At 37.0% G+C, this 243,793-nt stretch overlaps 2 protein-coding genes and 1 pseudogene across 3 annotated transcripts; 2 read left to right on the top strand and 1 right to left on the bottom strand.

Annotated features, from left to right (window-relative positions):
- The first annotated feature begins 18,975 nt into the window (after nt 1-18,975).
- LOC112177921 lies at nt 18,976-147,391 on the top strand (annotated as a pseudogene).
- Nucleotides 147,392-206,313: 58,922 nt separating this feature from the next.
- On the top strand, nt 206,314-221,459 carry LOC112180271 (ion channel DMI1). 2 transcript variants are annotated; one of them, XM_024318799.2, is made up of 12 exons: nt 206,314-207,024; nt 207,643-207,711; nt 207,813-208,415; nt 210,037-210,219; nt 210,535-210,594; nt 210,670-210,873; nt 216,759-217,007; nt 218,073-218,174; nt 218,750-218,944; nt 219,189-219,281; nt 219,832-220,092; nt 220,763-221,459. In XM_024318799.2, exons 1-12 carry the CDS (start codon nt 206,557-206,559, stop codon nt 220,979-220,981), a joined length of 2,706 nt encoding a protein of 901 aa, XP_024174567.1. In that variant the 5' UTR covers nt 206,314-206,556; the 3' UTR covers nt 220,982-221,459. The 2 variants fall into 2 exon arrangements, with proteins under 2 accessions (XP_024174567.1, XP_024174569.1); XM_024318801.2 differs by having other exon boundaries at nt 218,076-218,174; nt 220,763-220,981.
- A 621-nt stretch (nt 221,460-222,080) lies between these two features.
- LOC112180272 (protein DMP3) lies at nt 222,081-223,267 on the bottom strand. The gene has a single exon (XM_024318802.2). The coding sequence runs from the start codon at nt 222,978-222,980 to the stop codon at nt 222,309-222,311; it is 672 nt and encodes a 223-aa protein (XP_024174570.1). The 5' UTR covers nt 222,981-223,267; the 3' UTR covers nt 222,081-222,308.
- Between the last annotated feature and the right edge of the window lie 20,526 nt (nt 223,268-243,793).

Raw genomic sequence — 243,793 nt, 5'->3', positions numbered from 1 at the left:
GTATGATTGACTAGCTTTCTAGGGCTTGATTACATGTTTGATAGGATTAGTCTTTGTGCTTTCACTTAGATTAATTAGCGTTGAAAGTAAAATATGGGAATTCGTTTGCTTTCTAATGTTTCACATGATCAACTCCTTTCACATGACTTGGAAGAGCAATATAAAGTTAATTCGAATTTAATCATGAACTTGGTTTTAATCTTTGTTTCTTACATTTCATTCTTGTATTTGTGTTTTTGTTTATACTTAGTTTTAATTCTTGTTTTTAATTTTCGAAAAACCAAAAACCTAAAACCCCCTAAATTCGTGAATAGTGTTTATGTGTGAATAGTATTCTTTGTTTTTATTTTAATTGTTTAAATTGTCTTACATTGACAGGTGTACCCTCAATCCCCGGAATAGAACGATCCCTACTTGCTTATACTACTAATGATATTTCTAGGGTTAAATTATATGCTTGCTTTGAGCGTATCAATTTTTGGCGCCGTTGCCGGGGATTGAAAAATCACTTGTTGCATTGTGAATATTGTTGTTTTCGTAAATATTATATATATGTTCATATTGTGATCGAAATTTAGTAAAGAAAATACTTAGGTTGTTATTTATATTATTGAATACGAGTTTTATTGTAAGTTGTAAATTAAAGAGGAATAGGTGAAGTCGTGTTTATTAATAATGACCTAAACCCCTTATTGGTACCTAGTTCAGGTCCCTTAAGGTTGAGGGCGGTTTTTATTAATATTCATTGAACTGTCTTCACACCTAGGACCTTTTTCATCTAAGTAAGTATAGCCTATGTGGAATGGTGTCTAGGAAGGGGACAACGTTCATAACGGGTTTGGATCCAGAAGTGCTTACAAATGGGCCTAAACCACATTGTGGGAGTAGCTCATGCCAAAATGGATTCTGCCTCTTGTGTTCGCCCTCCCCTACCTGGCCATTTCAGTAAGGTTGCCCAAAGGATGAAGGAGGGACTTTGTGTCGAGACAACTATACTTGGGCCGCACGTCCACTTGATTTACCACTTGGAATTCAATTTGAAATCAATGATATACATAACAAAAGAAAATGTTGTGATACACTAAGGTATATTGGATTAAACATAGTCTTGAAAAGGGTAGTTGTTTCAGTCCCATTGCACATCGAGACTCCCTGTTCCAGTACCTAAGTGTTGAAATAATTGTAAATAAAAGAAAAGAAAAGAAAAAGGAAATAATTGTATAAATTTTCGTGAATAGTAAAAATCAGGTTTTTGAGAGTATGAATTTTATTATAAGTTTTTGACCATAATGGAATAGGTGAAGGACTTTGTCTTTAACATTAGTCTTGCACCCTTCTCTTTCATGTGGCGCACCTTAGTAGCATAGGGTGTCTAGGTTGATTGGATACGAGAAGTGCTAGCAAAGGGTCTCGTCCCCTGCTAAACAAGTGAGCTGAGCTCCGCCAAAATCGTTCCTCTACTACCTGGCTCTATGTGAAAAGAGTTACCAAAAGATTGAGGAGGGCGACTAGTATTAAGGATTGAGCCCTTGGACCGCACGTCTAAACTTTGGTTAAGGGCTTATAATGAGATTCAAACTTTTATTAACTATGCCATACCCTGACTAAAATTTGTATATATGTAACATTATACTTTGTGGAATTTTTGTAATTTATACTTCTCTTTATACTTGTAAATTCGTGAATAGTAAATCGTGAATAGTGACTCGTGAATAGTAACATTTATGTATAAATCATTAACTTGTATTTACTTCACTATACACTTTACTAACTTTTCTAAATTTTAACAATGTTCAGGATTTCTATGAATGACCGAGCCTTCTAGACCTTCTACAGTTAAAGAAATTGAAGCAAGGCTCGCTCGTTTAAAGAATTCTTCACTCCTTGAGTACAAAAAGCCCTCTTCTCCAACATACAAGGAATACTGATGTCGCTTTTGTCGAGCGACCAATTTAACCCTGAAATGTCATTAGTAGTATAAAGTAAATAGGGATCGTTCTATTCCGGGGATTGAGGGTACACCTGTCATTGTCAAACAATTAAACAATTAAAATTAAAACAAAGTATAATATTTACAAAATATAGACATATTTACGAAAAGGGGGGAGTTTTTGGTTTTTGGTTTTAATTTCCGAAAATAAAATCTAAGTTACCTAAATAATTAAAATGCAAAAACATAAAAATACAAATGGAATGCAAGAACAAAGATCAAAGTCGAAACTCATGATTAAAATTAATTCAAGTTCATCATTGTTCATCATAGTCATGCAAGAGGAGTTGATCATGTGAAACGTTCAAAAGCAAACAATTTCCCATATTTTACTTTCAATGCTAATTTACCTAAGTGAAAGCACCTAGATTAATTCTATCAAACATGCAATCAAGCCCTAGAAAGCTAGTCAATCATGTCATGTTTAACGCAATAAACACCTAGAAAGGCTATCAACTCAAATGTGCAACTTAGTATGAAAAAGTCCACCTAATTGCAATCTTCTTTGATTAAATTCGGTTTTTGTACAAAACCTTTACTACTTATCGATTCAAGAACACAAAACCAAAAAGTTGATTCATGTTCTCAAATTCGTAGCAACATTCACATAAAAACCCTAAATGTTTCGAACCATTCAAGATAATCATACAAAAGATTTCTATCATGCAAATTTAATCAAACACTCACACAAAAGCTACCATAAATCGCAATATATGAATCTGAAAATTAACAATTCATCATAAAATTTCAGAAAACAATACTTGTTCATACATATGTGTCAACTAAGGCAAAACCAACGAAAATACAAAGCAAAGGTACAAGGAGAATCGGATTACACCGTGATGAAGATGAGATGAATGAAGTGATGATGTGGTCTCTTGAATTTCGAAAGCAATCTTCAAGGTGGAGGGTGGATGGTGTGCACGGCTTGTCTTCTTCTTCCTTGGCCTTGCTTGCACTTCGTGGTTGCCCTAGAGGATGGAGAAGAACACGGCTAGGCTAGAGAGATTTCTGAATTATTTTCTCAAAGTATAAACGCAAAAGTATGGAATTTTCGGACCCCTTGACGTTGAGAGAAGAGAGGAATATATAGGGGACGGCTTCTAGGTGTTCAATCCGTCCACAACCCTAGCAAAGCTCACGGCAATCTCTTGCTTCCTCCACCTAATTTTCTCCAATGATTTCGTGCCACATAAGCCCTATGAGGTGGTGCAACCAATCACAAAATTCCAATATAAATTCCCTAAATAATCTTGCCGAAATATATATAGATATTTTCTGATTTCCTTCACCAATTTCGGCAACAATATACTTAGAGAATAAAGGGGGACGAACCTAGACTCCTTTGAGAGCTTTTTGTGTTCAACACATATTCTCTTTCCTTTAAAAGCTCCCTAAGAAATCTCCACGAAATCTCTTTATTTTTTTCTGATTTTTCCTCACGGCAAAACCCTAGTTTTTCTCTTCATTATCTTTTGCCGAATTCCCTAGGGTTTGCACGGCATCCCCTTGTTTTCCTCTTGGCTTGGACGGCTAGGTCTTCTAGGGTTTTATCTCTTGATTTATTTCCATAAAAATAACCCTAGAAAATCTCCTTTTAATTTCTGATTTTCTTGGACGCCACCTCCTTGTTTCTCTCTTGCAAATTCACGGCAACAACAACCTTAAGGGTTAGGGTTTGCGTCACAAACCCTAATGTCATGGGCTTTGATGGGCCTTTATCCAATTTGCCGAAAATCCAAAGAGTTCTTGGGCCTCGTTGCTTCATCTTCAAGCCTTCTCATTTTCCAACGCAAAACACAATATTTTTCCATTTCTTTTTCATGGTTGCGTTGGAAACTTGCTAGGGAAGCCTTCCTCCATTTTGTAGGATTTCCTGGTTGGACTAGGAAAGCTTGTTTCTTCATTTCTGCTCAAATGTGTGGGCCATTTTCTCTCATGTTCGTTCGTCTTGATGTTCGCAAGCTCCTCTTTCCATTCGTGCGTTCATTTCCACTTTCTAGCTCGGAGGTCCTGAAAATAGAAACTATACTTAAAATAGAAACTTTCTAAAAAATAAAAATAGAAACTTACTAAAAATGAAAAATAGAAATTTTCCAGAAATGAGAAATGAAAAAAAATGAGAAATGAGAAATGAAAAATGAAGACAAAAATGGAAACTTTCTACAATAAGGAACTTTCCCAATCAAAGAATGGAAACTTTCCCAAACAGGGATTTTTCAAGGAAATGGCGCAGAAAAGTGTAGGGAAATGCAGTTAAAACGTCGCATTAAAATGCTCCTATCAAATTCCCCCACACTTAGCTTTTGCTAGTCCCTTAGCAAAATCAAACTAAGACACACACGAAGACTCAACGAAAATTTAAAGACTTGACAAAAACAATGATTCTATTGCCCTTCAACTATTCGTCTCAGCAATCTCTTACTTTCATAACACCAAGATTAGCACTTAACCAAAATTCAATGTTAGGCATTCGAGAGTTAATTAAAACACATAACTTACATATACACAAGTAGGACTTGGTTGAAACAATGGTGATGGTTTCTGTCAAGCATGTTTCAAACAAGTTTGATTCAAATCTCACAAGTTATATCCCTCTTTCTTCTCTCAGATCATGGCAATGCTTAAAAGCTTATACACTCAAGTATATGTGAAAGATAAGTATATCACATCATGTAAGAAACGAAAGCACATGTATAATTTTCTTTAGAGATCTCATGAAGGATACCAACTACTTGCACAGATGGACCCAAGCCATAGGTTCAACTCTTGTAACTCATCTCCACATCAAGGGCTGTCCCATCTTAAGGATCAAGAAGGTCTTCTCAAAGGTTGTAATGGGGCTAGGGCTTAAGGTTTAAGGAAATGAAAGGTAAGGATTTATCAAAGTGTCCTAAAAACCTAGCAGAGCATATGTAGATGTAGAGACCTCAAGAAATCCACCAAGGTATTGCAAAAACGTCACTTTCCCTAGAGGTAACATAAAAGGGGCCTAATGTCTTCATGTTGGGCCCAATCTTCATTGTAAACTTCCCTTGAACTATAGTGAATGGACAAAGGCCAAATTTTTCTGTAGTGGGCCTTCAGTTCAACGTAAACTCCAAAATCACCAAATATGGGGGACTAAAATCCATAAACATTTTTCTTTCTTTTCTTTTTAGCCGTATACATTTTTTCTTTTTCTTTCTTTCTTTTTCTCGGCTTTTTCATATATTTTTCTTTTATGGACAAGTCTACCCCCACACTTTAACTTTCACCTCTTCTCAATTTTCATCCTTAGCACCAAACCCACGAAGTATGTCTCAAAAGATAGCTCCACTAAGTTCTTAGAACAAAGGGTAGGGTTTTAACTATACTAAGCTTCATGGTTAAGGGTTTTAAGGGTGATGAATGAAAAGGCTCAATGTAGGCTCAAAGGGGCTTATCTAGGGGAGTCCCACGACGGGCACAATTAGGGACACAGGTTTATTTGGCAATGGTGGAAATTCCTAGGGTGCCTCTATCCCTTCCAGAATCAGGGCCATGTATTGACAAACGTCTCAACAAGCACAAGAGTGAATTCTAGCATTCTCTAGTCCATCAAACTTAATCTATGGCAAGCAATCAATCAAATGAAGAATAATGAGATCATCAAAATATCGCCAAGAAAATAAGAATATATTTTTCATTTCACTCCAAGAAAAAGGGACATGGCTCAATTATCTCACATGGCTTATATGAATCAAAACTCATCCTAACATGCTCATATTCTGTACCAAAGTTTTCGAATCCATATCCACTACAAGGCACACATTTTTCATATATCTCAATTAACCAAAGAATACCATGTTTAAGTCATCTCAATTTTGTGATCCTCTTTTAGTCATGATTTCAGAGATATAGAATCATCCTAGACAGTTGAAAGGGCATCCTAAGACTCAAAACAAAAACAAAAGCAACGAAAATTTTTAAATTTTTGACATTTTTCAATTTTTTGTATTTTTCAATATATGACTCAAGATAAAAGTGTAAATCCCTTCCCCCACACTTAAATATTGCATTGTCCTCAATGTAATCAATAAAAAGCATGCAATGAAACACTTAAGCATATAGGGATGAAATTTACGAAAATGACTACCAACATAAAGAAAAATTGGAGAAGTAAAAGGGAGAGATAAAACAAATCTGCGTTGATGACTCCTCCACAGCTACTTCAGAATTGGGTTGCCTCCCAAGCAGCGCTTAATGTTTATAGTCTTTCAGCCTAGACTTGTACCTCCATTTAATCCTCAGGGTTTGGAACGTTTTGGAGGGGTACATCCTCCACTTCATGTTCCACAAATGCCTCATAGTAAGGCTTCAAGCGATGGCCATTCACTTTGAACTCGTTGCTTGTATGTTCACTCTTTATCTGCACAGCTCCATGAGGAAACACATGAGTGATAACAAAAGGTCCAATCCAACGAGAACGAAGCTTACCTGGGAAGAGTTTGAGACGAGAATGGAAGAGAAGAACTTTTTGACCCACAACAAAAGTCTTTATTCGAATCATTTTGTCATGGAATGCCTTAGTCTTATCCTTGTAAATTTTAGCACTTTCAAAGGCATCATTCCTTATCTCCTCTAACTCTTGCAATTGCAACTTCCTATGAAGCCCAGCTGCATCCATATCCATGTTGAACTGCTTCACAGCCCACCAAGCTTTGTGCTCCAACTCCACAGGTAAATGGCATGGTTTGCCATAGACAATGCGATATGGTGACATACCTATGGGAGTTTTGTATGCAGTTCTGTAGGCCCACAAAGCATCCTCTAGACGCAAGGACCAGTCCTTTCTGTTGGGGTTCACAGTCTTCTCCAATATCCCCTTGATCTGACGATTAGAGACCTCAGCTTGCCCACTAGTTTGGGGGTGATAAGGTGTAGAAACCTTATGTGTGACGTCATATCTCCTCAAAAGAGCCTCAATCGTCCGGTTGCAAAAGTGGGATCCTCCATCACTAATGAGAACTCTGGGCATTCCGAACCTGCTAAAGATGTTAGACTTGATAAAATCTGCAACAACTTTAGAGTCATTAGTTCTAGTGGCCTTTGCTTCCACCCATTTGGAAACATAGTCCACTGCAAGTAAGATATAGAGAAACCCAAAAGATGAAGGGAAGGGTCCCATGAAATCTATACCCCAGACATCAAATATTTCAACAGTTATTATATTGGACAATGGCATTTGATCTCTAGGACCTAGATTTCCTGTTCTTTGGCACTTATCACAAGTTAAACAATAGGCATGTGCATCCCTAAATAATGTTGGCCAATAGAACCCAGACTCTAGCACCTTAAACGCAGTCTTCTTAGACCCAAAGTGTCCCCCACATGCTTTAGAGTGGCAAAAAGAAAGTATAGCATTATGTTCATGTTCAGGCACACATCTCCTAATCAATTGATCAGAGCAATACTTCCACAAATAAGGTTCATCCCAAACATATTGCTTAACAGTTTTCTTAAGCCTATCCCTATGAGCACGTGACATGGTATCAGGAATCTTTCTAGACACAATATAATTCACAATGTCCGCATACCATGGTTCACTTACCTGGATTCCAAAGAGTTGTTCATCTGGAAACGTCTCCACCAGAGGGAGACGGTCTTCTGCGTGCACCAAACGACTCAAGTGGTCAGCTACCACGTTTTCACTACCCTTCTTGTCCTTGATTTCCACATCAAACTCTTGCAAGAGTAGGATCCATCTGATAAGCCTTGGTTTCGCCTCCTTCTTGGTCATCAAGTATTTCAAAGCTGCATGGTCAGTAAAGATAGTAACTTTGGTACCAAGTAAGTAAGAGCGAAACTTCTCAAGGGCAAAGACAACTGCAAGGAGCTCTTTCTCTGTGGTGGAGTAATTCATTTGTGCATCATTGAGAGTCCTTGAGGCGTAGTAGATGGCATAGGGCAGCTTTTCCTTCCTTTGTCCCAAAACGGCTCCAACTGCGTAGTCAGAGGCATCACACATTAACTCAAAGGGCAAGGACCAGTCTGGAGGTAACATGATGGGGGCAGATGTCAACAACTCCTTAAGCTTGTCAAAAGCTTCTTGACACTCCTTGTCAAAGTGAAAGGGCACATCCTTCTGGAGTAGTTGACATAAGGGTCTCGAAATTTTGGAGAAGTCCTTGATGAACCTCCTGTAAAAACCTGCATGACCAAGGAAAGAACGAATCTCTCTCACAGAAGTGGGAGAGGGTAAGTGACGCACAATATCAACCTTGGCTTTATCAACCTCTATACCCCTAGCAGAGACAATATGTCCTAGAACTATCCCTTGTTGAACCATAAAATGGCATTTTTCCCAATTAAGTACAAGGTTAGTTTCCATGCAACGTTTCAAAATTATCTCCAGATTATTAAGACAATCATCAAAATTCTTTCCAAAAACTGAAAAGTCATCCATGAATACCTCTATGATTTTCTCAATATAATCTGAAAAGATACTTACCATACACCTCTGAAAGGTACCTGGAGCGTTGCAAAGTCCGAAGGGCATACGTCTATAGGCAAACGTTCCAAAGGGGCAAGTGAAGGTTGTCTTCTCTTGATCTTCATTTGCAATTGCAATCTGGTTGTAACCAGAGTATCCATCCAGGAAGCAGTAGTAGTCATGTCCAGCTAGGCGCTCAAGCATCTGATCAATGAATGGTAGAGGAAAGTGGTCTTTCCTTGTAGTTGCGTTGAGCCTCCTATAATCAATGCACACTCTGTGGCCTGTGACTGTCCTTTGGGGCACCAGTTCGTTCTCCGCATTCCTCACCACAGTGATCCCAGATTTCTTGGGTACAACCTGAACTGGAGAGACCCACTTGGAATCTGAAATGGGGTAGATCACCCCACAATCAAGGAGTTTGATAACCTCCTTCTTCACTACTTCCATCATTGGAGGGTTGAGACGACGTTGAGCCTCTCTAGTGGGTTTAGACCCCTCCTCTAGAAGTATTCTGTGGACACAAGTCGTAGGGCTGATTCCCTTGATGTCCGCCAATGTCCATCCTATGGCGGTCTTGTGTTGCTTCAACATTTCCACCAACTTCTCTTCTTGTGGAGTCGTCAGTGCAGAGGACACAATCACTGGCAAGGTTTCCTTGTCCCCTAAGTAGACATACTTCAAATGGTCTGGAAGAGGTTTTAGCTCAAGTTCTGGGGCCTGGACCACTGAAGGTAATGTCTTGTTAGTGGATAACTGAATGGACAAAGGAGAAACAGACTTACCTATAAAGGGTGATGCCTCAAGGAAGGAGACGTTTTCAATGATTTTCTCCTCACAAGTGTCTTTCAACTTGTCCTCTGAGATGGTGACGCCTTCCTTTGTATAGCCTACCCCACTCTCAAGGGTAGTGACTAGGGTATCCTCATGCATAACATCAAACATTTTCTGCGCAAGTTCATCCAAAATGTCAGCAGAAAAACAATCATTAACCTCTAGGGGATACCTCATGGCTTCAAAGATGTTAAAGCCAATAATGTCACCATCGAACTCCATTGTAAGAGAGCCTTCATACACATCAATCTTCGTCCTAGCTGTCCTTAAGAAAGGACGTCCCAAAAGCAATGGAGTGGAACTTACAGGGGAGTCCTCCATTTCCAATACATAAAAATCAGCTGGGAAGATAAGATGGTTAACCTGTACAAGCACATCCTCCAACAAACCTCTAGGGTATGCATTGGATCTGTCAGCTAACTGAATGATAACATTGTCAGATTTAAGTTCCCCTAGACCTAGGGTTTCATAAACAGAGTAGGGCATAACATTAACAGATGCACCTAGGTCTAGCATGGCATTCTTAAATCTAGAGTTACCAATAGTACAAGGAATGGTAAAGCTTCCAGGATCCTTACACTTTGGAGGGATCTTCCTCTGAATTAGGGCAGAGACATTCTCACTTACCTTTACCACCTCCTTTTCACGGTTTACTCTCCTAGTAGTGCAAAGCTCTTTGAGGAACTTGGCATACTTAGGGACTTGCTTGATGGCCTCTAGGAGGGGTAGGTTTACTTGCACCTTCTTGAAAGTTTCCAAGATAGCTTGGTCACTTTCATCCTTCTTAGATTGGGCAAACCTGCGTGGGAAGGGCATGCAAGAAGAAGAAGGGTTAGCAATAACCGAATTTGATAAGTTAGAATTATTACCTTTGATTTCCGGTTTTGCCTTTAAAGATGAGGATGCCTTGGTCTCTTCTTTTGACGTTGCAGGGTCCTTCTCAATACCCAACTTGGTGGGTTCTTGGTCTTCCTCAATTTCTATGCTCATTTGGACCTTCTTGGGTTGCTTGGGTGGATCCACAAATGGTCTCCCACTCCTCGTAGTCACAACTGATGCATTCTCCACATTACCCTTAGGGTTAGGTATTGTGCCACTAGGAAGCTTCCCAGTCTCATGAATCTTGCTCATGAAGTCCACAACTTGGCCCATCTGTTTCTTAAGATCTGCAATATCCTTAGTGTGGGTCTGTTGTCCTTGAATCAAAGCTTGAGTAGAGTTTGTCAAGGCCTGAGTGGAACTAGTCAAGGCTTCCAACGTTTTGTCATAGTGAGACATTGAAGGTCCTGAGTTCTGTTGAGGCGGAGGCATGTAGGGCCTTTGAAAAGATGATCCTTGGAATGAAGGCCCTTGAGGACGTTGGAAGTTCCCACCAAGAGGATTCTGAACGTTATCATTGTTGGTCCACTTGAAGTTGGGATGGTCCCTCCATCCTGGGTTGTACGTATTGGAGTAAGGATCATGTCTAGGACGTTGAGGTCCTCCTTGGTATCCTCCTTGATATCCTCCAATAGCATTTGCAGATTCCCATCCTCCATTCTCATTAAGTTGAGGGCACTGATCTGTAACATGCCCTTGCATAGAGCATACCCCACAAGCTATTGTTGCACTTGGTCCCTTGGAACTTACCACTTGATTCATGAGTAGAGTAAGCTTATTCAGTTGGTCCTCAATTGCAGTATTCTTGCTCATCTCATGCACCCTACGAGTAGAGTGTCCTACTCCCTCATATTGTTGGGAGTTCAAAGCACGATTAGCTATAAGCTCCTTCCCAACTGTAGGGGACTTATCCACAAAAGCTCCCCAGCTGCAGCATCCAACATTTGCCTTTCCAAGGGTAAGAGTCCTTCATAAAAACATGTGAGTAGGGTCTCATCCTTCATCTGATGTTGAGGGCATTGTGCAAGTAGGGAATTGAACCTCTCATAGTAGGCAGCATAGGACTCATCATGAGCTTGCTCTATTCCACTAAGCTTTTTTCTAAGTGTGATGACCTTAGAAGCTGGGAAGTATTTCTCCAAGAAAGCCTTTCTCATTGTCTCCCATGAAGTGATACGTCCTGCAGGAAGCTCATATAGCCAATCTTTGGCTCTGTCAGCTAAGGAGAATGGAAATGCTCTCATCTTCAGAAGATTCTCATCTGCCCCTTGTGGTTGCATGTTTGCACAAACAGATTGAAATTCTCGAACATGCTTGTTAGCGTCCTCCATATTAAGTCCATGGAAGATAGGGAGCTTGTGCAACAAACCACTCTTTAGCTCAAACTCTGCTTGTCTTCCAGCTGTAGGGGGAGGGTATACTATGCCTGTAGGGGGTCCTCCTTCAACAGTTGCAGTGGAAAGTTCCCTAATAGATGCCATTCTCTCTTCTTCGACTTCTTCAGGTGGTGGTGAAGGTGGTGGTGTAGAGTTGGACGAAATCACAGGTGAAGGTGAACGTGAAGGAGGAGATGGACTTGGTGTAGGTGATGTAGACTCCTCAGAACAGTAGGTCCTCTTCCCTTGTTCGTTAAAGATGTACCCTCTGTGTGTCGAAGGGGAAGGGCTTGTCTGCTCAAGAAGTGAAGGACCCTTCAAGCGAGCGAGCCTTGCTTCAATTTCCTTTAGTGTAGAGGATCTAAAAGGCTCGGTCATTCATAGGAATCCTGAACATCATCAAAATTCAAAGAAGTTAGCAAAGTATAAAGTGAGTTAATTACAAATTAGTGATTTATACATCAACCTTACTATTCACGAGTCACTATTCACAAGTTACTATTCACGACTTTACTATTTATGATTTATACAAGTATAAAGAGAAGTACAAATTACCAACTATCCACAATCTTTTCACAAATAAACCACAAAAGAAATTTATACAAGTATAAAATGTACAAAGCAACACAGTTTACAAGTGGAGGTTATGTTCAAGTATCTTATTATCTTTACAAAATAAAGTTAATATCTCAATTGATTACAAGTTGTAAGTCGAGCCCAATAGAAACCACTACCATTGGTGAGATACGATCTAGGGATAGTCGCCTAGACATAAGTCACTTTCCTTTGTTTCAGAAGGCTAGATGGCCAGATTAAGAGGTAAGTGAGAGGGAGGACTCATTTTGGTGACACTACGGAGGCTACTCCCTCATTGAGGTTTACGCCCCTATTGGCTACTCCCACATTGTGGTTTACGCACGGTCTATAGTATCTCTGAGATCCAATTTGAACCCATCACCCAGGGTCTCAACCTAAGACACCACCTATATGCCCCTTACTCAGCTTGAAAAGAACTCATGTGTTAGACAGTTCTCCAAATGTTAATAAAAGCCGCCCTCAACTTCAAAAGACCTAAGAAAGGCACTAATGAAGGGTTAAGGCCAATATTAACAAAAGGGCCCTTATCTACTCATACGATTTTACACACTTATAAATAATCAAGAATTTAACAATATTTACAATTAATTCTTTACATTTCTTTTGTTTAACAAGATTAGGCACAATTTACACAAAACTTTCACACAAACAAACAAAACGTCACTATTCACATCAAATTATCTTCTTCTTCTTTTTTTTTTTTTTTTTTTTTTTTTTTTTTTTTACATATTTTTTTTTTTTTTTTTTTTTATGATTCACGAAATTAAGTGCAAAACTTTACATTCTTTTCTTTTACAATTCTTTACAACACTTAGGTACGGGAACAGGGAGTCTCGATGTGCAATGGGACTGAAACAGCTACCCGTTTCAAGACTATGTTTAATCCAATATACCTTAGTGAATCACAACATTTTCTTTTGTTATAAATACCATTGATTTCGAATTAAATTCCAAGCGGTAAATCAAGAGGACGTGCGGCCCAAGTATAGTCGTCTAGACACAAAGTCCCTCCTACATCCTTTGGGCAACCTTACTGAAATGGCCAGGTAGGTGATAGGAGCAAAAAAGTGTGACGATATTATTAATTATGTGCCTCATTTTAGCCTTATTTCTCCCTTAGTTTAGTGTTTTGAGTCATTAAGTCATTTTGAAAGTCTTGTTGAGTGTTTGGAGTGAAATAGGCGGAAAAAGTAAAATTCATGAAAAATCCTAGCTGGATCAGGATTCCTAACTGTCAACTATTTTTGCGGTCTTTACATTTTAATTTCCCTTTATTTTCTCTAGAAAATTCTGATATTCTCCTGCTTGTTGTAGGAAACGTTGCCTGGTTGAACTCTTGGAAACAGCAATGATGGAGTCATAAAATAAAGCATTAAGATATTTGACCAAGCAATGAAGAAGGGAAATAAAGGAGAAAAGATGTTTTCAGTTGAGGAATAAAAGAAAAAGATGTTTCCGCTGGAAAATAAATAAGAGAAAGACGTTTTCAGTTGGGGAATAAAGGAGAAAAGACGTTTTCAGTTGAGGAATAAAAGAAAAAGATGTTTCAGCTGGAAAAATAAATAAGAGAAAGATGTTTCAGCTTGGAAATTAAAGGAATTGCCCCATTATGAGAGGAGTTAAGACCATAAAGAAGACGTTTCAGTTGGGAAAGCCAACCAATGCTCCCCTATAAATAGGCAACGTCCAGAACTGAATTTGCATCACTTCCCAGCCAAGATCATTCCAAGACTACCCAATTCACTCCTCAAACCTCCATATCTTACAAGACCGTGACCACCATCCATCCATCAATCTACAAAGCTCTAAGGCGCTGAGTCAAGGACGCTCCATCACCATAGTAGAGACAAGTTCATCACCTTGTTGCTAAGCCGCTGAGGAAAGCTTCAAAGTGTAACTATGACTCTACTTATAATTTTTGTTTCGGTTTTGTGTGTTTCAATTTGTGAGTTGTGTAATTGGAGACATGAAATTTTCAGAATATTTTTATTAATATTTTTGAGATTTTCAGTTTATTATTGAGTTAATTTTGAGAATTCTTTTATGATGCATGTTACAATCTTGTGCCCTTTTACGTGTTTAGGTAATTTTCAGAGTTAGGTTCATAAGTTTACATGCTAGAATAACGGTGAGAGTTCTTGTGTGTTTTCTTAATTTGCCAAGAGTAATTGTTATTTGTTAAGACGCTGAGTTAAACAAGTAGCAATTAGTTCTAAAAAGTGGTAAAAACTATGTTCAATGGTTAAACGATTCTGGAAATTACGTGTTAAATTCTATGTCTAATGGTTAATTTGCACGTGTGAGTTGATTCGAGGGTTAGATAATACTACTAGTTAAGAGAATTACGCTGAGTGTTTTCGAAAATTAGTAGTATTAGGCTTGGTAAGGACTTTTCCGATCCAAGCCTACATTAGAATGAATCAGATAAGTGGATTGATCCGCTGAGGCTTTTCATTTAGGCTCTTATCTAGGCATTTAAGATGGGCACATTTTTGTAGCATGTTGAAATGGATTTTCTGTTTTTACACTTAGTAATTTCTTAGTGGTATTGGTCAAGGTTAGGGAAGTCGATCATTGTAGATAATTTTATTTGTTTTGTTTTTATTTTAAGTAGATTAGAAACCAAATTCAAAAACCCCCCATTTTATTCGTTTATTTGTTAATTGACCTTTTTGTGTAGGTGTACCCTACAATCCCCGGACTGAACGATCCCTGCTTATCCTATACTGACAACTACATTTTGCAGGGTTAAATTGTGAGGCTATTTCAGCCGCATCAGTAGGGGAGGGCGAACACAAGAGGTAGGATCCATTTTGGCATAGGCTACTCCCACATTGTGGTTTACGCCCATTTGCATGCACTTCTGAATCCAAGAACCCGTTATGAACGTTGTCCCCTTTCCTAGACACCACCCCACATAGGCTATACTTACTTGGATGAAGAAGGTCCTAAGTGTGAAGACAGTTCAATGAATGTTAATAAAGGCCGCCCTCAACCTTAAGGGACCTGAACTAGGTACCAATAAGGGGTTTAGGCCAATATTAATAAACACGACTTCACCTATTCCTTCTTTAATTTACAACTTACAATTAAAATTCGTATTCAACAATAAAAATAACAACCTAAGTAATTAATCTACTAATTTTCGACAATTACAAAATAATTAACAAGTAAATGTTTTTTTTTTTTTTTTTTTTTTTTTTTTTTCGAACACACATATAAACAAAACAAATATTCACAATATGACAAATGATTTTTTCAATCCCTGGCAACGGCGCCAAAAATTGATGTCGCTTTTGTCGAGCGACCAATTTAACCCTGAAATGTCATTAGTAGTATAAAGTAAATAGGGATCGTTCTATTCCGGGGATTGAGGGTACACCTGTCATTGTCAAACAATTAAACAATTAAAATTAAAACAAAGTATAATATTTACAAAATATAGACATATTTACGAAAAGGGGGGAGTTTTTGGTTTTTGGTTTTAATTTCCGAAAATAAAATCTAAGTTACCTAAATAATTAAAATGCAAAAACATAAAAATACAAATGGAATGCAAGAACAAAGATCAAAGTCGAAACTCATGATTAAAATTAATTCAAGTTCATCATTGTTCATCATAGTCATGCAAGAGGAGTTGATCATGTGAAACGTTCAAAAGCAAACAATTTCCCATATTTTACTTTCAATGCTAATTTACCTAAGTGAAAGCACCTAGATTAATTCTATCAAACATGCAATCAAGCCCTAGAAAGCTAGTCAATCATGTCATGTTTAACGCAATAAACACCTAGAAAGGCTATCAACTCAAATGTGCAACTTAGTATGAAAAAGTCCACCTAATTGCAATCTTCTTTGATTAAATTCGGTTTTTGTACAAAACCTTTACTACTTATCGATTCAAGAACACAAAACCAAAAAGTTGATTCATGTTCTCAAATTCGTAGCAACATTCACATAAAACCCTAAATGTTTCGAACCATTCAAGATAATCATACAAAAGATTTCTATCATGCAAATTTAATCAAACACTCACACAAAAGCTACCATAAATCGCAATATATGAATCTAAAAATTAACAATTCATCATAAAATTTCAGAAAACAATACTTGTTCATACATATGTGTCAACTAAGGCAAAACCAACGAAAATACAAAGCAAAGGTACAAGGAGAATCGGATTACACCGTGATGAAGATGAGATGAATGAAGTGATGATGTGGTCTCTTGAATTTCGAAAGCAATCTTCAAGGTGGAGGGTGGATGGTGTGCACGGCTTGTCTTCTTCTTCCTTGGCCTTGCTTGCACTTCGTGGTTGCCCTAGAGGATGGAGAAGAACACGGCTAGGCTAGAGAGATTTCTGAATTATTTTCTCAAAGTATAAACGCAAAAGTATGGAATTTTCGGACCCCTTGACGTTGAGAGAAGAGAGGAATATATAGGGGACGGCTTCTAGGTGTTCAATCCGTCCACAACCCTAGCAAAGCTCACGGCAATCTCTTGCTTCCTCCACCTAATTTTCTCCAATGATTTCGTGCCACATAAGCCCTATGAGGTGGTGCAACCAATCACAAAATTCCAATATAAATTCCCTAAATAATCTTGCCGAAATATATATAGATATTTTCTGATTTCCTTCACCAATTTCGGCAACAATATACTTAGAGAATAAAGGGGGACGAACCTAGACTCCTTTGAGAGCTTTTTGTGTTCAACACATATTCTCTTTCCTTTAAAAGCTCCCTAAGAAATCTCCACGAAATCTCTTTATTTTTTTCTGATTTTTCCTCACGGCAAAACCCTAGTTTTTCTCTTCATTATCTTTTGCCGAATTCCCTAGGGTTTGCACGGCATCCCCTTGTTTTCCTCTTGGCTTGGACGGCTAGGTCTTCTAGGGTTTTATCTCTTGATTTATTTCCATAAAAATAACCCTAGAAAATCTCCTTTTAATTTCTGATTTTCTTGGACGCCACCTCCTTGTTTCTCTCTTGCAAATTCACGGCAACAACAACCTTAAGGGTTAGGGTTTGCGTCACAAACCCTAATGTCATGGGCTTTGATGGGCCTTTATCCAATTTGCCGAAAATCCAAAGAGTTCTTGGGCCTCGTTGCTTCATCTTCAAGCCTTCTCATTTTCCAACGCAAAACACAATATTTTTCCATTTCTTTTTCATGGTTGCGTTGGAAACTTGCTAGGGAAGCCTTCCTCCATTTTGTAGGATTTCCTGGTTGGACTAGGAAAGCTTGTTTCTTCATTTCTGCTCAAATGTGTGGGCCATTTTCTCTCATGTTCGTTCGTCTTGATGTTCGCAAGCTCCTCTTTCCATTCGTGCGTTCATTTCCACTTTCTAGGTCGGAGGTCCTGAAAATAGAAACTATACTTAAAATAGAAACTTTCTAAAAAATAAAAATAGAAACTTACTAAAAATGAAAAATAGAAATTTTCCAGAAATGAGAAATGAAAAAAAATGAGAAATGAGAAATGAGAAATGAGAAATGAAAAATGAAGACAAAAATGGAAACTTTCTACAATAAGGAACTTTCCCAATCAAAGAATGGAAACTTTCCCAAACAGGGATTTTTCAAGGAAATGGCGCAGAAAAGTGTAGGGAAATGCAGTTAAAACGTCGCATTAAAATGCTCCTATCAAATACACAGTTAACGATCAAGGGAGGAGGCTGTTTCCTTCTGAAGGGTCAGTATCACCTAGTGTTTCGTCCAACTCACTTACACCTCAGAATTCACCACCTGGTTCACCACCCCCGGAAGAAAACGTTAGAATGGCCTCTATTAGAGAACTCTCTTCATCTGTGGTTCAAGAAGGACTTCCTACAAGTATTGTGTACCCTGCACCTGCCCCAGGAAAGACTGCGGATTTTGAGCTGAAGAGTGGATTGCTTCATAGACTTCCAACGTTCCATGGCCTCAATATGGAAGATGCCAACAAGCATCTTAGGGAATTTCAGTCTGTGTGTATCAACATGCTACCACAAGGAGCGGATGAGAATATCCTTAAGATGAAGGCCTTTCCCTTTTCTCTAGCTGACCGTGCCAAAGATTGGCTCTATGAACTTCCCTCTGGACGAATTACATCTTGGAACACTATGATGAAGGCATTCTTAGAGAAGTACTTCCCAGCTTCCAAGATCATCACACTCAGAAAGAAGATAAGTGGAATCAAGCAAGCTCAAGATGAATCTTATTCCGCTTATTATGAGAGGTTCTCATCCTTGATTGCACAATGTCCTTAACATCAGATGAAGGAAGAAACCTTGCTTACTTGTTTTTATGAAGGTCTCCTACCCTTGGAACGTGACATGTTAGATGCTGCAGCTGGGGGAGCTTTTGTAGACAAGTCACCTGCTGAAGGGCGAGCTATGATTGAGAATAGAGCAAAGAATGCCCAACAGTATGAGGGTGTGGGTCTCACAACTAGGAAGGTGAGTGAGATAGGTACTTCGGTCATTGAGGATAGATTAAATAAACTCACCCTTCTCATGGATCAAGTTGTGAGTGCAAAGGGAATATTGCAAGCTTGTGGAGTGTGTTCTATGCAAGGGCATGTGACTGATCAATGCCCTCAGTTATCAGAGAGTGGAGGATGGGAATCATTGAACGCCATTGGAGGCTACCAAGGAAATCATGGGGGCCCTCAACGTCCAAGATATGATCCTTACTCAAACACTTACAATCCTGGATGGAGGGACCACCCCAACTTCAAGTGGACAAACAATGAAAACACTCAAAATCCCCTTGGAGGAAGTTTCCAACGTCCTCAAGCACCACCATCTTTTCAAGGATCATCTTTTCAAGGACCTCAAGGACCACCATTCCAAAGGCCTTACATGCAGAGCCAACATGCTTCAGGAAGCTCAAATCAAAGCGTCAACTATGACAAGATGTTTGAGGCTCTCACCAGTTCTACTCAAGCCTTGGTTCAAGGACAACAGACCCACACCAAAGACATTGCAGATCTTAAGAACCAAATGGGTCAAGTTGTGGACTTTATGAGCAAGATTCATGAAACTGGGAAACTCCCTAGTAACACCATACGAAATCCTAAGGGAAATGTGGAGAATGCATCTTTGGTGACTACTAGGAGTGGAAAGGTGTTTGTGGATCACCCTAAGAAAGCCAAGGAGGCTCAAGTGGCCATTGAAGTTGAGGAGGAACAAGAAGCTACCAAGAAGAGCCTTGAAAAGGACCCTGCAACGTCCAAAGAAGAAACTAGGACGTCCTCCCCTTCTAAAGCAAAACCGAAACCTAAAGGTAATGATTCTAACTTGTCTAATTCGGTTATTGCTAATCCTTCTTCGTCTTGTATGCCCTTTCCACGCAGATTTGCTAAGTCGAAGAAGGATGAAAGTGACCAAGCTATCTTGGAAACTTTCAAGAAGGTGCAAGTTAATCTACCCCTCCTTGAGGCTATCAAGCAAGTGCCTAGGTATGCTAAGTTCTTGAAAGAGCTTTGTACCTCAAGGAGAAATAAAGGTGAGAAGGAGGTAGTCAAGGTAAGTGAGAACGTATCTGCCTTAATTCAGAGGAAACTACCCCACAAATGCAAGGATCCTGGAAGTTTTACTATTCCATGCACTATTGGTAACTCTAGGTTTGAGAATGCTATGTTAGACTTAGGGGCATCTGTGAACGTCATGCCCTATTCTGTTTATGAAACCCTAGGTCTAGGTGAGCTTAAATCTAATAATGTTATCATTCAGTTAGCTGACAGGTCTAATGCATACCCTCGAGGTTTGTTGGAAGATGTTCTTGTGCAGGTTAATCATCTTTTCTTTCCAGCTGACTTCTATGTGTTGGAGATGGAGGACTCCCCAGTGAGTTCAACGCCATTGCTATTGGGTCGCCCTTTCTTAAGGACGGCCAGGACCAAGATAGATGTGTATGATGGCTCTCTCACCATGGAATTTGATGGTGACGTTATTGGCTTCAACATATTTGAAGCTATGAGGTATCCTCTTGATGTTCATGATTGTTTTTCTATTGATATTCTGGACAATCTTGCACAGGAAATGTTTGATATCATGAATGAGGATACTTTGGTCACCACACTCGAGCAAGGAATGGGATACACCAAGGATGGCGTCACACTCCATGAAGATGTGCTCAAGGAAACATGTGAGGACGAAATCATTGCTAATGTGTCCTTCCTTGAGGCATCATCCTTTGTAGGTAAGTCTCCTCCACCCTTGTCCATTCAGTTATCTGCTAATAAGACTTTACCTTCAGTGGTTCAGGCACCAGAACTTGAACTTAAACCTCTACCAGACCACTTGAAGTATGTCTACTTAGGAGACAAGGAGACTTTACCAGTGATAGTGTCCTCCTCTCTTACTTCTTCTCAAGAGGAGAGATTGGTGGAGATGTTGAAACAACACAAGACCGCCATAGGATGGACATTGGCGGATATCAAGGGAATAAGCCCTACTACTTGCGTCCATAGGATACTTCTTGAGGAGGGGACAAAACCCACTAGAGAGGCTCAACGTCGTCTCAACCCTCCTATGATGGAAGTTGTGAAGAAGGAGGTCATCAAACTCCTAGATTGTGGCGTTATCTACCCCATTTCAGACTCCAAATGGGTGTCCCCAGTTCAAGTTGTACCTAAAAAGTCAGGGGTGACTGTTGTGAAGAATGCTGAGAATGAACTGGTGCCCCAAAGGACAGTTACTGGCCACAGAGTTTGCATTGACTACAGAAAGCTCAACGCAACAACAAGGAAAGATCACTTTCCTCTTCCATTCATTGATCAAATGCTTGAGCGATTGGCTGGACATGATTATTACTGCTTCTTAGATGGCTACTCAGGCTACAATCATATTGCCATAGCCAATGAAGACCAAGAGAAGACGACATTCACTTGTCCATTTGGAACATTTGCCTATCGTCGCATGCCTTTTGGACTATGCAACGCTCCAGGTACCTTTCAGAGGTGTATGGTAAGTATATTTTCCGATTACATTGAGAAAATCATAGAGGTATTCATGGATGACTTTTCTGTTTTTGGAAAAAGCTTTGATGATTGTCTTAATAATCTGGAAATTATTTTGAAGCGTTGTGTGGAAACTAACCTAGTGTTAAATTGGGAAAAATGTCATTTCATGGTTAGACAAGGTATAGTGCTAGGACATATTGTCTCTTCTAGGGGAATTGAGGTTGATAAAGCTAAGGTAGACCTTGTGCGTTACTTACCCTCTCCCACTTCTGTGAGAGAGATTCGTTCTTTTCTTGGCCATGCAGGGTTTTACAGGAGATTTATCAAGGATTTCTCCAAGATTTCGAGACCTCTATGCCAACTACTCCAAAAGGATGTGGCGTTTGTGTTTGACAAGGAGTGTCAAGAAGCTTTTGACAAGCTCAAGGAACTATTGACGTCTGCCCCTATCATGCTACCTCCAGATTGGTCCTTGCCCTTTGAGTTGATGTGTGACGCCTCTGACTATGCAGTTGGAGCTGTTTTGGGGCAAAGAAAGGACAAACGACCTTATGCCATCTACTACGCCTCAAGGACTCTAAATGATGCACAACTGAACTACTCCACTACAGAGAAAGAGCTCCTTGCCGTTGTTTTTGCCCTTGAGAAGTTTCATTCCTACTTACTTGGTACCAAGGTGATTATTTATACTGACCATGCAGCTTTGAAGTACTTGATGACCAAGAAGGAGGCGAAACCGAGGCTCATTAGATGGATCCTACTCTTACAAGAGTTTGACGTTGAAATCAAGGACAAGAAGGGTAGTGAGAACGTGGTAGCTGACCACTTGAGTCGTTTGGTGCACGCAGAAGACCTTCTCCCTTTGGTGGAGACGTTTCCAGATGAACAACTCTTTGGAATCCAGGTAAGTGAACCATGGTATGCGGATATTGTGAATTACATTGTCTCTAGGAAAATTCCTGATACCATGTCACGTGCTCATAGAGATAGGCTTAAGAAAACTATTAAACAATATGTTTGGGATGAACCTTATCTGTGGAAGTATTGCTCTGATCAATTGATTAGGAGATGTGTGCCTGAACATGAACATAATGCTATACTTTCTTTTTGCCATTCTAAAGCATGTGGGGGTCACTTTGGGTCTAAGAAGACTGCGTTTAAAGTGTTGGAATCTGGGTTCTTTTGGCCAACGTTATTTAAGGATGCTTATGCATATTGTTTGACTTGTGATAGATGCCAAAGAACAGGAAATCTAAGCTCTAGAGATCAAATGCCTTTATCTAATATCATAACTGTTGAAATATTTGATGTCTGGGGTATAGATTTCATGGGACCTTTTCCTTCATCTTTTGGATTTCTCTACATCTTGCTTGCTGTGGATTATGTTTCGAAATGGGTGGAGGCCAAAGCCACTCGAACTAATGACTCTAAGGTTGTTGCAGATTTTATCAAGTCTAACATCTTTAGCAGGTTTGGAATGCCTAGAGTTCTCATTAGTGATGGTGGTTCCCACTTTTGCAATCGGACGATTGAGGCTCTCTTGAAGAAGTATGATGTGACACATAAGGTTTCTACACCTTATCATCCCCAAACAAGTGGGCAAGCTGAGGTCTCTAATCGTCAAATCAAGGGGATATTGGAGAAGACTGTGAATCCTAACAGAAAGGATTGGTCCTTGCGTTTGGAGGATGCTTTGTGGGCCTACAGAACTGCATACAAAACTCCCATAGGTATGTCCCCATATCGAATTGTTTATGGCAAACCTTGCCATTTACCTGTGGAGTTAGAGCACAAAGCTTGGTGGGCTGTGAAGCAGTTTAACATGGATCTAGATGAGGCTGGGCTTCATAGGAAGCTACAATTGCAAGAGTTAGAGGAGATTAGGAATGATGCTTTCGAAAGTGCCAAGATCTACAAGGAAAAGACTAAGGCCTTCCATGATAAGATGATTCGTAGGAAGACTTTTGTTGTGGGACAGAAAGTTCTTTTATTCCATTCTCGTCTTAAACTCTTTCCAGGTAAACTTCGTTCTCGTTGGATTGGACCTTTTGTTATTACTCATGTGTTCCCTCATGGAGCTGTGCAGATAAAGAGTGAACAAACAAGTAACGAGTTCAAAGTGAATGGCCATCGCCTCAAGCCATACTATGAGACGTTTGTGGAGCATGAAGTGGAGGATGTACCCCTCCAAAACGCTCCACAACATGAGGATTAAATGGAGATACAAGTCTAGGCTGAAAGACTATAAACATTAAGCGCTGCTTGGGAGGCAACCCAATTCAGAAGTAGCTGTGAAGGAGTCTACACACGCAGATTTGATTTCTCCTTCCCTATTTCTCCTTCTTTTCATGTTTATTTTTGAAGTTATTTTCGTAAATGGCTACCCTATGTGCTTAAGTGTTACATTGCATGCTTATAATTGATTACATTGAGGACAATGCAATATTTAAGTGTGGGGGAAGGGATTTACACTTTTGTTTTGAGTCATATATTGAAAAATACAAAAAAAAAATCGAAAAATGTCAAAAATAACAAAAATTTCGTTGCTTTTATTGAGTCATTGAGTCATGTTTTGGGTGAAATAATTTCTTCATCGTAGGCGCATCTATTAAGGTGTGATGTCTAGGTCTGGTTTGGATACGAGAAGTGCTAGCAAAGGGTCTCGTCCCCTGCTAAACAAGTGAGCTGAGCTCCGCCAAAATCATTCCCTTTCTTACCTGGTCACATCCCAAAGGAGTTACCGAAAGGAGAAAGGAAATAACCCTAGTCCCTAGTTAACATTTATTGAGTCTTTTGTTTTTGTTTTCGAGTCTTAGGATGCCCTTTCAACTGTCTAGGATGATTCTATATCTCTGAAATCATGATTAAAAAAGGATCACAAAATTGAGATGACTTTAAAAAGGTATTCTTTGGTTAATTGAGATATATGAAAAATATATGCCTTGTAGTGGATATGGATTTCGTGACTTTGGTACAGAAAATATGAGCATGTTAGGATGAGTTTTGATTCATAAAAACCGTGTGAGATATTGAGCCCATGTCCCTTTTTCTTGGAGTGATAAATGAAATATATATTCTTATTTTCTTGGCGATGTTTTGATGATCTCATTATTCTTTCATTTGATTGATTGCTTGCCATAGATTAAGTTTGATGGACTAGAGAATGCTAGAATTCGCTCTTGTACTTGTTGAGACGTTTTATCAATACATGGCCCTGATTCTGGAAAGGATAGAGGCAACCTAGGAATTACCACCATTGTCAAATAAACCTGTGTCCCTAATTGTGCCCGTCGTGGGACTCCCTTAGATAAACCCCTTTGAGCCTACGTTAAGCCTTTTCTTTCATCACCCTTAAAAATCTTTAACCTAAACCTTAATATAGCTATAACCCTACCCTTTGTTCTAAGAACTTAGTGGAGCTAAATTGAGACTTTACTTGAAGATTTTTGGCGTCCATAATGAAGAATAAGAAGAGGTGAAAGCCAAAGTGTGGGGGTAGACTTGTCCATAAGAGAAAAATACATGAAAAAGCCGAGAAAAGAAAGTGAAAAAGAAAAGATACGGCTAGAAAAAGAAAAAGAAAGAAATATCAATGGATTTTAGTCCCCCATACTTGGTGAGTTTGGAGTTTACTTTGAATTGAAGGCCCACTACAGAAAAATTTGGCCTTTGTCCAACTTACTAGAGATCAAAGGAAGTTTAGAGTGAAGTTTGGGCCCAACATGAAGACATTAGGCCCCTTTATAACCCCCCCATGGGATAGTGACGTTTTTGCATACTTGGTGGATTTCTAGAAGTCTCTCTACACCAACATGAGCTCTGCTAGGTTTTTAGGACACTTTGTTAAATTCCTTACCCTTCGTTTCTTTAAAACCTTGAGCCATGGCCCCATTACAACCCTTGATAAGACCTTCTTGATCCTTAAGATGGGACAGCCTTTGATGTGGAGATGAGTTACAAGAGTTGAACCTATGGCTTGGGTCCATCTGTGCAAGTAGTTGATATCCTTCATGAGATCTTTAAAGAATATTATACATGTGCTTTCGTTTCTTGCAATATGTGATACACTTGCTATCTTTCACATATACTTGAGTGTATAAGCTTTTAAGCATTGCCATGATCTGAGAGAAGAAATAGTGGATATACTTTGTGAGGATTTGAATCATACTTGTTTGAAGCATGCTTAACAGAAACCATCACCATTGTTCCAACCAAGTCCTACTTATGTATATGTAACTTATGTGTTTTAATTAACTCTCGAATGCCTAAACATTGATTCTTGGTGAAGTGCTAATCTTGGTGTTGTGAAAGTAAGAGATTGCTGAGACAAAAAGTTAATGGGCAATAGAGTCTGTTATGTGTCAAGTCTTTAATTTTTGTTGAGTCGTAGACGTGTCTGTGTTGTGATTTTGCTAAGGGACTAGCAAAAGCTAAGTGTGGGGGAATTTGATAGGAGCATTTTAATGCGACGTTTTAATTGCATTTCCCTACATTTTTCTGCGCCATTTCCTTGAAAAATCCCTGTTTGGGAAAGTTTCCATTCTTTGATTGGGAAAGTTCCTTATTGTAGAAAGTTTCCATTTTTGTCTTCATTTCTCATTTCTCATTTTTCATTTCTCATTTCTCATTTCTCATTTCTCATTTCTCATTTCTGGAAAGTTTCTATTTTTCATTTTTAGTAAGTTTCTATTTTTCATTTTTAGAAACTTTCCATTTCTCAATTTTAGAAAGTTTCCATTTTTCAAATTAGGTAAGTTTCCATTTTTCATATTAGTTTCTATTTTCAGGACCTCCGAGCTAAAAAGTGGAAATGAACGCACAAATAGAAAGAGGAGCTTGCGAACGTTAAGGCGAACAAATATGAGAAGAATTGGGCCACACAATTGAGCAGAAATGAAGAAATAAGCTTTCCTAATCCAACTAGGAAACCCTGCGAAATGGAGGAAGGCTTCCCGAGCAAGTTTCCAACGCAACCATGAAAAAGAAATGGAAAAAATAATGTGTTTTGGCGTTGGAGATGAGAAGGCTTGAAGTTGAAGCAACGAGGCCCAAGAACTCTTTGGATTTTCGGCAAAATGGATCAAGGCCCACCAAAGCCCATGACATTAGGGTTTGTGACGCAAAACCCTAACCCTAAAGATGTGTTGCCGTGAAAACCAAAGGGAGGAGAGGCAAAGTGGCGTGAAAATCAAAGAAGGAATAAAAGATTACGCCAAGAGATTTTCTAGGGTGAAGTTTAAGGAAAGAAATCAAGAAAAGCACCAAATGGCGTCTAGATTCATTCCTAGAAACCCTAAGTATATTTTGGACGAAAATACAAGAAGAAAATCAGAAAATATTCAAGGTATTTCGGCAAGAATATATTAGGGAATCTTCTTGGAGTTTTGTGATTGGTTGGATGACACACTAGGGCTTATTTGGCAAATTCTCATTGGTGGAAGGCATGTGGAATTAATAATTTAATTCCTTGAGAAAATAAACAGAAAATCACGGCTTGGAGGCCAAGCATTGCCGTTCCCTATATATACAAGCACCCTAGACGTTTCAAAGGACCACTTCACAATTCAGAAAATTCTCTCTACGCGCGGAAGCTCTCTCCATTCTCTAGTTCAACCTTTGGCGTTTTCAAGCAAGGAAGGAAGAAGCAAGCTTAGGCCGTGAGCATCATCATCCATTCCACCTTGAAGCCGTGCACTTTGAAGCTTGCTTTCAAGCTTCATTCGTTCATTGTTCAAGTTATTCATCCATCTCTCCATTCACGGTGTAATTCAACCTTCTTTCTTGTAATCACTTTTGATTCTCCTTGTTTGATTTCGTTGGATGTTGTTCTAGTTAACATTGATGTTTGAACAAGGTTTATATTCTGAAAATTTATGATTGATTAAGGATTTTCGATTTCTATGTTGTGATTCCAAAGTTGCTTATGTGTGATTGTTCGATTGAATTTGCTTTATAGATATCTCTTGTATGTTAATCTTAATTGGTTCGAAACTCTTAGGGTTTATGTATGAGTGGTGCTAGATTTAAGAACATGAAATCAACTTTTTGTTTTGTGTAACTTAAATCGAAAGTAGTAAAGGTTTTGGACAAAAATCGAATTCAATTGAAGAGGATTGCAATTAGGTGAATTTATTCATACTAAGTTGTGCACTTGAGTTGATAGCCTTTCTATGTGTTTCATGCGTTGAATATGTATGATTGACTAGCTTTCTAGGGCTTGATTACATGTTTGATAGGATTAGTCTTTGTGCTTTCACTTAGATTAATTAGCGTTGAAAGTAAAATATGGGAATTCGTTTGCTTTCTAATGTTTCACATGATCAACTCCTTTCACATGACTTGGAAGAGCAATATAAAGTTAATTCGAATTTAATCATGAACTTGGTTTTAATCTTTGTTTCTTACATTTCATTCTTGTATTTGTGTTTTTGTTTATACTTAGTTTTAATTCTTGTTTTTAATTTTCGAAAAACCAAAAACCTAAAACCCCCCTAAATTCGTGAATAGTGTTTATGTGTGAATAGTATACTTTGTTTTTATTTTAATTGTTTAAATTGTCTTACATTGACAGGTGTACCCTCAATCCCCGGAATAGAACGATCCCTACTTGCTTATACTACTAATGATATTTCTAGGGTTAAATTATATGCTTGCTTTGAGCGTATCAAAGATTGGGCCCAACATGAAGACATTAGGCCCCTTTTATGTTACCTCTAGGGAAAGTGACGTTTTTGCAATGCCTGGGTGGATTTCTTGAGGTCTCTACATCTACATATGCTCTGCTAGGTTTTTAGGACACTTTGATAAATCCTTACCTTTCATTTCCTTAAACCTTGAGCCTTAACCCATTACAACCCTTGAGAAGACCTTCTTGATCCTTAAGATGGGACAGCCCTTGATGTGGAGATGAGTTACAAGAGTTGAACCTATGGCTTGGGTCCATCTGTGCAAGTAGTTGGTATCCTTCATGAGATCTTTAAAAGAAATTTATACATGTGCTTTCGTTTCTTACATTATGTGATATACTTGCTATCTTTCACATATACTTGAGTGTATAAGCTTTTAAGCATTGCCTTGAATTCTGAGAGAAGAAAGAGTGGATATACCTTGTGAGGATTTGAATCAAACTTGTTTGAAACATGCTTAACAGAACCCATCACCATTGTTACAACCAAGTCCTACTTGTGTATGTGAAGATTATGTGTTTAAATTAACTCTCAAATGCCTAAACATTTATTCTTGGTGAAGTGCTAATCTTGGTGTTGTGAAAGTAAGAGATTGCTGAGACAAAAAGTTGAAGGGCTATAGAGTCTGTTTTGTGTCAAGTCTTTAATTTTCGTTGTGTCTTGGTGTGATTTTGCTAAGGGACTAGCAAAAGCTAAGTGTGGGGGAATCTGATAGGAGCATTTTAATGCGACGTTTTACTTGCTTTTTCCTACATTTCTTGCGTCATTTCCTTAGTAAAACTCTGTTTAGGGAAGTTTCCATTCTTCGATTGGGAAAGTTCCTATTTGTAGAAAGTTTCTATTTTTGTAGTTTCTATTTATCATTTTTAGTAAGTTTCCATTTTCGGTAGTTTCTATTTCTCACTTTTAGAAAGTTTCCCATTTTCAGTTTAGGAAAGTTGTCATTTTTCATTTTAGGAAAGTTTCTATTTTTCTTACTAGTTTCTATTTTCAGGACCTCGGAGCTAAAAAGTGGAAATGAACTCATAAATGGAAAGAGGAGCTTGCGAAAGTCAAGGGGAGCAAAAATGAGAAACAATGAGCCACAGAAATGAGCAGAAATGAAGAAAAGAAGTTTTCCTAGTCCAACCAGGAAACCCTGTCCAGAAAAGGAAAGCTTGCCAAAACAAGACTCTTGAGTCAACCAAGAGTGGAGATCGAATTAATGAAGTACATGGCATAAGGGAAGCTTCTTGAAGACTCTAGATGATGACATGGCATAAAGGTGACGCATGGAGGCCCATGAACTCTCAAGAATGAAGTGGATTTTCGGCAAATGGATAAAAGGCCCACAAAAGCCCATGCAACTAGGGTTTTTGACGCATGAATAAACCCTAGGGGAGTTTTGCCGTCCAAGATGAAGAGAGAAACAAGGAAGTGGCGCCCAAAAATCAGAAATTAAAAGGAGATTTTCTAGGGCTATTTTTATGGAAATTCATCAAGAGATAAACCCTAGAATATCTTTTGCCGTCCAAGCCAAGAGGAAAAGAAGGAATTTGCCGTGTGAATTAAAAGAAAACCCTAGAGAATTCGGCAAGGAGATATTCAAGGGAGAAAATAAAGGAAAGAGAAAAAGGTGGAGACCAAGAAAAGCACAAAAGAAGTCTAGATACATTCCTTAATTCCCTAAAGGAAGTTTGGCCGAATTAAACTACAAAAATCAGAAATTATATCAAGGGAATTTCGGCAAGATTATTTAGGGAATTAATATTGGAATTTTGTGATTGGTTGCACCACCTCATAGGGCTTATGTGGCAAGCTTGCATTGGAGGAAAGTATGTGGAATGACTACATTAATTCCGTGAGAAATTCAGAAAAGAGGACGGCTTGGAGACCAAGGAGGCCGTGCTCCTATATATTCTCCATTCTTCTCAACGTCAAGGGGGTTCCATTCTTTACATTCTACACTTTAGAAAAAAAATCAGAAACTCTCTCTAGCCTAGCCGTGCTCTTCTCCATCCTCTAGGGCAACCACCAAATTCAAGCAAGGCTAAGGAAGAAGAAGACAAGCCGTGCACTACCTCCATCACCATCCTTGAAGATTGCTTTCGAAATTCAAGAGACCATTCATCACTTCATTCATCTCATCTTCATCACGGTGTAATCCGATTCTCCTTGTAACCTTTGCTTTGTAATTTTCGTTGGTTATGCCTTAGTTGACACATATGTTTGAACAATTGTTGATTTCTGAAATTTTATGATTAATTGTTAATTTTCAGATTCATATATTGCAATTTATGGTTGCTTTTGTGTGAGTGTTTGATTAAATTTGCATGATAGAAATCTTTTGTATGATAATCTTGAATGGTTCGAAACATTTAGGGTTTTTATGTGAATGTTGCTACGCATTTGAGAAACATGGATCAACTTTTTGGTTTTGTGTTCTTGAATCAATAAGTAGTAAAGGTTTTGTGCAAAAACCGAATTTAATCAAAGAAGATTGCAATTAGGTGAACTTTTTCATACTAAGTTGCACATTTGAGTTGATAGCCTTTCTAGGTGCTTATTGCGTTAAACATGCATGATTGACTAGCTTTCTAGGGCTTGAATGCATGTTTGATAGGATTAGTCTTTGTGCTTTCACTTAGATTAATTAGCATTGAAAGTAAAATATGGGGAATTGTTTGCTTTTAACGTTTCTCATGATCAACTCCTGTTGCATGACTATGATGAACAATGATGAACTTGAATAAATTTTAATCATGAGTTTCGACTTTGATCCTTTTATTCACATCCCATTTGTGTTTTTATGTTTTTACATTTTAATTATTTAGTTAACTTAGTATTTATTTTCGGCAAAAGAAAACCAAAAACAAAATCTCCCCTTATTTTCGTAAATAATGTTTATAATTGTGAATATCTTTGTGAATATTATACTTTGTTCTAATTTTAATTGTTTAATTGTTTGACAATGACAGGTGTACCCTCAATCCCCGGAATAGAACGATCCCTATTTACTTTATACTACTAATGACATTTCAGGGTTAAATTATGCGCTTGCTTTCGAGCGCATCACATCCTGCAGATTCTGCGGCTTGGAAGTTGGTAGATGAAAAATGGGCAGATTTTGGTAATGAGCCACGAAACCTACGACTTGCATTGTCAACGGATGGGTTCAATCCCTTTAGCTCCTTAAGCAGCAAGTATAGTTGTTGGCCCGTTATTTTGGTAACCTATAATCTACCTCCATGGTTGGTAATGAAGAGGAAACACATGATGCTTACCTTATTGATATCAGGCCATAAACAACCAGGAAACGACATCGATGTTTACCTTGAACCATTAATAGATGACTTAAAGCTGCTATGGGAAGGGGTGAATGGAGTTTACGATGCCATCAAAAATGAAACTTTTACTCTTAGGGCTCTACTATTCTGGACAATCAATGATTTTCCAGCGTATGGTAACCTTTCAGGGAGTATAGTGAAAGGCTACAATGCATGTCCGATTTGCCTTGATAAAACAAAACCTACAAGGCTAGTTCACGGGGGAAAGATGGCCTACACCATTCATCGGCGATTTTTAGGAAGACACCATCCTTACCGAAAGCTAAGGGCTGCTTTCAATAACCAGCCAGAACATGTAGCAGCTCCAGTGCCATTGACTGGAGAAGAATTGTTGAGCAGGGTGGAGGCTGAAGTTCCACATTGGCCGTTTGGAAAAAAAAAAACCTGCTCCTGCTTATAGGGGGGCTGAGGATGAAACTAGGCCATGTTGGAAGAAGAAGTCGATATTCTTTGAGCTTGAATATTGGAAGTATCTCCCTGTTAGGCACTGCCTTGATGTCATGCACATTGAAAAAAATGTGTGTGATAGTCTAATAGGGACGTTGTTGAACATTCCAGGAAAAACCAAAGACGGTTTGAAAACTCGTTTGGACTTGGCGGAAATGGGTATAAGATGTGGATTGCACCCAAATCTAGATGGTCCGAAAAAGAAGCGCTTGCCATTGGCAAGCTGGAACCTAACATTAGATGAAAAAAGATGTATGTGTGGATCATTTCATGGCATGAAGGTTCCTGAAAACTATTCTTCAAACATTTCAAACCTTGTTTCAATGGATGATTTGAGGCTGATTGGACTTAAATCCCATGATTGTCATGCGTTAATGCAACAGCTGCTCCCAATTGCTATCCGAGGGGTGTTGGAAAAACCGGTCAGGGTTGCAGTAATCAGGCTTTGCCTTTTTTTTAATAAAATTTGCAGCAAGACTATAGATGCTTCAAGGCTTCCCAAAATCCAAAGTGATCTGGTCGAAACTTTGTGTGAGCTTGAGAAGTACTTTCCGCCATCTTTCTTTGACATAATGATTCACTTAACAGTCCACTTGGTTAGAGAAGTTGAGCTATGTGGACCGGTTTGCTTCCGATGGATGTATCCTTTCGAAAGATATATGAAGGTCTGCAAGGGCTATGTTAGGAATAAAACGCATCCGGAAGGGTGCATTGCTGAGTGTTACATAGCTGAAGAGGCGCTTGAGTTTTTAGGTGAACTTTTCTTTGATGATAGGACTGTTGGCATCCCAAAAGAAAACATCACAGCTGACAAGCCTACCTCTGGTGCAACTGTTGAGTCTGTTTATGGCAAAGAATTTCAGCAAGCTCATCTCTGCGTGCTTCAAAACACTGAAGAATTTAGAAGCTACTTTTTGTAAGTTGATCACTATCTATGTTTTTTACAGTTTTGCTTATTTTCTTGTTCTAATGCTTATACACTAATACTTAATAAATATTTGTGTAGGGAACACACGGAACAATTGAAGAGGGAGTTCCCCAAGTACAAAAAGAATAAAAAGTGGTTGGTGGACAAACAAAACATGACTTTTGCTCAGTGGGTGAAGGAGAGGGTAAGTAGTTTCCATTTAATGTAACTGTAATTTATAGACTAATAAAGCTTTTAATAATGCAGAACACAGTTGGTATAATGTTTTATTTTATTTTGCAGGTTGAATCAAAGGTTGCTGAACCAGGTTGTGATGTCCCTGAGATTGTGAAGTGGCTAGCAGATCAACCAAGCCGTGAAGTCCCGAAGTTTAGTGGTTACCGAATAGGGGGAGTGCAATATAACACTAAGTTGCGCGATGATCTTAGGTCAACACAAAGCAGTGGGGTTTATTTGGTTGCTAAGACTCCTCAAGTAGCTAGTGCTAAGGATAAAAACCCTATTACTGAAGACATGAGCTTCTATGGGGTGATTACCGAAATATGAGAGCTTGACTATGGTCATTTTAGGGTTCCTATTTTTAAGTGTGATTGGGTAGAGAATGAGAAGGGTGTTAGAGAAGATGATCTTGGGTTCACTTTAGTTAATTTAAATAGGAAAGGTTATCTAAATGACTGTTTTGTTTTGGGAAAAAGTGTGGAGCAAATATTTTATGTTGAAGACCCTGTAGATCGTAGGTGGGCAGTTGTGGTGAGAGTCCCAAAAAGAGATTTCATTGACTCTGTTCAGGAGGATGATGTTGGGGACACCATTCTTTCCCACCCCCCCCCCCCCCATCGCAACTACAATGCCAGCTATTCAGCCACATGATAACTCTCAAGATGAGGAGCCAATGGGTTATAGACGTGCAGGGAATGAGGATATAGTAGTTGAGAGAGAGTAGTTCATATAGTCGTATTGATGTAATTTATAATTGTCATGCCTAAAGGATACTTGGCTCACTAAATATGTTTTTAATGTTGGTTATTTTCTGTTTACATGAGTGTACCAAGTGTTAAGTGTTTGTTATTTTAAATACTCTTATTTTTTGCTTGGATATGTGTTAAGTGTTTGTTTATTTAATTACTGTTATTTTCTGCATTAATATTTGTAGTAATATATGTTAAAGTGTTTGTTATTTTAAACATTAGCAGATTTGTTTACTAATATGCAGCTTATATGTTTGTTATACAAGTTACTCATATATGTGGATTTGATGTACTAATGGGGCTAACATTTGTGTAGATAATGGCTGCATCACATTCTGCTAGTGTATCAAAGAAGAGAAAGTCGAAAGAAAATCGTTCGAAGCCTAAGAAGACTAAGTCTTTGAAGTCACCGACATCATCATCATTTTCCGATGGATCTCATTCAAAAAAGGGAAAGTCAAAAAAGAAAGAACTTGAATCAACTGGGGGCCTAAAGTTGCTGAAGCGGCATGCGGTGACTATGTCACGCATTACAAACCACAAGAGTCGTAAATGCAAGAAGGTTGTTTTATTTAACAGAAAAGGGACCCCTTGTGGGAAGGTGGCTAAGCAAATGCAAAGCTACATTGGTGTGTTGGCAAGAAGGAAGGTACCGGTAATAAGGGAAAATTGGAAAGCCGTAACTCTTGAAGAGAATAACAAAATCTGGCAACGTGTTTGATGCGCCTGAAAGCAAGCGCACAATTTAACCCTAAAAATATCATAGTAGTATAAGCAAGTAGGGATCGTTCTATTCCGGGGATTGAGGGTACACCTGTCATTGTCAAACAATTAAACAATTAAAATTAAAACAAAGTATAATATTCACAAAGATATTCACAACTATAAACATTGTACACGAAAAGGGGGGATTTTGTTTTTGGTTTTTCGAAAATAAAACTAAGCTAACAAAACAATTAAAATGCAAAAACATAAAAATACGAATGGAATGAGAGAACAAAGATCAAAATCGAAACATATGATTAAAATTGACTCAAACCCTAATATTGTTCATCTAAGTCATGAGAAAGGAGTTGATCATGTGAAACATTCGAAAGCAAATGAATTCCCATTTTTTACTTTTCAATGCTAATTAACCTAAGCGAAAGCACCTAGATTAATCCTATCAAACATGCAATCAAACCCTAGAAAGCTAGTCAATCATGTCATGTTTAACGCATTACACATAGAGAAAGGCTATCAACTCAAGTGTACAACTTAGTATGGAAAAGTCCACCTAATTGCAATTCTCTTTAATTAAATTCGATCTTTGTACAAAACGTTTACTACTTTGATTCAAGTTTACACAAAACGAAAAGTCAATTTCATGTTCTTAAACCTAGCACCAATTATATCGAAACCCTAAGTGTTTGCAACCACATAAGATTAAAATACAAAAGTTATCTATAACGCAAATTTAATTAAACAAACCCACATAAGCAACTCTCGAATCACAATAATATGAATCTGAAAATTCTCAATTAATCATAAAAATTCCAGAAATTAATATTTGTTCAAACACATATGTCAACTAGTTCATAACCAACGAAATTCAAAGCAAAGGTTACAAAGGAGAATCGGATTACACCGTGAGATGGGGATGGTGATGAACGATTGATGTGGTGGTCTCTTGAATCTCGAAAGCAAGCTTCAAGGTTGGAAATGGATGATGGATGCTCACGGCTATGCTTCTTCTCCCTTGGCCTTGCTTGAACTCGTGGAGATGACTAGAGGATGGAGAAACTCACGGCTATGCTAAGAAGATTTTCTGATTTTTTTCTAAAGTGTAAATTGTATGGGGGAGAGGAACCCTTCTCAACGTCAAAGAGGTGGGTATATATAGGAGCACGGCTAGGGTTCACAAAGCAATCAGAATTTTCCACATAGCTTCAACCAATGATAATTCGCCAAGTAAGCTTGTGATGTGGTCCAACCAATCATAGAATGCCAAGTAAGCCTTGTGATGTGTTCCAACCAATCAAAATTCTCTAAAATAACTCCCTAATATTTAATTGCCGAATTTCCTTGAAATTATTCTGATTTTCTTCATGAATTTCGGCTAACATTCCTTTAGGGAATTTAGGGATGAATCTAGACGCCTTTTTAGCTTTTCCTTGGTGCACACATATTTTCCTTCCATAAATATCTCCCTTGAATCTCTCTTGGCGTCATCTCCTTGATTATTTCTGATTTTCACGTTGGCAATCACACCAAATTATTCCTCCAACAATATTTCTTTCCATAAAAGTCTCCCAAGAAAATCTCTCCTTGAAATCCTCAATCAGTCATCTTTAATTCCCACATTGTCACCTTGTTTTTCCATGTCATCTTCATGAAGCTTCTCGTTCCATTTATGAACTCAATTCAACTTATTTATTCCAAAAACCTGAAAATAGAAGCTTTCTAAAATAAGAAATGGAAACTTTCTTAAACTAAAATGGAAACTTTCTAAAAATGGAAAATAGAAACTACAAAACGGAAACTTTCTACAATTAGGAACTTTCCCATTCGAAGAATGGAAACTTTCCTAAACAGAGTTTTATTAAGGAAATAACGCAGAAAATATAGGGAAATAACAGTTAAAACGTCGCATTAAAATGCTCCTATCAAATTCCCCCACACTTAGCTTTTGCTAGTCCCTTAGCAAAATCACAAAAAGACTCAACTAAGACTCAACGAAAATTTAAAGACTCTACACAAACAATGACTCTATTGCCCTTCAACTTTTTGTCTCAGAAATCTCTTACTTTCACAACATCAAGATTAGCACTCCACCAAGAATCAATGTTTAGGCATTCGAGAGTTAATTAAAACACATAATTTACATATACACAAGTAGGACTTGGTTGGAACAATGGTGATGGTTTCTGTTAAGCATGCTTCAAACAAGTATGATTCAAATCCTCACAAGGTGTATCCACTCTTTCTTCTCTCAGAATTCAAGGCAATGCTTAAAAGCTTATAATCACTCAATTATATGTGAGAGAAAATATTTTGAGGCAATCAAATAGCTCACATATATAAGAAACGACAAGCACTTTGTGAATATAATTTTTTTTTTTCAAAAGATCTCATGAAAGATACCAACTACTTGCACGGATGGACCCAAGCCATAGGTTCAACTCTTGTAACTCATCTCCACATCAAAGGCTGTCCCATCTTAAGGATCAAGAAGGTCTTCTCAAAGGTTGTAATGGGGCTAAGGCTCAAGGTTTTAAGAAATGAAAGATAAGGATTTTAACAAAGTGTCCTAAAAACCTAGCAGAGTTCATGTAGATGTAGAGACTTCTAGAAATCCACCATAGCAAAACGTCATGTCCTTCCTAGGGGTAAAATAAAAGGGCCTAATGTCTTCATGTTGGGCTCAACCTTCATTCTAAACTTCCCTTGAACTCTTGTGAATTGGACAAAGGCCAAATTTTTCACTAGTGGGCCTTCAATTCAAAACAATCTCCAAACTCACCAAGTATGGGGGACTAAAATCCATATATATATTTTCTTTTTCTTTTCTAGCCGTACACATTTTTCTTCTTCTTTTTTTTCATTTTTTTTTTCGGCTTTCACATTTTTTTTTTCTTTCATGGACAAGTCTACCCCCACACTTGAACTTTCACCTCTTCTCAATCTTCATTCTCAATGCCAAATCCTTAAGTAAAGTCCCAAAATTAGCTCCACTAAGTTTCTAGAACAAAGGGTAGGAGTGTAATTATACTAAGGTTTAGGGTTAAGGATTTTAAGGGTAATGAAAGAAAAGGCTTAATGTAGGCTCAAAAGGGTTAAACTAGGGGAGTCCCACGACGGGCACAAATAGGGTAACAAGCTTATATGGCAATGGTGGTAATTCTTAGAGTGCCTCTATCCCTTCCAGAATCAGGGCCATGTATTGACAAACGTTTCAACAAGCACAAGAGCGAATTCTAGCATTCTCTAGTCCATCAAACTTAATCTATGGCAAGCAGTCAATCAAATGAAAGAATAATGAGATCATCAAAACATCGCCAAGAAATTAAGAATATATTCTTTTTAATTATCACTCCAAGAAAAAGGGAAATGACTCAAATATCTCACATGGGTTTTTATGAATCAAAACTCATCTTAACATGCTCACATTCTGTACCAAGGTCACGAAATCCATATCCACTACACATGCATACATTTTTCATATATCTCAATTAACCAAAGAATACCATTTTAGAAATCATCTCAATTTTGTGATCCTCTTTTAATCATGATTTCAGAGATATAGAATCATCCTAGACAGTTGAAAGGGCATCCTAAGACTCAAAACAAAAACAAAAGCAACGAAAATTTTTAAATTTTTGACATTTTTCACTTTTTTTGTATTTTTCAATATATGACTCAAGATAAAAGTGTAAATCCCTTCCCCCACACTTAAATATTGCATTGTCCTCAATGTAATCAATCATAAGCATGCAATGAAACAATTAAGCATATAGGAATGGAATTTACGAAAAGACTACAAAAATAAAGGAGAAAATTATAAAGTAAAAGAAATAGCGAAAGAGAAAGCAAATCTGTGTTATTGAAGACTCCTTCACAGCTTCTTCTGAATTGGGTTGCCTCCCAAGCAGCGCTTGAATTTAACGTCTTTCAGCCAGACGGTACCTCCATTAAATAAAGTTAGTGACTATAATTAACAAAGAAATACAAAACAAAAAAAAAAAATATATATATATATATATATATATATAAACAAGTATAACAAGTTAGTGAATTACAAACTACATGTAATATTAACAAGTTAAGTACACAAGTTAACAAGTCAGTACATAAGACACAAGTTAAGTACACAAGTGAGTAAAAAAAAAAAAAAACACGAAAAATATTTACACAAGTGTTTTTTTTTTTTTTTCTTTTCTTTCTTTGTACGAAAATACTTACAAATATTTACATTCTTTCCTTTCCTTTACAATTATTTTCAACACTTAGGTACGGGAACAGGGAGTCTCAATGTGCAATGGGACTGAAACAGCTACCCTTTTCAAGACTATGTTTAATCCAACATACCTTAGTGAATCACAATATTTTCGTTTGTTATATATATCATTGATATCAAATTAAATTCCAAGCGGTAAATCAAGAGGACGTGCGGCCCAAGTATAGTCGTCTAGACACCAAGTCTCTCCTACATCCTTTGGGCAACCTTACTGAAATGGCCAGGTAGGGGAGGGCGACCACGAGAGGTAGATCCATTTTGGCATGAGCTACTCCCACATTGTGGTTTAGGCCCATTTGTAAGCACTTCTGGATTCAAAAACCCGTCATGAACGTTGTCCCCTTCCTAGACACCATTCCACATAGGCTATACTTACTAAGATGAAAAAGGTCCTAAGTGTGAAGACAGTTCAACAAGTGTTAATAAAGGCCGCCCTCAACCTTAAGGGACCTGGGCTAGGTACCAATAAGGGGTTTAGGCCAATATTAACAAACGCGACTTCACCTATTCCATTCAATTTACAACTTACAATTAAAACTCGTATTCAACAATATAAAAAACAACCTAAGTAAATTAATTAATCTATGTTTCGAACAAAATATATACAACAAATATTCACAATTTAACAAGTGATTTTTCAATCCCCGGCAACGGCGCCAAAAATTGATGCGCCTGAAAGCAAGCGCACAATTTAACCCTAAAAATATCATAGTAGTATAAGCAAGTAGGGATCGTTCTATTCAGGGGATTGAGGGTACACCTGTCATTGTCAAACAATTAAACAATTAAAATTAAAACAAAGTATAATATTCACAAAGATATTCACAACTATAAACATTGTACACGAAAAGGGGGGATTTTGTTTTTGGTTTTTCGAAAATAAAACTAAGCTAACAAAACAATTAAAATGCAAAAACATAAAAATACGAATGGAATGAGAGAACAAAGATCAAAATCGAAACATATGATTAAAATTGACTCAAACCCTAATATTGTTCATCTAAGTCATGAGAAAGGAGTTGATCATGTGAAACATTCGAAAGCAAATGAATTCCCATTTTTTACTTTTCAATGCTAATTAACCTAAGCGAAAGCACCTAGATTAATCCTATCAAACATGCAATCAAACCCTAGAAAGCTAGTCAATCATGTCATGTTTAACGCATTACACATAGAGAAAGGCTATCAACTCAAGTGTACAACTTAGTATGGAAAAGTCCACCTAATTGCAATTCTCTTTAATTAAATTCGATCTTTGTACAAAACCTTTACTACTTTGATTCAAGTTTACACAAAACGAAAAGTCAATTTCATGTTCTTAAACCTAGCACCAATTATATCGAAACCCTAAGTGTTTGCAACCACATAAGATTAAAATACAAAAGTTATCTATAACGCAAATTTAATTAAACAAACCCACATAAGCAACTCTCGAATCACAATAATATGAATCTGAAAATTCTCAATTAATCATAAAAATTCCAGAAATTAATATTTGTTCAAACACATATGTCAACTAGTTCATAACCAACGAAATTCAAAGCAAAGGTTACAAAGGAGAATCGAATTACACCGTGAGATGGGGATGGTGATGAACGATTGATGTGGTGGTCTCTTGAATCTCGAAAGCAAGCTTCAAGGTTGGAAATGGATGATGGATGCTCACGGCTATGCTTCTTCTCCCTTGGCCTTGCTTGAACTCGTGGAGATGACTAGAGGATGGAGAAACTCACGGCTATGCTAAGAAGATTTTCTGATTTTTTTCTAAAGTGTAAATTGTATGGGGGAGAGGAACCCTTCTCAACGTCAAAGAGGTGGGTATATATAGGAGCACAGCTAGGGTTCACAAAGCAATCAGAATTTTCCACATAGCTTCAACCAATGATAATTCGCCAAGTAAGCTTGTGATGTGGTCCAACCAATCATAGAATGCCAAGTAAGCCTTGTGATGTGTTCCAACCAATCAAAATTCTCTAAAATAACTCCCTAATATTTAATTGCCGAATTTCCTTGAAATTATTCTGATTTTCTTCATGAATTTCGGCTAACATTCCTTTAGGGAATTTAGGGATGAATCTAGACGCCTTTTTAGCTTTTCCTTGGTGCACACATATTTTCCTTCCATAAATATCTCCCTTGAATCTCTCTTGGCGTCATCTCCTTGATTATTTCTGATTTTCACGTTGGCAATCACACCAAATTATTCCTCCAACAATATTTCTTTCCATAAAAGTCTCCCAAGAAAATCTCTCCTTGAAATCCTCAATCAGTCATCTTTAATTCCCACATTGTCACCTTGTTTTTCCATGTCATCTTCATGAAGCTTCTCGTTCCATTTATGAACTCAATTCAGCTTATTTATTCCAAAAACCTGAAAATAGAAGCTTTCTAAAATAAGAAATGGAAACTTTCTTAAACTAAAATGGAAACTTTCTAAAAATGGAAAATAGAAACTACAAAACGGAAACTTTCTACAATTAGGAACTTTCCCATTCGAAGAATGGAAACTTTCCTAAACAGAGTTTTATTAAGGAAATAACGCAGAAAATATAGGGAAATAACAGTTAAAACGTCGCATTAAAATGCTCCTATCAGTGTTCAAGTGATTAAGTTCCTTATCTATTTTGTTTAGTATTGAAGGTGTAGTTAGTTAGGTTGGTATGATAGTGTTCATTGTTTTCATTTTTTAGTAGTTTCTGAACTTGAACTGATAGTTAGCAATGAAATGTGCACAGATTCCATTTTTGATTGGTCCTGAGCATAAAAAATTGGTTTTGGAATCTGCTGCAAGAAAGTGGAGGCAATTCAAGTGTCTACTTACTTCCAAGTACGTTATCCCCTATTTGGATGATCCTGAAGCCTTGCAATATCCTCCAGATGATTATCCTTTCATCAATGCTGATCACTGGACAGAATTTGTCAAAATGCGGACAAAGCCCTCATTCTTGGTATAAATGCACTTGTATTTCAATCATTTAGTTGTAGTCATATAAAATGCAGTTATGTAAATATCGAATACTCATTTAACTAATTAGTACCCCTATTTTGCAGGAAAAGCGTCGTAAGCAACAAGAGAGGCGCAGCAAGAATAAGTATCCTCATAGAATGTCCCGTAAAGGATATGCAGGGTTGGAGGCTGAGTTGGTTAGTGAAACTGTTTTCTACCTTACTTATGTGGGGTTCCTAGTTGTAATGTATGCATTAACTATCCTATTTTGTAGGCTGATGGAATGAGTGATGGAGAAGTTGATAGGGCCACTTTGTGGATAAGAGGACGACAGATAAAGGATGGCAGTTTCAAGGATGAGGAGTCAGCAAAGACGGCTGAAAAGATAGTAAGTCCATATATTTATTGGACTATTTTTGTATGTATAAGGTTTGTTTAGATGATATGTGATGATATTTCCTAATCTAAACTGTCAGAGAAACTTGAAAAGAAAGCTTGACAGTGGAGAGCTAAGCGCTGAAGGAAGTAATGATGTCTTAACATTGGCGTTAGGGACTCCGGAGCATGGGGGAAGAGTGCGGGGAGAAGGAGGTTTTGTCACTCCCTCTACTTACTTCCACCTCCCTAAACGTAGAAAGGAGAGCATAGAAGCTACTGTCAGACTTAGTGTGCAGAAAATATTGTCAGAGGAGAGAGAGAAGATAGTAGAGGAGGCAAGGGAGAAGATACTAGAGGAGGCAAGGGAGGAGATAATCAAGGAAGCGAGGGAAAAAATTGTTGCAGATGAGCGGGCTATGTGGGCGGCCAAGTTTGCTGAACTTGAAGCAAAGATAAATGGAAAAGAGGCTGCAACTATTCACCCACATGTATCTGGCCATGGAAGCTGCTCAATGACAGCTAATGAGATTGCTCAAGAAACGGATAAAGGTCCGTTGGAAGTAGTGAACAATGTGGATAGAGCTAAAATTCTGAGCGTTTTTGAAGAAATGGAAAACAAAACCATCATGTGTAAAAGGAAAGGGACAAAGGTTGTTAAGGAAGGCAGGTTGGATAAAAGTCCTAGGTGCAAGAAAGGGAATGAGTTTCCCAAGTTGCTTGAGAAAGTAGTTGTCAACCGTGAGGAGGTCAATGAGGCTGTTGAAGAAAATGTCAATATGATAGATATCAAGGAGCCGGAGAATGAGGAGGGAGCAGAATATGTGGATTTGACGATGCGTCAACCTACATTAAAGGTAATTTGGTTTTACTTAAAGCGAATAATGAACTGGAAAAAGATTAAAGTTCGATTACTGCATACATGTGTTTGACACCCAAGCTGAACCAGTGGGGCATTTCATGATTTTTGAAAAACCTTTACTTGTAGCTTTACTCTCAATTTTTGACAGCTTAAAGGAGACTCTTCAATGATCATTTTGAACTTGGTTTCGTGAAAAAAAAAGTTAAAATGAAATACTTATGCTATTTTGATCAAACTGCACTGTTTCAGGATTTCTGTTTTATTTAGCGTTTCTGTCACTTTAGATTCTTGTTTGACAATTCATTTGAACTGCGAATAGCATGAAACTCTGGAAAATAGTAGCTTTGCATGTCTCCTTGAAATCTGGAAAGTTGTGCTTCAAATCATTGAAAGAATAATTGTTGGTGAATTTTTCTTTCAAGTTACCACTTTTCTGAAACTGTCTGAAGCTTGCAGCATGTTGTTACTCATAGAATGCTTATGAGTTGCTTATGAGTATGCTTGTCGACTACATTTAAATCTGTTACTATTTCGAATATATATAGGGAACAACTATAAATCTTGTTTTTTTGGTCCATTTTTTAGTCAAACGTAGCTGAGGTTGATTGCAAGTTGGCAATAGGTTCTGTTGAACATATTGTTGCTTATGCCACTATTATGGAGTGCGAGGATCCTTCCCAACTCGTTCATGGCACTCCATTAGGGGATGGTAATGTGCGTGTTTCCATCTATGCCGCGCTTGAGGAGAAAGCAAAAGTGCCATTTCCTGTGAAAGATGAAATTGAAACAGTGAAGCAGGCTATGGGGAGTTGGGTCGCATGGCCTAAACACCTAGTCATAAAATCTGCAGTCAAGGTAAGAACTGTGTATAATTCAACCTATAGCTACTTTGATAACATTCATTTGTTTATAGAAATTCACTTAATTGTAGATATGCAGCTTATATTTATGATTTGTACCTTACATTTATTTTCTTATTCTAGAAACCTACCAAGGATAAAGCTGATAAGAAGAAGAAAAGGAAAGAGATATGATAGGAGCATTTTAATGCGACATTTTAACTGTTATTTCCCTATATTTTCTGCGTTATTTCCTTAATAAAACTCTGTTTAGGAAAGTTTCCATTCTTCGAATGGGAAAGTTCCTAATTGTAGAAAGTTTCCGTTTTGTAGTTTCTATTTTCCATTTTTAGAAAGTTTCCATTTTAGTTTAAGAAAGTTTCCATTTCTTATTTTAGAAAGCTTCTATTTTCAGGTTTTTGGAATAAATAAGCAGAATTGAGTTCATAAATGGAACGAGAAGTTTCATGAAGATGACATGGCTTGAAGGTGACGCACAAAGGCCCAAGAACTCTCAAGAGGTTATGGATTTCGGCAAATGGATAAAGGCCCATGGAAATTAGGGTTTGTGTCACATGAGAGATATTTTTGGAGAATATATATGTGTTTGCCGTAAAATACAAAGAGGAAAAGGAGGAGGCAACTTGAAAATCTGAAAATATAATTGAAGATTTTGATTGGAGTAATTCAAGGGAGATTTTTAAGGGCAAAGAGATATTCTTGGAAGATTTAAATGTGATTTTTGGCCGAAAATGGTGAAGCAAATCAGCATTTATTTATGGAATTTCGGCAATTACTCTCTCCTAAGATATTCTTGGCCGAAATTAATGAAGAAAATCAGAAAATCCTTATATAATTTCGGCAAGGATATATATTAAAGGAATTTAGGGAATTAATTTGGAGAGTTTTGATTGGTTAGATGACACACCAAGGCTTACTTGGCATTCTACGATTGGTTGGACCACATCACAAGGCTTACTTGGCATCATACCATTGGTTGAAGTGATGTGGAAATTTCTGATTGCCTGGAGAACCCTAGCCGTACCCCTATATATTCTCCCCTTTTCTCAACGTCAAGGGTTCCTCTCCCCCATACAATTTACACTTTAGAAAAATCAGAAATTTTGCTCTTGTTGCCGTGAGGTTTTCTTCTCCTTTCTCCATCCTCTAGTCATCTCCACGAGTTCAAGCAAGGCCAAGGGAGAAGAAGAATTGCCGTGAGCATCATCATCTACCACCATCCTTGAAGCTTGCTTTCGAGATTCAAGAGACCACTACATCAATCGTTCATCACCATCTCCATCTCACGGTGTAATCCGATTCTCCTTTGTAACCTTTGCTTTGAATTTCGTTGGTTATGAACTAGTTGACATATGTGTTTGAACAAATATTAATTTCTGGAATTTTTATGATTAATTGAGAATTTTCAGATTCATATTATTGTTCTTCGAGAGTTGCTTATGTGGGTTTGTTTAATTAAATTTGCGTTATAGATAACTTTTGTATTTTAATCTTATGTGGTTGCAAACACTTAGGGTTTTGATATAATTGTTGCTAGGTTTAAGAACATGAAATCGACTTTTCGTTTTGTGTAAACTTGAATCAAAGTAGTAAAGGTTTTGTGCAAAGACCGAATTTAATTAACGAGGATTGCAATTAGGTGGACTTTTCCATACTAAGTTGTACACTTGAGTTGATAGCCTTTCTCTATGTGTAATGCGTTAAACATGACATGATTGACTAGCTTTCTAGGGTTTGATTGCATGTTTGATAGGATTAATCTAGGTGCTTTCGCTTAGGTTAATTAGCATTGAAAAGTAAAAAATGGGAATTCATTTGCTTTCGAATGTTTCACATGATCAACTCCTTTCTCATGACTTAGATGAACAATATTAGGGTTTGAGTCAATTTTAATCATATGTTTCGGTTTTGATCTTTGTTCTCTCATTCCATATGTATTTTTATGTTTTTGCATTTTAATTGTTTTGTTAACTTAGTTTTATTTTCGAAAACCAAAAACAAAATCCCCCCTTTTCGTGTACAATGTTTATAGTTGTGAATATCTTTGTGAATATTATACTTTGTTTTAATTTTAATTGTTTAATTGTTTGACAATGACAGGTGTACCCTCAATCCCCGGAATAGAACGATCTCTACTTATTACGTACTACTAATGACATTTCAGGGTTAAATTATGCGCTTGCTTTCAGGTGCATCAATTTTTGGCGCCGTTGCCGGGGATTGAAAAATCACTTGTTAAATATGTGAATATTTGTTTTGTTTATATGTTGTGTTCGAAAAAAAAAAAAAAAATCTCTTGTTAATAGTTGGTAATTCTCTTAATTGTTAGTTAATTAGTTAATTAGTTAGTTAATTACTTAGGTTGTTATTTATATTGTTGAACACGAATTTTAATTGTGGGTTGTAAATTAAAGAAGGAATAGGTGAAGTCGTGTTTATTAATATTGGCCTAAACCCCTTATTGGTACCTAGTCCAGGTCCTTTAAGGTTGAGGGCGGCCTTTATTAACATTCATTGAACTGTCTTCACACTTAGGATCTTTTTCATCCAAGTAAGTATAGCCTATGTGGGATGGTGTCTAGGAAGGGGACAACGCTCATGACAGGTTCTTGAATCCAGAAGTGCTTACAAATGGGCCTAAACCACAATGAGGGAGTAGCTCATGCCAAAATGGATTCTACCTCTCGTGGTCGCCCTCCCCTACCTGGCCATTTCAGTAAGGTTGCCCAAAGGATGTAGGAGAGACTTGGTGTCTAGACAACTATACTTGGGCCGCACGTCCTCTTGATTTACCGCTTGGAATTTAATTTGATATCAATGATATATATAACAAACAAAAATATTGTGATTCACTAAGGTATATTGGATTAAACATAGTCTTGAAAAGGATAGCTGTTTTAGTCCCATTGCACATCGAGACTCCTTGTTCCCGTACCTAAGTGTTGAAAATAATTGTAAAGGAAAGGAAAGAATGTAAATATTTGTAAGTATTTTCGTACGAAGAAAGAAAAGAAAAAAAAAAAACACTTATGTAAATATTTTTCGTGTTTTTTTTTTTTACTCACTTGTGTACTTAACTTGTGTCCTGTGTGAGAAATTATGTACAATATACTTGTTAGTTATACTTGTAGTTTGTAATTCGTAGTTACTTGTTTATATTCTTTGTATTTTTTTTGTTAAATTATAGTCACTAACATTATTTAATGGAGGTACCGTCTGGCTGAAAGGCGTTAAACTCAAGCGCTACTTGGGAGTCAACCCAATTCAAAAGCAGCTGTGAAGGAGCCTACAAACACAGATTTGCTTTCTCCTTCCTTATTTCTTTTATTTTTCAAATTTTCTCTTTTGTTTTTATTTTCGTAAATATCTTCTATCTATGCTTATTTGTTTCATTGCATGTTTATAATTGATTACATTGAGGACAATGCAATATTTAAGTGTGGGGGAAGGGATTTATACTTTTTTATTTTGAGTCATATATATTGGAAAAACCAAAAAATCGAAAAATGTCAAAAATTTAAAAATTTTCGTTGCTTTTATTTTTGTTTTTGAGTCATAGGATGCCATTTCAACTATCTAGGATGAGCTTATATCTCTGAAATTATACCTAAAAGAGGATCACAAGATTGAGATGATTTTAAATGGTATTCTTTGGTTAATTGAGATATATGAAAAATATATGCATGTGTAGTGGATATGGATCTCGTGACCTTGGTACAGAATATGAGTATGTTAAGATAAGTTTTGATTCATAAAGCCATGTGAGATATTTGAGCCATGTCCCTTTTTCTTGGAGAGAAATGAAAAATATATTCTCATTTTCTTGGCGATGTTTTGATGATCTCATTATTCTTTCATGTTGATTGACTGCTTGCCATAGATTAAGTTTGATGGACTAGAGAATGCTAGAATTCACTCTTGTGCTTGTTGAAACGTTATATCAATACATGGCCCTGATTCTAGAAAGGATAGAGGCACCCTAGGAATTACCACCATTGCCAAATAAGCCTGTGTCCCCATTTGTGCCCGTCGTGGGACTCCCTTAGATAAACCCCTTTGAGCCTACATTAAGCCTTTTCTTTCATTACCCTTAAAATCCTTAACCCCTGAACCTTAGTATAGCTACAATCCTACCCTTTGTTCTAAAAACTTAGTGGAGCTATCTTTTGAGACTTACTACTTGAGGATTTGGCGCAAGGATGAAGATTGAGAAGAGGTGAAAGTTCAAGTGTGGGGGTAGACTTGTCCACAAAAAGAAAAATATATGTGGAAGCCGTGAAAAAGAAAATGAAAAAAAAAAAAAATGTGTACGGCTAGAAAAGAAAATGAAAAATATGTCTACGGATTTTAGTCCCCCATACTTGGTGAGTTTGGAGATTGTTTTGAATGGAAGGCCCGCTATTGAAAAATTTGGTCTTTGTCCAATTCACAAGAGTTGAAAGGAAGTTTAGAGTGAAGTTAGGCCCAACATGAAGACATTAGGCCCTTTTATGTTACCTCTATGGGATGTGACGTTTTTGCAATGCCTTGGTGGATTTCTAGTAGTCATCTACATCTGCATGAGCTCTGCTAGGTTTTTAGGACACTTTGTTAAATCCTTATCTTTCATTTCTTAAAACCTTGAGCCTTAGCCCCATTACAACCTTTGAGAAGACCTTCTTGATCCTTAAGATGGGACAGCCTTTGATGTGGAGATGAGTTACAAGAGTTGAACCTATGGCTTGGGTCCATCCGTGCAAGTAGTTGGTATCTTTCATGAGATCTTTTGAAAAAAAAAAATTATATTCACAAAGTGCTTTTCGTTTCTTATATATGTGAGCTATTTGATTGTCTCAAAATATTTTCTCTCACATATAATTGAGTGATTATAAGCTTTTAAGCATTGCCTTGAATTCTGAGAGAAGAAAGAGTGGATACACCTTGTGAGGATTTGAATCATACTTGTTTGAAGCATGCTTAACAGAAACCATCACCATTGTTCCAACCAAGTCCTACTTGTGTATATGTAAATTATGTGTTTTAATTTACTCTCGAATGCCAAAACATTGATTCTTGGTGGAGTGCTAATCTTGATGTTGTGAAAGTAAGAGATTGCTGAGACAAAAAGTTGAAGGGCAATAGAGTCATTGTTTGTGGAGTCTTTAAATTTTCGTTGAGTCTTAGTTGAGTCTTTGTGAGATTTTGCTAAGGGACTAGCAAAAGCTAAGTGTGGGGGAATTTGATAGGAGCATTTTAATGCGACATTTTAACTGTTATTTCCCTATATTTTCTGCGTTATTTCCTTAATAAAACTCTGTTTAGGAAAGTTTCCATTCTTCGAATGGGAAAGTTCCTAATTGTAGAAAGTTTCCGTTTTGTAGTTTCTATTTTCCATTTTTAGAAAGTTTCCATTTTAGTTTAAGAAAGTTTCCATTTCTTATTTTAGAAAGCTTCTATTTTCAGGTTTTTGGAATAAATAAGCAGAATTGAGTTCATAAATGGAACGAGAAGTTTCATGAAGATGACATGGCTTGAAGGTGACGCACAAAGGCCCAAGAACTCTCAAGAGGTTATGGATTTCGGCAAATGGATAAAGGCCCATGGAAATTAGGGTTTGTGTCACATGAGAGATATTTTTGGAGAATATATATGTGTTTGCCGTAAAATACAAAGAGGAAAAGGAGGAGGCAACTTGAAAATCTGAAAATATAATTGAAGATTTTGATTGGAGTAATTCAAGGGAGATTTTTAAGGGCAAAGAGATATTCTTGGAAGATTTAAATGTGATTTTTGGCCGAAAATGGTGAAGCAAATCAGCATTTATTTATGGAATTTCGGCAATTACTCTCTCCTAAGATATTCTTGGCCGAAATTAATGAAGAAAATCAGAAAATCCTTATATAATTTCGGCAAGGATATATATTAAAGGAATTTAGGGAATTAATTTGGAGAGTTTTGATTGGTTAGATGACACACCAAGGCTTACTTGGCATTCTACGATTGGTTGGACCACATCACAAGGCTTACTTGGCATCATACCATTGGTTGAAGTGATGTGGAAATTTCTGATTGCCTGGAGAACCCTAGCCGTACCCCTATATATTCTCCCCTTTTCTCAACGTCAAGGGTTCCTCTCCCCCATACAATTTACACTTTAGAAAAATCAGAAATTTTGCTCTTGTTGCCGTGAGGTTTTCTTCTCCTTTCTCCATCCTCTAGTCATCTCCACGAGTTCAAGCAAGGCCAAGGGAGAAGAAGAATTGCCGTGAGCATCATCATCTACCACCATCCTTGAAGCTTGCTTTCGAGATTCAAGAGACCACTACATCAATCGTTCATCACCATCTCCATCTCACGGTGTAATCCGATTCTCCTTTGTAACCTTTGCTTTGAATTTCGTTGGTTATGAACTAGTTGACATATGTGTTTGAACAAATATTAATTTCTGGAATTTTTATGATTAATTGAGAATTTTCAGATTCATATTATTGTTCTTCGAGAGTTGCTTATGTGGGTTTGTTTAATTAAATTTGCGTTATAGATAACTTTTGTATTTTAATCTTATGTGGTTGCAAACACTTAGGGTTTTGATATAATTGTTGCTAGGTTTAAGAACATGAAATCGACTTTTCGTTTTGTGTAAACTTGAATCAAAGTAGTAAAGGTTTTGTGCAAAGACCGAATTTAATTAACGAGGATTGCAATTAGGTGGACTTTTCCATACTAAGTTGTACACTTGAGTTGATAGCCTTTCTCTATGTGTAATGCGTTAAACATGACATGATTGACTAGCTTTCTAGGGTTTGATTGCATGTTTGATAGGATTAATCTAGGTGCTTTCGCTTAGGTTAATTAGCATTGAAAAGTAAAAAATGGGAATTCATTTGCTTTCGAATGTTTCACATGATCAACTCCTTTCTCATGACTTAGATGAACAATATTAGGGTTTGAGTCAATTTTAATCATATGTTTCGGTTTTGATCTTTGTTCTCTCATTCCATATGTATTTTTATGTTTTTGCATTTTAATTGTTTTGTTAACTTAGTTTTATTTTCGAAAACCAAAAACAAAATCCCCCCTTTTCGTGTACAATGTTTATAGTTGTGAATATCTTTGTGAATATTATACTTTGTTTTAATTTTAATTGTTTAATTGTTTGACAATGACAGGTGTACCCTCAATCCCCGGAATAGAACGATCCCTACTTATTACGTACTACTAATGACATTTCAGGGTTAAATTATGCGCTTGCTTTCAGGTGCATCAAGATATGGGAAGAGGACTCGGAGATTGAATTTGGCTTGGCCAAATTGGCACCATCGTTGCCAGCTTCACTGAAGATGTTATGTTTGTGGGGTGAGGATGCATTCAAAGATGGGAATACAATCAACTTCTACATGGAGCCTGAAGTGTTTGGATATTCTCGTAAGACATTTATATTGGGAAAAGATGTTAGGCGACTTGCAAGCATGAGGGAAGTAACTGGAACTTGCATTGCTGTGTATCAGAGGTAGAAAAAGTCCTTGAACTGATATTATAGAAATATAAATATATATATATATATATATATATATGCTTTGTCCGTAATGCCTTGATAAGGAGTATAGTTGTTGAAACCCAATGAGTTGGTGCAAATGTTTGTTATTAGGTACCTCTATGATAAGTTGAAGGCTTATAAAATGCTAGACATGGTTGCGTTTGTTGACCCTTCACTTATTGGTGCTGTGGGGTGTGGGAATGGAACTGTCAAGGCCCAACACATCAAAGATAGGCTTGTAACTGCTAAACCAGGGCAGATGTTCATGCTGCCATATAACTCAGGGTAAGTTAATGAATGTTTGCAAACTTTCATATCTACTGTGTCTGAACATATATAACAAATTAGTGGTCAAGATATATGACATTTTGTATACATGTAGTGATCATTGGGTGTTGACACTTGTTGATCCGGAGAAAGGAACTGCCTATTTTATGGACCCGCTGAAAAGACGCTTACCCACAGGAGATTGGATGTCTATCGTGGATACGTAAGTCCCTCGTTTACATATTGATCGAAATGCCTCAATTTTATGAAATCTGTTTAATACACTTGTTTGCCTCCCTTGCATTATGGTACATCATTGATCATATTGTTGTTTTGGTGTAGTGCTATGCGTATGTATATTTCTGAAAAGAATAAGCAAAGTCGGAGTTCAGTCCATTGGAAAAATTTGGCTGTAAGTTTCACCACTTGTGGTTTTCAAAAAACAGTTTTCCATGCCAAGTTTTCACTTGTTCATTCATTTGCTTGTGTTTAGGGCATTCCTCCCCAACCTAGCAACAAGGAGTGCGGGTACTTTATCATGCGATATATGAGAGATATCATTGAGGATAAAGACATGTCATTGTTTCCTTCCAAGGTATCAACATACATAGCTATAAATATAGTCACTTGACTCAATTTCTATTAAGTGTGTTATTATATCTATGCCTCATTCACCAAAATGATTAACTGATCCTTTTGATATAATTAACTAATTTCAGTGGGAGAGGAGAGGCAGTAGCCAATACACTCAGGCAGATATTGATCAAGTACGAAATGAGTGGGGGAAGTTTGTTGTCAACACATATGTGCACGAGTCATGAAGTAGCACACTTGTTGCTGGTACATTTTAGATAAGGAAAGCATCTTTTTTGTGCTTCTCTGCTGGTACATTGTCATGCACCATGTGTGGCATATTTTGGAACAATATATGTGTATCAGTTTTTTGATGTCCCAAGTAGATGGGCATGCACTAGAATGCTTTTCTTGTGTAAAATGTTGGTTTCAATGATTGGGAAATGCATCCCTTTTGCTTTTGAAGTTTAAAGTAATGGTTATATGAATCATTTGATGGTTTGCAATGTTTGTATTTGATAGAGTACTATTCATTTCGTAAATAGACCAAATGAATGCACAATCTAATTCAGGAATGGAATGTTCAAATGATCACACAACAGACCAAAGCTAATGATCACTGCCTGTTGTCTGAATGACCAAAAATGGGAGAAAAATACATTGTAATCAATATATCACACATCGGTTTTTAACGAATCAGTGTCTTCTGATTAATACTCAGACAACAGAATTAATTGAACTCTGTTGTCTTAAAAGCTAATCACACAACAGAATTAATTGAACTCTGTTGTCCTACAAGTTAATCACACAACGGAAGCAATTGAACTCTGTTGTCATAAAGTTAATCACACAATACATATAGTCTAAGAACTGAAGTTTGAAGAGCAATCAGACAATAGACAAAATAAAAAAATGTTGTCTGATATTCTTAACATACAACGGTTGCAAACTGGCACTGTTGTCTGAAGACGCCCCTCAACTGCTGCCCAGCTGCGCGCTTGGCATCTGCCGAGCCATCTGCTGAGCTATCACACAACAGTTATAACCCATACCTGTTGTCTGTGTGTTTATCACACAACTGTGTTCCACCGTTGTCTGATTTTTCATCAGACAACGGCTCACTCTACAACGGTGGTTCTTCAAATCACACAACGGTTTTCTGCCATTGTCTGATAACAAAATTGGTGTAGTGTAAGCTAGGCTCAAGTCTCTCAAGCCCACAGTTTCTGAGGTATGTCTATGACTTATTACAGTGTATCAAAATCTATTAGGATCTTGATTATATTGTGGTAGAAAACAAAGAAAAACAAAAGGAGGAAAACGTGCAGCGGTATATAAAGCCAGGTACAAAAAGTTTTGTTTGAATAATGTATTCTTCTCAAATTGGCTGGAACTCCATAAATATAGCATGATCGAAACAAGTTAATACTTGCTGAGAATTGGTTTTCCAAACATGAATTTGAGCATAACAACTCCAAAACCATACACATCTTTTTGATTGTATATCACTCTAAGTGCTATTTTCCACGCTAATAATCTTGGAGGTTAAGCATCATGTTTCCTCTGTTTCTATGCAATAAAGAAAATTGCTACAGAAAGAGTAATCATCAAGACACGTATCCAATCCTACATGTACATCCAGATCATTCCAATTACGGCGGCAAGTCAGGCAACTAGTCTGATCAGCTCAAAGCAAGCATATAATTTAACCCTAGAAATATCATTAGTAGTATAAGCAAGTAGGGATCGTTCTATTCCGAGGATTGAGGGTACACCTGTCAATGTAAGACAATTTAAAAAATTAAAATAAAACAAAGTATAATATTTACACAATATAAACATCATTTACGATTTAGGGGGATTTTAGGGTTTGGTTTTTGAAAAATAAAAGAAAGAATTAAAATTAAGTACAAACAAAAACACAAATACAAGAATGAAATGTAAGAAACAATGATTAAAACCAAGTTCATGATTAAATTCGAATTAACCTTATAGTTGTTCTTCCAAGTCATGTGAAAGGAGTTGATCATGTGAAACATTAGAAAGCAAACGATTTCCCATATTTTACTTTCAACGCTAATTAATCTAAGTGAAAGCACAAAAACTAATCCTATCAAACATGCATTCAAGCTCTAGAAAGCTAGACAATCATACATATTCAACGCATGAAGTACATAGAAAGGCTATCAACTCAAGTGTACAACTTAGTATGAATAAGTTCACCTAATTGCAATCCTTTTCAATTGAATTCGATTTTTGTCCAAAACCTTTACTACTTTCGATTTAAGTTCATAACACAAAAAGTTGAAACATGTTCTTAAATCTAGCACCACTCATACATAAACCCTAAAAGTTTCGAACCAGTTAAGATTAACATACAAGAGATATCAATTAAGCAAATTCAATCGAACAATCACACATAAGCAATGTTGGAATCACAAAAATAGAATCGAAATCTTCATTCAATCATAAAATTTCAGAATTTAAGCCTTGTTCAAACATCAATGTTAACTAGAACAATCTTTAACGAAATCAAACAAGGAGAATCAAAAGTGATTACAAGAAATAAGGTTGAATTACACCGTGAATAGAGATGGTGATGTAAAACTCGAATGATGAACTAATGAAACTCGAAAGCAAGCTTCAAAATGGCACGGCTTCAAGGTGGAATGATGGAGATGACACGGCTTCTTCTTGCTTCTTCCAACCTTGCTTGAAAACGCAGAAGATGAACTAGAGAATGGAGAGAGCTTTCGCATAGAGAGAATTTTCTGAATTATGTGGTGACATTGAGACGTCTAGGGTGCATAGTATATATAGGGAACGGCAATGCTTGGCCTCCAAGCCGTGTATTTTCTGTTTATTTCCCAAGGAATTAAATTAATAATTCCACATAGCTTCCACCAATGAGAAATTGCCAAGTAAGCCCTAGTGTGTCATCCAACCAATCACAAAACTCCAAGATGATTCCCTAATATACTCTTGCCAAAATTCCTTGAATATATTTCTGATTTTCTTCTCATATTTCGGCCAAAATATCCTTAGGGTTTCTAGGAATGCATCTAGATGCCATTTGAACCTTTTCTTGATTTCTTTCCTTAAACTCCACCCTAGAAAATCTCTTGCCGTAATCTTTTATTTTCTTCTTGATTTTTCACGTCACTTTCTCTCTTCCTTTTGGTTTTCACGGCAAAGCATCCCTAGGGTTTAGGTTTTGCGTCACAAACCCTAATTTCATGGGCTTTCATGGGCCTTGATCCATTTTGCCGAAAATCCAACTCAAATCCATAGAGTTCTTGGGCCTTGTTAATTCAACTTCAAGCCTTTTCATCCTCCAACGTCAAGACACTTCATTTTTCCATTTCTTTTTCATGGTTGCGTTGGAAACTTGCTTGGTAAGCCTTCCTCCATTGGGTTTCTTGGTTGGAACAGGAAAGCTTATTTCTTCATTTCTGCTCAATTGTGTGGCCCTTTTCATCTCATATTCGCTCGTCTTGATGTTCGCAAACTCCTCTTTCCATTTGTGAATTCATTTCCACTTTTTAGCACGTAGGTCCTGAAAATAGAAACTATTACTGAAAATAGAAACTTTCCTAAAACGAAAAATAGAAACTTTCTAAAAATGAAAAATAGAAACTTACTAAATTGAAAAATAGAAACTTTCCTAAACTAAGAATGGAAACTTGCCAAAAATGAGAAATAGAAACTACAGAAGTGGAAATTTTCTACAATAAGGAACTTTCCCAATCAAAGAATGGAAACTTTCCCAAACAGGGATTTTTCAAGGAAATGGCGCAGAAAATGTAGGGAAAAACAGTTAAAACGTCGCATTAAAATTCTCCTATCAAATTCCCCCACACTTAGCTTTTGCTAGTCCCTTAGCAAAATCACAACACAGACACGACTACGACTCAACAAAAATTAAAGACTCGACACATAACAGATTCTATTGCCCTTTAACTATTTGTCTCAGCAATCTCTTACTTTCACAACACCAAGATTAGCACTTCACCAAGAGTCAATGTTTAGGCATTCGAGAGTTAATTAAAACACATAAGTTACATATACACAAGTAGGACTTGGTTGGAACAATGGAGATGGTTTCTGTTAAGCATGTTTCAAACAAATTTGATTCAAATCCTCACAAGGTATATCCACTCTTTCTTCTCTCGGATCATGGCAATGCTTAAAAGCTTATACACTCAAGTATATGTGAAAGATAGCAAGTATATCACATATTATAAGAAACGAAAGCATATGTATATTTTTCTTTTAAAGATCTCATGAAGGATACCAACTACTTGCACAGATGGACCCAAGCCATAGGTTCAACTCTTGTAACTCATCTCCACATCAAGGGCTGTCCCATCTTAAGGATCAAGAAGGTCTTATCAAGGGTTGTAATGGGGTCATGGCTCAAGGTTTTAAAGAAACGAAGGGTAAGGAATTCAACAAAGTGTCCTAAAAACCTAGTAGAGCTCATGCAAATGGAGAGACTTCTAGAAATCCGGCAAGTATGCAAAAACGTCACTATCCCATGGGGGTGTTATAAAGGGGCCTAGTGTCTTCATGTTGGGCTCTAACTTCACTCTAAACTTCCTTTGATCTCTAGTGAGTTGGACAAAGGCCAAATTTTTCTGTAGTGGGCCTTCAATTCAAAGTAAACTCCAAACTCACCAAGTATGGGGGACTAAAATCCATTGATATATATATATATATATATATTTTTTTTTTTTTCTTAGCCGTACACATATTTTCATTTTTCTTTTTCTTTTTCTTTTTCCACGGCTTTTTCATACATCTTTATTTTATGGACAAGTCTACCCCCACACTTGAACTTTCACCTCTTTTCATTTTTCATCATTGACGCCAAAAATCTTCAAGTAAAGTCTCAATTTAGCTCCGCTAAGTTCTTAGAACAAAGGGTAGGGTTATAACTATACTAAGGTTTAGGTTAAAGACTTTAAGGGTGATGAAAGAAAAGGCTTAACGTAGGTTCAAAGGGGTTTATCTAGGGGAGTCCCACGACGGGCACAAATAGGGACACAGGTTTATATGGCAATGGTGGTAATTCTTAGGTTGCCTCTATCCTTTCCAGAATCAGGGCCATGTATTGATAAAACGTTTCAACAAGCACAAGAGCGAATTCTAGCATTCTCTAGTCCATCAAACTTAATCTATGGCAAGTAGTCAATCAAGATGAAAGAATAATGAGATCATCAAAACATCGCCAAGAAAATAAGAATATATTTTTTTTTCATTTCACTCAAAGAGTAAGGGACATGGGCTCAAATATCTCACATGGTTTGTTATGATTCAAAACTCATCCTAACATGCTCATATTCTGTACCAAAGTCACGAAATCCATATCCACTACAAGGCACATACTTTTCCTATATCTCAATTAACCAAAGAATACCATTTTAAAATCATCTCAACATTGTGATCCTCTTTTAGCCATAATTTCAGAGATATAAAATCATCCTAGACAGTTGAAAGGGCATCCTAAGACTCAAAACAAAATGACAAAAGACAAAGACTCAATAGACACCAACTTTGGACTAGGGTTATTTCCTTTCTCCTTTCGGTAACTCCTTTGGGATGTGATCAGGTAAGGAAGGGAACGATTTTGGCGGATCTCAGCTCACTTGTTTAGCAGGGGACGAGACCGTTTGCTAGCACTTCTCGTATCCAAATCAGACCTAGACATCACACCTTAATAGATGCGCCTACGATGAAGAAATTATTTCACCCAAAACATGACTCAATGACTCAATAGAACAACGAAATTTTTGTTATTTTTGACATTTTTCGATTTTTTTTGGTATTTTTCAATATATATGACTCAAGACAAAAGTATAAATCCCTTCCCCCACACTTAAATATTGCATTGTCCTCAATGTAATCAATCATAAGCATGCAATGAAACACTTAAGCAGATAGGGTAGAAATTTACGAAAAGACTACTAAGTGGAAAAAGAAAACATGAAAAGAAAGAGAAATAGGGGAGGAGAAATCAAATCTGCGTGTGTAGACTCCTTCACAGCTACTTCTGAATTGGGTTGCCTCTCAAGCAGCGCTTAGTGTTTATAGTCTTTCAGCCTAGACTTGTACCTCCATTTAATCCTCAGGTTGTGGAGCGTTTTGGAGGGGTACATCCTCCACTTCATTCTCCACAAACGCCTCTGATACGCTCAAAGCAAGCATATAATTTAACCCTAGAAATATTATTAGTAGTATAAGCAAGTAGGGTAATGCGCTCAAAGCAAGCGCATAATTTAACCCTGAAATGTCATCGTTAGTATATAGTAAATAGGGATCGTTCTATTCCGGGGATTGAGGGTACACCTGTCATTGTCAAACAAATAAACAATTAAAATTAAAACAAAGTAAATTATTTACAAAAATAAAATAAAGTATGAACATATTTACGTAATTAAGGGGGGTATTTAGAATTGGATTTCGAAAATTAACTAAGTTAACAAAACAATTAAAATGCAAAAACATAAAAATACGAATGGAATGAGAGAACAAAGATCAAAATCGAAACATATGATTAAAATTGATTCAAACCCTAATATTGTTCATCTAAGTCATGAGAAAGGAGTTGATCATGTGAAACATTCGAAAGCAAATGAATTCCCATTTTTTACTTTTCAATGCTAATTAACCTAAGCGAAAGCACCTAGATCAATCCTATCAAACATGCATTCAAGCACTAGAAAGCTAGTTAATCATAACATGTTTAACGCATTACACATAGAGAAAGGCTATCAACTCAAGTGTACAACTTAGTTATGGAAAAGTCCACCTAATTGCAATCCTCTTTAATTAAATTCGATCTTTGTACAAAACCTTTACTACTTTGATTCAAGTTTACACAAAACGAAAAGTCGATTTCATATTCTTAAACCTAGCACCAATTATATCGAAACCCTAAGTGTTTGCAACCACATAAGATTAAAATACAAAAGTTATCTATAACGCAAATTTAATTAAACAAACCCACATAAGCAACTCTCGAATCACAATAAATGAATCTGAAAATTCTGAATTAATCATAAAATTCCAGAAATTAATATTTGTTCAAACACATATGTCAACTAGAACAAAACCAATGAAATCAAAGCAAAGGTTACAAAGGAGAATCGGATTACACCGTGAGATGGAGATGGTGATGAACGATTGATGTGGTGGTCTCTTGAATCTCGAAAGCAAGCTTCAAGGTTGGAGATGGATGATGGATGCTCACGGCTGTGCTTCTTCTCCCTTGGCCTTGCTTGAACTCGTGGAGATGACTAGAGGATGCAGAAACTCACGGCTATGCTAAGAACTTTTCTGAATTTTTTCTAAAGTGTAAATTGTATGGGGGAGAGGAACCCTTGACGTTGAGAAAGGGGGAGTTTTATATAGGAGCATGGCTAGGGTTCACAAAGCAATCAGAATTTTCCACATAGCTTCAACCAATGATAATTCGCCAAGTAAGCTTGTGATGTGGTCCAACCAATCATAGAATGCCAAGTAAGCCTTGTGATGTGTTCCAACCAATCATAATTCTCTAAAATACCTCCCTAATATTTAATTGCCGAATTTCCTTGAAATTATTTGATTTTCTTCATGAATTTCGGCCAACATTCCTTTAGGGAATTTAGGGATGAATCTAGACGCCTTTTTAGCTTTTCCTTGGTGCACACATATTTTCCTTCCATAAATATCTCCCTTGAATCTCTCTTGGCGTCATCTCCTTGATTATTTCTGATTTTCACGTTGGCAATCACACCAAATTATTCCTCCAACAATATTTCTTTCCATAAAAGTCTCCCAAGAAAATCTCTCCTTGAAATCCTCAATCAATCATCTTCAATTCCCACGTTGTCACCTTGTTTTTCCTTAAGTATTACACGGCAAATTTAATCCCCAAGGAAAATATATTTTCCTTTTTTTTAAAAAAACTCTTCCTTGATTTTCTCCTTGCCATGTCATCTTCATGAAACTTCTCGTTCCATTTATGAACTCAATTCTGCTTATTTATTCCAAAAACCTGAAAATAGAAGCTTTCTAAAATAAGAAATGGAAACTTTCTTAAACTAAAATGGAAACTTTCTTAAACTAAAATGGAAACTTTCTAAAAATGGAAAATAGAAACTACAAAACGGAAACTTTCCTAAACAGAGTTTTATTAAGGAAATAACGCAGAAAATATAGGGAAATAATAGTTAAAATGTCGCATTAAAATGCTCCTATCAAATTCCCCCACACTTAGCTTTTGCTAGTCCCTTAGCAAAATCTCACAAAGACTCAACTAAGACTCAACGAAAATTTAAAGACTCTACACAAACAATGACTCTATTGCCCTTCAACTTTTTGTTTCAGCAATCTCTTACTTTCATAACACCAAGATTAGCACTCAACCAAGAATCAATGTTTAAGCATTCGAGAGTTAATTGAAACACATAATCTTCACTTACACAAGTAGGACTTGGTTGTAACAATGGTGATGGGTTATGTTAAGCATGTTTCAGACAAGTATGATTCATATCCTCACAAGGTATATCCACTCTTTCTTCTCTCAGAATTCAAGGCAATGCTTAAAAGCTTATAATCACTCAATTATATGTGAAAGATAGCAAGTATATCACATAATGCAAGAAACGAAAGCACATGTATTTTTTCTTTTAAAGATCTCATGAAGGATATCAACTACTTGCACAGATGGACTCAAGCCATAGGTTCAACTCTTGTAACTCATCTCCACATCAAGGGCTGTCCCATCTTAAGGATCAAGAAGGTCTTATCAAGGGTTGTAATGGGGCCATGGCTCAAGGTTTAAAGAAACGAAGGGTAAGAATTTTAACAAAGTGTCCTAAAAACCTAGTAGAGCTCATCTTGGTGTAGAGAGACTTCTAGAAATCCACCAAGTATGCAAAAACGTCACTTTCCCATGGGGGTGTTATAAAGGGGCCTAATGTCTTCATGTTGGGCCTAAACTTCCTTTGGTCACTAAGGAGTTGGACAAAGGCCAAATTTTTCTGTAATGGGCCTTCAATTCAAAGTAAACTCCAAACTCACCAAGTATGGGGGACTAAAATCCATAGACATATTTTCTTTTTCTTTTTCTTAGCCGTACATGTTCTTATTTTTCTTTTTCTTTTTCTCGGCTTCTTCATACATTTTTCTCTTATGGACAAGTCTACCCCCACACTTGAACTTTCACCTCTTCTCAATTTTCATCCTTAGCACCAAATCCATGTAGGAGTCTCAAAAGATAGCTCCACTAAGTTCTTAGAACAAAGGGTAAGATTGTAACTATACTAAGGTTCAGGGTTAAGGATTTTAAGGGTGATGAAAGAAAAGGCTTAACGTAGGCTCAAAGGGGTTTATCTAGGGGAGTCCCACAACGGGCACAAAAGGGGAACAAGCTTATATGGCAATGGTGATAATTCCTAGGGTGCCTCTATCCTTTCCAGAATTAGGGCCATGTATTGATAAAATGTCTCAACAAGCACAAGAGCGAATTCTAGCATTCTCTAGTCCATCAAACTTAATCTATGGCAAGCAGTCAATCAAATGAAAGAATAATGAGATCATCAAAACATCGCCAAGAAATTAAGAATATATTCTTTTTAATTATCACTCCAAGAAAAAGGGACATGGCTCAAATATCTCACATGGGTTTTTATGAATCAAAACTCATCTTAACATGCTCATATTCTGTACCAAGGTCACGAAATCCATATCCACTACACATGCATACATTTTTCATATATCTCAATTAACCAAAGAATACCATTTTAAAATCATCTCAATCTTGTGATCATCTTTTAGCCATAATTTCAGAGATATAAGCTCATCCTAGACAGTTGAAAGGCATCCTATGACTCAAAAACAAAAATAAAAGCAACGAAAATTTTTAAATTTTTGACATTTTTCAATTTTTTTTGTATTTTCCAATATATATGACTCAAAATAAAAAAACAAAAGTATAAATCCCTTCCCCCACACTTAAATATTGCATTGTCCTCAATGTAATCAATCATAAGGCATGCAATGAAACAAATAAGCATAGATAGAAGACATTTACGAAAATAAATCCTAAAATAAAAACAAAAGAGAAAAATTGAAAAAATTAAAAAGAAATAGGGAAAGAGAAAGCAAATCTGTGTTATTGACTCCTTCACAGCTGCTTCTGAATTGGGTTGCCTCCCAAGCAGCGTGTGATGCCCTGGAAATTCGTATTTTTGTCCGGAATTTAATTTAGTGATTATCGGACTATTTCGGGGCTCGTGGATGGAGCGGAAGTGTTTCAGGCGAATAATTTTTCAGGAAGCGTCATTTTAGGGGGGCGCAAGGGATGACTTTTGATATGTTTGGTTTCTCTGAAAACTTCCTTCATGAAAGTCGTAGAACGTGTCGATACGAGTTCGTGGACATATGGAACGCGGAAATCGGAGTTCGTATGAGAAAGTTATGAGCGATTGAAATTTGGGAAATTTCTATAAATATGAGAAATTTCGGGATTTTTCATTAAATCCCAAAATTTCCCATTTTCTTATTTTCCTCCCCTCAGTTTCTCTCCGTTCTCTCTCCTCAGGCCCGCCGAAAATAGCTTGACCCGACCCGGCTTTTTCTCCCAACTCCGGCGTCCTCCGACCAAGCCACCAAGGCAGACTTCTTCGCCGCTACCTCCTCGTCTTCCCTCTGGTGCTCGACGGCGACGAAAACCACCATATGCGGCGGATCGGAGCAGCGTTTTCTGACCCGATCGGAACTTTCCGATTCCGGCAGAAGTTGGGCCGATCCTTTCCATTTTCGTGATCTTCTCTTCCTCCTGATCATCCTCATACCTACCTTGTAGGACGATTTTGAGTTTAGAGTGGTAGATCAAGGTTTGAAGTTTTGACGTCCCTGATTCGATCTAGGATCTGATCAGACGCACAAGAGTGATCCAACTTCCAAGCTTGATCTAGGACGATCTAGACCGAATCTCACTTTTCTCCAGGTATGAAAGTGGCTCATCTCTTCATTTTGAACAAGTTTGTAGTTGACGACTTTTGCATCGGAGGTGGTTGATCCGGCGTTGACCGCCGTGGTTGACCACAATCTGAACCACCGCTTGTGGCGGAGCGTGGTGGCGCGTTTGGCCTTATTTTTGTGTTCTGTTTTCAGTTTATGCATCTACGCATCGATACGGTCGTTTTGATATATTATAAGGTTATTTTGGAGAAAGTTGATGCATGTTAGGGTTTTAGGGTTTTCGATTCGTTTCGGTTTTTGATCCGTGAGGATTTGGCCGTCCGATCGACTTGTAGTTTTGATTTGTTGATCGTAGAAGTGTTCCGAAGACGTTGGATGGTCTCGGATGAGGATCCGACTGTTGGATCGTCGTGTAATTGTGTTTTGTAAATTGTGTGAATTGTGTTGTATTGAGTGTGACCTTGATGTGATTAGGTGATTGACAGAATTGTGTGAGCGGAGTTTGGATGATTTTGTGCTTGTCTTGGCATTTGTGTAAAGACGCAGCTGGAGTTAGAGGTGAGTAAATCTCACGGTGTTTCGATCGATAATTTAGTTATGTTTAATTTAGTAGATTTAATTGTTAGCATGCAAAATCATAATTATCAAAATAAATTATTTGTTTTAAAATATATGAACTTGATCGACAACGGTTCATGGGTAAGTGAAAACAATGTTTTGATATAAAATGAGTTTCGAGAAATATAATTTATAAAACTATAGTTGGTATTAGTGGTCATTCCTGCGTGAATGACTACGAATATATATATTTACTTGGAATAGATATATTGGATGGTGTGACATTGGTGAAGTAATGATTGAGAGTTGATTGAATTGATCTTTCGAGCATTTCTCTTACGAGCATACAATTATTATGATGTGTTGATTATTGTGTAAAAGTGTGTTTTCCTTTAGGAAGGTAGTTGAGTCATGGGGGATTTGTTTTAAGTGTTATCTGATCTTCGGATCTGGTGTCACAGTGGTGACAGTTTTCTGATAGTTTTCTGATCTTCGGATCTGGTGTCACAATGGTGACAGTTTTCTGATCTTCGGATCTGGTGTCACAGTGGTGACAGTTTTCTGATAGTTTTCTGATCTTCGGATCTGGTGTCACAATGGTGACAGTTTTCTGATCTTCGGATCAGGTGTTTACTGGGAGTTGATGGGTGATCATCTACTTTAGTCTGAGTCGATGGGTGAACATCGACTATCGACTTTAGTTTGGAGTTTATGGGTGATTATTGACTTTAGTGTGAGTTGTCGGACTTCTTCTTTGATTTTCCTTTTCCTTCTAATTGTTGAATTTTAATGTAATCTCCTGAACTAATTCTCTATGCAGGGATTACTAATTTTTATCTAGTGTGATTGGACGTTGGTTGTGTTTGTGGAATTTAAATATTGTTGCTTAAATCTTCTCACGTTTAGAGAAATTATAAGCATGCGTGACGTGAGTCACTTTATTTGAGTTTACTCATACGGGCTGAAAAGCTTACCGGGTTTGTTTTATTCAATCCCGGTGCACTATTCTATGGTGTAGCGGTTATTCCTACAGGTGAGGACCACCAGGGCTGAGTACGAGGGCGTGGAGTGCAGCAGTGTTAGGTTCATAACCTATTTTTGTTAGTGTACTGCTGTTTTTGGTATGCTCCTAGTGAGCGTGTACATTTGTATATCAGTTCTCTTGAGTTTTGTATACACTTGTTGATGTGATATTCGACTTAAGTGATCGAGTCTTTATTGACATTTTTTTATTGCTCAGTTTTATCTGAAAAAGTTTCTTGTAATTTTAAGAGATGGTTTAATTATCGCGTTTCGGATTCGAATATCTTTATTCGAAATTCAGGGCGTGACACAGCGCTTGAATTTAACGTCTTTCAGCCAGACGGTACCTCCATTAAATAAAGTTAGTGACTACAATTTACAAAGAAATACAAAAATTATAAACAAGTAACTATGAATTACAAACTACAAGTATAATTAACAAGTACATTGTACATAATTTCTCACACAAGACACAAGTTAAGTACACAGTTGAGTAAAAAAAAAAAAACACGAAAAATATTTACACAAGTGTTTTTTTTTTTTTTTTTTTGTACCTTAGTGTATCACAACATTTTATTTTGTTATAAATATTATTGATATCGAATTTAATTCCAAGAGGTAAATCAAGTGGACGTGCGGCCCAAGTATAGTCGCCTAGACACAGATTTCCTTTTACATCCTTTGGGCAACCTTACTGAAATAGCCAGGTGGGGGAGGATGAACACGAGAGGAAAAATCCATTTTGGCATGAGCTACTCCCACATAGTGGTTTAGGCCCATTTGTAAGCACTTCTGGATTCAAAAACCCGTCATGAACGTTGTCCCCTTCCTAGACACCATTCCACATAGGCTATACTTACTAAGATGAAAAAGTTCATAAGTATGAAGACAGTTCAACAAGTGTTAATAAAGGCCGCCCTGAACCTTAAGGGACCTGAACTAGGCACCAATAAGGGGTTTAGGCCAATATTAACAAAAGAGACTTCACCTATTCCATTCAATTTACAACTTACAATTAAAATTTGTATTCAACAATATAAAAAAAAAACATCCTAGTTAAATTAAACTAAGTTTCAAACAATTTATATACAACAACTATAAACAAAAACAAGTGATTTTTCAATCCCCGGCAACGGCGCCAAAAATTGATGCGCCTAAAAGCAAGCGCATAATTTAACCCTGAAATGTCATTAGTAGTACGTAATAAATAGGGATCGTTCTATTCCGGGGATTGAGGGTACACCTGTAATTGCAAAAATTAATAAAAGTAAAAAGTATTATTTACAAAAATAAAACAAAGAATAAAAATATATACAAATGAACACAAAAGGGGGTTTTAGGATTATTAAATTAAAAACTAAAATAAATAAAATAAAGAAAATGTAAAAAACATATATACAAGGGTGGAACGCAAGGAACAAAGATCAAAACCAATTCCATGTAATCAAATTCGATTCAAACCCTATAATTGTTCATCTAAGTCATGAGAAAGGAGTTGATCATGTGAAACATTCGAAAGCAAATGAATTCCCATTTTTTACTTTTCAATGCTAATTAACCTAAGCGAAAGCACCTAGATCAATCCTATCAAACATGCATTCAAGCACTAGAAAGCTAGTTAATCATAACATGTTTAACGCATTACACATAGAGAAAGGCTATCAACTCAAGTGTACAACTTAGTTATGGAAAAGTCCACCTAATTGCAATCCTCTTTAATTAAATTCGATCTTTGTACAAAACCTTTACTACTTTGATTCAAGTTTACACAAAACGAAAAGTCGATTTCATGTTCTTAAACCTAGCACCAATTATATCGAAACCCTAAGTGTTTGCAACCACATAAGATTAAAATACAAAAGTTATCTATAACGCAAATTTAATTAAACAAACCCACATAAGCAACTCTCGAATCACAATAAATGAATCTGAAAATTCTCAATTAATCATAAAATTCCAGAAATTAATATTTGTTCAAACACATATGTCAACTAGAACAAAACCAACGAAATCAAAGCAAAGGTTACAAAGGAGAATCGGATTACACCGTGAGATGGAGATGGTGATGAACGATTGATGTGGTGGTCTCTTGAATCTCGAAAGCAAGCTTCAAGGTTGGAGATGGATGATGGATGCTCACGGCTGTGCTTCTTCTCCCTTGGCCTTGCTTGAACTCGTGGAGATGACTAGAGGATGCAGAAACTCACGGCTATGCTAAGAACTTTTCTGAATTTTTTCTAAAGTGTAAATTGTATGGGGGAGAGGAACCCTTGACGTTGAGAAAGGGGGAGTTTTATATAGGAGCATGGCTAGGGTTCACAAAGCAATCAGAATTTTCCACATAGCTTCAACCAATGATAATTCGCCAAGTAAGCTTGTGATGTGGTCCAACCAATCATAGAATGCCAAGTAAGCCTTGTGATGTGTTCCAACCAATCATAATTCTCTAAAATACCTCCCTAATATTTAATTGCCGAATTTCCTTGAAATTATTTGATTTTCTTCATGAATTTTGGCCAACATTCCTTTAGGGAATTTAGGGATGAATCTAGACGCCTTTTTAGCTTTTCCTTGGTGCACACATATTTTCCTTCCATAAATATCTCCCTTGAATCTCTCTTGGTGTTATCTCCTTGATTATTTCTGATTTTCACGTTGGCAATCACACCAAATTATTCCTCCAACAATATTTCTTTCCATAAAAGTCTCCCAAGAAAATCTCTCCTTGAAATCCTCAATCAATCATCTTCAATTGCCACGTTGTCACCTTGTTTTTCCTTAAGTATTACACGGTAAATTTAATCCCCAAGGAAAATATATTTTCCTTTTTTAAAAAAAAACTCTTCCTTGATTCTCTCCTTGCCATGTCATCTTCATGAAACTTCTCGTTCCATTTATGAACTCAATTCTGCTTATTTATTCCAAAAACCTGAAAATAGAAGCTTTCTAAAATAAGAAATGGAAACTTTCTTAAACTAAAATGGAAACTTTCTAAAAATGGAAAATAGAAACTACAAAACGGAAACTTTCTACAATTAGGAACTTTCCCATTCGAAGAATGGAAACTTTCCTAAACAGAGTTTTATTAAGGAAATAACGCACAAAATATAGGGAAATAATAGTTAAAATGTCGCATTAAAATGCTCCTATCATAGGGATCGTTCTATTCCGGGGATTGAGGGTACACCTGTCAATGTAAGACAATTTAAACAATTAAAATAAAAACAAAGTATAATATTCACACATATAAACATCATTTACGATTTTAGGGGGGTGTTTTAGGTTTTGGTTTTCGAAAAATTAAAGAAAGAATAAAAACTAAGTATAAACAAAAACACAAATACAAGAATGAAATGTAAGAAACAAAGATTAAAACCAAATTCATGATTAAATTCGAATTAACCTTATAGTTATTCTTCCAAGTCATTGATGTTGCTTTTAGGAAGCGACCAATTTAACCCTGAAATGTCATTAGTAGTATAGAATAAATAGGGATCGTTCTATTCCGGGGATTGAGGGTACACCTGTCATTATCAAACAATTAAACAATTAAAATTAAAACAAAGTATAATATTTACAAAAATATAACAAAATATATACATATTTACGAAATTAGGGGATTTTTGGTTTTGATTTTCGGAAATTAAACTAAGTAAAGAAAACAATTAAAATGCAAAAACATAAAAATGCAAATGAAATGCACGAACAAAGATCAAATCGGAATTTATAATCAAAGTTAATTCAAGTTCATCATTGTTCATCATAGTCATGCAAGAGGAATTGATCATGTGAAACGTTCTAAGCAAACAATTTCCCATATTTTACTTCAATGCTAATTAACCTAAGTGAAAGCACCTAGATTAATTCTATCAAACATGCAATCAAACCCTAGAAAGCTAGTCAATCATGTCATGTTCAACGCATTAAGCATCTAGAAAGGCTATCAATTCAAATGTGCAACTTAGTATGAAAAAGTTCACCTAATTGCAATCTCCTTTGATTAAATTTCGGTTTTTGTACAAAACCTTTACTACTTGTTGATTCAAGAACACAAAACCAAAAAGTTGATTCATGTTCTCAAATTCGTAGCAACATTCACATAAAAACCCTAAATGTTTCGAACCATTCAAGATTATCATACAAACGATTTCTATCATGCAAATTCAATCAAACACTTACACAAAAGCAACCATAAATCACAATATATGAATCTGAAAATTAACAATTAATCATAAAATTTCAGAAATCAATACTTGTTCATACATAAGTGTCAACTAAGGCAAACCAACGAATATTACAAAGCAAAGGTACAAGGAGAATCGGATTACACCGTGATGAAGATGAGATGGATGAAGTGATGATGTGGTCTCTTGAATTTCGAAAGCAATCTTCAAGGTGGAGGGTGGATGGTATGCACGGCTTGTCTTCTTCTTCCTTGGCCTTGCTTGCACTTCGTGGTTGCCCTAGAGGATGGAGAGGAGCACGGCTAAGCTAGAGAGTTTTCTGAATTATTTCTCAAGTGTAGAACGTAAAAAATGGAATTCGGAACTTCTTGACGTTGAGAGAAGAGAGGAATATATAGGGGACGGCTTCTAGGTCTTCAAGCCGTGTAAAACCCTAGAGAAACTCACGGCAATAGCTTGCTTCCTCCACATAATTTCCTCCAATGATTTCGTGCCACATAAGCCCTATGAGGTGGTGCAACCAATCACAAAATTCCAGAATTAATTCCCTAAATAATCTTGCCGAAATATATAGAGATATTTTCTGATTTCCTTCACCAATTTCGGCAACAATATATTTAGAGAATAAAGGGGGACGAACCTAGACTCCTTTGAGAGCTTTTTGTGTTCAACACATATTCTCTTTCCTTTAAAAGCTCCCTAAGAAATCTCCACGAAATCTCTCTTGAATTTCTGATTTTCCACACGGCAAAACCCTAGTTTCTCTCTTCATTATCCCTTGGCCGAATTCTCTAGGGTTTCTCTTTTATTTTGCACGGCAATTCCTTGTTTCTCTCTTGCTTGGACGGCTAGGAGTCTCTAGGGTTTATCTCTTGATTTATTTCCATAAAAATAACCCTAGAAAATCTCCTTTTAATTTCTGATTTTCTTGGACGCCACCTCCTTGTTTCTCTCTTGCAAATTCACGGCAACAACAACTTTAGTGCTAGGGTTTGCGTCACAAACCCTAGTTCCATGGGCTTTGGTGGGCTTTTATCCAATTAGCCGAAAATCCAACAAGTCTTGAGAGTTTTTGGGCCTCCATGCGTCACTTCTATGCCATGTCATCTTCCAACGTCACAACACTTTATTTTTCCATTTCTTTTTCATAGTAACGTTGGAAACTTCATTGGTGGGCTTTCCTCATTTTCGCAGGGTTTCCTGGTTGGACCAGGAAAACTTCTTTTCTTCATTTCTGCTCATTTCTGTGGCTCATTGTTCTTCATCTTTGCTCCCCTTGGTGATCGCAAGCTCCTCTTTCCATTTGTGAGTTCATTTCCACTTTCTAGCTCGGAGGTCCTGAAAATAGAAACTAGTAAGAAAAATAGAAACTTTCCTAAAATGAAAAATGGCAACTTTCCTAAACTGAAAATGGAAACTTTCTAAAAAATGAAAAATAGAAATTACTGAAAATGGAAACTTACTAAAAATGATAAATAGAAACTACAAAAATAGAAACTTTCTACAAATAGGAACTTTCCCAATCAAAGAATGGAAACTTTCCTAAACAGGGTTTTATTAAGGAAATAACGCAGAAAATGCAGGGAAAAGCGAGTAAAACGTCGCATTAAAATGCTCCTATCAGTCATGTGAAACATTAGAAAGCAAACGATTTCCCATATTTTACTTTCAACGCTAATTAATCTAAGTGAAAACACAAAGATTAATCCTATCAAACATGCATTCAAGCTCTAGAAAGCTAGACAATCATACATATTCAACACATGAAACACATAGAAAGGCTATCAACTCAAGTGTACAACTTAGTATGATTATGTTCACCTAATTGCAATCCTTTTCAATTGAATTCGATTTTTGTCCAAAACCTTTACTACTTTCGATTTAAGTTCATAACACAAGAAGTTGAATCATGTTCTTAAATCTAGCACCACTCATACATAAACCCTAAAAGTTTCGAACCAATTAAGATTAACATACAAGTGATATCAATTAAGCAAATTCAATCGAACAATCATACATAAGCAATGTTGGAATCACAAAATAAGAATCGAAATCTTCATTCAATCATAAAATTTCAGAATTTAAACCTTGTTTAGACATCAATGTTAACTAGAACAATTTCTAACGAAATCAAACAAGGAGAATCAAAAGTGATTACAAGAAAGAAGGTTGAATTACACCGGGAATGGAGATGGTGATGAAGAACTCGAATTATGAACTAATGAAACTCGAAAGCAAGCTTCAAAAGGGCACGGCATCTTCTTGCTTCTTCCTCCCTTGCTTGAAAATGCAGAAGATGAACTAGAGAATGGAGAGAGCTTTCGCGTAGAGAGAATTTTCTGAATTATGTGGTCCCCTTGAGACGTCTAAGGTGCATAGTATATATAGGGAACGGCAATGCTTGGCCTCCAAGCCGTGTATTTTCTGTTTGTTTCCCAAGGAATTAAATTAATAATTCCACATAGCTTCCACCAATGAGAAATTGCCAAGTAAGCCCTAGTGTGTCATCCAACCAATCACAAAACTCCAAGATGATTCCCTAATATATTCTTGCCGAAATTCCTTGAAAATATTTCTGATTTTCTTCTCATATTTCGGCCAAAATATCCTTAGGGTTTCTAGGAATGCATCTAGACGCCATTTGAACCTTTTCTTGATTTCTTTCCTTAAACTCCACCCTAGAAAATCTCTTGGCGTAATCTTTTATTTTCTTCTTGATTTTTCACGCCACTTTCTCTCTTCCCTTTGGTTTTCACGGCAAAGCATCCCTAGGGTTTAGGTTTTGCGTCACAAACCCTAATTTCATGGGTTTTCATGGGCCTTGATCCATTTTGCCGAAAATCCAACTCAAATCCATAGAGTTCTTGGGCCTTGTTGCTTCAACGTCAAGCCTTTTCATCCTCCAACGTCAAGACACTTCATTTTTCCATTTTTTTTCATGGTTGTGTTGGAAACTAGCTTGGTAAGCCTTCCTCCATTTCGCAGGGTTTCCTAGTTGGAACAGGAAAACTTATTTCTACATTTCTGCTCAATTGTGTGGCCCTTTGATACGCTCAAAGCAAGCATATAATTTAACCCTAGAAATATCATTAGTAGTATAAGCAAGTAGGGATCGTTCTCTTCCGGAGATTGAGGGTACACCTGTCAATGTAAGACAATTTAAACAATTAAAATAAAACAAAGTATAATATTCACACATATATATATTATTTACGAATTCAAAGGGGGTTTTAGGGTTTGGTTTTTGAAAATTAAAAACAAGGATTAAAACTAAGTAATAACAAAAACACAAATACAAGAGTGAAATGTATGAAACAAAGATTAAAACCAAGATTATAATTGAATTCAAATGAACCCTACATTGTTCTTCCAAGTCATGTGAAAGGAGTTGATCATGTGAAACATTAGAAAGCAAACGATTTCCCATATTTTACTTTCAACGCTAATTAATCTAAGTGAAAGCACAAAGACTAATCCTATCAAACATGCATTCAAGCTCTAGAAAGCTAGACAATCATACATATTCAACGCAGTTAACACATAGAAAGGCTATCAACTCAAGTGCACAACTTAGTATGAATAAGTTCATCTAATTGCAATCCTTTTCAATTGAATTCGATTTTTGTCCAAAACCTTTACTACTTTCGATTTAAGTTTATAACACAAAAAGTTGAATCATGTTCTTAAATCTAGCACTACTCATACATAAACCCTAAAAGTTTCGAACCAATTAAGATTAACATACAAGATATATCAATTAAGCAAATTCAATCGAACAATCACACATAAGCAACTTTGGAATCACAACATAGGAATCGAAATTCTTTATTCAATCATAAAATTTCAGAATATAAACTTTGTTCAAACATCATTGTTAACTAGAACAATCTCTAACGAAATCAAACAAGGAGAATCAAAAGTCATTACAAGAAAGAAGGTTGAATTACACCGTGAATGAAGATGGTGATGAAGAACTCGAATTGTGAACTAATGAAACTCGAAAGCAAGCTTCAATGGAGCACAGCTTCAAGGTGGAATGATGGAGATGAGCACGGCTTGGTCTTGCTTCTTCCTTCCTTGCTTGAAAACGCAGAAGATGAACTAGAGAATGGAGAGAGCTTTTGCGTAGAGAGAATTTTCTGAATTATGTGGTGTGTGAGACGTCTAGGGTAGAGAGTATATATCGGGAACGGCCAAACTTGGTCTCCAAGCCGTGGATTTTCTGTTTATTTTCCAAGAAATTAAATTAATAATTCCACATAGCTTCCACCAATGAGAAATTGCCAAGTAAGCCCTAGTGTGTCATGCAACCAATCACAAAACTCCAAGATGATTCCCTAATATATTCTTGCCGAAATTCCTTGAATATATTTCTGATTTTCTTCTCATATTTCGGCCAAAATATCCTTAGGGTTTCTAGGAATGAATCTAGATGCCATTCGAACCTTTTCTTGATTTCTTTCCTTAAACTCCACCCTAGAAAATCTCTTGGCGTAATCTTTTATTTTCCTCTTGATTTTCACGCCATCTTTCTCTTCTCCCTTTGGTTTTCACGGCAAAGCATCCCTAGGGTTTAGGTTTTGCGTCACAAACCCTAATTCCATGGGCTTTCATGGGCCTTGATCCATTTTCCGAAAATCCAACTCAAATCTATTGAGTTCTTGGGCGTCGTTGCTTCAACTTCAAGCCTTTTTGATAGGAGCATTTTAATGCGACGTTTTAACTGCATTTCCCTACATTTTCTGCGTTATTTCCTTAATAAAACTCTGTTTAGGAAAGTTTCCATTCTTCGATTGGGAAAGTTCCTATTTGTAGAAAGTTTCTATTTTGTAGTTTCTATTTTTCATTTTTAGAAAGTTTCCCATTTTCAGTTTAGGAAAGTTGCCATTTTGCATTTTAGGGAAGTTTCTATTTTTCACTAACAGTTTCTATTTTCAGGTCCTTGTCACAAATGAGCTGAAATGAGCTCACAAATGAAAAGAAAAGGTAGCCAACGTTGGAGGGAGACAAGATGAAGTACAAAGGGAAGCACAAATGAGCAGAAATGAAGAAATGAAGCTTTCCTGGTCCAACCAGGAAACCCTGTCCAGAAAAGGAAAGCTTGCCAAAACAAGACTCTTAAGCCAACCATGAATGGAGATCGAATTAATGAAGTGACATGGCATGAGAGAAGCTTCTTGAAGACTCTAGATGATGACATGGCATAAAGGTGGCGCATGCAGGCCCAAGAACTCTCAAGAATGAAGTGGATTTTCGGCAAATGGATAAAAGCCCAAGGGAGCTTGGGTTTTGTGACGTTATGAGATAATTTTGAGATGCCTTATGTGTTTTGCCTTGATATGTGAAGAGAGAAACAAGGAGTGGCTTCAAAATCAATCAAAATAAAGGTGATTGACGCCATGCAAGGAAGGATATGTCTTGGAGATTTTCTAGGGCTATTTTTATGGAAAGAAAATATACTTGGAAACCTACCTAGAGAGTTTGCCATGAAAATACAAGGAAGGAGAGAGATTTGCCGTGTGAATTAAAAGAAAACCCTAGAGATTTCGGCAAAGAGATATTCAAGGGAGAAATAAAAGGAAAGAGAAAAAGGTGGAGATCAAGAAAAGCTCAAAAGAAGTCTAGATACATTCCTTAATTCCCTAAAGGAAGTTTGGCCGAATTGAACTACAAAAATCAGAAATTATATCAAGGGAATTTCGGCCAAGATTTTATGGAATTAAAAGAGAATTTTGTGATTGGTTGAACCACCTCATAGGGCTTATTTGGCAAGATATTATTGGAGGCAATTATGTGGAATTTTCAGATTAATTCCATGAGGTTTACACGGCTTGGAGAGCAAGGAGGCCGTCCCCTATATATTCTTCACTTTTCTCAACGTCAAGGGTTCCTTTTTCTTGACATTCTACACTTGAGAAAAAAATCAGAAAACTCTCTAGCTTAGCCGTGATCTTCTCCATCCTCTAGGGCAACCACGAAGTTCAAGCAAGGCCAAGGGAGAAGAAGACAAGCCGTGAGCATCATCCATCACCATCCTTGAAGATTGCTTTCGAAATTCAAGAGACCACATCATCAATTCATTCATCTCATCTTCATCCACGGTTTAATCCGATTCTCCTTGTAACCTTTGCTTTGTAATTCGTTGGTTTTGCCCTAGTTGACATATATGTTTGAATAATTGTTGAATTCTGAAATTTTTATGATAAATTGATATTTTCAGATTCATATATTGCGATTTGTGGTTGCTTTTGTGTGAGTGTTTGATTAAATTTGCATGATAGAAATCTTTTGTATATTAATCTTGAATGGTTCGAAACTTTTAGGGTTTTTATATGAATGGTGCTACGAATTTGAGAACATGAATCAACTTTTTGGTTTTGTGTTCTTGAATCAATAAGTAGTAAAGGTTTTGTGCAAAAACCGAATTTAATCAAAGAGGATTGCAATTAGGTGGACTTTTTCATACTAAGTTGCACACTTGAGTTGATAGCCTTTCTAGGTGCTTATTGCGTTGAACATGTTGTGTTTGACTAGCTTTCTAGGGCTTGCATGCATGTTTAATAGGATTAGTCTTTGTGCTTTCACTTAGATTAATTAGCATTGAAAGTAAAATATGGGAAATTGTTTGCTTTTAACGTTTCACATGATCAACTCCTCTTGCATGACTATGATGAACAATGTTAGAACTTGAATCGATTTTAATTATATATTTCAGTTTTGATCTTTGTTCTCTCATTCCATTCGTATTTGTATGTTTTTGCATTTTAATTATTTTCTTAACTTAGTTTAATTTTCGTTTCGAAAACCAAAATCAAAAATATTCCCCCTTTTTCGTAAATATGTCTATATTGTGTAAATATCATACTTTGTTTTAATTTTAATTGTTTGTTTGTCCTACATTGACAGGTGTACCCTCAATCCCCGGAATAGAACGATCCCTATTTATTATATACTACTAATGACATTTCAGGGTTAAATTATTCGCTTGCTTTTGAGCGCATCACTTTTCATCCTCCAACGTCAAGACACTTCCTTTTTCCATTTCTTTTTCATGGTTGCGTTGGAAACTTGCTTGGTAAGTCTTCCTCCATTTCGCAGGGTTTCCTGGTTGGAACAGGAGAGCTTATTTCTTCATTTCTGCACAATTGTGTGGCCCTTTTCGTCTCATATTCGCTCGTCTTGATGTTCGCAAGCTCCTCTTTCCATTCGTGAATTCATTTCCACTTTTTAGCTCGGGGGTCCTGAAAATAGAAACTATTACTGAAAATAGAAACTTTCCTGTTTTGAGAAATAGAAACTTCTAAAAATGAAAAATAGAAACTTACTAAAAATGAAAAATAGAAACTTTCCTAAACTAAGAATGGAAACTTGCCAAAAATGAGAAATAGAAACTACAGAAATGGAAACTTTCTACAATAAGGAACTTTCCTAATCAAAGAATGGAAACTTTCCCAAACAGGGATTTTTCAAGGAAATGGCGCAGAAAATGTAGGGAAATGCAGTTAAAACGTCGCATTAAAATGCTCCTATCAAATTCCCCTACACTTAGCTTTTGCTAGTCCCTTAGCAAAATCACAGACACGACTACGACTTAACGTAAATTAAAGACTTGACACATAACAGACTCTATTGCCCTTTAACCTTTTGTCTCAGCAATCTCTTACTTTCACAACACCAAGATTAGCACTTCACCAAGAATCAATGTTTAGGCATTCGAGAGTTAATTAAAACACATAATTTACATACACACAAGTAGAACTTGGTTGGAATAATGGTGATGGTTTCTGTTAAGCATGCTTCAAACAAGTTTGATTCAATTCCTCACAAGGTATATCCACTCTTTCTTCTCTCAGATCATGGCAATGCTTAAAAGCTTATACACTCAATTGTATGTGAAAGATAGCAAGTGTATCACATAATGCAAGAAACGCAAGCACAAGTATATTTTTCTTGTTAAAGATCTTATGAAGGATATCAACTACTTGCACAGATGGACCTAAGCCATAGGTTCAACTCTTGTAACTCAACTCCACATCAAGGGATGTCCCATCTTAAGGATCAAGAAGGTCTTATCAAGGGTTGTAATAGGGCCATGGCTCAAGGTTTTAGAGAAACGAAGGGTAAGGAATTTAACAAAGTGTCCTAAAAACCTAGCAGAGCTCATGTAAATGTAGAGAGACTTCTAGAAATTCACCAAGTACGCAAAAACGTCACTATCCCATGGGGGCATTATAAAGGGGGCCTAATGTCTTCATGTTGGGCCCAAACTTCATTCTAAACTTCCTTTGATCTCTAGTGAGTTGGACAAAGGCCAAATTTTTCTGTAGTTGATAGGAGCATAAAATGCGACGTTTATAACGTTTAAACCCTATATTTTGCTAAGTTATTTCCTTTATCTTGATCAATTTAACTTAGTTAGTGTTTTTCAGGTGAAAATGGAGTCTCAAAGTCCAAAAATGGCTAAGGAAGCACAAGTGGCGCAAAAATGGAGAGAAATGAAGAAATGGAAGTTCTCCCAGTTTGAATAGGATAAGGAATCCTAGTTAGAGTAGGAATCAGAAGCTGACTTGGATTCAAACTCTTAAGTCGCGGAAATTAGAAGTTCTACTTGGAAAGGGAAACCCAATTCTACTCAGATAAGGAATCCTAGTGTGATAAGGAGTCCCTGTTGGATAAGGATTACTCAAGAAGGTTCCGGAAGAGTGTAGAAGAATCGCTGAAAAGAAGTTTGTATTCAACTAGGAAACCTACTTGCATATGGAGTTCTACTCATACTAGGAGAGCTATGGAACAATCATGAAGCATCTAGGAGTCTCAAGAAGATCATATGCCGTGCACATGGAAGAGGAAGCAACAAGAGATTCGAATTACAAAGCAATATGGAATTTGGACTTCTTGTTGAGTAAGGATTGGAATTTCGTGAGATTCTTGAGGGTTCTTGAAGGTTCTTGACGTTTCTACTTCAGAATAGGCGCGGAAGGCATGTGAGAGGCATGTGATGCAAAGGGAAATCGAATTGGACTCAACTTGTGCTTTAAAAGTCGAATCCATTACAGATTCGGAAATCTGCCTGTGCAGATCAGTCAACTTCAACGGAGTGTCAAAAATCTCTCAGAGCTCAGAAAATTATGATCTTTATATGGTTGGAAAGCTACAGATGTCTAGTTTCCATAGATTTTTACAGCTCATCAATAGCTATTTTCTAGAGAAAGTTATGGTCATTTTAGTGGACTGAGGTCAATCCTGCCGGAAATCTGTTTCGTGAGAAAGAAGTCCTAAATCAACACAAACTAAGAGAAACCAAGTAGAAACGAATTGGGAGTGCCTTGAGACGTTCTCCTATATATACCTTGTGTATTAGACGTTTCAAGGTTCAGAATTTTCTCCACAATTTCGTATTCTCACTCGTTCTCTCTAGTTTTCAGGTTTCGCAATCTTCAAGGAGAAAGGCCGTGACCATCCACCTTCCTAGCCGTGATCTTCACTTGTGCACCATCTTGGATCTGCTTTGGACCTTGGGACGTGATCAAGGGTTGTCCACACCATAATCTCATCATGTATTTTCACGGTTTTTGCTTTCTTGTAGTTAGAATTTCTGCTTTGGAAAATCTGTTGTGTAAACCGAAACTATGATGTGACAAAACTGTTTTCGAAGTATAATTTTGATGTTCTTTTCATGATTGATGTGTTTGTGTGTCCTTTGTCTTGATTAATTGCCGAATATATGGATTGTTGATCTGGTTTTATGCTTCAGTACATGTTAACGATTCTCAAAGTCTGACAAACAATTAGGAAGAATTGCATGTAACTTGCTAGTGATTAGGTTATGCTTTGTAACTCTAATTCGAATAAGTAGTAAAGGCTTGCTTTGAGTCGAAATCAGGTTATGCATGTGATGATGAGTATTGACGCCCTTGGATTTGCATGTCTATTGATTCTTTCTTGAACTTAATGATTTGAAAACGGGATTTTTCATTATAGATATCGAACTTTTCAAAATAAAATTGATTTGATTTTCAATTTGACTTAAGGAAGAAAGTTAAAAGGGACATTGGTTGCTTTGATCTTTTGTGTCTTGGTTGATAGCTTTCCATGGTAATTAAAAGAAAGATAAAGGGATGCATGAATATGTTGTTCTTGAATGGTTCTTGATAAGTTGTTCTTCGAAAATCCTTCTTTTCCCACCTATGTAAATAAAATGTTTTCTTGTTTTTAATCTTTTAATGTTTTCGAAATTTTATGTTTTTCAATCTTCAAAAAAACCCCCCTATCTTTATGTTTTCTTGTTTGTGTAAATAAATAAAATTTACTTAGATTTTTAGGTAGCATGTTAACCTAGTTAAATAAAAATAAAATAAAAAAAATAAATGTGTTTAATTTCATGAATAGTGAGTCCGTGAATAGTAAATATGTGTTTGTTTTAGTTTTAGTGTTTTTTAGGAGTTTGTTATGAGTTTGTTAGGGTCTCCTTGTTTTTAGGGATGTCTTCCTTAATTTTAGGGATTTGCTCCTAATTTTTAGGAAAAGTTGTTAGAGTTAGTTTTGACTTAGTATTTTGTGTTTGACTTGGTAAATAATTTGTTTTCTTAATAATTAAGTTATCTTAATCTTTGTTGTATATGGATTTCTAAGGTGATATGGATTTGTAAAATGTATTTAAGTAGGAGTAGGATTTCTAAACCCATTCTAACTTGGTTTTCTTTGTTTCTTTCGAATTATGTATATATATACTTGTGATTTTCGTTTCTTTCTCTCATTCCTTTGTCTTCTAAATTCGTGATACATGTTTGTATGCTTGCTCTCTAACTTTTGATTCTAATTTTATGCATGCTTGTAACTTGTAAATTCTAACTTTCGTGGAAAATTGTAAATGTTCTTCTAATTTCGTAAACTTGTATATTCTTCTCTTTAATTTTGTTTCACATGTTAGCACCCTCAATCCCCGGCTTGAACGATCCCTGCTTATTCTATACTAACAACTACATTTTTCAAGGTTTAAATTGGCGATTGCTTTTGCACGTATCAGTAGTGGGCCTTCAATTCAAAGTAAACTCCAAACTCACCAAGTATGGGGAACTAAAATCCATTGACATCTCTTTCATTTTCTTTTTCTTAGCCGTGTACATATTTTCATTTTTCTTTTTCTTTTTCCACGGCTTTTTCATGTATTTTTTTTTTAATGGACAAGTCTACCCTCATACTTGAACTTTCACCTCTTCTCAATCTTCATTTTTGACGCCAAAAATCTTCAAGTAAAGTCTCAATTTAGCTCCACTAAGTTCTTAGAACAAAGGGTAGGGTTATAGCTATACTAAGGTTTAGGTTAAAAATTTTAAAGGGTGATGAAAGAAAAGGCTTAACGTAGGCTCAAAGGGGTTTAGCTAGGTGAGTCCCACGACGGGCACAATTAGGGACACAGGTTCATTTGGCAATGGTGGTAATTTCTAGGGTGCCTCTATCCTTTCCAGAATCAAGGCCATGTATTGATAAAACGTCTCAACAAGCACAAGAGCGAATTCTAGCATTCTCTAGTCCATCAAACTTAATCTATGGCAAGTAGTCAATCAAGATGAAAGAATAATGAGATCATCAAAACATCGCCAAGAAAATAAGAATACATTTTTCATTTCACTCCAAGAAAAAGGGACATGGGCTCAAATATCTCACATGGGTTTTATGAATCAAAATTCATCTTAACATGCTCATATTCTGTACCAAAGTCATGAAATCCATATCCACTACAAGGCACATATTTTTCATATATCTCAATTAACCAAAGAATACCATTTTAAAGTCATCTCAATTTTGTGATCCTCTTTTAATGATGATTTTAGAGATATAGAATCATCCTAGACAGTTGAAAGGGCATCCTAAGACTCAAAACAAAATGACAAAAGACTCAACAAACGTTAACTAGGGACTAGGGTTATTTCCTTTCTCCTTTCGGTAACTCCTTTGGGATGTGACTAGGTAAGGAAGGGAACGATTTTGGCGGAGCTCAGCTCACTTGTTTAGCAAGGGACAAGACCCTTTGCTAGCATTTCTCGTATCCAAACCAGACCTAGACATCACACCTTAATAGATGCGCCTATGATGAAGAAATTATTTCACCCAAAACATGACTCAATGACTCAATAAAGCAACGAAATTTTTGTTATTTTTGACATTTTTTTATTTTTTTGTATTTTTCAATATATATGACTCAAGATAAAAGTATAAATCCCTTCCCCCACACTTAAACATTGCATTGTCCTCAATGTAATCAATCATAAGTATGTAATGAAACTTGTAAGCATATAGGGTAGAAATTTACAAAGAGAACTACTAAATTCAAAAAGAAAACATGAAGGGAAAGAGAAGTAGGGAAGGAGAAATCAAATCTGCGTGTGTAGACTCCTTCACAGCTACTTCTGAATTGGGTTGCCTCCCAAGCAGCGCTTAATGTTTATAGTCTTTCAGCCTAGACTTGTACCTCCATTTAATCCTCAGGTTGTGGGGCGTTTTAGAGGGGTACATCCTCCACTTCATGCTCCACAAACGCCTCATAGTAAGGCTTTAGGCGATGGCCATTCACTTTGAACTCGTTACCTGTTTGAACTCGTTACCTGTTTGTTCACTCTTTATCTGCACAGCTCCATGAGGAAACACATTAGTAATAATGAATGGTCCAATCCAACGAGAACGAAGCTTACCTGGGAAGAGTTTCAAACGAGAATGGAATAAAAGAACTTTCTGTCCCACAACAAAAGTCTTCCTACGAATCATCTTATCATGGAATGCCTTAGTCTTTTCTCTGTAAATCTTGGCACTTTCGAAAGCATCATTCCTGATCTCCTCTAACTCTTGCAATTGCAATTTCCTATGTAGCCCAGCCTCATCTAGATTCATATTAAACTGCTTCACAGCCCACCAAGCTTTGTGCTCTAACTCCACAGGTAAATGGCAAGGTTTGCCATAGACAATTCGATATGGTGACATACCTATGGAAGCCACCATCACTAATGAGAACTCTAGGCATTCCAAACCTGCTAAAGATGTTAGACTTTATAAAATCTGCAACAACCTTAGAGTCATTAGTTCGAGTGGCCTTGGCCTCCACCCATTTCGAAACATAATCCACAGCAAGCAAGATATAGAGAAATCCAAAAGATGAAGGAAAAGGTCCCATGAAATCTATACCCCAGACATCAAATATTTCAACAGTTATGATATTAGATAAAGGCATTTGATCTCTAGAGCTTAGATTTCCGGTTCTTTGGCATCTATCACAAGTTAAACAATAGGCGTATGCATCCTTAAACAATGTTGGCCAACAGAACCCAGATTCTAACACCTTAAACGCAGTCTTCTTAGACCCAAAGTGACCCCCACATGCTTTAGAATGGCAAAAAGAAAGTATGGCATTATGTACATATTCAGGCACACATCTCCTAATCAGTTGATCAGAGCAATATTTCCACAGATAAGGTTCATCCCAAACGTATTGCTTAACAGTTTTCTTAAGCCTATCTCTATGAGCACGTGACATGGTATCATGCATCTTTCTAAAAACAATGTAATTCACAATATCTGCATACCATGGTTCACTTACTTGGATTCCAAAGAGTTGTTCATCTGGAAAAGTCTCCACCAGAGGGAGAGGGTCTTCTGCGTGCACCAAATGACTCAAGTGGTCAACTACCACGTTCTCACTACCCTTTTTGTCCTTGATTACCACGTCAAACTCTTGCAAGAGTAGGATCCATCTAATGAGCCTTGGTTTCGCCTCCTTCTTGGTCATCAAGTACTTCAAAGCTGCATGGTCAGTATAGATAATAACCTTGGTACCATGTAAGTAAGAACGAAATTTCTCAAGTGCAAAAACAACTGCAAGGAGCTCTTTCTCTATAGTGGAGTAGTTCAGTTGTGCATCATTAAGAGTCCTTGAGGCGTAGTAGATGGCATAAGGTCGTTTGTCCTTCCTTTGCCCTAAAATAGCTCCAACTGCATAGTCAGAGGCGTCACACATCAACTCAAAGGGCAAGGACCAATCTGGAGGTAGCATGATAGGGGTAGACGTCAATAACTCCTTGAGCTTGTCAAAAGCCTCTTGACACTCCTTGTCAAAAACAAACGCCACATCTTTTTGGAGTAGTTGGCATAAAGGTCTCGAAATCTTTGAGAAATCCTTGATAAATCTCCTATAAAACCCTGCATGGCCAAGAAAAGAACGAACCTCTCTCACAGAAGTGGGAGAGGGTAAGTAACGCACAAGGTCTACCTTAGCTTTATCAACCTCTATTCCCCTAGAAGAGACAATATGCCCTAAAATTATACCTTGTCCAACCATGAAATGACATTTTTCCCAATTTAACACAAGGTTAGTTTCCACACAACGTTTTAAGATAATTTCAAGATTATGAAGACAATCATCAAAGCTTTTTCCGAAAACAGAAAAGTCATCCATGAATACCTCTATGATTTTCTCAATATAATCTGAAAATATACTTACCATACACCTCTGAAAGGTACCTGGGACGTTGCATAGTCCAATAGGCATGCGACGATAAGCAAATGTTCCAAAGGGGCAAGTGAAAGTCGTCTTCTCTTGATCTTCATTTGCTATGGCAATCTGATTGTAGCCTGAGTAGCCATCTAGGAAGCAGTAGTAATCATGTCCAGCCAGTCGCTCAAGCATCTGATCAATGAATGGAAGAGGAAAATGATCTTTCCTTGTTGTTGCGTTGAGCTTCCTGTAGTCAATGCAAACTCTGTGGCCAGTAACTGTCCTTTGGGGCACCAGTTCGTTCTCAGCATTCTTCACAACAATCACTCCTGACTTCTTGGGTACAACTTGAACTGGGGACACCCATTTGGAGTCTGAAATGGGGTATATAACGCCACAATCTAGAAGTTTGATGACCTCCTTCTTCACAACTTCCATCATTGGAGGGTTGAGACGACGTTGAGCCTCTCTAGTGGGTTTTGTCCCATCCTCAAGAAGTATCCTATGGACGCAGGTTGTAGGGCTTATTCCCTTGATATCAGCCAATGTCCATCCTATGGCGGTCTTGTGTTGCTTTAACATTTCCACCAATCTCTCCTCTTGGGAAGAAGTAAGAGAGGAGGACACAATCACTGGTAAAGTCTCCTTGTCCCGTAAGTAGACATACTTCAAGTGGTCTGGAAGAGGTTTAAGTTCAAGTTCTGGTGCCTGGACCACAGAAGGTAAAGTCTTATTAGTAGATAACTGAATGGACAAGGGTGGAGGAGACTTACCTACGAAGGCTGATGCCTCAAGGAAGGACACATTTGCAATGATTTTGTCCTCACATGTTTCCTTGAGCACATCTTCTTGGAGTGTGACTCCATCCTTGGTGTAGCCCACTCCTTGTTCGAGTGTGGTGGCCAAGGTATCCTCATTCATGATCTCAAATATTTCCTGTGCAAGATTATCCAGAATATCAATAGAAAAACAATCATGAACATCAAGAGGATACCTCATGGCTTCAAATATGTTGAAGCCAATAACATCACTATCGAATTCCATGGCGACCCAATAGCAATGGCGTTGAACTCACAGGAGAGTCCTCCATTTCTAACACATAGAAGTCAGCTGGAAAGAAAAGATGATTAACCTGCACAAGAACAACTTCCAACAAACCTCTAGGGTATGCATTAGACCTGTCAGCTAATTGAATGATAACATTATTAGATTTAAGCTCACCTAGACCTAGGGTTTCATAAACAGAATAGGGCATGACGTTCACAGATGCCCCTAAGTCTAACATGGCATTCTCAAACCTAGAGTTACCAATGGTGCATGGAATGGTGAAGCTTCCAGGATCCTTGCATTTGTGGGGTAGTTTCCTCTTAATCGAGGCAAAAACATTCTCACTTACCTTTACTACCTCCTTTTCACGATTACTCCTCCTTATGGAACAAAGCTCTTTCAAGAACTTGGCGTATCTAGGCACTTGCTTGATGGCCTCAAGGAGGGGTAAGTTTACTTGCACCTTCTTGAAAGTCTCCAAGATAGCTTGGTCACTCTCATCCTTCTTCGATTTAGCGAATCTGCGTGGAAAAGGCATACAAGAAGAAGAAGGATTAGCAATAACCAAATTAGACAAGTTAGAATCATTACCTTTAGGTTTCGGATTTGCTTTGGAAGGTGAGGACGTCCTAGCTTCTCCTTTGGACGTTGCAGGGTCTTTCTCAAGGTTCAACTTGATAGTGTCTTGGTCTTCCTCAACTTCAATGACCACTTGAGCTTCCTTGGATTTCTTAGGTTGATCCACTAACACCTTTCCACTCCTAGTAGTCACCACAGATGCATTCTCCACATTACCCTTTGGATTTCGTATGGTGTTACTTGGCAGCTTACCAGTTTCATGAATCTTACTCATGAAGTCCACAACTTGGCCCATTTGTGTCTTAAGGTCTGCAATATCCTTAGTGTGGGTCTGTTGTCCTTGAATCAAGGCCTGAGTTGAATTGGTGAGAGCTTCAAACATCTTGTCATAGTTTAAATTTGGAATTGAACTCCCTGAAGCATGTTGATTCTGCACATAAGGCCTTTGAAAGGATGGTCCTTGAAATGGTGGCCCTTAAGGACGTTGGAAGTTACCTCCAAGGGGATTCTGAGTGTTCTCATTGTTTGACCACTTGAAGTTGGGGTGGTCCCTCCATCCAGGGTTGTAGGTATTTGAATAAGGATCATATCTTGGACGTGGGGGACCCCCATGATTCCCTTGGTAGCCTCCAATGGCATTCAATGATTCCCATCCTCCATTCTCTGTCAACTGAGGGCATTGATCAGTCACATGCCCTTGCATCGAACATACCCCACAAGCTTGCAATATGCCCTTGGCGTTCACAACTTGATCCATGAGAAGGGTGAGTTTGTTCAATCTTTCCTCAATAACCGAATTGGTACCTATCTCATTCACCCTTCGAGTTGTGAGACCTACACCTTCATACTGTTGGGCATTCTTGGCTCGATTCTCAATCATAACTCACCCTTTAGCAGGTGACTTATCCACAAAGGCCAGCTGCAGCATCTAACATGTCACGTTCCAGAGATAAGAGACCTTCATAGAAGCAAGTGAGTAAGGTTTCTTCCTTCATTTGATGTTGAGGAAATTGGGCAATCAAGGACTAAAACTTCTCATAATAAGCAGCATAAGATTCATCCTGAGCTTGCTTTATTCCACTTATCTTCTTTCTGAGTGTAATGATCTTGGAAGCTGGGAAGTACTTCTCTAAGAATGCCTTCATCATAGTGTCCCAAGAAGTAATTCGCCCAGCAGGAATCTCATATAACCAATCTTTGGCACGGTCAGCTAAAGAAAAGGGAAATGCCTTCATCTTAAGGATATTCTCATCCGCTCCTTGTGGTAGCATGTTGATACACACAGACTGGAATTATCTGAGATGCTTGTTAGCGTCTTCCATATTAAGGCCATGGAACGTTGGAAGCCTATGAAGTAATCCACTCTTCAACTCAAACTCTGCAGACTTCCCTGCAGCAGGGGCAGGGTACACAATACTTGTAGGAAGTCCTCCTTGAACCACAGACGAAGAGAGTTCTCTAATAGAAGCCATCTTAACGTTCTCTTCTTCTTCAGGGGGTGGTGAACAAAGAGGTGAAGGTGAGTTAGACGAAACACTAGGTGATACAGATTCCTCAGAAGGAAAAAGCCTCTTCCCTTGCTCGTTAAATATGTAGTCCTTCAATGTCGAAGAAGAGGGTTTTCTGTACTCAAGTTGAAAGGATTCTTCAAACGAGCAAGTCTCTCTTCAATTTCTCGTTAAGTAGGGAGCTTAGAAGACTCGGTCATTCATGGAATCCTGAATATCATTAAGAGTTAAAGAAGTTAGTAAATGGTATAGTAAAGTAAATACAAGTTAATGATTACAAAAATGTCACTATTCATGATTTACTATTCACGATTTTTACAAGTATAAAGAGAAGTATAATGTACAAAATTTCCACACAATAAAAATGTCACAAATATGTCCAAATTTTTAGTTAGAGTGTGACATTGTTAATAAAAGTTTAAATCCCATTATAAGCTCTTAACCAAAGTTTAGACATGCGGCCCAAGGGCTCAATCCTTAATACTAGTCGCCCTCCTCAATCTTTTGGTAACTCTTTTCACACAGAGCCAGGTAGCAGAGGAATGATTTTGGCGGAGCTCAGCTCACTTGTTTAGCAGGGGACGAGACCCTTTGCTAGCACTTCTCATATCCAATCAACCTAGACACCCTATGCTACTAAGATGCGCCACATGAGAGAGAAGGGTGCATGACTAATGTTAAAGACAAAGTCCTTCACCTATTCCATTATGGTCAAAAACTTATAATAAAATTTATACTCTCATAAACCATGTTTTTCACTATTCACGAAAATTATAAATAATTATTTCTTTACAATTATTTCAACACTTAGGTACGGGAACAGGGAGTCTCGATGTGCAATAGGACTGAAACAGCTACCCTTTTCAAGACTATGTTTAATCCAATATACCTTAGTGTAACACAACATTTTCTTTTGCTATAAATATCATTGATATCAAATTAAATTCCAAGCGGTAAATCAAGTGGACGTGCGGCCCAAGTATAATTGTCTCGACACAAAGTCCCTCCTACATCCTTTAGGCAACCTTACTGAAATGGCCAGGTAGGGGAGGGCGAACACAAGAGGCAGAATCCATTTTGGCATGAGCTACTCCCACAAAGTGGTTTAGGCCCATTTGTAAGCACTTCTGGATCCAAAACCCGTTATGAACGTTGTCCCCTTCCTAGACACCATCCCACATAGGCTTACTTAGATGAAAAAGGTCCTAGGTGTGAAGACAGTTCAATGAATATTAATAAAAACCGCCCTCAACCTTAAGGGACCTGCACTAGGTACCAATAAAGGGTTTAAGTCAATATTAATAAACACGACTTCACCTATTCCTCTTTAATTTACAACTCACAATAAAACTCGTATTCAATAATATAAATAACAACCTATGGAATATATTAACAAATTTTTCGAACACATATAAGCACATATAAAATATTTACGAAATCAACAATATATCCAACAATTATTCACACTTCAACAAGTGATTTTTCAATCCCCAGCAACGGCGCCAAAAATTGATACACTCAAAGCAAGCATATATAATTTAACCCTAGAAAAATCATTAGTAGTATAAGCAAGTAGGGATCATTCTATTCTAGGGATTGAGGGTACACCCGTCAATGTAAGACAATTTAAACAATTAAAATAAAACAAAGTATAATATTCACACACATATATATTATTTACGAATTCAAAGGGGGTTTTAGGGTTTGGTTTTCGAAAATTAAAAACAAGGATTAAAACTAAGTAATAACAAAAACACAAATACAAGAATGAAATGTAAGAAACAAAGATTAAAACCAAGATTATAATTGAATTCGAATGAACCCTACATTGTTCTTCCAAGTCATGTGAAAGGAGTTGATCATGTGAAACATTAGAAAGCGAATGATTTCCCATATTTTACTTTCAACGCTAATTAATTTAAGTGAAAGCACAAAGACTAATCCTATCAAACATGCATTCAAGCTCTAGAAAGCTAGACGATCATACATATTCAACGCAATAAACAGATAGAAAGGCTATCAACTCAAGTGCACAACTTAGTATGAATAAGTTCATCTAATTGCAATCCTTTTCAATTGAATTCGTTTTTTGTCCAAAACCTTTAGTGCTTTCGATTTAAGTTCATAACACAAAAAGTTGAATCATGTTCTTAAATCTAGCACCACTCATACATAAACCCTAAAAGTTTCGAACCCATTAAGATTAACATACAAGAGATATCAATTAAGCAAATCCAATCGAACAATCACACATAAGCAACTTTGAAATCACAACATAGGAATCGAAATTCTTTATTCAATCTTAAAATTTCAGAATATAAACTTTGTTCAAACATCATTGTTAACTAGAACAATCTCTAACGAAATCAAACAAGGAGAATCAAAAGTGATTACAAGAAAGAAGGTTGAATTACACCGTGAATGGAGATGGTGATGAAGAACTCGAATTGTGAACTAATGAAACTCGAAAGCAAGCTTCAAAGGTGATACGCTAAAAGCAAGCGCATAATTTAACCCTGAAAATATCGTTAGTAGTATAAGCAAATAGGGATCGTTCTATTCCGGAGATTGAGGGTACACCTGTAATTGAAAAAACAAATTAATTAATTAGTAAAAGTAAAAAGTATTATTTACAAAAAGAATATATACAAATAACGAAATAAAAGGGGGGTTTAAGAATTATAAAATCAAAAGTTAAAGTAAATCAAATAAAGAAAACGTAAAAACATATATACAAGGGTGGAACGCAAGGAACAAAGATCAAAACCAATTCCATGTAATCAAATTCGATTCAAACCCTATAATCATGAGAAAGGAGTTGATCATGTGAAACATTCGAAAGCAAATGATTTCCCATATTTTACTTTTCAATGCTAATTAACCTAAGCGAAAGCACCTAGATCAATCCTATCAAACATGCATTCAAGCACTAGAAAGCTAGTTAATCATAACATGTTTAACGCATTACAAATAGAGAAAGGCTATCAACTCAAGTGTACAACTTAGTTATGGAAAAGTCCACCTAATTGCAATCCTCTTCAATTAAATTCAATTCTTGTCCAGAACCTTTACTACTTTTGATTCAAGTTACACAAAGCAAAAAGTTGATTCATGTTCTTAAACCTAGCACCAATTACATGCAAATCCTATAAGTGTCGACCCAAATAAGATAAACATATAAAAGTTTTCTGTAAAGCAAATTTAATCGAACAAACTCACATATGCAACTTAGAATCTCAATTATAGAATTCAAAAACTTTATTTAAACATAGAAATTGGGCTTAAACTTTGCCCTAAACGTTATTGTTAACTAGAAACAAGTTCATACGAAATCAAACAAGGAAACCAAAAAGGTTACAAGGAAAAGGAACGAATTACACCGTGAGTGGAGATGGAGATGGAGAGCTAGATGGTTGGATCTTAAATCTTGGAAGCAAGCCTTCAAGGTGGATGATGGAGGATATGATCTTCACGGCTTATTTTTCTTCTTCCTCTCCTTGCTTGAAAAGGCAGAGCTTTGCAACTAGAGAATGGAGAGAATTTTTTTGAATGAAGAGGTGTTGTGGTGTTGTTCTTCTGTTTGATGGTGTGTTGGTGTGATGGTGTTTTGTGTAGAGAATGCTCCTATTTATAGGAGGATGACAACTTAGTCTCCAAGTCTTCAAGATTGATCCACACAGCATTAGCCAATCAGAGAACGCCACGTCAGCTCTGCTATGTCATCCAACCAATAAGAAACCTCCAATTTAACACCTTGATTTAGGGAGATTATTTTTGAATTAATTGCATGATTATTTTCTGATTTATCTCCTCAAATAACTATCCTATCATGCCACACAGTTTCGACCAATCACAGAATGCCATGTCAGCTCTGTTGAGTCATCCAGCCAATCAGAAGCCTCCAAAATAAATCCCATAATCTTTCCAAATATATTATTGCTGATTTTCCCAAGATTTAATCTGATTTTTCTCTTAATTTTCGGCCAAAATACTCTTGAGTGAAAATAGGAATGAATCTGGACTTGTTTTGGACTTTTTCTCCCTTAAATCTCTCCATGGCATCATTATCCTTGATCATCTCTTGATTTTTGACATTAACTCCATAATTTCCCATGGCAAAATCAGCTTTAATTCCCCATAATATCTCCCACATCATCATGTGGTCTCCTAATGCCTTCAGGTTTCCTAGCCTCATTAGGATTCCTGCGTTGACTGGGATTCCTAGTCGGACCAGGAAAACTCCATTTCTTCATTTCAGCTCATTTCTTCTCCACTTATTTCAATGTACCTATAAAATAAAAACTAAATTAAAAATGATTAAATAAAGGAAATAACTAAGAAAAATATGAGGAAATAATTATTAAAACGTCGCATAAAAATGCTCCTATCAAATTCCCCCACACTTAGCTTTTGCTAGTCCCTTAGCAAAATCAAAACAAAGACACAAACTTAGACTCAACGAAAACTTAAAGAAACAAAATACAAAAACGTTACGACATACAAGGACTCTATTGCCTTTCAACATTTTGTCTCAAAAATCTCTTACTTTCACAACATCAAGATTAGCACTCAACCAAGACTCAATGTTTAAGCATTCGAGAGTTAATTAAAACATATAATCCACACATACACAAGTAGGACTTGGTTGTAACAATGGTGATGGGGTGGAGCTCAGCATGCTTCAGACAAGTATGATTCATATCCTCACAAGGTATATCCACTCTTTCTTCTCTCAGAATTTAAGGCAATGCTTAAAAGCTTATAATCACTCAATTATATGTGAGAGAAAATATTTTGAGGCAATCAAATAGCTCACATATATAAGAAACGAAAAGCACTTTGTGAATATAATAATTTTTTTTTCAAAAGATCTCATGAAAGATATCAACTACTTGCACAGATAGACCCAAGCCATATGTTCAACTCTTGTAACTCATCTCCACATCAAAGGCTGTCCCATCTTAAGGATCAAGAAGGTCTTCTCAAAGGTTGTAATGGGGCTAAGGCTCAAGGTTTTAAGAAATGAAAGGTAAGGATTTTAACAAAGTGTCCTTAAAACCTAACAGAGCTCATGCAAATGTAGAGAGACTTCTAGAAATCCACCAAGGCAAAACAAGAGGGCTAAATATCTTCATGTTGGGCCCAAACTTCATTCTAAACTTCCTTTGATCTCTAGTGAACTGGACAAAGTCCAAATTTTCCAATAGTGGGCCTTCAATTCAAAGTAAACTCCAAATCCTCCAAGTATGGGGGACTAAAATCCATAAACATTTTTTTTTTCTTCACTAAAATCCTCCATATCTGGCTACCAAATTTTACCAGCATCAACAACTCAATATTCTAAGAATCTTTCATAACTGTGGCCAAGTCAGAAAATACCTCTAAGTGGCCGAACAATTAAGCAAACCGAAGTAGAGTAAAATTTTCTAATTATGCTTTCTTCCTCCACGCTGCAAATCGCTTCAAGATATTTGGGGAGCTTCAAGTACGCCTCAAGACGCTTCTAAAAAGCCTGTCTTTGTCGCCGGAGGTGGCCGGAATTCGGGTCAACGGTCACCTGCTACAGTAAACTTCAAGGACCCGATATGTCGTTTTCCGGCCAAGCCGCCGTGAGCCACCACCGTAGGGGCCAAGAGGAGGTCAAGACGAGTCCGTAGCCACCGATTTGACGCTTTTTGGTGGTCGGAAAGAGAAAGCAACCGGAGTTGCAGAGGAGAGAGAGAAAATGCGCAGAGGAGAAAGAGAGAGCGTGCGGGAGGAGAGAGAAGGAGAAAAGAAAGTTACCTGGCCCAACAGTAAAAATTTCAAATATATACTACTTACTGTGAACAGTAACTTTCACATTTTCGTGTATAACTTTCGCATATGAGCTCCGATTTTTACGTACCACATATGCACGCGCTCGGTTTAACATCCACTACAACTTTCATGAAGGAAATTTTCTCAAATTTTGACCCGAAAAAAAAGTCAACTTTTAGGGCCCCCTAAAATGTCGAAACAGAGCCAAAAAGTAAATGTAAATGTCGTTTACCCATCGAAAGACTTGTAAACTGGTAAATTCGGGTTCGGGACGTCACAATCTCCCCACCTTATAAAAATTTCGTCCTCGAAATTCCATACTGTTGAAGTAGAGATGGGTGCACACGCCAATCCATAGTAAACAGTCACGAAGATGAATAACACATCAATCGTACGGCCGTGGCGATGATAAGGCACAGAAAAGATGTGCAAGTCTGCTCAAATCATGTAGACATTACCTTTAAAACTGATCCAAAACTTGACCAATTAGAACATGGAGATCAACCCTTATAAGAAACAATTCTCTAGCTGAAATCTAGTCAATTATTGCGATCTGAATAATTCCCACAGCGTTCTTACTAAATTCAGTGTCTTAGTAGGTAGATTTACTTCCACTCATTACTGACAGTCCTTAACAACTAAGGGAGAACATCGTCAAAGCATTATGTTTGAAGCAACCTGTAAATGGTTCAACTATGTGAGCAGAAACACCTACTAAAATTCTCAGAATAAAGACTCAAGGCTAAATCAAGGTCGATTACTTGAACGAACCACACCTTGAAACTGCATAACGAAAATCAAATCTTCTTTGGATTAAGTTTTCCCTTTGCAATCTTAAGTCAACGACTGGAGTAGCTGATAATCTCGACAATCTCGATTACACAAGCAACCAAAAACATATACTTAGAACCCCAAATGTATCAATGTTCCAAGTTGGATACCCTTGTCTTACCTAACTATGTAATAGTACATACTCACAAGTACACAACTTCGACGTCAAGAAGTTTAGGTCAAATAATAGTTCAGATGACTCATGGTATCAATATCACAAACTATTCAGTTTGAATAGTAGCATTCATACTCTTTTTCATACAACTCGTACAGTGAAGATCCACTTTGTTCACCAACAACATGATGATAATACATTTACCCACACTTAATACAATTTCAATTCGTACATGGGTTTATGGAAAGTCCAACAGTTAATAAAACACCACAAGATGCTCACTGATAACCCACATGTCTGAAACAACCAATTTCCTTAGCAACCACAAAACCGCACTTGCTTTTTGTCTGTTTGTGCTTAAATTTCTGATCGAATGTCGTGCACGTAGAGATCCCATAGTCGTCAAGCATATCAAAGAGTAGCCTCGAACCAACCTATAAGTTCTTAATCATGCATGTTATGGGGCCACTACACTTTCATTGCGCTACTTTGATACCTGACTAAAACATTGATCAAAGCCTTGAGATGACATCTAAGTTAACTAGAGAAACTTCTTTGATATATACCCTGCTGGCCATAAGGCGACACATTTCACACACCTGTTTATGCTCAAAATTTCTGTACCAGACTGCTAGCAAGATAGTCCATTCTTTCTTCTCTACGTTACCACACCATAATATTCCAATAATCAGCGTCAAACTTGCAAGTACTTGAGTATAGCGAACTCTCCTGGCGTGGCTCAAAGCCGGTATCCCCAAGTGACACTGTCATCGCTAAACTGAGGATAAAGTAGCTGAAGATCCACCCTCTAACAACACTTATTCAATAATATTCCAGCTACAACAACAATTTCAAAAACTAATCTGCGCTAACTAAGATTGCACCAAAATTTCTCAAACTTCATCTCGCTAAGCATAAATCCAACAACATAACTCAAGCATAGTCACTCAACAATTTAGTACTTCAAGTGTCAGTTGAAACCCTTGATAAAACCCAAGTCCAAACAAACAATTTCCAAACTCAACTCCAACATTTTGCCAAGTCATCGTACCTATAAACCCGTGATGGTGACCGAATATCAATCGTACCAACAACTTTCTATACTTCTCCAATCAAGGGCCACCATACAGTAGAAAGATCGATCAAAGTGAAAACTAAATTTCAAACTGTTTAACCCATTACCACCAATAACGGTACCAAGGTAGTAAAACTCATTTAATTCCTCCAAGGCAATCTGTTAATGTACGTATTCAACTCAAGCAACAACCAATTTTCCTAGATGATAAAACACCGTTCACAGAGTCTTTCCTCGAACAACAACCTTGATGCAAAACAGACACCCGTCCAACATCTCATTTCACACAAAGCGGTACCTGGATATGAAATTAATCCAACCACCTGGCGATCCAATTCCTTCATTTAATCGCCATCGACATACGCCACTGTACAGACATACCGCATTACGTTTGACCCACATATAACAAGAATTCTGGTCAAACCTTAATCTGAAATATTTCCGGAGCCAACTGAGAAACTTATTTCCTCAAAGTTATTCCACTAACCACTCTTACAAAATCACAATCTAACTGTCTAACAAAAGCTTCACCAAGAGTCTATCACAATTAATCTTCAAGGCTCCACAATTTATAACTCGAATCATACTCTGTATCACAAGTAATTCCACTTGCACCATTATGAATACCCAACGAGATCACTACCACTATTCTCCAATTTTTAGGTACAACCATTTCAACCAAAACGGATAACCAATTGAGTACACGCATAGGCACAATCTCATATACAAAAGTTGTTTCTAATCTTCTCAATTAAATACTGGCAAAGATCATAACTCGACTGTAAAGCTCTATGCGTCCAACTAAATACTCAAGTTTCAAACATAAAACTATATCAAACTTAAATTCTGTCTATCTCCTTACTCAATACGATCCACAACTTCAAAAGGATCAATTATAAGTCAATGTATCAAAAATCAATTTCTTCCAATCCGAACAAAACAAAATCCAAATATCATGGCTAGGTCAAAGAGCCAAGATAACCAGTCATGATTTCCAAGTAATCTCCAACAACTATCAATGATATCACAAATGTCACATACATGCCATATCACATCACGTAACACATCTCCTGAAACTTGGTTCAACGTCAGAACCACTAATATTACTAGTTCCATTTCCATCAACAATTCTGATTCTAAAGCAATTTATAGCAAACTGAGACAACCCAAATCTATGCCCACTCAACTCTAACAATCAAACATGAAATCGAACTCCAGTCTTGCACCTTAAACCTTACCCCCAACAAACTTGTTGGCATCGAGGGAGAGATAACCACCACATTCCCTCGGATCGCATTTCGTAGCATAACTCAACCCTGTAAGGTAATCTAACATCACCATCACCATGAAAAGGTGCAAGACACTTAAACAATCTGATATGCAGACAGATCCCTATGAGGTCGGCGTATAAGAGGCATAGCACCTGAAGGAAAATCAACTAACCACGTACCTTACATACTTGATGAATACTTCAGCACCGAAGAGTAAACGATGGGGAACCGCTGCAGTCGGGCCATCACTCGGGAGGTACTGAGTAACATCAAGCATATAAGGTAACTAGATTGAAACAAGACTACAGAATCTTACAACCTAGTGCTCTGATACCAACTGACAGGACCCGCCCCGGATTTCACTCTGAAATCCGAAGAGGCCCTGCGGGGCCCACCTTAGAAGAAATTCTATCAAAAATTTGACAGAACTTCCCCTAAAAATGGACAACCCAAAACCTGTAGAAAAACAATTACACTTCTAAATCATCCATCCTTATTCTCCTGGAGCCACCCTGCTCCCTATATCACAACATCTCACATCTCTCATTTAATAAACCATTCTGAATTTAAGAATATTAATCTCATAGGTTATCAGAGCAATCTAATGTACAAGCGAACAAGAGAATAGAAAGCAAGATAAATGACCGATGCTTTTATAATGCGGAAGCTATGACAGCTATGCCTCAACCCCAAGTACGCTCGACCTCAAGCTAAACTGGCCTGCAAACTGGGCATTTAAAACCGAAGGGCCCAGGGGAAAACATTTAAAATCCGTTAGAGTGAGTGGACGAAAAATAAGTACTTTCAAATGTATAAGTAAAACTTAATGCTTTCCCAAGTTATTCTCTAAAATCTCGCATGCAGTAACAATCTTGAAAACACTCTTAATCATCATCTTTACTGAAATCTTAATCACGTAACAAGAACATCTTGAAACCTCTTAAAATCTCATCCTCAATTCTTATAAAAACATCCTTTTCATGAGGCTCGTTTGATGACTAGAAAGGACTGCTGTCTAGTCATCTCATGCCATCTAGGAGGGACTGCCACCCAGATGACGCATCGGAAGGGACTGCCAACCGAAATAGGAGGCGGTGGATAGAAGGGACTGCCAACTAGCCACAAGTAGTAGACGGGACTGCCGACTAACCACAGATAGTAGATGGGACTGCCGACTAACTACCTCATGTCATCTGGAAGGGACTGCCAACCAGGTGACGCATCGGATGGGACTGCCAACCGAACTGTAGTCTGGAAGGGACTGCCAACCAGACTATTACCTAGAAGGGACTGCCAACTAGGTAAGATACGCATGCGCCAAAACTGGCCTCCTTAATAATCTGAATAGCCTCCTCAAGAAACTGAAAATAACCTCTTTCAATCACTTGCTTTTGGAAAGAAACTCGATATTACCTCAATAAATCAATAATAATTCACCGAAAGCATAACTCAGTAATAACTCGCTAACTCAAACCTCGATATCTCAATAAATCCTCGAAAGCATAATCACATACTTTATAATTCAATAATTGCTTTCGGAAAGAAAGCTCCATCTAACCCAAGTCTGATAAGTGCGGAATTCAAAACCCAATAAATCTCGATAAATCAATCATGCTCAAATATTTGCTAAATCCCTCGCACTCGTATATCTTCATAAAAACTTATATTCGAAAACAATAATTCTCATAATATTTTTCCGAATCAGTCACTTCCCGAAAATCATTTCCCAACTCAATGACTCATGAATGACTATCTCAAAAATCTACTAAAAGCCCTCGGGAAGGAATTTCAATACTAATCTCGTAATCCATAAATAAATCTCGATAAACTAAATCTCAAATATTCAAAACATAACTAAATCTCATTTGGAAGAAAATAATAATAATACTGCATGCGGAATTAATTTAAAAACAAATGTCCACTCACAGTACTATTTAGGCGACCACGCTACCGGTTTCCTACGTCGAGCAGTAGCTCGGCACGTCGCCCTGTACACAATTATAATTCGCGAATAACAATCCGGAAATTAAATACAATTCCCACATCAAATCCTCATAAATCAACATTTTCATTTCTTCTCCAATTTAACCCAAACTTCACCATTAGTACCAATTCATTAATTGAAGGTTTCTAGGGCAAAACTGAGCGATATCCGATAGTGGAATTTCTCATAAACTAATAACCAAACTTTTGAACTTCGGAAATTCTGATTAATATCCAAACCTCCTCCAATTTTCACCAAACACATATCCATAAATTCATAACAATATGTACTAGTCAATAGACCAAAACAACTCACCAGGATCGGCTGGACGCGCCCTCACGCGCCACCACAGGCAGCTGTGCCTGGCCCACGCGCCGCCGGTCGACCGCCATATCTGGCTACCAAATTTTACCAGCATCAACAACTCAATATTCTAAGAATCTTTCATAACTGTGGCCAAGTCAGAAAATACCTCTAAGTGGCCGAACAATTAAGCAAACCGAAGTAGAGTAAAATTTTCTAATTATGCTTTCTTCCTCCACGCTGCAAATCGCTTCAAGATATTTGGGGAGCTTCAAGTACGCCTCAAGACGCTTCTAAAAAGCCTGTCTTTGTCGCCGGAGGTGGCCGGAATTCGGGTCAACGGTCACCTGCTACAGTAAACTTCAAGGACCCGATATGTCGTTTTCCGGCCAAGCCGCCGTGAGCCACCACCGTAGGGGCCAAGAGGAGGTCAAGACGAGTCCGTAGCCACCGATTTGACGCTTTTTGGTGGTCGGAAAGAGAAAGCAACCGGAGTTGCAGAGGAGAGAGAGAAAATGCGCAGAGGAGAAAGAGAGAGCGTGCGGGAGGAGAGAGAAGGAGAAAAGAAAGTTACCTGGCCCAACAGTAAAAATTTCAAATATATACTACTTACTGTGAACAGTAATTTTCACATTTTCGCGTATAACTTTCGCATATGAGCTCCGATTTTTACGTACCACATATGCACGCGCTCGGTTTAACATCCACTACAACTTTCATGAAGGAAATTTTCTCAAATTTTGACCCGAACAAAAAGTCAACTTTTAGGGCCCCCTAAAATGTCGAAACAGAGCCAAAAAGTAAATGTAAATGTCGTTTACCCATCGAAAGACTTGTAAACTGGTAAATTCGGGTTCGGGACGTCACAATGAACGTTGTCCCCTTCCTAGACACCATTCCACATAGGCTATACTTACTAAGATGAAAAAGTTCATAAGTGTAAAGACAGTTCAACAAGTGTTAATAAAGGCCGTCCTCAACCTTAAGGGACCTGAACTAGGCACCAATAAGGGGTTTAGACCAATATTAACAAAAGAGACTTCACCTATTCCTCTCAAATTACAACCTACAATTAAAATTCGTATTCAACAATATAAAAAACATCCTAGTTAATTTTAAACTAAGTTTCAAACAATTTATATACAACAATTATAAACAAAAATAAGTGATTTTTCAATCCCCGGAAACGGCGCCAAAAATTGGTAACGCTAAAAGCAAGCGCATCATTTAACCCTGAAAATATCGTTAGTAGTATAAGCAAATAGGGATAGTTCTATTCCGGGGATTGAGGGTACACCTGTAATTGAAAAAACAAATTAATTAATTAGTAAAAGTAAAAAGTATTATTTACAAAAAGAATATATACAAATAACGAAATAAAAGGGGGGTTTAAGAATTATAAAATCAAAAGTTAAAGTAAATCAAATAAAGAAAACGTAAAAACATATATACAAGGGTGGAACGCAAGGAACAAAGATCAAAACCAATTCCATGTAATCAAATTCGATTCAAACCCTATAATTGTTCATCTAAGTCATGAGAAAGGAGTTGATCATGTGAAACATTCGAAAGCAAATGATTTCCCATATTTTACTTTTCAATGCTAATTAACCTAAGCGAAAGCACCTAGATCAATCCTATCAAACATGCATTCAAGCACTAGAAAGCTGGTTAATCATAACATGTTTAACGCATTACACATAGAGAAAGGCTATCAACTCAAGTGTACAACTTAGTTATGGAAAAGTCCACCTAATTGCAATCCTCTTCAATTAAATCCGATTCTTGTCCAGAACCAAATTAATAAAAGTAAAAAGTATTATTTACAAAAATAAAACAAAGAAAGAAATATATACAAGTAAACACAATTAGGGGGTTTTAGGATTATTAAATTAAAAACTAAAATAAATAAAATAATGAAAATGTAGAAACATATATACACGGGTGGAATGAGAGAACAAAGATCAAAACCGAAACTATGATCAAATTCGATTAAACCCTAATATTGTTCATCTAAGTCATGAGAAAGGAGTTGATCATGTGAAATATTCGAAAGCAAATAATTTCCCATATTTTACTTTTCAATGCTAATTAACCTAAGCGAAAGCACCTAGATCAATCCTATCAAACATGTATTCAAGCACTAGAAAGCTAGTTAATCATAACATGTTTAACGCATTACACATAGAGAAAGGCTATCAACTCAGGTGTACAACTTAGTTATGGAAAAGTCCACCTAATTGCAATCCTCTTCAATTAAATTCGATTCTTGTCCAGAACCTTTACTACTTTTGATTCAAGTTACACAAAGCAAAAAGTTGATTCATGTTCTTAAACCTAGCACCAATTACATGCAAATCCTATAAGTGTCGACCCAAATAAGATAAACATATAAAAGTTTTCTGTAAAGCAAATTTAATCGAACAAACTCACATATGCAACTTAGAATCTCAATTATAGAATTCGAAAACTTTATTTAAACATAGAAATTGGGCTTAAACTTTGCCCTAAACGTTATTGTTAACTAGAAACAAGTTCATACGAAATCAAACAAGGAAACCAAAAAGGTTACAAGGAAAAGGAACGAATTACACCGTGAGTGGAGATGGAGATGGAGATGGAGAGCTAGATGGTTGGATCTTAAATCTTGGAAGCAAGCCTTCAAGGTGGATGATGGAGGATATAATCTTCACGGCTCATTTTTCTTCTTCCTCTCCTTGCTTGAAAAGGCAGAGCTTTGCAACTAGAGAATGGAGAGAATTTTTTTGAATGAAGAGGTGTTGTGGTGTTGTTCTTCTGTTTGATGGTGTGTTGGTGTGATGGTGTTTTGTGTAGAGAATGCTCCTATTTATAGGAGGATGACAACTTAGTCTCCAAGTCTTCAAGATTGATCCACACAGCATTAGCCAATCAGAGAACGCCACGTCAGCTCTGCTATGTCATCCAACCAATAAGAAACCTCCAATTTAACACCTTGATTTAGGGAGATTATTTTTGAATTAATTGCATGATTATTTTCTGATTTATCTCCTCAAATAACTATCCTATCATGCCACACAGCTTCGACCAATCACAGAATGCCATGTCAGCTCTGTTGAGTCATCCAGCCAATCAGAAGCCTCCAAAATAAATCCCATAATCTTTCCAAATATATTATTGCTGATTTTCCCAAGATTTAATCTGATTTTTCTCTTAATTTTCGGCCAAAATACTCTTGAGTGAAAATAGGAATGAATCTGGACTTGTTTTGGACTTTTTCTCCCTTAAATCTCTCCATGGCATCATTATCCTTGATCATCTCTTGATTTTTGACATTAACTCCATAATTTCCCATGGCAAAATCAGCTTTAATTCCCCATAATATCTCCCACGTCATCATGTGGTCTCCTAATGCCTTCAGGTTTCCTAGCCTCATTAGGATTCCTGCGTTGACTGGGATTCCTAGTCGGACCAGGAAAACTCCATTTCTTCATTTCAGCTCATTTCTTCTCCACTTATTTCAATGTACCTATAAAATAAAAACTAAATTAAAAATGATTAAATAAAGGAAATAACTAAGAAAAATATGAGGAAATAATTATTAAAACGTCGCATAAAAATGCTCCTATCAAAAGGAGCACGGCTTCAAGGTGGAATGATGGAGATGAGCATGGCTTGGTCTTGCTTCTTCCTTCCTTTCTTGAAAACGCAGAAGATGAACTAGAGAATGGAGAGAGCTTTCGCATAGAGAGAATTTTCTGAATTATGTGGTGTGTGAGACGTCTAGGGTAGAGAGTATATATAGGGAACGGCCAAACTTGGTCTCCAAGCCGTGGATTTTCTGTTTATTTTTCAAGGAATTAAATTAATAATTCCACATAGTTTCCATCAATGAGAAATTGCCAAGTAAGCCCTAGTGTGTCATGCAACCAATCACAAAACTCCAAGAATCCCCTAATATATTCTTGCCGAAATTCCTTGAATATATTTCTGATTTTCTTCTCATATTTCGGCCAAAATATCCTTAGGGTTTCTAGGAATGAATCTAGGCGCCATTCGAACCTTTTCTTGATTTCTTTCCTTAAACTTGTGATGCCCCGGAAATTCGTATTTATTTTCTGAGGATTTTCCGGAATCTAAATTATGGTTATTGGATGGTTTCGTGGCTCGTGGATGGAGCGGAAGTGTTTCGGGCGAATAATTAATTGAAGAATATGGTTTTAAGGGGGTTGCCTAAGGTTGATTTTTTTACGTTGGGATTCTCCGAAAACTTCCTTCACGAAAGTTGTAGAGCGCGTCGATACGAGTTCGTGGACATGTGGAACGCGAGAATCGGAGTTCGTATGAAGAAGTTATGGCCATTGGAAGAAGTTTCCATTTTGGTATAAATAGGGAATTTCCGAAAATAATTTCATAATTTTCATATTTCCTTTTTCGGAAACCCTTTTCTCTCCGTTCTCTCTCCTCAGCCTCCGTGCGACCCGACCCAAACCCGGTGACCCGACCCGACTTTTCCGGCCGTTCCCGACGTCCGCCGGCGACGAAACCAACGCAGACGTGATCGCCACCATCTCGCCGACCTCCCTCTGGTGCTTGACGGCGACGGAGACCATCGGAAAGTGGAGATCGGAGGAGCTACAGTAGACGTAGTCGGATCCTGTCGGATTTTCTCAGTTTCCGGCGACTCCTCGGCCGATCGTTCTCAGTTTCGGAATCTCCTCCTCCTTCTGATCATCCTCATAACCACCTTGTAGGACGATTTTGCGTGTGGAGTGGAAGATCTAGGTTTGAAATCTACGGTGCACAACGAATCTGGGGTTTGATCAGACGGCTGCGATTGGCCGATCTTGCAAGCTTGATCTAGGACGATCTAGGCCGAACCAGGCTTAGCTCCAGGTATGAAAGTTGCTCTACTCATCATGATGAACATTTCTGGTTGGCTTGATTGTTGTGGTGTTGAGTTTTGGCCGGTGGTAGTTGTGGTGGTTGCACCGCCGACTGTGGCGGCATTATGGTGGCCTTCCGGCCATGTAATGGTTAGTTTCTGGTATTGTATATTATCCACTTGTCGATACGAGCGTTTTGATATATAATACGCAATTTTTGGAGATCGTATGAATATATTGTGATTTTTACGGTTTCGGACCGTTTGATGCTTCGATCCGTGAGGATCCGAGCGTCCGATCGACTTGTGGTTTGGACATATCGATCGTAGAAGTGTTCCGGAGACATTGGGTGGTCTCGGATGTGGTTTTGCCTCGATTGGCGCCACTTTGGGGGATTTTAGTTCAAAACAGGGGTTTCGGACTTAAAATTGGTTATGAATCGTTACTGATTTGAGATCATTGGTGAATAGGTGCTTCTAGAAGGTGAATTGGACGAGTTGTTGGTGATAGTGTACTAGTTCGGTTCTGTATAGAAGACGCAGCAGGATTCTGAGGTGAGTAATCTCACGAAGTTCATATCACGAACGGGTTCACCATACTGTTTTGAGAGTTATTTAGTTAACTGCAAACTATAGATGGTATTAGTGGCACTTTTGAGTAGATGATTACGTGTGTATATATGTATATTATGGGATGTATATATATACATACGTATTCATGTATTAGTAGATATATGTTTACGTGAAATATATATGTTTTGGGTGGTTTGTGGATTTATGAGAACAATATGCATGAAATGATGCTTTTTATTGTTTTGGGGTGTGGCTTTTGGAAAACAAATGATTTGTGGAAATGATTGATTTCGATTTGTTTTGAAAAGCGTTGAGATTTGAGAAAAGTGTTGAGATTTGGGTATGAAAACAATGGGCATGAATTGATGCTTTTTATTGTTTTGTGTTATGGCTTTTTCGGAAAACAATGATTATGGAAATGTTGATTTCGATTGTTTTCAAAAGCGTTGCGATTTGTGTAACATTTTGGGTCAGATGCGACTCCTTTAATGTTTTGCTCCAAGGGACATTGCGGCCCGAGGATCGAAGGTCTGAGACCTTGGGCAGAATACCAGGTGACCACGTCTTTGGCCGGACGAGTGGTTACGTTTTTCAGTTAGAGCTCTAATCTGTCTGCCATATAGGTAATTCATGGGGTAACGGGAATTGGTTATTTACAACTCATGACATTACGTATTTTTAGGGAACAAGGTGTGAGTTGCTTCCTTATTAATGGTTTTTAAGGGGACAAGGTGTGAGTTGTTTTCCTTATTAACGTTTTGATAGAAATCAAGGTGTGAGTTGCTTTCTATGGTACGATAATGGTACATTTGATAGGAAACAAGGTGTGAGTTGTTTTCTATGTTTTACTGATAGAAATCAAGGAGTGAGTTGCTTTCTATGTTTTACTGATAGAAATCAAGGTGTGAGTTGCTTTCTATGGTACGCTTATGGTACAACTGATAGAATTCAAAGTGTGCGTTGTTTTCTATGTTTTATTGATAGAATTCAAGTGTGGGTTGTTTTCTATGTTTCGTTTTAAAAGGAAACAAGGTGTGAGTTGCTTTCTTTTATTTCGATTTGAAAGGAAATTAAAGTGTGAGTTATTCTCCTTTATTTCGTGTTTTAAGGAATCAAAGCGTGAGTTGTTTTCCTTATTTTTGGCGTGAGTTGTGTGTGGTTTGAGTTACTCATACGGGCTTGCAAAAGCTTACCGGGTTTGTTGTGTGACAACCCGGTACACTATTCAAACGGTGTAGGGGTTAATTCTGCAGGTTAGGAAAATCAAGGTTGAGGCAGCGAGCTAGCAGCTTTACGGTAGGAAACCATCTTTGTGACTTTACCGTTATTTGGACTTCCGTTGTAGTGAGCTCTGAGGAGCATTTACGTTTTATCTTGTTGTTGACAATTTAATTCGTAAGCTTGTGTAATATATAACTCTATGGAGCGAGTGTATATTAACTTTGAGGGTTCAGGGCGTCAATATCTGTGTAAGTTAAAGGGAAAAAGATTCCAGGTATTTTGTATTGATGACTGGACGTTCACGCATATATAATTATGGGGTTATATATATCGATTTTCATGTGTGTAAAATCAGGGGCGTGACAAAACTCCACCCTAGAAAATCTCTTGGCATAATCTTTTATTTTCCTCTTGATTTTCAATCCATCTTTCTCTTCTCCCTTTGGTTTTCACGGCAAATCATCCCTAGGGTTTAGGTTTTGCGTCACAAACCCTAATTCCATGGGCTTTCATGGGCCTTGATCCATTTTGCCGAAAATCCAACTCAAATCCATAGAGTTCTTGGGCCTCGTTGCTTCAACTTCAAGCCTTTTCATCCTCCAACGTCAAGACACTTCCTTTTTCGATTTCTTTTTCATGGTTGCGTTGGAAACTTGCTTGGTAAGTCTTCCTCCATTTCGCAGGGTTTCCTGGTTGGAACAGGAAAGCTTATTTCTTCATTTCTGCTCAATTGTGTGGCCCTTTTCGTCTCATATTCGCTAGTCTTGATGTTCGCAAGCTCCTCTTTCCATTCGTGAATTCATTTCCACTTTTTAGCTAGGAGGTCCTGAAAATAGAAACTATTACTGAAAATAGAAACTTTCCTGTTTTGAGAAATTGAAACTTCTAAAAATGAAAAATAGAAACTTTCCTAAACTAAGAATGGAAACTTGCCAAAAATGAGAAATAGAAACTACAGAAATGGAAACTTTCTACAATAAGGAACTTTCCCAATCAAAGAATGGAAACTTTCCCAAATAGGGATTTTTCAAGGAAATGGCGCAGAAAATGTAGGGAAATGCTGTTAAAACGTCCCATTAAAATGCTCCTATCACCCTTTTCGTCTCATATTCGCTCGTCTTGATGTTCGCAGGCTCCTCTTTCCATTTGTGAATTCATTTCCACTTTTTAGCACGGAGGTCCTGAAAATAGAAACTATTACTGAAAATAGAAACTTTCCTAAAACGAAAAATAGAAACTTTCTAAAAATGAAAAATGGAAACTTACTAAAATTGAAAAATAGAAACTTTCCTAAACTAAGAATGGAAACTTGCCAAAAATGAGAAATAGAAACTACAGAAATGGAAACTTTCTACAATAAGGAACTTTCCCAAACAGGGATTTTTCAAGGAAAAGACGCAAGAAATGTAGGGAAATGGCAGTTAAAACGTCGCATTAAAATGCTCCTATCAAATTCCCCCACACTTAGCTTTTGCTAGTCCCTTAGCAAAATCACAACACAGACTAGGCCTGTAAATGGACCGGGTTTGGATCGGATCGACCTAAATCCAAATCCGTTTACTAAAAAAAAATTCGATCCAAACCCGCTCCGTTAACCCGGCGGATCATTGATACCTCGATCCAAATCCGTATCCGTCGGATTAACAGATACCCGATCCTCTAATCCGATCCATTTATAATTTTAAATATTTTTAAATTTTAAATAGTAATAATAAATTTATATCATAATATCTCATAAGATATTAATAAAATATTAAAATAACATGATCTACATGAAGAGTATCACCAAAAATAAAATTACGAAGACTGCCTCTTAGATTTCTGCAAAAAAGTAATATTAGAAATCTTTAATATTTTATATTTTATATTTTTAAAAAATAATAATATATTAATAAAAAATAATATTCTTTTATTACTAAACGGGTCGGATCATTAAAGGATCGGATCGACCTAAATCCAAATCCGATCCGTTTATTAAACGGGTTAACGGATTCGGATCATTAACGGATCAACGGATCAAAATCTGGTCCATTTACAGGTCTAACACAGACACGACTACGACTTAACGTAAATTAAAGACTCGACACATAACAGACTCTATTGCCCTTTAACTATTTGTCTCAGCAATCTCTTACTTTCACAACACCAAGATTAGCACTTCACCAAGAGTCAATGTTTAGGCATTCGAGAGTTAATTAAAACACATAAGTTACATGTACAAAAGTAGGACTTGGTTGGAACAATGGTGATAGATTCTGTTAAGCATATTTCAAACAAGTTTGATTCAAATCCTCACAAGGTATATCCACTATTTCTTCTCTCAGATCATGGCAATGCTTAAAAGCTTATACACTCAAGTATATGTGAAAGATAGCAAGTATATCACATATTATAAGAAACGAAAGCACATGTATATTTTTCTTTTAAAGATCTCATGAAGGATATCAACTACTTGCACAGATGGACCCAAGCCATAGGTTCAACTCTTGTAACTCAACTCCACATCAAGGGCTGTCCCATCTTAAGGATCTAGAAGGTCTTATCAAGGGTTATAATGGGGTCATGGCTCAAGGTTTTAAAGAAACGAAGGGTAAGGAATTCAACAAAGTGTCCTAAAAACCTAGTAGAGCTCATGCAAATGTAGAGAGACTTCTAGAAATCCACCAAGTATGCAAAAACGTCACTATCCTAATAGGAGCATTTTAATGCGACGTTTTAACTGCATTTCCCTACATTTTCTGCGCCATTTCCTTGAAAAATCCCTGTTTGGGAAAGTTTCCATTCTTTGATTGGGAAAGTTCCTTATTGTAGAAAGTTTCCATTTTTGTAGTTTCCATTTCTCATTTCTGGCAAGTTTCCATTCTTAGTTTAGGAAAGTTTCTATTTCTCACTTTTAGTAAGTTTCTATTTTTCATTTTTAGAAAGTTTCTATTTTCGTTTTAGGAAAGTTTCTATTTTTAATGGTAGTTTTTATTTTCAAGATGTCCGAGCTAAAAAGTGGAAATGAACTCACGAATGGAAAGAGGAGCTTGCGAACATCAAGACGAGCGAATATGAGACTAAAAGGGCCACACAATTGAGCAGAAATGAAGAAATAAGTTTTGCTGTTCCAACCAGGAAACCCTGTGAAATGGAGGAAGGCTTCCCAAGCAAGTTTCCAATGCAACCATGAAAAAGAAATGGAGAATGAAGTGTCTTGATGTTGGAAGATGAAAAGGCTTGAAGTTGAAGCAACAAGGCCCAAGAACTCTATGGATTTGAGTTGGATTTTCGGTAAAATGGATCAAGGCCCATGAAAGCCCATGGAATTAGGGTTTGTGACGCAAAACCTAAACCCTAGGGATGCTTTGCCGTGAAAACCAAAGGGAGAAGAGAAAGATGGGGTGAAAATCAAGAGGAAAATAAAAGATTACGCCAAGAGATTTTCTAGGGTGGAGTTTAAGGAAAGAAATCAAGAAAAGGACTAAATGGCGTCTAGATTCATTCCTAGAAACCCTAATGGTATTTTGGCTGAATTACAAGAAGAAAATCAGAAATATATTCAAGGAATTTCGGCAAGAATATATTAGGGAATCATCTTGGAGTTTTGTGATTGGTTGGATGACACACTAGGGCTTACTTGGAAATTTCTCATTGGTGGAAGCTATGTGGAGTTATTAATTTAATTCCTTGGAAAATAACAGAAAATCCACGGCTTGGAGACCAAGTTTGGCCGTTCCCTATATATATTCTCTACCCTAGACGTCTCATATAACACCCATAATTCAGAAATCAGTTTATACGCGAAAGCTCTCTCCATTCTCTAGTTCATCTTCTGCGTTTTCAAGCAAGGAAGGAAGAAGCAAGACCAAGCCGTGCTCATCTCCATCATTCCACCTTGAAGCCATGCTCCTTTGAAGCTTGCTTTCGAGTTTCATTAGTTCATCATTCGAGTTCTTCATCACCATCTCCATTCACGGTGTAATTCAACCTTCTTTCTTGAAATCACTTTTGATTTTCCTTGTTTGATTTCGTTAGAGATTGTTCTAGTTAACATTGATGTTTGAACAAGGTTTATAGTCTGAAAATTTATGATTGAATAAAGAATTTCGATTCCTATGTTGTGATTCCAAAGTTGCTTATGTGTGATTGTTCGATTGAATTTGCTTAATTGATATCTCTTGTATGTTAATCTTAATTTGTTCGAAACTTTCAGGGTTTATGTATGAGTGGTGCTAGATTTAAGAACATGATTCAACTGTTTGTGTTATGAACTTAAATCGAAAGTAGTAAAGGTTTTGGACAAAGATCCAATTCAATTGAAAAGGATTGCAATTAGATGAACTTATTCATACTAAGTTGTACACTTGAGTTGATAGCCTTTCTATGTGTCTATTGTGTTGAATATGTATGATTGTCTAGCTTTCTAGAGCTTGAATGCATGTTTAATAGGATTAGTCTTTGTGCTTTCACTTAGATTAATTAGCGTTGAAAGTAAAATATGGGAAATCGTTTGCTTTCTAATGTTTCACATGATCAACTCCTTTCACATGACTTGGAAGAACAACTATAAGGTCAATTCGAATTTAATCATGAATTTGGTTTTAATCTTTGTTTCTTACATTTCACTCTTGTATTTGTGTTTTTGTTATTACTTAGTTTTAATTCTTGTTTTTAATTTTCGAAAACCAACCCATAAAACCCCTTTTGAATTCATAAATAATATATATATGTGTGAATATTATACTTTGTTTTATTTTAATTGTTTAAATTGTCTTACATTGACAGGTGTACCCTCAATCCCCGGAATGGAACGATCCCTACATGCTTATACTACTACTGATATTTCTAGGGTTAAATTATATGCTTGCTTTGAGCATATCAATTTTTGGTGCCGTTGCTGGGGATTGAAAAATCACTTGTTGAAGTGTGAATATTTGTTTTATATGTTTGAATTTCGTAAATATCATATATTTGTTTATAAACTTTCGAAAAAAATTAGTTAATGTATTACTTAGGTTGTTATTTTTATTGTTGAATACGAATTTTTATTGTGAGTTGTAAATTAAAGAGGAATAGGTGAAGTCGTGTTTATTAATATTGACCTAAACCCCTTATTGGTACCTAGTTCAGGTCCCTTAAGGTTGAGGGCGGTCTTTATTAATATTCATTGAACTGTCTTCACACCTAGGACCTTTTCATCTAAGTAAGTATAGCCTTTGTGGGATGGTGTCTAGGAAGGGGACAACGTTCATGACGGGTTTCGGATCCAGAAGTGCTTACAAATGGGCCTAAACCACATTGTGGGAGTAACTCATGCCAAAATGGATTCTGCCTCTTGTGTTCGCCCTCCCCTACCTGGCCATTTCAATAAGGTTGCCCAAAGGATGTAGGAGGGACTTTGTGTCTAGACAACTATACTTGGGCCGCACGTCCACTTGATTTTCCACTTGGGATTTAATTCGAAATCAATGATATTTATAACAAACAAAAATGTTGTGATACACTAAGGTATATTGGATTAAACATAGTCTTGAAAAGGGTAGCTGTTTCAGTCCCATTGCACATCAAGACTCCCTGTCCTCGTACCTAAGTGTTGAAATAATTGTAAATAAAAGAAAAGAAAAGAAATAATTATACATAATTTTCGTGAATAGTGAAAAATGGTTTGTGAGAGTATGAATTTTATTATAAGTTTTTGACCATAATGGAATAGGTGAAGGACTTTGTCTTTAACATTAGTCTTGCACCCTTCTCTTTCATGTGGTGCACCTTAGTAGCATAGGGTGTCTAGGTTGATTGGATACGAAAAGTGCTAGCAAAGGGTCTCGTCCCCGGCTAAACAAGTGAGCTGAGCTCTGCCAAAATCGTTCCTCTGCTACCTAGCTCTGTGTGAAAAGAGTTACCAAAAGATTGAGGAGGGCGACTAGTATTAAGGATTGAGCCCTTGGGCCGCACGTCTAAACTTTGGTTGAGGGCTTATAATGGAATTCAAGCTTTTATTAACTATTTCACACCCTAACTTAAATTTGGACATATGCGTGACGTTCTATTTTGTGGAAATTGTGTATATTTTACTTCTCTTTATACTTGTTCATTAGTGAATACTAAAATCGTGACTAGTAAATCGTGAATAGTGACGTTTTTGTCTAAATCATTAAACCTGTATTTACTTTGCTATACAATTTACTAACTTCTTTAACTTTTAATGATATTCAGGATTCCATGAATGACCGAGTCTTCTAAACTCTCTACTAAACGAGAAATTGAAGAGAGACTTGCTTGTTTGAAGAACCCTCCACAACTTGAGTACCGAAAACCCTCTTCTTCGACATTTAAGGACTACATATTTAACAAGCAAGGGAAGAGGCTTTTTCCTTTTGAGGAATCTGTATCACCTAGTGTTTCGTCTAACTCACCTTCACCTCTTTGTTCACCACCCCCTGAAGAAGAAGAGAACGTTAAGATGACTTCTATTAGAAAACTCTCTTTCTCTGTGGTTCAAGGAGGACTTCCCACAAGTATTATGTACCCTAACCCTGCTGGAGGGAAGTCTGCAGAGTTTGAGTTGAAGAGTGGATTATTTCATAGGCTTCCAACGTTCCATGGCCTTAATATGGAAGACGCTAACAAGCATCTCAGAGAATTCCAGTCTGTGTTTATCAACATGCTACCACAAGGAGCGGATGAGAATATCCTGAAGATGAAGGCATTTCCCTTTTCTTTAGCTGACCGTGCCAAAGATTGGTTATATGAGATTCCTGCTGGGCGAATTACTTCTTGGGACACTATGATGAAGGCATTCTTAGAGAAGTACTTCCCAGCTTCCAAGATCATTACACTCAGAAAGAAGATAAGTGGAATAAAGCAAGCTCAGGATGAATCTTATGCTGCTTATTATGAGAGGTTTCAGTCCTTCATTGCCCAATGCCCTCAACATCAAATGAGGGAAGAAACCTTGCCGACTTGCTTCTATGAAGGTCTCCTACCTCTGGAACGTGACATGTAAGATGCTGCAGCTGGAGGAGCCTTTGTGGATAAGTCACCTACAAAAGGGTGAGCCATGATTGAGAATCGAGCCAAGAATGCCCAACAGTATGAGGGTGTAGGTCTCACAACTCGAAGGGTGAATGAGATAGGTACCAATTCGGTTATTGAGGAGAGATTGAACAAACTCACCCTGCTTATGGATCAAGTTGTGAACGCCAAGGGCATATTGCAAGCTTGTGGGGTATGTTCGATGCAAGGGCATGTGACTGATCAATGCCCTCAGTTGACAGAGAATGGAGGATGGGAATCATTGAATACCATCGGAGGCTACCAAGGGAATCATGGGGGTCCCCCACGTCCAAGATATGATCCTTATTCAAATACCTACAACCCTGGATGGAGGGACCACCCCAACTTCAAGTGGTCAAACAATGAGAACACTCAGAATCCCCTTGGAGGTAACTTCCAACGTCCTCAAGGGCCACCATTTCAAGGACCATCCTTTCAAAGGCCTTATGTGTAGAATCAACATGCTTCAGGGAGTTCAAATCCAAATTTCAACTATGACAAGATGTTTGAAGCTCTCACCAATTCAACTCAGGCTTTGGTTCAAGGATAACAGACCCACACTAAGGATATTGCAGACCTTAAGACACAAATGGGCCAAGTTGTAGACTTCATGAGTAAGATTCATGAAACTGGGAAGCTCCCAAGTAACACCATACGAAATCCTAATGTGGAGAATGCATCTGTGGTGACTACTAAGAGTGGAAAGGTGTTAGTGGATCAACCTAAGAAATCCAAGGAAGCTCAAGTGGTCATTGAAGTTGAGGAAGACCAAGACACTATCAAGTTGAACCTTGAGAAAGACCCTGCAACGTCCAAAGGAGAAGCTAGGACGTCCTCACCTTCCAAAGAAAATCCGAAACCTAAAGGTAATGATTCTAACTTGTCTAATTCGGTTATTGCTAATCCTTCTTCTTCTTGTATGCCTTTTCCACGCAGATTCGCTAAATCGAAGAAGGATGAGAGTGACCAAGCTATCTTGGAAACTTTCAAGAAGGTGCAAGTAAACTTACCCCTCCTTGAGGCCATAAAGCAAGTGCCTAGATATGCCAAGTTCTTGAAAGAGCTTTGTACCACAAGGAGGAGTACTCGTGAAAAGGAGGTAGTAAAGGTAAGTGAGAATGTATCTGCCTTGATTAAGAGGAAACTACCCCACAAATGCAAGGATCCTGGAAGCTTCACCATTCCATGCACCATTGGTAACTCTAGGTTTGAGAGTGCCATGTTAGACTTAGGGGCATCTGTGAACGTCATGCCCTATTCTGTTTATAAAACCCTTGGTCTAGGTGAGCTTAAATCTAATAATGTTATCATTCAGTTAGCTGACAGGTCTAATGCATACCCTAGAGGTTTGTTGGAAGATGTTCTTGTGCAGGTTAATCATCTTTTCTTTCCAGCTGACTTCTATGTGTTAGAAATGGAGGACTCTCCTGTGAGTTCAACGCCATTGCTATTGGGTCGCCCTTTCTTAAGGACGACCAGGACCAAAATTGATGTGTATGATGGCTCTCTCACCATGGAATTCGATGGTGATGTTATTGGCTTCAACATATTTGAAGCCATGAGGTATCCTCTTGATGTTCATGATTGTTTTTCTATTGATATTCTGGATAATCTTGCACAGGAAATATTTGAGATCATGAATGAGGATACTTTGGCCACCACACTCGAACAAGGAGTGGGCTACACCAAGGATGGCGTCACACTCCAAGAAGATGTGCTCAAGGAAACATGTGAGGAAAAAATCATTGCAAATGTGTCCTTCCTTGAGGCATCAGCCTTCGTAGGTAAGTCTCCTCCACCCTTGTCCATTCAGTTATCTACTAATAAGACTTTACCTTCAGTGGTCCAGGCATCAGAACTTGAACTTAAACCTCTTCCAGACCACTTGAAGTATGACTACTTAGGGGACAAGGAGACTTTACCAGTGATTGTGAAGACCCAATACAGAGGAGGGGACAAAACCCACTAGAGAGGCTCAACGTCGTCTCAACCCTCCAATGATGGAAGTTGTGAAGAAGGAGGTCATCAAACTTCTAGACTGTGGCGTTATATACCCCATTTCAGACTCCAAATGGGTGTCCCCAGTTCAAGTTGTACCCAAGAAGTCAGGAGTGACTGTTGTGAAGAATGCTGAGAACGAACTGGTACCCCAAAGGACAGTTACTGGCCACAGAGTTTGCATTGACTACAGGAAGCTCAATGCAACAACAAGGAAAGATCATTTTCCTCTTCCATTCATTGATCAGATGCTTGAGCGTTTGGCTGGACATGATTATTACTGCTTCCTAGATGGCTACTCAGGCTACAATCAAGAATTTTGATTGTAGCCTGAGTTTGAACAAAGTTTATATTCTGAAATTTATGATTGAATAAAGAATTTCGATTCCTATGTTGTGATTCCAAAGTTGCTTATGTGTGATTGTTCGATTGAATTTGCTTAATTGATATCTCTTGTATGTTAATCTTAATTGGTTCGAAACTTTTAGGGTTTATGTATGAGTGGTGCTAGATTTAAGAACATGATTCAACTTTTTGGGTTTGAACTTAAATCGAAAGTAGTAAAGGTTTTGGACAAAAATCGAATTCAATTGAAAAGGATTGCAATTAGATGAACTTTTTCATACTAAGTTGTGCACTTGAGTTGATAGCCTTTCTATGTATTTATTGCGTTGAATATGTATGATTGTCTAGCTTTCTAGAGCTTGAATGCATGTTTGATAGGATTAGTCTTTGTGCTTTCACTTAGATTAATTAGCGTTGAAAGTAAAATATGGGAAATCGTTTGCTTTCTAATGTTTCACATGATCAACTCCTTTCACATGACTTGGAAGAACAATGTAGGGTTCATTCGAATTCAATTATAATCTTGGTTTTAATCTTTGTTTCTTACATTTCATTCTTGTATTTGTGTTTTTGTTATTACTTAGTTTTAATCCTTGTTTTTAATTTTCGAAAACCAAACCCTAAAACCCCATTTGAATTCGTAAATAATATATATATGTGTGAATATTATACTTTGTTTTATTTTAATTGTTTAAATTGTCTTACATTGACAAGTGTACTCTCAATCCCCGGAATAGAACGATCCCTACTTGCTTATACTACTAATGATATATCTAGGGTTAAATTATATGCTTGCTTTGAGCGTATGAAATAAGCCCTACAACTTGCGTCCGTAGGATACTTCTTGAGGAGGGGACAAAACCCACTAGAGACGCTCAACGTCGTCTCAACCCTCCAATGATGGAAGTTGTGAAGAAGGAGGTCATCAAACTCCTAGATTGTGGCGTTATATACCCCATTTCAGACTCCAAATGGGTGTCCCCAATTCATGTTGTCCCCTAGAAGTCAGGAGTGACTGTTGTGAAGAATGCTGAGAACGAACTGGTGCCCCAACGGACAGTTACTGGCCACAGAGTTTGCATTGACTACAGGAAGCTCAACGCAACAACACGGTAAGATCACAATCCTCTTCCATTCATTGATCAGATGCTTGAGCGACTGGCTGGACATGATTACTACTGCTTCTTAGATGGCTACTCAGGCTACAATTAGATTGCCATAGCCAATGAAGATCAAGAGAAGACGACATTCACTTGCCCCTTTGGAACATTTGCTTATCGTCGCATGCCTTTTGGACTATGCAATGCCCCAGGTACCTTTCAGAGATGTATGGTAAGTATATTTTCAGATTATATTGAGAAAATCATAGAGGTATTCATGGATGACTTTTCTGTTTTCGGAAAAAGCTTTGATGATTGTCTTAATAATCTTGAAATTATCTTAAAACGTTGTGTGGAAATGAACCTTGTGTTAAATTGGGAAAAATGTCATTTCATGGTTAGACAAGGTATAGTTTTAGGGCATATTGTCTCTTCTAGGGGAATAGAGGATGATAAAGCTAAGGTAGACCTTGTGCGTTACTTACCCTCTCCCACTTCTGTGAGAGAGGTTAGATCTTTTCTTGGCCATGCAGGGTTTTACAGGAGATTTATCAAGGATTTCTCAAAGATTTCGAGACCTCTATGCCAACTACTCCAAAAGGATGTGGCGTTTGTTTTTGACAAGGAGTGTCAAGAGGCTTTTGACAAGCTCAAGGAGTTATTGACGTCTGCCCCTATCATGCTACCTCCAGATTGGTCCTTGCCCTTTGAGTTGATGTGTGACGCCTCTGACTATGCAGTTGGAGCTATTTTGGGGCAAAGGAAGGACAAACGACCTTATGCCATCTACTACGCCTCAAGGACTCTTAATGATGCACAACTGAACTACTCCACTACAGAGAAAGAGCTCCTTGCAGTTGTTTTTGCACTTGAGAAATTTCGTTCTTACTTACTTGGTACCAAGGTTATTATCTATACTGACCATGCAGCTTTGAAGTACTTGATGACCAAGAAGGAGGCGAAACCAAGGCTTATTAGATGGATCCTACTCTTGCAAGAGTTTGACGTTGAAATCAAGGACAAGAAGGGTAGTGAGAATGTGGTAGCTGACCACTAGAGTCGTTTGGTGCACGCAGAAGACAGTCTCCCTTTGGTGGTGATACGCTAAAAGCAAGCGTATAATTTAACCCTGAAATTATCGTTAGTAGTAGAAGCAAATAGAGATCGTTCTATTCCGGGGATTGAGGGTACACCTGTAATTGCAAAAACAATTAATTAATTAGTAAAAGTAAAAAGTATTATTTACAAAAAGAATATATACAAATAACGAAATAAAAGGGGGGTTTAAGAATTATAAAATCAAAAGTTAAAGTAAATCAAATAAAGAAAACGTAAAAACATATATACAAGGGTGGAACGCAAGGAACAAAGATCAAAACCAATTCCATGTAATCAAATTCAATTCAAACCCTATAATTGTTCATCTAAGTCATGAGAAAGGAGTTGATCATGTGAAACATTCGAAAGTAAATGATTTCCCATATTTTACTTTTCAATGCTAATTAACCTAAGCGAAAGCACCTAGATCAATCCTATCAAACATGCAATCAAACCCTAGAAAGCTAGTCAATCATGTCATGTTTAAAGCATTACACATAGAGAAAGGCTATCAACTCAAGTGTACAACTTAGTATGGAATGATACAGCTCAAAGCAAGCGCACAATTTAACCCTGAAATGTCATTAGTAGTATGTAATAAATAGGGATCGTTCTATTCCGGGGATTGAGGGTACACCTGTCATTATCAAACAATTAAACAATTAAAATTAAAACAAAGTATAATATTTACAAAGATATGACAAAATATATACATATTTACGAAAAGGGTGGGATTTTGTTTTTTGGGTTTTTCGAAAATAAAACTAAGTTAACAAAACAATTAAAATGCAAAAACATAAAAATACAAATGGAATGAGAGAACAAAGATCAAAAACCAAAACATATGATTAAAATCGATTCAAACCCTAATATTGTTCATCTAAGTCATGAGAAAGGAGTTGATCATGTGAAACATTCGAAAGCAAATGAATTCCCATTTTTTTACTTTTCAATGCTAATTAACCTAAGCGAAAGCATCTAGATTAATCCTATCAAACATGCAATCAAACCCTAGAAAGCTAGTCAATCATGTCATGTTTAACGCATTACACATAGAGAAAGGCTATCAACTCAAGTGTACAACTTAGTATGGAAAAGTCCACCTAATTGCAATCCTCGTTAATTAAATTCGATCTTTGTACAAAACCTTTACTACTTTGATTCAAGTTTACACAAAACGAAAAGTCGATTTCATGCTCTTAAACCTAGCATCATTCATATCAAAACCCTAAGTGTTTGCAACCACATAAGATTAAAATACAAAAGTTATCTATAACGCAAATTTAATTAAACAAACCCACATAAGCAACTCTCGAATCACAATAATATGAATCTGAAAATTCTCAATTAATCATAAAAATTCCAGAAATTAATATTTGTTCAAACACATATGTCAACTAGTTCATAACCAACGAAATTCAAAGCAAAGGTTACAAAGGAGAATCGGATTACACCGTGAGATGGGGATGGTGATGAACGATTGATGTGGTGGTCTCTTGAATCTGGAAAGCAAGCTTCAAGGTTGGAGATGGATGATGGATGCTCATGGCTATGCTTCTTCTCCCTTGGCCTTGCTTGAACTCGTGGAGATGACTAGAGGATGGAGAAACTCACGGCTATGCTAAGAAGATTTTCTGATTTTTTTCTAAAGTGTAAATTGTATGGGGGAGAGGAACCCTTGACGTTGAGAAAAGGGGAGAATATATAGGGGCACGGCTAGGGTTCTCCAAGCAATCAGAAATTTCCACATCACTTCAACCAATGGTATGATGCCAAGTAAGCCTTGTGATGTGTTCCAACCAATCATAATTCTCTAAAATACCTCCCTAATATTTAATTGCCGAATTTCCTTGAAATTATTCTGATTTTCTTCATGAATTTCGGCCAACATTCCTTTAGGGAATTTAGGGATGAATCTGGACGCCTTTTGAGCTTTTCCTTGGTGCACACATATTTTCCTTCCATAAATATCTCCCTTGAATCTCTCTTTGCGTCATCTCCTTGATTATTTCTGATTTTCACGTTGGCAATCACACCAATTTACTCCTCCAACAATATTTCTTTCCATAAAAATCTCCCAAGAAAATCTCCTTTGATTTATTCCACGTGAAATTCTCAATCAATCACCTTAATTCCCACGTTGTCACCTTGTTTTCCTCTAGGTATTTCACGGCAAATTTAATTCCCAAGGAAAATGTATTTTCCTTTTTTAAAAACTCTTCCTTGAATCTCTACTTGCCATGTCATCTTCATGAAGCTTCTCTTTCCATTTATGAACTCAATTCAGCTTATTTATTCCAAAAACCTGAAAATAGAAGCTTTCTAAAATAAGAAATGGAAACTTTCTAAAAATGGAAAATAGAAACTATAAAACGGAAACTTTCTACAATTAGGAACTTTCCCAATCAAAGAATGGAAACTTCCCTAAACAGAGTTTTAATAAGGAAATAACGCAAGAAATGTAGGGAAATAACAGTTAAAACGTCGCATTAAAATGCTCCTATCAAATTCCCCCACACTTAAATTTTGCTAGTCCCTTAGCAAAATCACACAAAGACTCAACGAAAATTTAAAGTCTCTACACAAACAATGACTCTATTGCCCTTCAACTTTTTGTCTCAACAATCTCTTACTTTCACAACACCAAGATTAGCACTCCACCAAGAATCAATGTTTAAGCATTGATAGGAGCAAAAAGTGTGACGATATTATTGAATATGTACCCCATTTTTAGCCTTGTTTCTCCCTTAAGTTTAGTGTTTTTAGTCATTGAGTCGTTTTTAGAGTCTTGTTGAGTGTTTGGAGTGAAATAGGCGGAAAAAGTAAAATTCATGAAAAATCCTAGCTGGATCAGGATTCCTAACTGTCAACTGTTTTTGCGGTCTTTACATTTTATTTTCTCTAGAAAATTCTGATATTCTCCTGCTTGTTGTAGGAAACATTACCTGGTTGAACTCTTGGAAACAGCAATGATGGAGTCATAAAATAAAGCATTAAGATATTTGACCAAGCAATGAAGAAGGGGAATAAAGGAGAAAGATGTTTTCAGTTGGGGAATAAAGGAGAAAGATGTTTTCAGTTGAAGAATAAAAGAGAAAGATGTTTCAACTGAAAAATAAATAAGAAAAAGATGTTTCAGCTTGGAAATTAAAGGAATTGCCCCATTATGAGAGGAGTTAAGGCCTTAAAGGAGAAAGATGTTTCAACTGGAAAATTAAAGGAAATACGGTGCAATCTCATCCGTCCAATGATGAAGGGTATGATCGACAAAAGCCAACCAATGCTCCCCTATAAATAGGCAACGTCCAGAACTGAATTTGCATCACTTCCCATCCAAAGATCACTTCCCAACCAAGATCACTTCCCAGCCAAGATCATTCCAAGACTACCCAATTCACTCCTCAAACCTCCATATCTTACAAGACCGTGACCACCATCCATCCATCAATCTACAAAGCTCTAAGGCGCTGAGTCAAGGACGCTCCACCACCATAGTAGAGACAAGTTCATCACCTTGTTGCTAAGCCGCTGAGGAAAGCTTCAAAGTGTAACTATGACTCTACTTATAATTTTTGTTTCGGTTTTGTGTGTTTCAATTTGCGAGTTGTGTAATTGGAGACACGACTCGCAAATTGAAACTTAGAAGGCTCAAAGTTGAAACTTAGAAGGCTCAAAGTTGAAACTTACATAATTGCATTACTTCCCAGCCAAGATCACTTCCCAGCCAAGATAATTCATTGTCTATCACTTCCTGGCCAAAAACCATTCCAAGACTGCCCAATTCACTCCTTAAACTTTCATCACCTACAAGACCGTGACACCATCCATCCATCAATCTACAAAGCTCTTAGGCGCTGAGTCAAGGACGCTCCACCACCATAGCAGAGACGAGTTCATCACCGTGTTGCTAAGCCGCTGAGGAAAGCTTCAAAGTGTAACTATGACTCTACTTACAATTTTTATTTCGGTTTTGTGGGTTTGCATTTGTGAGTTGTGTAATTGGAGACACGAAATTTTTAGAATATTTTTATTAATATTTTTGAGATTTTCAGTTTATTTTTGAGTTAATTTCGAGAATTCTTTTATGATGCATGTTACAATCTTGTGCCATTTTACGTGTTTAGGTAATTTTCTGAGTTAGGTTAATAAGTTTGCATGCTAGAATAACGGTGAGAGTTCTTGTGTGTTTGCTTAATTTGCCAAGAGTAATTGTTATTTGTTAAGGCGCTGAGTTAAACAAGTAGTAATTAATTCTAAAAAGTGGTAAAAATACGATTCTGGAAAGTACGTGTTAATTGCTATGTGTAATGGTTAATTTGCACGTGTGAGTTGATTCGAAGACCGGATCAGATAAATGGATTGGACCGTGACAGCTTTTCATTTGGGCTCGTATCTAGGCATTTAAGGTGGGCACATTTTTGTAGCATGTTGAAATGGATTTTCTGTTTTTACACTTAGTAATTTCTGAGTGGTATTGGTCTAGGTTAGGGAAGTCGATCATTGTATATAGTTTTATTTGTTTTGTTTTTATTTTAAGTAGATTAGGAACCAAATTTCAAAACCCCCCATTTTATTCTTTTATTTGTTAATTGACCTTTTTGTGTAGGTGTACCCTACAATCCCCGGACTGAACGATCCCTGCTTATCCTATACTGACAACTACATTTTGCAGGGTTAAATTGTGAGGCTATTTCAGCCGCATCAATTTTTGGCGCCGTTGCCGGGGATTGTTAAAATCCCTTGCACTTAAAGTGTCATCGATTTTGTTTATATAGAATGCATGCTAATTTTTGTACTACACTTGTGGAATGGTGACAAATTGCGATTTCAGTTAGGCCAAGCTTTAATTGTGATTTAGTTTAAGTTTTATGAGTGTTACGAAATTAAGCATGTCTTTTATAATTGATGTACAATTTGTAGATTTTTTTTTAAGCATATTGTAAATTGTATATGTTTCACTTAGATTTTCCTTTTAGCATGTTGTAAATTGTTTGTGTTTCATTTAGATTAATATACTTAATTGTTGTAAATTGTATGTTGTCATGAATTTAGTTAAATACTTAATTGTCGTAAGTGTGTAAAATCGTATGAGTAGACAAGGGCCCTTTTGTTAATATTGGCCTAAACCCTTCATTAGTACCTTACTAAGGTCTCTTGAGGTTGAGGGCGGCCTTTATTAGCACTTGGAGAACGGTCTAACACATAAGTTAATTTCTCAGCTGAGTAAGGAGCGCATACGGATGGTGTCTTAGGTTGAGACCCTGGGTGATGGGTTCAATTGGATCTCAGAGATACTATAGAATGTGCCTAAACCACTATGTGGGAGTAGCCGATAGGGGCCTAAACCTCAATGAGGGAGTAGCCTCCGTAGTATCACCAAAATGAGTCCTCCCTCTCACTTACCTCTTAATCTGGCCATCCGGCCTTCTGAAACAAAGGAAAGAGACTTATGTCTGGACGACTATCCCTATATCGTATCTCACCAATAGTAGTGGTTTCTATTGGGCTCGACTTACAACTTGGAATCAATTAAGATATTAACTATGTTTATAAAAAACAAAAAAAAAACAAAACAAAAAAAAAAAAAAACAAAAAAATTGATGTGTGACCTGCTTAAGGTATATTGGATTAAACATGACTTTGTCGAGGGTAGCTGTTCTATAGTCCCATTGCACAAACGAGGTCCTCTGTTCCAGTACCTAAGTATGTAAATGTAAAGTAACTTAGAAAGTAGGAAAGACATAATGTTTGTATTCCTAACCTTGTATATGTTACTAACACTTGATCTGGTGAGTCCTTTGTGGAGCACACATTGGCAGAGATACCCCTCCAGGAGGCACCCAAGGAATGAGCATGTGTGAACAAGGAGAAAAGTCCAGGCTGAAGGACTATAAATATTAAGCGCTGCATGGGAGGCAACCCATTTCAACCGAAGCTGTGAAGGAGCCATCAACGAGAGTTTGAAATTTCTATCCCTTCACTTGCTTAGGTTGAATTGTACTTGTGTCTTTGTTTATTGTTTGTTTATTTTACCCTTCCCTAATAAAAAAAAAAAAAAAAAAAAATTCTATGGTTTTTTAGTGTCTTTTTTTTTTTTTTTTGTTTGCTTGAGTCTTAAGATGCCCCTAACGTCTAGGATGAATATGTCTCTGAATTCATGGCTGAAGGTTTTCACAATCGAAATAGGACTTAATTGAATTCTGTGGTTAATCGACATTGTAATGCTTGTATGAAGATTTGAGATAGGATTGTAACTTGGTTCATTAAGCATGCTAGGATTAAGTCTGATTCATTTTACCCTAAGTGAGCTGTTGAGCTAAAATACTTTCTTTTTGAGTGCTTAATTGATAATTCTAGAATTTCATGGCTGTATTTGCAAAACCTCATCATTCTTTGAAAATCCAATGATCATGTGCCATAGATTTTAATGGACTAGAGAGCACTAGAACTCGGCTGTTGTGACTGTCAAAACTTGTATGCCATAATATGCACTGATCCTGGATAGGATAGAAGGCATTAGGGTAACCACCATAGCCAAACAAGCATGTGTCCCCAATTGTGCCCGTCGTGGGACTCCTTAGAATGAACCCCTTTGAGCCTACGTTGAAAACCTTTGTTTCATCACCCTCACTACCCTACCATGAGCTTAGTACAGGATATCTCTACCCTTGTCTTAGGGACTTAGTAGAGCATGACATAGTGTGTAGGGGTGACGATGAAAGACAAGTGTGGGGTGGGGAAAAACCAAGAAAAAGAAAGAAGATTGCCGTGAAAAATGAATGAAAGAAAATGAAAAAAAAAATGAAAAAAATGAAAATGAAAAAAAAGAAAGAAAGAAAAACGGCAAAAGAGGAGACAAATTGAAAAGAAAACTCTTGGGAAATTGTTGAAGTGTGGTTTTGGACTTACAAATTTGTAGAAGGCTCAAAGTTGAAAATTATGCCTTTGTCCATTCCCATGTTGGTTAAAGTGAAGCTTTGGCCCAAAACAATGATATTTGGCCTACAAAAATGATGACATAAGGTGGTCCTTATATGCTCTGCTAGGTCCTTAGGATTTTTGTATCCTTAATCTTCATTTTGAAAACCCTAGCTTAGCCCCATTACAACCTGTTTTAAGTGCTTACTTGATCCTTGAGATGGGCAGTCTTTGGTTAGTGGAGTCAGGTACGCAGTCGAGCTTATGGTTTATGTCCATTTGTGCACTTAGTCATTTCTTGAGGTCTTTAATAATTCTTCACAAAATGCGTTTATTGGTGAAATATGCAAGCTGTGTGTTGCCTTACAATTTATTCTCTTGCATATACTTAAGAGTGAAGCTTTTAAGCATAGCCATTTCTGAGAGAAAAATCGAGAGTATGCCTTGTGAGTTTGGATTGGACTTGTTCGAAACATGCTATCATTCATTGTATAACTTAAGTTCTCCATATCTTGCTTAGTCATATGAATGTCACATGTTTATTAACCATGGAATTATCTATGCGATTTTGATTAAGTGTTTAACGTGAAAGCCATGAGTTTGGAGTCTCTGAGACAACAGTTAGGAGCAATAGAGTCATTTACTTGTTTTTTTGTTGAGTCGTTGTTTTGTTTTGTATTTTTGTTTTGCTAAGGGACTAGCAAAAGCTAAGTGTGGGGTAGTTGATAGGAGCAAAAAGTGTGACGATATTATTGAATATGTACCCCATTTTTAGCCTTGTTTCTCCCTTAAGTTTAGTGTTTTTAGTCATTGAGTCATTTTTAGAGTCTTGTTGAGTGTTTGGAGTGAAATAGGCGGAAAAAGTAAAATTCATGAAAAATCCTAGCTGGATCAGGATTCCTAACTGTCAACTGTTTTTGCGGTCTTTACATTTTATTTTCTCTAGAAAATTCTGATATTCTCCTGCTTGTTGTAGGAAACATTACCTGGTTGAACTCTTGGAAACAGCAATGATGGAGTCATAAAATAAAGCATTAAGATATTTGACCAAGCAATGAAGAAGGGGAATAAAGGAGAAAGATGTTTTCAGTTGGGGAATAAAGGAGAAAGATGTTTTCAGTTGAAGAATAAAAGAGAAAGATGTTTCAACTGAAAAATAAATAAGAAAAAGATGTTTCAGCTTGGAAATTAAAGGAATTGCCCCATTATGAGAGGAGTTAAGGCCTTAAAGGAGAAAGATGTTTCAACTGGAAAATTAAAGGAAATACGGTGCAATCTCATCCGTCCAATGATGAAGGGTATGATCGACAAAAGCCAACCAATGCTCCCCTATAAATAGGCAACGTCCAGAACTGAATTTGCATCACTTCCCATCCAAAGATCACTTCCCAACCAAGATCACTTCCCAGCCAAGATCATTCCAAGACTACCCAATTCACTCCTCAAACCTCCATATCTTACAAGACCGTGACCACCATCCATCCATCAATCTACAAAGCTCTAAGGCGCTGAGTCAAGGACGCTCCACCACCATAGTAGAGACAAGTTCATCACCTTGTTGCTAAGCCGCTGAGGAAAGCTTCAAAGTGTAACTATGACTCTACTTATAATTTTTGTTTCGGTTTTGTGTGTTTCAATTTGCGAGTTGTGTAATTGGAGACACGACTCGCAAATTGAAACTTAGAAGGCTCAAAGTTGAAACTTAGAAGGCTCAAAGTTGAAACTTACATAATTGCATTACTTCCCAGCCAAGATCACTTCCCAGCCAAGATAATTCATTGTCTATCACTTCCTGGCCAAAAACCATTCCAAGACTGCCCAATTCACTCCTTAAACTTTCATCACCTACAAGACCGTGACACCATCCATCCATCAATCTACAAAGCTCTTAGGCGCTGAGTCAAGGACGCTCCACCACCATAGCAGAGACGAGTTCATCACCGTGTTGCTAAGCCGCTGAGGAAAGCTTCAAAGTGTAACTATGACTCTACTTACAATTTTTATTTCGGTTTTGTGGGTTTGCATTTGTGAGTTGTGTAATTGGAGACACGAAATTTTTAGAATATTTTTATTAATATTTTTGAGATTTTCAGTTTATTTTTGAGTTAATTTCGAGAATTCTTTTATGATGCATGTTACAATCTTGTGCCATTTTACGTGTTTAGGTAATTTTCTGAGTTAGGTTAATAAGTTTGCATGCTAGAATAACGGTGAGAGTTCTTGTGTGTTTGCTTAATTTGCCAAGAGTAATTGTTATTTGTTAAGGCGCTGAGTTAAACAAGTAGTAATTAATTCTAAAAAGTGGTAAAAATACGATTCTGGAAAGTACGTGTTAATTGCTATGTGTAATGGTTAATTTGCACGTGTGAGTTGATTCGAAGACCGGATCAGATAAATGGATTGGACCGTGACAGCTTTTCATTTGGGCTCGTATCTAGGCATTTAAGGTGGGCACATTTTTGTAGCATGTTGAAATGGATTTTCTGTTTTTACACTTAGTAATTTCTGAGTGGTATTGGTCTAGGTTAGGGAAGTCGATCATTGTATATAGTTTTATTTGTTTTGTTTTTATTTTAAGTAGATTAGGAACCAAATTTCAAAACCCCCCATTTTATTCTTTTATTTGTTAATTGACCTTTTTGTGTAGGTGTACCCTACAATCCCCGGACTGAACGATCCCTGCTTATCCTATACTGACAACTACATTTTGCAGGGTTAAATTGTGAGGCTATTTCAGCCGCATCAAGCATTCGAGAGTTAATTGAAACACATAATTTACATATACACAAGTAGGACTTGGTTGTAACAATGGTGATGGGTTCTGTTAAGCATGCTTCAAACAAGTTTGATTCAATCCTCACAAGGCATATCCACTCTTTCTTCTCTCAGATCATGGCAATGCTTAAAAACTTATACACTCAAGTATATGTGAAAGATAGCAAGTATATCACATAATGCAAGAAACGAAAGCACATGTATTTTTTCTTTTAAAGATCTCATGAAGGATATCAACTACTTGCACAGATGGACCCAAGCCATAGGTTCAACTCTTGTAACTCATCTCCACATCAAGGGCTGTCCCATCTTAAGGATCAAGAAGGTCTTCTCAAGGGTTGTAATGGGGCCATGGCTCAAGGTTTAAAGAAACGAAGGGTAAGAATTTTAACAAAGTGTCCTAAAAACCTAGCAGAGCTTATGTAGATGTAGAGAGGCAATTTTCGAAATCCACCAAGGCAAAACGTCAAATATCCCCAAAGGCTCATAAAAGGGCCAAATGTCTTCATGTTGGGCCCAATCTTCAATGTAAACTTCCCTTGAACTCTAGTGAAATGGACAAAGGCCAAATTTTTCTGTAGTGGGCCTTCAATTCAAAACAAACTCCAAGATCACTAAGTATGGGGGACTAAAATCCATAAACATACATTTTTCTTTCTTTTTAGCCGTACACATTTTTTCTTTTCTTTTCATTTTTCACGGCTTTCACATATTTTTTTCTTTATGGACAAGTCTACCCCCACACTTGAACTTTCACCTCTTCTCAATTTTCATCCTTAACGCCAAACCCATGTAGTATGTCTCAAAAGATAGCTCCACTAAGTTCTTAGAACAAAGGGTAGGGTTGTAACTATACTAAGCTTCATGGTTAAGGATTTTAAGGGTGATGAATGAAAAGGCTTAATGTAGGCTCAAAGGGGCTTATCTAGGGGGTCCCACGACGGGCACAATTAAGGACACAGGTTTATTTGGCAATGGTGGTAATTCCTAGGGTACCTCTATCCTTTCCAGAATCAGGGCCATGTATTGATATCACATTTCAACAAGCACAAGAGTGAATTCTAGCATTCTCTAGTCCATCAAACTTAATCTATGGCAAGTAGTCAATCAAGATGAAAGAATAATGAGATCATCAAAACATCGCCAAGAAAATAAGAATATATATTTTCGATTCACTCCAAGAAAAAGGGACATGGGCTCAATTATCTCACATGGGCTTTTATGAATCAAAACTCATCCTAACATGCTCATATTCTGTACCAAGGTCACGAAATCCATATCCACTACTTAGGCATATGTTTTTCATATATCTCAATTAACCAAAGAATACCATGTTAAAAAATCATCTCAATTTTGTGATCCTCTTTTAATCATGATTTCAGAGATATAGAATCATCCTAGACAGTTGAAAGGTCATCCTAAGACTCAAAAACAAAAATAAAAGCAACGAAAATTTTTAAATTTTTGACATTTTTCAATTTTTTTGTATTTTTCAATATATGACTCAAGATAAAAGTGTAAATCCCTTCCCCCACACTTAAATATTGCATTGTCCTCAATGTAATCAATCATAAGCATGCAATGAAACAATTAAGCATATAGGAATGGAATTTACGAAAAGACTACAAAAATAAAGGAGAAAATTATAAAGTAAAAGAAATAGCGAAAGAGAAAGCAAATCTGTGTTATTGAAGACTCCTTCACAGCTGCTTCTGAATTGGGTTGCCTCCCAAGCAGCGCTTGAATTTAACGTCTTTCAGCCAGACGGTACCTCCATTAAATAAAGTTAGTGACTATAATTAACAAAGAAATACAAAAAACAAAAAATAAAAAAAATAAAAATAAAATAAAATAAACAAGTATAACAAGTTAGTGAATTACAAACTACAAGTAATATTAACAAGTTAAGTACACAAGTTAACAAGTCAGTATATAAGACACAAGTTAAGTACACAAGTGAGTAAAAAAAAAAAAAAAAAAACACGAAAAATATTTACACAAGTGTTTTTTTTTTTTTCTTTTCTTTCTTTGTATGAAAATACTTACAAATATTTACATTCTTTCCTTTCCTTTACAATTATTTTCAACACTTAGGTACGGGAACAGGGAGTCTCGAGGTGCAATGGGACTGAAACAGCTACCCTTTTCAAGACTATGTTTAATCCAATATACCTTAGTGAATCACAATATTTTCTTTTATTATAAATACCATTGATTTCGAATTAAATTCCAAGCGGTAAATCAAGAGGACGTGCGGCCCAAGTATAGTCGTCTAGACACAAAGTCCCTCCTACATCCTTTGGGCAACCTTACTGAAATGGCCAGGTAGGGGAGGGCGACCACGAGAGGTAGAATCCATTTTGGCATGAGCTACTCCCACAATGTGGTTTAGGCCCATTTGTAAGCACTTCTGGATTCAAGAACCTGTCATGAGCGTTGTCCCCTTCCTAGACACCATCCCACATAGGCTATACTTACTTGGATGAAAAAGATTCTAAGTGTGAAGACAGTTCAATGAATGTTAATAAAGGCCGCCCTCAACCTTAAGGGACCTGAACTAGGTACCAATAAGGGGTTTAGGCCAATATTAATAAACACGACTTCACCTATTCCTTCTTTAATTTACAACTTACAATTAAAATTCGTATTCAATAATAAAATAACAACCTAAGTAATTAATCTACTAATTAACTAATTAACTAACAAATTATGAACAGTTAACAAGTAAATTTTTTTTTTTTTTTTTTTTTTTTTTTTTTTTCGAACACAACATAAAAACAAAACATATATTCACATATTTAGCAAGTGATTTTTCAATCCCCGGCAACGGCGCCAAAAATTGATGCGCCTGAAAGCAAGCACATAATTTAACCCTGAAATGTCATTAGTAGTACGTAATAAATAGGGATCGTTCTATTCCGGGGATTGAGGGTACACCTGTCATTGTCAAACAATTAAACAATTAAAATTAAAACAAAGTATAATATTCACAAAGATATTCACAAGTATAAACATTATTTACGAAAAGGGGGGAGATTTTGTTTTTGGGTTTTGAAAATAAATTAAGTAAACAAAAGAATTAAAATGCAAAAACATAAAAATACAAATGGAATGAGAGAACAAAGATCAAAATCGAAACATATGATTAAAATTGACTCAAACCCTAATATTGTTCATCTAAGTCATGAGAAAGGAGTTGATCATGTGAAACATTCGAAAGCAAATGAATTCCCATTTTTTACTTTTCAATGCTAATTAACCTAAGCGAAAGCACCTAGATTAATCCTATCAAACATGCAATCAAACCCTAGAAAGCTAGTCAATCATGTCATGTTTAACGCATTACACATAGAGAAAGGCTATCAACTCAAGTGTACAACTTAGTATGGAAAAGTCCACCTAATTGCAATCCTCGTTAATTAAATTCGATCTTTGTACAAAACCTTTACTACTTTGATTCAAGTTTACACAAAACGAAAAGTCGATTTCATGTTCTTAAACCTAGCACCAATTATATCAAAACCCTAAGTGTTTGCAACCACATAAGATTAAAATACAAAAGTTATCTATAACGCAAATTTAATTAAACAAACCCACATAAGCAACTCTCGAAGAACAATAATATGAATCTGAAAATTCTCAATTAATCATAAAAATTCCAGAAATTAATATTTGTTCAAACACATATGTCAACTAGTTCATAACCAACGAAATTCAAAGCAAAGGTTACAAAGGAGAATCGGATTACACCGTGAGATGGGGATGGTGATGAACGATTGATGTGGTGGTCTCTTGAATCTGGAAAGCAAGCTTCAAGGTTGGAGATGGATGATGGATGCTCATGGCTATGCTTCTTCTCCCTTGGCCTTGCTTGAACTCGTGGAGATGACTAGAGGATGGAGAAACTCACGGCTATGCTAAGAAGATTTTCTGATTTTTTTCTAAAGTGTAAATTGTATGGGGGAGAGGAACCCTTGACGTTGAGAAAAGGGGAGAATATATAGGGGCGCGGCTAGGGTTCTCCAAGCAATCAGAAATTTCCACATCACTTCAACCAATGGTATGATGCCAAGTAAGCCTTGTGATGTGGTCCAACCAATCGTAGAATGCCAAGTAAGCCTTGGTGTGTCATCTAACCAATCAAAACTCTCCAAATTAATTCCCTAAATTCCTTTAATATATATCCTTGCCGAAATTATATAAGGATTTTCTGATTTTCTTCATTAATTTCGGCCAAGAATATCTTAGGAGAGAGTAATTGCCGAAATTCCATAAATAAATTCTGATTTGCTTCACCAATTTCGGCCAAAAATCACATTTAAATCTTCCAAGAATATCTCTTTGCCCTTAAAAATCTCCCTTGAATTACTCCAATCAAAATCTTCAATTATATTTTCAGATTTTCATGTTGCCTCCTCCTTTTCCTCTTTGTATTTTACGGCAAACACATATATTCTCCAAAAATATCTCTCATGTGTCACAAACCCTAATTTCCATGGGCCTTTATCCATTTGCCGAAATCCATAACCTTTTGAGAGTTCTTGGGCCTTTGTGCATCACCTTCAAGCCATGTCATCTTCTAATGTCTTCAAGAAGCTTCTTTCAATGCCATGACACTTCATTTTTCTGCTTTCCTTTCTTGGTTGACTCAAGAGTCTTGTTTTGGCAAGGTTTCCTCTTATGGACAAGGTTTCCTGGTTGAAACAAGATTTCCTGGTTGAAACAAGAAAACTTCATTTCTTCTTTTCAGCTTATTTATGCAGCCCTTTGTATCTCATTTTGTCTCCTTCCAACATTGGCGAGCTCCTCTTTCCATTTGTGAGTTCATTTCCACTTTTTAGCTCTGAGGTCCTGAAAATAGAAACTAGTAAGAAAAATAGAAACTTTCCTAAAATGAAAAATGGCAACTTTCCTAAACTGAAAATGGAAACTTTCCAAAAATGAAAAATAGAAACTACAAAATAGAAACTTTCTACAAATAGGAACTTTCCCAATCGAAGAATGGAAACTTTCCTAAACAGAGTTTTATTAAGGAAATAACGCAGAAAATGTAGGGAAATGCAGTTAAAACGTCGCATTAGAATGCTCCTATCAAATTCCCCCACACTTAGCTTTTGCTAGTCCCTTAGCAAAATCACACAAAGACACACTAAGACTCAACGAAAATTTAAAGACTCAACCAAACGAAAATTCTATTGCCCTTCAACTTTTTGTCTCAGCAATCTCTTACTTTCACAACACCAAGATTAGCAATTAACCAAGAGTCAATGTTTAAGCATTCGAGAGTTAATTGAAACACATAATTTACACATACACAAGTAGGACTTGGTTGTAACAATGGTGATGGGTTCTGTCAAGCATGTTTCAAACAAGTTTGATTCAATCCTCACAAGGCATATCCACTCTTTCTTCTCTCAGAATTCAAGGTAATGCTTAAAAGCTTATACACTCAAGTATATGTGAAAGATAGCAAGTATATCACATATTATATGAAATGAAAGCACATGTATATTTTTCTTTTAAAGATCTCATGAAAGGTACCAACTACTTGCACAGATGGACCGAAGCCATATGTTCAATTCTTGTAACTCATCTCCACATCAAGGGCTGTCCCATCTTAAGGATCAAGAAGGTCTTCTCAAGGGTTGTAATGGGGCTAAGGCTCAAGGTTTAAAGAAACGAAAGGTAAGGATTTATCAAAGTGTCCTAAAAACCTAGCAGAGCACATGTAAATGTAGAGACTTCAAGAAATTCCAGCAAGGCATTGTAAAAACGTCACTTTCCCTAGGGGTGATCATAAAAGGGCCTAATGTCTTCATGTTGGGCCCAATCTTCACTCTAAACTTCCTTTGAACTCTAGTGCATTGGACAAAGGCCATATTTTCTGTAATAGGCCTTCAGTTCAAAGTAAACTCCAAAATCACTAAGTATGGGGGACTAAAATCCATAAACATTTTTCTTTCTTTTAGCCGTACACATTTTTTCTTTTTCACTTTCTTTTCCTCGGCTTTTTCACACATTTTTTTTCTTTATGGATAAGTCTACCCCCACACTTGAACTTTCACCTCTTCTCAATTTTCATCCTTAGCACCAAACCCACGTAGTATGTCTCAAAAGATAGCTCCACTAAGTTCTTAGAACAAAGGGTAGGGTTGTAACTATACTAAGCTTCATGGTTAAGGATTTTAAGGGTGATGAATGAAAAGGCTTAATGTAGGCTCAAAGGGGCTTATCTAGGGGGGTCCCACGACGGGCTCAATTAAGGACACAGGTTTATTTGGCAATGGTGGTAATTCCTAGGGTGCCTCTATCCTTTCCAGAATCAGGGTCATGTATTGATATAATGTTTCAACAAGCACAAGAGTGAATTCTAGCATTTTCTAGTCTATCAAACTTAATCTATGGCAAGCAGTCATGAAAGAATAATGAGATCATCAAAACATCGCCAAGAAATTAAGAATATATTCTTTTTAATTATCACTCCAAGAAAAAGGGACATGGCTCAAATATCTCACATGGGTTTTTATGAATCAAAACTCATCTTAACATGCTCATATTCTGTACCAAGGTCACGAAATCCATATCCACTACACATGCATACATTTTTCATATATCTCAATTAACCAAAGAATACCATTTAAAATCATCTCAATATTGTGATCCTCTCTTAGCCATAATTTCAGAGATATAAGCTCATCCTAGACAGTTGAAAGGGCATCCTATGACTCAATAATAAAAACAAATGACTAAGACTCAATAAAAGCAACAATTTTTTTTTTTTGACATTTTTTTTGATTTTTTTGTATTTTCCAATATATATGACTCAAAATAAAAAACAGAAGTATAAATCCCTTCCCCCACACTTAAATATTGCATTGTCCTCAATGTAATCAATTATAAGCATGCAATGAAACAATTAAGCATATAGCGATGGAATTTACGAAAACAAAAACAAAAGAGAAAATTTGAAAAATAAAAGAAATAGGGAAGGAGAAAGCAAATCTGTGTTTGTAGTCTCCAGCACAGCTACTTCTGAATTGGGTTGCCTCCCAAGCAGCGCTTGAGTTTAACGTCTTTCAGCCAGACAGAATAGAAATTAAAAAGTTAGTAACTATAATTAACAAAGATTTAGAAAATATATAAACAAGTAACTATGAATTACAAAATACAAGTATAATTAACAAGTACATTGTACATACGACACAAGTTAGGTACACAAGTGAGTAAAAAAAAACATGAAAAATATTTACACAAATGTTTTTTTTTTTTTACCTTAGTGTATCACAACATTTTGTTATAAATATTATTGATATCGAATCTAATTCCAAGCGGTAAATCTAGTGGACATGCGGCCCAAGTATAGTCACCTAGACACAAACTCCCTTTCTCATCCTTTGGGCAACCTTACTGAAATGGCCAGGTGGGGGAGGACGAACACGAGAGGAAAAATCCATTTTGGCATGAGCTACTCCCACATTGTGGTTTAGGCCCATTTGCAAGCACTTCTGGATTCAAAAACTGTCATGATCGTTGTCCCCTTCCTAGACACCATTCCACATAGGCTATACTTACTAGGATGAAAAAGATCATAAGTGTGAAGATAGTTCAACAAGTGTTAAAAAGGCCGCCCTCAACCTTAAGGGACTTGAACAAGGTACCAATAAGGGGTTAAGGCCAATATTAACAAAAGAGACTTCACCTATTCCATTCAATTTATAACTTACAATTAAAATTCGTATTTCAACAATATAAAAAAACAACCTAGTTAATTTAAACTAAGTTTCAAACAGTTTATATACAACAACTATAAACAAAAACAAGTGATTTTTCAATCCCCGGCAACGGCGCCAAAAATTGATACAGCTCAAAGCAAGCGCACAATTTAACCCTGAAATGTCATTAGTAGTATGTAATAAATAGGGATCGTTCTATTCCGGGGATTGAGGGTACACCTGTCATTATCAAACAATTAAACAATTAAAATTAAAACAAAGTATAATATTTACAAAGATATGACAAAATATATACATATTTACGAAAAGGGTGGGATTTTGTTTTTTGGGTTTTTCGAAAATAAAACTAAGTTAACAAAACAATTAAAATGCAAAAACATAAAAATACAAATGGAATGAGAGAACAAAGATCAAAAACCAAAACATATGATTAAAATCGATTCAAACCCTAATATTGTTCATCTAAGTCATGAGAAAGGAGTTGATCATGTGAAACATTCGAAAGCAAATGAATTCCCATTTTTTTACTTTTCAATGCTAATTAACCTAAGCGAAAGCATCTAGATTAATCCTATCAAACATGCAATCAAACCCTAGAAAGCTAGTCAATCATGTCATGTTTAACGCATTACACATAGAGAAAGGCTATCAACTCAAGTGTACAACTTAGTATGGAAAAGTCCACCTAATTGCAATCCTCGTTAATTAAATTCGATCTTTGTACAAAACCTTTACTACTTTGATTCAAGTTTACACAAAACGAAAAGTCGATTTCATGCTCTTAAACCTAGCATCATTCATATCAAAACCCTAAGTGTTTGCAACCACATAAGATTAAAATACAAAAGTTATCTATAACGCAAATTTAATTAAACAAACCCACATAAGCAACTCTCGAATCACAATAATATGAATCTGAAAATTCTCAATTAATCATAAAAATTCCAGAAATTAATATTTGTTCAAACACATATGTCAACTAGTTCATAACCAACGAAATTCAAAGCAAAGGTTACAAAGGAGAATCGGATTACACCGTGAGATGGGGATGGTGATGAACGATTGATGTGGTGGTCTCTTGAATCTGGAAAGCAAGCTTCAAGGTTGGAGATGGATGATGGATGCTCATGGCTATGCTTCTTCTCCCTTGGCCTTGCTTGAACTCGTGGAGATGACTAGAGGATGGAGAAACTCACGGCTATGCTAAGAAGATTTTCTGATTTTTTTCTAAAGTGTAAATTGTATGGGGGAGAGGAACCCTTGACGTTGAGAAAAGGGGAGAATATATAGGGGCACGGCTAGGGTTCTCCAAGCAATCAGAAATTTCCACATCACTTCAACCAATGGTATGATGCCAAGTAAGCCTTGTGATGTGTTCCAACCAATCATAATTCTCTAAAATACCTCCCTAATATTTAATTGCCGAATTTCCTTGAAATTATTCTGATTTTCTTCATGAATTTCGGCCAACATTCCTTTAGGGAATTTAGGGATGAATCTGGACGCCTTTTGAGCTTTTCCTTGGTGCACACATATTTTCCTTCCATAAATATCTCCCTTGAATCTCTCTTTGCGTCATCTCCTTGATTATTTCTGATTTTCACGTTGGCAATCACACCAATTTACTCCTCCAACAATATTTCTTTCCATAAAAATCTCCCAAGAAAATCTCCTTTGATTTATTCCACGTGAAATTCTCAATCAATCACCTTAATTCCCACGTTGTCACCTTGTTTTCCTCTAGGTATTTCACGGCAAATTTAATTCCCAAGGAAAATGTATTTTCCTTTTTTAAAAACTCTTCCTTGAATCTCTCCTTGCCATGTCATCTTCATGAAGCTTCTCTTTCCATTTATGAACTCAATTCAGCTTATTTATTCCAAAAACCTGAAAATAGAAGCTTTCTAAAATAAGAAATGGAAACTTTCCTAAACTAAAATGGAAACTTTCTAAAAATGGAAAATAGAAACTATAAAACGGAAACTTTCTACAATTAGGAACTTTCCCAATCAAAGAATGGAAACTTCCCTAAACAGAGTTTTAATAAGGAAATAACGCAAGAAATGTAGGGAAATAACAGTTAAAACGTCGCATTAAAATGCTCCTATCATGGAAAAGTCCACCTAATTGCAATCCTCGTTAATTAAATTCGATCTTTGTACAAAACCTTTACTACTTTGATTCAAGTTTACACAAAACGAAAAGTCAATTTCATGTTCTTAAACCTAGCACCAATTATATCGAAACCCTAAGTGTTTGCAACCACATAAGATTAAAATACAAAAGTTATCTATAACGCAAATTTAATTAAACAAACCCACATAAGCAACTCTCGAATCACAATAATATGAATCTGAAAATTCTCAATTAATCATAAAAATTCAAGAAATTAATATTTGTTCAAACACATATGTCAACTAGTTCATAACCAACGAAATTCAAAGCAAAGGTTACAAAGGAGAATCGGATTACACCGTGAGATGGGGATGGTGATGAACAATTGATGTGGTGGTCTCTTGAATCTCGAAAGCAAGCTTCAAGGTTGGAGATGGATGATGGATGCTCACGGCTATGCTTCTTCTCCCTTGGCCTTGCTTGAACTCGTGGAGATGACTAGAGGATGGAGAAACTCACGGCTATGCTAAGAAGATTTTCTGATTTTTTTCTAAAGTGTAAATTGTATGGGGGAGAGGAACTCTTGACGTTGAGAAAAGGGGAGAATATATAGGGGCACGGCTAGGGTTCTCCAAGCAATCAGAAATTTCCACATCACTTCAACCAATGGTATGATGCCAAGTAAGCCTTGTGATGTGGTCCAACCAATCGTAGAATGCCAAGTAAGCCTTGGTGTGTCATCTAACCAATCAAAACTCTCCAAACTAATTCCCTAAATTCCTTTAATATATATCCTTGCCGAAATTATATAAGGATTTTCTGATTTTCTTCATTAATTTCAACCAAGAATATCTTAGGAGAGAGTAATTGCCGAAATTCCATAAATAAATTCTGATTTGCTTCACCAATTTCGGCCACAAATATCCTTGGGAAAGTAATTGCCGAAATTCCATAAATAAATGCTGATTTGCTTCACCATTTTCGGCTAAAAATCACATTTAAATCTTCCAAGAATATCTCTTTGCCCTTAAAAATCTCCCTTGAATTACTCCAATCAAAATCTTCAATTATATTTTCAGATTTTCATGTTGCCTCCTCCTTTTCCTCTTTGTATTTTACCGCAAACACATATATATTCTCCAAAAATATCTCTCATGTGTCACAAACCCTAATTTCCATGGGCCTTTATCCATTTGCCGAAATCCATAACCTCTTGAGAGTTCTTGGGCCTTTGTGCGTCACCTTCAAGCCATGTCATCTTCTAATGTCTTCAAGAAGCTTCTTTCAATGCCATGACACTTCATTTTTCTGCTTTCCTCTCTTGGTTGACTCAAGAGTCTTGTTTTGGCAGGGTTTCCTCTTCTGGACAAGGTTTCCTGGTTGAAACAGGATTTCCTGGTTGAACCAGGAAAACTTCATTTCTTCTTTTCAGCTTATTTATACAGCCCTTTGTATCTCATTTTGTCTCCTTCCAAAATTGGCGAGCTCCTCTTTCCATTTGTGAGTTCATTTCCACTTTTTAGCTCCGAGGTCCTGAAAATAGAAACTAGTAAGAAAAATAGAAACTTTCCTAAAATGAAAAATGGCAACTTTCCTAAATTGAAAATGGAAACTTTCCAAATATGAAAAATAGAAACTACAAAATAGAAACTTTCTACAAATAGGAACTTTCCCAATCGAAGAATGGAAACTTTCATAAACAGAGTTTTATTAAGGAAATAACGCAGAAAATGTAGGGAAATACAGTTAAAACGTCGCATTAAAATGCTCCTATCAAATTCCCCCACACTTAGCTTTTGCTAGTCCTTTAGCAAAATCACACAAAGACACACACTAAGACTCAACAAAAATTTAAAGACTCAACCAAATGAAAATTCTATTGCCCTTCAACTTTTTGTCTCAGCAATCTCTTACTTTCACAACACCAAGATTAGCACTTAACCAAGAGTCAATGTTTAAGCATTCGAGAGTTAATTGAAACACATAATTTACACATACACAAGTAGGACTTGGTTGTAACAATTGATAGGAGCATTTTAATGCGACGTTTTAACTGCATTTCCCTACATTTCTCTGCGCCATTTCCTTGAAAAATCCCTGTTTGGGAAAGTTTCCATTCTTTGATTGGGAAAGTTTCCATTTTTGTAGTTTTCATTTCTCATTTCTCATTTCTCATTTTTGGAAAGTTTCTATTTTTCACTTTAAGTAAGTTTCTATTTTTCATTTTTAGAAACTTTCCATTTTTCACTTTTAGTAAGTTTCCATTTTTCATTTTTAGAAAGTTTCTATTTTTCATACTAGTTTCTATTTTCAGGACCTCCGAGCTAAAAAGTGGAAATGAACACACGAATGGAAAGAGGAGCTTGCGAACATCAAGACGAACGAATATGAGAGAAATCGGGTCACAGAAATGAGCAGAAATGAAGAAACAAGCTTTCCTAGTCCTACCAGGAAATCCTACGAAATGGAGGAAGGCTTCCTTAGCAAGTTTCCAACGCAACCATGAAAAAGAAATGGAAAAATAATGTATTTTGCGTTGGAAGATGAGAAGGCTTAAAGAAGAAGCAACGAGGCCCAAGAACTCTTTGGATTTTCGGCAAAATGGATCAAGGCCCATCAAAGCCCATGACATTAGGGTTTGTGACGCAAAACCCTAACCCTAGGGAGGTGTTGCCGTGAAAACCAAAGGGGAGAGAGGCAAAGTGGCGTGAAAATCAAATGGAGAATAAAAGATTACGCAAGAGATTTTCTAGGGTGGAATTTATGGAAAGAAATCAAGAAAAAGCACCAAATGGCTTCTAGATTCATTCCTAGAAACCCTAAGTATATTTTGGCCGAAAATACAAGAAGAAAATCAGAAAATATTCAAGGAATTTCGGCAAGAATATATTAGGGTATCTTCTTGGAGTTTTATGATTGGTTGGATGACACACTAGGGCTTACTTGGAAAATTCTCATTGGTGGAAGGCATGTGGAATTAATAATTTAATTCCTTGGAAAATATATCAGAAAATCACGGCTTGGAGGCCAAGCATTGTCGTTCCCTATATATACAAGCACCCTAGACGTCTCAAAGCACCACTTCACAATTCAGAAAATTCTCTCTACGCGCGGAAGCTCTCTCCATTCTCTAGTTCAACTTTTGGCGTTTTCAAGCAAGGAAGGAAGAAGCAAGCTTAGGCCGTGAGCATCATCATCCATTCCACCTTGAAGCAGTGCACTTTGAAGCTTGCTTTCAAGCTTCATTCGTTCATTGTTCAAGTTATTCATCCATCTCTCCATTCACGGTGTAATTCAACCTTCTTTCTTGTAATCACTTTTGATTCTCCTTGTTTGATTTCGTTGGATGTTGTTCTAGTTAACATTGATGTTTGAACAAGGTTTATATTCTGAAAATTTATGATTGATTAAGGATTTTCGATTTCTATGTTGTGATTCCAAAGTTGCTTATGTGTGATTGTTCGATTGAATTTGCTTTATAGATATCTCTTGTATGTTAATCTTAATTGGTTCGAAACTCTTAGGGTTTATGTATGAGTGGTGCTAAATTTAAGAACATGAATCAACTTTTTGTTTTGTGTAACTTAAATTAAAAGTAGTAAAGGTTTTGGACAAAAATCGAATTCAATTGAAGAGGATTGCAATTAGGTGAACTTATTCATACTAAGTTGTGCACTTGAGTTGATAGCCTTTCTATGTGTTTCATGCGTTGAATGTGTATGATTGACTAGCTTTCTAGGGCTTGATTACATGTTTGATAGGATTAGTCTTTGTGCTTTCACTTAGGTTAATTAGCATTGAAAGTAAAATATGGGAAATCGTTTGCTTTCTAATGTTTCACATGATCAACTCCTTTCACATGACTTGGAAGAACAATGTAGGGTTTATTCGAATTCAATCATGAACTTGGTCTTAATCTTTGTTTCTTACATTTCATTCTTGTATTTGTGTTTTTGTTTATACTTAGTTTTAATTCTTGTTTTTAATTTTCGAAAAACCAAAAACCTAAAACCCCCTAATTTTGTGAATAGTGTTTATGTGTGAATAGTATACTTTGTTTTTATTTTAATTGTTTAAATTGTCTTACATTGACAGGTGTACCCTCAATCCCCGGAATAGAACGATCCCTACTTGCTTATACTACTAATGATATTTCTAGGGTTAAATTATATGCTTGCTTTGAGCGTATCAATTTTTGGCGCCGTTGCCGGGGATTGAAAAATTACTTGTTGCATTGTGAATATTGTTGTTTTCGAAAATATTATTTATATGTTCATATTGTGATCGAAATTTAGTAAAGAAAATACTTAGGTTGTTATTTATATTATTGAATACGAGTTTTATTGTGAGTTGTAAATTAAAGAGGAATAGGTGAAGTCGTATTTATTAATATTGACCTAAACCCCTTATTGGTACCTAGTTCAGGTCCCTTAAGGTTGAGGGCGGTTTTTATTAATATTCATTGAACTGTCTTCACACCTAGGACCTTTTTCATCTAAGTAAGTATAGCCTATGTGGGATGGTGTCTAGGAAGGAGACAACGTTCATAACGGGTTTTGGATCCAGAAGTGCTTACAAATGGGCCTAAACCACATTGTGGGAGTAGCTCATGCCAAAATGGATTCTGCCTCTTGTGGTCGCCCTCCCCTACCTGGCCATTTCAGTAAGGTTGCCCAAAGGATGTAGGAGGGACTTTGTGTCGAGACAACTATACTTGGGCCGCACGTCCACTTGATTTACCACTTGGGATTTAATTCGAAATCAATTATATTTGTGACAAAAGAAAATGTTGTGATACACTAAGGTATATTGGATTAAACATAGTCTTGAAAAGGGTAGCTGTTTCAGTCCCATTGCACATCGAGACTCCCTGTTCCCGTACCTAAGTGTTGAAATAATTGTAAATAAAAGAAAGAAAAGAAAAAGAAATAATTGTATAAAATTTTCGTGAATAGTAAAAATCAGGTTTATAAGAGTATGAATTTTATTATAAGTTTTTGACCATAATGGAATAGGTGAAGGACTTTGTCTTTAACATTAGTCTTGCACCCTTCTCTTTCATGTGGAGCACCTTAGTAGCATAGGGTGTCTAGGTTGATTGGATACGAGAAGTGCTAGCAAAGGGTCTCGTCCCCTGCTAAACAAGTGAGCTGAGCTCCGCCAAAATCGTTCCTCTACTACCTGGCTCTATGTGAAAAGAGTTACCAAAAGATTGAGGAGGGCGACTAGTATTAAGGATCGAGCCCTTGGGCCGCACGTCTAAACTTTGGTTAAGGGCTTATAATGGGAATCAAACTTTTATTAACTATGCCATACCCTAACTAAAATTTGTGGAATTTTTTTGTAATTTTTACTTCTCTTTATACTTGTAAATTCGTGAATAGTAAATCATGAATAGTGATTCGTGAATAGTAACATTTATGTATAAATGATTAACTTATATTTACTTCACTATACACTTTACTAACTTCTCTAAATTTTAATAATGTTCAGGATTTCTATGAATGACCGAGCCTTCTAGACCTTCTACAGTTAAAGAAATTGAAGCAAGGCTCGCTCGTTTGAAGAATTCTTCACTCCTTGAGTACAAAAAGCCCTCTTCTCCAACATACAAGGAATACACAGTTAACGATCAAGGGAGGAGGCTGTTTCCTTCTGAAGGGTCAGTATCACCTAGTGTTTCGTCCAACTCAATTACACCTCAGAATTCACCACCTGGTTCACCACCCCCTGAAGAAAACGTTAGAATGGCCTCTATTAGAGAACTCTCTTCATCTGTGGTTCAAGAAGGACTTCCTACAAGTATTGTGTACCCTGCACCTGCCCCAGGAAAGACTGCGGATTTTGAGCTGAAGAGTGGATTGCTTCATAGACTTCCAACGTTCCATGGCCTCAATATGGAAGATGCCAACAAGCATCTTAGGGAATTCCAGTCTGTGTGTATCAATATGTTACCACAAGGAGCGGATGAGAATATCCTTAAGATGAAGGCCTTTCCCTTTTCTCTAGCTGACCGTGCCAAGGATTGGCTCTATGAACTTCCCTGTGGAAGAATTACATCTTGGAACACTATGATGAAGGCATTCTTAGAGAAGTACTTCCCAGCTTCCAAGATCATCACACTCAGAAAGAAGATAAGTGGAATCAAGCAAGCTCAAGATGAATCTTATTCCGCTTATTATGAGAGGTTTTCATCCTTGATTGCACAATGTCCTCAACATCAGATGAAGGAAGAAACCTTGCTTACTTGTTTTTATGAAGGTCTCCTACCCTTGGAACGTGACATGTTAGATGCTGCAGCTGGGGGAGCCTTTGTAGACAAGTCACCTGCTGAAGGGCGAGCTATGATTGAGAATAGAGCAAAGAATGCCCAACAGTATGAGGGTGTGGGCCTCACAACTAGGAAGGTGAGTGAGATAGGTACTTTGGTCATTGAGGATAGATTAAATAAACTCACCCTTCTCATGGATCAAGTTGTGAGTGCAAAGGGAATATTGCAAGCTTGTGGAGTGTGTTCTATGCAAGGGCATGTGACTGATCAATGCCCTCAGTTATCAGAGAGTGGAGGATGGGAATCATTGAACGCCATTGGAGGCTACCAAGGAAATCATGGGGGCCCACCACGTCCAAGATATGATCCTTACTCAAACACTTACAATCCTGGATGGAGGGACCACCCCAACTTCAAGTGGACAAACAATGAAAACACTCAAAATCCCCTTGGAGGAAGTTTTCAACGTCCTCAAGCACCACCATCATTTCAAGGGCCTTCTTTTCAAGGACATCAAGGACCACCATTCCAAAGGCCCTACATGCAGAACCAACATGCTTCAGGGAGTTCAAATCAAGGCGTTAACTATGACAAGATGTTTGAAGCTCTCACCAGTTCTACTCAGGCCTTGGTTCAAGGACAACAGACCCACACCAAAGACATTGCGGATCTGAAGACGCAAATGGGCCAAGTTGTGGACTTTATGAGCAAGATTCATGAAACTGGGAAACTCCCTAGTAACACCATACGAAATCCTAAGGGAAATGTGGAGAATGCATCTTTGGTGACTACTAGGAGTGGAAAGGTGTTTGTGGATCACCCTAAGAAAGCCAAGGAGGCTCAAGTGGCCATTAAAGTTGAGGAGGAACAAGAAGCTACCAAGAAGAGCCTTGAAAAGGACCCTGCAACGTCCAAAGAAGAAACTAGGACGTCCTCCCCTTCTAAAGCAAAACCGAAACCTAAAGGTAATGATTCTAACTTGTCTAATTCGGTTATTGCTAATCCTTCTTTGTCTTGTATGCCCTTTCCACGCAGATTTGCTAAGTCGAAGAAGGATGAAAGTGACCAAGCTATCTTGGAAACTTTCAAGAAGGTGCAAGTTAATATACCCCTCCTTGAGGCTATCAAGCAAGTGCCTAGGTATGCTAAGTTCTTGAAAGAGCTTTGTACCTCAAGGAGAAATAAAGGTGAGAAGGAGGTAGTCAAGGTATCTGAGAACGTATCTGCCTTAATTCAGAGGAAACTACCCCACAAATGCAAGGATCCTGGAAGTTTTACTATTCCATGCACTATTGGTAACTCTAGGTTTGAGAATGCTATGTTAGACTTAGGGGAATTTGTGAACGTCATGCCCTATTCTGTTTATGAAACCCTAGGTCTAGGTGAGCTTAAATCTAATAATGTTATCATTCAGTTAGCTGACAGGTCTAATGCATACCCTAGAGGTTTGTTGGAAGATGTTCTTGTGCAGGTTAATCATCTTTTCTTTCCAGCTGACTTCTATGTGTTGGAGATGGAGGAATCCCCAGTGAGTTCAACGCCATTGCTATTAGGTCGCCCTTTCTTAAGGACGGCCAGAACCAAGATAGATGTATATGATGGCTCTCTCACCATGGAATTTGATGGTGACGTTATTGGCTTCAACATATTTGAAGCTATGAGGTATCCTCTTGATGTTCATGATTGTTTTTCTATTGATATTCTGGACAATCTTGCACAGGAAATGTTTGATATCATGAATGAGGATACTTTGGTCACCACACTCGAGCAAGGAGTGGGATACACCAAGGATGGCGTCACACTCCATGAAGATGTGCTTAAGGAAACATGTGAGGACGAAATCATTGCTAATGTGTCCTTCCTTGAGGCATCATCCTTTGTAGGTAAGTCTCCTCCACCCTTGTCCATTCAGTTATCTGCTAATAAGACTTTACCTTCAATGGTTCAGGCACCAGAACTTGAACTTAAACCTCTACCAGACCACTTAAAGTATGTCTACTTAGGAGACAAGGAGACTTTACCAGTGATAGTGTCCTCCTCTCTTACTTCTTCTCAAGAGGAGAGATTGGTGGAGATGTTGAAACTACACAAGACCGCCATAGGATGGACATTGGCGGATATCAAGGGAATAAGCCCTACTACTTGCGTCCATAGGATACTTCTTGAGGAGGGGACAAAACCCACTAGAGAGGCTCAACGTCGTCTCAACCCTCCTATGATGGAAGTTGTGAAGAAGGAGGTCATCAAACTCCTAGATTGTGGCGTCATATACCCAATTTCCGACTCCAAATGGGTGTCCCCAGTTCAAGTTGTACCTAAGAAGTCAGGAGTGACTGTTGTGAAGAATGCAGAGAACGAACTGGTGCCCCAAAGGACAGTTACTGGCCACAGAGTTTGCATTGACTACAGGAAGCTCAAATCAACAACAAGGAAAGATCACTTTCCTCTTCCATTCATTGATCAGATGCTTGAGCGTTTGGCTGGACATGATTACTACTGCTTCTTGGATGGCTACTCAGGGTACAATAAGATTGCCATAGCCATTGAAGACCAAGAGAAGACGACATTCACTTGTCCCTTTGGAACATTTGCTTATCGACGTATGCCTTTTGGACTATGCAACGCCCCAGGTACCTTTCAAAGGTGTATGGTAAGTATCTTTTCAGATTATATTGAGAAAATCATAGAGGTATTCATGGATGACTTTTCTGTTTTCGGAAAAAGCTTTGATGATTGTCTTAATAATCTGGAAATTATTTTAAAGCGTTGTGTGGAAACTAACCTTGTGTTAAATTGGGAAAAATGTCATTTCATGGTTAGACAAGGTATAGTTTTAGGGCATATTGTCTCTTCTACAGGAATAGAGGTTGATAAAGCTAAGGTAGACCTTGTGCGTTACTTACCCTCTCCCACTTCTGTGAGAGAGATTCGCTCTTTTCTTGGCCTTGCAGGGTTTTACAGGAGGTTTATCAAGGACTTCTCCAAGATTTCGAGACCTCTATGCCAACTACTCCAAAAGGATGTGGCGTTTGTGTTTGACAAGGAGTGTCAAGAGGCCTTTGACAAGCTCAAGGAGCTGTTGACGTCAGCTCCCATCATGTTACCTCCAGATTGGTCCTTGCCCTTTGAGTTGATGTGTGACGCCTCTGACTATGCAGTTGGAGCTGTTTTGGGGAAAAGGAAGGACAAACGACCTTATGCCATCTACTACGCCTCAAGGACTCTTAATGATGCGCAATTGAACTATTCCACTACAGAGAAAGAGCTCCTTGATAGGAGCATTTTAATGCGACGTTTTACTTGCTTTTCCCTGCATTTTCTGCGTTATTTCCTTAATAAAACCCTGTTTAGGAAAGTTTCCATTCTTTGATTGGGAAAGTTCCTATTTGTAGAAAGTTTCTATTTTTGTAGTTTCTATTTATCATTTTTAGTAAGTTTCCATTTTCAGTAATTTCTATTTTTCATTTTTTAGAAAGTTTCCATTTTCAGTTTAGGAAAGTTGCCATTTTTTTCATTTTAGGAAAGTTTCTATTTTTCTTACTAGTTTCTATTTTCAGGACCTCCGAGCTAGAAAGTGGAAATGAACTCACAAATGGAAAGAGGAGCTTGCGATCACCAAGGGGAGCAAAGATGAAGAACAATGAGCCACAGAAATGAGCAGAAATGAAGAAAAGCAGTTTTCCTGGTCCAACCAGGAAACCCTGCGAAAATGAGGAAAGCCCACCAATGAAGTTTCCAACGTTACTATGAAAAAGAAATGGAAAAATAAAGTGTTGTGACGTTGGAAGATGACATGGCATAGAAGTGACGCATGGAGGCCCAAAAACTCTCAAGACTTGTTGGATTTTCGGCTAATTGGATAAAAGCCCACCAAAGCCCATGGAACTAGGGTTTGTGACGCAAACCCTAGCACTAAAGTTGTTGTTGCCGTGAATTTGCAAGAGAGAAACAAGGAGGTGGCGTCCAAGAAAATCAGAAATTAAAAGGAGATTTTCTAGGGTTATTTTTATGGAAATAAATCAAGAGATAAACCCTAGAGACTCCTAGCCGTCCAAGCAAGAGAGAAACAAGGAATTGCCGTGCAAAATAAAAGAGAAACCCTAGAGAATTCGGCCAAGGGATAATGAAGAGAGAAACTAGGGTTTTGCCGTGTGGAAAATCAGAAATTCAAGAGAGATTTCGTGGAGATTTCTTAGGGAGCTTTTAAAGGAAAGAGAATATGTGTTGAACACAAAAAGCTCTCAAAGGAGTCTAGGTTCGTCCCCTTTATTCTCTAAATATATTGTTGCCGAAATTGGTGAAGGAAATCAGAAATTATCTACATATTTCGGCAAGAATTATTTAGGGAATTAATATTGGAATTTTGTGATTGGTTGCACCACCTCATAGGGCTTATGTGGCACGAAATCATTGGAGGAAATTATGTGGAGGAAGCAAGCTATTGCCGTGAGTTTCTCTAGGGTTTTTACACGGCTTGAAGACCTAGAAGCCGTCCCCTATATATTCCTCTCTTCTCTCAACGTCAAGAAGTCCTAATTCCATTTTTTACATTCTACACTTGAGAAATAATTCAGAAAACTCTCTAGCTTAGCCGTGCTCCTCTCCATCCTCTAGGGCAACCACGAAGTTCAAGCAAGGCCAAGGAAGAAGAAGACAAGCCGTGCATACCATCCACCCTCCACCTTGAAGATTGCTTTCGAAATTCAAGAGTCCATTCATCACTTCATTCATCTCATCTTCATCACGGTGTAATCTGATTCTCCTTGTAACCTTTGCTTTGTAATTTTCGTTGGTTATGCCTTAGTTGACACAATTGTTTGAACAAGTATTGTTTTCTGAAATTTTATGATTAATTGTTAATTTTCAGATTCATATATTGCGATTTATGGTTGCTTTTGTGTGAGTGTTTGATTAAATTTGCATGATAGAAATCTTTTGTATGATAATCTTGAATGGTTCGAAACATTTAGGGTTTTTATGTGAATGTTGCTACGAATTCGAGAACATGGATCAACTTTTTGGTTTTGTGTTCTTGAATCGATAAGTAGCAAAGGTTTTGTACAAAAACCGAGTTTAATCAAAGAAGATTGCAATTAGGTGGACTTTTTCATACTAAGTTGCACATTTGAGTTGATAGCCTTTCTAGGTGCTTAATGCATTAAACATGACATGATTGACTAGCTTTCTAGGGTTTGATTGCATGTTTGATAGAATTAATCTAGGTGCTTTCGCTTAGGTTAATTAGCATTGAAAGTAAAATATGGGAAATTGTTTGCTTTTGAACGTTTCACATGATCAACTCCTCTTGCATGACTATGATGAATAATGATGAACTTGAATCAATTTTAATCATGAGTTTCGAATTTGATCTTTGTTCTTGCATCCCATTTATATTTTTATGTTTTTGCATTTTAATTATTTTCTTAACTCAGTTTAAAACTAGAAAACCAAAAATCAAAAATCCCCCCTTTTTCGTAAATATGTATATATTTTGTTATATTTTTGTAAATATTATACTTTGTTTTAATTTTAATTGTTTAATTGTTTGATAATGACAGGTGTACCCTCAATCCCCGGAATAGAACGATCCCTATTTATTCTATACTACTAATGACATTTCAGGGTTAAATTGGTCGCTTCCTAAAAGCGACATCACTCCTTGCAGTTGTTTTTGCACTTGAGAAATTTCGTTCTTACTTACTTGGTACCAAGGTTATTATTTATACTGACCATGCAGCTTTGAAGTACTTGATGACCAAGAAGGAGGCGAAACCAAGGCTCATTAGATGGATCCTACTCTTACAAGAGTTTGACGTTGAAATCAAGGACAAGAAGGGTAGTTAGAACGTGGTAGCTGACCACTTGAGTCGTTTGGTGCACGCAGAAGACCCTCTCCCTTTGGTGGAGACGTTTCCAGATGAACAACTCTTTGGAATCCAGGTAAGTGAACCATGGTATGCGGATATTGTGAATTACATTGTTTCTAGGAAAATTCTTGATACCATGTCACGTGCTCATAGAGATAGGCTTAAGAAAACTGTTAAACAATATGTTTGGGATGAACCTTATCTGTGGAAATATTGCTCTGATCAATTGATTAGGAGATGTGTGCCTGAACATGAACATAATGCTATACTCTCTTTTTGCCATTCTAAAGCATGTGGGGGTCACTTTGGGTCTAAGAAGACTGCGTTTAAAGTGTTGGAATCTGGGTTCTTTTGGCCAACGTTATTTAAGGATGCTTATGCATATTGTTTAACTTGTGATAGATGCCAAAGAACTGGAAATCTTAGCTCTAGAGATCAAATGCCTTTATCTAATATCATAACTGTTGAAATATTTGATGTCTGGGGTATAGATTTCATGGGACCTTTTCCTTCATCTTTCGGATTTCTCTATATCTTGCTTGCTGTGGATTATGTGTCGAAATGGGTGGAGGCAAAAGCCACTCGAACTAATGACTCTAAGGTTGTTGCAGATTTTATCAAGTCTAACATCTTTAGCAGGTTTGGCATGCCTAGAGTTCTCATTAGTGACGGTGGTTCCCACTTTTGCAATCGGACGATTGAGGCTCTCTTGAAGAAGTATGATGTGACACATAAGGTTTCTACACCTTATCATCCCCAAACAAGTGGGCAAGCTGAGGTCTCTAATCGTGAAATCAAGGGAATATTGGAGAAGACTGTGAATCCTAACAAAAAGGATTGGTCCTTGCGTTTGGAGGATGCTTTGTGGGCCTACAGAACTGCATACAAAACTCCCATAGGTATGTCCCCATATCGAATTGTCTATGGCAAACCTTGCCATTTACCTGTGGAGTTAGAGCACAAAGCTTGGTGGGCTGTGAAGCAGTTTAACATGGATCTAGATGAGGCTGGGCTTCATAGGAAGCTACAATTGCAAGAGTTAGAGGAGATTAGGAATGATGCTTTCGAAAGTGCCAAGATCTACAAGGAAAAGACTAAGGCATTCCATGATAAGATGATTCGTAGGAAGACTTTTGTTGTGGGACAGAAAGTTCTTTTATTCCATTCTCGTCTTAAACTCTTTCCAGGTAAACTTCGTTCTCGTTGGATTGGACCTTTTGTTATTACTCATGTGTTTCCTCATGGAGCTGTGCAGATAAAGAGTGAACAAACAGGTAACGAGTTCAAAGTGAATGGCCATCGCCTCAAGCCATACTATGAGACGTTTGTGGAGCATGAAGTGGAGGATGTACCCCTCCAAAACGCTCCACAACATGAGGATTAAATGGAGGTACAAGTCTAGGCTGAAACACTATAAACATTAAGCGCTGCTTGGGAGGCAACCCAATTCAGAAGTAGCTGTGAAGGAGTCTACACACGCAGATTTGATTTCTCCTTCCCTATTTCTCCTTCTTTTCACGTTTTCTTTTTGTACTTAGTAGTTATTTTCGTAAATTTCTACCCTATATGCTTAATTGTTTCATTGCATGCTTATGATTGATTACATTGAGGACAATGCAATATTTAAGTGTGGGGGAAGGGATTTATACTTTTATCTTGAGTCATATATTGAAAAATACAAAAAAAAAAATCGAAAAATGTCAAAAACAACAAAAATTTCGTTGCTTTTATTGAGTCATTGAGTCATGTTTTGGGTGAAATAATTTCTTCATCGTAGGCGCATCTATTAAGGTGTGATGTCTAGGTCTGGTTTGGATACGAGAAGTGCTAGCAAAGGGTCTCGTCCCCTGCTAAACAAGTGAGCTGAGCTCCGCCAAAATCGTTCCCCTCCTTACCTGGTCACATCCCAAAGGAGTTACCGAAAGGAGAAAGGAAATAACCCTAGTCCCTAGTTAACGTCTATTGAATCTTTGTCTTGTATCATTTTGTTTTGAGTCTTAGGATGCCCTTTCAACTGTCTAGGATGATTCTATATCTCTGAAATCATGATTAAAAGAGGATCACAAAATTGAGATGACTTTAAAATGGTATTCTTTGGTTAATTGAGATATATGAAAAATATGTGCCTTGTAGTGGATATGGATTTCGTGACTTTGGTACAGAACATGAGCATGTTAAGATGAGTTTTGATTCATAAAAACCCATGTGAGATATTGAGCCATATCCCTTTTTCTTAGAGTGATAAATGAAAAATATATTCTTATTTTCTTGGCGATGTTTTGATGATCTCATTATTCTTTCATCTTGATTGACTACTTGCCATAGATTAAGTTTGATGGACTAGAGAATGCTAGAATTCACTCTTGTGCTTGTTGAGACGTTATATCAATACATGGCCCTGATTCTGGAAAGGATAGAGGCAACCTAGGAACTACCACCATTGCCATATAAACCTGTGTCCCTATTTGTGCCCGTCGTGGGACTCCCCTAGACAAACCCCTTTGAGCCTACGTTAAGCCTTTTCTTTCATCACCCTTAAAAATCTTTAACCTAAACCTTAGTATAGCTATAACCCTACCCTTTGTTCTAAGAACTTAGTGGAGCTAAACTGAGACTTTACTTGAAGATTTTTGGCGTCCATAATGAAGAATAAGAAGATGTGAAAACTCAAGTGTGGGGGTAGACTTGTCCATAAGAGAAAAATGTATGAAAAAGCCGAGAAAAAAAAAAATTGTACGGCTAAGAAAAGAAAGAAAGAAAAAAGAGAAATATATCTATGGATTTTAGTCCCCCATACTTGGTGAGTTTGGAGTTTACACTGATTTGAAGGCCATTACAGAAAAATTTGGCCTTTGTCCAACTCATTAGAGACCAAAGGAAGTTTAGAGTGAAGTTTGGGCCCAACATGAAGACATTAGGCCCCTTTATAACGCCCCCATGGGATAGTGACGTTTTTGCATACTTGGTGGATTTCTAGAAGCCTCTCTACACCAACATGAGCTCCGCTAGGTTTTTAGGACACTTTGTTAAATTCCTTACCCTTCGTTTCTTTAAAACCTTGAGCCATGGCCCCATTACAACCTTTGATAAGACCTTCTTGATCCTTAAGATGGGGCAGTCCTTGATGTGGAGATGAGTTACAAGAGTTGAACCTATGGCTTGGGTCCATTTGTGCAAGTAGTTGATATCCTTCATGAGATCTTTAAAAAGAAATTTATACATGTGCTTTCGTTTCTTGCAATATGTGATACACTTGCTATCTTTCACATATACTTGAGTGTATAAGCTTTTAAGCATTGCCATGATCTGAGAGAAGAAAGAGTGGATATACCTTGTGAGGATTTGAATCATACTTGTCTGAAGCATGCTTAACAGAAACCATCACCATTGTTCCAACCAAGTCCTACTTGTGTATATGTAACTTATGTGTTTTAATTAACTCTCGAATGCCTAAACATTGATTCTTGGTGAAGTGCTAATCTGGGTGTTGTGAAAGTAAGAGATTGCTGAGACAAATAGTTAAAGGGCAATAGAGTCTGTTATGTGTCGAGTCTTTAATTTTAGTTGAGTCGTAGTCGTGTCTGTGTTGTGATTTTGCTAAGGGACTAGCAAAAGCTAAGTGTGGGGGAATTTGATAGGAGCATTTTAATGCGACGTTTTAACTGCATTTCCCTACATTTTTCTGCGCCATTTCCTTGAAAAATCCCTGTTTGGGAAAGTTTCCATTCTTTGATTGGGAAAGTTCCTTATTGTAGAAAGTTTCCATTTTTGTAGTTCTCATTTCTCATTTCTCATTTCTCATTTCTCATTTCTCATTTTTGGAAAGTTTCTATTTTTCACTTTAAGTAAGTTTCTATTTTTCATTTTTAGAAACTTTCCATTTTTCACTTTTAGTAAGTTTCCATTTTTCATTTTTAGAAAGTTTCTATTTTTCATACTAGTTTCTATTTTCAGGACCTCCGAGCTAAAAAGTGGAAATGAACACACGAATGGAAAGAGGAGCTTGCGAACATCAAGACGAACGAATATGAGAGAAATCGGGTCATAGAAATGAGCAGAAATGAAGAAACAAGCTTTCCTAGTCCTACCAGGAAATCCTACGAAATGGAGGAAGGCTTCCTTAGCAAGTTTCCAACGCAACCATGAAAAAGAAATGGAAAAATAATGTATTTTGCGTTGGAAGATGAGAAGGCTTAAAGAAGAAGCAACGAGGCCCAAGAACTCTTTGGATTTTCGGCAAAATGGATCAAGGCCCATCAAAGCCCATGACTTAGGGTTTGTGACGCAAAACCCTAACCCTAGGGAGGTGTTGCCGTGAAAACCAAAGGGGAGAGAGGCAAAGTGGCGTGAAAATCAAATGGAGAATAAAAGATTACGCAAGAGATTTTCTAGGGTGGAATTTATGGAAAGAAATCAAGAAAAAGCACCAAATGGCGTCTAGATTCATTCCTAGAAACCCTAAGTATATTTTGGCCGAAAATACAAGAAGAAAATCAGAAAATATTCAAGGAATTTCGGCAAGAATATATTAGGGTATCTTCTTGGAGTTTTATGATTGGTTGGATGACACACTAGGGCTTACTTGGAAAATTCTCATTGGTGGAAGGCATGTGGAATTAATAATTTAATTCCTTGGAAAATATATCAGAAAATCACGGCTTGGAGGCCAAGCATTGCCGTTCCCTATATATACAAGCACCCTAGACGTCTCAAAGCACCACTTCACAATTCAGAAAATTCTCTCTACGCGCGGAAGCTCTCTCCATTCTCTAGTTCAACTTTTGGCGTTTTCAAGCAAGGAAGGAAGAAGCAAGCTTAGGCCATGAGCATCATCATCCATTCCACCTTGAAGCCGTGCACTTTGAAGCTTGCTTTCAAGCTTCATTCGTTCATTGTTCAAGTTATTCATCCATCTCACCATTCACGGTGTAATTCAACCTTCTTTCTTGTAATCACTTTTGATTCTCCTTGTTTGATTTCGTTGGATATTGTTCTAGTTAACATTGATGTTTGAACAAGGTTTATATTCTGAAAATTTATGATTGATTAAGGATTTTCGATTTCTATGTTGTGATTCCAAAGTTGCTTATGTGTGATTGTTCGATTGAATTTGCTTTATAAATATCTCTTGTATGTTAATCTTAATTGGTTCGAAACTCTTAGGGTTTATGTATGAGTGGTGCTAAATTTAAGAACATGAATCAACTTTTTGTTTTGTGTAACTTGAATTAAAAGTAGTAAAGGTTTTGGACAAAAATCGAATTCAATTGAAGAGGATTGCAATGAGGTGAACTTATTCATACTAAGTTGTGCACTTGAGTTGATAGCCTTTCTATGTGTTTCATGCGTTGAATGTGTATGATTGACTAGCTTTCTAGGGCTTGATTACATATTTGATAGGATTAGTCTTTGTGCTTTCACTTAGGTTAATTAGCATTGAAAGTAAAATATGGGAAATCGTTTGCTTTCTAATGTTTCACATGATCAACTCCTTTCACATGACTTGGAAGAACAATGTAGGGTTTATTCGAATTCAATCATGAACTTGGTCTTAATCTTTGTTTCTTACATTTCATTCTTGTATTTGTGTTTTTGTTTATACTTAGTTTTAATTCTTGTTTTTAATTTTCGAAAAACCAAAAACCCCCCTAAATTCGTGAATAGTGTTTATGTGTGAATAGTATACTTTGTTTTTATTTTAATTGTTTAAATTGTCTTACATTGACAGGTGTACCCTTAATCCCCGGAATAGAACGATCCCTACTTGCTTATACTACTAATGATATTTCTAGGGTTAAATTATATGCTTGCTTTGAGCGTATCAACAATGGTGATGGGTTCTGTCAAGCATGTTTCAAACAAGTTTGATTCAATCCACTCTTTCTTCTCTCAGAATTCAAGGCAATGCTTAAAAGCTTATACACTCAAGTATATGTGAAAGATAGCAAGTATATCACATATTATATGAAACGAAAGCACATGCATACATTTTTCTTTTAAAGATCTCATGAAAGGTACCAACTACTTGCACAGATGGACCCAAGCCATATGTTCAACTCTTGTAACTCATCTCCACATCAAGGGCTGTCCCATCTTAAGGATCAAGAAGGTCTTCTCGAAGGTTGTAATGGGGCTAAGGCTCAAGGTTTTAAGAAATGAAAGGTAAGGATTTTAACAAAGTGTCCTAAAAACCTAGCAGAGCTCATGCAAATGTAGAGAGACTTCTAGAAATCCACCAAGGCAAAACAAGAGGGCTAAATATCTTCATGTTGGGCCCAAACTTCATTCTAAACTTCCTTTGATCTCTAGTGAACTGGACAAAGACCAAATTTCCCAATAGTGGGCCTTCAATTCAAAGTAAACTCCAAATCCTCCAAGTATGGGGGACTAAAATCCATAAACATTTTTTTTTCTTCTTCATTTTTTTTTTCATTCTTTTTTTTTTTTTTACAACTTTCACACAATTTTTCTTTTTCATGGACAAGTCTACCCCCACACTTGAATTTACACCTCTTTTCAATCTTCATTCTTGCGCCAAATCCATGTAGTAGTCTCAAAAGATAGCTCCACTAAGTTCTTAGAACAAATGGTAGGATTGTAACTATACTAAGGTTCAGGGTTAAGGATTTTAAGGGTGATGAAAGAAAAGGCTTAACGTAGGCTCAAAGGGGTTTATCTAGGGGAGTCCCACAACGGGCACAAAAGGGGACACAGGCTTATTTGGCAATGGTGATAATTCCTAGGGTGCCTCTATCCTTTCCAGAATCAGGGCCATGTATTGATAAAATGTCTCAACAAGCACAAGAGAGAATTCTAGCATTCTCTAGTCCATCAAACTTAATCTATGGCAAGCAGTCAATCAAATGAAAGAATAATGAGATCATCAAAACATCGCCAAGAATTTAAGAATATATTCTTTTTAATTATCACTCCAAGAAAAAGGGACATGGCTCAAATATCTCACATGGGTTTTTATGAATCAAAACTCATCCTAACATGCTCATATTCTGTACCAAGGTCACGAAATCCATATCCACTACACATGCATACATTTTTCATATATCTCAATTAACCAAAGAATACCATTTTAAAATCATCTCAATCTTGTGATCCTTTCTTAGCCATAATTTCGGAGATATAGAATCATCCTAGACAGTTGAAAGGGCATCCTAAGACTCAAAAATAAAAACAAAAGACTAAGACTCAATAAATAAAAGCAACGAATTTTTTTTTTTTTGACATTTTTTGATTTTTTTGTATTTTTCAATATATATGACTCAAAATAAAAAAAACAAAAGTATAAATCCCTTCCCCCACACTTAAATATTGCATTGTCCTCAATGTAATCAATCATAAGCATGCAATGAAACAAATAAGCATAGATAGAAGATATTTACGAAAATAAAAACAAAGAAGAAAAATTAAAAAATAAAAATAAAAAGAAATAGGAAAAGAGAAAGCAAATCTGTGTTTGTAGTCTCCAGCACAGCTACTTATGAATTGGGTTGCCTCCCAAGCAGCGCTTGAGTTTAACGTCTTTCAGCCAGACGGAATAGATATTAAAAAGTTAGTAACTATAATTAACAAAGAAATACAAAAAAATATAAACAAGTAACAAAGAATTACAAACTACAAATATAATTAACAAGTACATTGTACACAAGACACAAGTTAGGTACACAAGTGAGTAAAAAAAAACATGAAAAATATTTACACAAATGTTTTTTTTTTTTTTTTTACCTTAGTGTATCACAACATTTTGTTACATTTTCTTTTGTTATAAATATTATTGATATCAAATCTAATTCCAAGCGGTAAATCAAGTTGGACATGCGGCCCAAGTATAGTCGTCTAGACACAAAGTCCCACTTACATCCTTTGGGCAACCTTACTGAAATGGCCAGGTGGGGGAGGACGAACACGAGAGGAAAAATCCATTTTGGCATGAGCTACTCCCACATAGTGGTTTAGGCCCATTTGCAAGCACTTCTGGATTCAAAAACCCGTCATGAACGTTGTCCCCTTCCTAGACACCATTCCACATAGGCTATACTTACTAAGATGAAAAAGTTCATAAGTGTGAAGACAGTTCAACAAGTGTTACTAAAGGCCACCCTCAACCTTAAGGGACCTGAACTTGGTTCCGATAAGGGGTTTAGGCCAATATTAACAAAAGAGACTTCACCTATTCCATTCATTTTACAACTTACAATTAAAATTCATATTCAACAATATAAAAAACAACCGAAGTAAATTAATCTAAGTTTCAAACAAATTAAATACAAAAATTATAAACAAAAACAAGTGATTTTTCAATCCCCGGCAACGGCGCCAAAAATTGATGCGCTAAAAGCAAGCGCATAATTTAACCCTGAAATGTCATCGTTAGTATATAGTAAATAGGGATCGTTCTATTCCGAGGATTGAGGGTACACCTGTAATTGCAAAAAAAAATTAATAAAAGTAAAAAGTATTATTTACAAAAATAAAACAAAAAATAAAAATATATACAAATGACCACAAAAGGGGGTTTTAGGATTATTAAATTAAAAACTAAAATAAATAAAATAAAGAAAATGTAAAAAAAAAACATATATACACGGGTGGAATGAGATAACAAAGATCAAATATAAACAAAGTATAATATTCACAAAGATATTCACAAATATAAACATTATTTACGTAAAAGGGGGGTTTTTGTTTTTGGTTTTTGAAAATAAAACTAAATAAGTAAAACAATTAAAATGCAAAAACATAAAGATAATGATGGAATGAGAGAAACAAAGATCAAAACCGAAACTTATAATCAAATTCGATTCAATTCTAATATTGTTCATCTAAGTCATGAGAAAGGAGTTGATCATGTGAAACATTCGAAAGCAAATGATTTCCCATATTTTACTTTTCAATACTAATTAACCTAAGCGAAAGCACCTAGATTAATCCTATCAAACATGCAATCAAACCCTAGAAAGCTAGTCAATCATGTCATGTTTAACGCATTACGCATAAAGAAAGGCTATCAACTCAAGTGTACAACTTAGTTATGGAGAAGTCCACCTAATTGCAATCCTCTTTAATTAAATTCGATCTTTGTCCAAAACCTTTACTACTTTGATTCAAGTTTACACAAAACGAAAAGTCGATTTCATGTTCTTAAACCTAGCAACAATTATGCATAAACCCTATAAGTGTCGACCCAAATAAGATTAATACACAAAGGATATCTATAACGCAAATTTAATTAAACAAACTCACATAAGCAACGGCGCCAAAAATTGATACGCTAAAAGCAAGCGTATAATTTAACCCTGAAATTATCGTTAGGTAGTATAAGCAAATAGGGATCGTTCTATTCCGGGGATTGAGGGTACACCTGTAATTGCAAAAACAATTAATTAATTAGTAAAAGTAAAAAGTATTATTTACAAAAAGAATATATACAAATAACGAAATAAAAGGGGGGTTTAAGAATTATAAAATCAAAAGTTAAAGTAAATCAAATAAAGAAAACGTAAAAACATATATACAAGGGTGGAACGCAAGGAACAAAGATCAAAACCAATTCCATGTAATCAAATTCAATTCAAACCCTATAATTGTTCATCTAAGTCATGAGAAAGGAGTTGATCATGTGAAACATTCGAAAGCAAATGATTTCCCATATTTTACTTTTCAATGCTAATTAACCTAAGCGAAAGCACCTAGATCAATCCTATCAAACATGCAATCAAACCCTAGAAAGCTAGTCAATCATGTCATGTTTAAAGCATTACACATAGAGAAAGGCTATCAACTCAAGTGTACAACTTAGTATGGAAAAGTCCACCTAATTGCAATCCTCGTTAATTAAATTCGATCTTTGTACAAAACCTTTACTAGTTTGATTCAACTTTACACAAAACGAAAAGTCGATTTCATGTTCTTAAACCTAGCACCAATTATATCGAAACCCTAAGTGTTTGCAACCACATAAGATTAAAATACAAAAGTTATCTATAACGCAAATTTAATTAAACAAATCCACATAAGCAACTCTCGAATCACAATAATATGAATCTGAAAATTCTCAATTAATCATAAAAATTCCAGAAATTAATATTTGTTCAAACACATATGTCAACTAGTTCATAACCAACGAAATTCAAAGCAAAGGTTACAAAGGAGAATCGGATTACACCGTGAGATGGGGATGGTGATGAACGATTGATGTGGTGGTCTCTTGAATCTCGAAAGCAAGCTTCAAGGTTGGAGATGGATGATGGATGCTCACGGCTATGCTTCTTCTCCCTTGGCCTTGCTTGAACTCGTGGAGATGACTAGAGGATGGAGAAACTCACAGCTATGCTAAGAAGATTTTCTGATTTTTTTCTAAAGTGTAAATTGTATGGGGGAGAGGAACTCTTGACGTTGAGAAAAGGGGAGAATATATAGGGGCACGGCTAGGGTTCTCCAAGCAATCAGAAATTTCCACATCACTTCAACCAATGGTATGATGCCAAGTAAGCCTTGTGATGTGGTCCAACCAATCGTAGAATGCCAAGTAAGCCTTGGTGTGTCATCTAACCAATCAAAACTCTCCAAACTAATTCCCTAAATTCCTTTAATATATATCCTTGCCGAAATTATATAAGGATTTTCTGATTTTCTTCATTAATTTCAGCCAAGAATATCTTAGGAGAGAGTAATTGCCGAAATTCCATAAATAAATTCTGATTTGCTTCACCAATTTCGGCCACAAATATCCTTGGGAAAGTAATTGCCGAAATTCCATAAATAAATGCTGATTTGCTTCACCATTTTCGGCCAAAAATCACATTTAAATCTTCCAAGAATATCTCTTTGCCCTTAAAAATCTCCCTTGAATTACTCCAATCAAAATCTTCAATTATATTTTCAGATTTTCATGTTGCCTCCTCCTTTTCCTCTTTGTATTTTACCGCAAACACATATATATTCTCCAAAAATATCTCTCATGTGTCACAAACCCTAATTTCCATGGGCCTTTATCCATTTGCCGAAATCCATAACCTCTTGAGAGTTCTTGGGCCTTTGTGCGTCACCTTCAAGCCATGTCATCTTCTAATGTCTTCAAGAAGCTTCTTTCAATGCCATGACACTTCATTTTTCTGCTTTCCTCTCTTGGTTGACTCAAGAGTCTTGTTTTGGCAGGGTTTCCTCTTCTGGACAAGGTTTCCTGGTTGAAACAGGATTTCCTGGTTGAACCAGGAAAACTTCATTTCTTCTTTTCAGCTTATTTATGCAGCCCTTTGTATCTCATTTTGTCTCCTTCCAACATTGGCGAGCTCCTCTTTCCATTTGTGAGTTCATTTCCACTTTTTAGCTCCGAGGTCCTGAAAATAGAAACTAGTAAGAAAAATAGAAACTTTCCTAAAATGAAAAATGGCAACTTTCCTAAATTGAAAATGAAAACTTTCCAAAAATGAAAAATAGAAACTACAAAATAGAAACTTTCTACAAATAGGAACTTTCCCAATCGAAGAATGGAAACTTTCCTAAACAGAGTTTTATTAAGGAAATAACGCAGAAAATGTAGGGAAATGCAGTTAAAACGTCGCATTAAAATGCTCCTATCAGGTGGAGACGTTTCCAGATGAACAACTCTTTGGAATCCAGGTAAGTGAACCATGGGAAAGTTCCTTATTGTAGAAAGTTTCCATTTATGTAGTTTCTATTTCTCATTTTTGGCAAGTTTCCATTCTTAGTTTAGGAAAGTTTCTATTTTTCATTTTTAGTAAGGTTCTATTTCTCAAAACAGGAAAGTTTCTATTTTTCATATTAGTTTCTACTTTCAGGACCTCCGAGCTAAAAAGTGGAAATGAATTCACGAATGGAAAAAGGAGCTTGCGAACATGAGACGAAAAGGGCCACACAATTGAGCAGAAATGAAAAATTAGCTTTCCTGTTCCAACCAGGAAACCTTGCGAAATGGAGGAAGGCTTACCAAGCAAGTTTCCAACGCAACCATGAAAAAGAAATGGAAAAATGAAGTGTCTTGACGTTGGAGGATGAAAAAGCTTGAAGTTGAAGCAACAAGGCCCAAGAACTCTATGGATTTGAGTTGGATTTTCGGCAAAATGGATCAAGACCCATGTAAGTCCATGGAATTAGGGTTTGTGCCTCAAAGATGTAACCCTAGGGATGCTTTGCCATGAAAACCAAAGGGAGAAGAGAAAGATGGCGTGAAAATCAAGAGGAAAATAAAAGATTATGCCAAGAGATTTTCTAGGGTGGAGTTTAAGGAAAGAAATCAAGAAAAGGACCAAATGGCGTCCAGATTCATTCCTAGAAACCCTAATGGTATTTTGGCCGAATTACAAGAAGAAAATCAGAAATATTCAAGGAATTTCGGCAAGAATATACTAGGGAATCATCTATGAGTTTTGTGATTGGTTGGATGACACACTAGGGCTTACTTGGCAATTTCTCATTGGTGGAAGCTATGTGGAGTTATTAATTTAATTCCTTGGAAAATAACAGAAAATCCACGGCTTGGAGACCAAGTTTGGCCGTTCCCTATATATACTCTCTACCCTAGACGTCTCACACAACCTTTTAATTCCGAAATTACTTCAAAAAGCTCTCCATTCTCTAGTTCATCTTTTGACGTTTTCAAGCCAGGAAGGAAGAAGCAAGATCAAGCCGTGAGCACTCTCCCATTCCACCTTGAAGCCATGAGGTTTTGAAGCTTGCTTTCAAGTTTCATTAGTTCATCATTCGAGTTCTTCATCACCGTCTCCATTTACGGTGTAATTCAACCTTCTTTCTTGTAATCACTTTTGATTTTCCTTGTTTGATTTCGTTAGAGATTGTTCTAGTTAACATTGATGTTTGAACAAGGTTTATATTCTAAAATTTTATGATTGAATAAAGAATTTCGATTCCTATGTTGTGATTCCAAAGTTGCTTATGTGTGATTGTTTGATTGAATTTGCTTAATTGATATCTCTTGTATGTTAATCTTAATTGGTTCGAAACTTTTAGGGTTTATGTATGAGTGGTGCTAGATTTAAGAACATGATTCAACTTTTTGTGTAAAGGTTTTGGACAAAAATCGAATTCAATTGAAAAGGATTGCAATTAGGTGAACTTATTCATACTAAGTTGTACACTTGAGTTGATAGCCTTTCTATGTGTTTCATGCGTTGAATATGTATGGTTGTCTAGCTTTCTAGAGCTTGAATGCATGTTTAATAGAATTAGACTTTGTGCTTTCACTTAGATTAATTAGCGTTGAAGGTAAAATATGGGAAATCGTTTGCTTTCTAATGTTTCACATGATCAACTCCTTTCACATGACTTGGAAGAACAACTATAAGGTTAATTCGAATTTAATCATGAACTTGGTTTTAATCTTTGTTTCTTACATTTCATTCTTGTATTTGTGTTTTTGTTTGTACTTAGTTTTAATTCTTGTTTTTAATTTTCGGAAAACCAAACCCTAAAATCCCCCTAAATCGTAAATGATGTTTATATTGTGTAAATATTATACTTTGTTTTATTTTATTAAATTGTCTTGTGATACGCTCAAAGCAAGCATATAATTTAACCCTAGAGATATCACTAGTAGTATAAGCAAGTAGGGATCATTCTATTCCGGGGATTGAGGGTACACCTGTCAATGTAAGACAATTTAAACAATTAAAATAAAACAAAGTATAATATTCACACATATATATATTATTTACGAATTCAAAGGGGGTTTTAGAGTTTGGTTTTCGAAAATTAAAAACAAGGATTAAAACTAAGTAATAACAAAAACACAAATACAAGAATGAAATGTAAGAAACAAAGATTAAAACCAAGATTATAATTGAATTCGAATGAACCCTACATTGTTCTTCCAAGTCATGTGAAAGGAGTTGATCATGTGAAACATTAGAAAGCAAATGATTTCCCATATTTTACTTTTAACGCTAATTAATCTAAGTGAAAGCACAAAGACTAATCCTATTAAACATGCATTCAAGCTCTAGAAAGCTAGACAATCATACATATTCAACGCAATAAACACATAGAAAGGCTATCAACTCAAGTGTACAACTTAGTATGAATAAGTTCATCTAATTGCAATCCTTTTTCAATTGAATTCGATCTTTGTCCAAAACCTTTACTACTTTCGATTTAAGTTCATAACACAAAAAGTTGAATCATGTTCTTAAATCTAGCACCACTCATACATAAACCCTAAAAGTTTCGAACCAATTAAGATTAACATAAAAGAGATATCAATTAAGCAAATTCAATTGAACAATCACACATAAGCAACTTTGGAATCACAACATAGGAATCGAAATTCTTTATTCAATCATAAATTTTCAGAATATAAACCTTGTTCAAACATCAATGTTAACTAGAACAATCTCTAACGAAATCAAACAAGGAGAATCAAAAGTGATTACAAGAAAGAAGGTTGAATTACACCGTGAATAGAGATGGTGATGAAGAACTCGAATGATGAACTAATGAAACTGATAAGAGCACAAAGTGTGACATTTTTAATATGTATTTTCCCTCATTTGGCTAAGTTATTCTCTTATAATTAATAATTATAATAAAGTTTATGTTTTTAGTTACTTCAAGGTCTGAAATGGTGAAAATAGGTAAAAAAGGGCATAAATGAGCATAAATTAAGGACAAGTCATTTTAGAAAATTTCCTCTTTCATTTTAGGAAATATTTCCTATTTTGTTTTAGGAAACTTTCTTCATTTGAACTTTTCTATTTCTGATTTTCCTATTTTAATGAGAGTCCATCCCATTAGAAACTCTTGAATGATGAAATCAAGAAAAAATTGAAGGATTAATCAGGAAGAATTCGAGGAGTTAAATGGATTGTTGTTAATCAATATTTATTCCTAATTATCTTATTTCTTATTGATTATAAACTCTAATTAAATTCTGATTTTCTTGATTGTAGGAGTTAGTGCACAATTCTTGGAAGAAATTAGTGCAAATCAAAGGAGAAGAATAAGGGATGTATCCGGTCGCTATTCAAGGCATATACAATGAGCCATTAAGGGGAAAAGAAATCAGAAAATTCATGACTTTGTCAAGAGAAAATCAAGCAAATTTGGAGGAGAAATCACCTCAAGATGATTCATGATTGCATCATAAGAGATGAGAATTCCACTATAAATAGCAGCCATTCTCTACTCCAAAATCATCGCTTCCTGACCAGGATCACTTCCTGCCTAAGATCACTTCCTGACCAAGATCACTTCCTAGCTTATCAGTTCCTAGCTAAAAATTATTCCATAGCTCTGCCCAATTTGCTTCTCAAACCTCCATCACCTACAAGATCGTGACCACCGTCCTTCCATCAATCTAAGAAGTTCTTAGGCGCTGAGTCAAGGACGCTCCACCACCATAGCAGAGACGAGTTCATCACCTTGTTGCTAAGCCGCTGAGGAAAGCTTCAAAAGTGTAACTATGACTCTACTTATAATTATTGTTTCGGTTTTGTGTGTTTGGATTTGTGAGTTGTGTAATTGGAGACATGAGATTGTCAGAATATTTTATTAATATTTTTAAGATTTTCAGTTTATTATTGAGTTAATTTCGAGAATTCTTTGATGATGCATGTTATAATCTTGTGCCCTTTTAGGTGTTTAGGTAATTTTCAGAGTTAGGTTAATAAGTTTGCATGCTAGAATCACGCTGAGTATTCATGTGTGTTTGCTTAATTTGCCAAGAGTAATTATTATTTGTTAAGATGCTAAATTAAACAAGTAGTAATTAGTTTAAAGAGTGGTAAAAATCATGTTTTAATGATTAAACGATTCTGGAAATTACGTGTTAATTGTTATGAGTAATGGTTAATTTGCACGTGTGAGCTGATTCAAAGAACGGATCAGATAAATGGATTGGACCGTGAAAGCTTTTCAATTGGGCTCTTATCTAGCATTTAAGATTGGCACGTTTTAGTAGCATGTTGAAATGAATTTTCTGTTTTTATACTTAACAATTTTCAGAGTGGTAGTGGTCTAGGTTAGGGAAGTCGATCATTGTAAATAGTTTTATTTGTTTGTTTTTATTTTAAGTAGATTAGAACCAAATTTCAAAACCCCCCATTTTTATTCTTTTATTTGTTAATTGACCTTTTAGTGTAGGTGTACCCTACAATCCCTGGACTGAACGATCCCTGCTTATCCTATACTGACAACTACATTTTGCAGGGTTAAATTGTGAGGCTATTTCAGCCGCATCAATTTTTGGCGAACTCGAAAGCAAGCTTCAAAGGAACACGGCTTCAAGGTGGAATGATGGAGATGAGCACGGCTTGGTCTTGCTTCTTCCTTCCTTGCTCGAAAACGCAGAAGATGAACTAGAGAATGGAGAGAGCTTTCGCGTATGAAGTAATTTCTGAATTAAAAGGTTGTGTGAGACGTCTAGGGTAGAGAGTATATATAGGGAACGGCCAAACTTGGTCTCCAAGCCGTGGATTTTCTGTTTATTTTCCAAGGAATTAAATTAATAATTCCACATAGCTTCCACCAATGAGAAATTGCCAAATAAGCCCTAGTGTGTCATCCAACCAATCACAAAACTCCAAGATGATTCCCTAATATATTCTTGCCGAAATTCCTTGAATATATTTCTAATTTTCTTCTTGTAATTCGGCCAAAATACCATTAGGGTTTCTAGGAATGAATCTAGACGCCATTTGGTCCTTTTCTTGATTTCTTTCCTTAAATTCCACCCTAGAAAATCTCTTGGCGTAATCTTTTATTTTCCTCTTGATTTTCACGCCATCTTTCTCTTCTCCCTTGGTTTTCACGGCAAAGTATCCCTAGGGTTTAGGTTTTGCGTCACAAACCCTAATTCCATGGGCTTTCGTGGGCCTTGATCCATTTTGCCGAAAATCCAACTCAAATCCATTGAGTTCATGGGCCTTGTTGCTTCATCTTCAAGCCTTTTCATCCTTCAACATCAAGACACTTCATTTTTCCATTTCTTTTTCATGGTTGCGTTGGAAACTTGCTTGGTAAGCCTTCCTCCATTTCTCAGGGTTTCCTGGTTGAAACAGGAAAGCTTATTTCTTCATTTCTGCTCAATTGTGTAGCCCTTTTCGTTTCATATTCGCTCGTCTTGATGTTCGCAAGCTCCTCTTTCCATTCGTGAATTCATTTCCACTTTTTAGCTCGGAGGTCCTAAAAATAGAAACTATTACTGAAAATAGAAACTTTCCTAAAACGAAAAATAGAAACTTTCTAAAAATGAAAAATAGAAACTTACTAAAAGTAAGAAATAGAAACTTTCCTAAACTAAGAATGGAAACTTGCCAGAAATGAGAAATGGAAACTACACAAATGGAAACTTTCTACAATAAGGAACTTTCCCAATCAAAGAATGGAAACTTTCCCAAACAGGGATTTTTCAAGGAAATGGCGCAGAAAATGTAGGGAAATGCAGTTAAAACGTCGCATTAAAATGCTCCTATCAAATTCCCCCACACTTAGCTTTTGCTAGTCCCTTAGCAAAATCACAACACAGACACGACTACGACTTAACGTAAATTAAAGACTTGACACATAACAGACTCTATTGCCCTTCAACTATTTGTCTCAGCAATCTCTTACTTTCACAACACTAAGATTAGCACTTCACCAAGAATCAATGTTTAGGCATTCAAGAGTTAATTAAAACACATAATTTACATATACACAAGTAGGACTTGGTTGGAACAATGGTAATGGTTTTTGTTAAGCATATTTCAGACAAGTATGATTCAAATCCTCACAAGGTACATCCACTCTTTCTTCTCTCAGATCATGGCAATGCTTAAAAGCTTATACACTCAAGTATATGTGAAAGATAGCAAGTATATCACATAATGTAAGAAACGAAAGCACATGTATAAATTTTTCTTTTAAAGATCTCATGAAAGATACCAACTACTTGCACAGATGGACCCAAGCCATAGGTTCAACTCTTGTAACTCATCTCCACATCAAGGGCTGTCCCATCTTAAGGATCAAGAAGGTCTTGTCAAGGGTTGTAATGGGGCCATGGCTCAAGGTTAAAGAAACGAAGGGTAAGGAATTTAACAAAGTGTCCTAAAAACCTAGCAGAGCTCATGTAAATGTAGAGAGACTTCTAGAAATCCACCAAGTATGCAAAAACGTCACTATCCCATGGGGGCATTATAAAGGGGCCTAATGTCTTCATGTTGGGCCCAAACTTCACTCTAAACTTCCCTTGATCTCTAGTAAGTTGGACAAAGGCCAAATTTTTCTGTAATGGGCCTTCAATTTAAAGTAAACTCCAAACTCACCAAGTATGGGGGACTAAAAAATCCATAGAAATTTCTTTCTTTTCTTTTTTTTTTTAGCCGTACACATATTTTCATTTTTCTTTTTCTTTTTCCACGGCTTTTTCATGTATTTTTCTCTTATGGACAAGTCTACCCCTACACTTGAACTTTCACCTCTTCTTATATTTTAGTATTGACGCCAAAAACCTTCAAGTAAAGTCTCTATTTAGCTCCACTAAGTTCTTTGAACAAAGGGTAAGGTTATAGCTATACTAAGGTTTAGGTTAAAGATTTTAAGGGTGATGAAAGAAAAGGCTTAATGTAGGCTCAAAGGGGTTTATCTAAGGGAGTCCCACGACGGGCACAATTAGGGACACAGGTTTATATGGCAATGGTGGTAGTTCCTAGGGTGCCTCTATCCCTTCCAGAATCAGGGTCATGTATTGATATAACGTCTCAACAAACGCAAGAGCGAATTCTAGCATTCTCTAGTCCATCAAACTTAATCTATGGCAAGTAGTCAATCAAGATGAAAGAATAATAAGATCATCAAACATCGCCAAGAAAATAAGAATATATTTTTCATTTCACTCCAAGAAAAAGGGACATGGGCTCAAATATCTCACATGGGTTGTTATGAATCAAAACTCATCTTAACATGCTCATATTCTGTATCAAAGTCACGAAATCCATATCCACTACAAGGCACATATTTTTCATATATCTCAATTAACCAAAGAATACCATTTTAAAATTATCTCAATCTTGTGATCATCTTTTAGCCATAATTTCAGAGATATAGAATTGATAGGAGCATAAAATGCGACGTTTATAATGTTTAAACCCTATATTTTGCTAAGTTATTTCCTTTAACTTGATCAATTTAACTTAGTTAGTCTTTTGTAGGTGAAAATGGAGTCTCAAAGTCCAAAAACGTCTAAGGAATGCACAAGTGGCGCAGAAATGAAGAAATGGAAGTTCTCCCAGTTTGACTAGGAAAAGGAATCCCAGTTGGAGTAGGAATCAGAAGCTGACTTGGATTCAAACTCTTAAGTCGCGGAAATTAGAAGTTCTACTTGGACAAGGAAACCCAATCCTACTCAGATAAGGAATCCGAGTGTGACAAGGAGTCCCTGTTGGGATTACTCAGGAAGGTTCCAGAAGAGTGTAGAAGAATCGCTGAAAATAAGTTTGTATTCAACTAGGAAACCTACTTGCATATGGAGTTCTACTCGTACTAAGAGACTTGTGGAAGCTAGGAGAAGTCTATGGAACGTCCATGAAGCATCAAGAAGTCTCAAGAAGGTCATATGCCATGCACAGGGAAGAGGAAGTCACAAGAGATTCGAATTACAAAGCAATGTGGAATTTGGACTTCTTGTTGAGTAAGGATTGAAATTGCCGTGATAATCTTGAAGGTTCTTGACGTTTCTACTTCAGAATAGGCGTGAAAGACATGTGAGAGGCATGTGATATAAAGGAAAACCGAATTGGACTCAACTTGTGCCTCAAAAGTCAAATCCATTACAGATTCGGAAATCTGCCTATGCAGATCAGTCAATTTCAACGGAGTGTCATAAATCAGTCAGAGCTCAGAAAATTATGATCTTTATATGGTTGGAAAGCTACAGATGTTTAGTTTCCAAAAATTTTTATAGCTCATCGATATCTATTTTCTAGAAGAATTTATGGCCGTTTTAGTGCACTAAGGTCAATCCTGCCGGAAATCTGTTTTGCTCCTAAGAAGTCCTAAATCAACACGAACTAAGAGAAACCAAGTAGAAATGAATTGGGAGTGCCTTGGGAGGTTCTTCTATGTATCCCTTGTGTATTAGACGTTCAGGGGTTACACTTTATTCTCCACAATTTCGTTTCTCACCGGTTTGCTCTTGAGTTTCAGGTTTTTGCTACTTCAAGTTCCTAGCCGTGCCATCCCTCATCTTTGCCGTGATCTTCACCTTGTGCCACCACCTTGGAGCTGGTTTGGGTCTTTGGGATGTGATCAAGGGTTGTTCTTACCATCTTCCCTATGTTTTCTTCACGGTTTAGTGTTCTTGTAGTTGTAATTTCTGTTTTGATTCTTTTATGTGTAAAACCGAAACCATGAGTTGACAATCAGATTTTTGAATGTGATTTTCATGTTCTTTTCAATGATTGATTGGTTTATGTGTGTTTGATCTTTTTTGGTTGCCGAAATATGGAATGATAATCTGATTTTGTTTTATGGAAAACTTTTATGTGTTCTTGTTCTTTGGGTGCGCAACTTAAGATGATTGCATGTAATTGGAGCTAGTAATTAGGTGAACGCTTGTTGATCCTAATTCGTTAAAGTAGTAAAGGCTTTGTACAAAGGTCGAGATCAGATTATGCATGTAATGAAAAGACTTGCTTTGAGTACTTGAATTTGCATGTTTATTGACTAAACTTTCACTTGTTCTTAATGATTCGAATGCATGAGATCATGAGTTTCTTTGATTGTGTGATACTTGTCTTCGAAATATATTGTTTAGGCGCTTGTTCTACTCAATTGTGTAAAGGAAAGTCATATAAGGGACATTGGGCGCTTGTAACTTTGTTTCTTGGTTGATATCGTTCCATGGTGACTAAAAGATTAAAGATTGCATGAATGGATTGTTCTTGATTAGTTCTTGAAAAAATTGTTCTTCGAAAATTCTTCTTTTCCCAACTATGTAAATAAACGTTTTTGTTCTTGATTATTTTCTGAAAATTTATGTTTTCAATCTTCAAAAACCCCCCATCTTTATGTTTTCTTGTTCGTGTAAATAAATAAAATTAACTTAAATTTTTAGGTAGCATGTTAACTTAGATAATTAGAAAATAAATAATAAAAGAAAAATGTTTTTAAAAATTCATGAATAGTGTCTCCGTGAATAGTAAATATGTGTTAGTGTGATGCAGCTAAAAGCAAGCGCATAATTTAACCCTAGAAATATCATTAGTAGTATAAGCAAGTAGGGATCGTTCTATTCCGGGGATTGAGGGTACACCTGTCAATGTAGGACAAACAAACAATTAAAATTAAAATAAAGTATAATATTTACAAAGATATTCACAAGTATAAACATTATTTACGAAAAGGGGGGGTTTTGGATTTTGATTTCGAAAATTATCCTAAGTAAACAAAACAATTAAAATGCAAAAACGTAAATACAAAGATGAAATGAGAGAACAAAGATCAAAACCGAAACTTATGATTAAAATCGATTCAAACCCTAATATTGTTCATCTAAGTCATGAGAAAGGAGTTGATCATGTGAAACATTCGAAAGCAAATGAATTCCCATTTTTTACTTTTCAATGCTAATTAACCTAAGCGAAAGCACCTAGATTAATCCTATCAAACATGCAATCAAACCCTAGAAAGCTAGTCAATCATGTCATGTTTAACGCATTACACATAGAGAAAGGCTATCAACTCAAGTGTACAACTTAGTATGGAAAAGTCCACCTAATTGCAATCCTCGTTAATTAAATTCGATCTTTGTACAAAACCTTTACTACTTTGATTCAAGTTTACACAAAACGAAAAGTCGATTTCATGTTCTTAAACCTAGCACCAATTATATCGAAACCCTAAGTGTTTGCAACCACATAAGATTAAAATACAAAAGTTATCTATAACGCAAATTTAATTAAACAAACCCACATAAGCAACTCTCGAAGAACAATAATATGAATCTGAAAATTCTCAATTAATCATAAAAATTCCAGAAATTAATATTTGTTCAAACACATATGTCAACTAGTTCATAACCAACGAAATTCAAAGCAAAGGTTACAAAGGAGAATCGGATTACACCGTGAGATGGAGATGGTGATGAACGATTGATGTGGTGGTCTCTTGAATCTCGAAAGCAAGCTTCAAGGTTGGAGATGGACGATGGATGCTCACGGCTATGCTTCTTCTCCCTTGGCCTTGCTTGAACTCGTGGAGATGACTAGAGGATGGAGAAACTCACGGCTATGCTAAGAAGATTTTCTGATTTTTTTTCTAAAGTGTAAATTGTATGGAGAGAGGAACCCTTCTCAACGTCAAAGAGGTGGGTATATATAGGAGCACGGCTAGGATTCACAAAGCAATCAGAAATTTCCACATAGCTTCCACCAATAGGAATTCGCCAAGTAAGCTTTGTGATGTGGTCCAACCAATCATAGAATGCCAAGTAAGCCTTGTGATGTGTTCCAACCAATCATAATTCTCTAAAATACCTCCCTAATATTTAATTGCCGAATTTCCTTGAAATTATTCTGATTTTCTTCATGAATTTCGGCCAACATTCCTTTAGGGAATTTAGGGATGAATCTAAACGTCTTTTTAGCTTTTCCTTGGTGTACACATATTTTCCTTCCATAAATATCTCCCTTGAATCTCTCTTGGCGTCATCTCCTTGATTATTTCTGATTTTCACGTTGGCAATCACACCAAATTATTCCTCCAACAATATTTCTTTCCATAAAAGTCTCCCAAGAAAATCTCTCCTTGAAATCCTCAATCAATCATCTTTAATTCCCACGTTGTCACCTTGTTTTTCCTTAAGTATTACACGGCAAATTTAATCCCCAAGGAAAATATATTTTCCTTTTTTTAAAAAAAAACTCTTCCTTGATTCTCTCCTTGCCATGTCATCTTCATGAAACTTCTCGTTCCATTTATGAACTCAATTCAGCTTATTTATTCCAAAAACTTGAAAATAGAAGCTTTCTAAAATAAGAAATGGAAACTTTCTAAAATTGGAAAATAGAAACTACAAAACGGAAACTTTCTACAATTAGGAACTTTCCCATTCGAAGAACGGAAACTTTCCTAAACAGAGTTTTATTAAGGAAATAACGCAGAAAATATAGGGAAATAACAGTTAAAACGTCGCATTAAAATGCTCCTATCATAGTGTTTTCTAGGAATTATTTTGGTGGTTTTTAGGGATTTGTTTTGTGTTTTTTAGGAGTTCCTAAATTTTAGGGATTCTTTGGTGTTTTATAGGAAAAGTAGTTAGAGTTAGTTTTGACTTAGTATTTCTTGTTTGACTTGGTCAATAATTTGTTTTCTTAATAATTAAGTAATACTAATTAGTACATAACTAGTAATCCTTGTTGTATATATATGGATTTCTATTGTGATATGGACTTGTAAATTGTGTATAAATAGGAGTAGGATTTCCAAAACCTTTTCTAATTCAAATTCTTTGTTTGTTTCGAATTGTGTGAGTATATATATGTTTGTTTTCATTGATTTCTCATTCCTTGTTCTCTAATTTCGTGTTAAGTGTATGTCTTTCTCTCTAATTCTTTGTTGTTCGAAATTTTATGCATGTTGTATATATAAACTTTGTGTTTTTGTAAATTTTCGTGTGATGTATATTCTATGTTTCTTTGATTTGTTTCTCACATGTTAGCACCCTCAATCCCCTGTTTAGAACGATCCCTGCTTATCCTATACTAACGCTTGACATTTTCAGGGTTTAAATTGGCGAATGCTTTTGCACGTATCAAGAATCATCCTAGACAGTTGAAAGGGCATCCTAAGACTCAAAACCAAATGACAAAAGACAAGGACTCAATAAACGCCAACTTTGGACTAGGGTTATTTCCTTTCTCCTTTCGGTAACTCCTTTGGGATGTGACCAGGTAAGGAAGGGAACGATTTTGGCGGAGCTCAGCTCACTTTTTTAGCAGGGGACGAGACCCTTTGCTAGCACTTCTCGTATCCAAACCAGACCTAGACATCACACCTTAATAGATGCGCCTACGATGAAAAAATTATTTCACCCAAAACATGACTCAATGACTCAATAAAGCAACGAAATTTTTGTTATTTTTGACATTTTTCGATTTTTTTGTATTTTTCAATATATATGACTCAAGACAAAAGTACAAATCCCTTCCCCCACACTTAAATATTACATTGTCCTCAATGTAATCAATCAAAAGTATGCGTTGAAACACTTAAGCATATAGGGTAGAAATTTACGAAAATATCTACTAAATTCAAAAAGAAAACATGAAGAGAAGGAGAAATAGGGAAGGAGAAATCAAATCTGCGTGTGTAGACTCCTTCACAACTACTTCTGAATTGGGTTGCCTCCCAAGCAGCGCTTAATGTTTAAAGTCTTTCAGCCTAGACTTGCACCTCCTTTTAATCCTCAGGTTGTGGGGCGGTTTGGAGGGGTACATCCTCTACTTCATGCTCCACAAACGCCTCATAGTAAGGCTTTAGGCGATGGCCATTCACTTTGAACTCGTTACCTGTTTGTTCACTCTTTATCTGCACAGCTCCATGAGGAAACACATTAGTAATAATGAATGGTCCAATCCAACAAGAACGAAGCTTACCTGGGAAGAGTTTCAGACGAGAATGGAATAAAAGAACTTTCTGTCCCACAACAAAAGTCTTCCTATGAATCATCTTGTCATGGAATGCCTTAGTCTTTTCTTTGTAAATCTTGGCACTTTCGAAAGCATCATTCCTAATCTCCTCTAACTCTTGCAATTGCAACTTCCTATGTAGCCCAGCCTCATCTAGATCCATGTTAAACTGCTTCACAGCCCACCAAGCTTTGTGCTCTAACTCCACAGGTAAATGACAAGGTTTTCCATAGACAATTCTATATGGTGACATACCTATGGGAGTCTTATACGCAGTTCTGTCTGCCCACAAAGCATCCTCCAAACGCAAGGACCAATCCTTCCTGTTAGGATTCACAGTCTTCTCCAATATACCCTTGATCTCACGATTTGAGACCTCAGCTTGCCCACTTGTTTGGGGATGATAAGGTGTAGAAACCTTATGTGTCACATCATATTTCTTCAAGAGAGCCTCAATCGTTCGATTGCAAAAATGGGAACCACCGTCACTAATAAGAACTCTAGGCATTCCAAACCTGCTAAAGATGAACTTGATAAAATCTGCAACAACCTTAGAGTCATTAGTTCGAGTGGCTTTTGCCTCCACCCATTTCGACACATAGTCCACAGCCAGTAAGATATAGAGAAATCCAAAAGAAGAAGGAAAAAGTCCCATGAAATCTATACCCCAGACATCAAATATTTCAACAGTTATGATATTAGATAAAGGCATTTGATCTCTAGAGCTTAGATTTATAGTTCTTTGGCATCTATCACAAGTTAGACAATACGCATATGCATCCTTAAATAACGTTGGCCAATAGAACCCAGATTCTAACACTTTAAACGCAGTCTTCTTAGACCCAAAGTGACCCCCACATGCTTTAGAATGGCAAAAGGAAAGTATGGCATTATGTTCATATTCAGGTACACATCTCCTAATCAGTTGATCAGAGCAATATTTCCACAAATAAGGTTCATCCCAAACATATTGCCTAACAGTTTTCTTAAGCCTATCTCTATGAGCACGTGACATGGTATCAGGAATCTTTCTAGAAACAATGTAATTCACAATATCTGCATACCATGGTTCACTAACCTGGATTCCAAAGAGTTGTTCATCTGGAAACGTCTCCACCAGACGGAGACGGTCTTCTGCGTACACCAAACGATTCAAGTGGTCAGCTACCACGTTCTCACTACCCTTATTGTCCTTGATTTCCACGTCAAACTCTTGTAGGAGTAGGATCCATCTAATGAGCCTTGGTTTCGCCTCCTTCTTGGTCATCAAGTACTTCAAAGCTGCATGGTCAGTATAGATAATTACTTTTGTACCAAGTAAGTAAGAACGAAATCTCTCAAGTGCAAAAACAACTGCAAGGAGCTCTTTCTCTGTAGTGGAGTAGTTCAATTGTGCATCATTAAGAGTCCTTGAGGCGTAGTAGATGGCATAAGGTCGTTTGTCCTTCCTTTGCCCCAAAACAGCTCCAACTGCATAGTCAGAGGTGTCACACATCAACTCAAAGGGCAAGGACCAATCTGGAGGTAGCATGATAGGGGCAGACGTCAATAACTCCTTAAGCTTGTCAAAAGCTTCTTGACACTCCTTGTCAAAAACAAACGCCACATCCTTTTGGAGTAGTTGGCATAGAGGTCTCGAAATCTTTGAGAAATCCTTGATAAATCTCCTGTAAAACCCTGCATGGCCAAGAAAAGATCGAATCTCTCTCACAGAAGTGGGAGAGGGTAAGTAACGCACAAGGTCTCCCTTAGCTTTATCAACCTCTATTCCCCTAGAAGAGACAATATGCCCTAAAACTATACCTTGTCTAACCATAAAATGGCATTTTTCCCAATTTAACACAAGGTTAGTTTCACACAACGTTTCAAGATAATTTCAAGATTATTAAGACAATCATCAAAGTTTTTTCCGAAAACAGAAAAGTCATCCATGAACACCTCTATGATTTTCTCAATATAATCTGAAAATATACTTACCATACACCTCTGAAAGGTACCTGGGGCGTTGCATAGTCTAAAAGGCATGCAACGATAAGCAAACGTTCCAAAGGGGCAAGTGAATGTCGTCTTCTCTTGATCTTCATTTGCTATGGCAATCTAATTGTAGCCTGAGTAGCCATCTAGGAAGCAGTAGTAATCATGTCCAGCCAAACGCTCAAGCATCTGATCAATGAATGGAAGAGGAAAATGATCTTTCCATGTTGTTGCGTTGAGCTTCCTGTAGTCAATGCAAACTCTGTGGCCAGTAACTGTCCTTTGGGGCACCAGTTCGTTCTCAGCATTCTTCACAACAGTCACTCCTGACTTCTTGGGTACAACTTGAACTGGGGACACCCATTTGGAGTCTGAAATGGGATATATAATGCCACAATCTAGGAGTTTGATGACCTCCTTCTTCACAACTTCCATCATTGGAGGGTTGAGACGACGTTGAGCCTCTCTAGTGGGTTTGGTCCCCTCTTCAAGAAGTATCCTATGGACGCAAGTAGTAGGGCTTATTCCCTTGATATCTGCCAATGTCCATCCTATGGCGGTCTTGTGTTGCTTTAACATTGCCACCAATCTCTCCTCTTGGGAAGAAGTAAGAGAGGAGGACACAATCACTGGTAACATCTCCTTGTCCCCTAAGTAGACATACTTCAAGTGGTCTGGAAGAAGTTTAAGTTCAAGTTCTGGTGCCTGGACCACTGAAGGTAGAGTCTTATTAGTAGATAACTGAATGGACAAGGGTGGAGGAGACTTACCTACAAAGGGTGATGCCTCAAGGAAGGACACATTGGCAATGATTTTGTCCTCACATGTTTCCTTGAGCACATCCTCTTGGAGTGTGACGCCATCCTTGGTGTAGCCCACTCCTTGTTCGAGTGTGGTGGCCAAAGTATCCTCATTCATGATCTCAAATATTTCCTATGCAAGATTATCCAGAATATCAATAGAAAAACAATCATGAACATCAAGAGGATACCTCATGGCTTCAAATATGTTGAAGCCAATAACATCACCATCGAATTCCATGGTGAGAGAGTCATCATACACATCTATTTTGGCCCTGGCCATCCTTAAGAAAGGGCGACCTAATAGCAATGGCGTTGAACTCACAGGAGAGTCCTCCATCTCTAACACATAGAAGTCAGCTGGAAAGAAAAGATGATTAACCTGCACAAGAACATCTTCCAACAAACCTCTAGGTTATGCATTAGACCTGTCAGCTAACTGAATGATAACATTATTAGATTTAAGCTCACCTAAACCTAGGGTTTCATAAACAGAATAGGGCATGACGTTCACAGATGCCCCTAAGTCTAACATGGCATCCTCAAACCTAGAGTTACCAATGGTGCATGGAATGGTGAAACTTCCAGGATCCTTGCATTTGTGGGGTAGTTTCCTCTGAATCAAGGCAGAAACATTCTCACTTACCTTAACTACCTTCTTTTCACGATTACTCCTCCTTGTGGTACAAAGCTCTTTCAAGAACTTGGCGTATCTAGGCACTTGCTTTATGGCCTCAAGGAGGGGTAAGTTTACTTGCACCTTCTTGAAAGTTTCCAAGATAGCTTGGTCACTCTCATCCTTCTTCGATTTAGCAAATCTGCATGGAAAAGGCATACAAGAAGAAGAAGGGTTAGCAATAACCGAATTAGATAGGTTAGAATCATTACCTTTAGGTGTCGAATTTGCTTTGGAAGGTGAGGATGTCCTAGCTTCTCCTTCGGACATTGCAGGGTCCTTCTCAAGGTTCAACTTGATAGTGTCTTGGTCTTCCTCAACTTCAATGACCACTTGAGCTTCCTTGGATTTCTTGGGTTGATCCACTAACACCTTTCCACTCCTAGTAGTCACCACAGATGCATTCTCCACATTACACTTTGGATTTCATATAATGTTACTTGGGAGCTTCCCAGTTTCATGAATCTTACTCATGAAGTCCACAACTTGGCCCATTTGTGTCTTAAGGTCTGCAATATCCTTAGTGTGGGTCTATTGTCCTTGAACCATGGCCTGAGTTGAATTGGTGAGAGCTTCAAACATCTTGTCATAGTTGAGATTTGAATTTGAACTCCCTGAAGCATGTTGATTCTGCATATAAGGCCTTTGAAAGGATGGTCCTTGAAATGGTGGCCCTTGAGGACGTTGGAAGTTACCTCCAAGGGGATTCTGAGTGTTCTCATTGTTTGACCATTTGAAGTTGGGGTGGTCCCTCCATCCAGGGTTGTAAGTATTCGAGTAAGGATCATATCTTGGACGTGGGGGACCCCCATGATTCCCTTGGTAACCTCCAATGGCATTCAATGATTCCCATCCTCCATTTTCTGTCAACTGAGGACATTGATCAGTCACATGCCCTTGCATCGAACATACCCCACAAGCTTGCAATATGCCCTTGGCGTTCACAACTTGATCCATGAGAAGGGTGAGTTTGTTCAATCTCTCCTCAATAACCGAATTGGTACCTATCTCATTCACCCTTCGAGTTGTGAGACCTACACCCTCATACTGTTGGGCATTCTTGGCTCGATTCTCAATCATGGCTCGCCCTTCAGTATGTGACTTATCCACAAAGGCTCCTCCAGCTGCAGCATCTAACATGTCACGTTCCAGAGGTAGGAGACCTTCATAGAAGCAAGTGAGTAAGGTTTCTTCCTTCATTTGATGTTGAGGACATTGGGCAATCAAGGACTGAAACCTCTCATAATAAGCAACATAAGATTCATCCTGAGCTTGCTTTATTCCACTTATCTTCTTCCTGAGTGTAATGATCTTGGAAGCTGGGAAGTATTTCTCGAGGAAGGCCTTCATCATTGTTTCCCATGAAGTGATGCGCCCAGAAGGAATCTCATATAGCCAATCCTTTGCACGGTCAGCTAAAGAAAAGGGAAAAGCCTTCATCTTAAGGATATTCTCATCCGCTCCTTGTGGTAGCATGTTGATACACACAGACTGGAATTCTCTGAGATGCTTGTTAGCGTCTTCCATATTAAGGCCATGGAACGTTGGAAGCCTATGAAGTAATCCACTCTTCAACTCAAATTCTGCAGTCTTCCCTGCAGCAGGGGCAGGGTACACCATACTTGTGGGAAGTCCTCCTTGAACAACAGATGAAGAGAGTTCTCTGATAGAAGCCATCTTTTCGTTCTCTTCTTCTTCAGGGGGTGGTGAACAAAGAGGTGAAGGTGAGTTAGACGAAACACTAGGTGATACAGATTCCTCAAAAGGAAAAAGCCTCTTCCCTTGCTCGTTAAATATGTAGTCCTTAAATGTCGAAGAAGAGGGTTTTCGGTACTCAAGTTGTGGAGGATTCTTCAAACGAGCAAGTCTCTCTTCAATTTCTCGTTTAGTAGGGAGTTTAGAAGACTCGGTCATTCATGGAATCCTGAATATCATTAAAAGTTAAAGAAGTTAGTAAACTGTATTGCAAAGTAAATACAAGTTTAATGATTTATACAAAAACGTCACTATTCACAATTTACTATTCACAATTTTTACAAGTATAAATAGAAGTATAATATACAAAATGTCCACAAAATAAGATATCACATATATGTCCAAATTTTAGTTAGGGTGTGAAATAAGTAAAAGTTTGAATTCCATTATCAACTCTTAACCAAAGTTTAGACGTGCGGCCCAAGGGCTCAATCCTTAATACTAGTCACCCTCCTCAATCTTTTAGTAACTCTTTTCACACAGAGCCAGGTAGCAGAGGAACGATTTTGGCGGAGCTCAGCTCACTTGTTTAGCAAGGGACGAGACCCTTTGCTAGCACTTTTCGTATCCAATCAACCTAGACACCCTATGCTACTAAGGTGCGCCACATGAAAGAGAAGGGTGCAAGACTAATGTTAAAGACAAAGTCCTTCACCTATTCCATTATGGTCAAAAACTTATAATAAAATTCATACTTCCATAAACCAATTTTCACTATTCAAGAAAATCATGTACAATTATTCTTTTCTTTTCTTTTCTTTTATTTACAATTATTTCAACACTTAGGTACGGGAACAGGGAGTCTCGATGTGCAATGGGACTGAAACAGCTACCCTTTTCAAGACTATGTTTAATCCAATATACCTTAGTGCATCACAACATTTTGTTCTGTTATAAACATCATTGATTTCGAATTAAATCCCAAGTAGTAAATCAAGTGGACGTGCGGCCCAAGTATAGTTGTCCAGACACAAAGTCCCTCCTACATCCTTTGGGCAACCTTACTGAAATGGCCAGGTAGGGGAGGGCGGACACAAGAGGCAGAATCCATTTTGCATGAGCTACTCCCACAATGTGGTTTAGGCCCATTTGTAAGCACTTCTGGATCCAAAGCCCGTTATGAATGTTGTCCCCTTCCTAGACACCACCCCACATAGGCTATACTTACTTAGATGAAAAAGGTCCTAGGTGTGAAGACAGTTCAATGAATATAAATAAAAACCGCCCACAACCTTAAGGGACCTGAACTAGGTACTAATAAGGGGTTTAAGTCAATATTAATAAACACGACTTCACCTATTCCTCTTTAATTTACAACTCACAATAAAACTCGTATTCAATAATATAAATAACAACCTAAGTAATTAGCTAAATTTTTTAACACAATATTAACAAATATATGGTATTTACGAAACAACAATATATTCAACTATTATTCACATTTCAAAAAGTGATTTTTCAATCCCCGGCAACGGCGCCAAAAATTGATACGCTCAAAGCAAGCATATAATTTAACCCTAGAAATATCATTAGTAGTATAAGCAAGTAGGGATCGTTCTATTCCGGGGATTGAGGGTACACCTGTCAATGTAAGACAATTTAAACAATTAAAATAAAACAAAGTATAATATTCACACACATATATATTATTTACGAATTCAAAGGGGGTTTTAGAGTTTGGTTTTCGAAAATTAAAAACAAGGATTAAAACTAAGTAATAACAAAAACACAAATACAAGAATGAAATGTAAGAAACAAAGATTAAAACCAAGATTATAATTGAATTCGAATGAACCCTACATTGTTCTTCCAAGTCATGTGAAAGGAGTTGATCATGTGAAACATTAGAAAGCAAACAATTTCCCATATTTTACTTTCAACGCTAATTAATCTAAGTGAAAGCACAAAGACTAATCCTATTAAACATACATTCAAGCTCTAGAAAGCTATACAATCATACATATTCAACGCAATAAACACATAGAAAGGCTATCAACTCAAGTGTACAACTTAGTATGAATAAGTTCATCTAATTGCAATCCTTTTTCAATTGAATTCGATCTTTGTCCAAAACCTTTACTACTTTCGATTTAAGTTCATAACACAAAAAGTTGAATCATGCTCATAAATCTAGCACCACTCATACATAAACCCTAAAAGTTTCGAACCAATTAAGATTAACATACAAGAGATATCAATTAAGCAAATTCAATCGAACAATCACACATAAGCAACTTTGGAATCACAACATAGGAATCGAAATTCTTTATTCAATCATAAATTTTCAGAATATAAACCTTGTTCAAACATCAATGTTAACTAGAACAATCTCTAACGAAATCAAACAAGGAGAATCAAAAGTGATTACAAGAAAGAAGGTTGAATTACACCGTGAATGGAGATGGTGATGAAGAACTCGAATGATGAATTAATGAAACTCGAAAGCAAGCTTCAAAGGAACACGGCTTCAAGGTGGAATGATGGAGATGAGCACGGCTTGGTCTTGCTTCTTCCTTCCTTGCTTGAAAACGCAGAAGATGAATTAGAGAATGGAGAGAGCTTTCGCGTATGAAGTAATTTCTGAATTAAAAGGTTGTGTGAGACGTCTAGGGTAGAGAGTATATATAGGGAACGGCCAAACTTGGTGTCCAAGCCGTGGATTTTCTGTTTATTTTCCAAGGAATTAAATTAATAATTCCACATAGCTTCCACCAATGAGAAATTGCCAAATAAGCCCTAGTGTGTCATCCAACCAATCACAAAACTCCAAGATGATTCCCTAGTATATTCTTGCCGAAATTCCTTGAATATATTTCTGATTTTCTTCTTGTAATTCTGCCAAAATACCATTAGGGTTTCTAGGAATGAATCTAGACGCCATTTGGTCCTTTTCTTGATTTCTTTCCTTAAATTCCACCCTAGAAAATCTCTTGGCGTAATCTTTTATTTTCCTCTTGATTTTCACGCCATCTTTCTCTTCTCCCTTTGGTTTTCACGGCAAAGTATCCCTAGGGTTTAGGTTTTACGTCACAAACCCTAATTCCATGGGCTTTCGTGGGACTTGATCCATTTTGCCGAAAATCCAACTCAAATCCATAAAGTTCATGGGCCTTGTTGCTTCATCTTCAAGCCTTTTCATCCTCCAATGTCAAGACACTTCATTTTTCCCTTTCTTTTTCATGGTTGCGTTGGAAACTTGCTTGGTAAGCCTTCCTCCATTTCGCAGGGTTTCCTGGTTGGAACAGGAAAGCTTATTTCTTCATTTCTGCTCAATTGTGTAGCCCTTTTCGTTTCATATTCGCTCGTCTTGATGGTCGCAAGCTCCTCTTTCCATTGGTGAATTCATTTCCACTTTTTAGCTCGAAGGTCCTGAAATAGAAACTATTACTGAAAATAGAAACTTTCCTAAAACGAAAAATATAAACTTTTTAAAAATGAAAAATAGAAACTTACTAAAAGTGAGAAATAGAAACTTTCCTAAACTAAGAATGGGAACTTGCCAGAAATGAGAAATGGAAACTTTCTACAATAAGGAACTTTCCCAATCAAAGAATGGAAACTTTCCCAAACAGAGATTTTTCAAGGAAATGGCGCAGAAAATATAGGGAAATGCAGTTAAAACGTCGCATTAAAATGCTCCTATCATCTTGCATTGACAGGTGTGCCCTCAATCCCCGGAATAGAACGACCCCTATTTGCTTATACTACTAATGATATTTCTAGGGTTAAATTATATGCTTGCTTTGAGCGTATCACAAGCCGCGCTTATTATTTATAGTCTTTCAGCCTAGACTTGTACCTCCATTCAATCTTCAGGTTGGGGGGCGTTGTGGAGGGGTACAACCTCCACTTCATGCTCCACAAACGCCTCATAGTAAGGCTTTAGGCGATGGCCATTCACTTTGAACTCGTTACTTGTTTGTTCACTCTTTATCTGCACAGCTCCATGAGGAAACACATTAGTAATAATGAATGGTCCAATCCAACGAGAACAAAGCTTACATGGGAAGAGTTTAAGGCGAGAATGGAATAAAAGAACTTTATGTCCCACAACAAAAGTCTTCCTACGAATCATCTTATCATGGAATGCCTTAGTCTTTTCTTTGTAAATCTTGGCACTTTCGAAAGCATCATTCCTTATCTCCTCTAACTCTTGCAATTGCAATTTCCTATGTAGCCCAGCCTCGTCTAGATTCATGTTAAACTGCTTCACAGCCCACCAAGCTTTGTGCTCTAACTCCACAGGTAAATGGCAAGGTTTGCCATAGACAATTCGATATCGGGACATAACTATGGGAGTTTTATACGCAGTTCTGTAAGCCCACAAAGCATCCTCCAAACGCAAGAACCAATCCTTCCTATTAGGATTCACAGTTTTCTCCAATATCCCCTTGATCTCACGATTTGAGACTTCAGCTTGCCCACTAGTTTGGGGATGATAAGGTGTAGAAACCTTATGTGTCACATCATATTTCTTCAAGAGAGCCTCAATCGTCCGATTGCAAAAGTGGGAACCACCATCACTAATAAGAACTCTAGGCATGCCAAACCTGCTAAAGATGTTAGACTTGATAAAATCTGCAACAACTTTAGAGTCATTAGTTCGAGTGGCTTTTGCCTCCACCCATTTTGAAACATAATCCGCAGCAAGCAAGATACAGAGAAATCCAAAAGATGAAGGAAAAGGTCCCATGAAATCTATACCCCAGACATCTAATATTTCAACAATTATGATATTAGATAAAGGCATTTGATCTCTAGAGCTTAGATTTCCGGTTCTTTGGTATCTATCACAAGTTAAACAATAGGCGTATGCATCCTTAAATAATGTTGGCCAATAGAACCCAGATTCTAACACCTTAAACGCAGACTTCTTAGACCTAAAGTGACCCCCACATGCTTTAGAATGGCAAAAAGAAAGTATGGCATTATGTTCATGTTCAGGCACACATCTCCTAATCAGTTGATCAGAGAAATATTTCCACAAATAAGGTTCATCCCAAACAAATTGCTTAACAGTTTTCTTAAGCCTATCTCTATGAGCACGTGACATGGTATTAGGAATCTTTCTAGAAACAATGTAATTCACAATGTCTGTGTACCATGGTTCACTTACCTGGATTCCAAAGAGTTGTTCATCTGGAAACGTCTCCACCAAAGGGAGAGGGTCTTCTGCGTGCACCAAATGACTCAAGTGGTCCGCTACCACGTTCTCACTACCCTTCTTGTCTTTGATTTCCACGTCAAACTCTTGCAAGAGTAGGATCCATCTAATAAGCCTTGGTTTCGCCTCCTTCTTGGTCATCAAGTACTTCAAAGCTGCATGGTTAGTATAAATAATAACTTTGGTACCAAGTAAGTAAGAATGAAAATTTTCAAGTGCGAAAACAACTGCAAGGAGCTCTTTCTCTGTAGTGGAATAGTTCAGTTGTGCATCATTAAGAGTCCTTGAGGCATAGTAGATGGCATAAGGTCGTTTGTCCTTCCTTTGCCCCAAAACAGCTCCAACTGCATAGTCAGAGGCATCACACATCAAATCAAAAGGCAAGGACCAATCTGGAGGTAGCATGATAGGGGCAGATGTCAACAACTCCTTTAGCTTGTCAAAAGCTACTTGACACTCCTTGTCAAAAGTGAACGTCACATCCTTTTGGAGCAATTGGCATAGAGGTCTCGAAATCTTTGAGAAATCCTTGATAAATCTCCTGTAAAACCCTGCATGGCCAAGAAAAGATCGAAATCTTCACTACTACCATCATTGGAGGGTTGAGACGACGTTGAGCCTCTCTAGTGGGTTTTGTCCCCTCCTCAAGAAGTATCCTATGGACGTAAGTGGTAGGGCTTATTCCCTTGATATCCGCCAATGTCCATCCTATGGCGGTCTTGTGTTGCTTTAGCATCTCCACCAATATTTCCTCTTGGGAAGAAGTAAGAGAGGAGGACACAATCACTGGTAAAGTCTCCTCGTCCCCTAAGTAGACATACTTCAAGTGGTTTGGAAGAGGTTTAAGTTCAAGTTCTGGTGCCTGGACCACTAAAGGTAAAGTCTTATTAGTAGATAACTGAATGGACAAGGGTGGAGGAGACTTACCTACAAAGGGTGATGCCTCAAGGAAGGACACATTTGCAATGATTTTGTCCTCACATGTTTCCTTGAGCACATCCTCTTGGAGTGTGACGCCATCCTTGGTGTAGCCCACTCCTTGCTCGAGTGTGGTGACCAAAGTATCCTCATTCATGATATCAAACATTTCCTGCGCTAGATTGTCCAAAATATCAATAGAAAAACAATCATGAACATCAAGAGGATACCTCATGGCTTCAAATATGTTGAAGCCAATAATATCACCATCGAATTCCATGGTGAGAGAGCCATCATACACATTAATCTTGGTCCTGGCCGTCCTTAAGAAAGGACGACCCAATAGTAATGGCGTTGAACTCACTGGGAAGTCCTCCATCTCCAACACATAAAAGTCAACTGGAAAGAAAAGATGATTAACCTGCCCAAGAACATCTTCCAACAAACCTATAGGGTATGCATTAGACATGTCGGCTAACTGAATGATAACATTATTAGATTTAAGTTCACCTTGACCTAGGGTTTCATAAACAGGATAGGGCATGACGTTCACAGACGCCCCTAAGTCTAACATGGCATTCTCAAACCTTGAGTTACCAATGGTGCATGGAATGGTGAAACTTCCAGGATCCTTGCATTTGTGGGGTAGTTTCCTCTGAATCAAGGCAGAAACATTCTCACTTACCTTAACTACCTCCTTTTCACGATTACTCCTCCTTGAGGACGTCCTAGCTTCTCCCTTGGATGTTGCAGGGTCCTTCTCAAGGTTCAACTTGATAGTGTCTTGGTCTTCCACAACTTCAATAACCACTTGAGCCTCCTTGGCTTTCTTAGGGTGATCCACTAACACCTTTCCACTCCTAGTAGTCACCACAGATGCATTTTCCACATTACCCTTTGGATTTCGTATGGTGTTACTAGGGAGTTTCCCAGTCTCATGAATCTTGCTCATGAAGTCCACAACTTGGCCCATTTGCGTCTTAAGATCTGTAATATCCTTTGTATGGGTCTGTTGTCCTTGAACCAAGGCCTGAGTTGAAGTGGTAAGAGCTTCAAACATCTTGTCATAGTTGAGATTTGAATTTGAACTCCCTGAAGCATGTTGATTCTGCATATAAGGCCTTTGAAAGGATGGTCCTTGAAATGGTGGGTGATAGGAGCATTTTAATGCGACGTTTTAACTGTTTTTCCCTACATTTTCTGCGCCATTTCCTTGAAAAATCCCTGTTTGGGAAAGTTTCCATTCTTTGATTGGGAAAGTTCCTTATTGTAGAAAGTTTCCATTTCTGTAGTTTCTATTTCTCATTTTTGGCAAGTTTCCATTCTTAGTTTAGGAAAGTTTCTATTTTTCATTTTTAGTAAGTTTCTATTTTTCATTTTTAGAAGTTTCTATTTCTCAAAACAGGAAAGTTTCTATTTTCAGGACCTCCGAGCTAAAAAGTGGAAATGAATTCACGAATGGAAAGAGGAGCTTGCGAACATCAAGACGAGCGAAGATGAGACACAATGGGTCACAGAAATGAAGAAATAAGCTTTCCTGTTTCAACCAGGAAACCCTGCGAAATGGAGGAAGGCTTACCAAGCAAGTTTCCAACGCAACCATGAAAAAGAAATGGAAAAATGAAGTTTCTTGACGTTGGAGGATGAAAAGGCTTGAAGTTGAAGCAACAAGGCCCAAGAACCCTACGAATTGAGTTGGATTTTTGGCAAAATGGATCAAGGCCCATGAAAGCCCATGGAATTAGGGTTTGTGACGCAAAGATGTAACCCTAGGGATGCTTTGCCGTGAAAACCAAAGGGAGAAGAGAAAGATGGCGTGAAAATCAAGAGGAAAATAAAAGCTTACGCCAAGAGATTTTCTAGGGTGGAGTTTAAGGAAAGAAATCAAGAAAAGGACCAAATGGCGTCTAGATTCATTCCTAGAAACCCTAATGGTATTTTGGCCGAATTACAAGAAGAAAATCAGAAATAGTCAAGGAATTTCGGCAAGAATATATTAGGGAATCATCTAGGAGTTTTGTGATTGGTTGGATGACACACTAGGGCTTACTTGGCAATTTCTCATTGGTGGAAGCTATGTGGAGTTATTAATTTAATTCCTTGGAAAATAACAGAAAATCCACGGCTTGAAGACCAAGTTTGGCCGTTCCCTATATATACTGTCTACCCTAGACGTCTCAAAGACCCCATAATTCAGAAATTACTATATACGCAAAAGCTCTCTCCATCCTCTAGTGCATTCAACGTTTCAAGCAAGGAAGAAGAAGAAGAAGAACCAAGCCATGAGCATCATCATCCATTCTCCACCTTGAAGCTTGCTTTCGAGATTCAAGACTCCATACGTTTTATCCTTCATTCCCATCTCCATCTCACGGTGTAATTCAACCTCTTTCTTTGTAACCTTGTTTGATTTCGTTGGAATTGTTCTAGTTGACATTGATGTTTGAACAAAGTTTTAATTCTGAAATTTTATGATTGAATGAAGATTTCGATTCTTATGATTGTGATTCTTTAGTTGCTTTTGTGAGTTTGTTCGACTGAATTTGCTTTACAGAAAACTTTTATATGTTTATGTTCTTTGGTGGCCCACTTAGGATATATGCATGTAATTGGTGCTATATTTAGGTAAACGATTCACCTAATAGTCTTGTGAACCTAAATCAAAAGTAGTAAAGGCTTTGGACAAAAGTCGAATTCAATTGAAGAGGATTGCAAATAGATGAACTTTTTCATACTAGGTTGTGCACTTAAGTTGATAACCTTTCTCTATGCTTCTTGCGTTGAACATGTTTTGATTAGCTAGCTTTCTAGACTTTGATTGCATGTTTGATAGGATTGATCTTTGTGCTTTCACTTAGATTAATTAGTAAAGGAAAGTAAAATATGGGAAATCGTTTGCTTCAAATGTTTCACATGATCAACTTCTTTCTCATGACTTGGAAGAACAATTGTAGGGTTGAATCGAATTCAATTATAAACTTAGTTTTGATCTTTGTTTCTTTCATTTCATTTTTGTATTTGTGTTTTTGTTTATACTTACTTTTTATTCTTTCTTTAAATTTTCGAAAACCAAAACCTAAAACTCCCCCTTAATTTTGTAAATGATGTATATATGTGTAAATATTATACTTTGTTTTTATTTTAATTGTTTAATTGTCTTACAATGACATGTGTACCCTCAATCCCCGGAATAGAACGATACCTACTTGCTTATACTACTAATGATATTTATAGGGTTAAATTATATGCTTGCTTTGAGCGTATCAGTGGCCCTTGAGGACGTTGAAAGTTTCCTCCAAGGGGATTCTGAGTGTGATCATTGTTTGTCCACTTGACGTTGGGGTGGTCCCTCCATCCAGGGTTGTAGGTATTCGAGTAAGGATCATATCTTGGACATGGGGGACCCCCATGGTTCCCTTGGTACCCTCCAATGGCGTTTAAGGATTCCCATCCTCCATTATCTGTCAGTTGAGGGCATTGATCAGTCACATGTCCTTGCATAGAACATACCCCACAAGCTTGCAATATTCCCTTGGCGTTCACAACTTGATCCTTGAGAAGGGTGAGTTTGTTCAATCTTTCCTCAATAACTGAATTGGTACCAATCTCATTCACCCTTCGAGTTGTGAGACCTACACCCTCATACTGTTGGGCATTCTTGGCTCTATTCTCAATCATGGCTCTCCCTTCAGCAGGTGACTTATCCACAAAAGCTCCTCCAGCTGCAGCATCTAACATGTCACGTTCCAGAGGTAGGAGACCTTCATAGAACCAAGTAAGCAAGGTTTCTTCCTTCATTTGATGTTGAGGACATTGAGCAATCAAGGACTGAGACCTCTCATAATAAGCGGAATAAGATTCATCTTGAGCTTGTTTTATTCCACTTATCTTCTTCTTGAGTGTAATGATCTTGGAAGCTGGGAAGTATTTCTCGAGGAAGGCCTTCATCATTGTTTCCCAAGATGTGATGCGCCCAGAAGGAATCTCATATAGCCAATCTTTGGCACGGTCAGCTAGAGAGAAGGGGAATGCCTTCATCTTAAGGATATTCTCATCTGCTCCTTGTGGTAACATGTTGATACACACAGACTGGAATTCTCGAAGATGCTTGTTGGCGTCCTCCATATTAAGACCATGGAACATAGGGAGCCTATGAAGTAATCCACTCTTCAACTCAAAATCTGCAGACTTCCCTGCAATAGGGGTAGGGTACACGATACTTGTGGGAGGTCCTCCTTGAACCACAGATGAAGAGAGTTCTCTAATAGAAGCCATCTTAACGTTCTCTTCTTGTTCAGGGGGTGGTGAACAAAGAGGTGAAGGTGAGTTAGAGGAAACACTAGGTGATACGGACTCCTCAGAAGGAAAAAGCCTCTTCCCTTGCTTATTAAATATGTAGTCCTTAAATGTCGAAGAAGAGGGTTTTCTGTATTCTAGTTGTGGAGGATTCTTCAAACGAGCAAGTCTCTCTTCAATTTCTCGTTTAGTAGGGAGCTTAGAAGACTCGGTCATTCATGGAATCCTGAATATCATTAAGAATTAAAGAAGTTAGTAAATTGTATAGTAAAGTAAATAAAAGTTAATGATTTATACAAAAACGTCACTATTCATGATTTACTATTCACGATTTTTACAAGTATAAAGAGAAGTATAATGTACAAAATTTCCACACAATAAAAAATGTCACAAATATGTCCCAATTTTTAGTTAGAGTGTGACATTGTTAATAAAAGTTTAAATCCCATTATAAGCTCTTAACCAAAGTTTAGACGTGCGGCCCAAGGGCTCAATCCTTAATACTAGTCGCCCTCCTCAATCTTTTGGTAACTCTTTTCACACAAAGCCAGGTAGCAGAGGAATGATTTTGGCGGATCTCAGCTCACTTGTTTAGCAGGGGACGAGACCCTTTGCTAGCACTTCTCATATCCAATCAACCTAGACACCCTATGCTACTAAGGTGCGCCCCATGAGAGAGAAGGGTGCAAGACTAATGTTAAAGACAAAGTCCTTCACCTATTCCATTATGGTCAAAAAAACTTATAATAAAATTTATACTCTCATAAACCATGTTTTTCACTATTCACGAAAATCATGTACAATTCTATCTTTTCTTTTCTTTTATTTACAATTATTTCAACACTTTGGTACGGGAATAGGGAGTCTCGATATGCAATGGGACTGAAACAGCTACCCTTTTCAATACTATGTTTAATCCAATATACCTTAGTGTATCACAACATTTTCTTTTGTTATAAATATCATTGATATCAAATTAAATTCCAAGTGGTAAATCATGGGAACGTGCGGCCCAAGTATAGTTGTCTAGACACAAAGTCCCTCCTACATCCTTTGGGCAACCTTACTGAAATGGCCAGGTAGGGGAGGGCGAACACATGAGGCAGAATCCATTTTGGCATGAGCTACTCCCACAATGTGGTTTAGGCCCATTTGTAAGCACTTTTGGATCCAAAACCTGTCATGAACGTTGTCCCCTTCCTAGACATCATCCCACATAAGCTATACTTACTTAGATGAAAAAGGTCCTAAGTGTGAAGACAGTTCAATGAATATTAATAAAAACCGCCCTCAACCTTAAGGGACCTGAACTAGGTACCAATAAAGGGTTTAGGTCAATATTAATAAACACGACTTCACCTATTCCTCTTTAATTTACAACTCACAATTAAAATTCGTATTCAATAATATAAATAACAACCTAAGTAATATATTAACAAATTTTTCGAACACATATAAGCACATATAAAATATTTACGAAATCAACAATATATCCAACAATTATTCACACTTCAACAAGTGATTTTTCAATCGCCGGCAACGGCGCCAAAAATTGATACGCTCAAAGCAAGCATATAATTTAACCCTAAAAATATCATTAGTAGTATAAGCAAGTAGGGATCGTTCTATTCCGGGGATTGAGGGTACACATGTCAATGTAAGACAATTTAAATAATTAAAATAAAATAAAGTATAATATTTACACAATATAAACATCATTTACGATTTAGGGGGATTTTAGGGTTTGGTTTTCGAAAAATAAAAGAAAGAATTAAAATTAAGTACAAACAAAAACACAAATACAAGAATGAAATGTAAGAAACAATGATTAAAACCAAGTTCATGATTAAATTCGAATTAACCTTATAGTTGTTCTTCCAAGTCATGTGAAAGGAGTTGATCATGTGAAACATTAGAAAGCAAACGATTTCCCATATTTTACTTTCAACGCTAATTAATCTAAGTGAAAGCACAAAAACTAATCCTATCAAACATGCATTCAAGCTCTAGAAAGCTAGACAATCATACATATTCAACGCATGAAGTATATAGAAAGGCTATCAACTCAAGTGTACAACTTAGTATGAATAAGTTCACCTAATTGCAATCCTTTTCAATTGAATTCGATTTTTGTCCAAAACCTTTACTACTTTCGATTTAAGTTCATAACACAAGAAGTTGAATCATGTTCTTAAATCTAGCACCACTCATACATAAACCCTAAAAGTTTCGAACCAGTTAAGATTAACATACAAGAGATATCAATTAAGCAAATTCAATCGAACAATCACACATAAGCAATGTTGGAATCACAAAAATAGAATCGAAATCTTCATTCAATCATAAAATTTCAGAATTTAAACCTTGTTCAAACATCAATGTTAACTAGAACAATCTTTAACGAAATCAAACAAGGAGAATCAAAAGTGATTACAAGAAAGAAGGTTGAATTACACCGTGAATGGAGATGGTGATGTAAAACTCGAATGATGAACTAATGAAACTCGAAAGCAAGCTTCAAAATGGCACGGTTTCAAGGTGGAATGATGGAGATGACACTGCTTCTTCTTGCTTCTTCCTCCCTTGCTTGAAAACGCAGAAGATGAACTAGAGAATGGAGAGAGCTTTCGCATAGAGAGAATTTTCTGAATTATGTGGTGACATTGAGACGTCTAGGGTGCATAGTATATATAGGGAACGGCAATGCTTGGCCTCCAAGCCGTGTATTTTCTATTTATTTCCCAAGGAATTAAATTAATAATTCCACATAGCTTCCACCAATGAGAAATTGCCAAGTAAGCCCTAGTGTGTCATCCAACCAATCACAAAACTCCAAGATGATTCCCTAATATACTCTTGCCAAAATTCCTTGAATATATTTCTGATTTTCTTCTCATATTTCGGCCAAAATATCCTTAGGGTTTCTAGGAATGCATCTAGACGCCATTTGAACCTTTTCTTGATTTCTTTCCTTAAACTCCACCCTAGAAAATCTCTTAGCGTAATCTTTTATTTTCTTCTTGATTTTTCACGCCACTTTCTCTCTTCCTTTTGGTTTTCACAGCAAAGCATCCCTAGGGTTTAGGTTTTGCGTCACAAACCCTAATTTCATGGGCTTTCATGGGCCTTCATCCATTTTGCCGAAAATCCAACTCAAATCCATAGAGTTCTTGGGCCTTGTTGCTTCAACTTCAAGCCTTTTCATCCTCCAACGTCAAGACACTTCATTTTTCCATTTCTTTTTCATGGTTGCGTTGGAAACTTGCTTGGTAAGCCTTCCTCCATTTCGCAGGGTTTCCTGGTTGGAACAGGAAAGCTTATTTCTTCATTTCTGCTCAATTGTGTGGCCCTTTTCGTCTCATATTCGCTCGTCTTGATTTTCGCAAGCCCCTCTTTCCATTCGTGAATTCATTTCCACTTTTTAGCTTGGAGGTCCTGAAAATAGAAACTATTACTAAAAATAGAAACTTTCCTTAAACGAAAAATAGAAACTTTCTAAAAATGAAAAATAGAAACTTTCTAAAAATGAAAAATAGAAACTTTCCTAAACTAAGAATGGAAACTTGCCAAAAATGAGAAATAGAAACTACAGAAATGGAAATTTTCTACAATAAGGAACTTTCCCAATCAAAGAATGGAAACTTTCCCAAACAGGGATTTTTCAAGGAAATGGCGCAGAAAATGTAGGGAAAAACAATTAAAACGTCGCATTAAATTGCTCCTATCATAGTCCAACTAAAGTTCTAAACTAAGTAACTAACAAACCAATCCAACATTCCATAACTCAGATTCACTAAACATCCCAGATTCATTAAACTAAGGAATCAAAATCTGTTAGGATCTTGATTATATTGTGGCAGAAAACAAAGAAAAAGAAAAGGGGGAAAAACGTGCAGCGGTATATAAAGCCAGGTACAAAAAATTTTGTTTGAATAATGTATTCTTCTCAAATTGGCTGGAACTCCATAAATATAGCATGATCGAAACAAGTTAATACTTGCTGAGAGTTGGTTTTCCAAACATGAATTCGAGCATAACAACTCCAAAACCATACACATCATTTTGATTGTATATCACTCTGAGTGCTATTTTCCACGCTAATAATCTTGGAGGTTAAGCATCATGTTTCCTCTGTTTCTATGCAATAAAGAAAATTGCTACAGAAAGAGTAGTCATCAAGACACGTATCCAATCCTATATGTACATCCAGATTAGGCCTCATCAAAAAGCCCGCGGATCAAGTGGGCCGATGGAGGCCCGCCGGCCCGCAGGGCTTTTGGCCCGGCCCGGCCCGTCAAAAAACCCGCAAAACCCCGCCTTGGTGGGCCGATGGAGGCCCGCAAAAAAGCCCGCAAAAACCCAGCCCGGCCCATAGGCCCGCCCCGTAAAAGCCCGCAAAATATTATATGTGTGTGTGTGTGTGTTTATATATATATATATATATATATATATATATGTATGTATGTGTGTGTGTGTTATATATATAGATATATCTATTTGTGTGCGTGTGTTTATAAATATATATATATATATATATAGACACATATAGATATATATTTGTGTGTGTGTTTATATAGATATATATATATAGTCATATAGATATATATATATATATATATATATCAATATATCATATATGTGTGTGTGTGTTTATATATATATATAGAGAGAGAGAGAGATATAGATATATATATATATATATGTCTCTATATATATATATATAAACACACACACACACACACACATATATATATATAGAGCATATATGTGTGTGTGTGTTTATATATATATATATATATATATATAAACACACACACACATATATGCTCTATATATATATATATATGTGTGTGTGTGTGTGTGTGTGTGGAAGTTCTTATACTATTATACTTCTATATAAAATATGTGCATATATATATTCTACATATCGGTTGACCAATCCGATCGGATTCGAAAATATGGTGAAATTGGCTAAATTTTTTTACCACACTCATAATTTATTGTAATAAACTCATCCAACGGTCGGTTTTTCCACACTCATAATTTATTGTAATAAACCCATCCACACTCATGATATATAAATATGGAAAAACCGACCGTTGGATGGGTTTATATGGGTTTCCATGTGCTCTTTGGAGTGTATGATATATAAATATAGGTTTATAAGAGTAACTACGTTTGACCTAGTTGATCGAATTCGAAACGAGAACCAAATTGGCTGGATTTTCTACAACCACCATAAAACATTACAATCTCTCCATCGAGCGGTTGGTTTCTCCGAATTCATTTTCTACTTCATGGTTGCTTTAGAATGAACCTAAACAATTTAAATGCAATGTATAAGTCATACAACTATAGGAATAAAATTGGTATAGACCAATGTGTTTGTAATTAAAATTAATTTTTTTTTATCTTATGTCCACGCACATCTATTGATGGAATATATACAAACGTGATGTGAAGAAATAAGCACGTTTCGCAGTTTTCACGGCATCGGTCAACCAATAAACCATATAAGTGACTACGGTTGACCAATCCGATCGGATTTGAAATTATGGTGAAATTGGCTAAATTTTTTACCACACTCATAATTTATTGTAATAAACTCATCCAACGGTCGGTTTTTCCATTTTCTTTGAATTGATAGGGGTTGCTCTTTGGAGTGTATGATATATAAATATAGATTTATATGAGTAACTACGTTTGATCTAGTTGATCGAATTCGAAACGATAACCAAATTGGCTGGATTTTCTACAATCACCATAAAACATTACAATCTCTCCATCGAGCGGTTGGTTTCTCCGAATTCATTTTCTACTTCATGGTTGCTTTAGAATGAACCTAAATAATTTAAATGCAATGTATAAGTTATACAACTTTAGGAATAAAATTGGTACAGACCAATGTGTTTGTAATTAAAATTAATTTTTTTTATCTTATGTCCACGCACATCCATTGATGGAATATATACAAACGTGATGTGAAAAAATAAGCACGTTTCGCTGTTGTCACGGCTTCGGTCAACCAATAAAACATATAAGTGACTACGGTTGACCAATCTGATCGGATTCGAAAATATGGTGAAATTGGCTAAATTTTTTACCACACTCATAATTTATTGTAATAAATTCATCCAACGGTCGGTTTTTTCATTTTCTTTGAAATAATAGGGGTTGCTGATGCAGCTAAAAGTAAGCGCATAATTTAACCCTGAAAATATCGTTAGTAGTATAAGCAAATAGGGATCGTTCTATTCCGGGGATTGAGGGTACACCTGTAATTGCAAAAACAATTAATTAATTAGTAAAAGTAAAAAGTATTATTTACAAAAAGAATATATACAAATAACGAAATAAAAGGGGGGTTTAAGAATTATAAAATCAAAAGTTAAAGTAAATCAAATAAAGAAAACGTAAAAACATATATACAAGGGTGGAACGCAAGGAACAAAGATCAAAACCAATTCCATGTAATCAAATTCGATTCAAACCCTATAATTGTTCATCTAAGTCATGAGAAAGGAGTTGATCATGTGAAACATTCGAAAGCAAATGATTTCCCATATTTTACTTTTCAATGCTAATTAACCTAAGCGAAAGCACCTAGATCAATCCTATCAAACATGCATTCAAGCACTAGAAAGCTAGTTAATCATAACATGTTTAACGCATTACACATAGAGAAAGGCTATCAACTCAAGTGTACAACTTAGTTATGGAAAAGTCCACCTAATTGCGATCCTCTTCAATTAAATTCGATTCTTGTCCAGAACCTTTACTACTTTTGATTCAAGTTACACAAAGTAAAAAGTTGATTCATGTTCTTAAACCTAGCACCAATTACATGCAAATCCTATAAGTGTCGACCCAAATAAGATAAACATATAAAAGTTTTCTGTAAAGCAAATTTAATCGAACAAACTCACATAAGCAACTTAGAATCTCAATTATAGAATTCGAAAACTTTATTTAAACATAGAAATTGGGCTTAAACTTTGCCCTAAACGTTATTGTTAACTAGAAACAAGTTCATACGAAATCAAACAAGGAAACCAAAAAGGTTACAAGGAAAAGGAATGAATTACACCGTGAGTGGAGATGGAGATGGAGAGCTAGATGGTTGGATCTTGAATCTTGGAAGCAAGCCTTCAAGGTGGATGATGGAGGATATGATCTTCATGGCTCATTCTTCTTCTTCCTCTCCTTGCTTGAAAACGCAGAGCTTTGCAACTAGACAATGGAGAGAATTTTTCTGAATGAAGAGGTGTTGTGGTGTTGTTCTTCTGTTTGATGGTGTGTGTAAAACGTCTAGAGAGGAGGGTATATATAGGGGAAGGCAAGGCTTCATGAATTTAATTTCCAAGGAATTTTCTGGTTGCACCACACAGCTCCAACCAATGAATTAATGCCACGTCAGCTCTGCCATGTCATTCAACCAATCAGGAAGCTCCAAAATCAATCCCTAATCTTTCCAAATATATTATTGCTGATTTTCCCAAGATTTTATCTGATTTTTTTCTTAATTTTCGGCCAAAATAATCTTGAGTGAAAATGGGTATGAATCGGGACTTGTTTTGGACCTTTTCTCCCTTAAATCTCTCCATGGCTTTATCCTTAATGTCCTCCCCTTGATTTTCTCTTGATTCCCACATTAAAATTGTAGATTTTATTCTCTAATTTCAGCCAACATATCTTGAGGGAATTAAGGAACGAATCTGGACTTGTTTTGAGCTTTTTCTTGTTGCACAATCCCTTGAAATTCTCCCTTGATTTTCTCAACGTAATCTCCTTGATTTCCCATGCAAAAATCAGATTTAATCTCCCATAATATCTTCAAGCCATGTAGTCTCCTAATGCCTTCAGGTTTCCTAGCCTCATCAGGATTCCTGCGTTGACTAGGATTCCTAGTTGGACCGGGAAAACTCCATTTCTTCATTTCAGCTCATTTCCTTGTCATTTATTCCAATGTACCTAGAAAATAGAAACTTTTATTAAAACTACTAAAAATAGAAACTTTCTAAAGATGGAAACTTTCCTAATCAAGACGGATTTATTTAAGGAAATAACAAAGTAAATATGAGGAAATAACAGTTAAAACGTCGCATTAAAATGCTCCTATTAGTTGCTCTTTGGAGTGTATGATATATAAATATAGGTTTATAAGAGTAACTACGTTTGACCTAGTTGATCGAATTCGAAACGTGAACCAAATTGGCTGGATTTTCTACAACCACCATAAAACATTACAATCTCTCCATCAAGCGGTTGGTTTCTCCGAATTCATTTTCCACTTCATGGTTGCTTTAGAATGAACCTAAACATCCATTGATGGAATATATACAAACGTGATGTGAAAAAATAAGCATGTTTCGCGGTTGCCACGCCATCGGTCAACCAATAAAACATATAAGTGACTACGGTTGACCAATCCGATCGGATTCAAAAATATGGTGAAATTGGCTAAATTTTTTACCACACTCATAATTTATTGTAATAAACTCATCCAACGATCGGTTTCTCATTTTCTTTGAATTGCTATATGTAGCTCTTTGGAGTGTATGATGTATAAATATAGATTTATAAAAAATTAGTGTCTTTAAAAATTTATTTATCAACAAATTAGTATCTATATATAAATATAGATTTTTTTTTGGTACAATATAGTTATATAAATTGTTATCTTTGGTTGTATTTGATCATTATCCATTGAATTTCCAAAGCTTGATTAAAAAAAAAATACTTGTGTCTTTAAATATTTATTTATAAATAAAGCCCGCAAGACCTGGCCCACAATAGCCCGCAAGGCCCGGCCCGAAAAAGCCCGCAAGGCCCGCTTTATATGGACGGGCTTGGATCCTTTGATTTTTAATAAAGCCCGGCCCGGCCCGTTGACGACCCCTAATCCAGATCATTCAATTACGGCGGCAAGTCAGGCAACTAGTCTAACTAAAGTTCTAAACTAAGTAACTAACAAACTAATCCAACATTCCATAACTTAGATTCACTAAACAACCCAGATTCATTAAACTAAGGAATCAAAATCTGTTAGGATCTTGATTATATTGTGGCAGAAAACAAAGAAAAAGAAAAGGGGGAAAAACGTGCGGCGGTATATAAAGCCAGGTACAAAAAGTTTTGTTTGAATAATGTATTCTTCTCAAATTGGCTGGAACTCCATAAATATAGCAAGATCGAAACAAGTTAATACTTGCTGAGAATTGGTTTTCCAAACATGAATTTGAGCATAACAACTCCAAAACCATACACATCATTTTGATTGTATATCACTCTGAGTGCTATTTTCCACGCTAATAATCTTGGAGGTTAAGTATCATGTTTCCTCTGTTTCTATGCAATAAAGAAAATTGCTACAGAAAGAGTAATCATCAAGACACGTATCCAATCCTACATGTACATCCAGATCATTCCAATTACGGCGGAAAGTTAGGCAACTAGTCCAACTAAAGTTCTAAACTAAGTAACTAACAAACCAATCCAACATTCCATAACTCAGATTCACTAAACAACCCAGATTCATTAAACTAAGGAATCACAAACAAATAACCCAGATTCGTCAAACAATCCATACCATTTTCGTAAGCAAGTTCCACCGCAAATAACTCTACCGTCATCATTCCTCTCACATTGATGGCACACAGAACAATCCTCAATACACTGCTAAATCAAAACCCACGAAATTGAATTCGACATTAATCTTTAACCCTAAAATTTGCACCAATTGAATGGATTAAATTGAACAAAATTGAAATCATACTTACATTGAATTGATTGATTGCCCCAAATTCAAGAAGAAGAGTAGAAGATAAAACTATGGATCTACCATCTAAGGTTTGATCTCTTAGAGTAGTATAGTATGTGAGAGACTGAGATGGAGTGTGAGAGTCTTCGTCGGGGACTCAGGGGTTCTCATGTTTTGTTGTCTGGGACTTCGGGTGGGCTTGTGTCCTCCCAAGGGTGTACTTGGATCCGCCCTTATTTAGGAGTCCTCCGATTTCAAAGTTAGAATTTTGGGGGCTCCTCCCTCCTCAAGCTACCTCCTCAAGTTTTTTTTTCTATCCCATACATACCCAAAATCAGAACATGAATACAACCAAGAGCCAAATTACACAGAAAGCTAAAAATCAAAGAGTCACCTGTAAGCTGACGGCGAGAAGAAGATTGGGCCATCGGAATGTTCATAACGGCCAGAACGGTGAGGTTCCGGAGCTGAGAAATTTCCAGTTTGGGACTTTGGGCGAGAGAGAGAGTGGTGAGGTACTGGGCAAGAGAGAGAGAGATCGAGAGCGGTTGTGTTTGGGACTTTGGGAAAAAGAGGGAAAAAGAACTACGGCTGTTTTGTTAGTAGGAAATTTTGCCCAAAAAAAAAGAGGGAAGATTATTTGGATTAGCGCCAAGAGTAATACGGTGTCGTTTATGTGTTGCCAAGTCTTCTTTCCTCCTTTTTTTTTTTTTGGTAGAAGACAAATGTATTTTACGACGGCAAGATAAAAATCCGTCGCAATTGAATACAAAGTTACTACGACAAATATTTTCTGTCGCAAATAACTAGGCTTAATCGCGACGGAACATTTTCCGTACCAATAGGGTCTCTATTGCGACGACAATTGTTGCCGAAGTAAAAAACCGAAGCAATTGCAATTCTTTTTAGTAGTGAGTACAAGACTCTGAAAACGACTCGATGACTCAAAACACGAAACTAAGAGAGAAACAAGGCTAAAATGGGGCATATACTCATTAATATCGTCGCACTTTTTGCTCCTATCATCAACCAAAGTGCACAACCTAGTATGAAAAAGTTCATCTATTTGCAATCCTCCTGAATTGATTTCGACTTTTGTCCAAAGCCTTCACTACTTAAATCTAGCTCCAATTACATGCATATATCCTAAGTTGGCCACCAAAGAACACATACATATAAAAGTTTTCTGTAATCCAAAATCAATCAAGCAATCTCACATAAGCAACATATAAATCAACATAAAGAAATCGCAATTTTATTTCAAAACATATAAATGGGCTTTAAACTTTGCCCTAATTATTTATGTCAACTAGAAATCAAGTTCATACGAAATCAAACAAAGAAAACCTGAAAATGTTACAAGGAAAAAGATAGAATTACACCGTGAAGGATGAATGGTGGAAGGCTTGAGACGTTGGTCTTGGATCTTGGATAGCAAGGCTCCAAAGCTTCTTCTTCTCTTCTTCTCTTTGCTTGAAGACGCAGAGACTTGAAACTAGAGGATGGAGAGAATTTTCTGATGTTTAGAAAAGAATGGGAGAGAGGTGTGTGAAGTGGTCTGTTGTGGTTTGTTAATGATGCTCCTATTTATAGGAGGATGTCAACTTAGTCTCCAAGTCTTCAAGAATGATCCACACTGACAGGACCTACCTCGGATTTCACCTTAAAATAGAAAGTGGCCCTACGGGGCCCACCTTAGAAGAAATTCTACCAAAAAATTTGGCGGAACTCCCTCTAAAAGTGGACTACCTAAAAACCTGTGGAAAGACATTTACACTTCTAAAATAATCCACCCTTAAACTTCTGGAGCCACCATTCTCCCTAAATCACAACATCTCCCAGTTCACAAACCAATTCTAAACTTAAATATTAATCTCATGAGTTATCAGAGCAATTTAATGTACAGGCGTACAAAAAGATAGAATACAAGATAAATGACCGATGCTTTTATAATGCGGAAGCTATAACAGCTGATAGGAGCATTTTAATGCGACGTTTTAACGGTTATTTCCTCATATTTACTTAGTTATTTCCTTAAATAAATCCTTTTGTTTTAGGAAAGTTTCTATTTCCTATTTTTAGAAAGTTTCCATTTTAGTTTAGGAAAATTTCCATTTCTGATTTTTAGAAAGTTTCTATTTTTAGTAATAGTTTCTATTTTCAAGTCCTTGGAATAAATGAGCTGAAATGAGCTCAAAAGGAGAAAGAAAAGCTAGGGAACGTTGGAGAGAGCTGAGACAATGCACAAGGGCTGCAAAAATGAGCTGAAATGAGGATATGAAGTTTTCCTGGTCCAGCCAGGAAATCCTGTTTCAACCAGGAAACCATGTTCAGAAAAGGAAAATTTGTCAAAGCAAGACTCCTAAGCCAACCAGGAAGTATGGTTGAAATAATGAAGAAAAATGATGTTGAGAGAAGAGTCCTGGAGGCACTAGGAGACCTTATGGATTGGATATGACACATGGAAGCCCAAGACTCTTCAAGATTAATGTGGATTTCGGCAAAATGGTGAAAAGCCCAAGTGATTTTGGGTTGTTTGACGTAATGGAGATATTTTTGGGAATTAAATATGATTTTTCCATGAGAAATCATGAAGATAATGTGAAAAATCAAGAAGAAATCAAGGAAAAACGTTGGAAATATTATAGGGAGAGTTTCAAGGGATCGTGCAACAAGAAAAAGCTCAAAACAAGTCCAGATTCGTTCCTAAATCCCCTCAATATATTTTGGACGAAAATAAGGAATAAAATCTGCATTTTTTCATGAAAATCAAGAGAAAATCAAGGGGAGACGTTAAAGATAAGGTCATGGAGAGTTTTAAGGGAGAAAAGGTTCAAAATGTGTCCAAATTCATTGTCTAGTTTCATTCCTTGATATTTGGCCGAAAATGAAGAAGAAAATCAGATTAAATCCATATATATATATATATATATATTTCGGCAACAATATATTAGGGACTTATTTTGAAGGCTTTTGATTGGTTGGGTGACACAACAAAGCTGACATGGCGCTACGTCATTGGTCGAAGCTATGTAAAATTATTAAATAAATCTTTGGGAAAATAAAAGAAGATTCATGAAGTTTGGAGACCAAGTTCACGTCCCCTATATATACTTCCCCCCTAGGCTTGATGTTTGACACTTCCTCCCATTCAGAAAATTCACAATAAACGTCAAAGCTCTCTCCATCCTCTAGTGCAAGCTCCACGGTTTTCAAGCAAGGAAGAAGGAGCTGTGAGCATCATCATCCATCATCCACCTTGAAGACTTGCTTCCAAGATTCAAGAATCCAACGTCAAGCCTCCATCCCCATCTCCATCTCACGGTGTAATTCGCCCTCTTTCTTTGTAACCTTGTTTGATTTTCGTTGGAATTGTTTCTAGTTGACAACAATGCTTGAATAAAGTTTAAATCCAAATTCTTATGATTGAATGAAGTTTTCGATTCCTATGATTGTGATTCTATAGTTTCTTATGTGAGATTGTTCAATTAAATTTGCTTGATTGATATCTTTTATGTGTTTATCTTATATGGTTCGAAACATCTAGGGTTTGTATATAATTGATGCTAGATTTAAGTTTATGATTCACCTAATAGTTTTGTGAACTTGAATCTGAAGTAGTAAAGGCTTTGGACAAAGGTCGAATTTAATTGAAAATGATTGCAAATAGATGAACTTTTTCATACTAGGTCGTGCACTTAAGTTGATAACCTTTCTCTATGCTTCTTGTGTTGAACATGTCTTGATTAGCTAGATTTCTAGACTTTGATTGCATGTTTAATAGGATTAATCTAGGTGCTTTCATTTAGATTAATTAGTAAAAGAAAGTAAAATATGGGAAATCATTTGCTTCAAATGTTTTATATGATCAACTTCTTTCTCATGACTTAGATGAACAATTGTATGGTTGAATCAAATTTGATTGTATGGAATTGGTTTGATCTTTGTTTCTTATGTTTCATTCTTGTACGTGTGTTTTTATATTTTCTTTATTTTGTTTAGTTTAATTTTCGAAACCCTAATGTTAAAACCCCCTTATTTTATTATTTTGTATATATCTTTGTTTTATTTTTGTAAATATTATACCTTATATTCTTTATTTGTTTTACAATGACAGATGTACCCTCAATCCCCGGTTAGAACTATCCCTATTTACCATATACTAACGATGACATTTTCAGGGTTAAATTGTGCGCTAACTTTTTGTAAGGCCCCGTACCTTAAAATCTTTATGAGTTACATTTTTACCGGTTTTGACCGAAGAGTTGACTTTCTAATTGTTTGTTACGTTGGAATGTTCCTTGAGTACGTCGTAGGTTACGAAAAATTGAGTTCGTGGACACGCAGTTTGTATAGATCGGAGTTTTTACGGGAAAGTTGTTATTTAAAGTTTAAAGTTACTGTTCCTTTATTTTAATTATTGGTTTCTATAAGGGGAAATGGGTAAATAAGAGGAGAGAGAGTGAAAATTGGGACAGAGCCCGACCTCCAACCATCCCCCCTTTTTCTTTTCTCTTCTCTACGAACCGGACCCAATTACCAGCGAATCATCGCAGCCGGACCTTGTTGGACTCGTCCCCGGCCATCGAAGCTTCCTCTCCTCATTCTCTTTCATCTCAGGTACGTGATTTACGTTGGGTAGCCTTGTTTTGGAACTAATTTGGGGAGGACTGTCGATCGGGTCTTGGGAATTTTCGGTTGGGTTTTCGATTTCCGGCGGTCTTCGGCCGGAAATCCTTGTGATTTTGGTTCTCTGTGAAGTGTTAAACACATTTCCAACCTTCTTGTAGCTTGTTTTGGCTGAAGGAAGTGGTAGTGATGATGAATAGTGGTGATGAACAGTAGCCATCCGGTTTTTCCGATTTTGGAGTGAAATTCCAACCACTTCTGCTTAGTTTTAGCTGTTATTGCAGGTATAAAGATTGTTGGGTTTGCTGTGGTGATTCGTTTGGGCTAGATAAGTTGGCCGGATATGGGGTTTGGTGTGATGGTGCTTGAAACCACGCGCCGCCACTGGTGGTGGCGTGTTGAGACTCTGTTAGACTATTTAAACTGCTTTGTTATGTGTTGTTAAATCATACTTGATGTTGGGAATCCTCAATTAGCATTTTTTTAGACTTGAGGTTATTTTGTTGAAAATTTCTTGGAAAGTAGATGTTGGGATGTTTGGAATTTTATGTTTTATAATGGTTATTAGTTGAATCTCTTGACTAAATGCTAATAGTAATATTGCGGAATTGTTTTACTTTGTTGAGGATTTTGGAGTTGAGATTGTGAATTGAAAGGAAAAATTAAGAAAGAATATGGAGATTTTAGAAAAGGAAATTATGTTATTTTGGTGGATAATTGTGATTAAGGATTTGAAATTGAATTAAAGGAGTTATCGAGACGATCCTTGTGAAGATTAGAGAGTTAGCGAGGATGTTGTTTTGTTGATGAATTCTGAATTTGAGAATCTGAATCATAAATTGAAGAGGGGGAAGTTTAGAGGAAATTTTGTGAATAACAAGCATTATTTTTCAAGGGAATGAGTTTTAATTCTTTAATTATTTTCCTTTGCGAGGTTAATCTATATCATGCCCAATTATTACATGACATACTGAGCCCTCGAGAGAGGAGGACACGGGCAGGCAGCAGGATTAGCTGCGAGACTCACTAGTGAGTGGACTTTTATTTTATTTAAATAATGCATGCAACATGGTATTACGTTTTTAATGGAATACTATGTGAGTAAATATGGTTCATGAAAGAAATGGAATTATAGAAAGCAGTTGGCAAGGAGGCTATCTTGGCGCATGCTTATCTTACCTAGTTGGCAGTCCCTTCTAGGTAATAGTCTGGTTGGCAGTCCCTTCCAGACTACAGCCCTGTTGGCAGTCCCAACCGATGCATCATCTGGTTGGCAGTCCTGATAGGAGCATTTTATTGCAACATTTTAACTGTTATTTCCCTATATTTTCTGCGTTATTTCCTTAATAAAACTCTATTTAGGAAAGTTTCCATTCTTCGAATGGGAAAGTTCCTAATTGTAGAAAGTTTCCGTTTTGTAGTTTCTATTTTCCATTTTTAGAAAGTTTCCATTTTAGTTTAAGAAAGTTTCCATTTCTTATTTTAGAAAGCTTCTATTTTCAGGTTTTTGGAATAAATAAGCAGAATTGAGTTCATAAATGGAACGAGAAGTTTCATGAAGATGACATGGCAAGGAGAGAATCAAGGAAGAATTTTTTTAAAAAAAGGAAAATATATTTTCCTTGGGGATTAAATTTGCCGTGTAATACTTAAGGAAAAACAAGGTGACAATGTGGGAATTGAAGATGATTGATTGAGGATTTTAAGGAGAGATTTTCTTGGGAGACTTTTATGGAAAGAAATATTGTTGGAGGAATAATTTGGTGTGATTGCCAACGTGAAAATCAGAAATAATCAAGGAGATGATGCCAAGAGAGATTCAAGGGAGATATTTTTGGAAGGAAAATATGTGTGCACCAAGGAAAAGCTAAAAAGGCGTCTAGATTCATCCCTAAATTCCCTAAAGGAATGTTGGCCGAAATTCATGAAGAAAATCAGAATAATTTCAAGGAAATTCGGCAATTAAATATTAGGGAGGTATTTTAGAGAATTATGATTGGTTGGAACACATCACAAGGCTTACTTGGCATTCTATGATTGGTTGGACCACATCACAAGCTTACTTGGCGAATTATCATTGGTTGAAGCTATGTGGAAAATTCTGATTGCTTTGTCAACCCTAGCCATGCTCCTATATAAAACTCCCCATTTCTCAACGTCAAGGGTTCCTCCCCCCCATACAATTTACACTTTAGAAAAAAATCAGAAAATCTTCTTAGCATAGCCGTGAGTTTCTCCATCCTCTAGTCATCTCCACGAGTTCAAGCAAGGCCAAGGGAGAAGAAGCATAGCCGTGAGCATCCATCATCCATCTCCAACCTTGAAGCTTGCTTTCGAGATTCAAGAGACCACCACATCAATCGTTCATCACCATCCCCATCTCACGGTGTAATCCGATTCTCCTTTGTAACCTTTGCTTTGAATTTCGTTGGTTATGAACTAGTTGACATATGTGTTTGAACAAATATTAATTTCTGGAATTTTTATGATTAATTGAGAATTTTCAGATTCATATTATTGTGATTCGAGAGTTGCTTATGTGGGTTTGTTTAATTAAATTTGCGTTATAGATAACTTTTGTATTTTAATCTTATGTGGTTGCAAACACTTAGGGTTTCGATATAATTGGTGCTAGGTTTAAGAACATGAAATCGACTTTTCGTTTTGTGTAAAGTTGAATCAAAGTAGTAAAGGTTTTGTACAAAGATCGAATTTAATTAACGAGGATTGCAATTAGGTGGACTTTTCCATACTAAGTTGTACACTTGAGTTAATAGCCTTTCTCTATGTATAATGCGTTAAACATGACATGATTGACTAGCTTTCTAGGGTTTGATTGCATATTTGATAGGATTAATCTAGGTGCTTTCGCTTAGGTTAATTAGCATTGAAAAGTAAAAAAATGGGAATTCATTTGCTTTCGAATGTTTCACATGATCAACTCCTTTCTCATGACTTAGATGAACAATATTAGGGTTTGAGTCAATTTTAATCATATGTTTCGATTTTGATCTTTGTTCTCTCATTCCATTCGTATTTTTATGTTTCTGCATTTTAATTGTTTTGTTAACTTAGTTTTATTTTCGAAAAACCAAAAACAAAATCTCCCCTTTTCGTGTACAATGTTTATAGTTGTGAATATCTTTGTGAATATTATACTTTGTTTTAATTTTAATTGTTTAATTGTTTGACAATGACAGGTGTACCCTCAATCCCCGGAATAGAACGATCCCTACTTACTTTTACTACTAATGACATTTCAGGGTTAAATTATGTGCTTACTTTTAGCTGCATCAAGTCCCTTCCAGATGACATGAGGTAGTTAGTTGGTAGTCCCTTCTACTACCTGTGGCTAGTTGGCAGTCCCATCTACCCACCGCCCCCTATTCGGGTTGGCAGTCCCTTCCGATGCGTCATCTGGGTGGCAGTCCTTCCCAGATGGCATGAGATGATTAGGAAGCAGTCCTTCCTAATCATCAAATTAGTTTTCTTGAAAAGGATTGAGTTGGAAATAGTGTGGAATCTCGCTGCATGTTGGTTTTGTTGAAAAGAGAAATGGGGAAGCATTCCATTAATTGTTTCAGATTTTATTTCAGTTTTGTCCACTCACTCTAATGGATTTTATATGTATTCCCCTGGGCCCTTCGTTTTCAAATGCCCAAATTTCAGATTGGCCGAGATTGCGTCTAGGAACTAGAGACTTTGGAATCAGCGCTTCCGTTTTGTCTGTAGGTTATTACTTAACCTACCTTGTATGATATCGGCTTAGCTATTAGTGTTGCTCTGATAACCCTTTTAAAATTGGAGAATGCTTTTGTTTGAGTTGATGTTTATCATAAGGAGGTTGTGATGGAATTCGTACTTTCGGAATGTAATATATGCTCTTGGAATGTAAATATTGGGATGTATCTTTGTGTGTGAGTTTAGTTTTAAACATGTCCAGGTTTTGTGAAATATTTGGGTAGCTCATATTAGGGGAGGTTTTGCCGATTTTTCGTCAGAATTTCCTTTAAATGGGTCCCGCAGGCTCGTATCCGGATTTCGGGGTGAAACTTGGGTCTGGTTCTGTCACTTTTAGCGCCCGAGCGTTCAATCTGAATTAGTTGGGAGAGGGAGTATGTAGAAGTTTTGTGTATTATTTCCGTCTCTTTTGATATCATAAAAAAAAAAAAAGGAAGAAAAGCACCAAAACCGAGACCCACTGGATTGGGATTGCGGTTCGGTATGGAAATTTTGGTCATCAAAGCATTCGGATCGGAGACGTGTGGTTTGGTTTGAACCCAGTTGTCTCGGTACATTTCGGCCCAAAATGCCAGGTCGTAACATGTACACCTGTCGAGCTGGAAAGGGGAGTAACGTTAAGAACAGCGACTGTGTTTTTTTTTTTTTGAGAAAACAGCGACTGTGTTTCAGCTCACTTTGTGTGAGAAACAGAAAGAAGTATGCTTGACCGCAATGAAGAGTCGTCGAAACCCGACAAGCCGGAAAGCCCACCGCAGCTGAAGAAATCACGGACTATAAGCGGCGACGATGCAACCCCAATCTTCCCGGGCCCACTGTTCCCAGCCGTTCGACGCATCTCCACCATTCCTTCCTCCCACAACTGGCCCCGGCCCGATCGCCACGCGTCGACTACTGCGGCGGACCACCGCGACTTCTCTGACCGTGACTGGGTCTTTCCGTCCTTTGTGCTTCCACAGAATCCTTCCAAACGAAGCAGCAAGAAACACGCCTCCGATGCATCCACCGCTTCTCAGCTTGCGGGGGCCGCCGAAGCTGCTGCTGAGAGGAAGAAAATTAAGTTGGTGCCCCAGCCCGGGCGTGAAGCACCTTCAACGAGCGAGTTGACTCGCCCGAGTTCCAGGACCCGGGCTCGAGATTTGAAACCTTCTTTGTTGCTATTATTTTTGGTAAGCCCATTCCCTATTTTCTTTAGCTTCATTTCATGGCTGATTTGGACCTCTTAGTTCTGTTTGTCTGTTGAAAAAGAATACTTGAATATAATTTTGGGCCTATTTACAATCACAAAAGAAATGGTTTCCCTGGACTTTATGCCTTCATTTTCACCTCGAATTATCCTTAAAAGTCTTACTTGCAGCAACTTTTGGTCAATATATGTTATCCTTTCAAATCTTATTCACACTCTTAATACCATACTAGTTCGTTATCACCCCAATAGTTTCTGATGTAATTGTAACTCATCCTAGAAACTTGAAAGGTCATATGATTGTGTATTTGTCCTTGCTGCAGTTGTGCTTTCGGTTTTGTCTGCAACAGTTTGTAAGATGAAATAACTGAAAATGAAAAAACACTGGCATGGAATGTATTTAGGGTTGAATATTAGGAACTATGAGAACCATGTCTACATTATACAATAAGATTAACTGCCATTGTCATATTTTTGAGTCGTTTATTGGCTCAATTGTGAGCGAATTTACTGGATTTTCGTGAAGCAGATAGAAATGTAAATTTATAAGTAGTTTATTTGCCTTTCTTTGATCATTTGCATTTAATTTCTGTTCTTGCAGCTCACTTTCATTTGTATATTATCTGTACCTTATGCAGTTTATCTGCGGCAAAGAATTGCAAAACTTGAGGTATGTCTCATGTTTCCAACAACTTCTAAGTTTTTACCATTTGATTCTTCTTTTGATGTGCTATATTACGTTATCCTAATACTACATTGTGATGTTTTCAGGAATGTTGTATCAGTAAAAATGTTGGTACAGATGACAATATTGAGGCTTCACTGTCTGAGAAGAATCCAACAATTTTGCGTTTTCCTAATGCTGAAAGAACTCTTGTTTTGTATTCTGTGGTCTTTACACTGGCCATGCCATTTGTGCTGTACAAACATCTTGATTATTTTTCCCATTTGACAATCCTCTCAAAAAACAAGAATAACAAAGAGGGGGTTTCCTTGAAGAAGAGGATAGCCTATATAGTGGATGTGTGCTTTTCTGTATATCCATATGCTAAACTACTTGCACTTCTCTTTGCAACAATATTACTAATAGGGTTTGGTGGACTGGCATTGTATGCAGTCAATAAAAATAGCTTTGCTGAAGCTCTTTGGCTTTCATGGACTTTTGTTGCTGATTCTGGAAACCATGCTGATACAGAGGGCATTGGGCCAAGGATAGTTTCTGTCTCTATTAGTTCAGGAGGCATGCTTATATTTGCGATGATGCTTGGGCTTGTTTCTGATGCTATATCAGAGAAGGTTGACTCACTAAGGAAAGGGAAGAGTGAAGTCATTGAAAGGAACCACATACTCGTTCTTGGATGGAGTGATAAACTGGTAAGCTTGAGCATCTTTAAATTGGATACACTTCCTCTTATCAAATTATTCATTGGTACTCGTCTTCAAGTGATATATTGATCCAGCTTCTACTTCAAACTTTTTGCTTGTTGTAGGTGTGCACTTTCTTTGTAGATTTGGAATGTGATCATATATATACCTTTTTGGCGTTACCTGCATTGTGTCGAAGCATGAAATTAGCTCTGTACATGAAAATAACGAGTAATTGTAATGACATTTCAATCTTCTGTAACATGTTTTTGGAGTTTGTCTTTGAAGTAATATATTATGTGAGTCCAGTAGTTATAGCTGGGGACTGCTTATAAGTTAGGAAAAATGACAACTTGAGTCACCTCAACTTTGCTTCGTTCCACACATTGGTCACTATATTTTCGATATCATCACTTTAGTTTAGGCACTCAACTTAAACACTAACTTTCACCTTAGTCACTTATCTAATTTCTCCCTTAAAATTTCTTGGATATACATTTTCTCATGGATATTTTTGTCAAATTGCTAAAAATAAAAAAAAATCAAATTTCTCCAATTCTTTTTTCTACTCTCTCTCTCTCTCTCTCTCTCTCTCTTCTCTCATTCTCTTCTCTCACTGTGCGCTTGGACGCACTTTCCATAACCCCTGGTATGCAATTATCAATTGATCATTGATTATTCCCACCAGATTATATACCCAATCATCCAAAACTTCAACCAAAACCAAAATGAAAGCACACCGTTGGCTTGGTCCTGGATCTCGAAGAAAGCAAGTGAATCAAGTTGCTGATCTGAAAGCTTGGCAAACAGCGTGAAGGATGGCGTTGGTTTCTGCAGCGGCAACCCTGTAATCAGAATTTCAAACCACTAACACTGAAAATTATGTATCAAATTCCCTGTACTTATTTCCAAAACCAATGTTGGTTGACCAAAAATCCCACATTCATGCCCAGATCAAAGTGCTGAGGAAGATCAATCTGGAGACAAATCTATTTTGTAATTCTTTTTTTTCTTTTTTCTTTTATATATCCCGTCTTATTTCATTATCCGGCCAAAAAAGGAAGAAAAAGAAATAAACAAATTGAGATTAAGATATTCAAAGGGAGAGAAGAAATGAGTGGCTATTCAAACAAGATGACTGAGATTTGAGATAAGTTTCATATTAGCTTTCCTCCAGTTTAGAGAATTAGGATTTCTACAAATTATTAAGTTTTTATAATTGTTGTTCAATATCGGATACAGTTTTGAAAAATATTTATTACTGATTTGACAAAAGTGCCCCATCTTTAATGGCTATAACAGTAAATTTAACGATAGTGACTAAAGTGAAAGACGGTGATTAAGTTTAGTGACTAAAGTGATGTTTTTGAAAGTTGAGTGACCAAAGTGTTGAATTTGTCATAGTTGAGTGACCATATGTGATTTTTAGCCTATAAGTTCTATGTTGTTTCAGATCTGTATTTATTTTACCTGGTTTAACAGACAACTTTGCAATCCTATATTTATCTTCCATTAGCATGTTATCATAAAATTCCCTTGATTGTTCTTTTCTTCTGCTTAGTGTAGTCATAAAAAAGTAAGGACTCATACATAAAAGTAAAAGTGGAAACTAAAACTTACTTTTCTGCAGGGTTCGCTTCTCAAGCAGCTTGCTATAGCAAACAAGAGTGTTGGTGGTGTTGTTGTTGTTGTACTTGCTGAAAGAGACAAGGAGGAAATGGAGATAGATATTGCAAAACTTGAATTTGATTTCATGGGTACGTCTGTTATATGCAGAAGTGGCAGTCCTCTTATACTTGCTGACCTAAAGAAGGTACATTAGGGTAGCTTTGATATTATGCTCATTTACCCCTACTACGTCTACTTCTGTTTCTAGTCTTGTTGGAGTGTCCAGTTTTATCTATGCCCATTCTTCCAACTACTTGTAGACATTTCTATTGGAACATCATTTTTCAATGGTTGTCAAAAATGCCTCCTATTTTTTCTTTCTCATTTTTGTTCCTCCGTTTCTCTCTCTCTCTCCCTCTATCTGTTTTTCTCAATTCTTTCCTTTTCATTTTCTTTTTCTCGATTTGATCTCTAGATACTATATTTTGCTGTTCAGATTAGCTTTGTTTTCTTATTCCAGGTCTCAGTTTCGAAGGCGCGTGCTATCATTGTATTGGCATCTGATGAAAATGCAGATCAGGTTAATTCCTATTTCAAATGCCCTCTTACATTACCCCATGCAAAACTTTAGTCACATGAGGTTTTTATATTTCAGAGTGATGCACGTGCTCTGAGGGTTGTTCTAAGCCTCACTGGGGTGAAAGAGGGTTTGAGGGGACATGTTGTTGTAGAGATGAGTGACCTGGATAATGAGCCTCTTGTGAAGCTTGTTGGAGGAGAACTCATTGAAACAGTAGTAGCACATGATGTGATTGGGCGGTTAATGATACAGTGTGCTCTACAGCCTGGTCTTGCGCAGGTATTCTTGTTAGCTATACTTCTTAAAGGACCTGATAATTGCAGTGATGACTAATAAGAGTAGATTTAACTGTAGGTAAAAAGTTTGTTTTCGCTGAGTTGTATATATGTGATTTTGTTCCTATTTAAATAAACTTGCATAGTGAAATAGAGTTCAGTGGTATGACCACATGCTGAATGGCGTAGGGTTTGAATACGCTGGCCCAGTGGGGCCTATTTTTTGTGCCATGGATGAAAGCTAAGACTTAAATATTTTGCTTTGTTACTTTATACTAGTTGGATGTTATTATTGGACTTTGCTATGCATTTCTCAGCTAGTTATGATTATCTCGTATTAAATGTTAATTCTTATAGCCAAACTTTGAAGCAAGGCCTCATCTCTCATTCTCACTCAAAACTAAGACCAAGAAAAATAGAAATATTGTATACCAAAGAGAAGTAAATCTTTAGTCGGTTCTCTACTTTCAAACAAAAGAAAAGAAACCCTACTCACGTAGCACCAAGTACAGAGTGGGGAAGCTTCCCCTACTCTCCTTTCTGCTATTTTCCTATTCCTTTCTCCTTTTGTTAAGTCTTTTGTAGTGAATACCAAGTCCCTCGTGCTGACTTTATCTGATCCCTTGTCACATCTTTTTCCTTCTCAGTGAGTCCAACCCTTCCCCCAAAACCCTCTTTGAAGTTTCCCCGATTTGAAGAATTTCACTCTTATATGCCTACTTGCTTTTGGTGATCTTTGTCTGATCCTTGTGTGTTTAAGAGTTTGTTGGGTTCAATATTATGCGCTCAATCTGCAGTTTCTTCTTGGTTGGTGAGATGTGGTGGGTTCTATGCTGGTAAGGCTTCAGTTTGTGGTGGTAGTCATGGTTTAGGTTTATAAATTCTTCTAGAGTTTTGGTTGTTGTGGTTCTGTGGGCTTGGGTAGGGATCATGCTTAATTTAGTTTTTAGTGCGGCATTTGTCCACTTTATTATTGTGGGTTTGTGCTTTTCGGCCTGTTGCTTTTGCTGTGCTGTTGAATTTGGCATCTTTTCCGGTCATCTTTGATGTAATGTTAAAGTTTCATCTACTGTAAGTTATTGATTTGATTAAAAAAAAAAAAGATACTTTTTAAGGAAGGCAGTTCTGAGAACAGTCTTATGGTATTTCTCATCATACTTTTAGCGGGATGGTTTATTTAATAGGCATCCCCAGTTTTCTCCTTTGCAGAATTAGTCTTCATAAAGAAATATAATTTCTGACTTATCACAGAAAAATAACATTAGAGATGATTAGGATTCCATTGAGATATTCCCACTCTTGATGTCTTCTAGGTTCCACTCATTGTACTTGAATGATTAAAACTGTCTACTTTTTGACTCTTCATTCAAGTATCATCAATGCAAACCTTACCCAAATTGAAAGCCATTTAGACATTGAATTGCAGTCCTACTCAATATTTGATAAACACTGAACTGGTATGATGATAATGAAATGGATATAAAGTTTCCATTTGACTTTTTAGCAAATTGGGATGGATAAAGGGCTCTTCGCTGTTCCTGTCACATATATACGTTGTTTGTATATAGTTGGGCATTGAAGTCGGTGGAATTTTTCCTTTAACACTGGTTTCAAGGATAGGGTTCTTATGTAAGCATATACTACATATCCCATGCGATATGAAACTAGGTTTGATGAGGACATCATAGCCAAACCTTTTAAGGTTTATGAGCGAAAGAAATGGAAAAGGAGAGCAGCTAGTCATTCCCTTTCCATATGGTTTGATTAATTGCTTTCAGTCTAGAAGTCTCTAGGCAGGTGTCTTTCAGTTTCAGTTTGGGTCAGTTTCAGTTTGGGATTTTTAAGGTTTCTTTATTACTTCAGTTTCAGATAGGAGTTTAAATTCCTTTATTAGGTCTTTTATGCTTCAGTTTTGTGAAGTGTAACAGCCCTAGCTATGAAAGAGTCTTTAATGCTAGTTAATATGAGCTATATGCTCAAATATAAATAAGTGTAAGTGCCAAGTGGCCAGATATGTTGTGATGAATAAAAATTTCAGAGAGTTTCTGAGTTTTCCAGAGATTGGAGTGTTGGTGTGAAGCCTTGTGTGTGAGTGGGAAACCTGGGAGGGAATCCTAGTTCTTAGTTTTCACTTTCTACCCTACAAAACCTGTGTGTGTTAAAGCCCTATACCTTAGAGTTTGTTGATCCTGGTGTCTAGGCAGTGATTATACTGCATCAGTTTTGGTATCAGAGCTGGACAAGCTCTGTTGTCTCCTAGCTCCAGCCAAAAGAAACTTCATTTAGCCATGGACCTTGAAACTTTGGCTAAAGCAATAGAAGGTTTAGCTGCCCAAATTGGTCATCTTGAGATCAGAATACAAGATCAGGCCGTTGCTTCTGACCGTCGTTTGGCAGAGATTGAAGCTTCCATCTACAATGAAGAAGAGAGTGTACGTGGGGGACCAAGGATGCAACCTAGAAGGAATGTTCGCAGACAAAATGTTCCACATAACAGTGGGCAAAATGGACATGATCCTGAAGAAAAGGCAATGAAGTCTATGAGGATTGAAGCTCCTAGTTTTGATGGCCAGCTGAATGCAAAGGTTTTCTTGGATTGGTTATCAGACATGGATCATTATTTTGAATGGTATGAGTTGTCTGAAGATCGCAGGATAAGGTTTGCAAAGATGAAGTTGGTGGGCAAGGCTCGAGATTGGTGGTCTAATGTGGAAAGACGAATTGCGAGAGATGGTGAAGATCCTATTGCTCATTGGGATGAGATGAAAGAAAGGCTGAAGGAGAAGTATGTTCCTTTGTCTTACAAGGAACGCTTGCTTGACCAATGGCAATCTCTTCGTCAAGGAAGCATGACAGCTGCTGATTATATTGATAAGTTTGAAGAATTTATGGTGAGATGTAACATCACCGAAGACCCATCAGTAACTCTTGCTCGTTTCAGAACAGGTCTTCGTCCAGAACTTCAAAGAGAGCTGATTCCTCATGATGTACATTCATTAGAGCGAGCTTATCAATTAGTGCTGGAATTGGAGCGCTACTTGAAGACCCCTACAACCCCTGTGTACAAGCGGGTTGATCAGCGGAATCCTGACTTTCGTCCCAGCACCTCTGAAACAAAACCGTCTCCATTCTCTAATGGCTCTAGTACTGCCAGTTCCATGGTGAAAGCTGATAAAGGAATGGGACTGCAATCTGGTATGCGCGGAGGGGGATCTATAAGGTGCTATAGATGTCAAGGTTACGGTCACTATGCTGGTCAATGCCCTACAAAAGAGCAAACTCGAAGTTTGTTTGCAGCAAGCACAAAAGAAGAGGCTGCTGTCCAAGGAGAATTGGAGGAAGAAGTTTATGAGCCTGAAATTCCAGCTACTGATGATGATATGGAAGAACCTATAGACATTGTTCAACCAAGAATGGCTGTGGTTAGATGCACTTTGACTCAACCTAAGAGTACTGAAGATTGGCAGAGAACAAACATTTTTCACACTTACGTCAAGTGTGGAGACAAAAGTTATAAGGTCATCATTGACAACGGAAGCTGCATCAATGTTGTCTCCCCTCAAACCATATCTAAATTGGGTTTGACAGCTACTGATCATCCTCAACCTTATCATGTGGCATGGATTGACAAGTCTTCCATTCCCGTGACACAGCGATGTCAAGTTCCTATTCAGTTTTCATCTTACAAGGATACTGTTTGGTGTGATATGGTGCCGATGGACGTGGGACACATTCTTTTGGGCAGACCATGGTTGTATGATCTGGATGTAACCATTTCGGGCCGTGCCAACTCATGTTCCTTTATCCATGAAGGAAAGCACATCAAGTTAAACCCGATCCAGCCCAGATCAGTCCCCCAATCGACACTTAGCAAAGGAGGGCAGCAATCAAAATCTCTTAATATCATCAGTCCAAGACACTTTGCAAGGGAGACAACAGGTGATTCTATTATTTTTATATTGATTGCAAAGGAATCTCACCCTTTGACTAGTTTGGAGTTGCCCTCGGATGTGAAATCAATCCTTGAACAGTTTACTGATATATTTGCCGAGGATCTTCCAAATGAACTTCCTCCTCTCCGGGATATTCAACATGCAATTGATCTGTTCCCTGGAGCAACATTACCTAATTTACCACATTATCAGATGAATCCAACCGAGCATGCAGAATTGAAAAGGCAGGTTGGTGAGCTTCTTGCAAAAGGGTTCATCCGAGAGAGCCTTAGCCCTTGTGCTGGGTTCATTCGATTCTTGAGTTATTTTTGGAAGACTTTGTGGCACATGTTGGGCACCAAACTCAAGTTTTCATCTGCTTACCATCTGCAAACAGATGGGCAAGTGGTGAATAGAAGTTTGGGAAATCTGCTGCGAAGTTTGGTTGGTGAACATATCAGGTCTTGGGATTCAATTTTACCTATTGCTGAGTTTGCATATAATAATTCAGTTAACCGGACTATAGGCATGAGTCCCTTTGAAGCTGTTTATGGTCACAAGCCCAGAGCTCCAATAGATCTCATTGCCATGACGGTTTCACATAGGCCATCACAGTCAGCTAATGAATTTGCAAGTCATATTCATGAGCTGCATGCTGAGATTAATCGTCGGATTAACAGGAGCAATGAGCAATATAAAAAGGCTGCTGATGTACATCAAGCATTCAAGGAATTTTCAGTGGGAGACTTTGTCATGGTTCGAGTTAGACCTGAACGTTTCTCTAAAGGGAAGGCAAAGAAGTTACAAGCTCGCAGCATTGGACCTTTTAAAGTATTGCAGAAGGTTGGAACCAATGCATATGTGTTAGAACTCCCTCCAGAAATGGGAATCAGTTCTACTTTTAATGTGGAAGACTTACTGCCCTATAGAGAACCTATGGTGCCTGTGTTGCCATTTTCTTCTGAATTTTCACCAATCACCCCACCTTTGCCTCGTTCTAAAGTTCCTAAGAGAGATGTGGTGGAAAACATTGTGGATGAGCAAGTTGTTTTGACAAGACAAGGTGGCTACCAGAAGTACCTAATTAAATGGAAGGATAGACCAGATTCTGACAACACTTGGGTAACTAAGGAGGAGCTGCAGCGCATCGATCCAGATATTCTGGAAAGATAGTACAGCTTTATCTCACCGGAGGCAAGTTCTTCCCAGCCGGGGAGAATTGATGAGGACATCATAGCCAAACCTTTTAAGGTTTATGAGCGAAAGAAATGGAAAAGGAGAGCAGCTAGTCATTCCCTTTCCATATGGTTTGATTAATTGCTTTCAGTCTAGAAGTCTCTAGGCAGGTGTCTTTCAGTTTCAGTTTGGGTCAGTTTCAGTTTGGGATTTTTAAGGTTTCTTTATTACTTCAGTTTCAGATAGGAGTTTAAATTCCTTTATTAGGTCTTTTATGCTTCAGTTTTGTGAAGTGTAACAGCCCTAGCTATGAAAGAGTCTTTAATGCTAGTTAATATGAGCTATATGCTCAAATATAAATAAGTGTAAGTGCCAAGTGGCCAGATATGTTGTGATGAATAAAAATTTCAGAGAGTTTCTGAGTTTTCCAGAGATTGGAGTGTTGGTGTGAAGCCTTGTGTGTGAGTGAGAAACCTGGGAGGGAATCCTAGTTCTTAGTTTTCACTTTCTACCCTACAAAACCTGTGTGTGTTAAAGCCCTATACCTTAGAGTTTGTTGATCCTGGTGTCTAGGCAGTGATTATACTGCATCAAGGTTAGTGTTGCACATATACACGCACACCCACACGTGGGTAATACTTTTGTAATCAGTCTTTCTCTTGCTGTTTCTCAATCATTATACTGTATAATATCTGTTTTGCAATTCTGAGAAACAGTTTGTAAAAGAGTTTCTCCAATAAGAATATAGATTTTTACTAATGCATTATTTTTCTTTGGTCAGATATGGGAGGATATATTGGGATTTGAGAATGCTGAGTTTTACATCAAAAGGTGGCCTCAGTTGGATGGTCTTCGTTTCGAAAATGTGCTCATTTCATTTCCTGATGCAATTCCCTGTGGAATCAAGGTTGCCGCAGATGGTGGAAAGATAAATTTAAATCCCGATGATAAATATGTTATGAAAGAAGGGGATGAAGTTCTTGTTATAGCTGAAGATGACGACACTTATGCTCCATCTGCCTTTCCCGAGGTTATTGATCTTTTCTCTATGTAGCAACAAACCATCATGAAGTAAAATATCTATATTTGTCTATGTAGCAACCATATAACTAGGACTCAAAATTGTGAGGATGTTTGGCAAGATTCAGCTGGAATCATGCTATTGTTGGGTGGGAAGCTGTTGAACAATTTATTGTTAATTTTTGGCAGCCCACTCACATCCATGCAATGGTTCGGTGAGTTGTAACCATATAGTAGGCTTGCTGAGACAGCGTGGTTGTGGGTGAAGATAGTGGGCTGTTACTAGGGTAGTGGTGGTTCACGGCCATTAATGGTAGTGTTTTTTGTTTTTTTTTGGTTTTTTGGTTTTTTGTTTTTATTTCTCGTGTTTTAAAACATTTGGAGAGGTATAGTGAAAAGTGAAAATTGATTGTTTTAGGGAAGAAATGATAAAAGGTAGTGTATAGAGGATCCCTATAATCAAAAGGAAATGTTCATTGGGTCCCAGCAAGCGAGTGACAAAACATAAATAGTAAAATAATAAAGTTCAAAGACTGGATAGTAAAGTTTGAAGGGTTTAGTTGGAGGTTAACTTTTGTGGTGTAGCCAATTGTTACATGAAAGTACTACATAGTTCCTCAGCCGATTGTTACGCAAGGAACATGTTTGATTGAGAAATTTTTATGGGAGGGTTGGAGATGCTATTATGCTGCCATTAATATTTGGGATTTAATATTTTAAACTATAGCTTCTTTCTTTTCTCATTCTGTCCCTGTGTAGCTCTAATGCACTATGTTGCTCAGTCATAATTACTCAGTATACACATGCTAGTCAAATTTACGGCACAGGTTTCTGGTTGTCAGTAAATCATATATGGACTGTGAACATGTAGTCACTGTTATAATTCACTTTCTCCTTTCTCATGAGATCAATAGTTTTCCAACCGTAATTACTGATAGTGTATCTATAATTATCTACTCATTTGCTGCATGATCTCAACATTACATTATCCTTTAGTCCGTTATAGGTGTAAGTAAAGAGAATATGCTTTTATTTTCCTACTGAACATGCCTGAGCTCCTGTTTTGTCCTTTCAGCAGGTATGTGCTGGCCTTTGTCCAAACACTGTTGAACCTCCCAAATACCCTGAGAAGATATTGTTCTGTGGCTGGCGTCGTGACATAGACGATATGATACTGGTAACTCAATTAATACAATATTTTCTTTTTCCACTGTGTTAGTCAAGGTATGCCTGAGGAACAAAATTGTTTTGGTTTATGTGGGATGCACAAGAAGTTACCTATCCCCAGAGTGACAGAAAATCTATTTCCAAACCTGATACTGAAAGTATCTAACTGTTTCCTCAAAACGCATGATTCTTCCACTGAAATCCTCTCTCTCTCTCTCTCTCACACACACACACACATTCATTCATGGTTGGGCTGGGTCTTTTGCATGTCGAGAGGGGTAACTGTTATGTATTTTTTTGTACAGTACTTATGTTAATATTACATTATCTTTTTAGTATTACACAAAAACAAACTTGCCTCTCTCTCTCTCTCTCACACACACACACACACACACATTCATTTATGGTAGGGTTGGGTCTTTTGGATGTCGAGAGTGGTAGTATCAGGATAAAAACAAAAGCAAACTTGGTGAATATTAAACGATAAAATGGAAGAGGAATAAAAGGTCATTAAGTGGAAAATTGGAATCCACGCATAGCTCAGGTTTCGACTCTAACTTGATTTGTTGATTTACCATTTTTCAGGTTCTAGAGGCATTCTTGCCTCTAGGTTCAGAACTTTGGATGTTCAATGAGGTTCCAGAAAAAGAAAGAGAGAAGAAACTTACAGATGGTGGACTTGATATTTCGCGATTGGAGAACATAAAACTCGTTCACAAAGAAGGAAATGCTGTGATAAGACGGCATCTAGAGAGTCTTCCCGTGGAGACTTTTGATTCTGTATGTATCAAAACCTCATATTTCAGAATTTGGTCACGACCTGCATAATGTTTTCAGCTGGACCGTAACTGTGCATAACTGGTTATCGTTAAACGAACTGATATAATATGAACCACTTGTTTCCTTGACCATTGACACAGATTCAAATTCAATAAAATGCTATACCTGTAAACATAAATTGAGTCTGTTTGAAAGTTTCCTTAGTAGACTCTATTTTTTAACGGATAGCTAACTAAGCCGACAGATATTAATTCTTGCAGATGAATCACTAGAGGACTCTGTTGTGCATTCTGACTCGAGATCCCTTGCCACTCTTCTCCTTATACGAGATATACAGGTAACTTCAATTGCGGCATCCTATAGAAGACGTGTCACCCGAAAAAAGAAAAGAAAAAAGGCTTGCATAATTGCTTATCAAAACCTGTGATAATGTCTTGCTTTGTTTTAGAGTGGAATCCTTTAGAAAGGGGCACCATGTTTTGGCCCACACCACGGTTGGTGGAATGATGCAAACGATTCATTATTAAGTTCCCTTGAAGAATCTCCCTTTGAACCTTACTCTACTAGAGTAGTTTGTTTGTTTGTTTTTTTTTCTTCCCCTACACCTGAATGTGATGTGCTACTGTATGATCATCTAATGCATCTTCTCTTCCATGCCAAAAGGTCATAAAAAGTGGTGAATGGTTATCCTATCACTTCTAATCTTATCATATCTAAGTTTGTCACTCCTGTTTGCTTAATTAATCACTGATAAAAAGCATTTGTCGCTCCCGCTTGCTTAGTGAATCACAAGAAAAAACTGTCGAAGCATTATCATAGATTTGATAAAGTTGAATCACCGTGTTTTGATTACTAAACAATGATGCTTCTTTGGTTTTGGGTTGCAGTCAAAGCGTCTTCCTTACAAAGAAACAAAGTCAACTTCCTTATCTGCATTTTCGCATAGCTCTTGGATTCGTGAAATGCAGCAAGCTTCAGACAAATCGATAATTATAAGTGAAATTCTGGATTCTAGGACTAGAAACCTGGTCTCTGTTTCCAGAATCAGTGATTATGTGCTGTCAAATGAACTGGTTAGTATGGCACTGGCAATGGTGGCTGAAGATAAGCAAATCAATCGCGTTCTTGAGGAGCTATTTGCGGAGGAGGTACTCTCCAGTCTTTCAGGAATTTATGTTATATGAACATGCTGTGATAGTTTATATGTGCATTAGGAAAAAAAGGAACAGTGCAGTGTAAGAATTTCTATGCTTTAAATAGAAAAAGGTTATCAATATTGATTTAGGGTTTAGGAGTTTATCGTTAAAAGATGTACAGTAAAACACACTTCCAAGGGTTGAGTGGCATCCAATATGAATGTTATTTCTATAATTAATACACATTGGAGAAAAACAAAGTTTAAAATATTGGCCATGAAAAATATGATGACATTTAAATTTAAGGAATCGATTTCAGGGATTGGTAGATAGTTTATGCATAAATTTAAAGATAAAGTCAACACTAGGGTGCACACTGTAGATGATATAGTCATCTACATGCTCATCCTACACTATTTAAGCAGCACTTTATGAGTTTCTTGTCGTGTAGAACAGTAGAAGGGTTTTAAGCTAGTAGCTTTGTTAAGCATAAATGTGTTAACAAAAAGCCAGCAGTTTACTTGAAATTTCTGTTCTAAGCTTTTAGTTGTAGACAATAGCGCTACTGCTGTTCTTTCTTTTAAGTAGCTTCTGCTTTCATAGTTGATTATGCTTCTGTTTTGATAAGTAGTTGAAATTAAGAACTGAAACTCTAGGCTTGGATTATTGTGGTTGGATGCAGGGGAATGAGATGTGCATAAAACCGGCTGAACTCTATTTATATGACCAGGAAGAGCTCTGCTTTTATGATATAATGCTTAGGGGTCGTCAAAGGCGGGAAGTTGTGATTGGATATCGCCTTGCAAATGCAGAGCGGGCCGTAATCAATCCATCACTGAAATCAGCAGTACGGAAATGGTCTCACGATGATGTTTTTGTGGTCATCTCCATAAGTGAATGAAATGCCATTTTCCACATGTACTAAAATGGTCTACGCGTAGCATCTGCACCTACCAAACCATCTCTCTACTTGTTGCAGTAACTAATTTAATGAATTCATGGCTTTAGTCATTGGCTTGGCTTACTATGCTGGAAGTAATTGGTTACTATACTGGAAACAAATGGTTTGATTTCAGGGAGGAAGAGAATTGGAATTGTGCAGTGCCTGTTCATATTGAAGAAGATGCTGTCCTCACCAACTCAAGTTCTTGGTAGATAGTGCTCAAAAGGGATTTGTATCAATATCTGCACTGTAACTTAAAATCAGAGTATTTAGTTGCCTATATGGTGTAACGTGTAAGGAATCCTTGTAGTTGAAGAATGAAAAGATAGCTAGTGAAGTATAAACATGTTGTATCGACAGATTCCTGTAAACTAGGATCATAGTGACAAGTAACAACTAATTGATTCTATATGAGAATTATATCATTTATTGCAAATTGTATGTTAAAATGATGATCGTGGTTTTGCATAAGCCGAGATGGGTCTGATCATCTCCCAGTACAGCCAGAATACGGACAACAGGTAATGCATTCAATATTGGCAACAATCTGCAGCTTTCATGACGATTTTTAAATGCAATTTTGTTGCTCTGAATGTTCATTTGCCAAAATTGTCCGTTTGTTTTTGAATCAAAGAAATATGTATATCATTCATCTCAAGTCAGAGCAATCCCTACATGCCGTTTGTTGGGAACACAATCCTAGAGTTTGAACGTCATTGAAAGTTTCAAAAAGAGATTTCATGGATCTCGATCAGGCGAAAGTGGATTTGAAGTTTCTTAATTTAAAATTTAGAGCTTTTCTGAAATCTTACACATTTTTAAAATCTGACTCTTTGAGCGAACAAATTACATATTTTTTATTAATCCCGATACAAAAGGAATAGTAGTAAGCCTACAGAGCAACTGGAAAAGGTATCAAATTATAGGCACCGAGTAGGGCAGACTTGGGATCCAGATACGTCATGTTGACATGAGGAAGTACCCCATTTTAACCTCTGAGCATAATTTGTTTTTAATTTCAACCTGAATTGCGTTCCAGAAGCTATAGGAATCAAAATGAAAAGATAATAATGTACGTAATTAATTTATTCAGCTGCCGAGGCAGACAATTCAATTCCACATGTATGTTACGTGCACACTTGTTCCACTACCTAAACTCATTGACCTGGCTAAGAAATAGTTAAACAAGCCTTGCACGCGAAACATGCAGAGGGTAAACACAAATGGAAAGAAAATTAGGGTAAACACGAAATTCTATTAAAAAATATATATATATGGAAGAAAATTAGGATTTGCCAGGTGAGAGTGGGTAGCCAATGCCATGTCTTGTGGTGGGGAAGACGACAAAGAGCAAACTGCAAAGGAGGCCAATACCAACGGGAACAATATCCAAAACCTCCTGAGTTTCGTGAGCAGGCATGGGATAAAAGCAGCCCAAGACGTTCTTGTCCCTGAAAGCCACAGCACCAAACACCAAGAAGGACAGAAGGGCATGAACCAAATCCATGAATCTCAGCTTGTACTTGCTTAAATCGGGAAGACCTGCTGCGGCAGGGTAGTCGAACAAAAAGAGGCCCTTGGGAGTGGCTATGCCGTAGTACACCTGTCCGTTAGAGGCCTTGACGCTGTCGGTGAAAGAGGCCAGGAAGCAGGAGAGGGCGAAGAGGAGGAGCAGGATCAAGGTCATGGGACGCGTGGCGGCGTCGCAGGAGCCGTTGTTGGTGAACACTGGTATGAGGAGTTGGAAGGCCAGGAGGGTGCCCGTGGGGAGCAGGTTGGCTAGGTTGGCTGTGCTCGTTAGAGTTTGAGAGAGGGCGCGTTGGGATATGGAAGGTTGAGCCTGAGCCTGATCAGTCTGAACCTGCAGAGGTTGCCTATCTTCATCCGGTTCGGTTGTGTCGCTGCTTGAATCTGATACGGATGCTATTGGCGCTGCTCTAGTTGGTCTCAGAGACATGTTTTGATAATTGTCCCTTACAATGGTGATTCAAATGATCGATCGAGGTAGCTAGCTAAAGATGGCTTGGATTAACGTACGGTTGGTTGTGGAATAATGCTCCGACCGGAACAACTATATTTATAGAGAGAGACAGAGGGAGATTGATATGAAAGAGAGCTGTAAATTTGTGAATGATTAAGGTTGACGAAACATATATGAGAGGAAGGTTGGTTGTTGTTTCTCATTTCCATGGAGTTTCCTGTTAGGTCAAGCTTTTGACATCTTCAATCCTCTCGCGCGTGTTTAAGGGTGTGTTTAATAGCTTAACGTTTTGTATTTGAATAGTATATAGAATAGACTAACGATGTCAATTACAGCACGCTATCCACGCATATTCTCTCCAACTCAACTTGCTTGGTCATTAATTTACTTTAATCTGTTTCTTTTAGAGTATAGACTTTCGCTGAGCAGCATTTTGCTTGACAGGACCTGCCTCGAATTCCACACTAAAATCTGAGATGGCCTTGTGGAGCCCACCTTAAGAATAACTCTACTGAAAATTCAGTAGAGTCACCTCTAAAAATGAACTGTCCAAAACTTGTAGAAACACATTCACACTTCTAATAAACCATCCTTATTCTTCCGGAGCCACCTTACTCCCCAAATCACAACAACTCCACAATAAACAACTGAAATCCGACAATACAACATAATCCAAATACATAAGTGTAACTCCCAAACTTTACAACATTTGTCACACAAGTTATTAGAGCAGTCTAAAAGACGAAAAAGAAATCAAGATACAAGTACGTTCAATAAATAACCTACAATAAGAAATACAACAACAGCAAATGCTATGCCTTGAATCCTACTATGCCAAACTAGCTACTCTGCAGACTGCGCATTTGAAACCGAAGGATCCAGGGGAATGTAGATAAAAAAACATTAGCGTGAGTGGACAAAACCAAGTAACTGTAAAGAAAAATGGATTTTATACTTTCCCACGTTTATTCCTTTAAAAACCCGATGCATGGAACAATTAAGGAAAATAAATCGAATGATGTTCAGCTAAAGAAAACCGACTAACCCCGCTAGTCACAAACAACCAAGTAAAAAGACTGAAACTCCGATGCTCAAGAAAATAAGACTAGCCCCATTGGTTAAACAAAATCGGACTAGCCCCGCTAGTCAAGTAACAGTAGAGTATGGTTATCACCATACGAGTAAGAGAGCCTCCGAGAATCCCATGCTCTTTGCTCAACTCACCCACAAACACATAGTAAGCAGGGAGGAGTACTAATAGGCTAGCTAGTAATAAAATAAAACGACCCAGGTATGGTGAAGTAAAATCATACGAAAACCGAAAACCAATAAGGCTTCTCCAAATCTCTCAAATAAAAGCTCGAGTACGATTTCCATCCGTACTCGAAGAATCGCATGATAAATCACATGAATCAACAACGTGTCCCACATGCCAAAAGGATATTCCTGAATCCATCAACAAATGAATATAATTTCCTTGAAAATCCCATTTTTGAAAGCCTTTCAAAAATCACAAAATCGACGAATAAAATATAATGTTTAATTCCAGAAAATCACCTCAGAAAATAATTCGTCGAAAATCAACATAAGTCGTAAGTCCAAGTTCGAGCATAGAAACTCATATTCAAAAATCATGATGGAAGAGTCAATCGATAAACAAGACTATAATCCGAAACCAAAATAATATGCTCGACAAATATTATGATAAATAAGCAAAGTATTAATTCAAGAAAAATAAATCCATGCATCATTACTTAAAACAAAAGTCCACTCATAGTATACGACTAACGTGGTTCCCAAGCATAAGGATTCTCGCCGAGCGATGGGTCAGTACCTCATCCTGTACACAATTATATTCCGTAAACAACAATTGGACAAATAAACACTATTCTAAAATGAAACCCGAAAACCCCTCGTAAACCAATATCTCCATTCCTTTATGGAGTCAACCCAAACTTCACCATTGATATCAATCCGTCGATTACAATATTCTATAGTGGAAAATAAGGGAAACCTGAAGGTCGGATTCCCATAAATTAACATCCGAAACTCCAAACTTCGGAAATTCACAATCGATAACAAACTTCTCCAATTCCCACCAAAATCACACTTACAAGTTCTACAATTCACAAGTAATTAATCTAGCTAAAAACAGATGCCCAAAATCCTGTCTTATGATACGCTTAAAAGCAAGCGCATAATTTAACCCTAAAAATATCGTTAGTAGTATAAGCAAATAGGGATCGTTCTATTCCGGGGATTGAGGGTACACCTGTAATTGCAAAAACAATTAATTAATTAGTAAAAGTAAAAAGTATTATTTACAAAAAGAATATATACAAATAACGAAATAAAAGGGAGGTTTAAGAATTATAAAATCAAAAGTTAAAGTAAATTAAATAAAGAAAACGTAAAAACATATATACAAGGGTGGAACGCAAGGAACAAAGATCAAAACCAATTCCATGTAATCAAATACGATTCAAGCCCTATAATTGTTCATCTAAGTCATGAGAAAGGAGTTGATCATGTGAAATATTCGAAAGCAAATAATTTCCCATTTTTTACTTTTCAATGCTAATTAACCTAAGCGAAAGCACCTAGATCAATCCTATCAAACATGCATTCAAGCACTAGAAAGCTAGTTAATCATAACATGTTTAACGCATTACACATAGAGAAAGGCTATCAACTCAAGTGTACAACTTAGTTATGGAAAAGTCCACCTAATTGCAATCCTCTTCAATTAAATTCGATTCTTGTCCAGAACCTTTACTACTTTTGATTCAAGTTACACAAAGCAAAAAATTGATTCATGTTCTTAAACCTAGCACCAATTACATGTAAATCCTATAAGTGTCGACCCAAATAAGATAAACATATAAAAGTTTTCTGTAAAGCAAATTTAATCGAACAAACTCACATAAGCAACTTAGAATCTCAATTATAGAATTCGAAAACTTTATTTAAACATAGAAATTGGGCTTAAACTTTGCCCTAAACGTTATTGTTAACTAGAAACAAGTTCATACGAAATCAAACAAGGAAACCAAAAAGGTTACAAGGAAAAGGAACGAATTACACCGTGAGTGGAGATAGAGATGGAGAGCTAGATGGTTGGATCTTGAATCTTGGAAGCAAGCCTTCAAGGTGGATGATGGAGGATATGATCTTCACGGCTCATTCTTCTTCTCCATTTATTTCAATGTACCTATAAAATAAAAACTAAATTAAAAATGATTAAATAAAGGAAATAACTAAGAAAAATATGAGGAAATAATTATTAAAACGTCGCATAAAAATGCTCCTATCAAATTCCCCCACACTTAGCTTTTGCTAGTCCCTTAGCAAAATCAAAACAAAGACACAAACTTAGACTCAACGAAAACTTAAAGAACCAAAATACAAAAACGTTACGACATATAAGGACTCTATTGCCTTTCAACATTTTGTCTCAGAAATCTCTTACTTTCACAACATCAAGATTAGCACTCAACCAAGAATCAATGTTTAAGCATTCGAGAGTTAATTAAAACATATAATCCACACATACACAAGTAGGATTTGGTTGTAACAAAGGTGATGGGGTGGAGCTCAGCATGCTTCAGACAAGTATGATTCATATCCTCACAAGGTATATCCACTCTTTCTTCTCTCAGAATTCAAGGCAATGCTTAAAAGCTTATAATCACTCAATTATATGTGAGAGAAAATATTTTGAGGCAATCAAATAGCTCACATATATAAGAAACGAAAAGCACTTTGTGAATATAATAATTTTTTTTTCAAAAGATCTCATGAAAGATATCAACTACTTGCACGGATGGACCCAAGCCATAGGTTCAACTCATCTCCATATCAAAGGCTGTCCCATCTTAAGGATCAAGAAGGTCTTACAACGGTTGTAATGGGGCCAAGGCTCAAGGTTTTAAGAAATGAAAGGTAAGGAATTTAACAAAGTGTCCTAAAAACCTAGCAGAGCTCATGCTGATGTAGAGACTTCTAGAAATCCACCAAGACAAAACAAGAGGGCTAAATATCTTCATGTTGGGCCCAAACTTCATTCTAAACTTCCTTTGATCTCTAGTGAACTGGACAAAGACCAAATTTTCCAATAGTGGGCCTTCAATTCAAAGTAAACTCCAAATCCTCCAAGTATGGGGGACTAAAATCCATAAACATTTTTTTTTTCTTCTTCATTTTTTTTTCTTTTTTTTCATTTCATTTTTTTTTACGGCTTTCTGATACAATTTTTTTCTCATGGACAAGTCTACCCCCACACTTGAACTTTCACCTTTTCTCAATCCTCATTCTTGCGCCAAATCCATGTAGTAGTCTCAAAAGATAGCTCCACTAAGTTCTTAGAACAAAGGGTAGGATTGTAACTATACTAAGGTTCAGGGTTAAGGATTTTAAGGGTGATGAAAGAAAAGGCTTAACGTAGGCTCAAAGGGGTTTATCTAGGGGAGTCCCACAACGGGCACAAAAGGGGACACAGGCTTATTTGGCAATGGTGATAATTCCTAGGGTGCCTCTATCCTTTCCAGAATCAGGGCCATGTATTGATAAAATGTCTCAACAAGCACAAGAGAGAATTCTAGCATTCTCTAGTCCATCAAACTTAATCTATGGCAAGCAGTCAATCAAATGAAAGAATAATGAGATCATCAAAACATCGCCAAGAATTTAAGAATATATTCTTTTCAATTATCACTCCAAGAAAAAGGGACATGGCTCAATTATCTCACATGGGCTTTTATGAATCAAAACTCATCTTAACATGCTCATATTCTGTACCAAGGTCACGAAATCCATATCCACTACACATGCACACATTTTTCATATATCTCAATTAACCAAAGAATACCATGTAAAATCATCTCAATGTTGTGATCCTCTTTTAGCCATAATTTCAGAGATATAAAATCGTCCTAGACAGTTGAAAGGCATCCTATGACTCAATAAATAAAAGCAAAAGACTAAGACTCAATAAATAAAAGCAACGAAATTTTTTTTTTTGACATTTTTTGATTTTTTTGTATTTTCCAATATATATGACTCAAAATAAAAAACAAAAGTATAAATCCCTTCCCCCACACTTAAATATTGCATTGTCCTCAATGTAATCAATTATAAACATGCAATGAAACAAATAAGCATAGATAGAAGATTGATAGGAGCAAAAAGTGTGACAATATTATTGAATATGTGCCCCATTTTAGCTTTGTTTCTCCCTTAAGTTTAGTGTCTTGAGTCAGTAAGTCATTTTGAGAGTCTTGTTGAGTGTTTGGAGTGAAATAGGCGAAAAAAGTAAAATTCATGAAAAATCCTAGCTGGATCAGGATTCCTAACTGTCAACTGTTTTTGCGGTCTTTAACATTTTAATTCCCTTTATTTTCTCTAGAAAATTCTGATATTCTCCTACTTGTTGTAGGAAACGTTGCCTGGTTGAACTCTTGGAAACAGCAATGATGGAGTCATAAAATAAAGCATTAAGATATTTGACCAAGCAATGAAGAAGGGAAATAAAGAAGAAAAGACGTTTTCAGTTGAGGAATAAAAGAGAAAGACGTTTCAGCTGGAAAATAAATAAGAGAAAGACGTTTTTCAGTTGAGGAATAAAAGAGAAAGATGTTTCAGCTGAAAAATAAATAAGAGGAAGACGTTTCAGCTCGGAAATTAAAGGAATTGCCCCATTATGAGAGGATTTAAGGCCATAAAGGAGACGTTTCAGCTGGAAAAGCCAACCAATGCTCCCCTATAAATAGGCAACGTCCAGAACTGAATTTGCATCACTTCCCAGCCAAGATCATTCCAAGACTACCCAATTCACTCCTCAAACCTCCATATCTTACAAGACCGTGACCACCATCCATCCATCAATCTACAAAGCTCTAAGGCGCTGAGTCAAGGACGCTCCACCACCATAGTAGAGACAAGTTCATCACCTTGTTGCTAAGCCGCTGAGGAAAGCTTCAAAGTGTAACTATGACTCTACTTATAATTTTTGTTTCGGTTTTGTGTGTTTCAATTTGCGAGTTGTGTAATTGGAGACACGAAATTTTCAGAATATTTTTATTAATATTTTTGAGATTTTCAGTTTATTATTGAGTTAATTTCGAGAATTCTTTTATGATGCATGTTACAATCTTGTGCCCTTTTACGTGTTTAGGTAATTTTCAGAGTTAGGTTAATAAGTTTGCATGCTAGAATAACGGTGAGAGTTCTTGTGTGTTTGCTTAATTTGCCAAGAGTAATTGTTATTTGTTAAGACGCTGAGTTAAACAAGTAGCAATTAGTTCTAACGGGTGGTAAAAATCATGCTTTAATGATTAAACGATTCTGGAAATTACGTGTTAAATTCTATGTCTAATGGTTAATTTGCACGTGTGAGTTGATTCGAGGGTTAGATAATACTACTAGTTAAGAGAACTACGCTGAGTGTTTTCGAAAATTAGTAGTATTAGGCTTGGTAAGGACTTTTCCGATCCAATCCTACATTAGAACGAATCAGATAAATGGATTGATCCGCTGAGGCTTTCCATTTGAGCTCTTATCTAGGCATTTAAGATGGGCACATTTTTGTAGCATGTTGAAATGGATTTTCTGTTTTTACACTTAGCAATTTCCAAGTGGTATTGGTCTAGGTTAGGGAAGTCGATCATTGTATATAGTTTTATTTGCTTTGTTTTTACTTTTAGTAGATTAGAAACCAAATTCCAAAACCCCCATTTTATTCTTTTATTTGTTAATTGACCTTTTTGTGTAGGTGTACCCTACAATCCCCGGACTGAACGATCCCTGCTTATCCTATACTGACAACTACATTTTGCAGGGTTAAATTGTGAGGCTATTTCAGCCGCATCAATTTTTGGCGCCATTGCCGGGGATTGTTAAAATCCCTTGCACTTAAAGTGTCATCGATTTTGTTGTTTATATAGAATGCATGCTAATTTTTTTTACTACACTTGTGGAATGGTGACAAATTGCAATTTTTGTTAGGCCAAGCTTTAATTGTGATTTAGTTTAAGTTTTATGAGTGTTATGAAATTAAGCATGTCTTTTATAATTGTTGTACAATTTGTAGATTTTTTTTTTTTTTTTAAAGCATATTGTAAATTGTATGTGTTTCACATAGATTTTTTTTTTTCAGCATTTTGTAAATTGTAGAATGAGTTTTTTCTTTTTTTTAGCATATTGTAAATTGAATGTGTTTCACTTAGATTAATGTACTTAGGATATGAATTTAGCTAAATACTTAATTGTTGTAAGTGTGTAAAATCGTATGAGTAGACAAGGGCCCTTTTGTTAATATTGGCCTAAACCCTTCATTAGTACCTTGCTCAGGTCTCTTGAGGTTGAGGGTGGCCTTTATTAACACTTGGAGAACTGTCTAACACATAAGTTAATTTCCCAGCTGAGTAAGGGGCGCATACGGATGGTGTCTTAGGTTGAGACCCTGGGTGATGGGTTCAATTGGATCTCAGAGATAGTATAGAATGAGCCTAAACCACTATGTGGGAGTAGCCGATAGGGGCCTAAACCTCAATGAGGGAGTAGCCTCCGTAGTATCACTAAAATGAGTCCTCCCTCTCACTTACCTCTTAATCTGGCCATTCGGCCTTCTGAAACAAAGGAAAGAGACTTATGTCTGGGCGACTATCCCTATATCGTATCTCACCAATAGTAGTGGTTTCTATTGGGCTCGACTTACAACTTGGAATCAATTGAGATATTAACTATGTTTATAATAATTAAAAAAAAAAAAAATTGATGTGTGACCTGCTTAAGGTATATTGGATTAAACATGACTTTGTCGAGGGTAGCTGTTCTATAGTCTCATTGCACAAACGAGGTCCTCTGTTCCAGTACCTAAGTATGTAAATGTAAAAGTAGCTTAGAAAGTAGGAAAGACATAATGTTTGTATTCCTAACCTTGTATATGTTACTAACACTTGATCTAGACTCCCGTTATGGAGCACACATTGGAAGAGATACCCCTCCAGGAGGCACCCAAGGAATGAGCACATGTGAACAAGAAGAAGAGTCCAGGCTGAAGGACTATAAATATTAAAGCGCTGCATGGGAGGCAACCCATTTCAAACGAAGCTGTGAAGGAGCCATCAACGAGAGTTTGACATTTCTATCCCTTCACTTGCTTAGGTTGAATTGTACTTGGGTCTTTGTTTGTTTGTTTGTTTATTTTACCCTTCCCTTATTTTCGTAGCCCCCCATATTTAGGGTCTATATACCATATTTTTTGCCTACATTAAGACAATGTAGATTCTAAGTGTGGGGTGGGTTTACACCTTTACTTTAGTTATAAAAAAAAAAATCGTTGGTTTTATAGAGTCTTTTTGTGTGTCTGAGTCTTAGGATGCTCCTAACGTCTAGGATGAACATGTCTCTGAATTCATGGCTGAAGGTTTTCACAATCGAAATAGGACTTAATTGAATTATGTGGTTAATCGACATTGTGATGCTTGTATGAAGATTTGAGATAGGATTGTAACTTGGTTCATTAAGCATGCTAGGATTAAGTCTGATTCATTTGACCCTAAGTGAGCTGTTGAGCTAAAATACTTTCTTTTCGAGTGCTTATTGATAAATTCAAAATTTCATGGCTGTATTTGCAAAACCTCATCATTCTTTGAAAATCCAATGATCATGTGCCATAGATTTTAATGGACTAGAGAGTACTAGAACTCGGCTGTTGTGACTGTCAAAACTTGTATGCCATAATATGCACTGATCCTGGATAGGATAGAAGGCATTAGGGTAACCACCATAGCCAAACAAGCATGTGTCCCCAATTGTGCCCGTCGTGGGACTCCTTAGAATGAACCCCTTTGAGCCTACGTTAAAAACCTTTGTTTCATCACCCTCACTACCCTACCATGAGCTTAGTACAGGATATCTCTACCCTTGTCTTAGGGACTTAGTAGAGCATGACATATTATGTAGGGGTGACGATGAAAGACAAGTGTGGGGGGGGGGAAAATCCAAAAAAAAAAAAAGAAGAGAAAGAAAAAAAAATTGCCGTAAAAAAAAAAAGAAAGAAAGAGAATGAAAATGAAAAAGAAAGAAAGAAAAGCGGCAAAAGTGAAGAAAAATAGAAGAAAGAAAATTCTTGGGAAATTGTTGAAGTGTGGTTTTGGACTTTCAAATTTGTAGAAGGCTCAAAGTTGAAAATTATGCCTTTGTCCATTTCCATGTTCGTTAGAGTGAAGGTTTGGCCCAAAACAATGATAATTGGCCCACAAAAATGGTGATATAAGGTGGTCCTTATATGCTCTGCTAGGTCCTTAGGATTTTTGTATCCTTAATCTTCATTTCGAAAACCCTAGCTTAGCCCCATTACAACCTGTTTTAAGTGCTGACTTGATCCTTGAGATGGGCAGTCTTTGGTTAGTGGAGTCAGGTACGCAGTCGAGCTTATGGTTTAGGTCCATTTGTGCACTTAGTCATTTCATGAGGTCTTTAATAATTCTTCACAAAATGCATTTATTGATGAAATATGCAAGCTGTTTGTTGCCTTACAATTTATTCTCTTGCATATACTTGAGAGTGAAGCTTTTAAGCAAAGCCATTTCAGAGAGAAAAATCGAGAGTATGCCCTGTGAGTTTGGATTGGACTTGTTCGAAACATGCTATCATTCACTGTATAACTTAAGTTCTCCATATCTTGCTTAGTCATATGAATGTCACAGGTTTATTAACCATGGAATTATCTATGCAATTTTGATTAAGTGTTTAACGTGAAAGCCATGAGTTTGGAGTCTCTGAGACAACAGTTAGGGGAAGTAGAGTCATTTACTTGTTTTTTTTGTCGAGTCGTTGTTTTGTTTTGTATTTTTATTTTGCTAAGGGACTAGCAAAAGCTAAGTGTGGGGTAGTTGTGATACTTGTTTAATCGACGTTGTGATACTTGTATGACAAAAATTGATGCGGCTGAAATAGCCTCACAATTTAACCCTGCAAAATGTAGTTGTCAGTATAGGATAAGCAGGGATCGTTCAGTCCGGGGATTGTAGGGTACACCTACACAAAAAGGTCAATTAACAAATAAAAGAATAAAATGGGGGTTTTGGAATTTGGTTTCTAATCTACTAAAAGTAAAAACAAAGCAAATAAAACTATATACAATGATCGACTTCCCTAACCTAGACCAATACCACTTGGAAATTGCTAAGTGTAAAAACAGAAAATCCATTTCAACATGCTACAAAAATGTGCCCATCTTAAATGCCTAGATAAGAGCTCAAATGGAAAGCCTCAGCGGATCAATCCATTTATCTGATTCGTTCTAATGTAGGATTGGATCGGAAAAGTCCTTACCAAGCCTAATACTACTAATTTTCGAAAAAACTCAGCGTAGTTCTCTTAACTAGTAGTATTATCTAACCCTCGAATCAACTCACACGTGCAAATTAACCATTAGACATAGAATTTAACACGTAATTTCCAGAATCGTTTAATCATTAAAGCATGATTTTTACCACCCGTTAGAACTAATTGCTACTTGTTTAACTCAGCGTCTTAACAAATAACAATTACTCTTGGCAAATTAAGCAAACACACAAGAACTCTCACCGTTATTCTAGCATGCAAACTTATTAACCTAACTCTGAAAATTACCTAAACACGTAAAAGGGCACAAGATTGTAACATGCATCATAAAAGAATTCTCGAAATTAACTCAATAATAAACTGAAAATCTCAAAAATATTAATAAAAATATTCTGAAAATTTCGTGTCTCCAATTACACAACTCGCAAATTGAAACACACAAAACCGAAACAAAAATTATAAGTAGAGTCATAGTTACACTTTGAAGCTTTCCTCAGCGGCTTAGCAACAAGGTGATGAACTTGTCTCTACTATGGTGGTGGAGCGTCCTTGACTCAGCGCCTTAGAGCTTTGTAGATTGATGGATGGATGGTGGTCACGGTCTTGTAAGATATGGAGGTTTGAGGAGTGAATTGGGTAGTCTTGGAATGATCTTGGCTGGGAAGTGATGCAAATTCAGTTCTGGACGTTGCCTATTTATAGGGGAGCATTGGTTGGCTTTTCCAGCTGAAACGTCTCCTTTATGGCCTTAAATCCTCTCATAATGGGGCAATTCCTTTAATTTCCGAGCTGAAACGTCTTCCTCTTATTTATTTTTCAGCTGAAACATCTTTCTCTTTTATTCCTCAACTGAAAAACGTCTTTCTCTTATTTATTTTCCAGCTGAAACGTCTTTCTCTTTTATTCCTCAACTGAAAACGTCTTTTCTTCTTTATTTCCCTTCTTCATTGCTTGGTCAAATATCTTAATGCTTTATTTTATGACTCCATCATTGCTGTTTCCAAGAGTTCAACCAGGCAACGTTTCCTACAACAAGTAGGAGAATATCAGAATTTTCTAGAGAAAATAAAGGGAATTAAAATGTTAAAGACCGCAAAAACAGTTGACAGTTAGGAATCCTGATCCAGCTAGGATTTTTCATGAATTTTACTTTTTTCGCCTATTTCACTCCAAACACTCAACAAGACTCTCAAAATGACTTACTGACTCAAGACACTAAACTTAAGGGAGAAACAAAGCTAAAATGGGGCACATATTCAATAATATTGTCACACTTTTTGCTCCTATCAAAGATATTTACGAAAATAAAAACAAAGAAGAAAAATTAAAAAATAAAAATAAAAAGAAATAGGGAAAGAGAAAGCAAATCTGTGTTGTTGACTCCTTCACAGCTGCTTCTGAATTGGGTTGCCTCCCAAGCAGCGCTTGAGTTTAACGTCTTTCAACCAGACGGAATAGAAATTAAAAAGTTAGTAACTATAATTAACAAAGATTTACAAAATATATAAACAAGTAACTATGAATTACAAAATACAAGAATAATTAACAAGTACATTGTATACAAGACACAAGTTAGGTACACAAGTGAGTAAAAAAAAAAACATGAAAAATATTTACACAAATGTTTTTTTTTTTTACCTTAGTGTATCACAACATTTTGTTATAAATATTATTGATATCGAATCTAATTCCAAGCGGTAAATCTAGTGGACATGCGGCCCAAGTATAGTCGTCTAGACACGAATTTCCTCTTACATCCTTTGGGCAACCTTACTGAAATGGCCAGGTAGGGGAGGAGGAACACGAGAGGAAAAATCCATTTTGGCATGAGCTACTCACACATAGTGGTTTAGGCCCATTTTTAAGCACTTCTGGATTTAAAAACCCGTCATGAACGTTGTCCCCTTCCTAGACACCATTCCACATAGGCTATACTTACTAAGATGAAAAAGTTCATAAGTGTGAAGACAGTTCAACAAGTGTTAATAAAGGCCGCCCTCAACCTCAAGGGACCTGAACTAGGCACCAATAAGGGGTTTAGACCAATATTAACAAACGTGACTTCACCTATTCCTCTCAATTTACAACTTACAATTAAAATTAATATTCAACAATATAAAAAACATCCTAGTTAATTTTAAACTAAGTTTCACACAATTTATATACAACAATTATAAACAAAAACAAGTGATTTTTCAATCCCCGGCAACGGCGCCAAAAATTGATACAGCTAAAAGGCAAGCGCATAATTTAACCCTGAAAATATCGTTAGTAGTCTAAGCAAATAGGGATCGTTCTATTCCGGGGATTGAGGGTACACCTGTAATTGCAAAAACAATTAATTAATTAGTAAAAGTAAAAAGTATTATTAACAAAAAGAATATATACAAATAACGAAATAAAAGGGGGGTTTAAGAATTATAAAATCAAAAGTTAAAGTAAATTAAATAAAGAAAACGTAAAAACATATATACAAGGGTGGAACGCAAGGAACAAAGATCAAAACCAATTCCATGTAATCAAATACGATTCAAGTCCTATAATTGTTCATCTAAGTCATGAGAAAGGAGTTGATCATGTGAAATATTCGAAAGCAAATAATTTCCCATTTTTTACTTTTCCATGCTAATTAACCTAAGCGAAAGCACCTAGATCAATCCTATCAAACATGCATTTAAGCACTAGAAAGCTAGTTAATCATAACATGTTTAACGCATTACACATAGAGAAAGGCTATCAACTCAAGTGTGCAACTTAGTTATGGAAAAGTCCACCTAATTGCAATCCTCTTCAATTAAATTCGATTCTTGTCCAGAACCTTTACTACTTTTGATTCAAGTTACACAAAGCAAAAAATTGATTCATGTTCTTAAACCTAGCACCAATTACATGCAAATCCTATAAGTGTCGACCCAAATAAGATAAACATATAAAAGTTTTCTGTAAAGCAAATTTAATTGAACAAACTCACATAAGCAACTTAGAATCTCAATTATAGAATTCGAAAACTTTATTTAAACATAGAAATTGGGCTTAAACTTTGCCCTAAACGTTATTGTTAACTAGAAACAAGTTCATACGAAATCAAACAAGGAAACCAAAAAGGTTACAAGGAAAAGGAACGAATTACACCGTGAGTGGAGATGGAGATGGAGAGCTAGATGGTTGGATCTTGAATCTTGGAAGCAAGCCTTCAAGGTGGATGATGGAGGATATGATCTTCACGGCTCATTCTTCTTCTCCATTTATTTCAATGTACCTATAAAATAAAAACTAAATTAAAAATGATTAAATAAAGGAAATAACTAAGAAAAATATGAGGAAATAATTATTAAAACGTCGCATAAAAATGCTCCTATCCATCTTACACGCCTCTACATGCCACCCACAATGGCGGTGCGTGGGCTCCACTCATCACCCGCAACTCCACCTCAGGCCACCAAAATTTACCAGCAAGCACATCTCAACATTTGCAACGACTTTTCCCACTATGACAAAGCCTGAATATACCTGGATTGGCCGGAAAAGAACCTTGAACAGTGAGTAAACCACCATGAACAATGCCAAAAAATTCCATGATGCTTCCATTCTCCTTCCACAGCTCAGTCTAGGTTATGAAACTTGGAGGGATTCAAGGGTATTCTAAGGTGCTTCTGCTAGTACCAGTTTTGTTGCTGGAGGTGGCCGGATTTGCGAGAAATCGACGTTGACCTCCAAACTACAATAGTGATATTCTCGGCTCAAATTCTCTCTTCTTTGGCCAAATCACAATGACCCATGGCTATGGGCGTGTGGAGGAGGAAGAGACGGTTCCAAAAAGTCCGGTGGCATGTTGATTGGTGGTCGGACGGCAACAAATCGAAGAGAAAGAAAAGAAGGCCGAGGTGAGAGAGAGAGAGAGAGAGAGAGAGAGAGAGAGAGAGAGAGAGAGAGAGAGAGAGAGAGAGAGAGAGAGAGAGAGAGAGAGAGTGAGTGAAAATTTTACCGACCTACCACAGTAACTTCCCATATTTATACTAAATTACCGTGAACAGTAATTTTTATTGTTCGTTTATAACTTTCGCATACGAACTCCGATTTGAGCGTACCATGTGTCTACAGACTTGGTTTAACGTCCTCTACAACTTTCATGAAGAAATTTGTTTCAAAAACTGACCCGAACAAAAAGTCAACTTTTTGGGCCACTAAAAGTATCGAAACAAAGTAAAAAGTGAAAGTAATTATCGTTTACCGTTCAAATGACTAGTAAAAAGATAAATTGAGATACGAGACATGACATTGCCTCATGGAATAAAAATCGTGGTGAGACCAGAAAAAGAAAAAAAATCAGCTCATGTTATAAACTGAGAGTATAATAGAGAGGGAATATAGAGATTAAATATATAAAAGGATGTAAAAGTCTGTGTTTCCATCTCATTAGACCTTTTTACATATTACTTGTTCTAGTAAGATTCAAAGCTCCTGGCGTTTTCCATTCATTTCAATCAAAATACTCACTTAGTTTCTAGTTTTAGTTTCACTATGTTGATTTTTCACACTTTTTGGTTCTAATTCGTTTGATTTGGTTTGTATTTTAGCGAATGACTTCTTATATATTTTTTGCTTTTGTGTCTTGTTTGTCTACATACCTTGCTCTATGAACTTTATTTTCCATCGCATGCTAAAATCTGTTTTCAGACATCGAGGACAATGTTATTGATGCAGTCGGAGTAACCTGGGTTTACAAGCTATAAACCCTAAAACAATGAATCCTGGAGTCCACTAGAGAATATGAGAAAATTTTCAATTTGATTGATAATATTATTAAAGATAGCGTCTGCAGCCATTTAAGGTTGCTTATATAGTAGAAAGAAACCCTAGGGCGACTAATAATCAATCCTAAAAGTCCACGGTTAAATCAAAACAATTCCCAAAAGATCTAAAAAACCTAAATTGCTGGAAAAAAAAATAGTAAATGCAGTTTTGAGCCCCGAAACTGTCACGCCCCTGATTTTTAACACAATTAAAAATCGACATATAACCCCATAATTATACATGCGTGAACGTTCAGCCATCAATACCAAATACCTGGAAAACTGTTTCCCTTTATACCATATACATATTGATGCCCTGAACACATTATGTCAATATTGATCCGCCCACAGAGTCATATATTACATAAGCTTACGAATTAAATTGTCAACAACAAGATAAAACGTAAAAGCTCCTCAAAGTTTACTACAAAGCAGAAGTCAAAACAATGGCAAAGCCAATCAAATTTGCTTCCTACCAGTTCTGCTGCCAACAAGATACCTCAGCTTCAGCCACGATTTCCCTGACCTGCAAGATTAACCCCTACACAGTTTGAATAGTGCACCGGGTTGTCACACAACAAACCCGGTAAGCTTTTGCAAGCCCGTATGAGTAACTCAAAACAACTCACACCAATTCACGGGATAAAAGCCCGCACAACTCACGCCAAACACGAGGAAAACCATTCAACTCGAGAATAAGGAAAACATACCATGCTTCCCAAAAAGGAAATCACAAAAGCCACACCGTGGCAAAATCATATAAATCGTTAACCTAACAATTCAAATATGATTAATCGATCCAACCTGGATAAAACGCATAAGCACATCAATCATACCTATCGTTAACCTAACAATAGCATATGATTCACAAGTCCTCCCAGGACATTTAAAAAAAGAATCCCCGAAACTCTCTTTTAAAAACACGTACTCATGAGCATCAGATAGCTCCCTGCTACCTCCCATGATGTACCAACAACAAATCAGTCCAACCTAGACACACAACACATCAACACAGATTCACCACAAAGCCACTAATACATGAATACATATGTGTATGTGTATATATATATATATATATGTGTGTGTGTGTGTGTGTGTGTGTGTGTGTGTGTACATAGTCATCCACTCAGAAATACCACTAATACTATCTATAGTCACAGTTAATCCCATAACTCTAAGACAATATGGTAACTAGGCTCATAACACAGATAAATCATTGGTCACCATCTGCAACCTATCACCATCTGTGACTCTTGGTTTTCAGACCCCGTCTGGTCTTAGAACCAACCGTTGGTCACCATCTGCGACCCATGCTTTTCAGACCCCATCTGGTCTCAAGTCAACGTTAAGTAAGTCACACCTGACCTAAAAACGTTACGACCATCTAGTTCCGGCTTTCCCTATCCCTGCTCACCATCTGTGACCCTTGGTACAAGGACCAATACATTTAAAATGAGTCACTCTTGACTCCAAAATGTAACATCAAACTCAATACTTTTCAAATAATAGAAAACATCTTTTTCCAAAATATTGTTTCTATGAAAAGTCCCATTCAACAATAATATGAACCTATCATGCATATTATTCATCACACATCATCCACAAGAATATATATATATATATATATATATCACGTAAATATATATATATATATATACGTAGTCATTCGCTCAGGAATACCTACTAATACCAACTATAGTTTGCAGTTAAATAATTAACGCCAAGACGATAATGGTAATTCTGTTCATTAATGAACCTTGTGAGATTACTTACCTCGAAACTCCCGCTGCGTCTTCAATATAGAACAAGGCAGCCACACCACAAAACAACCGTCCAAGGATACCTCGTCAAGTACCTAATCACATACGGTTTCAACTTAGCAACAATCCACAAACCATTTAAGTCCGAAACCCCTGTTTTGAACTAAAATCCCCAAAGTGATGCCAATCGAGGCGAACCACATCCGAGACCACCCAATGTCTCCGGAATACTTCTATGATCGATATGCCAAAACCACAAGTCGATCGGAAGCTCGAATCCTCACGGATCGAAACATCGAACAGTCCGAAACCGTAAAAATCACAACATGCTCATACGATCTCCAAAAATTACAAACAATATATCGAAATTCTCGTATCGACGAGTAGATCGAACTCAGGAACATAAACTATCCCTGAGGTGGTTGGAAACAGCCGGAAAACACCACCACAGTGGCGGCGCCGCCGCCGGCCCAAAGTCAGAATTTGACAAAACTCCCAACACCAAAGTTATTCGTCTCAACTCCAATTTCAACTTTCATAACTACACCAAAGTCCAAATATGAACCAATCGATCGAATTTTACCTTAGAACAAAACAGCTCGATTGAAACCCTAGAATTTCAATTCCAAAATTCGACTTCCATGAGTTAAATCGATGCAAGCCACCTTGTGGGAAACATCAACGTCCTCCAAGCTCCAAAAGCCCTCAAAAATCACCGGCAAAGGTGGCCGGAATCTCCAACTCCAATCAAGGCAATTTCATCCCTGAAGCGACCACTTCCAGTCGATGTAGCTCCCTCCACAACTCGAATCTCTCTTCAATTCTTCCACAGACCTCAAGAGGGGATTGAGGTGAGCAAAACCCACTTTTGAATCAAAGCAAACGGTGGCCGGAGCAGCGAGAACGACGCCGGCGAAAATGGAGGCTGCGCACGGCTCGGGAGAGAAGAGACCGAGCTCGGGTTTCCATTTTGGGAAATCTGGGCTCTTTTGCAAATTTTCGAAAATTTTAGTCCTTTTATACCAAAATGGAAAGTTTTTCCGAAGCCCATAACTTCTTCATACGAACTCTGATTCTCGCGTTCCGCATGTCCACGGACTCGTATCGAAGCGCTCTACAACTTTCGTGAAGGAAGTTTTTGGAGAATCCCAACGAATAAAAAGTCAACCCTTGCGCCCCCCCTTAAATGACGCTTCCTGAATAATTATTCGCCCGAAACACTTCTGCTCCATCCACGAGCCACGAAACCGTCCGATACCCACAATTTAAATTCCGAAAAATCCTCGGAAAATAAATACGAATTTTCGGGGCATCACAGAAACGACCTTAGAAGCCCGAAAAAGCTCATACGTCATGGCAAAGCGACGAATTTGACTCCTGGCACCGTTGCCTTCTCGGAAAGGTTTAATAATTACTATTCTGACACTAAACGCCAAATTTGCAGCGTATCAATGAGTCGATGACATGACCCACCCCTAGATTTCATTTTGAAATCCAAAGTGGCCATACTGGGCCCATCTTAGGGAAATTCTACCAAAACTCTGGTGGAATCTATCCTAAAAGTGGACTACCCAAACTTGTGATAAACAATTGAACACTTCTAATAGCCAACACTATCTTCTCAATTATTCAAGTTTCATGAGTGATATAAAATAAAACTAAAGTCAAATATCAAATATAAATTTATTTAGGTAATCAGAGAAATCTAGACAATGAACTAAAATAAAGTACAAATATGTTAAACATTTAACCTATAGGAACTTTGAAGCGGTGAACATTATGCCTCAACGGCTACACACGCTCGACCTCAACTAATCTGCAAACTCGGAGCAAGAAACTGAAAAGCATTTAAAAACAGTTAGAGTGAGTGGATGAAAAATAAATAATTCGATGAAAATATTATAAATAAAATGTAATACTTTCCAAATTTAATTTCCAATAAAAAACGAGCATGCAGAGTAATTTCTTAAAATTACTTCTAATCATTCTCGGATACTAAAATCTCAAAATATTTTGTAAAACAACTCAAAATCCATTTCAAACCTCTGATATCGATATCTCATAAACATTTCAGAAATCTCAATTAAAGCTCTCTCATGATAAAATGTCTTAGAAATCTCATTTTAAATATTCACATCACAAAATAGGCAATGATAGGACCCCCCCTGCGAGCCACCTTTGATAGGAGCACAAAGTGCGACGATATTTGATACGCCCAAAGTAGACGCTCAACTTAACCCTGTAATGATGTAGTCGTTAGTAGTAAAGAATAAGCAAGGATCGTTCAATGCCAGAGATTGAGGGTAACTATATATATTAATCACACAAAACCAAACAAAACAAAACTAACACAAAAAAAAGAATACCAAAATCTGAACTAAACAAAAGAAAACGTCAAACACTAGAAAAGAAGAAAGAAAGATGGAGGGTCAGAGAAGGGATAGAAGAGGGCACTGCAATCCTAAAAACAAAACTGATTTGGGGTTTTTGGTTTTTAACGAAAAATAAATAGAAAACAAAGAAAGCAATTCAAGATTTTTGGGTTTTGAAAATATATGGATGAAGCTGTTAGGAACTCAGAAATCCACCACCAAAATATGCTTGAGATGAATTTATCATCCTAGTTTCAATTACTAAGTCGTGAAAAAGGTTTCAATCAAGAACAAACCGTGAACGCACTGTATAAGTTCTTATTACTTCCCTAGATTACTTAAGCAAGAGGAACACACCATTACTAAGCCTTTAGAATAAAAAATCAAGGTATAGAACGTTATCCTATCAACAATTTTTTCTAAGCATTAATCACATGTGGAAGTTTGATCGAAATAAGAATCCAATACTAGTGTGGAACGCCAACTTAGCATGCAATCCTTTTGATTTGGTTTCACCTATTGTGCTATAGGTTTTACTACCATTGAAACAAGCATTATTAGCCGTTTAGGAGATTAAAATACCTATTTCTAGCCCCACTCACATGATCATAATATTTTATGTGCCCATTCATAAAACATAAACATGCAAGAGTTATCTGTAAACCAAAACCAAATAAACAATTTCACAACAAAGCAATCACGAAACAGGGAATCAAAATATTGTCAAAAACATATTTTAGGGGCTTCAAACCTCGCTCCTAACCAAAGTGAATTAGCCACACATTGTCTTAAAATTCACAACAAAAAAAATATAAGTTTGAATTACAAGAAAATAAAAACCGTAAAGGAGAGAAGATGAGAGCCACGAATTCACTTTTAGACAGCCTTGGATGCAATAACTCCCTTCAAGATGGTATACGGCAAAGCTTGATGAAGATGGATGATGGTGTGCACTGTTTTTGCTTCTTGAAGTTGAGGAATTTTAGACTTTGTGAAATAGGGTTTTTAGGGCAGAAGATGGCACTGTAGATGGGTGGTTGTTTGCAATGTGTTCAGAGTCTCTATATGTACGGAATCCACAGCCCAAGTTTCATTTTCCAATTCTGCTTTTAAAAGCCTCCCCTAGTTGCTTGAGGAATTTAATTGCCTTTAATTGCTTGAGGATTCCTTTAATTGCTTTGCCTTCAAGCCTTAGTAATCTTCCCAAAATCTTGAGGAATCATTCTAGGACTCTACTTGATATTTTCAGCAGCAATAACCTTCCAAAAATGCACCCAAAATCCGTCCATAGAAGATTTGTGCCAAACTGTCCTGTTTTGACTAGGATTCAATTTCTGTCTCTGAAGCTTCTTTCTTGGACAAGGAACGCCTTTCTCACACCACTTTTCTGGATGGTTCTTGACTCATTCGTGTTCTATGATATCATATATTCTAGAATGATCAACAAACTTCTGGAAAAACTCCAAGTAAATAGATGGAAAAGATCTCCCAAAAAGCTTCGTGAAAAGCTGACA

Source organism: Rosa chinensis, chromosome 7, assembly GCF_002994745.2.
Source record: "Rosa chinensis cultivar Old Blush chromosome 7, RchiOBHm-V2, whole genome shotgun sequence".
NCBI classification, from domain to species: Eukaryota; Viridiplantae; Streptophyta; class Magnoliopsida; order Rosales; family Rosaceae; genus Rosa; species Rosa chinensis.
Note: the sequence above shows the minus strand (reverse complement) of the source record. Positions and strands in the feature narration are given on the sequence as shown.

Coding starts and splice junctions, on each gene's coding strand:
- LOC112180271 (XM_024318799.2), top strand. CDS start 206,557: ATGCTTGACCGCAATGAAGAGTCGTCGAAACCCGACAAGCCGGAAAGC. Junction 210,220..210,534: donor TACTTGCTGACCTAAAGAAG/GTACATTAGGGT, acceptor TTCTTATTCCAG/GTCTCAGTTTCGAAGGCGCG. Junction 219,282..219,831: donor TCCTTATACGAGATATACAG/GTAACTTCAATT, acceptor TTTGGGTTGCAG/TCAAAGCGTCTTCCTTACAA.
- LOC112180272 (XM_024318802.2), bottom strand. CDS start 222,980: ATGTCTCTGAGACCAACTAGAGCAGCGCCAATAGCATCCGTATCAGAT.